Raw genomic sequence first — 288,358 nt, 5'->3', positions numbered from 1 at the left:
CTCAGATGAGCAATCTGTTGCTCTAAATATGGATTTAGTTAAGACACTGATACTTAGGTTTTAACACCTTTAAACTGTGTTCTGTCATAGTACTTAATTGCCATTGCCAGCTCTGATGCTTGGGGATTTCTCTTGGTTGTTTTCTGTTTAGTATTATGTATTGCAGTTGCATCCATAGATCTTCAATTGATCTTATGAAATATGACTAGGTCATTGCTTTAGTGTCTGCTTCAGAGTTCTCTGATGTTATATCTATATATATTTGGAGACCTCGAGGCATTTGCAAATTGTCCTGTGGTGTGTGGCCGCCTTGAATGTGTATTGCTCTTCTTGGAAGGAAACATCACTTTCAAAATTCAAGCAAACATACTTAGTTTAAATTAAGTCTTTCCCAGGTTAGTGCTTTGTCATTTCTTAGTCTCTGAGTCTGTATGGGCTCTTTTTCCAGTGGTCACAAGAGCTAACAGAATCCTGTCTGTAGTCACTAAACTGAGAGTGCAAGTCCACACCTCTACTTGACAATTGTTTCAAATCTGCAAATCAGAAACTAGGAAGAAGCAGTGCATGTGTTACTCTAAGGTCTGTCCTGAACCAAGAAAACTCTGTCTGCCCTCATAGAGGCACAGCTGTTTAGCTAATGGCATCATTAGCTGCAGTGGCTGTGATGGCCAGGTACCCTCCAGCACCTGGATTAAGTTAGATGATGGCCTTTGGCAAACCTCAGTGAGATGCTCAGGTGCTCTCCCACTCTGCCCTGGGTTGGAAGTGGTAGTGTGGCACTTCATCAGCTGGGGTGCATTGATGCAATAACTCACCTGGAGCTCTGCAGGTTTTATATAATTCTCTAGACAGTCATCTAGAGGAACCAAAAATGAGGTGCAAGGAGAGATTTTATGTTACATCTGAATTTAAGCTAACTCTAGAATTTCTAAGAATTGAAGCTGTATGTCTTTTTCCTGTGTGTCTCAACTACTGAAAGCAAGTTCACCAAAGAATGCCCATTTCGTTTGTAAACATTCGGGTTTTCTCGATTTGCAGTAGATGGAGTCAGGTATTCAGAGAGGCAGTGTTTAATGACTAATGAGTTTAATTTTAAAAATCCTCTGGGAAATTAGAAACACTATCCACACAATTTCATGCTCCAAGTACTCTTTGTTTTTCTCTATAAACTGTGTTCTCGTTCAATGAGTAACCTGTTTTTTCCTACCTTCCAGAAGAAGCGAGATGACCTAGATCTAGAGCTTCCTGGGGAAAAGTTCACTTCACGCTATATATAGCTTCTCCTGAAGTGTCTTTATGCAGCTGTCACCTACTGTGAGCTGATAAACTGAGAAGAGCTGTAGTTTTAGGATGAGGTAGGAAGGGAGAGTATTTTAGCCTTCCTCTTTTTCTTGAGTCTATTAAATATATTATGCACGCACATGCTGCTATCTGGATTCCAGTGTGGAGAAGGCCAGCATTCCAAACTCCCACCTGTAATATACAGGGCTTCATGTCTCTATCTCCTCAATGTGCTGTGTCTAAATAATGACCAATTGCCTTTTGGTGAATGATTGAATTGGATCATACCTTCGTACTGGCAGTGGACTCTGAACATGATATCCAAGGGTCAATATAGTCTTTGCTCTGATCAGATCATGCAGATGGAGGTTCCTTCAAGCAGCACTGCTGTCATGGTGGTTTGTTTTGTTGTTTTTAATTGGAAAGCAAAAACTAGGAAAATGGTAGTAACAACCATGTAACAGATACTAGCAATCAGGTTGTTGGTGTTGAGGGATCCAGCAAATGTTTCCACCTCAGGGTAACAAGTCAAAGGATGGAGTACTGTAGACTGAGGAAAATTTGTCCATCACTTTGTCAGCATGAAGCATCTTTTTAAATACAAGGGATTTCTTCTGAGTCAGTGTGTCAGCAGCTTGAGCTATTTGGGCTTCTGTAGCTTTTCTGGGGAGAGAAGGGTACTTAGGGACATAGAAAGAGAGTGTTACTGCATAATGACACCAACATAGTCCTCTCCTGGGGCCTTTAGCACACCAGGGATCAGTGACAGTGGAACCCGTCCTTGCTCCTGTGTTGGGGTGGCACATGGGGAGAGTAGCATCTGCATTCATTTAACTCGATTTGGGGCTGGATTGTGCTCCAGCACTTATAGTAATGGCTTTGACAGACACTGCTTGGGAGTGAAGGCAGCCAAGGCCAAATGAGAGGCTCAGGAGGCTCTCTCTGTGTTCAGTGCACCATGAGCTGAAACCAGGCGAAAATGTTGCATGCCTCATCATTGGTGGTGTGTATGTCCACATTTCTGGTACAAGGAGGTGGGATCTAACCATCAGCAGCTGCCAAAAAGGATTGCTTTGCTCTTCCCTCACATTTTTTACTTGCAGCATTGTGCTGTGTAGTCACTGTAGGTGGCTTTGGTGCATACCTGATCCTTCAATCAATCAGCTCATACCCTTCAAGTGTCTGAAATGGGTTCTCTTGCTCTCATTTTTCCTCCTGTTAAACTGGTGAACCAAACCGACTTGCTGGTGGAGACTGGGTTTATCCATGCTCTTTGCTATCTGTATACTGTGGTTTTTTTTGTGACATCTCTGGAAAGCTCTCGAGGTGTCAGGTATTAGATATGTGCTGTTACCACCAAGTATTAGAGGAGTTTTGGCTCCTTCATGTTGAAATTAAGGATATACTTGGATTTAACTAAATATCAGAGCATACACAGAATGAATATCTGATAATGACTTGGGCAATGAGTGTATTTAGGAATGGTCTGTATATGCAATGCAATCTAAAGGTGCCACTTGTAGCTTTGGTGGGGCACTGATTTCAGTTGGAGGGATTTTGCTTCTTCAGGACAAATCTCTAATGTGTACAAAGCCTTAATTTTGTTTTTCTTAAATGTGATCTTTATGGTTTAAAACAAAAAAACCCAACAAAAAACCCCCAGCACAAAACCCAAGCAATAAAGCATAATAGAAGAAGAAAAATCTGTCTATTGCAACTGCCATTAAAGGCACTTGGATGCTTTTCATCACTATTTTCTTTTTAAAGAAGCTTCATTAATGTTACCTAACAGTTCATGAGTACATTTGCTAAGTACAGGAATGGGTAAAGACTTTCAGAGCCTGTTATGTTGCACAACAGACGGTGATATCCCTTGGGACACAACCAACTACAGTAGCATCATTCATCTGCATTGTGGGATGCTGCTCTGACTCTTTCCTCACACAAGCCTTCCAGTTATGACTTCATGGATGGTTTCCAAAGTCTGAACATAACTTGGCAAGCTTTGTCACTGCTGTTGGGAGTTTGATTACCTTTGTGCATATGTATGTGAGGGCTGCCAGTGTATGTGGCTTTTAATGAAACAGCCTCCCTGTTGTTTAAAATGTTTAGAATTAAGAAATTACGTCAATGTGCAAGAGCAGAAGCTAAGCTGGCCACCTCAGCTGGGCTGCCCTGTGACTCCTTAATTCTAAGTTTGGTGTCCCTCAGGAGAGGCCAGTGCTCTTACATTGCTTGAACCCTGTTGCTCAGTACCTTCCTGTTTATGTGAATTCAGAACCAGTAGTGCTGAATACAAGCAGTAAATACCACCTCTAACATCTCTCTCTTTTTTTTTTTTGGATCTCATAACCTAAGTCATGTCAAGCTTAATTTTTGACTTGGAGACCTACCAAATTCAGAGAGATATGGGGCTGCTGAGGCAGGGAGGAACACTCTTCCTTGTCTGTCACTGGTAAACAAACAGTTCAGCACATTGTTGAGGCTGTGGGGTGCTGCAAAGCTGTAGAAGTTGTTTTCTGAGAATGAGACTACTTGCTGTCTACCATTAATGTTTCCTTGGGTTTTCGTTTTTTATTTCCCCCAAATAGGCTGGCCAGGTTTCAGTGAAATACAGTAACTCATTTCATCTGGTCCCAACGTAACTATTTAAATTAGACCAATACCTATTGCCCTTTCTCCCTTAAAAAGACTCAAGTAACACATCAAACTGAATAGCAGGGTTTTTTTTTACATCTGAGATGCAGAATGTGTTCCAGCAATAAAGTGCCAACCTATCAACATAGAGTGCAATAATCCCACCTATACTTGTTCACTGGTGACCTTACGTTTTGCTTGCCACAGGCCAAATCCTGGTCAGTCGTGTGGCTGCCCAGTGCTACTAAAGCAGCACAAGTGAGTTTGTAAAGCTGGAGATAACAGTGCGCTAAAACTTCCAGCTAGCATATGGTCAGAACAATAAACTTTTTAAAGTTGTCTTTTTTAGCCCTGCTTTCACTCCTGCCTCTACCTGTAGATTGTGCTGCAGGAGAGTTTGGCCAGGAACCTCTGCACTTCCACCATAGGTGTTTTCCAGCAATGGGCTATCAGAAACCCAGCAAAGACTAGAATTGCTAATGGAAAATGATGTTGTCAAAAAAGTTATTTTCTCACTTTTAAAGCTTTCATTTTGTTAGTGTCTTCTAGGTGGACGTGGCAGTGTCTGCAGACATTTATAATAGCTTCAACAAAATGAGGCTCAGATTTAAAGAGTGTTATCTTCTGTATTGCATTTAAATTAGCTTTGAGTTAAATATGTCAAGCATTATTGCTAGTTGTTACACTGCATCATGGATGATGTTAGTTTAGTTAAGAGCCCTGTTTGGTACAGTGTTGGAAATTGTTTATTAGTAAGGGTGTGAATTGGACTGTGTTGTGGTGTCTGTGAACAAGGGGATATATGCATATGTTGTGCATATGCTCAGTGAAGTTATTTTCTGTAGATAATATGATTTTTGCAAAATACTGGTCAACCTTTGTCCTTACTACTCCTACAGGGAATCTCCTTTGATCAACTGAGAACTAAGGCTCAAGAAGCTACTTGGCAATTCTAGATTATTTATGGCAAACCTGCACCTGTTGTTCTTGTCCCCAACAGATCTGTAGTTGTTTTTCTAATGTCTACTCTCCTGATTTATTTAGAGATCAGTCCTGTATCCTTTTCAGCCTTTATTTTTCTAGGCTAATGCTTCTATTTTTATTTTGTTTGTTAGTGGATGTGATAGTCAAGCAACTTGGTTTTCCCGAAAAACAAAGTATTTCTTGTCCATAGTTAGTAAAACAATGCTGAGGATCTCACTGGGAACACAGTGTTATGGGAAATGATATTTAAAAAAAAAAAAAGAAAATCAGGACTTTTCAAGGCTCATTTCTGTTCAAAGCTTCAGTGGAGCAGAGAAATTTTCTTCAACCTGATCTGCCACTCTGAAATTGCCCCATAGGGAACTCACTGTATGGCTTTCAGCAGATTTCATTTGATGAACATCGGCCTTGTTTTTGCCAAAGTTCATGGAGAAAACTATGCCCAACCCATTTCTGCCCCCAAGGAAGGATCTAGAGCTGCCCATCTCCCAAAACAATTGGTTTATTTCTGCTTCTACTGTCTGATTCCAAACAACAAATGAAAGAACACAGAAGTGTTTACTGCAGTAATTTCTACTTGTGTCTTTACTGCAATGGAGACCTGTCTATAGGAAAGGAAGTCTCCCAAAAAAACCCCAGGAAAAGACTCATCTTGTTACCTTGACTATTGGTTCAGAGATTACTCAGCACATATTTCAGTGTCCTCAGGGAAGCACCTTCTCTGACTTTGCTAAACTGCAGTGGTGTGTGGGGAGACAAAGTGAGTTTAGTCCCATAGGTCATTGGACTTGGACAAGTGACACAGAATGCTATCAGGTTCTCCGGCTGCTCTGCTGCACCCACTGCCTGAGATGCAACTGAGAGATATCCTTTCTGGGACTGTACAGCGAGCTGAAAAGTCTACAAAGAGAACTAAAATACTTCTGTAGTAATTAAGTGATGATATTTCTGCTTATGGAGGCAAAATCTGAGCAAGGATCTACTTTTCTCGCCTAGCTAGCTATTAGTTACCTCTGTAGTTACACCCTAATGACTCCCAAGGTAACAAGACATATTCTAGATTAAATGTCATAAATTCAAGCTAGGAAACTCCCAAGCTTTTATTGGTAGCTGTTTTGTTGTGGCTGCATGTATTTTTTTTATGTGATAATGTACTGAATGATTCCAGATCTACCACCTCAAAGCTCAGTGTCACTCCATTCCAATTGTCTGCATGTGTATAAACTGGCAAAACTTAAACTGATGATCATATGGATTGTAATAGGATATGGTTATTCCACGCTAAACATTAATGCAGGAGAAAACATGACATCGGGATTTAATTTCTGACTGTGCAAGAAGCACATACCTCACCCTTGGTAGAGTGATGCTTCAGTGCAGGGCCCGAGAGGTTTCTTTGTACCCATGTTTCTAAATTGGGAATATTTGAAAGTCACGGGTAATGTTCTTGGGAAGTTAGTACTTTTCAATTTGCACAGATAACCTTTACATTTCCATGTGATCTGCTCATCTCCAGCCCTGAAACTGCATCCTATCTGTATTAGGTGTTGGGGATTTCTGATGTGTTTCACACAACATGAAAGATGCCTCGTGTCGTATGGATGAGCTCAGGCTGGAGATCTCCAGGCTTTGCAGCTGCTCTCTCATGCATGTGTTGGGGTGAAATGGGGCTTTGTCTTCCAACCAGTCAGTCCATATTCAGAAAAATGACCTCTCTGTTTTCATGTCCCTCCTCTCAAACAGTTTTCTGTTCTTCTGAGATTTTCTAGCAGCCTGAGCCTTAATTCAGGCAAGCATTCAAGTAGGTGCTTAAGTACTGCATCCCTGGTAGTGTTTGAAAACCTTACTAAGTATGCTACAGGGGTAGTAGTGGCAGCATTTGTAGATCTTACTGTCTGATACTTGCCGTCAGCAGGATGAATCCATTGTGGAAACATGAAGTTTTCCTTCAGAAAGCCAATTTCAATGTAAACGAAGCTCTTGTCACCTTCGGTGTGGGTGGATGTGGGAGCAGGGGAATGGCCTGACAAAATAGGGGATTTTCTTTATCCCACTGAGGCTCCAGAAGGTGAGATGGGAGCTGCATTGGCTGCAGAGGCTGTGCCTGGCTCTGTGCTCCCCATCTCCCCCCCTCACCCTTGCAGAGCCTTGAGCCTGCTTCAGTTTCCACTGCAAACCACCTACTGTGAAAGCACCTGTGCTGAGACAAACACAAGTGTTCTTGGTGTAAAACCAGCACAGACAAGGTCTAAAGAATATTTAGACTGAAAATGCTGATTAGACAAGGCAGGTGGTTGCTTATACAGTAGTGATGGATGTTATTCATCTGTGAAGCTGAACGTTTGTGGGTTGTCCTGATGGCACCAGCAACTGGTTGTGTGTTTCATTCCCAGCAGTGAAATGAATGGGAGTTTTCTGATGACAGATGAAAAAAAAAAATGGCCAGATGCTCACTGAACTGTCTCTGTGATTTGAAACTTTGAAATAAGTAAGAAAAACACATTCTGGAAATATTTCGCTTGTATAACCAACTCCTGAGAGAGCTATTTATGATTTTTCTACCTGTTCTTGGCACAGGCTTTTTTTCTGTTAGGTTTGACAGTTGCGTGAGATCACAGTTGGATTTGTGCCCTGTGAGCTAAAAACGCAGAGTCACTGCTTGTGAGGACAAGACTGCTGGAAAAAATAGAAACATTGCCCTTGTGTTCATTGCTGATACTGCATCGAGAAGTGGAGCTTCCCTAAGCTTTAGTGGGCCTTAATATCCATACAGTTGCTCCTTGGTTTTAGTTAGAGCACTGGTTTAAAAAAACCCAACAAATCTAAACCGACAGATCTAGTAGTAATTGTTTAATGCCTGAGACATTCCTTTAAGAGTAATAAATGACGGTCTGAGATGAGCTGATAGCCTGAATTGGTGCCTCTGGCTGTTTACAGCTGCTGCTCATTAACTCAGAGTTGAAATAATTAATGTTATTATCAAATGATGCTAAACAAAGAGCTGAATCGCATTTTCATGTGGGTTTGTTCCCACTGAAGTGGGAGATGGCAGCGAGCATGTGTCTGGGGGGAGTGACTGTGTCCACAGCATGTGGCACTTCAGCCTGCACTGAAATCACTTGTGTACAGCCCGGCAGTTCAGAGTGCTGTCAGTACCCCGATTCAACCTCTATTTCCAGCCTCAAAATGTAGAAGAAATGCCAGGAATGCCCCCGTGGGGGTTTCCCCAGGGTCTGGGTGGGTGAGCTAGGCCTGTCCTCACCAGGCTGGCACAGACACATGTACTGTGTTTGAGGTGCCCTAACGTTTAAGGTGTAAGAAAGGCCCCACCCCTCTGTGGCTTTCTAGCAGGCTGATGCAGAAACATGCTTAAAAACCCCTATGGTTAAGCTGTTGCAAAATGCAGCATTGATTCTATCTTTGAATTGGCCTCAGGAAACCTGGCTGCCTCAGCACAGGCCAGTCCCCTGCTGTGCTGCCCAGATGGCAGCTTCAAGTCACGTACCTGGATTTCGGGGGCATCCACTCTATGTTAGAAATTCAGACACCATTAAGAAAATAAAAAGGTCTGTGGATGCAAATGTACCATTAAACTGCCAAGGTGTAGCAGCCTCCTGCTTGAGCAAGCATTGGTAATTAAGGATGGCATTGTTAGAAAGTCAGAATATTTCAAATTGAGTACAAAGTTATGATCGAGTGAAGTCTAACACAAATTCCTGAGTTTGGAAGCAAACCCCCTGTCCACAGGCTGCTTTGCTGACACGGCCTCAAAGTAGATGCCTCATGCCAGCAGTCTCTGCTTCAGGCTCTCTTGTTCTGTGGTTACTCAGACTCAGCTCCTCACCAGCCCCATCTGCTTTTTGAAGCCTTTCTCCAGTAGGACATGGACTGTTACCACTTTTCTCCCCCAAAGCATTTATTCTTAGTGGAGCAATCTGTTTTCTCTCCTTTCCCTGTGGTTTGGCAGAGGGTTGCACTGTGTGAGAGTCCTGTTCTGCTGAGTCCCTGTTCGCTGCGAGGCCTGATGGAAAATTCTTCATCAGGTTTCTGCTTAGCTTACCGGGCTAGCTAGAGACTATTATCTCTATAAAAAAAATAATATCCTTTCAAACTTGTCTTTTGGTGCTGGTTTAGAAGTGGCTGGCTACAGAAAAGTATTTTGTCTCACTATCCTATACGGTAGTACATCAGGAGTAGACACATCAGGAGTAGAAGATCTGAGTTATCTGCTGTTGATCTGCCTGTGTGTTTTTGTTACCTGTGTTACCTCTTATCTGAAGCTAAATTGACACCTCCCAGAAGACTGTCCTGGGGGTGATGTTCCAGCTGGGGCTGGTGTGTAAAAGTAAGGCTGTTTAATTGTCTTCCGTCTGCCCAATGAGGATGCTTGCCACATTGTTGAATAACGGAATGATAACGCCAAGATCTAGGTTGACCTGCTTCTGCGGGGGAGTTGGATTAGATGATCTCTAAAGGTCCCTTCCAACCCCTACCGTTCTGTTATTCTATGATAACACCTTATGCTGAGTCTAAAGATGGGATCGTTCATCTCTTGCTTTCACTGATCCTTTGATAGCCTACTCACTATATACTTTTTCTAAAACATGGTCATAGATACACAGAATGTTTGTCAGATGTATGTTAGTAAGTTCCTATCACTTCAAACTAGCACATTTAAATGTGTGTATACACATCTTCTATTTGCACTTGGAAGTACAGCCTGTGTTCATCCCTGAAATTACCCTTGTCTTCAGTTCGTACACATTTTCATGTTTACTCCCTGGTTTGGCCCTTTGTCCCCAGCCTTTCCTCTTGGCTAACTAGGGCCCATTTTTGTCACGTTGCTGCCTTGTTCCTGAAGTACTCAGAAGGACTATTTTGTTCCTAGAATTGCCTTTAAGCTGATCTGATTCTTGCCAAAAGATACATTTTACCAGTCTTGATAATTTATTTAAAGTGTTTAGAGTCGGGATTTCACAATTGGCTTAAGTCCTGACAGGGGCATGCTTTCCATTTTTGCCATGGCTGCCTGCTCCCAGCTTTTTCAGAGGCTATAGTGATCGCACAGTCAATGGTAAAGGCTGAGGTGAAGAGTCAGTCAGAGCAGTGTCCTTAGAGCCAGCACAAGGAAAGTGACAGAACACATGGTTTAGAGACAACACTGTTCTAGATCACCTGAAATCAGCTGCATCCTAATCCCCAGCCTCCCCAGAATAGGCTCAGGAAGTAAGCAGGGGCTTGATAGATGGCTCAGGGCATGACATGTGCTGTTATTTACTCTTGGCCCTGTACGTTGCCCACCCACAGTTACTCGTGTCTTGGGAGACGAAACTGTGTGTGAGCTCAAGCGTTCTTGTCTGCTGTACCCTGAGGTAAGTCAAAGCTTCAGAGTTGAGTGGTTTGGGTGGATGTTCACAGGACATGGTGTGCAGGACAAATTACTTGTGTCTGAGATCGTGGCCCACTCGGGGCATTTGAGGGCAGACCCCACAGACGTGCTGGGCAGACTTTATATCTCACCCAGGATGATCAGTACCATCACTTTTAACTGTTACTCCTTGGATTTATACTATAAACAAGTTGCAATGATTGATATTTACCATTTCCAGAAAGTAAATATGTCTGAAGGAGCTTTGAACAGCTTTCCTATTTCTATGTGGACTGTTAGTGTTCTGTCAGCTTTTCTCCATCATAGCTCCAGAGTGCTTCCCCCATCTCTCATTCTTGAATGCAGCCTCTAAAAAACACATTAACTGAATTTGTGTGTTTGGGATGTTCTTTTAGATGTTTGCTTCCTGCAGTTCCCCAGCAGTAAGTGAATGGGTGTAGGTTCACTCTGCACCCTTCAGCAGAGGGGACAGTCTGAGAGATTTATTTGTTTTCAGCCTCTTCTGCTACAGGACTGTTTTGTTATTCATCAAACTTCAGGTTTTTTGTTAAGTCTCTTCCTCATTTCTCCAGCAACTTGCTTGAACCATAGTGCTGTGTTTAACAGAGCCATAGCACTGTGGCAACTGTGCTTGCCAGGCCTCAGAAGGGGTTTCTGCAAAGAGAACCGCTTGGCCCAAGTAGGGGAGAACATGTACCGATAATGGAGATGTTGTGGTTTGCTTATGGGGCAGGATGGTCTGCACACATGTGCTGTTATTCTGCCCCCAGCTGCAGAAATGACTTCTGGCTCCTTCTGCTAGACATTCTCCTTACCCAGCTGCTTTGCTTTGTAGTCCTTGGGGTGTACAAGTCTCAGAAGGCCACATTTCCTGTCTGAGTCTCTTTAGTGTTTAGGGGCAACTGTTCTTCCCTGCCTTTGCTCACTGCAGCAACTTTGACAGAAAAGCATGCTCTTTTGCAAGTTGTTTATGGATCTTTTCCCTCATATAAATATATAAACAAACCTATGAAAAGAAACATACTGGGAGCTGTAATAAGAGGACTTCATTACTTCTCAGAAGTGTGGCCCGATGCTGTGTCAGTGGGGTGGTATGGAGAGTTGGAGTCAGTTCTCTGGTGAGCAACTTGATGGGCTGAGATGTATTTCCTGAAGAAATTCATACCCTGTTTGATGGAGTCCTTGGAGAAAAGAACACAGACAGCTAAAACTTCACTCTCTACAATTCCCTGAGAGGAGATTGTGGCAGGATGGGGGTCGTTCTCTTCTCTCAAGTAACAAGTCACGGGACAAGAGGAAATGACCTCAAGTTGCACCAGGGGAGACTTAAATTTGAGATTAGGAACATTTCTTCACTGAAAGAGTTGTCAAGCAGTGGCACAGGCTGCCCAGGGAAGCGATGGAGTCACCATCCTTGGAGATAATCAAAAGACATGTGGATGTGGTTGCTGAGGGACCTGGTTTAGTGATGGATGTGGCAGTGCTGGACTCAATCTTTAAAGGTCCTTTCCAACCTAAATATTCTGTGATTCTAGAACTGACATGAAGCTGGTGAACAAGAATTCAGTTAGTGGAACTGTATCCAATGGTATGGCCCTTGAGTCAGAGAATCCTGTTGTGCAGCTTGGAAATGTAAAATCTGCCTGGTTGTGTCGGGAGATGGTGCTTACAGGGATTAGTTACTGCTTTTTAATTAGTGCTGCTCCCCTACAACTCCTTCTTGCTCATCTTTTGTATTTAGGTTTGCATTGATGGCTAATCAAATGTCAGAGCAGGTGACTGTACAGAGCAGCAGGTGATTTCCATCTGCCAGGCCAGACTGGGTTTACACTGGCCAAGATGAAAAGGGCACTCACAAGGATTCCTCTTGGGGGGAGGCAGCCTTTTTGGGCTTGTGTAGCAGCACAGGTAAGAAGCTTGAAAACAGCCTCTTTCCTTTATAGCCTTTGTCACTGTCTAGGCAAGCAGCAGGCAAGATGCAGCTAGTTTGTAGCTCCTCTCTCTGCCCCAGCACTATTTTTGGTAGCAAAGCTCATCTCCGAGGGCAGGTGATATTTTAAGAGCTGTCAGCTGGGAACTCCCTCTCTGCCATGGTCACTTATCTTTTCCAACCCTTCAGATAAATCTGTTTCTCAATCATTTCAATGGAATAACTGTGAAAAATGCCAAGGACAATTTTACGGTTTTATTAACGGCTTAAAGGAGGCTGCACTGTCACTGCAGAACCACCGTGGTTTGCCAAAAAACCCCACCTCCCTCCAAAATGATCTGTGACTCAACCTGGGTGTTGCTTTTAATCAGCATGCACTCTGCACCTTCCTCTCCTCTGTTGCAGGCTGTTTCCTTTGTCTGTTGTATTAATTCCTTCAATGCCCAATTCCTACAAGGCCAGAATTCTTATTAGTCTTCCCCTAAGAGTGCTCTGGTGGGAGGTGTGTGTGAACCTGAATGTACTTCAGGTGCAGGGGGCCTCGCTGGGTTTTGGGGTGATGTTCTGCTGCCTCTGGACCAGGAAGATGCTATTGCACACATTCACTTCTGCATGAAAACTCTCTATTTAATATCAAAACGATAATCGTGATACTAATAACAACTTAGAGGAAAAACTGAGAAAACTGTCAGACTTGTCAAGGAATATATCAAACAAAGGAAAGTCAAAGTACAGTGGCCTTGTTCAAAATAGCCATGAACAGTTGAAGCTTCCTCCAGCAAGCAGCGGTAGCAGAGCAATCCCTTAATAAAGTTTAGAAATTAAGTGTTCATTTGTTGGCCTTGAAGTTCCAGATGAATCAAGTATACATTGAAAACTTAAATTGTGTGCTTAGTCCCCTTAGGGAGGAACAGGGGGCGTCCTGAGAAATGCAGGGACTCAAAACCACAGTGTAAAGGTGAGCGTGTATCTACTAGAGCAACGCCGTGAGTCTGATTTGAAATGCAGTATTATTTGTTGGGAGAGATCTACTTGGTTCCTCACACTTCTCACATAAACAGAGGCAATCGGGCTTTGGCATGCTTGAAAAATTGATAAAGGATCAGTTACAGTTTTGCTTAAGATGGTGTAAAGATGGAATGCTTAACCGTTTTTCTGACGCTATTAAGTGGATGGGATCTGCCTGACACACCTGTGCTTTGGACTCCAGCTTGTGCCAGAATGGCTCCTCATGTGTGTTTTATGTGTGTCTGTCCTGGCCGTCCCCTCCAGAGGGGAGAGGAGGCAAAGGGGATTTTCTTTTCAAAAGAACTTTTTACCCTAAGTGTTCAGCTATCACAGTTATTTATACTGACTGGCTACCTGGAAGCAGGAATAGAAAAGATTGAGTTCATTGCGTGATGTTTTATAGCAACTGGCATTCAGCTTTATAAATGACCTGTTCTCTCTCCTGCTTGGCAGGAAAAGGTCTGTACAGTTGGCAGCTCTGCTCGCAATACTGTGAGGATTATTGAAGTAAGCTGTAGTTGTCGTATCATGCCTGTTATAATGGCGTGGTTTTACATTCCTATGTCTTGGGGGGAGATATTCTTTCAGAATGTGTGTTCACAGAAAGAAGTGAACTTGAGTCTTTTCACCCAGATCAGAAGAGCATTCACAGAAAAGGCCTCTGGACTATTGTCCCAGCAAGTTCCTTATGAGTAATAAAGTAGCAAGAGGAGAAAACTTCATGAAACTAAGTGAGGATTTTGGTGGGGAAAAGACCTCAAACCAACACCACCCACAAAAAGCTTTTTTTTTTTTCTTTCCTCCTGATTTCACATCTATAAACTGAAGTTGTTACTGTCTAGATCAGTTATTTAGGCTTCCTGTGAAGCATCTCACCTTAGAGGTGAGCAAACTGGGAAGCAGCAAGGCTGAGAGGTTTGTCAAGTGATGGTGTTGTAAAGGGGCTGTGGGAGCTCCTCAGGCAGGCGGGTATTGGAGGGCCCTGAGCAGCAAAGGTGGCTGTGGCCCTGATGCAGCTGTATGTGAACTGGTGCAGCTGCCTGCAGACAACACGTTTTGAGGAAGACATTTGCATATCGAAGGGATTTCAAAAGAAGAGCTGTGGGAATGGCTGAGGGAATTCAAATGGAACTGTTACATTTGCATTAATTAATGAGGCAGCAACCGCAAGGAGCCTAAGAGCTGTGCCTACTGGTGGTTAAATAACACAGGAAAAAGACTTGGGATAAACATAGCGGGGAAGATGTTTGTCTCCTTTGTCAGACTGAATTAAGGGATATGCTGTTGATCTGGTGTTAAAATGCAAATAAACATCCCAGGGTGAGACACTCTGAGGGCACTGGATTAGATGAGGAAGAAAATTTAGCGATGAAAACGGAGCAAAGCAGTCAGTAGTGGAAAGCAGGTGACTGTGGGCAGAGTCCCAGGGACAGCAGTGAAGCTGTCACCTCTAGAACTGTTAGATGTCATGTATTAGTCATCTCACCTCTGACCTTCCTGACAGGATAATTTGTGCACGTTGGTGCAGTTATTAAAACCAACAAACAAACAGAAGCCCTGATAACATGCTGCTGATATGTGGTGTAGAGAGATCTTAAAATAATCTTTATCCAGGGATTAAGAGTTTCTGATCTACCACTGACCTGTTTTCAGAGTATTACAAATTCATTGCTCTTGCAAAAACAAGATGAAAATGCTGTAAAACAAGAGAAGAGCAGATTTTACAGCAGCATAAGCAACCAAGGTAAGTCGATGGGAAAACTTTCAAACTGAAAATTGTGCTTGACAAAACCTCCTTTTTCTAGGCAGGAATCCAAAGTGTGCTTGGGAATCTGCATGCAGAAACACAGTGTCTGGGCCTTTTAAGCCATGTGTGAAAACGTTTATTTTCATTAGAAGTGAAAAATGCAGACCTCCAGATGCCCTCTCTTGATCTGTTTCCCGCCAAAGGAGGAGGAGCCAGCGTGAGATGGAGACACAAACCCTGCTGTAGTCCTCCAGTCTAAATTAACGCTGTTATTTAAGGGCTGAGTAAACATTCAGAAGGAATGATTTCCGTGCACAAAGCCAGGGGAACTTGGGCTGATACCACCTACTTTGTGACTGAGGAAAAAAAGTTGTGTGTCTCCAGGACTGCAGCCATCTGAGATGTTTCAGCATTACTAAATTCAGATGGGTAAAAAAATAATTAAATTAGGCAAATGAAGTGCTGCAAAGAGATTTTTATGTCATTGCCTGACACTAATATGTGGATTGGAGTATTTGTTTTGGCCTTTTTAAAGTTTTTTTGTTTTGCAAGGAAGAATAGAGTTAACATGAAGTTTCATCTGAGTTTAAAAAGCCTGTCATCTTTATCAAATGATAAATTACATGGACTTTGGCTGGAAGTTCAGTGTTTCGTAATCCTGTCTGCAAAAACATTTTCCATGGTAGAGAAGGGAAAAGTGAGACACCAGAGCAATAAACTCAGGCTCATCTTTAAATAATAATTTGGTTAATACAATATTTTTATATTGGATTTTTTATATTGTCAGAGGGGCCTTTGGGTGCAAATGGAGGTTGACTGAAGTCTTGAATCCTCATGTCCTTACCCTTGAATGTCCTTGCTGGAGCGAGCAGGACCTTGCCTTCACATGCCTGATGAAAGCAGCACTTAGAAACTGAAGGATTTGCAGAGGGTGATAAACCCACCCAGGCAGGGCTGTGTCCTTGCAGGCGGCTTCACGGTATTTTCTGATGAGCTCAACTTCCAAAAACGTGTCAGAGATGTGGTAGTGGAGAAAGCAAAGGATGCAGCAGCTGGTGTGATGATGGGGCTGCATGCAGAGCAGCCTGGGGGTGTGCCAGGGGTCTACTGGGGCTGAAGGGGCCCAGCTTGACTGAGGGGTCATTGTCAGGGTCTAGCTGAGGGAGCACTTCATAGAGTCTTGCTCAGTCTTTTACTTTCACCCCTCTGGGGATAGCTGATGTCACTCCAGTGAACTGAATCAGAGAAAGCTGGGCACTCAAAATTCTCAGGGAAAAGTAGTTGAACATATTTTTAGAGCCATATGGGTGTAAACACCTCTTTCCTTTTTGTCTGTCAGAAGGGAGTGGAGTGATCTGAAAAGGTCCTTGTTGGTGTACCTTGTCATTTGACCCTCTGCCATGTGTGTGGCTGTGTTCTTCACTTTACTGCTCTGTGTCCTGTGGAGTGCCAGCTCAGCTGGGGCTTTTCGCAGTGATAGGGAGGTGAGATTCAAGTGCCACCGGACAGTGTGCCGAGGAACTGCACAGGATCAGTCGCTCTCTTTCATTTATAACTGATATATTTTTCACAACAGCTTGGCAGCCACACCAACCCCAATATTTTACATCCCCAAGCATGCAGAAATGGTGAAAGACAGCATCATTTTCACTGAGTTACTCCTCTGACAAGAGGTTCTTGTCTAGTATGTGAAACTGTAGAAGCCCACAGCTGGCAACTATAAATTCCTGCCTTAATGTGTTATGTCAGACATGTAGCGCGGGGAGGGAACCTGAGACAGGACACCCAAAGCAGAAATGATTCCATACAGTGCCCCTGGCTGGGAAAGCATCTGTGTATTTGGTATGGGAAGGGGCCGGGGAGGGTCCATGGGGCTCCGTCAGGCCTCTGCAGGAGAGAGGGACATTGCAACAATGCACAGATGGGTTCCCCATGAACGCAGTCCTTGGGGGTTGCTCGCAGCAAGAGCCTATAAAAGCCTACAACAAGGCAGTGAGGTTCTGTTCTTGATTGGCCAGGCTTAAAAGTTGTGTTAATTTACTGTCCAAAATTTAACTGAAGTTGAATTTAGCAGTTGGAGAGTGTGACTGATTTCTCACTTCAGAGTTGTCCAGACGTGATAGTTTTAGCTCACAGCAGATTCTCACTGAACTGTAGTTTTGCTGTATAATTTCTGCTGAGGTGATCAGTTTCCTGTTGTCCTGCTACAGACATTGACTGTCAGTGGTTCTGTATGTCTTTGTACCAAATAATGTGTCCTGCTACTGATTTAATAATCTGTCTGAAGAAGTATAGCAAAGCCTTGGGGAAAAAAAGGGTGACTGGTAGTTTGTGGTGTTAAGTTCTGAAATATGAAATGAGCCCAGGGCTCTGTGTTGAGCTGATGTGTTCAGTGCAGAGGGTCTGCCAGCATCTGGGGGAAAAATGCTTTCTTTTTATTGCTGGCACTAAAGGTTACAATGCCACTTCATGGATTAGATCTGAGAGGTCATCCCTAGCTTCAGGTGGTGCCTTTTCTTTATCCAAATCATGATTAGAGAATACTTTAAACCACTAAAAGGCAGCTGATCTAGAATAAATCTGTGATTCTGTGAAATACAGTTTAGAGGAGGCAAGAAATTAATCAAACTTACAGAACCATTGGCATTTTGTCTTCTGAACCTTCTCATGATTTCTCTGAGTTCTGCTACGAAATCAGAGGGGGAAATCCCAGTGTAGCTAAATTAAAAAGAAGACTCTGAATTTTACCCCACAGCTGAATTGCAAGTGGTACACACCGTTAAGCACAATTGCCAGGTAGGCTTGTCTCTGGGATTAACACTTCTCATAAGCAAGGACTTCTGCTGCTGGGTGTACCCCCCAGCACTGGCCAGCAAGGGGCTGTGCACTCCTGGGGATGCTCCCTTCTGTCTGCCCACTTCATCCCTTCTTCCAGTGAAGAGGGAATGGCTATGCAGGGCTTTACAAGTGCTGTGGCAGCTGCATTCACCCCTGGATGTGGACTTTGCCAGGTATTGGTGTCGGCAGAACACTGAGCTGCACCGTGTCTGGAGCAGGGGAGGAGGACATGGCTGTGTTCCTGCTGCTGGATATAGCTGGGGGTGTCCCCTTGCAGCCTGTGCCCCCAAAGGACAGGCGTGTTTTGGGGAGTGGTGTCTGTGTCAGGGCCATTTCTGTGTGCTGTGTTGGCGCTTCCCACGCTGCAGCCGCACACTGCCTACAGTCAGCTTGTTCTGCACCAGTGTCCTCTGAAACACCAACTTCTGCATTTTTTAAATGGGTGAATGGATGCTGTTGTGTCTCTGATGCACCAGGTGCATTTCCAGAACACATCTATAAGTTGAATTTTTTCCTGCTCTAAACAGGAGATTTGTGGCTACTGGCCTATACAGTCCTGGTAGTGTCTGCTGTTTGAAATTGGTACTTGCATCCAAAAAAAGTGCTTTAAAAGCAAGTAAAGTAAGTACCATGTTCCCAGAACCACAGAATGGTGGGGATTGGAAGGGACCTCTAGAGCTCATCCAGCCCAACTCTTGCTAAAGCAGATTCCCCTCGATCAGGGGGCACAGGAACATGTCCAGGCGGGTTTGGAAACCTCTACACTCTCCCTGGCAGCCTGTGCCAGGGCTCCCTCACCTCAACACCAAAGAAGTTTTAACATAAGTGTCGGTTAAAATAGCTGATCTAAAGTTTAATACTCAAAAGAAGCTTCTGAGAATGGAGCAGAGAAAGTATTGCATAATACCCACATGTTGCCTGGGTTTTTTTTATGTGGGAAATACCTCAAATATACAGCAGTTGAAGTCCAGCTTGGGAGAACTTATAAAATCATATTAATATGTGAGAGCAAATGTCAGACTTGGATTACTTACTTAAGTTGTCATTTTTATTGTCCAGCTGGCATTTTTTAAGCATAGAATTAAATCTACACTTCTGGATGTGGCCCAGAACTGTCCACATAAATTCTAGTTATTACAGAACTGATAAACCCTTCCTCTCTCAGATACTTCAGAATAGGCACCGTCCCCATCCTTGCAAAGAATTCTTCCTAATTATAAAAAAATCTACTTTTTGTTGGGAAGACAGGGTGCTCTTCCTCAGCCATGACCTGCTCAGTTCATTATCAGCAGTTCACCAGGGGCCTGTAAGGTTGATTTGCCTGATGTCATGTAGAGTTGGTACAGGTGTGAATGATTCCTGGACATAAAGAACTTTTACAGAGAACAACCATAAGCAGTTCAAGATACTAGCCTCAATTCTTCCATTCCATTCTAGCCCTGGAATTTCAAAGTAGGGGTGGGAAATAATACAAACATTTGTGGGACTAAGAGGAAAAAGTTGAGGGTGAGGGAGCACTGGCAGGGGCTGTCCAGATGGGATGTGGTGTCTCCTTCTCTGGAGAGATCCAAACCCACCTGGATGAGTTCCTATGTCACCTACTCTAGATGGTCCTGCTCTGGCAGGGGGTTGGACTGGATGAGCTCTCAAGGTCCCTTCCAGCCCTTAAGATTCTGTGCCTGTTCTGTGCTACTAAAGGCCGGGAAAGCCTCTGTGGTGTCTTTACCAGAAGCGTTTTCATTTCAGGAGCAGGTGCCGGTTCCTGTGTATCACCCGACTCCTAGCCAGACGCGGCTAGCAACACAGCTGACAGAAGAGGAACAGATCAGAATAGCCCAGAGGATAGGCCTTATTCAGCATCTACCTAAAGGAGTCTATGATCCTGGGAGAGACGGCTCCGAGAAGAAGATCAGAGAGTAAGTTACAGGAACCCAGCGGAACTGCTGGGGCTGCTGCCTTGGTTTATGATATTGCCCTGGGAAACCTGATCTTGTCCCGTTCCTGCTTTCTTTTCAGGAACTGCAATTTAGTGTAGCTTTCTGAGGGAAAAAAGACGCCTCCACAGAAAGCTTTCCTTTAGCCTCGCTTGTTTTCCCAGTGCAGGTGGAACTTGTTTTCTTCACCCACGTAATTCAGGCCCTCGGAGAATTTTGGGTTTTCCCTGTTTATCTTCTCTTTGTGAGGAAATAATTTCATGTTACCCCCTCGCCTTTAAGACTCCCATTTACCATTTCTAGCTTTGTGCTCTGCTGAGCTGCCCCTGGCCGTGCCCACGGGTGGCTTCCTGCCCTCCCCACGGGTGTAACCACAGGCGCACACCTGGAGGAGAGGCCGGCAAACTCTAGTGCTCAGCAGAGCCAGCACTGACAGCACTGACAACTCCTGACAGGATCTGCCAGTACTAAATGTTCAACTCCAGCATAGTTAGGAGTAGCTGTCACACCACTTCTCGCTTTCATTGTGGTCACAGCAGCTTAAAACTTGTTTGATTTTGTTTTTTCCCCCTCCAGATGTGTCATTTGTATGATGGACTTTGTTTATGGGGACCCTATCCGATTTCTGCCGTGCATGCACATTTACCACCTGGACTGTATAGATGACTGGTTGATGAGATCCTTTACCTGTCCATCCTGCATGGAGCCAGTGGATGCAGCACTGCTTTCCTCATACGAGACTAACTGAGCCAGGGTTTCTCCAACTGAACCTTCAAGGAGACCAGCCACTTCAATGGGTTTGATCCTTTTGTCATTCAGCCCAAAGAGCCAGGAATTAGGGATTAAGATCATGCACAAAGTATACATTTCCTAATAAATAAATTAAAGAAAAAATATTCCTGAATGGCTGCAAATATTGGAAAAACCATAGTATTTTAGAGACTATAGAAAAAGTAGGTTGTTATTTTTAATGTAAAGCCTTGACCCACCATTGTCTTTTAATGTTTGTTCCTACACCCATATATAGGAATTGTGTAAAGTGTTCCAGCGACTGTAAATGTTTAAACTGCGTGTATCCAATTTTATTAGCAGCAAGATAAGAGTATTTTTTTCCTAAATAAAGTAACCAGTTTTGTTCTGATTCTTTTCACAAGTCCTGGCATTTGGGTCAAGGCTTTATTGAAATCTACATTTTATAACACTGGCACAAAGAAATAGTTTTAAGCTTGTTTGCACAGTTCTTTTATTTTTCTTTTTCCCCCTCCCTTCCATTGGAGATGGAATTCATTGCCTTAGGTCTTTTTAATAGTGTATTGTTATTGTTGGGCTGGCTCTATGCTTGAAAACCAGTTTATTTATAACCTGTTAAAAGTGCTATATTTTGTTTGCAGTTAGGAATATGCAGACCTCCAAGTGATCTCCTAGCCTGTAAGCAAACTGAGATGCATTATCCCTTTTCTACAAGTGATGTGGAATATGAAGATCTGAAACAAGTCCTACAGTGACATTATGGTTTCACAGGGTTTCTAACTTGCTTTGGTTTTGATTAAACAGTCCTTCAACTTTAATATATCACCTTTAACTTGATCAGGTTCAAAGTGGGCCAGATGGATGAGAAATAGTTCAGCTACCGTGACTGAAAAAAACAATTTGGAACTAATGTAGTGTTAGTGTTGATCATTTATTCTCTTCTTTTCTCCCTAATGATAGTTGTCTTGGATCAGAGCAAATGGATACTGCATCTCTTGTTCCTGTAGTTCTTAGGTTCTCGGAAGTTAAGAATAAACATACTGTATCTCAGTCTCCTGTATGAAATGTATCTGTTAAGGCCAGCTGGCTGACACATCAGTCCACCCAACGGCGGGGGAGCGGGGCTGAGGAAAAGGGAAAGGCAAAGTTTGTATCAACACAGACTGTCACCCCAGCAGCCGGCGGGAGAGCAGTTCTGCTGGAGCCAGGGTGGTACAACGAGCTGCTTGCTGTAGCAAACAGGATGTGCTTTTTAAGAGATGCTCTAGCCAAGCCTATAGCTCTAAAGACCTTTTATCCACCTAGCGCTGGGGGGGGGGTGTTCTTTTTTTTTCCTTAATGTACCCTACTGTGACTTCTATCCGTTCAGTGCAACGCTGATACACAGAGGAGTCCTGGTCTTGCAAAATGAGACGGCGATCTAAAGTTAACCACAGCAAATCAGGGAACATTCTTGATTGGTTTTCATACGTAGTTGGAGTACTTGATACACCAAGTTGTGTTTAAAGATGAGAGTACTTTGAAGACTTAGTGTATTGACAATATTGTGCACGTTATGGATAACTTTTGAATGGTTGCTCAGCAAAATGTAGAGTCAACATGTGGGTTTATTTATTACTCGTGCAGCTGGCAGGAACCTGCTCTTTTAGGGAAGAACGCCACGTAGCAGTCAGAAGGAACTGAAAGCAGTCTGCACTTCTAGGTTCATACAAATTGCTGCACATTTATCTGGCCACGTTGTTTTGCTGAGTTCATACCTACCGAATGACACGGATCAAAATCGGGGAAGAGACCTGAAGTTGTGCAATATCACTGTTCCTTTTCATCATTCCATGTGTGTTCCTTTGTGTCCTCCTTTGTCTGTTTGTTTTTGGGAGTTTGCTTTATCTCCTTTTATGATTTTCTCTTTTTTTTTTTGGTAAAACGATGTCCACATGAAGTATTCATTGCTTTTATCTTGTTAAAACTGGCAAATGAACAATTTGAAACAAAGAGTGTTGTCATATTGGTATTAGTCTTTTATTTATTACAAGATTTGATTAAGAAAGATTTGAAAGAAATATGAAGTGACCAATTACTGAGCTGAATGCTTTTCTAGGGACTTTGTACAGTTGAATTTCTAACACTGATCTCCTTACTGAGCTAAAGGACAAAATGATTAATTTTCTTGTTAAATAGCAAGAAGGTGGGAAGGGCTAAAACTAGAGTTGATGACACAAAAAACATTCCAAAAACGTTCAAATTTTAGCTTCAAGACAAATGTGTAAATATAACAAATAAATCAAATGGTTTTTCAAGCTCTTAGGTGCAATGCTGTCCTGCATATTTCTCATTCAAAAAAGAATCGAGCTGAAGTGAATACAAAATAATGTGTAACCTGAATTTTAGCTACAGCTGTGACACCAGATCTGTGTCTTAATTCCACCATCTGTAAGATGAAGATAGTATTTGCCTCCTGTCTCAGAGGTGTCTAATAAATTACTTACTCTGCAGCCAGCTTAGGCAGTCTGGTTACAGCACAGCTGTTTCCTGACCCAAGCTCAGGGAGGGGAAGGGCTGCCTCTTGCTCATCTTGATCACCCACAGCCCTCCTTAGGCCAGGGCTCTATGTGCCTGGCTGGACTGGCCCAGGGTCAAATACCTGCAGAGCAATTGCAAGAAAAAAGAAATTACACTCACAGCTCCTGTGTGTAAGTAACCAAGTGTGGAGGTGCAGCACCTGTCCTCAAACAACATTGCTTGGAAGCACTTTGTAGGTGCTCTGCAGCGTGAGGAAAAGTTGAATACAACAAGCCTGTTTGTACTTTAGAACTATCACTGTCACAAGAGCTCTGGCACAGGCCCAGAGGTACTGAGGGGTTGTCAGGCTCAAGCCTCTGTCATTTCAGCCACAGAGCCAGGGAGTGGGAGAGTCCATACTGCTCTTGTCAGCACCAGACACTGCAGCCTCTCCGAGCAACCTGCTGTTCCAGGTTCTGAGCTGCCCCAGCCCTGGAGGAGCCAGGGGCTGAGGGCATCGCTGCCATCCGCTGCAGGGAAGCAGGGAGGGTACAGCTGCACCACGTGGATTTTGTCCATTTGGACAAATTTCCCACAAATCTGAGGCAAAAGAGACACAATGACAGGTAATGAAGGCTCAGTTTCTACAAATATATTTATGCTTAGAAATCGTTGCATGCTACTGGAGTTACCACTTCAGTCCTTTCCCATCTAAGGGTGATAGTCCTTATTCTTCGCTATCAGTTCATTCTGTAAATCTGGGAGAGACTCATAAAATATTTGTACCTAAACAATACCAAAAGCCCAGAGAATTTCGTTGTGAGGAGCTGATGTTGTAGAAGGGCTTTAACCACAGAAAGTTTTAAAAGTTCCTACTGTCTTGCAGCTTGCCAGGGCTGAATGCAGTTAGGTGTTTGGAAGGCTGACAGTCCTCTCTCCGCAGCGGTGCGAGTGCACATTTCTGGGTGAAGGGATTATGAAATACCTGAACTTACTTCAGTTGCCACAGTTTCAGGTCTTTGCCATTTCCTGTCCTTGTGCAATGGTGGTAAAGATGAAAGTTCTTCTGAGGCAGAGTGTCAGTTAAACAACAAGATGGCTGAAACCAAACGCACGAGGCCTCACCAGTTAAATCCCGGATTAAAAGGGACTCAGAAGCAAAGTGGATGCTTGTTGATTACAAATACAGTTTATTACAGATAGCACATGTTTGTTAAAAACCTACAGACTAGTTGATCACCTATAAAAAGTGGCTAAAAGCTGTTCAGAAGAACCCTTCTCAACTCAATACCCCGAGTAAAAATTAGCTCCAAGGATTAACTTTTCCTTTTATATCACATCTAACTTTGAAGGGTGTAATTTATGCTAACCATCCTTTGGAGATTATCTTGCATTTAAACCTGTTCTGGGATCAGGGTTTTAGGGGCTTTGGAATTCTTAGTATGAAATGCAAAGTTAATGCCTTTTGATTAAAAAGAGAACAGTCTAAACAAACTCTGCAAAAGCATCATTTTGGTTTAAGCAGAAGTGCCTATTTGCATGCTGGCAACTGATTTTTTACAATACCCCCTCTGCACTGACACTGAGCTGAGCAAAGGCTGCAGAAAGAGAATGAAAATAGTACTTGAGGCAATGTCCTGCATTCGTAGCAGCACAAAGGCAGGGACTTAACCTGGCAAGAGGGGACCAACTGTCCTATGAACGAAAAGCCCCCAACCCACCTCTCAGGTAGCAATAACTTCCTAAACCTGTTTTTTTGCAGTACCAACCCATAGAAAGTATTTCTTTTAAATGAGGCACACACTCTCAGGCATTTGGTGTAGATGTTAAACATATGTGTGTGTGTATGCAACGTATCACACACTTTCAACAGAGCTATAGCAAAGGCACTACCTCTGAGATTCCTGCTGTTCCTTAGAAGTACCCAGAATTATTTACACTGGTGGTGAGCACAGTGTCACAGAACAGAAACCTGACCCAGGTGTCTACAAGCCCTTAGAAAAGCCAAAGAGAACAATCAACCCTTGGAATAATCTCCCCAGGGAAGTGGTGAGTTCCCCAACATTGACACTTGAGATTCAGCTGGAGAGGGTGCTGGGCCATCTTGTCTAGACAACACTTTTGTCAAGAAAGGTTGGACCAGATGATCCTTGAGGTCCCTTCCAATCTGGCGTTCCATGCTTGAAATGCCAAACTAACTCGCCCTGTTAGTTGCTTCTAAACAAACTTTGCAGCTGCCCAACAAAGGCTGTGTAACCCTGGTAGTGATGCCAGCAGCACCAGGCACTGTACCCCAGTGAAGATGACCAAACATGACCATATACTGTCTCTACTAGTTAGACGTTGCTTCAACTCCCAGGAAGGATTTCCTGAACTCTGCTAATAGAAAGTTCCCTTGTTGCACAGGCACAGAGGCACTCCCAGGCATCTCACACCTTCTCCAAGCCATCAGGAAACGCTCCCCCTTCACTCCTAAAACAGCAGCTCAACCTGGAACTGCCCTGCTGCCACTGTCCCCCCCAGGAACAGCCCCTACAGCTCCAGCACCCTCCACAAGCGTCCTACAGATGTGGGTCCTTACCTCCACACTGCTGCTGCAGCATGGAAGGAACAGCAAGAAATGAATCCTCTCCAGAATACTGCAGCTTCTACTTCTCTCTCCCCACATTGCTTTGCAGCCACTGACCCAAAACTGATGCTACAGTACTTAACTAACATGAGATAACCACTTTTGGGGTATTTTTCTGTTTGAATTGGAGCAGTCCATAAAGAGACTGCTCTGGTTTGTGTTCTCTCTGTAAAGCAGTCAAAGAGAAATAAAGCAAGTAGAATTCAATGCAATGCATAATTCTAAATAAACCATTTTGCCTATGTTTAGCTTGAAATGAAAGCAAAGAAGTCCAGAGGTTCTTAAAAACCCCAGAAAATAATGGAACACAGCCCAGCCCTACAAAACCGCTGCTGAATTTGGAGCAAACACCATGCAGGATTTTACCACAGTGCAAAGCAGATATTTATTAGCTCTGTTGCTGTTCATAAATCTCAGAGACAAAGATTAACTGGGAGTGTTTTTAAAAGAGCATTTGGTTTGGGGTTTTTTTTAAACATCTGAAGCAAACCTAGATAGCATCTTTAAGACATATTGGATGATGTCAAATCACTCAATTAAAATACTTGCTGATACATGCTTTGCATATAATCTATCACAAAAAGGTGTTTGCAGAACGTAATGAGAACAGAAGCAAGTTCATTTCTAGTCTGTTCAGGTTTCCTGATCTCGTTCATCAGTGACGTTTCCAACCATTAACCATTTTCCTGTACAGCAGTAAACAACATGACTCACCTCTTTATCTTCTCCTCTTCCTCCCAGAGGGGGAATTGTATGGAATGCATTGTTTTGGTCATTTCATGTACATTTGCTCGGCTGCTGTGTTTTTATGCTTGAGAAGGCAAAGAAATGCATCTGGCAGGTGGCACTGGAGGCTGAGGGGTTGTATTTAAAGTCTTGGAAGTGCCTTTTGCATTCTGGGTCTGACCTCTAAGAAAGCCTTGTTTCTCACCAGGGAGAATTGATGCTTCTGGCGGGCCAGAAGCATGCAAGCTGTCAGAACTATCACCTCATGATCATCTAGTAGTCTTGGACCCAGGCCATAGATCACTAGAAATACTAAGGCACTCACTAAAGAATGTAATGCCAAAGCAGTGTTAAATGGGAGGAAATGTTAGACTTGATCCTGTTTGCTGCTGCTGGGTTTTATAAAAGGCAAAGTTTCCTAAGTAAAGTTTTGAATGCTGTATCACTGCAGAGTAAAGAACTCGAGGCCAGGCATTGTCAGAACGGGGCATCTTCTAAACTAACCCTCCAGGACAGGACAAGTTGATTGTAGGTGGTAATAGAGCTGCCTCTCAGTAACAGACCGAAGCTTGTTTCTGTGCTACTGCTTTAGTTGAGCAATCCTAAGTGAGTGTTTCCAAATTACATTTGTGACTTCATCAGAATCTCTTCTGATCAAGATAACCTGTGACCAGGTGCAGCTCCAGCCCCTTGTTCTTCATCTGACAGATTCTCTCACCTGTGTTACCTACAGGAGGTGGGTGTTGATGTACTTACACCTCAGCATAACCTGCTGGCTTTTCAAGCCCATATCCTCTCTTCAGTTTAAAGAGAGACCACACATCTGATCTAACAATAAAAGTGATGCCCATTTTACTGCTTCATCCTTCCTGGGTACTACCTCCTTCAGGTGAGAGCAATACCACATGGGCACTGTGCCAATCGCTGCAGACATCCAGGAAACAGAGTATGGATTTCTACCCCTCCTCAGCAGGAAACCCCTTATCAGTGCTACTATAAAAAGAAAGGTACATAGGAGAAGAAATAAAGTTCATAAGTTTTGTGATAAAGGTCCCACCAAGTGCACGAAACTCTCTGCTGCTATATGTGTTAGTAGCTTGCCTTTGTTTAGCTTCTCTGGCTTTGCTGAGGACTGAAGTGATACCAGCAACTGTTGGTTTAAGCCTAGTACACAGGGTGGGTTTCTCTAGTGTTAGTCAGACAAGTCAAGGTTTCAAAGCAGGAGGAAGTGCTCCTACTGCAAATGAGGTGTTGACTATATCCATCTCAAGTAGTACTTATGTTTCCCGAGTCTTAGGCCATGCTGGAAATCCTTGATCTGTGATTCCATTAGAGTATCTGCTATTTCCTGGTAGGTGAATATACTGAACACTGAGCCTGTCTGAGAAGTTGTGTCAGTTGTGCTTCCCCTCGTTCCTTGTGACTCCAGACTGATGAAGCAGTTTACCATTCTGGAGAGCTGCTTCAGGCAGGATGCAGCAGCTTCAGGAGAAGCAATGGAAAAACAAATCCCAGCAAAGACCTTCCAGCCCAGACTCTGACACCACTGAGTTTTTGATCCCTGCCATGGAAAAGCATCAAAATTAGGTACATGGATGAACAACACGTCCTGGTGGACAACTCGTAACACACTGAAAACCATGTAACACTGACAACATATCAAACCCTCCATTCATCCTTTAGCAAGTCAGGGGTTACCTTCCTTCAGTGAGATCAGAAAATGACAGTCTGTAACAATCTTTGTTGTTGCATCAGGAAGGTGACTATTTCCTATTGCTTGGGAGGTGAAAAGTCAGAGTGAAAGCACAGGCCAGTAGATCCCAGCTAACTGCAAAGCCCTCAGCTGGAGCTGGAGATCGGGCCCATGATGACGGGTGTTTGGGCTCAACTGAAAACCTTGGGATTTTCATTGCTGCAGAGAACCAGGGGAGCTGCAACAGTGTGTCCTTTGTGCAAAGATCAGGCCAAACTTGGTGGTGGGTGACATTTCAAAGAGCGTTTCAGTGGCCTTGACAGATGAATCTACAGTCAGAAGGATTGTTCACTTTCTGCAAAGGAAATTTATGACAATTTTCATGGCATTGCTTGCTTAAAAGATGCCAAGACTGCCAAAATATTTGAAAAGGGCACGACTGGAAGAAGAGGCGTTAGATGCATGAGATAGAACAAGAACCTTTTTTTATTCTATACAAAGGATGACTGAATTTTTACACTTAAGTTTTGGTGTGCAATATGTAAATAGCATAACCCTTTGTACTGAATTTTGTCTGAATTGAGAAATCTGTCTCAACTGAATTTGACTGAGAAAATCCCTTTAAAAAATGCATTCTTCATCTAGGACTTCAACTTGGGAAGACTTACAAAGAGTGTCTGTTTTTAAGATAATGCAAGTTTTCCATGTTGAGAAACAGGTGGTTCTGTCTCCTTGCCTTTTAATTTGCAGTTATAAAACAACATAATTTCCTTAGAGAAGGTAAAAGCAGAGCTATAAACTGTCAACTTTCTCTTCTGCTGGGAACAATCACTTTCAAAAGGACATTCACTGTGAGGTACACAGATATGAGTCTTCCTGACAAACATCTCCATCAGAGAAAAGGGGCTGCCAGAAGACCTCTCCCATCTCCACATAGCAGAAGGTGTCTGAGGAAGCTCTTTCAAAAGGGAGGTAGAAGTGTGCCCCAAAAAGCCACAGGCATACAAACATGGAGCTGGCCTGGAGAACAGTAAATACAAGTCAGATATGTGTTCTGTCTGACTTCACCAGCCTTACAGAAAAGCAGCAATTCTATGGCAGAAAGCACTGGAAAGCAGACCTAGCTCACTGCTCTGTTCTCATAGCCACTTACACAGAAATTCCCCCAAAAGATCAATATAAAGAGCAAAAAGAGAAAGGGTTCTCCTTTCTGACAAGTGTGCCAAGGGAGCCTGCTCCAACCCCAGCATTTTAACATGGGAAGCATCAACATTTGAAACTGGACATCTGCAGTCAGGCAGAACTACCACCAATGGGTTCAAGAAGGAATCGACTGTCCCAGTAACTCTTGCATTGCTGTGCAGCCAAATGCAATATTGGTGTTTCTGAAGTGACCTTCAAGGACACGTGCCTTAAATTTGACAGAAACCTCGGATCGCATTCTTTCTGATGAAAAAACCTTTTTTTCCTAAGGACCTCCTGTTTGAAACTTGTCAAAGTGATGTAGTTTTATACTGTCATCCCCTCCCCCAAATCCTCATTAAATCACTCAGCTGCTACAAGCAGCAGACTTGACATGAAAACCAAATTAAAGTCAAGATACTTGCGTAAGCGAGACCATTTTTTTTTCCACCAGCAAGTTTCTTACAGAAGCAAAAATATAACCAGTAAAAACTGGTCAAGAGAAGCATTCCATGCACAATGAGAAATGCCCAGGATTCAGAGCTCCTCCCTGCTGTGTCTCTTGTGCACCAACATTTTCTCCCACCGTTTCAATTCTGTAGGTACTTGGAAAAAGTGATGCTTCTTTCTCAGCTGCTGGCAGGATGAATTCAAACAAACACCGATAGCTGACTGAGATTCAATCCATGTGTCTTTAAAGTTTTGTTGTTTGGGTGTTGGGGTTTTGGTTTTTTTCCAATTGCTCCCCTTGATGTTGTGGCAAATGTTGTGAACATAAGGAAAAGGCACACAGGACTGAAAAATGAATGACACAGATGTAAGGATTCAAAAAGCCACGGCTGGAAATGGAGTATTTTCCAGGGTTACGGTTGCTTTGTGAGGGGGTTGGGTTTTTTGCCATGTACTACACTGGATTAACGTTTTATGCATCACCTTTGAAATTTTAAATGATTTGGTTTCTCACTGACTTGAAAGAGAAGAAAAAAAAATTATTGTAAAGTGTCAGTACTTTTCTGCACCAAAGTTTGCAGCAAACAGGACATCAAAGAAGAAAAAGTTACGACACTGCCGAGGCTCCAGAGTGCATTCCATTTTCTGGGGCGGATTTGGCTTGGTGCAGGGCAGCTTGGATTCTGAAATGTGTTCTTGTTTCCATGGAGTAATTCTTGTAGTTTTGTCTAAAACAAAAGCAGATCCACTCTGATGAATATATATATTTATTTTAAAACATTTTCAAGTTATCTTTATATTATTGTCCTAAGCCAAACAACCATAGACAGCAAAAAAAAGCCTTTCTTCACAAGCTCCTTTGCTGCCTACTCTAAAATACAAGGCATGTGTTCCTAGTCAAACAATGAAGCTCTTTGTTCATTATTTGTAGTTCCACTGTCCAGCAATTACCAGAAAAGTATAGCTTTATAAGTAATTAGATCTGGTCCACTCAATCAAAACATTGACTCCATGTTAAATATCTGCAACACCCACTCAGTTTGCATTCACAAATTAGATCTCTTTTTCTCTAAAAGCATAATTGACACATGTGAACACAAAACCTTTTCAGCATTTTACAAAACATTTTTAATAAGACAGGCTCCTCTTCATTCAACAGCCACATTTCAAGGAAGGGCAGAAGAGAAAAACATACAAAAACATAAGAAAAAAAGAGAGAGAGAAGCTGTTCTGAACCAGAAGAGGGAAACATCTCATCTCCATCCTATGGTTGTCAGTGGTGTGTGCTGCATGTAGGAAATAAGGCCAGACACTTTGATGCCCTAGAACCTTGGAAAGAGAAAGTGGGCACACACACAAGACTCTCTATCAGCTTTTGAGGAGCAATTCAGCCCAGGGTAAGACTGGCAGGACTTCCTCTACAAACATCTAGCTGCTGACTCAGCAGTGTCATCTGTCTATAAGCTGCAGTAGTTGTTATGCTCTAAAGTTACAGAAACATTAAAAATAAAATCCCTATTTTCATGGAAAAGCTTATATATATATATATAAAATCAATGTGCCCCTAGGACCACATAGAAAGTGTAGATCCTACTTAGTAGGAATTAGCATGTCAGCTCCTGCAGGTTGGCTACAGAATCCTAATACCAAAGAGGATTAAGACCATGCTCATTTTCTTTTAGAAGATATTTGTCAGCTTTACAGAAACATAACATTAAGTATTAAACAGTGTGTATGTTTTAGAGGAATTTAAACTCAAAATTCATAATGCAAATGAAGCATGGAAGCATGCAATCTGTCACTGGGGCAGTGGTAGCCTCTCTGGGAAATTCCATACCCATCCTACACCAGCTTAGGTTTTTATGTGTGCAGCACCCAAGAGGCTGGCTGAGAAGAGGAGGTTGTTGAGTTCTTCTGGATGCTGATCTGAAACTCTTTGGAGTTTTTTGTTGAAGTAGATTTTGTCAGGCAGATATTGTATTTATCAGCAGGCTGATAGTCTTGCTTGTAGCTTACAGCCATAGAAATATTTCCATGCATGACCAAGCTACAACTGTTCATCATCTCCTTCCACTCTTTTTCCCAGAGTGGAAACACTCAAGCCAGCAGCAGCATGTAGATTTAGGTCAAGCAAATCAAGTGTCATGCACAAGCCAAGTGCTCGTCTGCACTCCTGCCAATTGCAAACATAACTCTGCAGCCCTGAAATCCACCATGGACAATGCCTTCTCCCTCTAGTGGCTTCAAAGACATGCAAGCATTCTTAGGTGAAAGCTTACAAATCCTGGCCATTCTGATGCAGTGTAACAGCTACAGGTGGAAACATAGGACTGCACTCTTTTTTAAATGACTTTTTAATGAAACAAAGCCAGGTTTTGTGGTGGTTTTATTTTCTGGATATCATTACAGTTTCCATGAGTTCTTTGAGCACAGAAAGTCTGGGAAGTAGCTTTACATAACACTGGATCAAACCAAAATTTTAAGAGCTGCTGTCAGCTGGCAAACTTCTTTAAGGCAAATACCTTCCCTCAAGGGGACCTGTGACCTGAGCCTCTGAGAGCTGTCAGGGGAAGGGTGCAATGGCTGAGCACCAAGTGACAGAAGCACCAGATGGATTCACCACTCTGTTTTGCATTGTGGACTGACTTGGACAACAGCTCAACACACATACTCTACCTGACCTCTTTGAAACTTGGGGATAGATATCAGATTTGTAGCTGCTCACACCTGTGGCAGTGACCAGGGTGACTGCACTTGGAAAGATGCAGACATCTGGACTCATTCAGGATCCTGGCAGAGAAGGGAGCTACTCTGTTGCAGGATGCTTCAAGAGGGTGAGGGTTGCTTGGTTTTGATCCCCACACCCTGAAATTTTGGCTCAGTAGAGAAGTAAAGGCACAAAGACAAACCCCGTATTTATATTAACACGTGATCAAGTCCAACTGTCCCTGATAAACCTACTTTGCTAGAAAATCCAGTCACACAAAGCAGTAAAAAACAGTAAAAGCAGGAGTTTCAGCTGCCTTTCAGATGCAGATGGAACAATACAAAGATACTAGATGCAACCTGAAGCATTATCTTCAGTGTATTTCATCAAGGAAAGGAACCAGCATTGCTAGCCATCAGTTTGAGTAATGCTGTTTTAGCGCAACACAGAGCTTTGATTTAGTTTAATACATCTTTTACGAATAAGTAGAAAGACTGCAAAGATTATTGCTTTTTGTTATTTCTGTGGAAGCCTTTGACTTTCCTCTTAACATCTTTAAAAAGTTTTTGCTCTTATCAGAACAGATGAGCAAGTCCCAGACTGAAAGATCAGCTAATGTCTACCACTAGAAAGCTCCAAACTGGCACAAGGCACACACGCTTCCATTGATAAAACCTAAACAATGACTTTCCATGATATTAGTGAAAGTTTCTGCTTCCTGCTTAACCAGTAAAATACCATACCAACCCAGCAGACATCAGCACAGGCTTTTCATTTGCTTACTTTGCTCTTTCCAGTAGTTTTATTGCTTCTTCTCTTCTATCCTGGTCTAGATACAGTAATGCCAGCTCCAGCAAGGCATTTGGGATGAGATAATGGTCATATTTTATCTTCTTCTCACTGCATTGGAAAAGAAACAGCCTCAAGATCTTGAAATGATATTTTGTTTCCCTCATTTAATAGCTCCAAACACAAATAAATAGATTAGCTAAGATCAGAAAGGGCAATCAATCTGTATCCCAACTGTTACATGTTCTCCATGCAAAGCTACCTTTCAGGTTATTAGATGTGTATTTTGCATAATCAGCCCACACAGCACATTATTTCTCAGGATTATGAAATGCTGCCTTAATTATCAGAGAAGTACTAGAAGAGATGACAGTACTGTGAGCTCTAGCCATGTGAACTGACAAAAAGAGATGCCATTCACTGCATGATGTATGGAAGATCCAAACACCATCATGCTGCAATCTGTCTCTCCTGACTGCATTTGGCTTTCTGGGTGCAGCTCCTTCACAACTGCTAAGAGGGAGGTTGCAAAAAAAAGGGAAGTGGTGTCTCAAAAATTTTATGCACCTATATAGTCCCCCCAAAAAGGAGAAAATACCTCAGTAAAACGTACAGATGTGCATTTCTTCCTCCATACGGGGCTAACAACACTGTCAATTAAAACTGCAATTCCTTGATATCAAAGCAACTAAAATAACTCCTGAAGGTGCTGCAGCTCTCTCCCTTTTACTCGTATCACAGCTGCATCTCCTCTATTACTGAGAAACTGAAAAGTTCTCCTATATGTCAGGTATGAAAACTCACTTTAAATAGATGTAATTAAAATGGTCTTCTGCTTCTGAGATCTTGCCCAGATGCTTGAGGCATAAGCCCTTTAACAGTTTTATCACGCACTGGTCATCTGCTAGTAATTCTGTGGCTGCAAGATGAAGTAAAAGGCACATTTCAGAAAACTCAAGCAGCAGAGACTTTCCTACCTGAAAGGAAACTTTCACAAAGGTAGAGATAAGCACAATCCATTTACTGGAATGCAGGACAGAAGAAACAAACTGGTCAATGTAGTTCATTTAATGCAGAGATAAACACGCATCAACCTTTCCATACACCCTTCAAACTTTGTCTAAAAATTGTTGGGCTGTCCTTTCCCTCCCTACTCCTGCTGAAAGGCTGCTCCACAGTCTTCTTGTTCTGACACCTAAAAACTAGTTTAAGGTGCCCACTTTGGAAATGGTGAGGTCCAATTAATAATGTCTTAATCTTATGCCTTTATTTCCCCTCAGTATGTAGAGCTTTTCTTCCTTGGCTTCTAGTCACATGACCTATTCATATAAAAGTGTTTTATCAGTTCTCCATCTTCATTTGGCTAAACAAAAATATGCCAGACTTTGCTACCTGCACCTCACATCTCCTCATTTTCTTACCATACCTTCTTCTCACCCTTTTACAAAGGAAATCCTGCAAAACGTGCGATGCTGCATCTCATGCTACTGAACGTCACCTTGTTCTCACCACTCTAAACCTTACCTGGTTCTTCCTCTGTCACCCCAGTCTTAAATGCTGCATGAAACAGCTGCTTCCCTTTGGACTGTGCAGGTAGAGGCCTTGATCCTACAACTGGAATCACTTCTATTGCTAGATCCCACAGAGGCCCCTACATACTTATGTCACCAAAGTAAATCTCAGGGAAGATACTCGAAGACTATGCAGCAAACTAATTTAGACAGAACAGAGAAAAGGGCAAAAGTTGACAAATCAAGTGTGTGCACAGCATGATGACCTAAAGTCACAGACAAAATATTTCATCAGAATAAAAAAAGAAGCAGATCAGTTGTGTCTTGTGAACATCTGTCCCAAGAACACGTTCACATACATGTATTTACTCTGCTTACATTCGACAAACTGCCCTGGATTGCATAAGCAAACATTTAGGGATCTATTCTAGATGCAAATCTAACATGCATAATTGTATTTCTAGGTGATGCTTCTACTAAGAGACTCCCTTTTACATGGTATAATGCTGCTAGGACCAGAGAAAATACTTGAAAATACAATAGTTTAGCCCCAAACACTGTCAGGAAAGCAGCAAGTCACTATTTGGAATAGGTAGTACTTCAAATTGTTGGCATGTTTAAAACATACACCACCTGTCCATTACATGTCCTCAGAGTGTTTTATAAACATGAATCAGCTTCTACAAACCCCTGCAAAAAACAGCCTTTATCACAATTTACCAACAAAGAAAAAAGGGAACACCTTCACATATTAAAGATAATGTAATCCATGGGAGATAAAGAAGGTAAAAGGGCCAGAAGCCTTATTCTAAGATGACACTTTCAATGAAAATATTATTCCTTTTTTTCTTCCTCTATTAACTAAGAAACACGTGGCTTTAGCCAGTCTTTCAAGCAACGCTTTGAAATCTTGTGTAACACAAAGTGCATGGGAAGACCAAGGTCCTAGAAAAGACTGCAATGCAGTGATTTAGCCTATATTCCTCTATCAACAGGGACTCGATCCTTTTGCAGGAAATTAGTATGTAACAATAAGATCAAATGTTTAGTAAGGGAAAACTTTGTGAGAAAAGCTGTGCAGACTGGTTGTGCTCCCACAGTTGTTGGGAAAGATTGGCATGACATAAACATGGATTCAACTTTCTCAGGGATGGCTAATTAACAGACTGACAGAAGATGCAGTAGCAGATGCTGCTGCAATTCAATACTACATTACACTCATGCATAGTGCAAAGAAAGCTCTTCCCTGCTGTCCCAGCTTTCTATAGGATACTGTTGACACACAAATGTCATTCAGTCCAAGGTCACATCATAAAGTGACAGCACTTTTAAAGCAGAAGTCTGCCTTTTCTCCCTCTATTTATCCTTCAAAACTGAAATACAGTATCTGAGGATAACAAAGCTTCACGATCCAAGTAATCAAGCCAATGCATATGATGAGTTTGATCTAGTAAAATAATCAGTCCTTTGGTATGTGTCATAAACTATTCCTAATACACCTCTGTTGATGGAAAAGGCACTTGCTACTATTGTAAGTTATTGTTATATTAGAAAGGAAAATTATTCCTATCTGCATAAACAGTTTATGGTTTCATTATTTATGTTCCTCCTACAATCAGATTAATGTCACTAATGAGTGTCTCTATTCACAGATAATATCTTTAGCTATGGCACTGTAAAATACCTGCTTAAACCTTATCACTGATTACCTGAGCTTCTTGCCAATGCTTCTTCTGCTTCAATTAAAGTCTCCAACATGCCTTCTGTTAAGTTGGGACATTTTCCAATTACAGCATAGCCATTCCAGATATACATCATTTCCTAGGGTCAGGGAGAAATGACAGCATCATTAATTACAGCACTGGATCAAATTACAGCAGGCATCAAATACTTTATCTCTGCACGATGAACAAGTTACAGATTCCTTAAATAAACAGTCAGTTTGTCAAAACATATTTTCATTGCAACTTAACACTTGTTACATTGGTTTTTAGAACAAATTAGCCCTGGGAAACAACTAAAGAGCCATCTACAACATACAATGCAAGGAAGGTTGCTCAGACAGAATGCAAACACAACCTAACAGGTGAAGGTGAGTACCAACAAAAGAGACTGAAAACATTCATGGCATATGGCTGTCTCTTGAATAGGGTCTCCTCTTGTTTTCCAGTTCTATCCTAGCCAGGGCAGTAGTAACTATAAATAACTGCAATGTGTTGCTTTCATTAAAAAGCACAAAATCTCAGAACAACAAAGCAAAAGAAAACCACACCCTCTAAACACCTCAGGTCTGTTTGACGTTCCCACAGAGGGAACTTCCTTCTTATTCCACTGTTCTTGGAGTCAATTTTACTTTAAAATATTTAATTCCTATTTGTTACTGGGGTTCTCTCTTGGGGTTTATCATCAGACAAAATGTTACCATTGCCATCACCAATCACAAAGCTGAAGATGGAAATATTATCTAGACCTATGACAGGTCTCATGGCAAGTTAGTCTGTCTGTTTATATGACCTAGTCTGGATTTGGTAACTGAAAGCTTTGCAGTCAAATTTCTGTAAAGAATAACTGACTTCTGAAACTACAGTACAAAAAGCTGTCAGGCTAGAATAGATGAAACAGGATATTAACCTCAGTCACTGTTGCTTTCACTACTGAGTGGAAAGCTGTGCTGAACTTAGCGTACCTTTGTTAACATGGATTTGAAACAGAAGTATTCAAACTGCATTTACTCTACCTAAGACTTGCTCCTCTCACCAAGTTCCCTCATAGTGAAAAGAAAAATCCTAGAGATGAGATTCTGCACCCAATTCCACACCCTCGATGCTTTTAACTGTTCAGCTGCGGCATCTGCTGCCTCAGAAATGCAAGTGCAGCAGAAACAAAGGACGCAGTGTCTGGCCACTCCAAGGAGAGCTCGTAGCACAGAAACCTGTTCTGCCAAAATCCCATTAGAACAGCCCAGCCAAAGCCCAGGCGTGTTCATTTCTTACTCTACAATCTCTGAAACTTGAAAGGCAAAGTAACCTAATTATTTCTCTCATTTCAGTCTTAAGACTTAGTGTAAAGTGGCCCCTAGCAAATACCCACGCTCTGCTGTAACAACTATACTTCTTCAAGAAGCATTGTGTCACACACCCAGATGGTGGGCTGAGAAATGACTACTCACTGGTGTCTCCAAGGGCTCTCCTTGTCAAGGCATTTTCTTGAAGAGTTATTTACTAACTAGTCATCTGTTTCTCAAACATAACAGCTCAAAGCACTGCAAATGTTAACACCACTGCACTTGGCAAACCTGTGGACTCAAAATCCTTTTATCTTCTTTTACGAGCCCTTTACAAGTGCACCACGAGCGAGGCAACGGGTGCCTTATGCAGCTTTTCTCATCTGGCCACAGGGAACTGGCCAGCATTACAGGCCAAAACCCAAAATCAACAGCATGAAATGGTTTTCTGGAGTGGTTAAAGGATTTGGTTGCTTCATCCCAGCACTCATGAGGTGCTCTGGAGAGCACCAAATTGAAAACATTAAACAGATGCCTATACACAGTCCCTAACTCTTGCAGCTGCCTTGATTTCCCTCCCACTCTGTAACTTGTACCTTAAAGTCTTCTTTTAGAAGTCTCAGTAAATGACACATGACAGACGAGACCTAGGGCAAAGTTCCTCAATGGGGAATCAAAAGAAAGCTGTTAGCAGCATGCTAGTCTATAGCTGGAATAATGAGTTACACATGCAACACATTTATGTGTCACAAACAACTGGCTTAGTTCCCTGTGGCTGGTGCATGCCCCAGTTCTACAGCATTCCTTGCATTCATTTGGCTTGACTTTGGGAACATTCCAGTCTCCTGCAGAGGTTTTACCTTAGAAACATGGAAAAGATACTATTCTAATTATTTTGGGGTTTATTTCCACAATTAAAAAAAAAAAGAGTTAAGAGAGGGGAGAATATGTCTAACTTACCAAAGGTGGAACAGGCAAAGGAATGGGGTTTGATGAAAGATACCGTCGAGCTTTCCGAATTGCAAACTTTTCAGTAGGCAGAGATTTCCCTGCAATTTTCAGTTTCAAACTGGGAACAATCCTGAAAGTTCAAAGGAAAACTTAAGGAATATTTCCTCTGCAAACCTTGGGGAAAAAAATATTAAAACTTAAAAAAAAAAAGTCAAGTGAAAGAGAACTTTAAAAAGCTGTTGCACGCTGAGCTATTGCTGCCTCCGGGGAAGCTGAGCAATACATATTCACAAATACGCCTTGATGCGGGGCACGTATATCTCTAGGCTTCCTCTTTAATCAAGAAGGAGGAAGAGGGACTCTTCCCCACCCAAAGAATAAATTAGACGATGCACCTAACTTAAAAAGGGCTCATTTCTCTTCACAGATTAAGGAAGAGGCAAGCTAGCTTTTGTCAGTATTCCTCCCACCCTCCACTTCATAGTGGATACCAAATTCAGTGAAATCTGCTTGTAATGATTATGTAAGAGATGGAAAATCTGAAAAGTATCAATATATTGTAAGCATATTAAAGATGATATTTAGATTTTATAGCTCAATCGTAAACCCCAAAAGAATTAATTCTCTTTGTCTCAGTAAGATTTAGACATTTTTGAGCTTAAACAATCAGGTTCACTCGGTGTTAATAATGCCTATATCCACTTGCACTTTTAACTATTTCATATTTGTACTCATGTCTCCACTAAGGAGGCATATATTTGGTAGCATAATCCATTGAAGGCTTTCATATCTTACATGCCATTTTGATTAAAGGAAATAACTGCAAAAGAATGTGAATATTACATGCAGCAGCAGCAGCCACTGCATGGCTGACAGACCTAATATCCTATCCCTAAAGTACTTCCAGGCTCTCTGAACTCAGGGTCTACTTTAGTCTAAGGGAATGTTTGATGCTGCAATTTCTTACTGATCCAATGCTGTTTGTGCAAATCTTCCAAACTGAACAATGAATAATTTTGCCTCTCCTCCCCCAGCACTGTGATGTGGTGAAAAGATGGGAAACTGTTGTAACTGGGAGTAAGCAAATTTTACCTAAATAATTCAGCTTCGCTGTCTCCAAAAGGACTGCAGTCATCTGGCCCAAACATACTGAGATAAGCAGCTTTCATGTAAATATAAGTAGCCTGCAAAAGCAATCAAGAATATCTATACAGAAAAATGAATTTACAGCGTCACCATTATTGATATAATGCAAAAAAACAGCAACAAAGAGGAAGAAGTTGCTGCTTTTGCTCACAAACAGACATAACCTTACAAAATTTAAAGCAGGAGGTAACTATTTTAAAAGTGGAATAAAGATTTTTTTCCTTATTGTGTATGTCTTTGTTTACTTTGTGTCAACTTAGAGTTTATGTCCAAATTTCAATAACAAATGTCATGCTTGTGTAAGGTGAATTTTTATTACTGTCAGGCATACATGATAGAAACCTCATGGGGAAAAAAAAATACTATGTAGTCTCTGTGTCCAGTCACAACTTGGTGGCATATTTCAAATACGAGGTTCGAGCAAAGACCTTTTGAAGGGTCTTGTGACTTCAGAGTATGAAAAGTAGAGATTTCATGGGGATTCAGGAAACAAGGAAAGCAAAGCAGCAGATGACATCACAACAATACTGCAACGCTCTTGCAACAGCAGAGAGTAATAGTTGGGGAGTTCTTCATTACTGCTTGGAGGAGTCTACAGTAACTGTAAGTTTCAGGAGTTTTCTGGAATATTTTAAGCTGTGCTTATTTATTTACACCAGAATCCAACAGTGCAGACATGTGACAACCTTTCATTCAGCTAATGTAGTTACTCCTTTGCTACTATCATGTTGCACTGTAGAGTATGTATTAAATCAGAAGCATCTTTGCTTCTCAGAGGCCCCTGCAATGTAAAACTCTACACATAGTTTAGAAACACACACATTAATATAGATCCTACAGCATTTCAGGATAGCAAAGCTTTCAAGCCAGGTGATGCACTGTGGGAGTTCTGTGGGAGCTGCTCAGAATGATGCACCTGGGTTCAAAGTGTTGCTGGAATCCCAGGGGCTCAAGAGCCCATACTGCAGTTTTCCCCCAGAGTGGGAGCCCTGAGAGGGTTGCTCTCACCTGGCTGCTTGGTTTTGTTGGTTTTGGCCAACACTTACAATCTGTAATAGGGAAAATAGAGACGCCCTCCCCACTTACATAGTCTGATCCCATTAAGAAGAAACAAATGTCCCATCAACCACACCCCTGGCCCCAGCCAGACTTATTCCCTTTGAAGAGATTTTCTGGGGCTCAGAAGAGGGTTCTGGGTGGAAGAGATTGTGCCTTTCAGACACACAGGGACAGACATTTCTTCTAATTATATTTATTATCCTGGAGGCATCATCATGGCTAACCTCACTCATCACCACAAGAGCTTATATCCATAATGTAATGAAAGAAATGACAACTTGTGCCATTAGTTGCAGTGTGTTAATGACACCACCAGTTAACACACAGCAGAACGTCTTTAACAAGCTGTTTTTCATCTTCAAGTGAGGCCCAAATAATTTCGATTTGCCCACAATCTGTTCAGATTCGAATGTCTGCAATTCACTGTTCTGCAAGAGCCACAGCAGACCAGGTTTTGCTTTACAACCTTCACCTTCAAAGCTACAAAAGCATCAAAGTTACAAAAGTCAACTCAATCTGATTGAAAGTTAATAGATCTCATAGGGCCCTCCACCCTTGTGTTCTGCTTAGCTCACCTTTGACCAAGTGTTTTCTTTGCTTAGCAGGTCTGCGTAGAAGAAAGCCATCTTCCACTGGCGCTTGTAGGTGAAGCACCACATGAGCTCCCAGTAACACATGTGATGAAACTGCTTCCAGTATTGCTGGGCCTCGCAGCATTCTTCATACCTATTAACTGCCTGAACACAGAGATTTCCAAACACTGCCTTAATCGTGTGTAAATGCAAATACATACATCGGTGCTGTAATAGACACCGGAGCCCCACAACCTGCCCACATGGCTCCTGTAACTTCCAAATTATTAACAGCCCAATATTCCCCAAAATCACGTCTGTTGGCTCCACATGAAAGATTCTTGGCTCCACAGTCATCCTGGTGTTAGCAAGTTTAGCCCTGCCACAGAACTCCCCCCATTCCTGAAAGCTGTATTAAGTTCTAAGCACAAGCAAAATGAATGTTTGTGTCTAGGGAAGTTAAGAAACGAATGCCAGAGGACAGATGCTCAGCTGACATTTCCTGTGGCAGCTCCAAAGATTTCAAGGGAGCTACCACACTGCACACCAGCTGATATTCCATCTCAAAGTATTTTGGACACGCATTCTTCACCTCCCTAATGTTTTTGGGTCTCATAGGACTCTCCACTCAGACTGAAGGCAAAGTTTATCACTGGATATTATTAAAGGCATAACTTGCTTCAGGACAGGAAAGACAGAGAAAATTGTGTCCTTAATACTGGCAGACTAGATTATCACCAGAAACTGAGAGGGGCAGCAGAATGAGTTGGTCAAAATACTTTTCAAAATTCCTATCTGCAGTTCATAAACTAGAAATCACATACAGGCCAAAGCCACAGGAACCATTAGCCAAAAAGGAAATGTTGTTCCTGGAGGAGCTTTTCTAAAGCTTTTGTATCTTACTTTCCCAAGAGCAAAAGGATTACTTACTGCGTCGATATTACCCTTCAGAGTTTCTATCCTGCCTGCAAAAAACAGGAATATGGCTCCCTGTAATAAATAATAATAAAAATACAAGTATTCTATAACAGCTTTCAAACTGACCATACAGTCCATCTTTGTTGTTTGTAAAGAAAACATTAAATGATCATACCAAGCTAAATTATGACTCACTTTACCTTTGGATAGCGAGCCAAGTAAGGCTTAAGTAGTCTTTCTGCCTCCTCAACATTTCCTTTTCCTGTCCCTAGAATGTATAACAATATAAGTGATAAGAATAGTGAGAAAGAAAAGGCCTTCAGACAAACAGGAGTACAAGGGACTGATTAACAATCTCCATCTGGCCAACAGGTAAGTTCTCTCTCTGTTAAGTAAAGCATAAAGACAGGTTGGTGTGGCACTAAACCAGCAATCAGGAAGACTTCAACAACACTGTGCTTACTGACTTGGAAACCCACTTCTGTGTAGACAAACATATTTTGTAGAATACTTTAGCAGGAGATAACAGGGGAATATGTCTCAGCAGAAAGCCACTGCCTCCCATAAGTCACATATGAACATGAACAAAGTATTCAGGAAGTCATCACTTACAGACATTATTTTAACCTCCCAAATCATACACCTGACTAATGAAGATGGATTTAGTCCTCACAACTTCCTTTGCAATTCCCACTGTCTCCCTTCTCACGTGTTAAACCTCTATCTTGAAGATTAAGTTATAGTCACTATTGTAAAATTACCCACAAACAAATTATATTTAATCTGTTCAGGAACAAACAATTCACCAACAAATAGGTGATGCAATAATCATTTTCCCCCTGTGTCCCACAAGAACTAATCAAATCCAAGAGTTATCATAAACAATCTTACCTAACACAAAGGTCATGAAAGTATGATAGCAAAGCAACAGCATGGTACACAGCACCGACCTAAAGCTGTATGATGACGCTCCTTCTTGAAGCTGCAGCAGACCATGCTCCTGTGTAAATAAGAGGTGGGGAAGACAAAGTATTGGAAAAGAACCAAGGCTGTGTTTTGCTAGTTTTGCAGCATCATCTACAGATTGCTCACTCATCAGATTCCCAAAATGCACTGACATATGTTGCTTACATAGCAATCAAAGATTAAAAAACACATATGAAGCTATCCAAGCTTTTCATGGAGTTACTGCTTAGCCTGGAAAATATCCGATGACACAGCAGTAACTGGGGATGTGTTACATGACTAACATAAAAGAACATGAGACAGCTTATCACCATCATCCAAGTGCTGCTAAACAGCATTTCTGAAACCAAACCCAGTTTTGAAATGCAAGATAAATAGCACACGTTGCCACTGTGCTGTGTATTCATGTTTGTTGTTATTCACTGCATAACCAAGTTAAAGACACCAGGCAAAAAAATCCCACAACTGGAACTAAAATGGCAAAAGATGACAGAGGAAAAAAGATGGTTTTGAATATGCTAAGAACAAAAGGAGCTTTGCAATCATGTTGGCCCACTACCACCAGTGGAAAAATATGATTAAAAGAGAAATACTTCTCTTCCCTTTGGAAAGAACTAAAGCAAAAAATGTAACACTGTAGTCATATACAATGAGAGCACAACAAATTACCAACTTTAAGGACTCAAGCTCCCAAGTCAATTGCATTTAGCACCCCATTCTAGGGCTGGTTCCATGGTATCAATAGCAAGAATATAAAGTTACACTGTGACTGCAATGGAAAGTTACCGAAACATGATGTATGTGGCTAAAAGGACATCCTTTCAAACCAGCTATGCTATAAATAGGGACCCTGAGGGATGTCTATCAGAGCCACCATGGAAGGTATCAGACAGAGCACTCAGAGCATGATCTCAGCACAGATTTTCATCTCCTGTGTGTCCTTATCCACAGAGGGTGTTAGGCTCCCTCACCTTTACCACTTACTGTGTAAACTCTGAAGCCTGTAATCATATTCTAGTTTTCATCACACATGTACTTTTTCATTTAATTCATGCAAGTAAGTGTTTTTACATCAATACAGGGTTTTGGGTTTGTTTTTAATCTTAATTTATTACATTAATTACTGTTATAGGGAAAAGTACCATGAAAACATACATTTGAAGGCCAATTAGTATAACATCTATCCTGGACACAGTAACGAAAATACTGACTTGCATGTCACTTCAGAAGAAATTAAAAGATACTAAAATCATTACTGAAAATCAAATCATTACTGGAAATTAAGCACTGAGGGGAAAAAAAAGCATCCCACAATTTCCTTTTATGCTGAGAGCAAAAGTTTGATGGATGTAGGTAAGTAACAAAATACAATATATTGGGCTTCTTTAAATTGCCCAGATGAAAGCCACAAATATGAGGCTTTTTAAAAAGTAGCACTATAACACTGCAAAGTAGAAGTAAGACAAAACATTCTGTGGAATGAACTTTGGCAGAACAAATTCCAAAGTAGATTTCCAAAGTACCTTTTTTAAAGTGAAAAATCTTGAGGCTGATATTTCACTGAGCCTTTACTGACATCAGTACTAGGCCTTAAAGTGTTTGATACCTTCCCTATAACATGAAAATAAAGTGAATGTTGATCATATTTGTGAATTGCACTAAGAATGATACAGAAACAAATTTTATTAGCCTTACAGACTAATTTAATCATTTGTCAAGTTGATCTCACTTATGCATTTTAGTCTCAGAAATGTATTTTAATGCAGATAAACACAAAGTTACCATCCGTACAGACAAGGAACGCAACCCACACCCGCCCTACATGGGACTGCACCCTGGAAAGCACCAACGGTGTAATAAATGGATGAAGAGCATTGCTCATTCATCAGAGGAGGAGTGCAAACCTGATGTGCTTGACCCTAAATTGTTAAACTCACCAGTTACACAGGTATGGGAAGCTCACTGAGCAAGTTAGTGTGCTTTGTGATATGTCCATAATCCTATCTTGTCCAGTATAGATATTAAAAAGAAAGCTTACTTTTCATTTGAATACCCCAAACCTTTCACATGAAAGTAACAATATAATCAGTAGACACAGTCTGAAAAAAGAAATCTAGAAGTAGCTGTTATGAGCTACTGACATTATGAAGCAACTTCTCAAGCACTTACTTCTCCATAGGAAGCCTATGCAGATGAGCCACCAAACCTAATCAGCTAAATGAGGTGTCATGAGTTGGGCAATAACCCCATGTAATCCTGACTGGGGATCAAACTGAGTATCCCAGAACCAAATCACAAGCAGCTACTACTTGAGCCTAAGGAGAAACTCTGTAAACAAACTACACCCACTGGTGCCAGTCACTAAGTGAGTACATTAAATTTAATTGTTAGGACACACCTTCTAACCATAAATAACCCATAAATATCTCCCTCATCTATGCCACAGGTGATATGAGCAATCCCAGAACACCAGGAATGAGCTTCCAAACGAAGTCTACTACAGGGCATCTTGCTACAATATAAAACAGATGTCAAGGCAGAAGTGCTGGTAATTTCTCCAAAATGCTGAAATGACATTAACACATTTAGATTTGATTTTCACACAACATTTAAGTTACTCTAAAGGGTGTAAGGTACAATGCAGAGCAGGGAGCAATGACACTTCTTAGAGACAAATGTGATCCAGTGTGGTAACTCTCAATTTTCCGTGAAAGTCAGTCATAACATCCCACAACCTCTTAATTCCCAGAATGTCACTACATTATATCATATCAGTATCTTATTGATTTGATCTTTGTCCCAAGATGCTTTGTTATTCAGGTCTCCCCACATGGGCAGCGAGGATTCCTACAGTGAATGCAGGACAATGCTTAAAGCCATCATCAGACAACAGAGACTGGTTCATATTTATTTCAGCTGTCACTGACTAAAATCCATCTACTTGCCTGAAAAGAAAGTTCTTGAATGATATTTTCAAATCACTCTCTTTTAATTAAGGATCTTGACAATGAAAGCAAAGCTTGATCATCATTCGTGTCTGCTGATCTGATCACATTACTGTGGGCTTAGCAAGGAGGACAAATACTACTGAGAGCTTTTGAGGAACTCACCAATTAAATGGGTAGGTAGGACATTTGAATGTAACCCATGAACTCATTTTAGACTTAACCTTCATTTGAAATTTGCAGAAGAGACCCAAATGCAATTCAAATAGATGCTTAGTAGGAAACTGGAGTTCAATTTATTACAAATCGACACATCAAAAATATTCTTCAGCTCAGCTGCTTTGGAAAAATATCCTCCCACATCACAAAGCATAACTGGAAAGAAATTGGTTCTATCTGAAAGTTTCCCAGTCTTCCCCTCAAATCATGCTGTTACCTGACTGGTTGACAAATTTCATTTAACATAGGGCGGGCTCATGTCAAATGTTTCTAGAGTCTAGCAGCACAGTGTTTGTAATCATCTATAAAACAAGACTGAATATTAGCTGAGGCCTAACAGAGGAGGTGGAAACAAGGGAGATAGTGCAAGGACTCTTCTGATGTAAGAACAGAAGTCAGTCATCACTAAACACAAAAGGGCCAGATGGGACACATACTCCACCTACTGCCCAGTGAGTGAGGAAGGCATGACTCCCCAGCACAGTACATCTGACACCAAAAAATCCTCACAAAATTGGGTAAAACCACATTGAACCTCAATGTCCTATCAAAAGGCCTATGCCACTGAACACAAATAAGATTGTATTTTGACTAATTACACAGGGAAAAGTAGCTTGAACAATGAGAAAGGCACAACTGGCACATCTTGGACTGGAAGGGAACAAATACGGCCTCAGGCTACTTTTATACTTTCTTGATCTTATCCTACCTACTATTTTGAGACTCCAGACTGCTCTTAAGTTGATCACACTGCCCACAAATGGGTTAGGAAATAATGGAGCTTTGGGCATATCCTCATTTGCCATCAGACATGGCACATCTGAGAGTCGCTGTGGGCAAACCCGCTAGCTTCAAGGCACATTAGTACAGTGGGAGATATCGCAATACAATTTCATATCCGCTTTTAATAAACACATGACCCACACCAAAAGCAAGCTGTCCTCCAGTGCACTGTAGCTCTCAGGTGAGCTGTAAACAGCTCAAGGCACTAACCATGGCTCTTTAGTCTTTTGTACAATCTGATTCTCACTGTGAGCATTTACTGGAAAAGACTGCAAGATCAAACACGGATGTATTCAAAACTCTCTCTTCTCTGTCACCGTTTCTTTGACCTTCTAGACTCTTGTCTATACTGCAGAGGACAGCTTCTTCTTACAAGCTTTGGAAAACTACCACTGGAAAGGGTTGCAAATGCAACTGCAATTTAGTAGCATCTGATTCACAAATGTTAAATGCAGAAAGATTTTCTCAGGATGTTAAAAAATAATCACCAATGAATTTCACAGAATCACAGATTGGTAGGGGTTGGAAGAGACCTCTAAAGATCATCTAGTTCAACCCCCCTGCTCAAGCAGGCCCGCTTAGATCAGGTCACTCCAGAATGTGTCCAGGCAGGCTTTGAAAATCTCCAGAGGAGACCATCATGTTTAAAATGCTTCTTGTTCATGGCACACAAATAGCAGGTTTTTGCTTAAATTTGTGGTAATCTAGGTTATGCTTTTGTCAGTTATTAAAAAACTGGATCAGGAGCTGACTCATCAACATAAATATCAGCCCACACATAGGCATACAAGAAATCCCAGGGCCAAAAGAAAACAACAAGGATTCAATCAGAGGGATAATTTTCATCTGCAGTAATGAGTGCTCAGAAAAGTATTCTCAGAACTCTGTTGGTACATGAATTGCTTTTACATTTCTAGGAGAATATTTCACTTTAGATACTCTTTGTTATCATAACTGACAGGTAGAACTATTTGATTTTTGTCTCTGCTGCTTGTGAAACGGTTCCTGGACAGCTCCTGGAAATTTCCAAGTTCTAATCCATGCTCTACCAAAAGCTCCTTGCTTTTAAACAAGACATCTTCTTTTCAGATATAAGAGCCTTCCTGTAAACTAATAAAAAGGTGATGACATTCATTCACCTGTCAGTCAGAACCGCCACTACCTAAGGAAACATTTTTCTCATTGAAACCTGTTTTGTAAATAGAAAGCACTACAAAAGAGTTGAGTTTTAACCTGTTTGTACAGCTTTTGTTATGTTTCCAAAACATCAAACATTTACCTTACCCAGCCTTTATGAAACAAATGTGACTAGTGGTTTAGATTAAACAGATCTTGTTTTCTTAGTTCAGGAACTCAACTTTGAGTGAATCTCATGTTCTGCTGGTAGAATGAGTGTTAAGGGTAGATACAAGGTATCAAAGTCAAGCTATTCCCATAGATTTAGTATCCCACTTTGAAACAAAAAGCCACAAAAAACTAACACAGCACTTTCTGTGCATCTGCCCTGCAGAATAACTTGGGCTCCTGTGAATTTACTGATGCTTCATTACTAAGATTCTGTCCTTAAACTCTATGCACCTAGGTCAGATTGGTTACTCTCTAGGCAAAAGAGCACTTACTCTTTCAGGTAAATTGAATTTAGGTTGAATTTATTAGTTGCTTTTAAAGACACAGAGAAAAAAAAATATCAGAGATTAAATTGGGGTTTTTTTCTCAGCTGGATATCAGGCAGGAACCTGTCAGGGACATTCAGATACCATGACAGTAACTATTAAGTAGGTTAATATATTAAAGGCTAATAAATACACTTTTGGCTAGAGATTTCTAAGCACAAGCATACATCAAAAGACCAGTAACTAAAAAAAATAGATATATCAGCTTAATTGTATTAACCTTTGTCTTTATCATGTTTCACAACTGTGTCATCACTGAACAATGGTATCACAATCTTTGAAGTGTAACAGTTCAGACAAAAATATAAAGGAAAATCGAGCTGCAGGAAAGCATCAGTGCCAGCAGTGCACGTGTGTGATACAAAGCAGACTGTTTCTGAGGGTTACAGCTAACGAGAGGAAGAAGAGAAAAACTCCTGTCTCCATTTTTAACGTTAAGAGTGAGAGATACGTGGCAATAATATTTAGTTCACATTTACCTTGTTTCCAGAAAATCCAACAAACTCCAGTAATCTCAGAATTCGGGCAGGAAACATGGACAATGTCTATAGAAGGAAATGCAACAGTTAAATAGAAACAGACTTTCTGCCTCTCAGCTACTGGCTGTCTCCTACAACTTTTGCAGACACAAGGAATAATCACTAAGATGACTAAAAACATCTTGATATGTCTGACAATGTTCAGGGTAAATGTATACACCTGCTATATTTTACATAAAGAAACACATACTAAAACAGAAATATCTGTTTAATATAGAGCCTCCTGTGTCTCCAGGATTCCCTGTGCAGAAATATGTTTACACAGCACATGCTTAGTAACTGTAGTACTTCTTGTATGTTTCAGAAATACTGGGTGCATGTCACACAGAACATATTTCTTCTTTGTGCAGCAAACCTATCATTTGGGCATGTGCCAGACTCGTGCAGAGCAAGGCAAGCAAGGGGAAGCATCAGGCACCTTCCGCAGCTCATCACCTGAACAACTGTGTCAGCCTTGTCCATCTCTGAGTCAGTGCCTCTCTGACATACCAGAACTATCCTGTATCACACATCAATCACATATCTGCTTTCTGATAAGAACACAAGTAACAACAGCCAACAGTGGCCCAAGAAGCACCTCAGGCCCCAGTCACATACCCTGCACCACCAAGTGCCCTGCTAATAGTCAAGTCCCTGATTGCTTCCCAAGTGTCAGTTAAAATGACAAATGGAAGTCAACAAGCACAGGAAACTACTGCTTCTGTGCAAGGCTTCCCCTGGCCCCCATCCCAGGGACTCCCTTCCTAAGAGACTGTAACAATTTCTCCTCCAAGTATCCCCAAGCACTGCTCACTTGGCTAATGAACCATCTTACTGGAAGCCAGATGCAGGCACTCAGCTATATCCTCAGAGAACATGCCTTTAGCCCACGCCAGGTGAGACAATTTCACAGTTGATAATCTCCCCAAGAGGATGTGAAGTGGGTCTGAACACACAAAGCACTGTTGACCACTTTGTGGGCAGTAGTCTCTATTTCTGTATTACTACTATCTGATATTCTTAAACCAGAGAGAGGAATCCTGCAAGTGTCAGTGCACAAACTTAATTTGAACCATCTGATGATTAGCAACACTGCTGTCAGGTGTGTAGTTTAAGATCATTTCTAGGAGGCTGAAGGACTTCAGCTTGAGAGAAGAATTGTTGGTACATACCAGATTAAATGCTCCAACTCCAAGTTTTACACCTCCCTCAAAATGCAGATGGTTCTCTCCTTTAACATAATGTGGAGACTGTATAAGACTGTCCAACTCCCTGAAAACACACAAGATTCTGTTACATTGTCAGTAAATACAATGATTAATTACAATTCAGTTAGAAAACAACCCAATCACCTTGAACTACACAGTATTTCAATATAGGTCAATTTGTCACCTCATCCAGGTGAATATTATGGGCATTCCAACATATCACACACCACAGGCCACGGGCATCGTGGCTTGTATTAGAAATAGTATGATCAGCAGGACCAGGGCAGTGATTGTCCCCTGTACTTGGTGAGGCTGCACTTTCAGTGCTGTGTTTAGTGTTGGGTCCCTCACTACAAGAGGACATTGAGGGTCTAGAGTATGTCCAGAGATGGGCACTGGAGCTGAGGAAGGGTCTGGAGCACAAGTCTGATGTGGAGTGGCTGGGAGAATTGGGGGTGTTCAGCCTGGAGAAGAGGAGGCTGAGGGGAGACATGATCACTCTACAAGTCCCTGACAGGAGGCTATAGCAAGGTAGGGATCATCCTCACAAGTAACAAGTGACAGGTCAAGAGGAAATGGCCTCAAGTTGTGACAGGGGAGATTTACATTAGAGATTAGGGAAAAACTTCTTCACCAATGTGTAAGCACTGGCACAGGCTGCCCAAGGAAACGGAAGAGTCATCATCCCTGGAGATGTTCAAAAGAGATATCTATGTGGTGCTGTGGGACATGGTCTAGTGCTCGACATGGCAGTGCTGAGTTAACAGCTGGACTCAGTGATCTTAAAGATCCTTTCCAACCTAAATGACTCTGTACAAGGTTTGTCAAAATACATGTTTTAATAATATGCAAGTTGTTATTAGCATTCTTTTGAAGAAGACCACCTAAGAGCTACCAGATTTATAGCACTTTGTTTCCACATATACTAGAACTGATCTTAATTTATTGAGGCACAACTGAGGATGTTTCCCACTGTGTACAGTTTAATGTAATGTTTAGAATTTACTGCTTCACTTCAAAACCTTTTGCACATGTTAAAAGCAGCTCTCCATAACATCTTGGATGAAAAGGAATCTGCTTAAGCAGATGTTTTTGTCTAAAGTCATGAAGTAATTGGAAGATTGTGATTTCAGAAAAGCAATCCTGCTTATCATTTTCAATAGCATGCACCTACTCTTTAGAATAACTGCCATACTTAACCAGTCTACAAGTCCAGCTAACCAAATATTTCACCCAGACAGACATATATGCTTGGAAAAGCATTCTCTAGGAATTGACTGTTAAGAGACTTCATGACATGGAGAGACTCTATCTGTTGCACTATCCTAACTAGCCTCTATAAACCTAGTTCCTGTAAGTTTGTTTAATCTTTGTTTAAAGCCCTTTGTTCTTTCCATTGCAAGCTCTTTAGTTTATTGTCTTTAAATTTTGCTTTTGTTTCATTTATTATGGAATTACTTGGGCTTCATCTACTGGTTTCGAATGTTCCGAGAAGCTGCAGTTGTAACTATAAAGAAATGTCATGTCACACACCCAGTGACTTCAAGACGTCCAAATTGGGCTATGCAGACACAATGAGCACTACATCATTTAGAAGAGCTACTTTGACAGAATTTCAAGGATTTGTTATTTGAAGTAGGCAAACCTTGGGAGGGCCTACTATCTTTACAATCTAAATCAACCAAAGGGTCCTTTGTTTTACAATGGAGGAATCTGTGGGGGCTGAGAAAGGCTATAGACAGGAGGCCCATAATAAAGGCTGCAATAAATACAACAAGTATTAACTTGTGAATTGGACAATTCCACTAGCAGCAATTTTTACTGAAAAGGTATGCTTAATCACACCATCTCTCCAGTTTACCTGTATGTTTGGTAACTGTTTCGGACTTTGATGCCTCCTTTTATGAAGCTAACCATATTCTCATCCTGTTAAAAAGGAAATATGTTAGCAACATGGCTTTATAAGCAATATAAAGAGCTTTATCTTATTGATGTTAACATATGCCTTAATCATCATCATGATGACACAGACAATACAAGTCTCTGAGAAACAGCAGTTTCCTTTCTATGTTAAAATATGTGTACTCTGTTCAGACACATCAACTTTATTTTGGTACCTTCTGTAATCAGTTTCTGTGATTAGATTCCAAGATTCTTGTGATCTTTGGACCACCTGAATTGGCATTAATGAACACAGGGACTAAAGGTAATGAATTGCACTTAAAGTATATACATTTGTGACTGTTTCAAACAATGACTTTCTCTCATTTGTCCTTCAACATGGTTAAGATTTGACCATTCTCTATCTCAGCGCCATATGCAAATATCTTCCTGTCCTCAGGAGTCTACAGAATACAGTTTCCCGTTCTAAAAAGGAAGAGGGTAAGTAAAGCTATACAGGATCTGTGTAAGTACCTATGAGACCCATACTAGTATGATAACATGTGACATTACAAGCTATAATGAACTGAGGTGTCCATTAGTTTACAGCTGTATCCCAAAGAAAGAACTCTTGAGTCTCATGACTTTCTAGTGGCAGTTTCTTGTCTCACTCATCAAATATAATTTGTCACTCTGATTTGTTTTAATATCTGCTGTTTGGGATAAGAAGACTACATGTATTTTAGATTAGATTAATGTTTTGGTTTGTTACTGTTATTGTTAAGGAAACAAGGCCCAATTGTGTTTGTCAATATGTAAACAAGGGGACAGAATTTGCCTCAAAGAGTTTTCCATACTTCTGTAAGTCAGCAAGGTAATTCAATCCAATCAAAGTTTCAGTTCAACTTGTCCAAATATTGTTTTTTTTGAACTAGTGCACAGGAAGCCTAATGGACTGAACTGAAGGGCATGGACTTATTTCTGCAGCCTGCAACACCACCATGAGCCTATGTCCCTTACACTCATCCTTATGCAACATTAAAAAGAGGGATAATTGAGGACAGAAGCTATGCACCACAAATGAACATGTAATTCCTGATGATATATCTCCAGAGACCTGAATCCCGAACACATGCAAACAATCACAGAACAAAATGTGATCCCATCTTAATTTGTTCTGTAGAAAACATCAGGTTTTAATTAGCAACTCTTAGTGAAATGGGAACACACAGCATACCTGGCCATCTGTAAAGGTTCAGTTATATTTTCCTTTGCATGAAAAATCAAAAGAATATGGTTTAAAAATGTTTAAATTCTGAATAATAATTATGCCAGTGTGAGAATAATTCATCCTGAGATTAATTTTTATGTGTTTTCAACTGGATTTGGTCATTTTTGGTAAGTATAAAAAATAATCCACTTCAGTAGCTGTTGGAACCAAGTGCCTTTGTTGAATTTTTAAAACCAGTTAATGTGTTAATGAAAAATTAAATAGAGAATAGAAGATGAAGCAGACAGATGGACATTCTTTATGCAGAAGAGGATGTGAAATTATTTCCTTCCTCTTAAATCTCTCAGTTCTCTGACTATTTTTAAAAACAGATACCTGGGCAAACAGTGCTTAAAACCAAGAGACACTGCATTAACACACTTCTTTCCTACAGGCACAATGGAGAAATTCTGAAAAGCCTGGTTTCCAAAGCCTCAGGTGTCACCAAAACTATCCCCAGTGCTAGAGGTTACTCATCCCAAAGAAATATGGAAATAGACAGCTACACTTTAGCCATTTCAAAGTCCACCATCTTACCATAAAATCACCATCATCAGCACTATAAAAACCTTCAGAAGCAGCTACTCAGACTACTGGGTTTTCTATGAAGCAGTAGTTTCTAGCAGAAGGGCATGACAGTCTGCTGAAAAAGTTTACACGGTTCATAAACTATCATAAGCAACATAAATCAAGAGTCCATCTGGCAACTCCCAAACACTATAAAATCACCACCTGCATTTCATTCTCTATCATCACCTTTGAGCCACTAAAAAAAGCCCTTTGTGAATGTGACTTTTGTTATCCCTTCTGCATAGATGAAGAGGCCCACTGTCATATAGCAAGGATAGCCAAATCAAAAAGAAAAACCAGTTGTTTCAACTATGATTAACAATTCACAGTGCAAGCTGGAGCCCAAGTATTGCTAATGTTGATCTATCAAACAAACCAAGCTTCATTAGTACAGATAGATAAAATTCAAAGAAGAGGGAGAGTTCCCCTTCTTTTAAAGATAGGCAGCACTGCTTAGTAAAAAGCATTAGTGAAGCCTCATAACTATGCAGACAATAACAACTGTTCAAGAACAAACAAGTGAGACAGCAGTCTTGGGATAGTAAACACCAGTCTGAATGAGACAAAAGTCTTGCTTGCATTCCAGCAGAGCAGAGTTTCAGTGACCATCTCTCTAATTTATCTTTTTAAAATCTGGTATCCCAAGACACAGTATTTGAAAATTGGTGTTTACTGTGGCTACATTTCACACATCCAAAAGGGACTGGAGAAAGGTGTTGGGGACTCAGTGCTACGTGTATCAAGATGAGCGTTTTTAGACAATCATGAAGGACAACAAAACTTTCTACTACCTCATCAGCAGATAGACCAGAAAAAAATTCAGACTTAATCCAGGTGAAGGAGTCTTACATGAGTAGGCACACTAGGCTCTTCTACCATTTCATCAGTTTTAAGAAAAGAACCTGTATGGTGTGTACATGTTTTTTTCCCCAAAGAGTCACACAGAAATCCATACCTGAAGGAATGTGAGGGCTGCTCTCTGAAGTAAACACTCAGCATAGCAAATTTCTGCATGGATTTCCTCTAGTGTTACACAAAGGGGAGAAAAGAAAAGAAAAGAAATCAATCAGACAACAACTAATTTAAAAAAACACAGCCCATTAATAAGGGAATAAGATCATGAGGCTCAAACTGATAAAAACCTTTTCCAAATGTACTGTGGAGTTTCAGTTCTAGACTACTGAAGTAGCTCCAAAACAGAAATGACACACAGTTACAGAAGCTTTGCAGGAATTTCTCTGGTGCTTTCCAAGGATTCCTGGATCTAGAACCTTTCTAGGCATTTTAACACCTCTTTCTCTAGATATTTCTTTACCCAGCAATTTTTTGAAACACCAACCCAGCAATCAACAAAAACAGCGATTACAAATGTGGTGACACGGGAACTGCCGAGACTCTAATCCAGCAAGTGCCACATCAGTCAGATTTTGTCAGTGAACTCACAATCTGCAAAAATATGCTGGATGAACAATTCTAAACAATTCAAATAGCAGAGAAAAAAACCCCACAAACAGAAAGAGGAAAGCATTATGCATGTTAATGTTACCTTCAGTAAAGTGTTCAAGGCTTTGTCTGTGCACAAGGTTGTTGATAGAATCAGCTACTGTAGATTTCTTCCTAAATCTGAAGAAAAGTCAGTTTGATCATTCTGAATATGAAGCATCAACAAAGAATGTTTCCTTTCAGCTGGCCACTTGTATGGTCACTAACACACCTCTAGTGCTCACCAACCTTCAGTCATCTTACTACACACACAAACTTCATACATAAGTTAGCGAATATGGTCCTCCTAGGATCTGCCTTTTAGGTCTCATGTGCAGAAATCTGCCTTAATGAAGGGATAAGGAGGCTTTTTGAGACATTTTGTGTGTATGTGTGTACAGAAGTGGGAACACAGTTGACTCAAAGATAGCTCGTTACAGTACAACCATCACCAAATGAGATGATTCTGCAGTGGCTGTAAATGATGAATAACTTCCAGACATTGCAGAACTGGCGCCTACAAATAGGACAAAAAGCTTGATTGATGAGAAAATTCAGATATTGCAGTAAACTGTAGTTTTCAAGACTAGACTGCTGAAATGCCTAACTTTTGTGGTGCAATCTCATAACTGACTGTCCTTTGAGCAGGAGGCTGGACTAGGTGACCTCCTGATGTCCCTTCCAAACTGAGTTTTCCTATGACTTCTATGAAATTACATGTCCTTTTCTTAACCTGAATTTCTTTCAAAACTTTCCCATGAAGAGGCTATTTATTGCTGGAATTGCTCCACACTTACTTTTGGCAGATGGCTTGAGCTTCCTTCATTTTGTTTCCTGCATTCAATATGTCCTGAGGATCAAATGTCATCATAGCTTGCATTTCCAATATGGTGGCATAAGTCAATGCATGGTACATACTATCTTTAGTTCTGAAAGAAAGATACAAAGCACAGTTGATATGATTATATTATTACTTTTAAAATCAAATACATGTCTGATTCCAGAAATGTATCTGCCTGATGACAAGACAAGGTCAAGATTGAAATGAAACAGGAATCAAACACAAGGGACCTGCAAAATAATCAAGAAACACAAATAGATTGAGATTTGTACAGGAAATCATGTCTCCAGTTTCCACAACTGTGCTAAAATGTTCCAATTCTGAGCTGAGGATAGGTGCTTAGTATGCAGAAAGCACGAGAATTAACGATGTGGCTAAGCATTCAGGGACAACAGAATCATATTGGGGCTTTTAAATGGAGATCTAATGAATATGACAACACGTGACACAAATCCAGACATTCTTCTTCTAATTTGGGACACTTTCTCAGGACAGACTCAAGGAGATAAGTAACACAATACTACAAACATGGCCAAACTAGAATGTTCTTCAAAGAGACCTTCCCAACAGAAACATTTCAGTCTATGTCAAACATTGCGCTTTTTTCCGCCTCTCCCCTTCTGCCAACCTGCCACCCCAATCTGTTCCATTTAAATATTATTCTGTGGTATTTCAGATGGTGCCTCTTTCACAGAAAGCCCAAAACTTTGGCATTAGTGCAAGGAAAGCAATTAACTCCTATCTGCAGCCATTGCCAGCATCTTTCCTCTGGCAGGAAGAAGGATTTATATATTGCACACACTTACAGTATTCAGCCAGTACCTATGTATAGTATAATCCTCTGCAAATGAATCAAAATATCTTCAGGCATACAGGTCCAATAAAGATGACTTGGGAAATATGTTGAAGGGCAAGCTCAGGCGAATTTCTGCCACACAAACTCTGCAGACCTTGCTAATCCACTCCTGACAAAGAGCGTGACTTTGAAAAATACTGCTAAAGAGAAACAATTTCTATTTCAATTGTTTCCATTTTTAGAATGGACCAGATAGTTCTATCTGTCAGGGAGTATCCAAAAATACTTGTAGTCAAACAAAGATATTCTTTTAACACAATCTCCACCCTCAGCACACCTTTGTCTATCAAAACAAGCCACTTCAATTTCTTTTTCTTCCAAGGAGAAAGTGGTGTGCCAGCAATGTGCCCTTGCCCAGACAGTCCAAATGGGCTGCATTAAAAGGAGTGTTGCTGCCAGCAGGTCAAAGGAGGTGATCCTTCCCCTCTGCTCAGTACTGGTGAAGCCAAACCTGGAGTACTTCATCCAGTTCCAGACTCCTCAGTTCATGGAAATACTTGAGAAAGTCCAATGAAAAGCAATGATTAGGGACAGGAACATATCTCCTATAAAGTAAGGCTGAGAGAGCTGGGACTGTTCTGCCTGGAAAAACTCATTGGAGTTCCTATAACATATCACAGAATCACAGAATGGTAGGAGTTGGAAGGGACCTTTAGACTCTGCCAAAGCAGGTCCATCTAGATCAGGTCACACTGGAACGTGTCCAGATGAAGACCTCCAAGGAAGGAGCCTCCATACCCTCCCTGGGCAGCCTGGGCCAGTGCTGTCACCCTCATAGAAATACCACATATAGAAATACCACATATAAAAACACCTGAAGGGAGAATGCAAAGAGGGCAGAGCCAGGCTGTTTTCATTGGTGCCCAGTGGCAGGACCAGAGGCAACGGGCACAAATTGAAACAGAGTGCTCTGTCTGAACATCAGGAAACACTTTTTATACTATCTGAATGACCAAGCAATGGCACAGGTTGCCCTGAGAGTTTGCAGAGTCTATAACCTTGAAGATATTTAGATTCTGTCTTGGTGGCCCTGTTTGAGCACGTCTCCTACACAGGTCCCCTCCAACCTCAACTACTCTGAATCAGTGTTTTTTATAGTGGAAAAGCTAAACTTTAAAGACACTTCAATCCTTGAATTTCTTCCCTGGAAATAAACTTGCCTCTCCAGGTTTTGATACTTGGATTGAATTGAAAGGTGATTTTAAGGATAACTTCAGACAATCCTATGTTAATCAATGATCTGGTCTCATTGTGGTGACTTGGATCCCTTTAGGTTTTCTAACAATTCATACATTATTTATTGTACATTAATTCTTTTGCTTGATAGGGTAAAACACCCTTAAGTATCCTCAGGAGTCCTTGATACTGACAAAATAACCTTGTTCTATATCTAAAGTAACGCTCTCTCAATGACATTATGCAATAAAATCATCAAAGAAAAATTAAGGTGTTATGATCCTGATTTACTTTCTTGTTTGGGGTTGGGTCTGGTTTTTTTTGAGATCTAGGGATTAAAGTAACCCCTAGTGTTGGCACAGATAGTGTTATACAGATACATGGTGTTTCCCTTGCAACCTTCATACTGCTGATGAAGAGCTACTTTTTCTAATACACATAGCACAGAGCAGGCTGGCTGTACTGAAGAAATTTGCAGTGTATATCTTTTAAGCTCCACTGCAGTCTGTAATTTGCATCCATCCTCAATTCCTTGTTGCCCTCATCATGTCCCCAGGTGTCATGGTTTAACTCTGGCAGGTAGCTAAATATCACACAGCTGGCTGCTCACTCACCCCACCCAGTGGGATCAGGGAGAGAGTTGGTAAAAAGAAAGTAAAATCCAAGGGTTGAGATAAAGACAGTGTAATGAGACAGAAAAGGAAGGGGAAACACTACTACTAATAGAATTAGGATATACAAAACAAGTGATGCACAACACAATTGCTCACTACCTGCTGACCAATGCCCAGCTTCTGAGCAGTGGCCCCTGGACAGCTTTGCCCCCTGTTTATGTACTGAGCATGACACCATGATATGGAATAGCCCTTGGCCTGTCCTAGCTGTGTCCCTCCCAGGTTTTGTGCCCCTGTGCTTACTCACTGGTGGGGTGGGGTGAGCAGCTGGAAAGTCCTTGACTTAGTGTGAACACTGCTCAGCAATAACTAAAACATCAGTGTGTTATCAACATCATTTTCATCCTAAATCAAAACCACAACACTATACCAGCTACTAGGAAGATAATTAACTCTATCCCAGATGAAACCAGAACAACTGATTATCTAACAAGCTGCTCCAATGTCTAAACCAATCTAGTAGAAAAGCCATTTTGGAAAATCAGCTACTACAATAAGTGCTATGAGCCCCAGACGATGTTAACATCCACTTCATCTCCAATATGAGGAAGAAGAATAGACAAATAATAGATAAATTAGCTTAAAATCCACTGAGGCCAGGACAGCTCTGTCTTGGTCTCCTACATCACCATTATTTCAGTAGACTGATAATGTAAAATAGGATGAAAATGAGCATACTATGAAATGCCAGACTGATGAAATGTTCCTGTCCATTTGATTACTCATCAGCCTCAATGGATGCAGAGAAACATACTTATCTCGTATTTATTAAAGTAAAACCCTTCCAAACGTTCCCATTCAAAGAACAGGGAAGGCACTGAAATAGTTCCCCTTACAAAATTTTGGAAATTTGCTTTCAAAAAAATCAAAGCAGATAAATATTAAAGGCACTGCACCAAAAGGAAAATAGATGTTATTCACAGATAGGTGTTGAAGGGGATTTCCCTCCCCAGTAATTTCTTTCTGGTACCAAACCACCGGTTCCCTAATCAATGGTTTCATCTATTTTGCTTCCAGTATTTAAAGGAGATAATAATTATGTTTATCATTAGTCAGCTGGTATTTATCAACACTCAAATTTACTTTTTTTTTCAGGGGCTGGGAGGTGGGTAGCAATGCAACCAAATGTAACTCTGTGTGCTATTTATACTAAGCATCCAATTAAGACTGCCAGTTACATCGTGGCACACTGCCAGAAGCTTTAAGGCCAGCATTTTGTACTGATGGACACAGAACGAAATTTGATAGCTTTCTTCCTGCTTTTCATTCCTCAGCAGCACTTTCCCCAGGACATTGTTGGAGTTAACAAGCCTTTATGACATAAATGCAACTAATATTCTGATTAATGACTTATCCCAGTAGATGGAATCATATGACTGAATAAGAGGATTATAAGTAATATCTTCAGGCACTTGTGGAGTTATGCCACATGCCTGTTCTCCAACCATGGTGTGATCATGATCATCTTGCAGCACTGTCCTTTCTTGAGAACTTTTATTCCTGCTTGAAAAGAAATACCTAAGTGAGGACAGTGACATCTCTCCCCTGCAGCTGCAGTTGGAAAATCAAAAAGCTATGTTTGATTTGTTCTGAGAATTACCCAGGGGCTAGTATTTTTTGTGACAAACACAGTGCTCAAAATCTTTTTGTGGATGCTTTTGCAGCAATCCAGCACACAGGATATGCATCACGAGGTTACAGAAACCCCAGGTTCAAGTCCATGACCTGATTTATCATCAAGATGATTCTAACAAGTAAAACAGAGTCAACATCACAGAATGAGAAAGACCCTCCACAGACCAGACAAGAGTCCATTTATCCAGGCACACTCAAGAATGAGAGATCAAATCAAAACTGCATCAGGAGAATGTGGTTACATGAGGCCTGAAGACTTTCCTCATTTTTGTTGAAGTTTCACCCAATGCCTAAACAATCTGCTTCCATGGAAGCCTTCCATTTTAATGAAACAACATTTTCCAATAAAAACCTGCTTCCTGTGAAAATTCCCTACTAGCATGAAGCTTACAACTAGAAAAGGTCATTCTAACAACCAGCCACGAACCTGGTTCCATTGTTACCACAAGCTGGGAGAATGGTCTAAGTAAAAAGCTTCAGTTCAACAAGAGAACCCCTGAGCCTTTTTGATCTAAGCATTCTCTAAAATTTGGAATCAAGTAAGTTCCTTCAGCTACGAGGCAAAGCCAACATTTAAGCCAAGTTTTGTCAGCAATGTATTTATTTACAAAGATTATAAAAATTGTGTTCTTCTGGACTCCAGGCACAGAAACAGGAAAAAAACCCCTAGAAATAAATATCTTTTTCATGTTCTTGATATTCTTTAGAATAAACAGCTAACTCAAGCTTTTTGCAGAGCTGTGTTCCATCTTTATCCAAACCCTGTCTAGGTCTTCACTTGACCTCCATGTGCTTCCCCTTACTCCTTCACTGCTCTAAGTTTGAAAATCACACACTATCTTTGATAGACCAGTTCTCAGAGAAATCTTCCCCACCTCAATGAACAACTTCATGTTTGTTTTTGGTCTACAAGGGAAAGAACATTTCTCCATGAAGATATACATTACAAAAGGCTTCCATTCCTTAGCAACCTCTTTAAACTTTCAAAAGGTCAGAATATACAAGAAAACATTTAATATTGTAAATCTGGCTTATATGAAAAATTCCAGTGATAGTAAATAAGTAGCATAGAACTATACTACTGAACTAGCAGAGCAGTGACACAATCTCTTCACACCTATCTGAGATACTCCCACATCAAAGGACTGAAATTACCTTTCAAATACTCATTCTAGAATTAACATTCCACCAAATATGATCAAATGCTTTTTGGAGACTATTTTCAGAATAAAGCTGACTACCCAGAAGGAATGTTTCTCATACTGCTCTTACAACACTGCAAGCAAACACAGATGTGTTGCAGCTCATCCAATGACCCAGATTACTCTGTGTCATTAATTTATCTTTATTATTTACCATTCTCCCAAATCATTTGACATCAGCAAACTATCAGGTGATTATGTCAAGCTTCCCTTCAAGATAATTATTAAAATATTAAACATTTGTCTTGAGGAGGGGAAGGGGACATCTCACCACAATCAACTCATTAATTTATGATTATCTGCTTGCAATTACAGAAGGGTTAAAATCTAGACAGCTTTTCATCGATTTACTGTATTGTCTCATGGTTAAGAAGGAAGATGAGATTTTTTTTTCCCCTCACTCCAGTGACTAGGCAGTTTCAGTGTTACTCACTGTCACAGTTAACAGGTTACATATTGAAAATCATTGCTGTTGTTTGGCAACTGGATTTAAGGAATTCCTTAGAGTGTGAGTATTCCATATAAAAGACTGATTTCATGAAACTTACTGCAGAAACCACAAGGTCTTTGGAACCCATTATTTTACAGAGATTGTTAATGATAATAAAGAAAACTGACTCTAAACCAGAAAAGGTAGCTGAGGAAACAAGAAAAGTTATATAACATGAAGCAGAAATGCCAGATGGATTTTTTTAATGAAACAAGATCTCTTCTTTATGATGGATTTGCTTTTCTAACAGGAAAGTAAGAGCTTTACCTCAACACAAGTCTAGACATCACCCTCAGATATTTATTTTTATGCCGCTAGGAAAGATCTTCCAATTTTAATTCTCATACATTGCCAAATCTGCTCTCAGCTACACATGGTACAAATCAGTTGAAGAGACACTTATTGTGGAAGCCAAGTGTGAGTAATTTAGTGAATCTGCAATAATGTAATACAGAGCAGAGTATGTCCCACAGCGTAAGTGGTAAATTTGCAAAATCTATGATTTGAAATCCTTTACAGGCGTGCAAAAACCGAGAAGTATTTCTTTAAACAGAGATAGTATGGTTTTGGACGGTGAAAACCAATTTCAAATCTCAGCACACTAAAAGACGACAGTGAGGAACTGATGACTCCTAAAGAAAATACTCACTATTACCATATGTGCCCACTTTATACCTCTTGTCATTCCCTAAAGAGATGGTGTGTGTCCATAATGAATATAATCTGTGAGGAAATTTAGCATCCTGTTTCTGCATTATACTCACAAGGATTGTAAGCCTGTATTTCCCTCACTGTATTCCCAAAGGCAACAGCAATAAAGGCCACTTCATAACAAGAGGCTAACATGAAAAATCAGTTTGACAATGGTTTTGCAGCATGGAATAGAGTCAGGTACAAAACCAGAGTATCAGCTCATGAAATATGTTCTGCAGGGCTCAAAAAAAGCTGAATGAAAACCATATGTGATAAAAAAAAATTGATTTATAGGAAAAAAAAATAATCCCAAAGCCACAGCCTCACTAGCTTTTGTAGTGTTCTGGAAACCTCCTTGCATAAAATACCTTCCTATTTTGTGCTAAGCACTGAATAAGCATTTCCAGATGGAGACAAGGGCTTTACTGTCAGAATTTAATGAAAACACAGTTATTCTTCTCACTGTTTTTATGATATCTTTTGGTGATATATAAACACAAAACAACACTGCTGTGTATAAAACCAGTATTATTAATACATCTGAGCCTACAATTTATCATGAGTGTCTCTCGTGGAGTGTACTTAGATGGTTAAGCTACAGATTCCATCATCAAAGACTGAAGCTGATACTACAGAACTGCTTTGCTGAAATTCTTACAGTTATGCCCCTAATGCATATCAAACACACACTAGTTCATTACCTACAAATTTTACCTGTTTCATATTTCAGTGGCCTAAAAGAGGGTATAATGTAATTTGCTTCAGGCTCAAAAGTAAAAAAGGTGTGAATTAACCACAGAATTCACAAGGCAAAAGCACAGATAACTTCAAGATAGGATATGAAAAATCACAGACATTGTAAAGACATAATTTTTAGAAGCTACCTAAGCTTGCAGCTAGGCCACTCATTTCATGCTGGGCTGCAACGTAATCAGGAAACAGAGTGGATGACCACAACACTGAATTGCAAAATAAGCTGTGCAGAAGCTTCTGCAAGTGGTTATTACAAAACAAACAATGAAAATTAAAAACATAATGTGTCTCAAACTTGACAATTCATGGTGAGTTGCTCATTTAGACACAAACTCTCACAGTATGTAGAAATATATGGGAAAGGAGAGAGGGAAAAAAAACCTAACAGAAGATAGCTTTTATTCTTCCAGGAGCAAGAATCTCACATACTGTACTACAGCTGAGAGGTTGCTTCTCTGGACAGTAACTCTGTAGTTATTGCAGTTACCTTCGATCAAGCTTGTTATTTACTCACCCAAGCGTAAAGCACTTTCTCTATCTTCCCTAAAACTTTACATATTAATCTACCATCCCCTTTTGAAGAAAAACCATGCAATCTTATCAACTATTAACAGAGAACTAGCTGTCTAGTTAATTGTCCAGAGATATAGTGAAGCAAAAAAACCAACAAAACCGACCACAAAACAACCCCAAAACCCAACAAAATAAAAAAAAAAATCAGAGGAAAACTAGTAAAAGTAATCAACTTACTTTGCTTGTAAAGACGCCAAAGCATCTGAGAACTTGTTGTTAAGAAATAAATCCAGAGCTGCCATACACTCACGCAATGCCACGTTGAGGTCTGATGTAGGTGACCTGCCAGAAGAAGAATAAGTAAATTCAGCATATGTGTTCTCCTTCTACCAGTGTGTTACTGCAACATTTGAACCCCCCTTCTTCAGTTCTTGCCTAACTCCCATGTATAATCTGCTATTCCATTTTTAAGGGTTGCAAAAAATTCAAGGTGATTTCCATTACATACGTGGGTTGTTTGGTTTTTAAGCTATGCCCTTAGCCTGGGACATGTGGAAAGGAATTTAAATCTTGTATTTTCTGAAAAGAAGATAAACTGCATGTACTGGAATTAGGAACCTGGACATGCAGAAGTTAACCATGTAGGACTGTGGCAATTCGACAAGCTCAGGTATTAGGAACACAGAAACACTTGGTGACAATGCACATCTGTGTGTAAGACTGACAGAGACTAGAGGCTAGTGACAGCATGATCCTGCTGCCATTTAGGAATGAACACTGACAAATTGCATCAGATTATTATTTCGACTGCTGCTGGAACATTTGCTTCAGTTCAGCTCATGTCCAGTATGATTCCTGACCAGTACACCACGACACAGCCACAGAGGGGTTAAAATTTCACATTGTGCACACTCCTGAGAATATCACTGTCCTTAAGAAGCACAGCCACACTCAAACAAAAAAAACTGCTGCTGTGTCTCAAAGTCAGAAGATTCTCAGTGGCTTGCTCTGGCTGTACTTTTCTCCTTTACAACATTCAGATGTCAGCCTGACCTGTCACAAGGGTTCTCAGATGGTCTTTGGGTTACTGGCAACAAGATAATACAGACCAGATAAATAAGTTTGGCTCAACTTCACCAGCAGAACTGCTGGACACAAAAAAATAAATCCACAGAATAAACAATAAGGCCTTGCACTAACAAAGTTAAGGTCACCTGGCCAATGTTAGCACAGCTGAAACATCTGCATCTAATGATCAAAGAGCTACACTGCACTAATATATTGTGTCCAAGTCTGTTACAAAAATGTTTCCCCAACAAAATACAAATAAATCCTCATGATGTTCCTGATTCTGAACAGCTCAAATGATGTGATCTGTTTTGTGATTAGAAACTATGTTACTTCCTTTAAAACCGGCACAACACATAACCTGCTGAAAGGAGAAACAGAAAGCAAAGTCCTGGTATTATCCTCAGGAAGGGACAGAGGAGCACAGAGCAGATAGCATCAGTAACAACCACCGACTACAGCAGTGGTTTCCTTTTGTTTTTAAGAATAATGACTGCAAAGAAAAGAGCATCATTATAGATATGAAAAAATAATTATAAATTTGAAAGAAACGTGATATGACACTGTTCATATGCGGCTGTTGTCATGACACTTCAGATACACTGCAAATCCTTCTGCACCCAAGAGACTCTCCAAGTGCTTTGCAAACATTGATTAACCAAGTCTGGGCACCTGTCTCTCATACAATATGCAATATCATGTCTGCCTAACTGTTCTGAGCCTGACTGTAATACTTGAAACTTTGTCAATTGTTGTTTACACATATTACAATTCTTACTTGTCTTTATAAAATCTGTGTCCCTGAACCAAACAGCACATTTAACACTATATAAACTAATGTATTCTCATCTGATTTAAAATATTTAGACTGGTAACATTTCACCTGCTTTGTTTGTTTGTTTCTTGTCCTGCAGGAGAATTACCCCATTCAATACAAATACAACATTTTAAAGTATTCCTTTGAATCAGAAAGATGACAAGGAAAAAAAACAGCTGTTGAAGCTCAGTGTATAAATAAGATATATTAATTACTTTTCTGAAATAAGAATTATTAACACATTTTCACACCCATCAGCAGCAAACATACAAGTTGCACACTTCTCTCAGACTCCAAGGAAACCTGACATATGCTGCAGCTCTCAGGTACAGAGCTGAAGACCTGAACACAATACACACCTTACATAAATGCTACAAACCATCATCTGTTGCTGTTAACAATAGGGAAGAAGTACTTTAGAGTGCTAAGCATTTTAGCAAACTGATTAGTCATGCTTCAGTGGGATGCAGATTCTTTCCTGCTTTCAACAGCAAGAACTGCCTCTAAGTCAAATGGAAAATGCTGTGCACTGCTACTTACCTTTCTGCTAAATCCCTGTTGTTTTCTGACATAGTCATTTGTGTGCCTGCTCAGCATTTAGGCACAAACATCCAGCAGCAGCACTCGGTGGTACTCACCCAGAGCTGAGTGACAGTCCCACATAGGGCAGCGCCTGCCTGCGATGCTGTACTCTCTGATTGGTCATTATGGATGAGAGTTACAAGCATCTCCACTTACAACACTACAAACGAGCAGTTCAGAAGCTATTCTGTGACACATGAAGTTCATCTGTCACTGGATACTACTAATGTAGAAGATGTGGCAGCTGCCAACATATCTTTGATCTACAGAACTGTACAAAACAAGTGGCAGCATTAGCTGTCTTTCATTCAGTACAAACTACACAGAAGTCAACTATCCCTGTAATTACAGATCTAAAACAACAAACATCACTGCATGCAGCAGTGGAGCAACATGGGAAACCCAGGGAATGGAGAGTCAAAGGAGGCCAGCTGACATGCAGGAGAACTGAGGCACTAATTGCTGCAAATGTGAGAAACAGGCAAGAGAGCCAAGAAAGTACTTCTTCCCAGCAGGGATTCTCCACAAAACAGGCTTCAATCCACCAGCAAAAATGCTGCTTTTTGTTGATTCCTGTAACTTTGGGAGGTAGGGAGACTTTACATATTCCTTGTAAAAATTGCTCTTTAATGCCACACCAAACAAGCCAAGTAGGCATAAACAATTTAATCAGTGGAATGAGCTCATCTAGCTGATTTTGCCCAAAATAAAACAGTATATGTACCTAAACTGCTTTGCTGGCATGTCAGCAGTACTGGTCCTGCACATAAGAAGGGTAGCTACAAGCAGCAAAAAGGGTCATCTCTCTACAGCTCAACTGTAGAAGTTCGTCAGCTATGACCTACTTACTTAAGTTTCTCTAGGAGGACCTAATGTTAACAACTTTACTTCTCCCTGTCTTATCTGGTAATTATACAAAGCAGTACCAGTAATGAGGACACTGACTGCTGAAGGAACACCCAAAAATGACAAACAAGCAAAGCACAATTTCAGGAAGATAGTCTGAAGACATTAACATATCTGATTAATCTCCTGCTGTTCTTATGACATCCTGTACAGGAAAAGCCTGTGCTGCATTTGACATAAAAATGATTGTAATAGGTCCATAGGCTGCCCTGGTAATGACTCCATAACATGTTCATAACAGCACTATGTACCTGGACCACAACAGGAGATAAGAAACACTGCTGTTTTGGGTTTTTGTCCCCCAGTTGGGAATAACTACTGGTTACAACTTAAAATTAACCTGGGTGCTTCCATGGCAGGATCATGAACTACTCTGAATTGATTCTTCAATATTTTCACTAGCTGTTTACACAACTTCTAATTGATACTGCATTTCCCCAAATGATCTTTAAAGTTGTGTGGTGAAGGCTCTGGCTGCTTCTGTCAAGCTTTTCAGGACTCGAGTTGGCAGGTTTTTATTTGGATACCACTCCTCTGGAACCTTCAGCATGCAGCTCTCTTTCTTGACACATATCCATGTTTTAACTAAAGAAAACAAATCTAAAAAAATGAGATCTGAAATAGTTCCTAATTTAGGCCATTTCCTCCTTGGTTTTAGAAGCTTCTTTCTTTTCTTGCTTTTTGGCAGCAGGTCTTGCAAGGACAGTCACACGGTTCTAATAGTGATTTTGTTATTTATGAAATCTTAGTTCTCTATCCCAGGGACTATGACTGAGAGTGTTGTGGTGTAATTATGATTTGTGCATCTTGTAACTTAAGGTAAGACCTGATCTCCCTCTACTGCATCCCCCATCATCCCTAGTCAGAAGCACAATCAGTTGGGACATCCTAGGCAATGTCCTTTTTACTTAAACATCAAATCCTTTTTATACCAACAGCAGTTATCACAGAGCCTTAAGGGTTTTAATGGACCTCGAAAGACCATCTAATCCAACCCCACTGCCAGAGCAGGACCACCTAGAGTACGTCACACAGGAACTTGTCCAGGTGGATTTGGAATGCCTCCAGAGAAGGAGACTCCACAGCCCATCTGGGCAGCCCCTTCCAGTGCTCCCTCACCCTTATAGGGAAGAAGTTTTTCCTTGTGTTTCTTTAGAACTTCTTCTGTTCCAGCTTGTACCCATTGCCCCTTGTCCTATCATTGGCCATCACTGAGAACAGCCTGGCTCCATCCTCCTGACATCTGCCCTTTACATATCTGTAAACATTAATGAGGTCATCCCTCAGCCTCCTCCAAGCTACAGAGCCCCAGCTCCCTCGGCCTTTCATCATGAGGGGGATTCTCCACTCCCTTAATCTTTGTGGCCCTGTGCTGAACTCTCTCCAGCAGCTCCTTGTCCTTCTGGAACTGGGGGCCCCACATAATATTCCAGATGTGGTCTCAACAAGGGCATATCAAACAAAATGAACAAGCACAACTAAGCAACATTAAATTTCAGAATATAAATAAAAATTTAAGCATTTTCAAGAGGAAAAAATGGTGATGTTTTCCATGGTCAAAAGAAGCAGGTGGGGGGCAGGCTTGTTTGAGCATGGGAGTTACCATATTGCTGCAGAATCTTATTTCACTGTATGTATGATGTTATCTGGTTTCTTACTATAAGCTTGCAGAAACATATGCTTTATGATCTGTCATTTCTTCAATAAAAGGGATCTTGATCCTTGTATTCTGCAAAATGCAGTACTACTGACTTATTTCACCTCAGTAACCATCAGAACTTTGGAAAAGTCTGAAGTTTGTGCCCTTATAGTAGTGCTTTTAATAGTAAATCATGAGCTCCTTTGGTGTTGTGAAACACTGAAAGCAAGTCAAATCAGTCATACCCTAAAATATCGATGCATTTCTCTGCTAAATCTACATTATCTGCATAAGTCAGATGAGGTAGTGTGTTCATAGGTAACTTCATCTGGAGGCAGAGAATAAAAACCAGAGAGTCAAGTACAATTGAGCTAAACCAGTACTTGATGAAAAACCACCACAGAGATGACCAAATGCTTGTGACTCAGAAGTCAGGAGACTCTTAGAGTGAGGAGTTGAGGAAGCACACCCTGTTTTCCCAAATACAGGCTAGTCCCACATATGTAAAGCAGATGCAAGATCAGAGAAACACATCTAATGGAAAGATTACATTCCTATCCCAAAGAAACCTTCATGGCAACATCTTTGTAACCATACTAAAGACCTTCTGTCTCAGAGGCTTGAACAGCACAATTGGGCTCAGTAATGACTGATACTGCTTCCTTCTTATTCAGAAACACCAGCAACTCTACTCTAGCAAATATCAACCTACTTCTGGGTTGGTGGCTGCAAGCTCTACCTCAACTGCACCCGCTGAAACATTTCTTCTGTAACACAACAAAAGACATCCAGCCTTACTACATGGAAGGCAAGGAGAATACAGCTGTTTATCTGAAGAGTTACAATTTCAGCTCAAAAGTTTCCTGCTCAGTTTTGACAGGAAAATAGATAAGAGAGTCTTTACAAATAAAGAGGTGAAGCCTCAGCTGAGCTTTGCAAAGTGGCTTGGGGGGCCTCAGCTGAGGTTTGCAGAGAAATGGCTTGACAGGCCTCAGATGGGCTTTGCAATGAGGTGGTTTAGCAGGTCTCAGTTGGGCTTTGCAGAGCCATACAATGCCGGGAAGTGGCAGAAATTTGCAAAACAATTCAATGTGGCAGACTGGTTTGAAGACCTATTCACCCACTGGGGCCAGGTGAGACAAACAAGGTAGATTCTTTTGACTACTAAAAGGTATTCTCGAAGCTGAGTTTTAAAACGCATGCTTAATAGGTTTATACATACTAACTTCTCCACGCTGGGCAGCACAAAGGCAGATGGGGAAGCTTGTACCCTCGGAGTACCTCAGTCAGTGAGGAAACGAGCAGGGTCTCAGGTGGCTGGGAAGTTCAGATAAAGGAGGCTGTGCCCTGCAGCAAGTTGATTCCCCCCTGGCAGGGGAATGCCCCAGTGGACTCTCCCTTTATCTGAACTAAGTTTTCAAGACTCCTCTGTCTCTCCTCTGAGCACCGACCTCTGGTCACAAGATTTTTCCAAACAGTATTTTTGAAGCATTTGCTTTTGATTTTATTTTGTATTTAACAGTAGGCATAATAGCGTTTGGCCTCCTTTTGTTCCCTCAAGGGCTCTCTGTGTAACATCCAGTTTCAATTTTTTGCGTGATAATGCTAATCTTATGCTACTAAAAGGGAGCATGAACACTCATAGCACTGGTAGAAAGGAATAGGTGGTACCAACACGTGTTTTTGCAGCTCTTTTAAGCTGCCTGCATCAACAGTGAATACACCTGGGCAGCACACCTTACTGCTGTGGTGCTGGAGAGCTCAGTATGTACAGAAAAACATGCAGCATTACAAAGAGATTTACAGAGGGTTGCTTCTAGCCACAGTCAGAAAAAAGTAATAAATACTTAAACAACATACTTACAGAGTACAAAATGGAACTGAAAACAGATCAGTCTCACATGCCCAAAGCAGCTTCATTTTTTTTTTCCAAAGAGGAAGGAGTAGTAAAACCATATTGCTCCCTGCAAACACCCTTCCACTCAGGCTACCACAGCTCCATCAGTGCTAACACTTTTTTGTAACCATTCACAGCTGAAAAGAGCATCCCAAAGCACATGACAAAGGTCTGTATTTCAATCCTTAACAAAAAAACCCTAAACCACCATCTGAAGACACCTCCAACATATGAACACAAGCTGGCTTGCCGATACACAGGCCCCCATGTGTGGTAGGTACTGTCGCTGACATCAAGGTGTCCTCCTCATTGCATGTTTCAGATAACATCACCACTGAATACAGAAATTCTTGCCATGCCACCAACTTTCTGTTTTAAATAACACTGGATAATCACAGAGATATTAGGAGACACCAAGATACACCCGGGGTTACTTTCTTTAGCCTTTTCAAGTTTGACGGGTCATTCCTAAAGTGATGACTATGACTTTTCTAAACAGGTGACTGCTTTGAGCAAAACTGCCTTTCAAATTTTCTGAGCCTAAGACTGAAAAAATCTCTGCATTCAATGAAAAAAAAAAAAGCACATCACTTGGGAAGAATTCTTTTCCTCTTTTACAAACATTCCCAAAACCACATGAGATCAGAAATAATCTCAGATGAACAGCGCTCTCATTACCATGAAAAGCCAGTAAGCAGCTCTCACACTAATTTGTTGCTATTCAGTTTTCAGACAATACAGGAATTTCTTCATAATTTGAAAGCAAATAAGTTAAAGCAAGAAAAGAATTCTACCATATCCCTTCCTGTTCTACGTGCTAAGCGAGTAATACCTCAGGATTTATCTGTGTTCCTGAACACATTTCCAGTCTGTGACTAAGACCCATCAGTGCTGCAGAAATGCCATTATTTCTAACAACAACAAAACAGTTGAAAGGTTTTGATATTCACATTCTCCAGATATTCTGTGTAGAGACATAACAGTGATGCAACTCTGGAACTCATGAGATCTTAGTATTTCAAGTTGTACATTGGTGTATCACACAGGTTCTTTCCAAGGTTATCTCAGCTCTGAAACCACCAATTCGGTGATGCTTTGACAAGGCCAAAGGTCTTTTGTTAAAGATACTCAAGCTTCCTGCACTTCAGTGAAAGCTCACAAAACAAAGGGATGCGGCAAGGCAGTCAAGTGAACAGAACAAAGTCCAGGGAATCAGGTAGATTTGTGTTCTGCCCTTGGTTCCACTGCTGTTTGACTTGCACCAAGCAGGATCTGGCCTGCATTATGTTCACAGTTCTCATCCTGTATTTTAATGGGTAAACAATGCCATAAATTCATTAAGATAAGTTTGTTTAGGCAAATAAAAAATACTGGTGTCATTTTTGCAGCTCTTTTTCCGTGTTATACTGTCATGATTGCTCACAGAGGGCTAAATGCACCATTGGGGGTGATTATTTCCAGTTAGAACCGCCGGCATTGAACAGAATGAGAAAAACAAACAGTATATAGTGTGGCAAGTTACAGATGTTCAACCCAACCATTCTGGAACTGCACTAGCAAAACTAACTAATAAAAAAAGTAGCTCACACAGGTGCAAAATCAAAAGAAAGCAAATATATCTCCAGCATGACAGAAATTTACAAGATTGCTGCAATTAAGAGTGACTTTTCTGTATTGATGCTTACCAAGTTTTAACAGCTCTTCTTTTTCCATTCGAATGCTCTACTACCTCTGTCACTTTGAAGGACAGATGTGATTCATATCATGCCTTTTTGGGTTTTAAGAGTCTTAAGGTTTTCAGATAACCTTACAACACCCATTTACTCCTCTCTCAAAGTCTTCTAACTTCTCAGTTTTACTGCGTTGGGTCAGCCTACGCTTCTGACGCAGATACTCTCATTTTTGAAAGGCCTAAACCTGTTCACATGAAAACTAATGTGACGTCAATGCAAACTGCACTAGACCATTGTTTTAAAACGGCATTGAGCAGGTCTAGGTCCCAGCAAAGAAATAAACAAAAGCAAAATGCAAGCTCATACCTGCCACATTTATGGTAAGAAGCCAAACAAAATCTGTGAGATTTGTTTTTGTAAGGACTGCAAGATCAAGGTAGAAATCTGCATTATTTCTGAAATAAGACTCAGTGAGAGTTCAGGGAGGGATGTTATCCAATTTTCCCTTTTGATTGGAGTCTGCATTGCCTGGCAATAATCAAGACTGACTGGTAGGTCATGAAATAGGTACCTACACATCTTACTTCAGCATTTTGTAAAGCCTAGTTTGTACTTTTTAATGTTGATTTACACTTTATTTCTTTCAAACTTCAGCGTGATGACAGACACAGAAGGGATGAAACACATTTTGGCCCAAAAGGCATTTTCCTGCAATACTTAATCTGAGCTGAAATGTTTATTGATTTGCTATTTGGTTTTGGAGTGTTTTTTTTACATTAAATTTATGCAAAAATAAATCATGCTTTTGTTGCAATTCCTTGCTGAACAGTACTTTAAGTTCTCTTCCAAAAAATATATGAATGACACAAAGTACTTAAAAAAAGCAGGGGATTGTTGCTCTGCTTTTGATCATTGCTTTACATTAAATTTCAGGTTATGTTTTCCCCAGAGCTTCCAACAAACTGACTTTATATTTCAGAAGTCATCTGCAAAGTACACTTCATGGTACCTTGGCCAATCACAATCCTACTTTCTCTTCAATTAAGTAAAGATTCAAGCATAGCACTTCAATATGCCTTCATAACTCCCATGAACATGCCTATTGAATCAATACTCAAGAACAGAAAAAAAAAAAGTACTAGGAGCAAGTTTTCTTGGCACTCAGTATTTCTCAAGCCATTTTGAAGAGTTATTCTAAGGCACAATGGCTTCAAGAAGCAGACAGCTATTAGTGTCTCCATCTCAGAGCACAAAACCAACTAAGTAAGCTACTTGAGGATTAAAGAAAGAAAAGAAAGGCTGATTTTTGAACTCAGGATCAGCGCAGTCTGGGATATTTCTGGGTTTTTTTTTCCCTTTTTGACAGGAAACAAGCATTGGTCAAAATTAAAACCTTGGATTCAGACATAGTGAGATTTCATCACTTCAGGATGACAATTTTAGTTTGAGCTAAAGGGTCAGAAAGATAAAATTACATGTGAGTTCAGTATTGCAGTCTATTTGATTTGCATTTAAAATTCAAGCCATAAAGTCAAGTATATCTGAACGTCCATTCACACTCTCTTCTGACAAACTGTTTCCAAAGTAAAGACAAAAGCTGCCAAACCGCAAAAACAGGTCATTTTCCATCACCTCTACTCAGAAAATCTGGCATTTAATTTACAGTTCTAACCAATCCACTAGATCACTGTGTCCTCCAACTTTGAGCTAATAACGTCAATCTATTCCTAAAGATCAGAAACCTAAGAAACCATAGGCTCAGCCCTGCAAAAACACTGTCTAGGAGCTTCATTACGGTTTTAAAGGAGTATTTTAAGTACAATGTGAACTACCATAAGGAAATCATATTATTTTTTTCCCCCAAACTGGCAAAAATCTTAATATATATATCTTCAACATGCTGTAGCAGTTAGCAAAAACGTCTGAAGCACCTGACATCCTGATACAACAGGTTCCAGTAGGTGGAGCTCCAGAAAGGCAATAAAGACCCAGCTCTCCAGCAGCTTCCTTAAAAATGTCAGACTTTTAGGAAAACTCGTCCAGTCTAGTAAAATGCAGCAAACTCCTTCCAGCTTCTGAACACTTTTGCAAGCATTTATCTGGATGTTCAAAATGTTCTGAGGTGCCACACAGCCACAATCTCTCAGCCTTTGCTGCCCTCTATTACCAATGCAAATACAAGACCTGGAAGTTGTTTAATGATGTCATTTCAAATGATTACTGCAAACATATGGCTCACTTTCCCACCCAAGAATTAATAAATAAAATTTGCTGGTTCCTTAAAGAGTTATTGAGAGAGAATGGGGAAACAACATTGCATAACAATATTACCAACATTACAAATGACACATGACATTTTGGATCATTAGCAAGGCCAACAGACTCTGGTTTTTAATCTTATAGGACTTTGCTGCTTCAAGTGCCACTAGACCACCTACTATCACGCTCTGTAATAACTCTAATGCTGACATAGATGCCACCAGAGCACTATATTGTAGCTTACATAATCCAAAATTCAGAAAACATTTTCCACCGTGGTTTCTGAAGATGAATTAAAGTCTTGAGCTGATGTTTACTGTTTTTAACTTTGAAGATATAGGGAAAGCATGCAGGCAAACACCACTTCCAACAATTCGTGAAGAGCCACGGTCCCTTTATTGCTCTTCTAAGCAGATAAACGGTTTACTGACCTCTCAAACAACTGCACTCTTAAGTTTCTACTCCTGTATAGATTACAAAGCAGATTATTTCCAAAGTTTTAGGTCAATTGGGGAATCCACAGGCTCTTAATGCAGTCATATCTAAAATTTAACACACTGTCGTCGTCACCACCAGGGAAGACTGTTATTTGCATACTGATTCAGCTTTTGAAATAGCAACTCCCTAACACGCACACAGTAGGGAAGTTATGTATTTTAGGGGCAGTGAGAGTGCACACGTGGAAAGGAGAAAGTTATCCACCTGCAGCTTGTTCATAAGGGTAAGCATGAAGGCACCGAGTCAGAGACTCGTTAATGTCAGTTTCACTGTCAAGGTGTGTTACAAGCTGTGCAAACAGGATCTCAAGGAAAAGGTTTGGTTGTCCAGGCTCTTCCACAGACATGACACCTCTCTTAAACAACACTTTGAAGTTAATCTGCATACAACTACTGCAGGATAGCAGCACAGAGTGTGTAATTAGCTGAAACTAATAGTTTTACCCAAGAAGAAACAAATAAAAAGCCTTAAAAGTGCGAAAAATATTTTCTGTCCCTTCGGTCGCTGCGTGCAGGTGAGAAAGTAGATGGACACACACAGGGACAGAGTCGTTTGCCCACAGCTGGGTGGCGAAAGCGGCCGGAGGGCAGCGCCGTCGCAGCCCGGGCCGCACTTGGGCAGCCCCTGCCTGGAGGTCCCGGCCTGCGCGGGGCCGGACGGGCCCGGGCCTGAGCCCACGGCGAGGAGACGAGGCGGGATGAAGCTACAAAGGCGCCGACTCCCCACAGCCGTTCAGACAGGTACTAAACTCGATTTACAGGCTCCAGACCGAGGCGGGCGGCTTACACGGGAAACGGGCCGCCCCCACCGGCCCTTCGCCGGGGCACTGGCCTAACTAGCGCTTCCTGAGACCTGACCCTCGGCTCCGTCGAGCCCCGGGACGGGCGTTCGCACCGCCGCCTCTTCCCACCTGGGACGGGGCGCTCCCAGAGACCCGAGGGAGACGCCGCTGCTCCCCGGGGACATCCTGGCCGGCTCTGCCGGCGGCCGCTGGGGCTGCCCGTGGCGGGAGAGACCCTGCCGCCCCTCCCGGCCCGAGGTAACTGTCCCCCCGCCTCATTCCTCCCCCGCTAGCCTCAGCCCCCGTACCGGGCGTCGCCGCTCGCGCTGTTAGCCGTGCGGGAGGCCATGGAGGCGTCGCGAAGGCTATCCCCGGCTCCAGGAGCTGTGGAAGAAGAGGCCGGTGCCGAGGAGGGCTGGCGGTGCTGCTGCTCCCCGGCGCGGGCGGCAGCCGCAGCCACCTCGCATGGTGTGAAGCGGCGCCAGCGGCGAGCCTCGGCGCATGTTCGGGCAGGGCCGGGCCCGGCCGAGGGGCCGCCCCCGCAGGTGAGCGGCTGCGGCAGCGCCCGCCCTGCCCCAGCGCGGGGCCGGCCCCGGGGCAGCGGCCGCCCTCCTGCACGCCGAGAAACCATAGGTAACGCAGCAGGGCGGGCGGGGGCAGAGCTGGACACCTCCGTGGCACAGGACTCGGGGCCTTGGCTGGGGGGAACGAGGGGCTGGAGGCAGGTGCTGAAGTGAGGGAAAGAGAGCCCAGACGGGCCCCCAGCACAGCCCACAACAAACCCCACACATCATTAAAAAGAGGAGAAAACACAATTCATATTGAGCTAAGCTCTCAATTACCCTGCGTCCCAGAAAGTGTTTGCATAGGTGGAGCCCTCTGCCCCAAAACACAAGGGCCAGTCAAGTGAACTAAAGGTGTTAACGCCCAACAGTGCTTACATTGAGAATTTTATCAGTTTAAGGGTAAATTATTTAAAACCAAGTGAGGAATTAAAATAAGCTAAACCAACCGAAATTAAAAAGAGAGATGCAATATTGGGGAAAAAAATAGTTTTAATTTGGCCATAACATCTATCAGTCACGCAGTGTCAGGGTTACTAGCCCACAAGATTAGCAAAAGAAAGGAGCCTGTGCAAGGAAATGAACAAGGGGAATGCAAGCAAAGGTATACACGGCCAAGGGAGTGGCAAGACAAACAGAAAGATGTGGTTGACAAAGAAACAATGGGCACATTATTGAGAACAGTGGGCATATAAGGTTAAAAAAAAAGACAGAATTTATTAGCTGAACAGCGACAATGTGGCTCGTGATGTGCAAAAGGAGAGGTAGGCGGCAGGACTGCCTCACGCTCCAGTGCACGGGCTGCAGCTGTTTCCAGAGAGAAGCTAAGGCAACTGAAGAGAGAACATTTGATCAATTTCAGCATGGTCCTTTAGCCTGCCAACAGGCAAAAATTCATTATTGTCTTGGCTAAATCAAACATTCAGATCAATGAAGGATGTTGCAAGGAGTGGTGACAAGCGCCGTCACAGAGCTATTTTGGTACAGATGCAAACCCACATTTTTCGGCATAAAATACCTGTTGCATACAATTAGTGTTTTGAATTGTGAAGCCTAGTACATTCCATCTCACAGCTTTCATAATGAAGAGACACTTCCTGTGTAGTTCTTCACTTTAGATATTCTCTAAATTGTTTTTTATCAACATTTAGGAATTCTATGTTGTAGAGGAAAAGTTGAAAACACTGAAGCTGAAGGACAGACAAATTTGCATCATCAACTGTGTTCAAATCAGTTATTCTCCTAAAATGCTCTACACATACACTAATATGCTTAAGATAAATTGACAGCATACTAAGGAAAATTAGAGACTTTCAATCTTGACATCTAACATTCAACTAGTACTTTTACATACAGTTTTCAGGATTCAGGGTCATCGGCTTGAACTTCAACCACGTTACTTATTCAGTAAAGGTTATTACTGGGTGTGGGCCCAAAATGGGATTCATACTCCAAACTCTTCAGAATTGTTTAGAACTCAAAGACCTTAGTCTACATTACAGAAGAGCATTTAAGAATAAGGTGGTATTAACAGAGCTTCAGATAAGGGTTTTTTTTAAAACCTACAGGAAGTATTTTACCTAAAAATCCATTTCAAAGTGAGTTTTTCTGTATAAGTGACCACACCTGTTCATGTAACGTCTCAAGGGAGACTTTACTCTGTGGAAAACAAACCTAAAAGACCTTTTGGCTTTGAATACCAGAAGTTCAAGGCTACATAGTACAAGAGAATAAATATTGAATCTGTCCACACAGGCATATCAGACTGAGTAAGTGTATCTGGATGAATCCTTTTATTGACTTGGGTGCTGTCAGATACAAACCTGAGACAGCTGACGTTCTGTGGACAGTGTCAGTTGCAAGGATCACTTTCTGGCCCATGCCAGCTAGGACAGATCTCTGAAGTCAAAGTTACAAACTTCACCCTGTATTATTACCATACTAAATCCTCAATAAATACCTTGTTCAAAGTAGTATTTCTGTCAAATTCTTAATCTATTTCCAGTTATCTGTATAGTCTTGGAGTGCAAGTGGACGCTCATACTAAAAGAGAAAAAATATCTTACAACGTCTCTCCTACCTTTGAGATACACATGTAAAATGGGTTAAAATTCCTTTTACTCTGCACAAAGATTGTCTCTCTAAATTGCTGCCGGTACATCATACAAGAAATCCGGAAACAGATTAGCATTAAGAAGTGTCCAAAGTCATTTAACAAACTAGGAAGAGATAACTAGAAACAACATCCTGACATACATCAATACAGGTACAAACAATGCAGCATTTCCCCCCTCTATTAGCTGCCTATCTGATCACCTGCTTTAAAATGCTTTGTGTTTTCAGTTTAAAATCTAAGGTGCTGGCAGTGCAACCAGTTTAGCACAACAGGAATTCTTAAGTATTCTGAACAAGGTATAACAATGCAGCTGATGTTATTACATCTTTTTTTGTTATTCATGTTTCTTTAAACAGATTGTGGATGAAAATTACCTCTGTTTCAGGTTATAACTGACCTAGACCTCATGGCTTGTCAGCTGACCAATTAAAAGTTCCTTCCTGTCTTTCTTAACAGACATAGGCAAAACTTATTGTGAAGCTGTCCACTAAACCCACAAGGGATTCTCATACTCATCAGTCTGTAAACATAAGAGGAAAACATTTGTTTTTTCCCCCCCTCCCTGACTTTTATCCACATAGAAATTCCTTAACATTAAACTGTCTTCCCTCCCTGCAAGAGTATTGAACTATGGTTCTGCCATGAGTGCAGATAGCAGTTTTTTTCCTTTCAACCCCAGAGCTCCCTGGAAAGCTTTCCAGCTGTTTTGGGAGCATGAGAAATTGACTGGTTCAATATCAACAGCAGAGGTGCCATCAGGACAGAAAGTGATGTTGTTTGGTTGTTGCACTAAGGCTTAGTTGCTACAAGTTTGTGAAGTATGTCTTTCCTTGGCTACTAGTTATACTCTTACCCACAGCTTCAGAGATTTGTTTTGCTTCCCCTCTTCTCCTGCCTTCACATTTTAATACCTGTGCCTTGTTGTCAACCAGGAAGACCGGTTGGTAGCAAGGTGTAGACTGGTTGGCAGCAAGGCGTAGGTATTAAAATGTGCAGGCAGGAGAGGAGGGGAAGCAAAATAAATCTACAGATCTCTACTTAAAAGTCAACACAGTATCCCAGACCCTTCATCAGGCACCCTTATTGTCATTGTATTTCTTGTCAGTTAATCCCCAACACATTTTTCCAATACTGATTCTACTTAAGTTGTTTCAGATCATTTGTACGGGAAACGTAACTGACAACTGGCCAATTCACCTGTTAGACAACAGACAGATTATCTGTTGAGTGTAATGCTGTGCTGTGAATGCAACAAACTTTAACATGAGTTAGAACTAAATCATGCAGGAAGTTAGCAAAAGGCAGTGAGAAGTGGGTATCAAATTATTCCAGACGATTTGCAACTATCTTCAGCTTCATGATAAAGAGTAAATGGACTGTACTCAATTTAGAGGGGAGAGGGTTGAAAGCAACACAGAGGCTAAGTGCACCCAAGATGGAAACTTGACAGGGGACTTAAAAAGTTAAAAACCCCTGATAGCCTGCAGAAGGTTTCAAACAGCCTCAAGAATGTGTGTGAACCTGATGAAATTAATGAAGATATGTCACTTATTCCAACTGACGATTAAAAGAAGATAGGCAAAGAGAATTCCACTTAGATGAGTATATTAACACCTAGCACTACTGTAACAAAAGGATCAAAGGTATGTAAACAGTTGCTTGAAATCCCAAATCTCTGACACAGCAGTTTATACCTTGACATAAAGGAAACATTATACCCATAGACATAGTTATGCTGGGTTAAACTAAAGATCTCTGAAGCCCTATATGTTGACAGCAGTCAATAGAGAATACTTACATATCTTCACAGATAAATCTGAACATATGGGCTCAACAACCTTTCTGCAGGTAAAAATCCTTGGACAAGAGAAGCCAGTTTCCTTTGAAGCTGCCACAACTCCTAATGAAGCAAGTGACAGCTGGGACTAGTGTGCACTTGCTAACTTCCAGATTCAAGCAACTTTATTTTCCTCTGAAAATCAACCTGCTCCCCTCAGACTACAATAAGAACACTTTACATTGTTTGCTTTACATTTACATGTTGATTTGTAGCTCACAGTACTCTTTGGAAAAAACAGGCAAACAGTTCACACTTATGTACTTAAACTTTATTTCTTCATAATTACAGGCTATTGTTAGATTTTTTTAAACAAAAGGGAAGTCTATAAATAGAGGCTAATCTCACCTGAAGAAGTTGTTTTGTTTTGTTTTTTTAAAAAAACAGTTAAAACTTCATAAAGTAATGCCATTTAGCTCACAGCAGTGGTTTGTTGGTAGTCTGAATAAAAGTACTATAGTCAGAGTCAGTAACATGAAATGTAACATCAAATGACTCAAAACTTCAAATTCCATAAAGGAAAGCAGGAATATATATATAATATATACATATAATATTTTGTTGGTCCACCGAGTATACATTTTTAACAAAAGATAAGAAACTATGTAATCCAGTTAAGCATATGATTTGCAAGATTAGTGTACACTCATTACAAAGATGTATAGATAAGTTATAACTATTTAATACTTGCAAAATTTTTAAGTTACTTTTTTTTTGAGCAGGTGTTTAAATGCTCATTTCCCAGTGCAAAAGAAAAACCATCTCAGTCAGGTTACCCTTTTTTTTCCTGAAAAATTGAAAACTACCCTCAGACTTGTGCAACAGCAGCATTGATAGGTAATGGGAAGAGCTTAAACATCCCGCAGCATGGCTGAGCTCTGCCCCCAGTGCTGTGTGTTGAAACACCTCCATTTCCTCAACAGAAATACCACAGGTTAAAAGTGCAAGAAAAAAAAATAATCTCTTGATGTTTATGCTGCTGACATCCTTTTTTTAGATAGGGCAAAGGATTATTTCAATGAAACTGATTCTCCAGAATACAGTTCTTACAAAATGAACAATAAGTTATTTTCATTAACATTCTATCGATCCTACTTTGACTCAGTGACCATAAAGAAATAATTCAGTTTAAGGTGCAACTATCAGTTGGCATTCAATAAATTACATATACAGAAAACAGCTGTGGTTAAAAAATAAAAATCAGACTACCTGTTTGTTTTTTTCTTTCTATTCTCAATCCTATTTCAAATCAAAGTTATTAACTTGCCAGTTCAGCTGCATGTTTCACAGGCAAAAGTGGCTCAAATAGCAGTGGGGTCTCATAATTTGACAGTCATCTTGGCCAACAGCAAATGCACAGCAATCTTCAACTTGATCCAAACCAAAATAACAGGTCTGTTTTAAAACCTATGACCACGCAAGAAAAGCATTAAAGGGTTTCAGAAAGACACACTCCTTCTGCCTTAGAACTCCATGAAGATTGTTATTTCAAATCCAAATGTAGAATCTTCAATGAAGAGAAAAATCTATATGCATGCATTTGAAATAAAGCACTCCACAACTCTGGTGTTACTAAAACCTCTTTAGAAGAATAAAAAGTTTCAAATGACTGACTGCTGGAGACAGTCAGCCACGGCAGAATAATTCCTATGTTCACTTTATGCTCAATTACCAACTGCTGACAGATTACAGTCAAACTACAATCTCACTAACTGTGTTTTAAAACTGATTAGCTTACAGCTGGGGAAAAGTACTTTGTTCTCCTGAAGACTTGAGAAATTGAATGCTAAACTTAAGTTATTCAAACAATAACCAAAAGGACTGAATTTAGCAGAAACATTCACAACATTTCCAGAAACTTAAAACCTTTCCTAATTTCTTGTATATATGTCTTTTCTGATTAACATTAAATAGGTTAGGTATTCAGGAAAAGGGACAAAACAAGTTGACAAAGACAAAATCTTATTCTAAACTTCATGCTTCTGATATTTCAGATTTACTGAGTGCAATAGCCAGTTCCAAGTCTTCTTGCTCTTGCTGTTTTAGTCTTGCCAATCTTTCTTTCTCTTCTCTCTCACTTTCCCTCTTAGCCCATTCAATCATGTCTTCCTCAGTAGAATACTGCATTTTTAAAAAACAAAATAAACTAGATTAATACATTGATCACTAAGAGTGTCCAAGTCCTTGGTTTAAGGACAGCTTTTCAAAATATTGTGTATATTCTAATCTTCAAACATGACTTTTAAATTTTAATACACTGTTAAGATTAGCCTAGCCTATGATTTAGCTATTACAAACTACATTGAAGACATCCAATAGAGATATTTTTATGAAATATGCCATGCTTCAAAGTTCAGTATTGTTTCAAAAAAGTTACTGAGTAGAAAGTCCTTTTTTAAAAATAAAAAGTCTATATAAGAAAAATTTTGAAAGAAACAGAAGAACATTTTGCAAAATACACTCCTCTGGGCACCGTGGGACCTCCTTTCTCATTAGGGATGATTTTCCAGTTGACAACGGCTGCAAAAATTAGCTGTAGAACCATTGGTTTTAATTACGCAGATGAAAAATGCTTCTGCCAAGAAGCAGCAAAATACTAAGGTAACTGTGCAGTTAGAAGCCTCATAGTAGAGAAAGGTCAGTGTCATAAATCAGAAAAAAAATCCCCAACAGATTCTTTCCATGTATATTGGTGTAAACAGAATGTGAACTAAATTTCTGTGATACAGGGATTATAAATCAGAGACAGTTAAGGGTATTATCTTCAATAAAATACAACAGATTATGCTAAAGCTTGTTTCTAGTAAGCATGCAGAGAAGCTAAGAGGTAGGTGAAGCCCATGTCTTCATGAATGTCCCAGTGTTAAAGACTGAATTGGTTATCATAATACATCCAGCCACGTTTCTGCTTTGGGCTGCTTCTTTGGGAAACAAACTGAGGAAAAGCTTGAGTTTTCTGCATAGTTCACTTTGTATTTTCAGTAATTGCAGCTGGAAAAGAACACTTTTTCTGTTGTAAAGATAATGAACATTTTTGCTTTCTGTTCCACATTTCACATTTTCTTCTCGAAACTGGCTTCTCAGACCCTCTAATAACAGTGATCAATAACAGCATTTCAGATTATCATGCTACAAGACACATCAACCAGCGCGAGTCTATTTTGAGAGCCTGTCAATCCTCAGTTGACTTCAATCAAGCACATAGTTTATTAGGCCTGAAAATAAAAAAAAGCACTATGATCAAGATCCTGTAAATGCAAATTGCACTGAACAAGATATCAAGCTTGAAAGTGAGATGATGCCTTTCAAAATTCCTATTGCAAAAGCTCAAAAAGACAATAAAAAAAAAGCATGCACAAACCTTTAGATTTGCTTCTACTGCTTGGGCATCACGACGTCTATGAAATGGATTCTGGTTATAAAGAGACACTTGCTACTTTTTACTTCATTGTACATATGTCTGAACTTTACCAGCCATTCAAAACTCAGTAAATGACATTTCATTATCATACACCCTTATAAGGCTGTTTATCATCATTTCAGTACATGAAAACAACGATCAAAGGGTTCAGTGATAACTCAAAATCACACCTTTTGTTTTCTTTTGAATTAGTTAACAGTGTGCTTGTTACAGATAATTTAAATCTGCTGCACGACAAGATAAAATGGACAATCATTAGACCAGATATTTTAGAAGTTCTATATTCTAAAAGCTAGAAAGCTTTTCATGAAAAAAACTCACAAAAGCAATGCAATTTAAAAGTTAATTACCATGTTGTGCATTGTTCTGTTTTAGGACAGCCTCAGCTGTCAGTTAAATGTAAATAATGTTTTAACTGGAAGTGGTATCCCTTTTGTACATGGTATATGCTTTAATATTTTAAATTAGACTGAAGAGTTCAGTAGAACAAGTCAAAACTGTCATTATACTGAAAGAATATGTAAGAAGTGTTTACTCACAGTACTGAAGTTTGCAAAATTGTTGGGGTCAGCCTCTTTACTGACATTGGTGGGAGCAAATGGATCACAGAATAGATCTGCTTCTTGTTCTTTGGGATTGTCTGAGGTGGGAAAAGGCTGAAATGGATCGCTTGATTTAAAGGAGTCTGAAGAGTCCGTTTGATTGATGGGTCTTTTCGCTTAGGTTAAAATGAATTTGAAATGAATTTAAGATAGCAGGTAACAACATGCCAAATATAGTAAAAAATAAAAACCCAACAAATTCAACAGGGCTTCTACATGGAAGCCAATCTCTTCTAGCAAACTAGTGGGGTTGCAGTGACTTTAAAGGCAGAGTTGCCAATTTTAAAAAAGAAGAGTATGGTCCACAGTTTCTTAAGGGATAATCGGAGAAAAAGGAACTCAAGGATGTTAATGGGTCAAGAACAGAGTTATGCACTATTTAACTGTTTTGAGAAGAGAATTTCTAACACTTTGGAGTCCCTCTTCTATCAGCTTACTCAACTGTTCATAACACCAGCAAGGTTCTTTTATTATTTGTTTGGATCAAGTTAACAATTTCATTCAGACATCAGAAATTTATTTGTAAGCCTTCAAAACAGTCCTCTCACTATGCTAACAGCTGGGATTTCTGTCATTTTAATCCAACAGAATGAAGGAGCATGGTAACAAGGAATCACAGGTTGAACTACTTTTTAAAACTTGCATAAGTAGGTGCAGATGTAACAGAGTCAGGTACAAGCTCCCTATCTTATTCTTTTTTAGCCTAACTCCAGTCAGCTTTCAACACCTTTGAGGACATCCACTCAAATACTTCCAAGAGTAGCTGAACCAAATTTCATCCCACCGTTCTGTCCATATGTTAACTGCTTACAGAAAAGGTTTGAGTGCACTTTCCTTGATTCATCTAGCAGGTTCTGCCACTTAGAGTGGTCATATTTTAAAACTTGCTTCTTTTGTCATTTTAGATTAAAACCGTAGAACAGAACTAAAGTGGTTGTTATTGTATGTATTGCTGTTGCCAGTTAGTCTGAAAATTCTTTCATAGACCGAAACAGATTCTAATTTGGCAATGATTTAGAGAATACTCCCTCAGGAATATATTATTTATTTATGGAATTTGCAGATAACCTTGCCATGATGTGCCTCACTCACTGGTGATCTTCTATTATTGGCAAACAATGCATGTCTACTTCTTGAATAATGTGGGAGAAACAGCTTCAAATGGCATCTAGGGCATTTGATTTTGGGAAGGATTAATAAAGACTATAAAGTATATACTCTCCAAATATGAAAAAAAAAAAAAATCACAAAATGAGAGTGCTTATCAGTATCTAGAAAAGCAACAGATTTCAGAGGCAAGCAAACAGCCCTGCTGCATATTTTCCAGTAGTGTGATGAATTAAGAGGAAGATTTTGGGGCCTTTCTTTGAAAAAGCATCATTACCTCTTTTTGAATTAGGCCAAGGGAGTAATTAAAACCAAATATGCTTAAGTATCTCATTTTTAATTTTCATTAGGAAAGTAATTCATTTCGATTATCAAGGTAACCACAGTATCATTTTAATCCGAGCAAATCAAAGCAGGCCCATTTTTTCTAGTCATCTCTTGAGAAGTATGGTGGTTCTCTGCCACCAGAAGCCTGCATTCTGTAAGTGAGGCTGTACACCACATCACAGCCACTCCTATACAATGAAGTCAGAAATATTGCTTTCGTTTAAAATAAGGAAACACTATCTAGCCTTCACTTCTCATGTCAGCTGTTTTAATATTTACAATTAAACTGATGACTTGCAAGGCGTGAGCATGAACAGATCTCACGTCAACATGAGAAACTGAACAGCTGAGTATAAACTTCAGTATTAATAGTCCTACATTTACTGTATTGTACTTTCTCTGAGGAAAAAGATGAATACGTGCTTAAGTTTCATGTTACAGCTTTCCAAAACACCTTAAGATTTATCCATACAGTGATGAATATGATGCATCATGACAGGAATACAAGTAATATCCAATTTATGCCAAAAAAAAAGTCTGTTGTAATATGGGCTTGTTGCAACCACAAGAAGGTACTGTATGATAATCAGGCCCTTTTCTGGAAAGTACAGTAGCTTCTGTCAGGGAATCAGCTATTACTGAACAGAAAACAGCACTGGAAACTTGGGTTTATTGCTATTACATTGGCTAAGTTTACTGCTACAGACTTCTGGCAAGGCTAACTGGAAAAAGTTAATCTGAAGACCTGAGACAGATAAGGTAACCCTATTTAATTCATTCTGCACTAAAACCCAGAGGTTTTGTAATGGATAAAACACACTGAATTCTCAATTTAAGCACAGTTTAATGCAAGATTCACAATGTATCACATTAGTAACAACTTCATTTGTAGCCATGCTATGTTCTTGCAGATACTTGTGAGAAATTATTTAGAACACAGGAAAATAAGAGTTGTCTCTTCACAAACAATGACCCTAAACCACTATGCAAAATGTAACTCCGAGGAAACCACTACCAGATTAGTAACAGACTTGTTTCATATCTTGTTCATTTGTCTTAAATTCAGACCACTATCCCCTTATAATCACTGTCCCACTGCCAATATTGCAGAAGGTAATTGTCAACAGCATCTCAATATCAGCTCTTACCAGGTGGTGGTGGACAAGGCCTGGTTGGGGTTCCTGTTTTAGGAGGCAATGCAGGAGGAATATCCTCATTTTTAGCTGGTGGTTCCTCAAATAAGTTTTTAGTTATGATCACACTGTTGACAGAACTTGCTGTGGAGGAGCTAAAGGGATCCTCATTGTTTGCCTTCAACACAGGAAACAGCAACAAATACAGTTTCAGTGCAGTTCTACTATACTTTCTTTTCAATAATGCAGTATTTATTTAGAACTCAAAGTCTGGACTCAGACAAAATAAAACACTTTTGTTTGCTTTTACAGGTATTGTCCACATACTCCAGGAGACTGAAACAAAAACTTACAAATGGTTAGTGTGTTCAGTAATAGAAAAAGATGAGTGCAGTTAAATATGCTGAAGTGATATTTTGCTGTTAATTAAAAAAAAATTAAAAAGCAAATAAATTAAGCCTCACTAAACTATATCACTTCAACAAGAGAAAATACTTCCACAAATACTACATTGCATTCTTCACAGTGGAACTGCAGGACAATTTACTAAGATCCCTTTTTCAAGAAAGTCAGCCATTATAAATTTATAGTAGTGGCAAAACTGTAATGAAGCTGTTGGTAGAGAAAGAATAAGCTATGTCTTGGCACTGCAGTTGCATGCATTTTCTATGAGCAACAGTAGCCTCATATTACCTTTGACAGCGTGCTAAAGTCAGCAAAGCCACTTCCAAAGGACTCATTTCCAAAGAGAGAGGAAAAGGGGTCTGTAGCTAAACACAGAGATCAAACAAACACAATGAGATTAACAGTTAAATATGAGACTGAAAAAAATAGCACTGCAAAAAAAGTAACTGTTGCATATTTTGCTGCATAGACTAATTCAAGTGACATTTTATGAGGTGGGTACTTCAAATTATTAAGTAATTTTTACAAAAAATAATAATTCTCCTGAGCAGAGAGTAATTAAAAAGAAATACTAGGGGATTTTTTGTTTCCTACATTGAACAAAGTTAAATTCCACTGAAAGTATCAACCATACTACTGGATGTTCTGCCGAGACACGTTTGTGTACATGCTGAGCTATTTCTTTAGTTCATGCACCCATAAATACACATACAATGACCTACATACACATTAACATGAACAAGGGCTCACTTCTGACTGTAGGACCACTTGTAGAATAAATACTTAGACCTCATTTCATCTCAGCCTAATTCAATAGCACCCTTTCATTCTTATGTGTCTCAAAACATGTAAAAACTGCTAGTCTACAGTAAAGCAAGGGTGCTGTCTTGACCAATATTCACTTTGATAACTCTAGGAAGCAGCATTTTCTACAATAAACCTGAAAAGGTTTACAATACAAAAATCACATGTGGATTCATGTACGGAACTACCACTTGTCAGTGCAACTTGAGAAAACAAGTCTTCTCTAAAATGTCGTTAGCCTCCAGATGAGACAGCATCATAGCAAAACAAAAGGAGTAAACTTTAACAGTCAAACTCTTGATGAAGTAGTTACTTCATCCCACGTCTCATAGTACAAAGCTATCTTGTGTGTTACTTTGAAAGTAACATAAAATCTCTAAAAACAACCCAATGGGAAGCAGTACAAACACTCAGATCAGGATATTTTACCAGATTTATCTAAGGCAGAGGAACACTTTCATGAGATGAGTCTTCTGTAATAAACACCACAGAAAATGAGACAGTTGTTTTTCACAAAAACACCCCCCCGCATACTTGCACCTGTATGGCAAAATTTACAGGCAAATTCAGAAAACACAGAAATCCCTAAAATGCTCCACTGCAAATTCAGTTAAAAGTCTAGAAACAGAAGTAAGCCGAAGTAAACAAAAATAAACACCAAAAAGTCTGGTGTGTGTAAGCTAATGTTACCTAGATCATTTGATGCAGTAACAGTTGTTCCACCAGGAGCAAAAGGATCATTCTTCTTTGATACCTCTGTCTAAAATGAAAGAAAAATCTTTTAGAGGGAAATTTAGTTTTCAGCTTAAACAATTTCTTATTCCAAGAATACAAACACAATTTCCTTCAGTGTGGAAGTTTGAAGACACAAATATTTTGGAAGTAGCTTTAAAGCAGCATCAGTAAACAAGTCTGTTAGGGTGGAAAAAAATGTACATGTGCAACATACTTGGTAACCACTAACACAAAATTTCAGATTATCTACCACTTACTCTAGTCTCAGATTTCTACCACCAGAGGCATCTTCATAAAGACATAACTACAGGATATCAGCACCACAAAGGTGTAGTATAGCATTTAGGATGAATGTATCACTTCAAAATACAGATCTCCAAATTCCACTGCTAATCCACAGCTCTCTTTCTCCCCCATCCTTCCTTTTTTCTGTATTTCTCTTATTATCAAATGGTAACATGACCAAGACTGGTTATATTAGAATATCAAGACTTGGATATTGTGCTAAGTATTAAAGATTGGGGAAAATTAATTTTGAATGCTGGAGGTGTAGGCTGCGGTGTGCAATATGACCTCGAGATCCGTGTAATGTACACTTCACATGGAAAGGCAAGAACATCACTGTTCAGTGCAGTCATTTCTCTATCTTGGCTGTTGTGAGTTTGCTTCAGGAACACTCTACAGACTCTTAACTTGCTTCCTAATCTACATATATATTTGAATTTTATAGGTGTATATGCATATTTTATGCACACACAAAACTGGAAGTAAGGCATGAATAGAAGCAGCACTGAGAAGGAATGGAGATGGCAAAAGGATGGAGACAAACTTAAGACATGAATCATTTCAGTCCTAAATATTACCTCATCTTCATCAAGTTCTATCCTACATCAGATGGTTTCATGCCAAACTCTACCTGAATATTGCTCAAGACTAATCAATAACTGCTTAGCTATAGTATGACCAGCTAAAAGCTACACCCAAGCATACTTGAAAGAAGCGTATTCAGTAAGACTCTCCACATTATGAGACAGCTTCAATGTCTCTTATGAAAAAAAAACACAACAAAACCCAAATAACATACACCTATAGAGCAATTTGACTTTGCAGAGGAAATCCCATACCACATCAGATTTCAGATTAGATATAGAACATATTATTGACCCTATAAGCTTTGGAAGCAAAATCAAGTGTCTCAACGTAACTTTGTGAGATTGATCTTGAGTTTCCTTCTCGAGTTTCTAAGTTGAGTTTCTAACTTAGTAAGATTAATCTTGAGCTTCTTTCAGTGTTTAGTAAGTTTCACCAGCTACCAATAGAGCTCAATTGATTATTCTCAAATATTCTTATCTGTGGAGCAATGAAGCTCCACACTGAAACTTTTCAGAATGTTTTTTTTTTACTTCTATTTCTTCTTTTGACTATTTCTAGAAAATAGGGCACAAAAAAAGACAAGACAGAGCCATGGGGTAAGATATAACCTTTTATCTATATAATTTCTGAAAATCAGCTTTTCAAGGCATGCCCAAATGTACAAACTAGGTTATTTTGTCCAGATCATATATAGAAGAAAGTAAAACTTACAGTGATGTTATTACTGTTGTCAGCAGTGCTGAATGGATCAGTGCCAGCAGTCACAAAAGGATCAGTGGAGGATTGTTTGAAAAAAGAGTCAGCTGCAAAAGGATCTGAGCCTTTGAAGGGATCACCACCGAAGGGATCTAAATAGCAAACACCTCATTAGCATTTCTGCTAGCTTGACTTAGCATGATAGTTTTTAACATTATATTGTTTTTTTTTTCCAGAGTGTTTCCCATTTAACACCAAGGGTCTTTGAAGTACCACACTCATCTGTGAATAATTTTTATTCTGTGATTCAAAACATTAGACAAACTCTGCACTTCATGAAAGCTTTGGATGGTGGCAGTGGTTTACTTCCAGAACCATCCGAGCATATAGATTCTTTAACCAAGCTTTCTAAAAAGGAAGCATTTTACATACCCAAATATTTTTCAGAACTCTCCTACCCTTCTCCTCTCCTTCACTCCCCAAACACAGAACGTTTTCTTAGTTGGCACTTGGTGCTCAATGCTATTTTGCTATAGCCTTCCTACTGGCCATTTTGCTTTTCGTCACCAGTAACACCACTCAGGACCAAGCAAATAATGAGATGACATTGCCAATATAGCCAATCTAAATAGAGACTTCTCACTTTTTTCAATATTTAGTTCTAAAGACAGTTGGTAAGTTAAAGAGCTTTTAAAACAGTACAGTCCTGCTTCTTTGCAAACAAAACAGCCAGCAAGAGTTTGAGGCCTTCTCTTCTCCATCTTCACATACTTAAATCCCAACTAGGGAAAGAAAAGATTACTGGCAATGGGCTTCTCTGAAAAACTGTAACACAAGTGGCCACCTGCTAGTGCCACATATGTATCCACCCTAGGGTGACATGGGGTCACTCCCATCTTTTTCATGCTGAAAGTGGTGACAGTTTTCCTCACATACTCTTCTAGTAGGAACAATTTAGAGAAACAAACACAGTGTAATTTACAAAGTTACTTACCAATTTTCCCAAAGGGGTCATCTTTGAAGGGATCACCTGTAGGTTTTTTAAGAAAAGAAGTTACTTGTCACAGGTCACAAAGCATGTACTCAGCTGAAGTCTTTTGGATAAAAACTCACTTTTACAGCTAAAATTTAAACAACACTCACTCAGAGGAGTAGTTTCAGTTTTCAGTGGAACTATAAGAGCTCAGTATTAGATGAAACAAATACTCATTCAGTAGTTCACCACCAACGTGAAACATATAGAAAAGCAGTCACCTCAAAAATGCATTTCTGTTGATATGCCTACTAACAGACAAACTTCTCTCCCCTAAAATAATGGCTTTGTCATATGCTGTAAATAGAACCACTTCAATATAAACAAAAAAAATCAAGCAGTGTCTACACAGAAACATCCAAGCTGTTTTAAATTAGGTTAACTTATTCATTAGAGTATTAAATTTGCACTGACATCCTTTCAGAAGCCAAATGATCTGAATCAAAATGTAGCTTATTTTCCTTTCAAAGCAATACAAGCTAAATTGATTGGTCCATGTTGATTCTGAAAATTCTATTAATGTGGCTCAAAACATCTGCTTTAGCAGTTAATGCAAATTAACTCCCCTTCTCTAAGTGGCTCCATATAGACAGATCACTTCTTCCAACATGTATGAAAAAAATAATCCCAGTGAAACAGCATTCGTAAGTGGCAAGTTCTTAAAATAAAGCATTGCACTTCCACAAGACGAGCAGATGGTGCAGCTCCACATTACCTTTTCCTGAGTGCCAAATTCACCGTAACTAGGCCACAGCCATTCATTCTCCACTACCCACATCTTCCCCACATCAGAGCTCCCTGAACCCTCAGTTGATCTGTTTGTAGATCTGTGCGGCAAATTACATTAGTGACATCATGTGCATCACAAGAATGCACACACCTTTAACACCAAAACACAACCAAGGATGGGGGAAGGTAAGAGAAGTCCTCAGGAAAAGCAGTGAGGGTGCAATTTTCATAGCTAATTAAGAAGTGCAAATGAAGGAAGAAACAACACAAACTATAATTTCTATTTTTGTAATGCTACTGGCTCCACACCCCTGTCACTCAAATATCTTCATATTTACTCTATAAAGAGCAGTTCTAAAACAAAGATTAGTCTGAGATGCATTCATGCAAGACCTGTTTCTGCAAACTTGCCTTTGGAAATAAAAGTTTACTTACTGCCAACAAAAGGGTCAGACTGAAAGAACTCTAAGCTGGCTTCAGAAACTAAATCAGGCAATGGATGAGAGTCAGCATCAAATGGATCTTCCTGGGCAACACAAAAGAAGTAGAGAAAGGTATTAATTTTTTAAGACATGCAGAATGGAAAACACTTCTGTTGTCTTCTGTTACCATTAGTAGTTTCTTAAAGCTGGAAAAAAGACGTGGCAAGACCTCTACATAATTTGTCAATGGAACTCCTAAGTACTTCTCAACAACCACCTGCCTGTTATGAAAGATTAAATTGTTTTCATGACACCACACTAAACAGAAACAATACGAAGTCACAATAGTCGATGACTATGATGTAAATGACACGCTACAAGCAGGATTTCATTTACTTTTTTCTCCCCCAAATCTGAACAAACTCACTTTTTTGGTAACAGTTGCAGCTGAGGTCTCTTTTTCTTTTTCCACAACAGAGGCTGTTGTTTCAGGACTATTCCTTATCTATATAAAGATAAAAGTAATTAATCGTAAACAAGTAAATAGACAACTACACAATAAAATTTTAAGTACTAAATAGCTAAAAGAATGTACTGAAAGATACTTCAAGAGGTTCACACTTATTCTAGAACACACTGAAGTATTGCATAAACCCTGTGAAAGTTTCTAAAAAAAAAAAATCAAGGATCTACTGGGACATAAGGAGACACATTTATAGCAAGACAGCTTTAGGTTTTCTGTACTATTCCTTAGTCTATTCTTGTTGCATCAACTGGAAACAGCTGCTCTCCTTTGACGTTAATTCTGCTATTCAATTTATGATATTTTGCTTTGGAAACAGATACAGAAACATTTTTATCGCTGCTTTCCAGGCAAAGTAAAATTGTTTCCTTTCCTGCTTTTCAGCTTTCAGGCTGGGGAAATATAGTCCCTCAGAATAACACCTTGAAATTTCACTTGTGCAAGCGTTTAAAAACATAATAAATCTTGATACATTCTTTATTTATTCCAACTTCATAGCAGCCCTGTATCAGGATCAAGCAGGCAATAGACTACTCACTGGAGACACACTGTTTACTTGCTCATCTTCTGCTATACTTTCCCTTTCAGCATTCTCGTTAAGGTTAGCAGTTTCACTGCTGCTGTTGCTAAGACTAGAATGATCCACAGTTCCATTAACAAGTGTATTATGTGGCTGAGAGTGCCAAGTAAATTGGTTATTTTCCAACTCTTTCAGCTCAAGAATTTTTGTCTGCACCTGTAAACAGAAATAAATACATAGACATCAGTACAGGAGCACATGTAAGATGGAAAATACATGTCTGAAATTCTTATTTTCAAAAGCAAATACAATAAAAACCATGTTCTTTCAATCAAAGGGTGAAATGTGAGAGATAAGAACAAATCTGATTTAGAAGAGATACTACGTGGTTGAAGGGCTTTCTCCTGATAAGGAAGTAGACTGCATCACTGGCAATATCAGAACTTGTTGCTTTGTTTCTACTCCAGCTCATGAGTTGCAAAGTTTTCAGGGTTGGTTTGTTTAGTTTTGTTTGAGAGTTTGAGTTTATTTTGAGGTTTTTGTTGGTTTTGAGTTTTTTTAATTATGTGTATGCAATTGTCTTAAATTCTAAATTCAAAAGGCTTCTTTGTCAGAGTTCTCATCTTCCAACAAAGAAAATCACAAATTCATTATCTCCTCCCACATAACTTTTGAAGAAAGTACCAGTATATCTTCCCAAGTAGACAGTTATATTCACATGTTATTCTTTCAGCAATATGCTTAATGCAGTGCCTCAGAGCAACCATTTACAACCAGCTAGCCAGTTATGAAGGAAATGTTGAATTTGGCAGATTATGCACAAGGATTAACACAGTTCAGAAATTTAGGTGTTGAAATCCCACTGACTTCTGCAAATGGTCAGTCATTTCATAGTTTTCATTGCCTTGCACATATCACAAGTTAGGTGGCAGCAAAGACGCCACCAGATGTCTTTCAAATAAACTGACCTCAGACCAATCCTTAAGATAATCTTGCCTAAAGGACCTACTGTTCGTTATCTGTGAGCCAAGATAAATAAGAGTAATAAAATCAGGAGTACTGATTAAAAACTAAGTTAGAAAATATATTTGTAGTACAGCATAACCACTTATATTATCTGCCTTGAATTTGTTCATTGCAAATAACTTGCTGGTATATTAATACTGAAATAGCACAAAGGGAAAAACCATTTGTTTACTTCTCAGTTTCTAAACTTCAAAGCCAAATTTCAAATGATGAATATGTTATAAGATTCTTCAATAGAAGAAAGTGTTCTTGCATAAACACTAGCAGTGGAAGTCTTAGGAAAAAAAACTTTGTTAACAAGTTAGACATAAATTGTGTAAAATGACCAACCCAGAAGTTGGCCATTTCTAGGGTTGAAAGTTAATACAAAGGTTTTTTCTTTTTGTTTTTACCTTTATAATGATGTGACTCTGCCTAATATATATGATAGCTGGCATATCTGAGGAGATGAATGATGAGGAAAGGGTACACAAACATGTCACTGAAGTAATAATGAATCACTTGATTATAGTCAGGGGCTAAGTGTGTTACTTGAACAGAACAACAGACACTTCAAAGTACAGTACTTCAAAAATAGTGCAGACATCTCACTTTCTCAGGATGTTGTCTCAATCCCATTTACTCTTACATCCACCTTACTTTCCCCTTTCAACAATGCACTAAGTAAATGTTATTACTAATTTCATATCGACTTCACATCAATTAAGGAACAGTGAGTGCATGCCCCAGGCCATGGTTGAAGAAGAAAGCTTAAACAGCTACTGGACACAGAGAATTTAAACATGCATTATCTATTTTTCATTAATTCCATTAAGACAAATTATTTATGAAGGATAACAAATTAATCTCTTTTTATTAACAAAACCTGGAGAAAAATCTTGAAGTATCTTGAGTCAGCCTCTAAGAATCCTAACAAGTATTAGCAGAGAACACATGTGTAAGCAACTAAAGACATGAGCTAACAGTGAGGAAATAATGGAAACAATGCCTTCCCCTTAAGCAAAACCACACCAAAGGTTGTCAGCTTAAAAAAAGTAAATTGAGGGGATGGTCTTTCCCACTGCCTTACGGAATTGATTTCCTGTTGTGAATCCTGCAGATGTTGCTGAAGAGGGCCCAGCTGCGCTTTCCCAGACTCTATGCAATGCTCAAGCTCTGCAGTTTCTTGCTGCAGGCGACTCAGTTCCTCTTGAGCTTTGGTCAGTTCATCTTCATATGCTGAAATCTTTGATTCCTGGCTTGTTATTTCAGCCTTCAGCATAGCAATCTAAAGTATGAATAAATTTCAAAGCCAAATGAAGAAATACAACAAAACAAACACTTCCAAACACATAAAAATACTATTACTTATGACCAGAAAAAGTAAAAACCTCATAGCTATTGCAGAGATTACAGATCATACCCGAAAGAAGGGTTAATTCCCTATTGGTCTCAGTAAAATCACAGTATTCTAGCTGCTTTCCTGATCAACACAGATATTTCTAATACTGAAAACATAATTTTAGACTTTTAAGAAATACTATAGCTTTATATTAGAAAAAAACAACACTCCATAACCATGGATGGGTGTTTTTAACCACTAAGAAATTAGTCCCAGTAATTAGTACTTCTAATTACACATATATCAGATAAAAATTTTGCATTTTTGTTTGCACTTTATCTTATTTGTGTGCAAGTATATCTCAGTATATGTGTTGACACAGTGATAGTAAATTAGGTCACACGAGTGATATATTTCTGTTCTCTGTTGGTCGTAAAATGTTAACATTCAAACTAATAAATTTCTCATTATATTCATTAAAGTTTTTTCTCCTGCCCCAACAACGGTGTGCTGCAAGGCTGAGTTCTTCAAAATAAGGCATTTACTCTTTCAAAGGCCTCAGCTACTAGACCTTACCAAATGGGCCTCCTCTGCACACTTTTGCCTGATATCATTAAGTTGCTCCTCCAACTTGGCCTTCTGCTCATCAAGATCATTAAGGATTTCCTGAGCTTCCTGCTTCTGAGCTTGCAGCTTTTGCAGATTACTGCTCTCCCGCTTTACTTCATCTTGTAGATCCTGTAATAAAATAGATTAGCTTTGCATTAGTTCCCTCTCCTCTCCTAATCACTGAATTCCACAGTATAAACTGTGTTACTAATTCAGATTTCAAAGTATGAACAAATTATCTTTCAAAAGCTGGCATTTATAGCATGTCAGACAAGCAAGTATTCTCAAACTCTCATTCTAAGACATAAAATAATCAGGTTGTTTGCTTTTTTATTTAATAAAAAGAATCTCATTGGAACATTGAAGATCATGTATCAACATAAATTAACTGTTTCACTCACACAGAGGTTAGGGTTTCATTTTGAATTTATAAGTCTTTAATCAGGCTGCTACATTGTCTCTCTCCTATGTTTCAGCAATATGTTTTACTGACTTCCTTAAAAACAGAAGTTCTTTATTTTGCTCCTTCCTCCCTCAAAAACACACGGCCAAATATATGAACTTGATTTAGCAATAAGGTAAAGGACCAAAATGGTGCATTATTGACCCAAATTTGGTCCCTCCTGGAGTGTCTCTGCCCCTGATGTGGCAAAAATCATCTAAAAACGTATTTTCCATGTGAAAGTTCTGGTAAGAAATACTCATTCCACACATAACAATATGGCATCTTTTAATGTATGAAACAGCAGCATGTATAGCTCTTGTGTTGGAAGTACATTAAGTAACATCATATGATAATTAGTTCCTTTCTGAGCAACAGGAAGGGTTGTATTTCAAGAGACTGAAGAGATAACACTGAAAAATGTCAAGAATCTAGGAAGAAGAAAGGATTGTCAGAGTTAAGGGGAAGATAAACACAGGGAGATCAAAAAGGATTAATACAAAAGGAAAAGTATTAGATGAAAAGAGATTACAGCCTTTCTGAGAAAATATGGCAATTGAAGGAAGGATCATAAACAGCAGTAAAAAAATTAAGAGATAAAAGAAAACTAGGGAGGATAAGAAAACAAGCTGATGTGAATTGTCAATTAGATTATAGGTTCATGTGCTGCTTTAAGCTAAGATCCTGCTGTCCTTTTTTAGGGGTGGCTTGTTTGGATTTTGGTTTTTTTTCGTGATGCAGATAGTTTACCCAAGTGTGCTAACACCTCCAGGTAATCAGGAAAAAAAAAAGGCAGATAGAAATAAAAAGACATACGGTGAACAAGCAACCTCAAGTTAACTGGAAGACTACTTAAAGAAATATTATAAATGCTCTTATGTAAAACAAAACAAAACCCAAAAAAACAGCATAAAAACCACTAAATCAAATTCAAAGTTCAGTAAAGGGTATATGACTGATGTACAGCCCTCAGATTAGGTGAATTACTGGTTATTTCTACTCAGTGAAAAACCAGCACACACACAAAAAGCTCTTACAGCAGCTACTGACTCGGATAACTGGGACGCTCTTGATCCATTCATTCTTTACATTGCTTTGAAAAGCAAGTATCAGCTGACACTACACAAAAGCCATGGGGGAAAAAAGTACCAGCTTAAAGAGGGTTCAGTCTCCTTTCTCCAAATGGAAGCGAGAACTTGCATACACACAAGCTAAATATAGATCACCTCCACTTTAGCTGCTGTTCCGTGAATCCCAGCGTCTGTCCTAGTCACAGCAGTAGAGAAGCACTGGAGACATCTGACTAAGCCTGATGGCTCCCAGAAAAGAAAGGATGGAAAAAACTAACCAAACTCCAAACATGTTCATAGAACCCCACCAAATTATATGTTGGAGTAGATACAATACACAGAACTGGTGATAATACTCAAAGATACATCTTCATGAAGTAAACCAGGATCCAATTAAGCTTTAATTTCAAATACCCTCAGCAGCAAAGAAGCATCTTAATGTTCAAACACTGAATGAGATTCTTTATGAAAGCCATTACCATCTTCGAGGTGATACAAACTAATGGTTTTATGGTAATAGTAATCTTTGCATTAGATTTGCAACCATTATTACTCTTCGTGCTAATGTAGTAGAGGACAAGGAAGGTCTAGAGATCTGTATTTCCACAGATCGACAGGGATTTAATAGCTTGTCAGCCTGTAATTCATGAAACAATTCCTGTGCTAAGAACTGTTAAACCTGAAAGAGCACAGAAAAGTTAAGCTTCACTCACTTTCTGCTGGCTTTGGTGCACTGCAACAAAAAAAGAATAGAGAAAATTCAATGCTGAGTGGAATACTTGTAGCATAAATCTGTTTAAGAATACTCAGGCCAACAAGGAGATTAAAATGCTAGAAGAGAAGGCCAGAAACATTCTGGAGCACTTAGAAGTCCAAAGTCCCAAAATACTTTAATCTCACTTCCCCTCTTCTTTGAAGCAGTGTCTTGCAGCTACTTTTTTCCCCAATTAATGTAAATATCTATTCTGCTTTGTTCAGGAGTTCCATGCATTTGTTCTAAAAATTTCATTACAAAGTTTCAGTGTCCCATTGAAAAACAAACCACAGACCTTTTGACTTCCTGTCAATAAAATTCTAGGGAACATGTAATTGTTGGAAAAGCCAGGAGAATGGCCCCTTATGTCAGTCTTAGCTGGTAGACTGACAAGTCATGCCTGTACTTGTGAAATGCTAGATGGAAGATAAGAGTCTTGTGAATAATCCGAAAGCCCACTGCCTGACGCAGGGTCCAGCTGCTGAAGCACACTGTACTCCAACATCTGCATCTAGAAGAGAAGGTTGGTGACCAAAGAGCAAGGGGAGAGACAGGTAAAGGTATTTTCAGATACTACTTCCAATGTGGTCAAAAACTGATGTTTTAGTTACACATTAACTCTGTGAAACAAAGGTGTCTACTGCCAAGAGGAACAATTCATATCTATTACTCCCGCATTGATATGAAGCTGCTAATCCATTCCCAGAAGGAGACTTTGAAGTTTCTTGATTTTTGTTACTCCACTTTTTAAGAAAGAACACCCCTTAATCTTTGCTATTAAAGAGATGATACTTTAATAAACACATTAAAAAACATCAGTATGCTCTGTTTTCCTTTCAACTCCTTTTCTGTCTAGGCTTTTTAGTACCTATTTACATTGTAGGTAAATTATTTTATTGAAGAAAAAATCCCGTAATTTCCCACCTCTGTCCCATACAAATCAGTTCAATCCATCAGTGACCATGGTTATATTTGAGAGTTTAATTTGTGTCCATGGAATTAATTCTGGTATCAGAAATCCTGGCGTGTGATGTCATGAAATGAGCTTGATCCAAGGTGGCAGATTAGAATGCAGTGGTTTCATACACCATCTTTAGAAATGTCACCATTAGAATAAAACCAGAAGAAAAAAAACCATGATGTCAAGATATTCTTAAGTCTGCCACCACTATTCTATTTAGCTTCTAGAGCTTCCTGAAACATGCAGGTTCTCCAACATTCAAGAGTAAGAAAGGGACCAGAAATAAAGGACCATCAGCTTAAATAAATGCTGCAGCCATTTCCTATGGGTTCACACTTTTCTGACAAGCCAGTAACAGACTGTTCCTTCTCTGCAGACTGACACAACTCTATAACTCTGTATTAAAAGAGGGACAAATAGTTTGTGTGATCACTAAGAGGTTAAAGACCTGATACAGCTGCTTACAACATTACTGCTACAATGACTTAATTGATTCTGCAATGGTGCTCTCAAACACTAAACACATGCAGATGACACTAATACTATAACATTAAAGACAAGGTTTTATTGAGGTTTGTATGCCTTTTGTGTAAAGGTACCAGAGAACTCTTCCTTCATGTGAACTCACACAGATTCCAGAAGACACTAACAGAATCATCCTGTGTGCAAAACACCTACAAGAATTCTTAATGGTGTGAAAAGGCAACCTGCAGCATGGGAAGGGGAATGCTGCACACACGGACAGAATCACAGACATGGGCAACTTCTATATGCATTCCTGCAGCTGCTGAATCTGACTGCCATTGTGACTAACAGGCCAGCATCTGATTATCTTCTGAAAGGTCAGACTATTAATTATTATGCAGGCCTTAAGGATATTAAATTGCCAAGCACAAAATTCACAATGTTGTAACACATTGGCTCTTTTGCTGCCTAACACAAAGTCAAATGCATACGTCTTGCATTATTTGCTCTTAATCAAATAAAGATTATTCACAATAATAAATATTCAAAAAATAAAAACAGCAATAAATGTAAGGCATCAAATATCACACAGCAGAGTTGTTTTTTTTAAAAAGCAGCACCTCCAGCTGCTTTTGCAGCTTAAAATTCAAATGAAATATTGCTTTGCAGCATTTAATTCCGAGCTTGGCTAGACTGTTAGCACCCTAAACACCACTGCTGACTGTGTAATTTCTAATCCATGTAAAATACTTGTAATATATAATCTTCTAAAAATTCTATGTCATCCTTTTAAATAAAAATCAAATAGTTTTCTTAAAAATTCACTTATGTTAGGCAAAATTAACTTGAGGCAACATTCCTCCCAAGCTTCTAATTACTGCGACCCTTAAGAAGTAGCCTCATATACAAGCCCTATTAATTCAGCCAATTGAGTTTATTAGTTTGCAATGCTACAGTATTTTGAGTTTTAATGATACATTAGATAACCTTGCTAAAAAAGAAATCTATTATTTTAGAATGTCTTTCACTTAAAACTCCATGCAGACTACATATCCCAGCAACTCGGACATTTATAGAGACATACACATTCATATAGAAAACACACTTCAGATCATATTCTTTTTCTTAGTCACCAATTTTTTCTTTTTACTGAACAAGTAATATGATGTAAAGACTCAGTAATCCCACTGCCATTAAAGCATCACACCGTGCAATATCAGGTGTCCGAACAATAATTTTGTGTCTTATTTACCTGCACCTCACTTGTCCTCTGCTTGATGGTATCTTCTTTCTCCTTCAGGTCTTGCTCTACATTATTCTTTTCCCTAGAAGACCAGCAAACAATGCAAGAATACTTAAGAACATCAGCTACAGCAGGTACAGTTATCCAGCCTCCTAAGCCAGTATCTCTCTTTAAATACATAGTGAAACATCAAACACAAAAGATGTAAAGGATTTCTGCTTTCCAAATTATTTGCAAGACAGAAGCCCACGTAAGTGTTCTGCATAAAAAACCCTGTCTTTTCATCCAACTGCACTTCAGTGATAAGAATGGCTCAAAAAAATGGAAGGGGGCGGGAGAGAAAAATCAATGAAATACTGTCTCCAGTGATCTCACTGTTGCTATGGAGCACTTGTCTAATGAAAACTGCTGGGAAAAGTGGGAGGGATTGCATCAGATTCCATCTATTAACCCCTGCAAACACAGTAATTCCTATGCTAACAGCAGCTAGAAAACATTTCCAGCAGGCCAATCATGCTGATTAATAAACTCTGCCTATCAGATTTTGGATATCTCTGTTGGTAAGCTGTCAGAAGAAGAAAGGTTAGCTTGCCATAATCACAGTTTGCTCCGAGGCTCTATATATAGCTATTTGCTGTGTCATGTCAAAGTCTGTCTCTACAGGCATTTATTCAAGTTTAAAAGTGATTACTGATGACAGGAGAATTATCATCAATAAATTTTTGGCAGTCAGACTTAACAATAGCTTTTTAGAAAGGGAAAAAACACTATACACAACTTGGAAGTGTTACTGTTTTAAAAACATCATGAGTGTTTATCTCCAGATGGTATAGGGAATCTTTTCTCCTTTCACAGATGCAGAAAAGCACTTTGCTTTACAGTTTCAACACTATCTTCTGTATACAAATATTTACTTTCTTAAAGATTTTGTTAAGAAATAGCACACACATTAAAAGTTAGAATTGGAACAATGATAAACTTAACATGTCTAAATGAAATACCACAGTGAAATGCCATCAAATTATATTAGTAGTACATATTGAAATTAAAGTAACTTCAAATTTTTATAACAGCAGATTAGTAATAAATCTAAATCTACTAATCTTATTGTTTACTCTTATTTAATATAGAAGAAAGCATTTTGGTCTCCAAAGTACAGCAGGTCTACTCTAAGTTCACTTTACCCAAGCTGAGGAATTCTTATTTACTGCTAAACCATGTACAACGGAAAACTAAAAAATCCAGATGCACAGACCTGAAATCAACAGTTCCTCTGAAAAAGAATTACTATAGACTATGTTCTGCTATTATTTATCTCAGTATCTGATTGAAGAGCAACTTGCTGATTGTGCCCAAAGGGAAGGTGTAAATAGATGGAAAAAGAAAGATGTGGAAAGGGCTATGAAGAACAAGACTAGTTATTTTGTCAAGTGTGAACCTTCAAGTTTCATAAAATTCCTCACTCACCATTCATCAGAACGAAGTATCATGGAAATTCCAAGCAAATCTTTACCATTTCCATCAAAGTTACACCACACTCTCTAGCTCAATAAACTAGCATTTGTAGCATAGTTTTACTTAGAAATTGCACTGCAATTTCTAAGGCACTGCAACACAGGGTTGTTTTTGCCTTCTATAACTTTCCATGCACAAAGGGTCTCAACTTCAATAATGCACTTTGACAAATCTAAACACAAGTTAGGCTGAAAAATATCTTTAAGCCCTCAGATATGCATCAAGCACAGTATATTATTCCTGACTGAAGATAAAAGAGAATAATTGACTAGGTAAACAAATACCTGTTATTTATCCTGCTCAAGTATGATGAGGAAACAAGAGATGCAAGCAGGTATATAGGCTTTAATATACAACCTTTCCACATTCCTGTCATTCATATGCCTAAGAGACTGTTAGAGATGAAAATCACTTCCTTTTTTTTTTATCTGCACAGAAGCCAGTTACCTAAACCTTGCAATCTGTACTACACTAAGCAAGCAACAGGATACAATACCCTCCCACAGGCAGCTCACACTGGCCAAATCACAACACAAACAATGAGTTGGAAAAAATCAAGTGAAAGAAGTATTGTCAGGCAGAACAAGAAAAGCTTAGACAGCAGTCGAAGGCAAAGGAAAACAAGCCGAGTATATATAGTCTACAAATACACACATCCCCTCCTCCTCCCCAGTGATGTCTCTTTTTTAAAAAAAAAGACTACACAGACCTACTTAATTCACTAAATCTTTTGAATGCCTCCATTTCTTTTACAAACTATGTGGTATGCCCCTGTTGGAATGTTCAGCAACTGAAAGAACCAAAAACAAGTAACAAAATTGATGTATTGGATATGACAGATTTCCTGGATCATAAAGCCCCTTATCACATCAGGACTTGGAACAAAAAACAGCAAAATAACTAAAAGACAACAACATCCCAAAAAGAACTATGGTCTTGCCAATAAAGGACACTTGTAACCATTAGAGTCAATTTGTGAAAGCAATACAACTTCCCTATGTATTTTAATAGAAGTCAAGTCAGGAGAACCTCATATCAAATAAACTAAAAGCAACGATTGAAAACCACTCAAGCCTAACACATGGTTTCTCCAATGCAGGTACTTTGTGATTTACAATCAAATAATCTTGGTAAATCTGTAAGTTTCACACTAATTTGTGAAACAAGTAATTTATAAATGGGAGCCAGTACATTGCAAATACTTGTTACAGCTTGACAATTGCAGGGTTCCCATGTCAGCAGAGGCTGTCAAACCAAACATGAAACAACCCTGGCCAAGCTTCTTGATGGCTAACATGGAGAACCACCTTACTCACAGAAGCAAAAAAAAATCATGGTTCTCTTCCATAATAAGTGATAGACAACTACTCACAGAGCTGACAGCGTTATCTACCCTCACAGTTGCCCAACGTTTCTTACTTTCACACACATCTGTTATCTGGGAAATTCCTAGTACTTAAAAGTTTGGCAATACTAGAAAAAAAATGCCTAGAGTTTGCTTTGTTTCCTCTTCCCTTTGTTCCTCCCAACCTTCTCCAAACCAAGCACTAGAAGATATAATGTAGCAGACATCATAATTTCTACCATTGCTTTACTAAGAAGCTGTAGATCTCTGAACTGAAACAAAGATGTGATTCAAGGGTGTGGCTTTGCTTTCTGGGGACATTTTGTTGTTTCCTTACTTTTGAGAGACCAATCTACCAGCTTTATGGGCCATTTAACCTGATTTATATTCAAGACATGGTAACTTGTTGTCCAATATATGTGAAGGATGGCATTTCTGGTGAGATTTACTAAGTTAAGATAAACTACTAAACACGCTTAGACAGGAATGTAGTATTGGTAGTGCTTGAAGAAATTCCACTAATTTGTGGGCCGTAGCTAGCTTTGCATGAAAGCAAAGCAGGGTTTGCTGGGGAAGAAAAAGGGTTTATGGCTCAAAAAGAACATGGCTTAATAAAGAACATCTGGTCTAGCCTCCCACAACGCTGATCAAAAAAAGCTTCAAATAACTTTCTAAAAATATAGTGCAACTAAAACAGAACTTGCAGGCAGCAGTGCTGACAGGCCCAAAATGATGCAGATTCCACAACGTCCCTAGACAAATCAATCCCCCCACTAGAGGGGAATTATCCTCATTAATAAGTGTTCTGTATTTTATTCTACATCTGATCCTCAACCTCCACCTTCTTGACGTCGTTTTTACAAATCAGATTAAGAGGGTATTGTCTACTAGAAATCTTTCCCACACAAACTGTTGAGCCACAAATACTTAACCTCTATATCCTTTGCTCGGTATCTCAGAAAGCTATGTTTTCCACACATGTACATTCTTTTGGGCATTTCCTCTGCTGCTCTTTAAGTACACTTTAAAAATAGATTAGATTTCTATTACTGGGTCTCAGAAATGCAGACACTTCTCAATGAAATCATGGACCAGAATTATTCCATATTGAGTTCAACAGCCAAACAATATATCTCATTTAACAATGAACAAAAATAGTTTGAGTTTAAATTATGTTTTTATATGATAACTATCAAGACTGAAAATGTACTTCACCAGCTATAAAAGAAATGTGGATTTGCCAAAGGTGAAGAAAGTTTCCTACACCTCCCACAAAGATTACTCTGTTACCTAGCACTGCCACCTGTGCTTAGGAAAGACAGAGAAAAGTAACCTTTACTCTGCCACCAAAATAACTTCTACAGTGGCTAAAGGATTTCCAAGCAATCCAAACATTAATTTTCTTGCAAAAAAATGTTTACCTTGAACCACAACTCACTTTATGACACTGAGAGTTTTGTGAAGAATGACTAGCAAACCACACAAGCCCCTTCCTATTATACTCCAGTTTGATGACACAGTTAAGCCTCTGATTGTTAATCCATTTCTGCTCTGAACCTCTAGATCACAAAGTAAATCTCCCATTTCTAAAAATGAACATATACTAACAGCTGCCCCTACCATAGCTTCAACAATCTAACAGCATACAACTGTTTCTTAAAAAATTGTCCAAGTATATTTGCCACTGAAGAAATGGAAGCGATGACCTTGAAAAGGCCATGGTTCCTTCATACCTCATAGTAAGAGAAGTAAACAAGACTAATAGACTGGCTTGCATGTTAGCCTGCAAGTCTACCTACTGAAAATCAACTTCATCTAAAAAAACCATGGAAGTGAATAATTTCTTTCCTCTGAGACTCTAACAGCAAATACACATGGATGTAACTCATATGTCAGGTTAATACATGTGAGAGTCCAGAACTGGAATTAATATGACCTAAAGAACAAAAAAGGAAGGCAGAGTGGGGAGAAGTGAGGAGGCAGTGGGAGTAATAAGAGAGAGAATAGCAGCTCAAGTCAAAAAACATTTATGTATTTAGGAAACAGACTGTGCTTTGACACATTGCCAAATTAAATCATTCCTGCAAGTGACATAAATAAGACAGGCAGATTTCATCACGACAAAGAAGCCTCACTTCTAAAATAGTAGAGTTATCTATTCTTAAGAGAATTTTCAGTAGGTTTATGATAGTACCCAAGAAATCACTGCAGAAAATATCTGCTGTATCTTGAGAATTCAATGACGACTACATAACATATATTAACTGGATTTTCTTAGTCACTTGAAGCCATCTTTTTAATTACCTTAGAAATAATTAATGAAACCCAAGGGTCTGCAGACCTCAAATGAAAGCAATTTTTCTTAGTGCAACAGTTTACTAAACAGAAGTGAAATATGTCTACCTTCATTACCATCAAAAACTCTTAGCAAAGGTCTATATACAAACTGTCAACTTCCCACTCCCTATCCTACATACTTCTTGATCTTTTCCATCTCACTTCCTTACTGTCACTAGAAAGAAGTCCCTAAAATTCCCTCTACAAATAGAAGAGAACTAATACCAATTTATATCATGGTTCCAGTATCCTAAAGACCTGCCCTATTCTCATCTGCTAATAAAGATGAACAGGGTGATACTAAGATATGCTGCTCTCATTAAAACATGCCCAGAAGACACAATGGACAGACTTTTGACGGTCTTGTGTTACTAAATACACTCATTTGAGTGAACAAAGGGTTCTATTAAACAGTATTACAGACATTTGCAGACAAGCTAACCATTTATTTTAGCACAGTAGACTATTACCACCTACCTGGTTTTCTCTTACACCTTGAATCATTTTTTAAAAAAATGCAAAGTAGCACAATTGAATCTGAGGCAATGACTTCTCCTCCTTTACTTACCTCTGCAGGTCTACTATTTCATTGTTTAATGTATCAAGTTCTTTAATTGCAGAAAAATCTGCTACAGAATTCTGTCCTTGAGTATTCTGAAAGAAAACAAAGAAATGCTGTTAGTTTATAGTTCATGCTATCCTACAACTACGAGTTTCCATTTACTTAACGTCTTTATAAGAAGACAGTGACTGTAAAACAGATTATTTGTTTCAAAAAAAAGTAAACATAAATGACTAGAGAACAAAAGTCAGGAAGAAGACAAAAGGAAAATGTGGAGCTATTAGCTACAAGTACAAATTCTTTCCAGGCCTCCTCCTCGCCTCAGTTAAAGAAATTCTGCTCACTAATGCCAGCACCACACTTGTAGCTCAATCGCATTTTCAACTGTTCAGGAGAACTGGTACAAGAGAGAAACATAAAAGCCGACATTTTTGCTTTGATATACAAGTTTACAAAGACAGAAGTTAGAACTACTTGCTGCCATTACACTGTGACATGCATGCAAACGATGCTTCAAGTTTTTAGCTCAAAACAGTAATAAGAGTAAATTCCTCTCAAATTTTTTTAAGAAGAAAGTGCACTAAGTTTACTATGAGGGTGACGGAGCAGTAGAACAGGCTGCCCAGAGGGGTTGTGGAGTCTGCTTCCTTAGAGGTCTTCAAGACCCGCCTGGACATATTCCTATGCAACCTGATCTAGGTGACCCTGCTTCTGCAGGGGGTTTGGACTAGATGATCTCTAAAGGTCCCTTCCAACCCTACTATTCTATGTTTCTATGATTCTATGGCACAAGTGCAATCTGGAGACTACAAATGGTTCTAGGTAAAGAAACACAGTAAGCAAGCACTAGACTGCTGCTGTATCCAATTCAAGGGACCTGCATTCAGGCCCTAAAAGTCAAACTAAGAAGCTACACTATGGTGGTAATAGAATTCTGTAAGGAAACCAAACATTACGCAACAGCAATATACATACATTTGCATTCTGAACATCTGCCAAGAAGGATCACAAGTTAACTTTCTCTACTTTAAAACAAAATAGATCACCATTATACTTACTAATATTTCTTCTACTACCTTTATATTGTTCAATTCACAAGATGAAGCCCAGTTTTTGAGGTTGTTTTTACAATGTAACCCATGTCACTCCAAGAAAACCCCCCAAAAAAATCCCTATTTCTGCCTACTGCATTTATCTTTTGGGTTCATTTTGTAAGCTATAACCTTGGACAAACAGATTCTTTCATATCAACAAGATAAAAAGGAAAAAGTTCAAAATGAGCTGATGGTTCAGCCAAATCTAGTAAAACAAACTCTTGGAAAGGATTTACAGAACTAACTAAAACCTAACTTACCTTATTTCACAATATTCTTACTCTTATCACATTAGTAATGAAAAACAAAAATAAACAAGAAAAATCATACTGATGTATTTGAAAGCTCTATAAAAACAATTTACACACAAAGAACAGCAGTAGCCATGTCATCCAATGTGTTTTAAACATTAAATTTTCTGCAACATAATCGAGTCATGCGTATTAGTCCTAATAACTGTCAACTGTCACAAAGGGTTACAACTCTGTCATCACTTCCCCAGCAGTTTCAATCTAGTAAGATACAGCATTTTCTCTTTCAAGTTTAAGCAGCACATGTTACCAACAGGTAACTGCCACAGATGTCTGGGTTCAAGGAACAAAACCTTGGGGTTCTTCCAGACGAGCAACAGTGGAAATTGGCAATAATTTGAGAACACAACTGTAACACTGTCATACGGTGACACTTCAAAGTGCTTTTCTATTTCAATGATTACGTAAGAGTCTTAGAAGGATGTTCATTATTAAACCAACAGACAGTAAATATTAGAAAAGCAAAGATTCTCTAACCTTGAGAAAGCAGAGTTAACAAACTGACAGAATAATAAGGATGAAAAGCAGAGTGGTGCAGAATGGAAAAAACAGTCCAAACTAGAAAAGAGACATAGAAAGGAAAGCAAACATACAAAAAAGATTAGTAGAGTTGCAAATAAAGCAATTACTTTTTAAAAACAGAATGTAAAAATAAATTAGATACTAGTTACAGAAACTCAAAAGTAGTACTAGATTTTGAGTTTCAATTTTTCAGGTGCAAATTTTTCATTCTGTTTAAGAAAGTTGTAGAATTAGGTCAATGTTTTGCACAACCAAGAAAAGGTAGCTCACATCAGACTTGATGATGTGTAAAACAAGTAAGAATTTGTTGATGACCTCTACCATCCCGAGAAATACAACGAACTGCTGAGGTACAAACCACTGCTGGATTTAGATAGATGGCAATCAACAGACTGTGAAGACATTTAAACTATCTGTGAAGTACAAAATGGAGGGCCATTTACTTTTAAAACTTTAAATACGTAATTCCAAACTTCATTTAGTTCACATTGTTCCTAGACTTCTTAAGAGATCAATGTTAAAAAGGCAACTGTGAACATATTAGGAGAAAAACATTGAACTTGTGCATGCAATTTCAGAGGAAAACTAAAATTTCTTTAGCTAGGCAGCAGAAGGATTGTTCTTTCCAAATAGAAAATAATGCTTTCTCAACATAAGATCTCTCTGCTTGGTTGGCAGGCGTAATAAATGACAGCTTCATTCTGAAACATGGATGAAACCGTTGTCAATTCTTTGCACCTAGGACTTGTTTTCTTCCTGATATTATGATAAATTTAAGGTATGCCAGTATTTGAGGTGCTTCTTGAGTAGCCTTTAAAATAAACATTTTTTTACTTGTGATTTATACTAAAACTGTCAAATCCATCCTTACCTTCTGTAAAATGACACCCCTGTCTGAAGGTGGAATCATCTCTGGAGTCAGAGCCTGAGGTGGATCAATGCCTTTTGTTAACTTCTGATTAATTAAATAGAAAGCCAAAGCAAACTGCTCCTTTGAAAGCTTTCCACAGTCCTTTGTGTCACAGAGAGCCCTGTAAAGAGACACAAACCAAATCCTCATTTCTCCAAGTACAGTTCTGTATATTGTACTTGCTGCCATTTAAAAATGTGAAAATCATTAGTGTGTATCTCCTTCTGCAACAATGCAATGCAGAAGGAAGGCATGGTAGTAAACAGGAAGCATTAAATGCACACAACCATTTTCTATTTGCATTTTAAGGTTACAGTAAGTTCTGATCTACCTGAGTGCAAGTAACTGAAGCTCCTTTTCAACTAAAGAACTTTCCACAGCCAACACAAGTTTATCTAAGTTTTCCTGTATTTCCTAAATCAGAGATTGCTTGGGGAAAAAAGAAAAACAGAGGGCATTGCTACTGGCTGTACTGAAAAAGAAGTAAGTTTTGGAATGAGATGGGCCATAAGTCTCACATGCTAAGAATTTTATATAGATAATTCTCTTTACCAGTATAAGGATAGTATCACAGCAACACTGTGACCTTGTACATATACTGATTTAGCTGAAGAGCTGTATTTGTTTGTAACAATCTGTGTTCAGGCACTTTACACTCTCCCATAAGACACAAATACCATAAAGCTGTTTTCCCCTCACTTCAGTCCAAAAGCAGAAGTAAGTTACCACTGCTTATCCAGAGGCCATGCTATCATATACAAACCCAATTTCACTTTCCAGAAATGTCAACACAGCATTTAGCAAGAAAAGTGCTAGGAAGGAGTGAGAACCATGCCATCATCTAAACAGCTATAATGAAAAAAAAAAAAACAAACCCCTACCAGATATGTGCAAGAAGAGCAGAAGGCAGTCCTGTCTTCAAGAATAGTTCTCTGGCTTCCACACCTGACACAAATCCATCCATGTCCTTGTCAGTTTTCACAAAGATCTCATCATACTTAATTTTGTCTGCAGGCGACACAACCCACTGAAGTGGGGTGGGGACAGAAGGGGAAAAACAAAAACAAACAAAACCACAATACTAAGATACAGGCAGTTCTGTTTTCAGATAGCTACTTTCAGAGTTACATAATTCAAAGACTGCAGCACAGATTTAAAAAGAGTTATAGGTGCCTAGTTCACAAAGCAGTTTTAACCTCCAAAACAGAGACGCCCAGAGATCCATGAGCAACTCCAAAAGCAGAAGCCTAAGTACTTACATCAGTGAAGCACCAAAGCTGGTTGGTACTGCTCTGCCTATGCATTAAAAGTACTCCCTGGAGCCCAGATCTCCTCTCAGCATGGGGTTGTGCCCTTGTCACTGTGCTCAGTCACATTCCTGCTTACTGATTGGGTCTATCAATTATATTCCTCTTTACACAGTTGGAGAGCTTTAGCTGGAGGGACTGAAGAACTGCTCAAGCCCAGACTGTTAATAGTTGGCACACTGTAAATTGCAGAATCTACCCCTGATCAAGGTCAAGACAGGAATTAGAGATACTTACCTTACTTCAGCAATTTTTCCAAACACTAAGCTACTATAAAGATGTTTGGGGTTTTTTGATTGAAAATGGCTTCAAGTGCATGGTTATGAATGCTAATTAATATCAGCGTATCAGGACACTAAACAGATGAATCCCAAATAGTGCTGTACACAAAACATACACTGAAACACTCATCCAGAAGGGCACTGCCTTCTAACACGACAGCAACACTTATCAGTCAAGTAAATTGTCAGATGAAAGCCTTGGCACCTCCAGAATTAAGATATCGGTTTCTTACTGATTATTCAAATATAGGTACCCAAAGTCCAAGCAGCATCTTATGCATTGTTACAGTTCTATACTTCACATCCCTTGCTCAGTTTTTTCTTATTTTGAACAAAAAAGCTATAAGCTACTTAGAAAGACATTTTCCCAAATCATGGATTCTAAAATGAGCAGGGTTAAATAAGGTGCTTGATGGAGGCACCAAGCTTAATGGAAACATTCAGAATAAAGCTCAAGTGTTTAGATGGATAAACCAGACCTTTTGTTTCGTTCTCCTATTGCTTTGTTCATCTGTTTCATTAGACTTCTTCAAATTGTGGGCATGTCTACCCCAATCTGTTTTAAGAATTTGTCTATATTAAATCAGTTTTCAGACAGAAGTCTTATGTTCTGCAGGTGTGCACTGTGACTACATTTTTAATTGTTTTCTTAATATTCAGACCTCTGGGTTGAGCCTGATGCCTTGAAACCATTTATTTTTTAAATACTTCAAAACCTTTACCAAATAAAATTCTTTTATCAGATCGTTTATATCTAAGACCTCTAGAAAAAACAGAACAAGATAAATTTCATACCTCTACCTGTTTTTCTCTTCAGCCTCCTCAAATTCATCAACCAATGAACAGGGCAAGAAGGACACTAAACATCTGTATCAAGATTCTTCACACAGGCGGTCTCTAAAGCACAGCATAAGCAGAAAACTTCTAAACCCAAGTAACTTCAGAACTATACCTGTGTTAATGGTGTTTTGGCAGCTAAAATGCCCACAGGTGGCAAGGACTGATGAGACTCTTTGGTAGACGTTGAAGATGGGATTAATGGCATTGCTCCTGGAACACTAACCGGTTTTCTCTTAGATGGTGGCACCAAAGCTGCAGGCAAGGACATTGGCACTGGTTCTTTCTCCAAAGCACAGTACACCAAAAACATGGCCTGAAAACAAGGTGTGTGGATGTAAATATAGATAAGAATTTTTTATATATATAACAGATAGAAAATAAATAACTTCGTAGTATTTTTCCATTATATTCCTCCTTTACAAGCTCCTCAACTGAATTGCATCTTTTCACCTTCTTACCTGTGTTTTTTATTACTACTTCCTTCTGAGGTTCAATGCTTAGCAAATGTTCAGTATCTTTTAGAACACTAAAATGATTCTCCTAAATATTACCAAGCTTGTACCATCAGTCAAATTTCATTTGAGAGAACACTTCAAGCAATTTTAGTGTATTCAGAGTTTTTGCAGCCATTGTTTCACTTCTTTTGTTGAGGTTGTATATTTTAGTGGTAACTGCTGTTCAAGATTAATTTCATCTTAAAGAAGTTTTACAATACTTTACAGGTCATCAATTTATCTCAAACATTTCTCTAGAACATAACAATCCTTTGATCTCAAACCTAAAAGTCGAAAATATTACAGCACAAACACAGGAAATCAAATATAGTAACAGTTAACTAATAAATCTTAAAGGAATTGGTTTCAAAAGAAACTGAAGCATATAGGTACCTGAGGATGATGAGAACAATACTCATAGTAATTTTCTGCACTTTTATCATTTCTCAAAAATACACACGACAACAGAAAAAGAGAAATTCATTGTCTTTATATTACAAAGAAACAAAGCAACACAAATTCTTGGCAATTAAACAGGTATTTTTAATTTTCTTTTTATAATTTTGACTATAAACAGATGAGTAAAAGTTTAGTTTGCTGAATGAAAGGCTGACTCTAGTCCCAGCTAAAGATGGAAAAGTCACATTACTTTTTCAAGATTCCCACAATGCAGAATGCAGTTAAGATAGTTTGTCAGCTTTTCCAAACCTTTAAAGTTAAGTTTGATATCTCTTTATGTAAGATGAAACCCTTTCCTTCAGAAGGAATGCATAAATTCCTTTCTCCCCAATTCACTTACGTTGAACACCAGCTGAAAGTTTTGATAATAAGTTGTTGCATAGTTACTCTTGCATTCAAGACTTATATAGTCTTCAAAAGCAAGAGCCTCCCACTCTCTTCTCACTTGCCATTTCTTCAGGAAAGTGAAACTTAAGAAACAAGGTAAGAAGTGGTAAGTAAATCCCGGCATTAATGTTAAAATTCTCCCTTGCTACTAACTTTTCAAGAGTTTATACATAATTTCTTTAAAATTTTCCTGAAGGGTATCTTGAGGCATTTAAGTACTATAAACACTGAACGTTAAGGTAAAACTTACTCAGTGAAAACACCCGGTCTCTCTTGGGACAGCACAGCATAGGTAAAAGTTTTAAATGGCTTGTTTAGCCCACACAAAAAGTTACTGCTGTATATTGAAACACATTCACCAAACTGACAGAAGCATTAAAACTTGATTAAGGTTTTTGATTAAAGGCAATAAATTAAAAACACAAACAGTCAAAAATTGACACACAGTGCATCTATTTTAAATCCCTTGCCATTAGGCTTTCAAAATGCCTAGAGGCTGAAGATACTTACAACTGCAAATTCATCTCGATCCAACATTCCATCACGGTCAATATCACTCAATTCCCACACCTACCAACAAAAAGCAGAACATTTGCCTGAACTGCAACAGTTTCCTATTTAAAACCTCATTAAAACCAAATGTGAGAACAGCCTCCCTCCACCATATCCTAAGTCATATTAATGGCATTAATTTTCAGTTAACATACATTCATATAAACCATGCAAAAGAAGAGATTCTTAAGTTGGAGACAGAATGCACTAAGGGCACTTTGCCCTAAACCAAGTGTTAGAGAGTGTGCAACTGATACACTCAGTAAGAAGGGATCTATCAAAATAATTTTTAACAGTTAACAGTTACATATGTGAGGCCACTCTGACAGGACAGCATTTAATGGTTAGGCTCCTTAATACAAATCTTCAATTTCAAAGACAGATACTGCTGAGTGTAGCACAGTTCTTATTTGTGAATTAACAGTTAAGAAGAAAGATATTCTTACTCGTCCTAAGATATCCACTGGGAGTTTTGAGTTAAGGAGCACAGGTTTCACCTTATCACCTGACAACAGTCCATTCACAGGATTTAGGCTGTCAAAAATAGCATCATACTTGGCCTTGTCTTCCAGCTGTGGTGCAAGAATAAAAATGTTACTTATGGAAACAGTCACATTCATAGCCTAAGAAGCAGAATCCCAATTATAGACTGGACATAAAGGGTAATTTATCATACTTTATAAACTATAGCTACCAGTAGCATTTTATGTTTCTCAGATTTATGTTTTCATGCAAATCACATGATCCTTCTGGGTAACAGATCCTTCTGGGATCTGGGTAACCCAGATCCTTCTGAGTCTTTAGCTCACCTTAACAGCCCATGGCACATCACTTGATGCTGTTCCACTGAGTAGCAGAGGACTACTAGTATCAGTCTAAAGAAAAACAGGAAAAAAAACAACCCCTATGTTAACAGACATGGTTCTAACCTTAAAAACCACTGTTTTATTTGAGAAGGTGCCTAGAACTGTGTTTTAGACATCATACCTTAGTTAAGGATACCAAAAGTTACAGTAAGAAATTTTAACGTTTCCTTCCATTAAGGACAACACTAATAGGACAAATACCATATACATATATTCAATACACAATTTTATATTCAAATCCCCACTAGAACATATAGCACCTTATTCTTATTCCACATTGCTTAATTTTCTCATTGTAGAACCCTGTTGCCCTACAGGATCACTTGCAGAAGCATTTGGTATTTATATCAGATCTTCCTAATTGTTTACTTAAAAGCAGTTCTTATTGAGTTGATAAGTTCAATTAAAAAAGAAATCTTACAAATCTTGGTGGAGGAACAGGCAAATTAAGACTACTCAGGGAAACATCCAATCCATTCTGTGCACATGCTACAAGTCGTAAAGCCACAAAAAATTCCTACAGGAAAAATGAAATTTTAAAGGATTTATTATATGAGAATATTCATTGTTCAAAAGAATTCAGAGCTTTTCCAGTATTGCTATATATACACAAAGGTTTACAAAAGCAGGTCACAAAGTGACAGAAGGCAGCAGTCAGTAACCATCGGGTCCCTCCAGTAAGGCAAAGTTTGCAATTACTAGCTCCAAGCATTTAGTAACTTCCTGGCTAGGGTAGTCAGTTCTCAGCACTCAGTTCTTCTATGGCAGAACAGTGAAAATTTAAGGTAGCAATTACAGCTGTTTGTCTTAGAGGAACTGAGTTCATCTCAAAGGCGAGAGCTGATGAAGAGAGGGGAAGAAAGGTTCAGCACGTGAGAAAAACAAACCAAAAGAAGTCTGGAAAAATAAGTCATTTTGTAGATGCCACAAGCTCCGCCTTTCCCTGCCATGGGATGAAGCAGCTAGCTCTCCACGGGCCATTATTTAAGTATCTGTACTTCAAACCAAGCAGCAATGCACGTTAGAGTTTTTCAGAAGCACCACTGATATGCAAGTCTGACTGCAACGCTGCTCATCCCTGAAACTTTGGAAGAACAACTCCAAGTAGAATGTGCTGTTGTGAAACAAATAAGAATTTTAAGATTCTACTAGAATTCTCATTCCTCAACTATTTCCTCCAAGATTAAGAGGAAAAGCCACCTTTGTAGTAAATAGCAGCTGATTAAGCTGCAAATTACTTTGCAGTATATTGTATTACACAGCAGCCTGACTCATGACTCCAAGAAAAAGTGATGGGGTAGCTGAAGGCTGCTTAATTTATTGTAGCTTACACTGAATTGGGAAATACACCTCTAGTTCCAATTATAAAAATCTAGAGGAAAAAAAAAGCTAAAAACTGTTCTCCTGAATCAGAAATCTTTACTTTTACCTTATTTCAAGGCTTGCTAATAGTAACCTCATATATCATATAAATAATCATACCTGTTTGTTCAAGATACCTTTGCCATCAGTATCAGCCAAATCCCATATCTAAAACAAAAATAATAGACAAATTGTTCCACAGCACTGAGAGGAAGCTGGCAAGTTCTCACTCCATTTACCAATGCATTCTTGGATGAAAGTTCAGCTCTTAACTTTCACGATAGCACTTATTTGTGGTGACAGATTTAAATATTGTTTTAATTTCCACCACAAGCTGCATGCACAGTAGAATAAGCAAGGATCCTCAAGCTATTGAACAGCACATTTGAAAACACATTAGTGAAGATCCTGTAGTATCATTAAGTATTTAAATTTACACAGGATATTAACTGAAGCGAAAGACAAGATAATTAATTGTTACTAAATACCTTTCCAAGCACCAAATCTGTCAATCCAGACTTTTTGAGGAAAACAGCTGCATCTGAGGCTAACACTCTTCCTGCATTAGTAGAATCAACCTGAGGGGAGAAAAAACAACCTCATGTGACAAACTAACTTTTGAATTGGTGCAATTTCTTCACACAGGCTCTCAAAAAGCTACTAAAGAATGCTCAAGTTAACATAGTGACTTTGAAAACAATCTTCAGAGTTGTTTTTTTTTAAATAAAAGCTCCCTTTCATTAAAAATCGTATTACATTAGAAGTAAGACATTTTTAACTAGCTACCCTAGATTGAATATTAATAGACAGGCTTTGGAAGTTGATATCTTAAACTAACATTGACAAATTTAAGATATATTATGAACATTTATTTAAGCATCATATCTATGCACATATATCTAGGTATCTCTCACGCTCTCAGTGTGTTTCACAATGTTCCAGAAAAATACATTACTATACACAGTCTGTATGGGAGAAATGTCCATATTATAAGCAAAAAATTGCCAAGACACTGCAGCAAATCCCCTTTTCATGTAGTGAAGTTGACCTTGCATATAAGCACAGTGATCTTGGCATCCAGTCAGGAAATCTCCAGCCTAGAACTTTTCTACTCTTTCAGGAAAGTCACAGAATAACACATTATCAGCTATGTTTATTTTTTTATTTCCCCAACCTAGAGGAAGGTGACTCTAAAGGATTTAAGCAGCATTCTTATTTAACCCAACATGGATGCAGTTTCTTCTCGTACAACTAACTACCTGAATTTTAGGGATTTTTAAGTCCTGGTTTTAATTTCTTCACAAATTGCTGAGGCTTGTGTGCTGGGATAGAGGTACTTAATAAACATTAAAACATTGCAGAAACTTGGCTCATATTTGGTTACTATACCAAGAAGATTGCTGACACTTGCCAGTTACACCAGCTTGGTAAAGCTTTTTCTCTTACATGCAAAATGCAGATTTCATAGGTCTTTCAGCCAGTAGCTCTCTTGTTGCAAGTTGTCCTTTGAAGGGACAGAAATAATTAAAAGTCACAGACATACATGTGATGTCATTAGGTCACAAGGTAACAGTGAGAGCTACTTCAGTGCCTGATCCATCAACAATTCAGCAGCAGCTGGAGCATACTGCTTACCTGCTACACTGCATCACCTAATTAAGTAATTTCCTACTACTTTATCACACATATTTAAATCTATCATTTAACCTTGCCTTGTTTTAGTGCTTTATCACATGTATTTGTGTATCCTTTAACCTCAACCTGTTTTGAGACAGTTGACAGAAGATCTTTTGTTTGAAAGAAGTGTCCCTACTGGAAGGACAACATTTCCATTGCATTCTACGTACAAAGTCCGGTTTTTACACCCATTTCACAACACACAATTTGCCAGATGAATTATTTTATGTTTGTGATAGAACTGAAAGGGTACTAAGCACCAGAGCTATTTCAGGTGATGAATTTACCCTCAAGTTGCACGGAATGTTCCCAACTGCTTGTGGTATGAAAGAATAAAACCCTGTTCTACCAGCACCATAGGACAAAGAGGGAAATGTCTTGCTAACATTTCTACTTTGAAAGTTGACATCTCCGTATCTAAGCAAAGGTAGGAAAAAGTTACCAAGTGCAACTGAAAGCTAATCTTCAGGAAAAATCCTTGCAGGAAAGTGTTTGGCTGAGTCAGAAAATTAGTCCCCTGGAAAACAAATCCATTGGCACAACTTCACTAACAGTAACATCACATTTAAGGAATTCCCATTCCAGTATACCACTGAGACTGCTAGACAACAAACAGTGCTACAGTTTCCCCAGGCAATATGTACCAACCAATGCAAGGGGCTAAATGGCTCCAGAACCAGTATCATATTTGCCTTAAATTCAGTTTCTTTATCCAAGTTTTTGTGCACACTTACATGGTTAAACAACTGCAGCTGGGAGGAGGAGACAGACAGGCACATGGCAAAGATGACAAATGACAGTAATACTAGTATTAAGCTAGCAGACCTAATGTGCAAAAAATTTTGTTCCTTATCTTTTCTTGTGACTTTATAAAGATCACCATAATATGGGTCCTCCTAAGGCTTTTAATCCAATGCCTAGGGATAGACAGTGAATTTGTCAATCAGACTAAAGGAAAACTTTGTGAGAGTGATACTATCTCCTTCAACCTTCGGAAGCCATCCAAACTTAGATCAAGGTACACTCTCTCTTTTTGTTTAGCAATTTTAAATCTGCTACTCTCCTGAATGGGAGAGAAACCCTTGTTAAACAGAAAGCTCAAACTTTTCAGGCATCATAGGCTGATGCACTTAAACTGCTGTGTTATGTGCTTGATAGTGGGACTAATCCTCTAGGAACAATCCAAAAATCAAGCTTGGGTAGAAATTGTCTTTTCTCTCCCCCAGTAGATAACTTCACATTCTAAAGTTGATGCCCAAAAGAAGCTCCTGAAGAAAGAGATCCCATACACTATATCCTGTCTTAAGACAAACAGATAGGAATGGTTCCACTTGTACAATGGAAAAAAGAAAAGAATTTCCTTTAAGACTGCTCTTTTTACACAGTTCATCAATTACTCTTCAGGTTTTTCTATTGAAAAAATTACATATTTTTAATTGATTTACACAGTCACTCATTTACTTCACATTTCCTTACTACCTGTGTTTGTACAATAACACATATTATGCACACAATACAAAACGTTGCTACCGTGGGGTAGCTGAAACAGGTATTTTTCAAGAAAGCTGTATTTACAGGAATTAATACACCTTATTTTTACTGGGCTGAAATTTAAAAGAAGACAGGTTATAAATAAAATTTATGGATTTTTAAATATATATTATACTCTATTTTTACAAAGTCCAAAGATTTGTATCTGTTGAGTGAAGCCGCAAGAACTACATGCATTCACAGAATCAGACAGAATCTTAAAGTGTTGGAAGGGACCTCGAAAGATCACCTAGTCCAACCCCCTGCCAGTGGCCTTCCATCCAAATTTCACTCTTTACAGCATCTGCTGAGAACCTTAGGGAATACTCAAGACGCAAGTCTTACATAACATTAACTGCACTACAAACACAAGGCATTCAACTTCACAACAAAGAACACATCAACACAGTATTTCGCAATCATTTACTCCATTCCAAGAGCTAACAGTCTGTTGTAACTGTAGAGTGATGTACATCATACATACCGGATGTTAAGAAGTTAAGTCATCTTATCACCAATATTAACTTCATAGTGATACAGCTCTAGGAATGTATTTTAAAGCAGAACAGTTTCCCTTGAACTTTTATTGCTTAAACACAGTAGGCCATGCTGAAGTCCATAGTAAAATTATATTATTTCTTTTAAATACAAAAGAAAGAGTCTTTTCTCAATAAGAAGATACATACCTGTCGATAGAATTTCTCATACACAGGATTTGCACTCGATAGCTGTAAAAGAGACAGAAAGAGAAAATTAACCCTCAAGGCCCATATTTTAATTCTCCTGTCCCTGGATAAATGCAGGTATAACCAATTTTTACTTGTCTTCAAAGAAGCATTAAGGAAAAAGCTTCATGAAGACTTTGACAGCTCTTCATACTGTAACTTTGAGAAGACTAAGTTCTTGTTTTGAAGTCAGTGACACTAACCACTATCAGATTACTATCAGACACCAGGTTAGGCAGTATGGAACAAGAATTCCTAAGCAAGATCATCTGTAGGCAAGAGAAGAAACCTGAAACAATACAGCCTAGGAAATGTTCTCTAATGAGTGCAAATCAATATAATTTTATTTCACTACCTTCTAGATTATTCTTTAGAATTTAGTGTCATATGTAATTAGTCTGTAAATTCAAATGTCCAAATTAACACCTGTATTCACAACCAAATCCACAGCAATGACATCAAATTCAGAGAGAGTAATATTTTACATGAAGTTTAATTTGAATCCTTGACAAAAGTAACTTCCACCTTAATTCCATCCCCGGAAATCTAGTGCTCACCCAAACTTAGGTGGACAAGGACAAAACAGCTGCTTTGGAAAAGGCCTTTTCTTTATTAATTTATTTTAAAAGAATTCTTAGGAACTCTAAAAAAGCCCAAGGCCTGTAACCATGAAAAATCTAATATCTTGGCTTACAAAAGGGATTCCCTAGAAATTTATGGTTAGGGTTTCCTCTCTTTTCCAACAGAAAAAACAGGGACAAAATGAGATACTATTTTCATGAAGCACGTCACCTAAACCAAAGATTGCATGCAGGAACTGGTGGCATTTATGCAAAGAATAACCCTAGAATTACTGTAATGTGTGGCCCTTGCAAACCCAGCTGGAACAACTGTGTGTAATATACCTCAATACCCCCATTTATATAGCTTAACATTGTTCTGACTTTGCTCTGGTAACCAAAGACTTCTATTATTTCAGACATCAACTAAGGCAGCACTTACACATCTCTTAAAATAGCCTGATGAAATATATTCAAGTTTTGCCAGACCTCTGACCACCATAACACCAATATAACAAACATCACTTTCAATCTCTTTCCAGCATATTCTATTGTGTCTACTAAATCTCAAATGCCGTACTTACAATCTCAGCTACACTTCAAACAGCATTCTAGAGGGGTAGCTCTCCTAAACCTTCCAGTACTTACTAAGCATTACTTTGTTATAATGTAAAAGTATAGGAACAGAATCAAATTAAACTTCTGAGCAGAAAACCAGAGCAGAGTTGGCCAGAGCATACACTACAACTATCAATTCTCATGCACCATCCCTCTTGCTCAATATCACCCTTTGTTCAGCCAAATGTTTCATGATTACAGCCAAAATGATCATTGTCACTCCTGGACAGGAAACGTTGCCTTGATGTGCTGCAATGAAAATACTAACTGCAAAACAATCTTTTCATTCAGTACTTGGAGTACTAGCCAGCAATTTTTATTTATTTCATCAGTGTTCCCAATATTCATGTTAACATCGGTATTGCTGCAGTAACTGGAATCTCCTGTGACGACAAATGGAATAAAACCAGTAAAAACATTTCCCAGACTATTTTACTAGTAATGGACTTGTTTTTCCTTCAAAGTACACCCTACAACAACACAACAGATAAAACTATATTCTAAGATATTCTTTTGGGATAAGAAGGAAATCAGTGCCCAACAGCTTTCAAAGTGCTACCGTAGAATTTACGTGGAAAAATTCTTTTTATGAGACTTGTAACAACCAGTTGCAGAAAGGAAATTCAACTTGTTTCCAATGCAAAAAGGAGGGAAGGAGAAAAGGTCAGGTTCCACAGCATATAAAAATAGACACATAACACATTATTATTATTACGATTCCATATTAAAGTTTGTCACTTCATAACAGTAACACCCGCTTTAGTAATTATAACCTTTGTTAAAAACCTATGAACTTCAGAATATTAACCTAGGAAATAAAAAATACCTTATTTTAATCTTTCACTGTCAATAAAGCCTTTATATCCCCATGTTTTCATCCTTCTGGCACATTCACATTTAGGTGTAATAAGATACTGCTACAGCTCTGCCAAACCCCATCCATCCACAACCTTCCATTGCACACAGTTTACAAACTAACAAACAAGAGATGTCTATTGAGAAAAACAAAAATAAATCTCCCCTCCAACCCAAACAAGACAGAAAGGGAGAAATAAGCTACTCTATCTTGACTAAAATCCAAAATACTGTATCCTATCATGATGCAAAGCTCTAGGATTCATTTTACATTTCCAGACCAAATAGCACAATCTGCTGTAAATGTTTTTCGTGTAGCCAGTCAGCCAAAAGCAGGTATGTTCAAGGCAAGCTGGTTTTCTTACAATGCCTTCTCCAAACAATAACCAACTTGTCTCTTTTTCCCCTATTGCATTACTGTCCTATCTGAAGGTTTCATGGTAAGGCTTTCTACCACTTTCCATTACATAACCAAACACATCTCAAAAGTAAAGATAAGAATATTTATCTTAAAGATACTTACTATAAATTTATACACAAGTATTTCCAAGTACTTCAAAATTCAGCACTTTTGTTCCCATTGAAGAGCTGAAGCATGCACAAACACTCTGCCAACTTCTCTTTGCATACATGTCTGTCACTGCATAATTCAGAACAGTTCAATTTAATTTTCAAATTGCTGCAGGAAATATCTACCATCTTCTAATCAGCACTGAACAAAGCCTATACAACATGAAAGAGCGGCTCCACTGTCTTTTTAGATGCACTACTCTCTGACACAGTCAATGCAATATCATTGGAAGTTTAAAAGTTCTACCTGCTTTAGGAGCAGCCTCCTCTACGCAAGTTTAAACACACATACATACAGACTCAGATTTCCTCATCTTTCATTGAGGACAGAAAAAGGAACAACAGATCTCATTCCTGTGAAAAGAATAAACTAAGATCTTGATTTTATAATTTTGTCGATCCCTTAAAAATAAACAAAACCAGAAGTTTGACAGAGACCTCAGAAGCTTTGGCTCTACATTATTGCTATGAGAATGTCACTCATACTGGACATATTTACATCCTCCACATGCGTTGATCCTGGCAATGCGAGCATTAGGCAGGTATCCATCCAGCTTAGCCGTGGTTGTAATATTCCATGCCTCCCTTCAATAACAAAGCACAGCGTTCTGGACGCTGTGACACAGCACAGAAGTTTAAACTGAGACTTGCAGCTAATTAGAATAGAAATTGTTATTATATGTCTTGTTTACCAAAGCAGCTCATAACTAGTTTAAGACGACTACCACATTTTTCACAAGGAGCATTTCGTGACTTCAGGAAGACAAACACTAAAATTTATCTTTCTGTTCTCCCAGAGTATTTTTTTACAGTCCTTCCGCAAACTGTGACCTTCCCCTTCAAACACACATAGGCATTTTTTCACAACAAACCACAAGTTCAATTTTCAAGAGCAACAAGAAGTTTTTGACTGTCCGTATTACGCTAGCTTTCAACAAACATATCTTCCCCAGTCTCAGCACGCATTTTCTGCATCTTCAGTTTTCTGTTCTTCCTCTGTAAATTCCCTATGTGAAACAGGCCAGATAAGCAACCACCCTTGGAAGGTCAAAAATACAATTCATATTGGCTAGTGCCAAATTTGTGTTTTCCAACAACAAATGACAACTTGCAAGGTAGGAACAGTTCCTTCTCATAGATGCTGCTAGCTTGCTTCCAAACCAAAGACAACCACAACAAAACATTCACTTGGTTGAGTTTCCTCACACATTCCATGTCAAATTCACAGTTACGCCCTACACTTACTGAACAAATGCAAGCGGTAACAAGAAGAGGGGTTCAAAATGGGGAGATACAAGATACTTTAGATTACTACAAAGTTGGGAGGAGGAGGAGGGGGAAACAATCACCTTCAGTTTGTAACACTTTCAAGCATGCTTGCTGTAATAAATTTCAGTACAGCTACATGGTCCTGAAATATTTTTACTCATCAGCCAACAGAACACAATTAGCACTAAAACGTTTCAAATCATTTAAACAGAGCTTTGATATTCAAATAAAGAATGTCCAGCCCTCTCAAACACTGCAGCTGCAAAGTCATCTGAAAATACCCTAGTCTCACTTGGAAATACCCAATGTTCCAGCCATGTTAAATTACAAATCAAACATGGGATGAGGAAAAGAAAGTTTGACATAATTGTGAGCTTGACTGTAGGTTAATATGCGTCTTATTCTCTGCACATCATCTACAGCAGAAAGTATAAATCTCCATGCTTTTTATTGCTGGTGTTAGTAAATGACCCAACTGGAGCCAGTAATTATACCCCCACCCGCTGCACTGTCATTCTCACTTCCTCATGCTCAGCTGAACAGATTTAAAGCATTTCACAATTTTTTATGACTTTTCATAACGTTAAAATTCTGTAAGTTAGAACCTATATAGAAGAAATTATCTTTAGGCTTGCTTGTCTTTCTAGGATGACTCTTAAGCAATGCGAGACAAAAAAACAACCAAAGAAATCCCTACACAAATGGTCAACAGCAACAGAAATAGCTTCCTCAATTTAACCACTGATGTAAGCTGTAGCCACAATGGTTTTAAGGATACTGGCAGTTTTTCTGCTTCTGTCAACATTATCACATTTGTATTTAGCATCCTTTCCATGCAACAAAAAAAAAGTAAATTAAACTCTACAATGAAAGGATTGCACAGCCTGTCAGCACTGCAGAACACACCAGAGCAGAACCTCCTCCTGTCTGCTCAGATAAAGGGCCAGAATAACGCATGCCTTTAGACCAAGGCTGTCGGGTCTATGAACACTTTTTTCCTCTTCAGTAAGGAGATGTTTTAAACTTTTTTCTTTGGCTTGACAAGGTGTTGGAAAGGTTTTTCTTTAGTGTTGAAAATGGCACATAAAAGGATAGCCTAATATTTCTTTTTAATATTAAAGCTTAATATCACGCTTAAGTGTTTCATGCTTTATACTTTCTGCAAATGTGACAACTGGTTATCAGATGAAAATATCCCAAACTCCAAGTGTGAAACGGGCCTGTCTCAAGCTTATGTTTAGTTTCTCATGTCTCTGCTAAATTAAACAAAAAAGCATCAAAAAGTGCAGTTTATTAGCTATCAGATCTTTAGGGAATAAGACATACCCCTAACGGTTAAGACTTGTATATAGGGATTTTGCTACCATCAGGAAAAAAAATGCAAGCAACAAAGACTTCAGCAAAGTGAGAACACCTGAGCACAAAATGGTGCCAAGATTCTTCGAGTTTTAAGACCACTACCTGCTAGGCTGTTAACTGTGAGGTGCCTGTGCAGGCAGGGTGCAAAATTTGTGCTCTCACACCATGAGGCTCACCAAAAAAAAAAAAAAAGTAAAATTACTTCTGAGCATTATCTTCGGATTAAGATTCAGTTGAAACAAAAGATTAAGCTCTCCCAAGGCAATCTTGCATCCTGCCCATCAACAAGCTGACACTGTCACCTCCAAAGAACCACTCGCCCGTTTGTCCCTATGCTGTCAGCCGTGGAGCCCCGGGAGCCGGGGCACGGCTACCTAACCCAGGGCTATCACCTTTCAAACCCTCAGCGAACACCCTCCCACATACCATGTCCTCGACCTCACCACCTGCCTTCAAAATCAAGGAGTGGGTTTGTTTTGTTGTTTAAACCAGGCGCTCTGTGTCTTTACAGAGGACAAAAGAGAACCCGCGATTACGGCCACCACAGTCCAGAGCTCTGCGGGCTGCCGGGCGCGACCGCGGCGCAGCCCGCTCCGAGGGACGCTCCCCAGCCCGCGGGCGCTTTCGGCCGTGCCCCGGCCGCGCTCCGCAGGCCGCGATCCCCGCCCAGTCCCGGCCAGCGGGCACCTGCAGCCGGACGAGATCTCGTTTCATGCCCGCGGAGCTCCCGGGTCGGGGCTACGAGTCACCCGGGCACACTGGAGGCTGCAGAGTCGCTTGCTCGCTCCCTCCCTCCCACAGACACACCCCTGCCCCCCGCCGCGCCTCAGCCGCCACCTGACAGCGCGGGCGAGCGGCCGTTAGCGCGGCGGGGCAGGGCTGAGGGGCGGCGGCGAGCGCACAAAGCCGCGCCGCCGGGGGGCCCTCCGGAGAGCACCGAGCCCCCAGCGACGTACAGCTGGCCCCGCCGCCCACCTCAGAGCCGCGGGAGCGGGTCAACCCCAGGCCCCGCTCCTGTCCCGAGCCGCCCACCTCACCCCCAGGGAGGCGCCAGGCCTCGGAGCCCGCGGCGGAGAGAGGCAAACGGCGGACTGGGCTGGGGAGCCCCCTCCCTGCGCGGGGCCGGCGGGAGGTACCTGTGTCAGGGAGAGGTGGGCGGCCATGCTGCTTCCATCATGCACCGGCCGGGCCGCAGGAAGGACGCGCCACAGCCCCGGCACTCGCGGCCCAACTTCAGTAACTTCCCCAGCCGGCCCCGGCCAAAACCCGGCACCGGATTCCCGAGCGACCGACGGCCGGAGCCGGAGCCTCCTCCACCAGTGGCAGTCGCAAGCAAAACCAGGCGGCGGAGCACGCTCACCGGAACTGGAGCCCACTCGAGGCAGCTGCAACAAAAATCCGGAGCCGGAGCTATTGCTCGGACATGGCCAACATCCCAGCTTCCAGTTCTGAGCCTTCCCATGCCTTCTGTCTTGGACCTACTTCTGCTGGAGATGCTTCAAGTATTTTGACCGGTTACAGTTCCCCAGTTGAGTCATGACACAGGTGAGGGAAGTTCTGAAACGGCAGGTGCATGAGGTCTGAGTTCAGTTGCAACACCATCAGGCACAAGGCCTGGGAGGAAGCTGCGTGTGAGCCCAGCAGGATATGCTGGGACAGCTCATCCTCTCCTGGTTGCAGAGGCAGTGACAGCAGCCCTGGCTTTGGCTTCTTGCCTCACTCCCCCAGACCTCTCTGCTTGCAGGAAATTGTATGACCACTCAGGCAACTCTTGGTTGTATACATCCTTGTCCTGGTCTGACTGTGCTCGGTGGTACAGTCTAGGGAACTGTGGGTCTTCTGGGGGGAGAAGTAGAACAAAGGGGATGAGCAACCCTTATGACAGGAGAAACTGAGAGAACAAAGGTGGCAAGGAAAAGATGAGAAAGCTGGAGTGAGAAGCAACTGCACCACAGTCTCCTAACTCACAAGAAGCAACTTTGTACAAGCTGGCTGAGGCAGTATTTCTATCATCATTTACTCTCCTGCTCTTTTCTCCTGCGTAGGGCTCTGGCTTCCCCCAGATGTTATCTCTCTCTGCCACAACAGAAACAGGAAGTAGAAGAGCATGAACTGGTCCTCCCCTACCTGCTCACACCCACACATTGGGTATTTCAACTGCTATTCTGAGCTCTTTGCACCATCACATCATATATCAGTCACCGAGGGTGGAGGGAAAATGCTCCTATTTTTTTACTTTACCCCAAGATGGATGAGGTCCAAATACACATTTGGACCAATAAGAAGAAATTACCTGGAGTCATACTTGATTACTGCAAAGGTTTCATATAGTGCTCTTGGTTTTCTGTGTTCTTAACTCTACAAACTCCACATTTTTTTTGTCCTTTTCAGCTCAATTTCATACTTGTGCTAATGCTCATGCCCCACCTCTGCATCCTGTCATTCCTCAGCTGGCTGTCATGACAAGCTGCTATTTCTCATCCATCATGAAACACGTGGGATTACTCCTTCACACCTATTCTCTGGTAAAGGTTGTACAAAAGCTCTGCTTTACCGACCTGTTCTCAGTCATCGTTTCAGCAACAAAAAAGAAGATCTGGAGGGAAAAAATAGGAAAAAAACCCCAGAATAGATACAAAAATACTCACACAGTTTGCATACTGTCATACTTCACACCACACTCATTTCCTCCTAAGTAAAATCCTTGGAAAATAGCACAGGCTGTACATTCTAGTTTAGTCTTTTTCTTCTTTGAGTAAAATTGGAATACTATTCCACAATAATTAATAGTGGGAAATTAAACCAGAAGATTGTAAAGCTACAGCTGTGTCTCCTGAGGACAGCAGTATTTGAGCTCATTAGTATTTGGGAAGGGCCTTGGTTTCTGTTAGCTGCCACCATCTCACACAGACAGCCTTTGCTCTGCCAATTGTCTTTTTAGGGGAGAAGAACAGCGAGAGCTTGCCAGGAGACCGGTGACCTCTCAGGAGAGAGGTTACACCCAGGTTGATGTCTTCTCATTAGAAGTAGCAGGGAAATGCAAAACGGAGTCAGGGGACCTGGCTCTGGAGTTAGAGGCCCAGCATCAAGAGCTGTCGCAAGCACGATTTTGTGGGCAGGCTATCTGACTTGGCAGACATATTCCTGCTGCTGTTCCCTTTTCTCTCTGCTGGGTGTTGCATCAAGTGTTTGTCATCTGGTCCAGGACTAGATTCACAGCTGCAGTGAGGCTACTAAAATAAGGATGTTAAGTCAAAGAAGACCAGGGACTTGTATAGGTACTCTCCTCTCCCAGCAAAGTCCTTGAGCAGGGCAGCCGCACACAGAGCATGACTCAATGTCCCATGACCCCTGTGAACAGAATGTGCTGTCCAGGAGGTACATCTGCTCTGGCTGAACGACTGCCCTTGGGGGCCTGACCTCCTTGAAGTCTATAGTTTAGAAAACAAACATAGCAAAACCCACCATTTTGCTCCCTGAAATTGTGAAGTGCACAGCAGTCTACTGATCTGGAGAGCCTTTTCATACTGCTGTTGAGCTCTCCTACACAGCAACAGCTGCCTATGAGTTGCTGCTTAGGAACAAGCAGGCAGTGCCAGGTGTGTAGTCACATACGTGGTCATGCAAACAGCAAACTTGGCTCCTCCAAGAGGTGGATGGACTTTGAAAACACAAGACAGTTGGAGTGCAAGCAGTGCTCAAGGTGACCACAGTGGCCTCAAAATAAAAATGAGTTCCATTCAATCACTGCTGGATTGGTGTAGTCATGTAGAGCTTTGCTGTTGAGAGTTCTGTGCTTCCCACAAACACTGTCCCTGGATGCTTCCAACCACCCAAGTTAAAACAACTGGCTCACAGCCTCAGCCACCTCAATAGTAGTTAACAACAGCACCTGTCAGCTTGCTGACAATGAATTGTACTGAATCTAGAATGCCAGCTCCCAGAAGGAGATAGCTGTGTGCTTCTAAGCTGGAATCAAAATGTCATCTCCTGACACAAGGTTTTAACACTGGACTTCATATTTGTTTTCAGATGAGGAAAATTAAGGTTACTGAATTTGCAGGTTTGCAAAACAACACCCTCCAACCTTGGCTTAGCCATGAGCAGTTCACTAGGGCTGGGCTAAGGTAGAAGAGCTCCTAAAACCTGGAACTGGGCAACTTCTTAAATGTACCTCTCCCCTTATTTACTCCTCAGTGGAAACTCTGGTTTCCTGTCTCCCCCTTTGCTGACTTTTGCTGAATCTCAGCCTTTTGCAGTATCTCCTGCATTGAGAACTGTGTAGATGTTGAAGGGGGAGAGGGATTGTGTGCTGGATTTCTGGGAAAGCTTGTTAAGTATGTAAGAAAGTCAAAAGTTCAATGAACTAGGTAAAAACAGTTTCATTTCGTATTTTCTCATAGTCAACACGAATCCTCCTGCAGAAAATGTGCTTATCAGTAATGTGCTCTGTAACGACTGCTATATGTGCTATTTGCTGTAAGATCCTCTAGTACAATATGCTTTTGATACCAAAAGGGCACTGTGAACAGTATTAGTGTGCTGTTATTTGCAAAAGGATTTTCTATTAATCAAAGTACTGCCATTTTGGGAAATGGGTACCAGATCTCAGTGTTCTTTATTGCTTCTTTAAAAGTACAACACACAAGGCTAAATCTACACTGGACAAACAAAAGGTCTACTAATAAATCAAACCCAGCCAAATGGCTTGTGAAGAATGGGGCTTGCACCAGTGCAACTATAATAGCAACAGCAGAACTGTTTTGGTGCAAATCCCCATTGTAAGATGCTGCCTAAGTGTATAAGGGGCCTTGTTCTAGTGCAGTTGACTTGAATTTGATACTTATGCTGCAGCAAGACAGTGCAGAAAGGCTTTACAGAAGTCAGAATCAGACACTAATGACCCCTCTGTTTTATATATCTCCTATGATCACCAAATATTTTTGTTAGTAAAGCTAATTATATTTTAATCATCACTGTTAGCCCTGGAAATAACATCTTAAGTGTCCATCCCTTCCTTTATTAATAGTCTTTACATTTTATGGATCAGCATACAGGAAGCCCATTATTTTTTTCTTTCAAAATAGCTTGTAGGCATTTAGTATGACTTGTTCTGCTCGTTCCAGGAAAAGTATGATTACAATCCATGAACATGGGGGAGGCTGACTGGAGGAATGACTCACTCCTGCCTCCTGCACACCTGAATGTGAAATGGCATTACCCAGCTTTCTGGAATTTCAGTGCAAAGCAGATTAGCAGCTCCAGCATGACATACACAAAATGAAGGATCTGAATATCAAAAGGATTAAACCACTGCAAGTTTTACAGAATAAAAGGAACTATATGGATGAACACACAAAATCCTGGCAGAAAAAAAAATTGCTATTCCATGATCAAAAAATGAAATGTAAGGGAAGCTCACAGGTAAATAGAAACTGTCTTATGTTGCACAGGTCAGAAAGCCAAACAACTATGCTCCTGCTATGCAACAACAGATTATTGAGAGATCCCTCCTGAGAAATGAGGAAGATCATCATATAGAACTCTCAATGACCATTTGGAATGAAAGTACCTTTTATCAGAAATCTCAAAGTACTTTTTAGGACTAGTGACAAGTTGTTTTAGGAAGTCCTAACTCCAGGCATGTCTTTAATTAGAAATACACCCCAGGATATGCCTTATGTGCTCTTTACATTTTATATAGCTAAGTTTTCGAGACATAGGGTTATTGATAGGCTGACATGTTTTAAAGCCATGAGAGATCACAACAATATACCCTGACCTCCTTCATCAGCTTTTCAATAGAGATGTTAATTTATTGCATAACACCTACAGTGTATCTTCTAGGAGAATGTCTAGTTACCAGAGTATGTACACTGATTGTTATGGAAACTGCATAGAAATAATCTGCTAATTCCTCTTGTGCTGTGCTCTGGGCACCTCATGGTGGTTTGCAGAATTTCAAAGTTATAGTTACCTTGAAAATGTTTTAAAATGGGTTGTGGGATGATCAAATTTATACCAAGCTGTAGCAGCATTAAAGATGCACAAACTAGGATATTAAGACACCTTTGCATATTTCTTCATCTGAACAATGTTTTCTGTTCAGATGTTCAAAAATCAAAATTTAATTTCCTCATCTGGCAGCCTTATGTCACATAAAACCAAGGTAGAGTATGGAATAATTGTCCCTCTTTGGTTTTGCAAAATGATGTAATTTACATGGCAAATACTGAGAATCCCAAACTATTTTTGACCTGTGATAAACAGAAATAACAATCTTGAATTTTTGTTAAGAGATTGGAACGTTACAGTTGATAATGACCTGAATAAGGCTTGACTGAACCTCTTCAAAACAATTACGTTTGATGGAAGAAATGGCAAATTTAAAATGCTGCACTACAGACTCATCTATACCATTTTAAACCATACACAATTTATTGTTTAATTAACACTCTAAGCATATTTTCTCCAACTAATTCGTATGAGCCAATTTCATTTGGGTATATACCATGCCTGCAAAGAATTAGGGAAAATGTAGATATATACAAGAGGTCAATTTGACCTCATTACAGACTAGATGAAGGACAGACAGCAGTGACATTTTTCACATGGAATTTAATTTTTAATTCAAGATTGTATTTGAAACCCAGACATGATGTCCAACTAATACAGCAGTTGGAGACTGAGCCATCCCTTGTGCAGCTTAATATACGCTCTGACAGAAATAGAATAAGCAGTACCACTGCTGAACCAGCAACAGTCCTCATTATAAATTAAACACATCAATATTGTAATGTATATTGCATATTTGACCCAAATGAGGGTTGAAAACTAGTATTTTTACAAAGTAGTGCACAGAAAGGCTTCCACCAATCATTTCATCTCTTCTTGTTTTCCTTAGGCATCTTGTGTATACTATAAATCCAAGGAATGCATGGCTCACTTTTCTGAAACAGTTACAAGTTTTTATGTCTTAAGTACATGGAAATTTTTTTTTTTTTAAATCTACACACTGAATTCCCAGCATTCTCCTAGCCTAGAACTAATTCACTCTGCACTTCACAAAGATTATTAATTCATTTCAGAACTGTAAGATACATGAAGCAATTAGGTAAAGGAGCATGTTATTGTCCATTTGAATTTTTTCCTTCTCATTAGATGGTTTATCTTTAAGACAAACCCATGACTATTTATGGCATGATGCCATTTTTATGGTATTACTGTAAATCTTGATCCTAGCAAGTGTTTCTTCTTCAGACTTTGCTTTGTTGTCCTCCTAATTATTTTTTATCATCTTATTCTTACCTTCTCAATTTTCTTTCATCTAGTCTTAACTACAATCATAACAATGACAAAATACTTTCTAAATTCTGAAGATAATAATACTGATACAAAAAAAATGACAAAAAAAATTACTCACTCTCCTAAATCACAGTAACCTACTACCTACAACACAGTTTTCAAGCTCAGCAACAATTCAGGCACTAACACAGCAAAGCACTTACACATTTCAAATTCTTATTCAGGATAACACAATAGTTGTATTTAACTTTACACTGGTAGTTAAGAACTTTCCTAAAGTTCTCAACTTTGGGAATATTTAAGTCATATTCCACTTGGTTTCAACAATAACCCCTCTCACGTATGTGAATGACAGCACCAAGACCACTGGTGACAGAATAAGGATCCCATCTGGGATATGGTACCATGACTGCCAAAGGTACAGTGAGGAAATGAGTAAAAAACTATAACAATATTGAAAAATCAGTCGTGTTTGAAAAGGTGTTAATGATTTTGCCCTCACAGTAGACAAGAACAGAGATGATTTTGACATGTTGGTTAACCATGATTACGCCACACTGAAAACTGTGCTAACTAAAACACGAGTATCAATGCCTTTGGTGCTGTGGAAAAGATCACAAATTACTGACAAATGTACTGAGAAGAGTAAAGCATTGCTTGATTACATCTGTACCAGCCCCTTGTGCTGTGAGAGAGATTGCAGATTGCACTTTGGGAAAGCTATCAGATACCATATTGCAGTGCTCTTTCTGGAAGCAGAAGCAATTTAGTCTGAATCTGTAGGACTCTCTACAGATACTCTTTATGCTGCACTCCTCTTTCTTGGAACCACAGTCCTGCTGTATGACCATAAATAAGAAATCACCATGTGAGATTATTTTTGATTTACAGCTCTGTAGCAGGGAGAGGAATCTGTTCTGTGACTTGGCCAACTATTGCACAACACTGCCAGGCAAAATGTTCATTTAAGTGCAAAACATATCATTCCACTGGTGTCAACACATAAGACTGAAGAATGTTGCCTTAAAACATCTATTTGTTTTCTGGACTCCTGAATTATTGATGTGTAATTAAATATTTTAATTGTTTTAAAACAGTTTGGTGCTACCAATAATAGTAATATAACTTGACTGATGAGATAGGACCTAAAATATTTTCCTTTATGAAAAACATACAATAAATATCACTGTTATATATCCAAAACTGAATATTATCTCATTACTGTAAAGTATGAATGCAGTGAATACTTCACAATTTAACATATCTGCACACACAATGTAATTGAAATATGAAATATCCTTAGAAACGACCAAATTATTTGCTTAATGACTGATTTGTTTTTTGTCCTGTTTTTGGTTGGTTTTTTTAAGATCAAGTTGCATCAGTGATTCAGCCTTGGTGGAACTAAGGTGTGCACATGACTGATCAGATGCAAAAGAGCATGAATCCAAGCTGACAAGGAATTGCTTACTTCTGTGTCACCTTATTTGTCTTTCCTACCATTTGAAAGAAAAGATATTTCATCAGCTTCACCTGTTGTGTTCAACAGATGTAGCTACAAAAGTCAAGTGACCATCCATTAAAAAAGTTTATTTAACTGCATTTTAATAGCAATTAAAGCAGCCAGAGAAAATATTTCCAGTGTAATAATCACTGTGACTGCAAAAACTACATAATGGATTTCAGTAGTTTCACAATAGCTTGTCAATCAAACTTGCTCAGCTTACAAATAAAATCATATTTAAATATATTCTGGCCTTAAAAATATATCCCAGAATCAGAAAGACAAGCTGAGACTACAGAACAAATCCACTAGAGTTCAATGATACAACTGTCTGCCCAAAAATACAAACCATACAGGTTCCTTGTAGAGATCAAGGTCGGGATATTGCTGTATTTATAAATACAGGTATTTACTGTTTACTCTTGCTTTTCCTTATTTTTGTACTGGAATTCTTGGTTATGCAAGATATCTGTTGGCTCAAAAGAACAACAGTTTGCCACAGGCGTAGATGATATCAGAAAGTTCACTGTATTCAAATAAAAGGCAACATAATAGCTAATTCTGATAATTTCAAATCCCTTCTTCCAGTATATGGAGTTCCTACAATCACAACTTAAAAGAACTACAGTTATCCTCACCATAGGATGGAGCCTTACATTTACAGAATCATGTAAAAAATTGAGTGAGTCACCAAGATTGTCAGAGACACAGGCTTTGAAAAACCTTGGTGTGATAGATCCCTTGCCTTTTGCAAAAATAAAGCACAGGAAACAAAGCTGATATGCACAGCATCTTAGAAAGAGTAGTTACTAACTAAAAGAATGAGATATAAGACTTAAAGGTGGAGGTTATTGAATTTTTAAGCTGTAACTATTATGTGCAGCAAATTGGAGCAGATTAGGATTTTTGCTGCCAGGGAGGCTCAAATGAGTAAAAGTACCCCAAAATTGCTTCAGGACATGGATGAGGAAAAAATATTTCCAGTCAAACAACTGAGAACTATTGTATTGTAAATCTAAACCCTACTTCAAGACGTAGTAGAGGCAGGACAGGGGACTGGGCCTATATAACAACTGGCACAGATGAAAGCCATCCAGATGGCAGCAGTCTAAAAGAGTTCTGAGTTCTCTTACCCAAAACATAGCACTTACATTCTCTGCTGGTTTTAGAATCTCCCAAGAATGTCTCTCCCCTTTACCATTACCTTACAACTGACTTTTTTAATATCTGCAGTTCTATAGCTTTATAATAACAAATTGTTCATATAAGAAAAGCTTTGATTCTACTAACAAATTAAATACATTGTCCAAACAACCTAATAAATTTACATTTGGTCAACTTTTTGGTTCACAGTTTATTATAAACTGTACTACTGAAGTCTGACCCTCATTATCACAGGGTTGAAACTTTGCTGATAATGCAAAGAATGGGGGTTTTGGCCAATGTGAAAACCTATAAGAAAGAAGAGTAATAATCTAGACAGAGAATCTGTGACAAAAGTGCATTTATCCCTCAAGTCTCCTGACTGTTTCCAGGTTTACCATGACTTTCATTGCTGCATTATGAGTCAAACTTTCTTCTCTCATACATAACTGCTGTCCAGGTCCATAGTTTCAGCATATTCCATGAAGAGGGTCTTATGTCAGTACCTACTGCTTGTAAAGAAATTTCTTCCATCTCCAGCCAGTGTGTTATTCAACAGCCACAATAGAGCTGCACAATGCTGATGAGAGGAAAGTAATGTGTTCCCCTGAAAACCGGACAAGGAAATGCATAAAGCTGACTGAAAGAGTAAAAGGAATTGAATCAGCATTTTGGGGAAAGGAAGGAACAGGGAGGGGTGGAACAAGCAGTATATTCTTTAAAAAAAACCCAAGTATGTTCAAAGTAGATAACATATGAAAAGATAAGTGCTACCAGTATGCCATAAAGAATATAAAGTTTATCTAATGCACCATTAAAGTTTATGGATAAAATCCTGTTTCCTGGCCAAGATGTACTCACATAACAAAGGATCTCAGAGGGTTGGTTGTAGCCTTCTGATTTACTAACCAGTTCATCTCTAGCACTGTAATGGGACTGCAGATGATTCATTAACAGAGGAAGCCAAATTGCAGTTTCTGTATCATACAATTCCTTTAAGACACTGTTTAAATGGGCTGCAAAACTGGTTACTATATTAGGTCCATTAAGAACTTTTCCGTTTAAAAGAGGAACTTCCTAGCTGGGAACTGTGGGTGTTTTTCTCTTATTTTGCAGTGCCTGATCACCATACTAGGGACACAGTCCAGTGAAGATGACCTCAGGCTTTCTACTGAGAACCTTACTCAAGTTTCTCCAGCAATATAAATGCTTCAATTTCTACAAAAGAAATAGAGTTTATCTAGATGTATGATTGCACTTCCACTAAACAGCAAATCCAAGTCAAATTTCTTGTGTTTGGCAGCACTGTATCCCTGGATGCAACATGCCCTCTGAGCATGCGTAACTTGAAACAGATGGCTCAACAGATGAGCTGCCAAACAGGCAAGGCCAATTCAAATGCCATCCAAAAGTAAAAGTTAAGTGAGATAAAAGTTTTGCTTGTCCCATTTTAGATAAACAGAGCCTGTCTTCCTTGGAAGATGTTCTTTTCTCATTTTCTGCCTTTCTAGTTACTCTTCAAATATGGCATGCTCGAGAAAAAAAGATTGAGTTTTACCAGCTCCCAAGATCTTATCGCATATTTTCCAATTTTTTGTTTGTTTTATTTTATCATCTGGACTTAAGAGTTTGCATGGGTTATTTGAGCTTTAATTTAAAAAGAGCCAACAAGTTAGCAGAAAAATATAGTACCTTTCTGGCCTTCAGGGTTGCCAAGAAAAGCTTGAAAATGTGAACCCCAAAGGTTCAGAAACCAAAATTCCTTTTTAAATTATGCTTTGGTTGGCAGGGCTTAAGCACAAATAAATAATTCTAAATTGCTGCAATATGAAATCTACTGATTTCCCATTTAAACAATCTGATATAAGAACAGCTACCAGAAAGTTCTCCCCAGCTTGTAATACTTCCTAGCCTTTCCACAGGATCCCCTGCCGAACGCTTGGTCCACAGCTTGCCTAAGTGCAAGCACTGCTCCTGCTGGCATTATTATGCCTTAGGCAGTACCTTCACTGTGAATTAAACCTGATTTAAAGGTACCATATGTCATGATTTTCCCAGATATGCCAGTTTTTTCTATCTGGATTTTTTTCCTGAGGACACACACACATCTATGTACATACATATCTATTAATCTATCCATCTCCCCAGACTCTACATCTAGTAGTTTGAATTTCTTAACATCAGGAATCCTAACATGGTACATCCAAAAAACCCAGAGAATGGCAGATTGCATACTGCAGTTTCTCTGTGGATGAAAAAGAAATCAAACAGTTCCAAGAAGTAATTACACCGTCTGAACATTCACAGTACAGAATACGCCTAGGTTGCTACTGGGAACAGAAATGACAGCCATCACTTGAGTCAGTCAAGCACTAAGAGCAGTTTCACTGCAGAGTGTTACCTATGCTTCACACAGACACAGCATGAGCTGACACTGCTCTCATTATGCCCCAAAATCTTTAAAGTATAACAATGTTACAATTAAGAATGTGTGATTATACAAGATTCGAGCTAAAAACCACAAAGAAATTGTAATTTGAGTTAACTCTATAGCCAAGTCAGATAATCGGGGTGTAAGACTGGTCCACTACCTACAAGGAGAACATTGTCCTATTTGTGTTTTAGAAACACAGTGCAATGAATAAATTTAATGCAGTGACTGTAGCAGTTAAATGAACAAGACATCACCTCTGATATTTAACAAATTAAATTTCCATCCAAAAGTGTAAAGCTGAGTAGACATTTTAGAATCAGAATGAGTTAACGTTATCTATATGCAAAAGATAGCTGGATCAGAGAAAACTTTGGGCAGGATTTTGTTTTGTCTAAAATTGTCAGATATGGAACCCAAAATCTGAAAAACTGCAAAGACAACAATTCAATCGCTACCGACTTTCCTGTACTCAGAAGAGATGCTACATCTTTTCTCTAATTGACATACTAGAAACAGCATAATTAGAACTAGTCAGCACAAACTGGAGAGCATAATACTAATGAAAAGCTCAGAGCCTCCTCTTTTTCTGATGCAACATGGATAGCAGAGCTTAGCTTTAGGTATTTACTTGCTTTAATCTTTATGGCAATGGCATACATTCTGCTCTTGAGTATGTACATGCAACCACATCAATACCAATGAACCGCACAAGTATGAACAACTTTTGGCCTGTTCAGCCTGAAATGAGAACACCCAACTAAGCTCATATTTTCATTTGTTAATATCTTATTTCCAAAGATTTAAGGCTGCTAATCTACAAACTATACTGCTACCTTGACCAATAAACTAAAACAATTTATTGTGTTATTGTGTATTACCTCAAGTAAATATGCAGCTGTAAGAAACTATGACATCCTAAATATTAGCAACTTCAGCTTATGCTATGGAAAACTAAGTCTCACTGTATACTGCAGAGGGTTTTTCTAGTTAGACTTGCTTGTTAGTATATTCCTCACAAGTTTATTTTCAGAAATTAATTCTCTTGGGCAATGGAAACCCAATTATGTAACTCTTTTGACAACAATCCAGAGAATTTGGTTAACTCCAGTAGCATTTACAGATTTTAATATTAATGTTATGGTAGCATTTGCTTAGATGTTACTTTGCAGTTACTGTTCAAATTAAATAGTTTATTGGTGCACTGGGAAGTATGGATAGGACAGACTGAACTTTTGAAACCTGGAAGCAAATGGATGCAACAAGACCTGGATTTTTATCAAGTTTTTGGCTTAGGAACTGAGTGACACAGCCACTGTGTGCTGCTGCCTATGAGCTGAGTCGGATCCTCTTTGTTTCAGTCCTTAACACCTTGGTACACTTCAGCATTTGTAAGCAAATGCAGCTTCAGAAAAAGTGAAACTGCTAATGTTTGAGAATTAGCAAAACAAGGTTCAACTACTAAAAGGTAAAATTAGGCTACAGTATCATCAAAGATTCCCACAGAAATTCCACTCTTCTACTGGGGAAAGAAACCCCAACAACCTAAAATCCTCCTTGAAGGGATACCTATAGAGGTTCTCAGCTAACTGTGAAAACAGGAATATAAGAACAGAAGTAGTGGATCAGAACAAAGTTTAAAATAACCTACTGTCCCATTTCCAGCAGTGGCAATAGCTAGTAGCTATGGAAGATGGTAGGAGTAGTTAAGCATGTAGTGAGCCTACCCTGTGTACTTACCAAATCTCCAATAATTTACAGGTCAGAAGTCACCTGAGCTGGAATTGTTTAGTTGATGTGAATGGTTGTTTTAATCTAGACAGCTGATGAGTGTGTCCAGTGTCCCAGGCTTTTGCCTTCATACTCTCAGGATAGGTTAGAGCTTTCCCCTGCCTTTGAACCTGGGTTTTCCTCCTGCTGACCCCAAGCTGATGAAGCTGCCAGAGGTGCTGCTATAAACTAAAGCCTCACTTCACTGGAAATCAGATGTGGCTGCACCCTGCATGTGAGTCTGCTCATATACTCACATATAGCTGGAAAAGCCTCCTGACAGCTCCTGAGAGCTGTCAAAGTAGCAAAATACCCATCTGCTCTCTAAACTGAAGTCCAAGTGCAGATCACCATTTTTGGGGAGCAATTTCAGTTTTTTCTGCCAATTTTGGTGGCTACTTATTTTTCTTCTGTTAAATCAATTCTCCACTTTTTCCTCTATTTCTCACAGAAGATACAGAAAGAATTGAGTAGGATGGAAAATAATTCCTGCCATTTTGTTTTCATCAGAACAATGAAGAAGCAAATCCTTAAGCAAGCACCAAAAAGGATTATTTTAAATCTCAGATAAGAAGAAAAATACTTCTCCATTTTTTAGTAGGATAAACTTTGCTACTTCTGTCTCTTGTCCTTATACAAGAAACAGTAACCATAAGTAAATAAATTTTTGGCATCCCAAAGTCAGGGCAGTGTTATATGAGGGATTATACTGTATATAGGACTTCTCCTATGAACAAATCAATGGGAGCGATTCTAGATCTAAAGAAAATTTATTTGGCCTAAAGTGCCAGAATAAAATGCATAAGGACCCAGAAACTGATTCTAAATTGACACAACTGAAACTTAAGAGCTACCCCTTTAACATTTCTAGCTATGGAAATAAAATGAATAATAGAAGCACTCAGGGATAGTGCTCACTCTTTATTCTTGTGTTTAATGATTGATTGCTTCACTGTATGTCTCCCTGACTTTACTTTTATACTCCCTTTCATTTCCTTAGATTTCCTACCTAGTGAAAAAAATTGCTATAGTCAGATTTATGCTTAAGACTAATACATTATTTCTGCTATTTACTTGGACTGAAAAAAAAAGAGAAGGAAAAAGATATTTTTCCTCCAGATTTTGATAAGGCTTCGTACCAAACAGCACAGATATTGTTCCAAACAGCCTAATAACATTAATATATATTGCAACCTACTTCTGATGTATATAGACCAGCTTTATCTTGGATATTGCTGCATCATTAATAAAGTAACAAAAAATAAACATTCCTTACTAAAAATAAACATAGCATATAATTCTTATGATTAAGGACAATACTCTTTAATACATTAAATCAGTTTTTACCTTTTCCCTTGCTAAATTTGCTACACATCAAACTCTTTAGAGTTTGTATTTTGTGAGAAAACAATCTACTGCATTCTTGCAAAACAAATTTACTAGAAAGAGCAAGTAACCTTATTTGAAACACATGAATAGGCCAAACACTATGAAAAGAGGTGATGGTGGGAAAGCTTTGCTAAAAGAAATTATGCTTCTTTGCCTTTTTATACCAGTGGGCTGCATACCACAGCTGCAATGAAGTAAACATTCCAGTTGAACAGCATTCCTCTGCATCTTTTCAAAGTCTCTGTGGAGACTAAAGTAGAAGTTACTTATTTGCAGTTGAGAAAATAGCAAGGCCTTCTGCATTAAATTTTAAATAAATTCTGTCCACAGGATAAGATCCTTAAATCAAATTATGAGATGTTACCCATTTAAGCAATGCATTAGGAGTCTAAAATGTGATTCTGAATGCCATGAACTCTAAATTGTTGCACTCAGCAAATACATCAGGCCCATTGTTCTGAAGACTAAATTATGATGCTGTAAGTTCTGTAATAAAATAATACTAAGATGACAGTCAATCATTCAGCCTGTGAAATTAATTCCAGTATTCTTCTAGTTGCAAGATTGATTTCCAGATAACCAGAGTTCAGTGTCTGTGCAGACGGAAAATTGCTCAAGTAACTGTTTCCTCATTATAAAGGCTAGGCAAATATTTTAATTCTTTTGATCCAGATTTATACTATATTTAAGTTATAGATTTTGTTAGAAGGTACTTTTCCTATCCAATTTGTATTTCTGTTGATGTCTTCATCTCTAAAAGATTTTAAATGTGACTGGGACATATAGAAGGAATTCTCTGCCTTCTATGTGAAGGGACTACAGTAGATATCTGCGTTTCTAAATGGCAAAACCTCTCAGAAGTTCAAAAACATACTTTTGGAAGAAATGTTGAGTCCTAAAATGTCAGTTTGCATCTCTTACAACTCCCAGATGTCAATCTGTCCTGCAAAACTCTAACCTGAATTTACTCTTTTACGAGTCTACACCAAAATTTATGTTAAGGTTACAAACATCCTCAAATTTATAATGCTCTTAAAATGTGTTTGTCTCTAGACCTTGCAACAGGATTTGGTCAGTGAGTGAGTCACTTGAATTGCTTAATTGAATACTGTCACACCCTGTTTTTAACACATGCTGTGACATCTGACAAACTTTTCCTAGTTTTCCTAGTCCTGTGAAGTATTGGTGCCAATTAGGTGACTCAGCTGCATCTTTGCTGCATCATCCCCCAGACACACAACACTGTTAGAGAGGATTAAATAACTATGAATAAAAGGAATCTCAGGTTCAGAATAATTTCTTTTCTATTATAAACGCAAGGGAGAGTCTTCAGCCTTTTTTTGAAAATTGAGAACCTGGACAAATAAGGCAGATCTTTAGGAAGTTCATAAAGAAAAGTCCCTTCTCTTGTGAAACCTAGTCCAAACACAGTCATTAAGACATAAGTACAAACAAAACAGGGACTTTGAGGCCTGAGGACTTTTTAATTCAATACCATGCAATTCCATACAACACACAGTAGCATGATTTTTTTTCTAGTATGTGCTAATGTGGAGTAATTTATAAGACTCACAAAGATCTGCTTAGCTCTCAACAAGGTTCCTCATCTCTGACCTGGAGGAATTTGTCATATGTTAAGATCAGAGAAAAACTGGATTAAAATGGTCAGAATTGGGAAAATTTATTGCTAATGGCTTTTATTTGCTGGGCTCATATAAGAATTGAAAATAAGGGCCCCAATGAGCATCATTTGTTTGCCTCAAAAAGAAAGAATCAACTACTGCCTTTGTTCCACTGTTTGCTGCTGGGTTGGGGTTTTTTTTCCATAAACATTTGTATTAAAAACAGTACAATAAATCTGTTCAGAAAAATCTACTTACCATGGCACTTATTGGCATGCTTGATTATCTTCTTTTAAGAATGATTGCTTGTAGGGTAAAGGTGATTCTCTTCCATCTATCTTCCTCTCCAAAAACCCCCAAACCAAATATAATTCTGAAGAGGTAGAATAAAAAATGTTTAGTCTCTGACATTGTTCCTAGTCTCAGTGTGGCTGGCATATGCGTAGAGGAACTAGAAAATACCTTTAAAGGACAGTAGCAGGAGATTGAAGATGACACAGAAGGGTTCATCTTCTACTTGATTGTAGTTTATTAGTGTATTTTTTACCCATAAAAAACCACTCAAATGGAGGATTTTTTTTCCCTGAAGATACAAATAAAAAACATTACTTGCTACCAACAAGCAGAAAAAGAATCATCTACCAACAAGCTAAAACACACTTTCTTAATTATGGTGGTTATGTTGTCAGAAGTTGAGACAGTGACCTGATAGGATAAGAAATACAAAATAAAACTACCACCCCATTTCTGAGTGGGAAAGGAAAAGGAAACAAAATGACATTTGTTCTCAAATGGTTTCCTTATGTTCAACAAAACCCCAAGCAATTGCAGCTGTGAGGAGAAGCTAAAGCTACTTTCACTGCTGCCACTCATGCTCCCAGACATCCTTAAGGAAACCCACAAGCCACACAACTTCATCACTGAGGTTCTTCAAAGATGGTTCAGCTCTAATTTCAAGAAAAATTAGAAGAGAAAAAGAATCAGACTTTTAGTATACTCCCATTTCTCATTCTCTCTACTCTAGTCCTTCACTGGTGTTTACTTAAATTGGCAGTACCTTCCTCCTGGCTAGAAACCATATAGATTTAAACTGCAATGGCCAAACAACACAGATGTAATTTATCGGATAGAGGAAAAGAACACAGAAGAAATTTTTTAAAGTAAGGTGCAAGTTGGGATGTCCTGGAAAACACAGTAAGGACTGGGCATATCTGAGGCTTCCCCCTACGTTCTTGTTGAAATAATCTGAGTACTCCAGAGGCCACCTTACGGGCTAAACATTGCGGCTAGTCAAGAAATCTGTGTGTGGCTGGGACACTACAGCAAGATAATTTAACTGAAGCCTCTGTGTGGCAGAAGAATGATGCTGGACTAGAGTTTCAGCTAATAGAGATGTGTATTAAACAAAGGCAGCACAAGGTAACAGCTGCTTCTTGATGTCCACTTCTGTTGATCACTGTAGTATGTCATTCTCTCAGATGACAATAAGCACTCTACTTAATGTTAAAGAGGGTGACAAACTAGTCTAAATGAGGTTTTGTAAAATATGGAAAACACCATCATAAAACTGTCCACAATTAGAGAAAATAACAGCTCTTTGTTACTGTTCCAAATTTGATGCACAGAGGACACATTAAACTCAATTATTCTATTAAGTAACTTACTAACTTTAATTTGAATTATTTTTTTATTCAAAACCATTTATGCTGATGATATAACATAACCTACCTTTATATACTTTGTGTATCATAGTTGTGGCTGTTTCCAGTTTCTTGATTTGTTTAAATTAACTAGAATGTTTGGACTGATCTTTAAAAGTTACTTGAATGGTCACCTAGAATCTTTATCAGAAGGCTCTAACCAGTTAAGACAAATCCCTTCAATGCCCTCATGAAACATGTTCAATATATATAGGAGTAACCTGATACCTGCAGAAGACACATCATCTTGGCATGTCAAGCAAGTACATAAATCTATACATTGTGTCCTGAATGCAAATAACAGACCATTTAACAGAGCAAATAACAGACTATTTCAATTGATGTGGGTTTTTTTTAAGAACAAAAACCTCTCTGATCTCTGCTAAATTAAAGATAACATCCACACTACATTTGTAGAAGAAACCTTGACATAAATTTGCCTTTAACACCTGTTAACATGACTTTTCCATCTACTGTAGGGCTTTTAAGGTTTAGGTAAATTGAGTTAGCTAAAAACAGGGTTTTTTTTTCCAGTGTAGACAAGTTTTTGGCACATTACTCCTCAAAAAAAAAAAAAAAAAAGAACTATTAAGACATTCAGTGTATGGCAAAGTTCAGCAAATTCAGCCTCTGGCAAACCAGGTGAATAGAAAGCTCCTCTGTCAAGAATTTCTCAAGAATGCCCTGCCTACAGACAGCCCTTTCACAGTTAAGCCAAGAGGGTTTTTTTGCACAGGCTTTTTGCATAGTTTCGACTCTTGTGGTATAATAGAGTCAAAATAGTGATCTGAGATAATAAAGCTTCAGTCCAACTACAACTTTAAATGGTAATACTAGTAATGTTCTGGCATCATCTCTGCTTCTTGTTTTGCTTGCTTGGGTATGATTTCCAGGCAGCCATGCTTTGTTTAGCCAGTGAAACTAAAGAAGAAAGCAGACTTCTAAGGTCATATGTAACCTGGAAAAAAAAGGTTATCAAAATTAACAAGCTGTGTTTCCAGACTAAATTGTGCATTAGCTAGATTAAACTGGTAACACACATAAACACACTAACAGGTGACTTCAAGGGGTATTATGAAGTCAACACTGTAAATTCCATTTGGTAACAAACTAGCAAGCAATGTGACACGTCAAATGGGAAGATTATTTAGAAATATGGAAGAATTTATTGTTTTCTAAAATCAAGCACAGAAACTCTGCCTTTGAGTGATTATTTTTCACAAAAGGGGTAATGGGGGTTATTTTTCTATTAAATAGCTTAATTTAATATAAAGTTACAACATTTTAAAACACTAGACCTATCTCTATATTCCTACTATAAAGGAATTTTTATATTAAAACTATACAAAGAAAAAGGGGTTTATATTTGGTTAAAAAATTATTCCATGAGTACTGTAAAATACTGCACCACAAAACAATCCTCATGGCAAAAGCACTATTTCTGCTGCTACATTGTTGACCCCTAGGAAGGAACTAAGTATCTCTATGGGTCCTTGAAAGTTTTTACCTTGAAGCACAACTGAAGTCACCTATTTATGTCAGAGAAGATCTGTGCCAAAGAACATGCCTTGCACTGAACAGTTTGTAATTGCCTGTAGCTCCTGGGGAAGTCATTACACGTTCTTGGATCAGACCACAGGAAAGCTGTGTCCCATTTGAAGAAGTCTTTCCTTTCAAAGCTTACCTCAAGTCATGAGTGTTTTTATTTCACTCTGCCCATGTAGCACCCTCATGAGAAGACTCAGGCCCTCGGACTCAATTAGGAAGGCCAAACAGGTGCTTTGGACAAGCAAATAACTGAGAAGCAAGGGGACAAGCACTACAGAGAGAGAAATGAAAAGGCGTCAAATATCTTAGGGGACAGTATAACGCCCTCCCGCCCTCATGCAGCCGAAGCACTCGGGCGTCCTGCCATCCCCACAGCGCTGCCACCACATGTCCCTCCCTCACGCCTCATCCTCTGCCTCCCCGAGCCCTGAGGGGAAGCCCCACCACTTCAAGAACCGAATCTCTCAACTAACGCCCACAAACCCCAACGCCCTGGCTCCTCAGCTCTGGCCACCCCAGCTCCTCCCCCCTCCTTCGCTCCTCTCACCATACGCCGCCTCCTCCCCTCCCTCCCGCCGCGGCGGCGCGCACAGACCGCGCCCCTTCCCCGCCCGGCCCCGGGGGAAGTGTGGCCTCCGGGCCCGCCCCCTCGCTGCGTGCTCCGCCCCTCCCCGCCCGGCGGCCGCCGTGTCTCTCCCCTGCTCCCCTCACCGAACGGGCGGTGTGTGTGTGTGGTGGTGCCGGTTCGGTGCCTAAGATGGCGTCTATCATGGAGGGCCCGCTGAGCAAATGGACCAATGTCATGAAGGGCTGGCAGTACCGCTGGTTCGTGCTGGACTATAACGCCGGACTCCTCTCTTACTACACGGTGAGGGGCAGCGGCGGGCCGGCGGGCGGGCGAGAAGCCGGGAGAGCGGCAGAGGCGCAGGGTGGGGGCGGGGAGGGGACTCGGGCGGTGTGAGTGCTCGGGCGGCCAATGGGGAAGGAGGAGGCGGCGGGAGCAGCCAATGGGGCGGCCCCGCAGGGAGATTTATCGATGGGGGCGAGCGGCGTTGTTATTGTTGGCGGCCGGCGCGGGGGGGAGAACGGCTCCGGGGCGGGGTCGCGGGGCGGGAGCGGCCGTAGCCCCTTCGCGGAGAGTTCTCCGGTCAGCGGTGTCTCTGGGGCCGGCGTCGCCCGTGGGGTCTCGGAAGCCGTAGGTGGTTCCCGCATACCCCCCGGGGCTTCACACCCACCTCTGGGCGGGCGGGGACCGCTCTGCCCCGGGGGAGTGGGGCCGGCCCTTTCGCTTCGGGTGGCCCAGACGCTTGTTCGGGGTTAGCCTCCCTGTCCTGCGCCTCACTGTCTCAGCGCCCTCCTCTCTGTCCAGCGGAAACTTGTCCCGATTTAGCCGCCCTGCCCGGGCGGCGGGCCCGTGGCGGTGTCGCCTTCCCGGGCGGTTCGTCTCGAGCAGCGCTCCTCTCTGTCACCCCTTGTCCGAGGGCCGCGGCCACATTAGCGCAGCCCACCCCGAGCTGGCTGCATCAGCGACACGTCGGTTCTCTGAGACCGACTTTTCTGTCGAGGACTTCCGACGAACTTTTTAAGTGCAGTGTGTTAAGAAACTCCCTTTTTTTTTCATAACCACTGACAGGTCCTGACTTGCTGCCTTGTTCAGCCCCTTATGAAACCACGAGAATTAAGTTACAAATACATTTGAAAAAATACATTTGTACCCTTATTTTCAAGGATATGCCCTTAAATGAGTATATGAACCACGTGCTTAGACAAGTTTTTCTTAGCATGAAGCAATTACTGTTAGTGTGTCAGTCTGGATAAAGCATGTACAAATGTAACCAATAGTAAAATGTAGTGGATTTACAGCAAATACTTTAATTTGGAGTATCATGCTATCTGTGAAGGTATATTCATACAGAAGCATTGCATGGTAACTTTTGTTTTCTCCTACATCTGAATTTTCAGTGCTACTATGAGAGAGTAGGGCTCTCTCCAGACCCAGGTGTTTATGAGGCTCTTAGCGTAAAAGACTTTCAAACGCTTTTGGTTCATATAAGTTCAAAATCCCTCAGCAGGAATATGGATAGAGAAATAAAAGTGGTTTTATAGTTGCTTTTTAATGGCCGTTCAAATCTCATCTGTTTGCCTGAGGTGAATTAGTGAATGTAATCTAAGTAGAGGTCCAAGGTGCAAAGTCATTTAATATTCAGCTACAGAAATGGAAACATTTGCTGATGACTAGTATTTATGGTAATAATTCTGGTTATTGCAGTGAGTTTCATTCTTCATCTGTTGAATGAAAGTAAGTTCTTACATTATTTCCTATGATTAGATATCCCTACATATGCATTGCACTTTTATTTTGTATGATTTGTTTTCTGTTATGAGAAGGACTTTCAGTGCACAAGTTTAAAAACCATTTTTTTAAACTACCTATCATAAAAACTTCAAATTGACTTGGAGAAATCACATCCTCTGTGTGCCTTTACCATTAAAAAAACCTCTTGCAGTTAACGTATATTTTAGAATGCTTTCCTTGTCTATGTGCTATATTTTCTGCACGTGTGTCTGTAAAGTACATGTTTTGCTGTTTTCTACACATCTGAATTAATTCTTGTAGCTAAGGGTGTGTATCATATTGAACTTAAGCTAGTGGAAGACTGGCTGCCAAAAGAACTAGGCCTTCAGCACGCATGCTACTTTGTGTGTGCTGGCATGATTACTCATGGGGTGGTAAGGTCAGCTGGCACAAGGGTTTGGAAGATAATTCAAATCAAGTCCCAGTTGACCATTTGCCTCACAAATACTAATATTAGCATTGAGAGGGTAGTGGGATATTGTTTCCTTCAGTTTTAGAGTAAAAACTCTTGTTTATAAGGTTGTGGTACATAAGCAAGGTTCATTTGAAATGTCAGCAGGCTCGGGGGCTTTGTTTATGTGGGGAAATGGCCTGTATATGTAGACTTGTATTTTGAATTCGAGCCTTATTTGACATGTAGATAGGGCTGTGTTCTCATTCCCTCTGAGGGAATGTTGTCCATTGTTGTTGTTCATCCCCTAGAAGCTAGTTTCAGTCTGAAGCAATATAGTTGCTTTCCTCTGCTTGTTTAAGTGTCATTGAATGATATTTTTTTTGAGCCTGAAACTGGGTGGGGTAGGCTGGGATTGTTTGATGTGCAATCTGGAAAAAGCTTTGCTGATATGAAGAGATTACAGTTAACTGATTGCCTGCTCATCACCACTTGAAAACTCCCGAGCCTATTGCAATCCAGAAATGCAGGATGCAGTTCCTCCAGTAGATCCAGTAGCCGATTAACTTTTGGCAGAAACTGTGGAAAACTGCATAGTAATAACTACTGATGCAGCTGAACTTTCCATCAGAGCTAAATCCAGAAACATGTTTCTTCATAGGTGTGTCTTTGTATTGTTGTATGTAGACTTCTTTGGTAGCAACTTAAAATAGACTGCAGAAAAGTACCCTTAATGTGGAGTGAACGTTGACACAGAGTTAGTGTGCGATAGCATTGCACTTGGAGTGGGGGGGGAAACACCTAAATTAGTATATTTTGTCTTTTGGTAAAATGAATAGGATCATAGAATGGTAGGGGTTTGAAAGGACCTTTAGAGATCATCCAGTCCAACTCCACTGCAGAAGCAGGTTCACCTAGATCAGGTCACATAGGAACATGTCCAGGCGTGTCTTGAAGACCTCATCAGAAGCAAATTGATTCAATCAAATTTACATTTCTGACATGATTAGAACTTTAAAGGAGCACGGCAAAAGATTTTACGTCAAGTTGTTCAGTCTTGTGTGTATTTCTTCCTTTCTTCTTAATTGTGTTGCAGTGAACACTAGTAGTACTACTTGTGTGAATGCAGATGTTTCTCGTGCATTTCCAAGTTGTATTGCAGAGGTTTTTTACAATGCTAAATTGTTTGCCTTTTCCCCTACTTCTTCTGTGTTTCATGGTTTTTTTCCCTTTCAGAGTAGAAATGTACAACCTCAGATTTACTTACAAGTACATTAAAAAAATTATTTATGAATGATATGTTTTAGAGAGTGTGATCTGGACTTGACATCCAAATATTATCTTTACATGGTTTTGCTTGAATAAATGTTTGTCTGATATTGGTAAATACTAACTTTTTTCTTTTTCTTTTTTTTTGAAGAGCAAAAAATGAAATAATGACTGTGTGGCATTTTATTATCAGTTTGACCAATGATTTTCCAAAATATGTCTTTTTCCCAGCAATATGCTTTCATTTGTGAATCCACCAATATTTTCTCTTGAGAGTATAGTACATGTAGGTCTACTGAAGCATTGTGGGTTTTTTTCATTGTGTAGTCGGTTGTACTGACAATGTTTAGCAGAAAAGTCTCAAAGTGGCTCATTTCTGCCTTCTGCTGGCACAGGAGCTGTAAAATCATTCTGTAATCTGGATTACAGCTGAAAAATAACTTTCTGTTGATTTTGGTTTTTTTCTGAATTTGTTCTGTCATTTATTGTTTGCATGTCAGTATAGAAATGTGTGTTGGCATTATACTGGAAGATAGCATGAAGATAAAGAAATGGCAGGGAGGAAGGAGAAGTTGAAGGCAATTTTCCTTCTATTTGTGTTTTCTGGCAGAAGTGCTGTCCTAAATACACTATAGCCTTGATTACCCTTGGGAGTCCTGTGGAAACAGTCCAAAGAACCCCTCAAGATTGAGAATCCAATTTAAATTCTTTTTTTAAGTGTACTCTTTAAATAAATATTGTATTATTTTTTTAATCGTATAGTAAATTGAAAGCAGAACTAGCGTAGCTATGCAAACAATGCTAAAACCAGGGCCAGTAGATAGGAAGGTCAGTTCCTTAAAGTATTTTTAAACTTTGTGGATATTTGACATATGGTGATATTGAAAGAAGAACTGTTCAAAATGCTGTAGACTTAAACAGCTGCCTTGTGTAGTTAATGAGGGTTGCAACCCCCCCCCCCCCGTTATGTATGACAACTCTGTAATGTGTATTCTTGAATAAAAACTAGATAGCCTCCCATCATCTTACTTGTTCTTGCACCAACAGATGCCTGAAGAATAGATTTAAATGCTTAAATATTCTGTTGTTTCATTAATCACTCCATCAAACTGTATTTAAAACATATGCTGGTTGAATGCTTTCAGGATAAAAATATGTGCAAAAACAGTTTTTAGGAGGAAGCAGTCGTGGTGGTAGTGTAAAAATATTTTTACCCTCGTTTTTTTTAAAAGATATTGAGGAACTGCTTGGAAATTGTACGATGCAGAGACCGAGGAAGGGGACTTAAAGTTTGCAGCAGTTTCATGAACCTTTGGTGGTGAACTGAAAATTAATCTTATTAACTTGATTTCAAGTTATTCCTTTGAAACTGGAGTGATGGCTCAGTGCCTCTGTGGTAGAGACTTTTAGTTCAATGTGTTTTCCTGTTTTTTCCAAGCACAGTTTCTCAATCAACAGCTGTGGAAAAATGCAAGGAAAACAGGAAAAAAAATCCATCTGCTTTTGCACAAACATGCGCTTTGAGGCCTCTGCTTTCCAGTCTCAGCTGAGGTGATACCTTTTCCTGGAATAATTTGATCTGTGACACGCACTACAAACAGTTCAGAAAATCTAATAAAACCAGACAAAGCTATAAGCAAACTAAGTATAATAATAAAAAGAATTCTGAATTTGCAGACATGGGATGCTTATGATGAAACATTAAATTGGGTTTTGTACATAGTTCTAACTTTGTATCTCAGGTTTTGATGCACTGGGTAAATTGTTATAGGATTATCATTTAAGCAGTTGGTTCCTCTTTAGTAGGCTATGAGTCTAGCTTTAGGTCTCCTAATAGTTGATCATCACTTTGCAGTGCACGTTATTGGCATTTCTGATCATATATAAATGTACTGTGCCCGTTCTTTTTTTTTGTGTGTGTCAAAAAGTATTTGGTGGGTTAATTTTTTCCTGGTGCTCTGAACTGCATAGCATCTGTCCTCTCAAAGCCAGACATGTTGTCAGCTCCATTAGTTTCCTGAAGAGTAGTTGGGTGCTCCTATAGGATCTAGATCAAGATGGTCACAGTTTGGCCAATCAGAAGAGTACAGATCATGTGCTCACTGTGGATCCAAAGAAAACCAGTTCAGGACTAAATCCATTCATTTACCTGAAAAATCTCATCTGTTGCATGTTTTTTGTATTTTCTTTATAAGGTGTGCAAAATAAACCTCTCAGCAATCTAGAAGATCGATTTCTGTTGTTAAATTACAATTTAAGATTTCTAGCTATTTAAAAGTCTTTCCTCAGTGCAGACTGGGAACGGGAGCAGTTGAGCTGAGTCTAATAACCTAATGAATTGTCAGGTGAGAGACACAATTTAATGAATAAGTTTCAAACAAAATAACTTAGAATTATATGATGTGAACTTTTAATAGCAATTGCAAATCTATAAATATAAAAAGATCAACATAATGATCAGATACACAGTCTTGTTGCAGGTAGAGGCTGTTTAGTCTGTAGCTGTACTTCTTGGGGAAGAGGCTGAAGGGAGAATCCTATGATTGTGCTGTATATTTTGCACCTTGATCCTATTAAGGCCTCTCATGTATTATTTTTTTGTGAGATTCTATGAGCAGTGTAGTGCTTTTCTATATCAGGAACCATAAATTGTTGTCTTACCTTCTTCAGATATTGGGGTTACATGAGCCCCAGTGGCATCCTCAGTTATTCCTGCAGTGTTTTGGTTTCTGCTGTATGACTGCATCCACAAAAGTCAAAGCTTTAGCTACAGAAACAATATGGCTGTTAGATGCTGTTCCTGTGCTCAAGGAGGCCCTCCTCTGAGACTGGGGTGTGCCTTGCAAGGAAACTAGAAGAATCATGGGCCAGGGACAGCATGCAAGTTTTAAAGTTGTTGGGGTTTATTTCTGCTTGAAAAAATGAGGGCTGCCTTAGCATTTAGTGAGTCTGATGGCTGTTATTGAAAGTGGTCCAAACTAAGCTGTAGATATAGTTAAACTGCAAAAATCACTGTTTATAAATAGGGCTTGTTCCAGGTTCTTCATCCCTAATGGGAAATAAATGTCATAAGTGGTTTTGCTCATCTGTGTACTTGTGTTAGAGAATTCTTTGGCAGCACTGTGTGAGTTAAAAATGTACCTCTTCAAGATCTGTGCAGTTCGGCACAAACAGAATATGTGCCTGAGAAGTTTTGGAGGCAGGGAGCAACTGAGTTTTATATTGAAACTTTAAACTTTTCATGCAAGAGCTAAACCTCAAATGAAATAGTAATAGTTCTAAAGATGGAGGGCTGCAGGCCTTTGGGGGGATTAGGATTGTAATTTTCTTTTGTTGTTTTTAATTAGACTCAGGCATTATTTTAATTTCTCTAAAAAGCTGTAGGTTACCTGAGATACCTTCTGTATTTGATTAACTTCACTTTTTGGATGTAAAAAAGAAATCAATAAAGGCCACATTGTTTTGGGAGATGCCTGTATTCCCCCTGCAGTAATACAGTATAGCTTATTTAAGTTCTAGAAATTTTTATTTGAGTTTCAGGTGAAATTTATCTCTTGTTGCCATCCTCTTGTAACTTATTCAAGTCCATTATCATCAGAAGCAGTACCCTGTGTATTGAAAACGTCATTTTGTCTGGTTATAAAACTGATCACTGAAAGAAAGATAGCTACATATTAGAACTTTAAATACAAAAGGAAAGTAAAATGTGACTTTTTCATTAGCCATTCAGAGATGTCTTCCTGCCATGTGAGATTTTGTTCAGTCAAATGGAGCCATTCCTCAGAACAGTTATGGGGTGGCTCTTTTTTAATCCAGGGATGCTTGATCAAGTGTAGAACGTATTGGATACGTATTGGATATAATTTTGACCAAAGGATGAACCATAATGCTCTAAGGGGAAGGTGAAGTTGTCTGAAATGTCAGCTGAGTTATTTATAAAGCACTCTCCTGTAGCAATCAGAAAAAAATGCTATATTTTGATGACAGAATAGAGCACGATGTGTGATGATAAGCTGCATGCTTTAGTGCACAGGGACTGCAGATACTGGAATGATAGATACTTATTCCATTTAGGTAGAATAAATTAGATTTACTGTTTCATTGTAATTGGTATTAACCAATTCAAGCTGTTTCTGAAGATGGCAAAATTGTGTGTATGTAGGACCACACTCTGTACTTGTGAATTATCTTGTGAATATTTTTGTAGACCAAGAATGTTATAATGTTTAAACTTGATTTGCATGCCATTAAAATGGTGTAACAGAAAAAGGAAGACTTTTACATCATCCTCTGTAGTTGAGTTGATAGTCAATCTGTACAGTGGAAATCAAGGTGGTTGGGCATCTGCCTTCCCTTGCATTAGGACTAGCTCTCATCTTCCTGCACTTAGGCCTGGTGTGTGTGATCCAGACAATCAGATCTGCTAGGTTTCTTTCAGCTGCTACAGAGTTGCATCCTCAGTCCTCGTTGTCTGCAAAGACAAAGCCAATATTTCTTGTTGAAACCGCCAGAGGGAGTGAGAAGCTCTCAGGAGTTTTCTCCCATTTTAGGAGAACTCTCAAGGCAGTGAATATAAAGAATAAAAGTGTACTCTAGTGGGATGTGTCTCAAATATGTACAATTTCTGATAGGAAATTATTGAAGTAATTATCTTTCTAGATACTTTCTTGGTTTCAAGCTTAAAGAAATAATAATAATTTAAAAAAAAATCAAAAAATTCTTCCTATGTAAAAGTTTTAATTCAGGAAATTTACAAATAAATTATATATCTGCAGAATACATTATGGATGTACTGCTGGTCTTCCATTTCATTTTGACCAGCTAGCATGTATTCATGTGAAAACAAGTAGATTAGTACTGATGGTTTCTAACATTGAGAAGACAACTCGTAGCAATTAGGGACTGAATTGGGAGATTTAGCAAAAACATACCTTTATTTGAAGCTATCACTGATATTTTAAAATTGTCTCTAGTGAATAGGACTTACTATGACTGCTTTGTGCTTTCCTTGGATCTCAAGATATGTAACAGATGAAAAATAATTTGTTGCTGTTAAGACTGATAGGTCTTGTGCCTGCCTTTTTTTTTTTCCCCACTGTGGTACTTACAAGATTCCATTATCTAATGGCTTCAGTGAATATAAGGCTGCTCATAATCACATCAATATATTGTCTGGATGGAATTGTTATGATACTGTTGGAGAGAAGTGGATATTTCAGAAGATAAACGCAAGTTAATACATTCATAAGACACAAGTGATAGCTGTGTTTGCATGACTTGAAAGAATGTATGAATATTTGGATGGTAAGAGAGAATAGGCTGTATTAGATAAGAGTACCTTTGCAGATGAAGCTACAATGTCATGTAATTTATCATTTAAAAAACAGAAAAAAGACAGAAAGTGTGTGTATGTAGTTAAAAAACCAGGGAATGTTTTGCGTCTAACAGAAAATGGAGTGTTTAGGATGACTGAAATGTTTTCTTTCTTTATCTAAAAGGCTTTGCATGTGTGCTTCTTGGGCTTTGCCAACATTGGCAAAAAGTTACAGACAGATCTACTGGAGTCAGTGCTGGGAACAGCTGAAAGTTTGAGATATCACCAGAGGTGAATTGGCCATTTAGAATTGCCTCTTTGGGACTTAGAGGTGTTTTCCCCTGGAATTTCCTTGTCAGTGCTTCAAACAGATAAGAAATAAAACATTCAGCAATTTATCTGCAAGATGGGCTGGACTACAGGTTTGAGCACTGGTTATGGATGTAAGAATCCTGTTCTGGGCTCTTACTGCTTAAATGGCTGTAAACATAACTTCTCTTACTGTTGTGATGAAAACAGGCTGTGCTATCTAGTGAGTAGACATAGAAACCCGTCTAAACATGAAATTTGTATCTGTATAGAAAGATATGGGAAGCTTTCTGACGGATATAATTCCATTTGTGCAGTTTTGTCTGAACAGCAGGATTTTGCTATATGGACACTTTTCTGAGAACAGGAGAGAAAGGAGGAAGATGTAAATCAATATACTGCCTTTTTTTTTATCTTTTAATTCTTTCCTTCACTTGTTTTTACTTTCTGCAATGGTATGGACTTCTAGGTGTGCAGCTTCTAAATATTTCCTTAAGGTATCCACAACATTTCTTGAAGTGGGATATTGTATTCTTGTTTTTGGAAGCAGAAGTTGCACCTCATTTAAACAGTCGATAAAACTTTATACAAAAATGCTGCATTCTTTTCTCAATTGCTTTGAATAACAAACTTTCTTCTTGCAAACTCATACTGTATTTGTTAATCCAATGATCTGGTTTTTTTTTTTCTGTTTCAGTCAAAAGACAAAATGATGAGAGGATCGCGCCGAGGGTGTGTTAGACTCAGGGTAAGTGTCATTTTATTCAGTTCTTGATGACTTGCTATGTAATATGGCCTAACAGAGAGAACTGCAAGGAGACTTTTGAGGTTTAGGCTCTATTCCTGACTCTGCAAAATACTGAAATAGTGAAAGTATTTAAAGTGTGAGAAATGCTGATGTTGTTTTTGCAGAATTAGAAAAGAAATGAAGACAAAGAATTGGGTTTTTCCTGTTATCCATTTCTGTATAGTATTAATTGGCGAACTGGCCTTGTTCCTTTTGTGTAGTGTAAATCAGTGAATTGGCCCAGGGACTGTTATCTGTTTCTGTGTAGCAACTAACATCTGTTTGTTTTAAGTGTTAATTAAAGTTTCAATCTTAGGACTGTGGGGGGAATCTACGATAGGATACAAAAACCAGACATCCTCTGGGGAGGATATTTAGGCGCCTCGAGAAGTTGTAAATCTCGGAGTACCTAATCGATGAGGAAACAAGGGAGGGACCTTGCGGCCAGGACAGGCAATAAAAAGCCGAATATTGTACCTGTCAGGTGTGCCTACTAGCTAGGACACCTGCTCTTGCAAGAATGCTTAATAAAAGTGCTTCACTGCAGAGTATGACCTGAGTCTTTTGTGAGAAAGCTTGTTATGTTTCTCACAAAAGTAAGAAAACATTAGAGATCAAATGACATGCTGGACTAATTACATTCTACAATGTTATGTATTGTATAAAAATGTTATACATTTTATACATTGTATAAAGAAGCATTTTACGACAGAATAAGATAGGTTAGTAGAAGCACACTATGAAAAAATTGCTATTTGCAGTCTCATTTCTTTTTGTGTGGAGATATGTAAGTGGATGTATAGATGTTCGGTACCTACAGAACTCATTGCAAAAATGCTTCCTTCTGTCCTTCAGATTTGCTTTCATCCTCTGTGTCCTCCATTCTGACAGTTTGAACACTCCCACTTGACTGTGCTTGAGCTTAGTGAAACACAGAGAAATAGAAAGGGAAAGAAGAACACAGCAGGGAAAGTTTGTGAAATATTATCTGGGAGGGGTACAGACTGGGGAAACAGAAGTAAGGAGGTGGATAGTGGGAAAACTGTGTTACCTGTTTGAAGTACTCTGGCTTGGGACATTTAACCTTGAGTGCTGCTGTTGCGTCTTGAAATAACAGTACTGATGTGAGGTAGGAATGCTGTGATGTCTTTGCACATGCCCAGTTTCTGTCTTGTGGTCATGCATGTACCAAAAATATTTCTTGTACAAGTTCCTTTTCTGTATATTGTACCATTCCTCATAGAATCTCTGCTTCCAATATGCAGCAGCCCTGTGCAGAACTGATGCAAATAGGGGGAAGGAGTCAGGAGGATAATGGGTATGAATGTGAGCATTTTGCCTCTCAAAAAGAAGTATAGGGAAAGTGATCTGTGGTCTGACAAACAATTTAATGAGTTTTGCAGCAGAACTCTGGTTCTTGCAGTCATTCCTTCTGTACTCCTTTGTTACTCCTTTCTAGTCTTTTTGTGGGTCTAGTAAAGGGGTACCTGTAGCCTTTTGAGACTCATACAGGGAATCTTCATTCACTTGGATTCCAGGTGACTTTTTTTTACACCTTCCCTTGTTTAATGTATTGATATATTAATTTAGAATTTCTTTAAAGGTAATGTAAACTCAAACCACTGTATAGAACATGACATTCCCAAAGTTTCATGAGAATGTGTTTTGCATTGTGCAGAAAAATTTAGTCTGAAAAACTATGCCTGCTTTAATAGCATTGTGAACCTGTCAATATGAAGGTTGGCCTCAGCCTGCAAGTGTAGGTAATATTAAAAGTGAACAATCTGTTCAATTGCATGATCCATCTTTGTATGTATTTAACATAAACCAATCCCTTTCTTTTCTCCCATCTGCCATTATCCCATCCGAAATTACCCTTTGGAGTTTTCTGAAGATTTGCTGACTCCTCCATCCTTCCTCTGAATGTGTGGGGTTGAAGGGGTTTTTTTGTGAGGGTGAAAGGCATCTTTCTGTTTTCTGATTTTTGGATAGCAGCTCTTCTGGCAGATGACAGTGATACTGATAGCTGAACAGATGGGCTTCTGCAGTCTGAAATTCTATCAAAGATGTTTTCTGTTTAGTAATTGTTGGTTTGTAACTGTAGGTGTGAACATAAACAAACACGTAATTTAAGCATTTTGGCTACAATACTTCCTTTTTTCTTGAATAGATTTTTAAGAGCTTTTTCCTCACCTTTTTACACTTGATACATGTGTTTCATAAACTTGAATTTCCACCTTCAAATTCTTTTGTTCACTGTCATGATATACTTAGGAAGCTGTGTTCTTAACGGTGTCTGTCATCTGTACTGTGCTTAAGTCCCATTTAAGTTTTCTGGAATACACACTTAAACTTTCACCCTCTACTTTTCCTTTTACTTGTTGATATTTGCATGACAAAATAAGCACAACAACTTCTTTACTGTAAGGATGAGGAAACCCTGGCACAGGCTGCCCAGAGAGGGTGTGGGGTCTCCTTCTCTGGAAATTTCCAAACCCAGCTAGATATGTTCCTGTGCCCCCTGATCTAGGGGAACCTGCTTTAGCAGGGGGCTGGACTAGATGATCTCTGGAGATCTCTTCCAACCCCTAACGTTCTCTAATTCTGTGATTTTCTATGCTTACGCTCACACCTTTTGCCTTAGTATTGCAATTAGACCATGTGCACCTTGTAATGAGATCACAGTGACATGCTCTTCCTGCTTCTCAGTTTCCTCCCACCACTTACAATGGAGGCAGGATTAAACTGTCCTAGTTTGACCTTTTTAGCCTTACATTAGTTTTACCTATATTTGCTGAGGGGAAGTCTTGGTCATGTTCTTAGTGTCTGACTTAGATTTTTTAGATATAGCTTGTGAGGAGAACGATGTTGTACAACTTGCAGTGATCTTTTGATTTAATGTGTAGCAAAACATGTACTTGAAATGCCAGACACTTTTTACCTGATGGTACATTTTTAAAAAAGAATTCATGCTGGCCTATCATGTCATGTCATTGGCACACTGCGTGATTACCAGATAGTCTCCAAATGTAATAGCTAGTTTACTATTTGTTGTTATGTCCTGGCACTTAAAAGTATTCAGATTTTTACTGGCTTGGGTGCACTTTTTAGATGTCTCTTTTGTAGTGATCACAGAACTGTCCTTGAAAAGCCTATATGGAAGATATTCCTTTGGAGTAGTTAAGTGATACATTGTTGGCAGTGGAGTGGGGGGAAAAAAAACCCACCCAACAGTTTGGAGCTATCCTTTCCTGTTGTATAGATTTGAGTTACTTATTCCTTCTGCTCAACCTTGTGGTGCCTGTTGATAGTCTGAGCTCCATACATGAGTACCATTGTCCAGAAACCTCATATAAGGGGTATGAAGAGTGTTTGAGAATAAAATTGGTTCAGATCCCTCTGCTACTACGTCTGTACCAAAACAATTCTTAAGTTTTTGCCAGCCCAATGTAAACCTGACCCCTTAGTCTGCAGTTGCTGTATGATACATGGCTGAATGAAGTGAAGCACTTAGAGCTGACTCACAAGCACTTGTATTGCTGTTATTTGCTATTTACTTGGACAGTATGGGCAGAATTTACCCTTTAAATCTGTGCACTTTCCAGTGATGCCTTTCTGTTTTGTGGGAGGGAGAAGGATGAAACAGATTCTGATGCTGTGACTCTTAGAGAAGAGAAGCTGAGTAAATCCATTGGTGATTTTTTAACTAAATGTTATCATTTGTTGGAGTTCATGGAATGGTTTGTTTTCAGTGTTTTCTCCTGGGTAAAACTATTATTTATTAAGTGTTGAGGATAGGAGTAAGAAGCAAAGATGTGGATGGATTTGTAAATAGCTGAGCACAGGTGGCCTTTAATTCTATAATTTATTCGCATTTCCTGCTAATAATTCATAAGGAATTATAATACAAAGCTAGCTCTTTCGATATATCCTGTTGACTTACTGTTACTATTTACTTAGGAACTGAAAATTAGATCATGCAATGTACCAGTGAAGTGAGATGATGGGCTAAATTCATTCTGCTAGAATGCTTTATTTTTGTTTATAGACTGGTAGAGAAAATCAGGTCAAGAGCTTCTTTTTGTAGAGTGTCTATGAATTACTATTTTTATACGTGGAAAGTACTTATAAAATATTCCCACTCTTTAAAATACAAGTTGGAATGTAGTAGAAAACTACTTACTGTAACAATGCTGTAGTGTAAAACCACCTTCATTACAAAAATAAAAGATGCATATTAATAGCCAGAAAATCAGTTTTACAAATAATTACTGGTTTATTCTGTAACTCAAAACAGAGAATCTCTCTGCTCTTTGCTGTACACAGTTTGTTTCTAATTTGTCAATGCTTTTTAAATTCCAGTGGTGTAGTGATAGAGTGTATGCTGCTGATGTCACTGCTTGCCTTATCAGGATTTTGTTCTTTGTTTCACAGGGAGCTGTGATTGGTATAGACGATGAGGACGACAGCACCTTCACAATAACTGTTGATCAGAAAACCTTCCATTTTCAGGGTGAGCTAAAAGAAGAGATTGTTTTTTTCTTATAATAGATTCCACTTGTATTTGATGGATGCTTTAAAATGTTTGGCAACAGAACAGCATGAATGAGCACACTGAGAATATTCTGGATACAGAGGTGCTGCAGGTTAGGCAAGGAGTTACATCTGCAGTGGATACATATGTGCTAGAAACAGACTGCAGCTCTGGCAGAATTTGGAGATTAAAAATGTAAAGAATAAATCACTCAAGGGGAGAAAATAATGGGCTTCTGATTATGGGTTTCGCTTACAAAACGTTTTTGATCTTCTTTATCAAGATACAATTGTGCATTTCTGTATGAAGAGAATCAAGACTGGTCTGAAGGTTGCAATTTGTATCCAAATAGAACTTAATGCTCAATTATGAGGAGACTAGAGGCAACATTTGGCTTAAAGGTGGAGCTTTGCTTCAAGATTTACCAGCTTGCATTCATTTCATCTACATTTCTGTCTCTTGTCTGCCAGTCACCATTTTTCTGCTATTATCCTTTTATTCACTTTTACTAATACCAATGCCATCTGCCACTGCTATGTTTCGTCATTGCATGCTATGGTTCACCGGTAGAAAGGGTAAGGTACTATATAATTGTAATATAATTACTCCTTAAATTATTTTATCTGCAGCAGTAAGACTAAATACTGGGATAATATTGACTAGAGAATTTCTCTTTTCTGAATGTTAAAATTGTAGGGAAGTGTAATGAAAATATTTTTCAACTAACATTTGTTAGTCCTTTGCTTTTCCTCTAAAATACAGTGACTAAATCATTTAATTGCTTTGCATAGCTCTGGAAGCTGTAAATATCCAAGAAGCACAGTTGCATTTGAGCAGTCGTATTAGTTTGTATAAAATGGAAGAATTCTATAACCTGTATTATACTGTACACATTTTAAAATCAATGATTTGGAAATGGGAGTTGTCATTAACACTGCTGCATTTGTGAGACTACTTCTAATGATAAATATTAATTGTACACCATATTGTCACTGGCATCTGTATTCCTTGTGCTACAGTTCTTAAATGCTGCTGCTGTACTCTGGCTTTTTACTGCATTAAGCCTCATAAATGTACCTTCATAACGCTGAGCTTACAGTAATACTTAAACCTACTTTTCCCAAGGATAACTGATAAAATGCAAGGTAATTGCTAATGCAGTAATGGAATGCTGTACTATGGCAATCTTTCAGTACTCTGAAGCTAAATACTGCTGAATATTTGAGAGCTTGATACAGGTAAATCTAGAAATATTTTGTCTTAGTAACTAAAGATATACCTTTTAAAATACATCTTATTTGCAGTGATTTCTTGTATGCCATATTCTCTTTTGGGCAGTCAGATGTCTTAAAAGAAGACTGATAGAATTTGATACAAGTAATGTTCTGCTTTAAGTAATATTGATAATTTTTGAACACCAGTTTTGTCACATAAAATCTTATGCTTTATAATCTCAATTTATATGCATTTCATATCAGGTCAGGATTTGTGTGTGCTCCTTTAGTGTAGAACTAAGATCTTGTACACTATTTTCTGTATTATGTTTTTTCTGTTACCATATTATGAAGAAAACATTTCCAATATCCAGCAAATTGTAATGATACAAGCACGGTGTTAATGAATTAATATGTGTCTGTAATGTGAAAATGTAAAAAGACAGGTATAAATTATTAGTGCTGGGATATTTCAGTATAAAAGAGTTCTTTGCAACTGTAGCTCTTACTGTCACTGTGAATGTATTCTCACCTCATGCAACCCTTATCATGTGTAAATAGAATGTTCATTATATTAAATTCTGCATTACATAGACTTTAATTTGTGTGAAATATAGGTCACTGTCAGTCATGAATGGTGAATGGCTAATAATGTAAATACTACAAAATGTGTTCTGAGATTACATAGGATATGTGGAACAGATTCTGTGAATAATTCAAGAAAACGTGTAGTATTCCTATTTTTTTTCTAAGATTTTCTTAATATGTGATCCGGACGCAGCTTTTATTTTGTGAGACTCATAGCTAAATACATTCATCCTTTATAAAAAGAGAATGCTGCAGAAATGTCAACTTTTAAAAATATGCAATCTCTTCCTTCTTATTGCCTTCCTTCATTCTCAAAGATCGTCAGGGATCTAAACAACCTGGAGCCTACTTAGGAAGACGATGTAACTTTAAAAATACCAAGATTTCAAAGATCTGCTGACCTGTGTGTAAGTTAGAGTCCTGTCTGCAGTGGAACAGTTTGTCTTTCAGGCTGCAAAAGAAAGATGTTGTCATGTACCCAGACTTCAAGTACTTATTGGTGAAGACTTCAGTCTCTTTGACCTCTGTAGAATTTTGCTGACAGGCAGGGATTGAATTTGGAAAAAGAAGGAAAAACTCCATACTGAATTAATTCATTATTTCTTAATGTCCTTTGCTCAGAATTGCACATCTAGAACGCTAGATAGATCGTCTAATGTTCTAGATGTGTAAGTAATGACATGAAGGGCAAATAAGTAATTTAAAGATGTCTGACCAACTGCTCACAGGGATGTGGTTCCCTGTGTGTGTGTATGTGTTGTAACTGAATTTCCAAAGCGCTAAATCTCCAGCATACCCAACTAAGAATTGGCTGTCACTCAGTCTTCTTAAATTCTGAGTCTTTCTACACAGATTATATTTGGTTACTGTCTGTGACAGTCTCCCTCTATTCTGTTCACAACCGTGCTTGCTAGTGGCCATCCCTGTGTTGAACATTAGGAAAAGTTTACAAGTTTTTATTACAAAGAAAATGTAGGTTTTGGATGGTGGCTGCATACATTTCCAATAGTATACTTAGTACCTGGATATAAAGGGAAGAAGTAATTTAAGAAATATGGGCAATAAAACAAACAATGTGTTTTGAGTTTACTATCAGCTTAATTTTAGCTTTGCCAGAATGCCCAGCAGATTTTTTCCCTTTATTTTATTCTTGAGTATGTTTGTATTAATACCTGTTCATACTGGATGGGAAAGGGAAGAGCAGAATATCCACAGAAATTTTTAAATAGATATAAAAGTAATATATTTCATCTCCCTATTTGTCCTTGTTTGGTCATGCTGTATATACACTTTCATGGCTTGATTCTAAGGCTTCTGAATTAGTTAGAACTCCAAGCACTCCCTCATGAGTTTGTTCAGGTTAGATACAAAAATCCATTGAAGTTGCTGCAAGACATTTGATATAATGCTCCTAGCCTAATGTACCTTTCTGTCAGGAAGCTCTTTCTTGATAATTTATTTTTTTTCTTCCTGCAATACATGAGCCTGTTCTAAATGTTCCATAACCTTCAAACATTGTGGGTTTGTTGTTTTGGTTTTTTGGTTATTTTCTTTTAACATCTTCATATAATCACCTAGCCCTTCCCATTTGGAAAGTCAGTTCTTCTGTCTCTCTGCTCTTTCTGCTTGCTCTTTGCTTTCACTCAGAAGGCTACTCTTTCTGCTCAGTGGGATGCTCATGGCTTAAATTCAAGAGTGGGAACATGAGGTTCAAGATAGTCCATCATGGATATTGCTGCTGCCTTTATATCTGAATTGCTGGCTAACCTGAAGCAACAATGCCTTTTATTTGATCTGAAATATTTCACTAAACACACATTGAACGCAGAAACAATAAGTCAGATTTTGAAACTCCACCTGAAAACCCAACTCATTTTTACAGCCTGCAGCACGGTTCCTTGGAAGGCAAATCAGTCTTGTCTCTACTGGTTTGTGTAATAAAGGTCTGAAAGACTGGAAGCAGTCCAGTGAATTGATCTAAGATGATTCTGCTTTAGCTTTTGTCTTTCTTTTCCTATTCCTGCCACAAAAGTATCTGAGAGATGAAGCATGAATACCACCGTGCAACTTATTCTCCTGTTACATGAAGGCTGTCATCTCGTAAGAGTAGATTTCTCCTTCTTCTCCACCCTGTCCCAGTTTCTAGCTCAATTTATGACTGCCTACCATCCCAGCTGAGCAAAGAGGGAGATGTGCACAGTGACTGATTGCCTTAATGTTACAAGAGCAGGGAATTTGTGTTAGCGTGATACATAGCTATTACCAAGGATGTATTGGGGTCCACAGAGGCCTTAGCTGCTGAAGAGATTTTGAGATATTAAGTGTTTGTATCAAGTATCAAAATTCAAGTGTAATGGCTTTAGACCTGCATTTCACCACTACTTGGGGAAACAGTCAATATTTATAGTCTTCTAAAAAACTATAACATTTTCCACCAAATAGATGACAGGAAGCTGATTGCCCTTGTGGTATAAAGAGGCACTTTTATCCATCAGATTACTCAGTTTAATATTGATTCATAAATTGCAGCCTTTTTTTTTTTTCCCCCGGAAGTTTTGAGATCTTTCTTAATTTAATATTGAAAAATGCCTAGGAAGAAATTTTGGGGTGAAATACTGGTCTGTGCTGGTTTCCTCAGTGATGTGTATAACTGCTGTGACTACATCATTTGTCCTAAGCTAACATATTTCGGGCTCTTTTGGGGCTCTAGGTATGCTGCAATAATGAATTCCTCTATGCTATGCTCAATGGTGGTTTTATGTTGCAGAAGAGGATGATCAGCTATGTTAAGAGCAAAGCTTCCAGCCTTGTTTCTTCAAACATTTACATCAGAGCTAAACTACCTGTCCTTCTGCACAGAATTCTGGGCTGCATCTGATCCTCCCCCATTGGGCAAAGCTACAAAAATTCCTCTGCAAACCAGAGCTAGGTTTTGCTCTTGCAGTATGATTTTTCTATCTTCCTCTCCCTTCTGTCTACCTCCTTTTTTACTAATGTATTATTCTAATATTTGGAGTAGTTGTAACTTGTGACCAGAATACAGGGAATGGTGCATGGTTGTGCATTTATTACTTTATGCTGTTCTTTCTTTCACTTGCAGCATCCTGTGTTATAATTGCCTAATTATCTAATCATACCATGAGTATGCCATTTTTAATGGGGCTATCTGCATTCACTTTTTATGGTCACATATAAATGCCTCTTGGTTTTCCATTTCCTCAGGTTGAAGTAGCAGATTTCAAAATGTATGTTAAACTTGAGAGTAGAAAAGAAAGTAATGTTATGAAACAATATCTGTGTGATGTATCCAGTTGTTTTCTTTTTTAATTCCTCTGGAAGAAATAGTGTATTCATTGCTTGTTACTTTTGACATCAATATGAAACTATTATCTCAACTGTGTATATATGATTCATGGCAACTATTTTGGAAGGGGAGGAGAGGTCTCAATATAAGGAGGGGAGGGATACTGTGAAGTTCAACACTCTTTTTCCATGTGTTTTAACAAGAAATTCCAAGTAGCAATAAACTTGATTTTGGCCTGTTACATTAAAAATTTATTACTGGCTAAGGAAGATTTTTGTTCTTCTATTTTCTCTTTTTTGCTCAAGCCAAAATATGGTTTCTACCTTAAACTTGTAGTTTCTGAGCTAGTCCAGTGTGATCTGCAATTGCTTTTAAATGCAAACATAACTTGCATTTTCCCCCAAAATATACTATATAAAATATTAATTGGTTTATTAGTGTTTAAATTTTGAGATTCTGCAGTGAAAACCCAGGTACTTGCAGATTGTCCCATGTTCAGGAATGCTTACTTACAAAATTACACACTGTATATGAATTCCTAGGGAGATCTAAGAGCATCTCAATCATATATTTCCTTTGTCACACATTTTCAACCTGAAGATATATTTATGGGCTGATAATAAAGCTTGGTAAAAAAGCTTTGTAGCTTAGGTAACAGTGAAACAGTAGTTTAGTTGGTTTCTCAGGATCACATATTAATTTTACTAATATACTGTACACAGCAGGCCATTTGATGCTTTTTCTTTGGACAAAATTAGACTTTCTCATTCTGTCTTGTGACTGCCCAAGAGTCTTCTGTAGGTAAAGGGAGATCAGGCTGATCAAATGCCTGCAGAACAAAAGGAGAGTTGATTTATATGTGTGGGTGGAGAGTAGCATCACGAGGAAGATTAGCAGAAGGGAGAATAATGACTGTGACAAGTCCAAGGTTATGATGATACAGAGGAAATAAGGTACTGAAACTATATTCAACCTACCAACAGATGTTGATCCTGCCTGTGGTAGTAGGGTATTTGTAAGGAAGGAAAATACAGTGTTTTGGTAGGCTTGTATGAAAGCCTGCTTCACCTTGCATTGTTTTGCTATGGTTTGAAAGGCCTTCAGTGACTTTAAAAAGCCATTTATTTAGCCACAGAACAGCCCTTTGATGTGTGACTTTTCCACCTTACTGGGCACTACTGGTAAAATCTCTCTCCATTGAGATTGGTGGCAAAACCCCCATCGATCTCAATGTAGTCAGAATTTCCCTTCTATAGTCTGGTTATTTGTGTGTAAAGATACTACATTAGTTCTGCACTTAGCTGAGAAAAATCAGTGGAAGTTATGTCAGAATGAAGGCTGCATAATTGACTCTGTGGGTGTAATAGACTTTTTTTTTTACTGAGTTCTATCTGTAAGTAGGTCACAGTGAATGAAAATAAAATACCCATTTCATTTTGTGACAGTGTGATGTATTTATAAGCAATCAAGTGATTTTTTTTTTAAACTGATTCTTGAGATTTTTCTTTCATCCTAATGCCCATGTAGATGCAGGAAAAAAACCCCAAACCCCAGCATGCTAATTCTGAGCTGAGACGTTTTGTATATATTCTGTCTTCCAAGCACAGCTGTGCATGACCTAGAAATGCTAGTGGCAAATGCTGTATCATGGAGCAGAGTTGTTAAACTTGTTTGTATCTAATCTTTAGATGCTATCAAGCTTAGGCTAGAAAAAGTAATCTGTTTTATACTGTACTTCAATGTTTGATATACATTATATAAACATATAATCTCTTAACAACAAAGTAAATATTATAGGAATATAATATGTTTCTATATATAGTAATTTAGGATTACAAAATTTATTCTCCATTTGGGAAATTAATATAAACTGAAAGCATTTAATGTAGTTGCATTTCATTGGCCTTCTTATCATTATAGAATAGAACTTTTTAAAATCACTGCCAATATCTGGCTTGACAGTTTGGGAAATTCAGAGATAAGGAACTGTTTTAGGAGCTATAAAATGTAATTTTTCTCAATTATGGAAATTCTTCAGTAGAAGCAAAGATTCTTGTCTTCAGTGCTTTTTTTTCACTCTGCATTTTTTTCTTTGGTAAAATAATTGCTTCTCTTTCTTTGTACTTCCTTTAGGAAAGAGCAGATTTTTTTTCATGTAAAATGGGCATTAAAATATAAGAGCTCAAGCATATAGATGACAAAAAATGCATGTCTTTAAAGATATGATTGGCATATTATATCTCACTGTAATGCAATTACATATTTTCAAGTATGCTTCTCTAAGTCCTAAATAGGACTGTGATCGTGTTCAGACTCCTGTGGTTGTCTTGGGCATGCCTGAGATATCACAATAAATGATACAGGTATCTTTTGAAGGATGTGCTGTAGGCCCAGAGGAGTGAAAGGTTAAGCATATGGGAAGAAATTGTAATCTGGCTCATAAATTAATTCACAGAATCTTAAGGGTTGGAACAGACCTTGAAAGATCATCTAGTCCAACCCCCCTGCCAGAGCAGGGCCACCTACAGTAGGTGAAAAAAAAAAAGTAGAAATAGCTCAACTGACATAATCATGGTAATTTTGCAATATTTGTGCCATTAATAGTTCCAGCTTCTTGCATACAGCAGTGAATATACAGCTTTATGTGGATTTAGCTGGTTCCAAGTGAACATGTTTACTGTTAAATCGCAGTACCAACTGATTTTAGCACTTAAAGTAGAGAAAAGCACAGTGACTGTTAGTGTTTTCTCAGCTGCAGAGGGCACTGATATTTTTGTGGACAGCTGGTACTCTAGTACAATTGGAATTTCATCTGACAAGGTGACTGTTGCATTAACCTCTCAGATTAAGAACCACAATGAATACTCATGTAGTGTAGTGGGCTCCTCTATTTAATTTCTTTTTCTAATTTGTATTAAAAAACATTAATCACTTCTGAACAACTGAAGTAACAATTTAATGTTTTTTAAATGTCAGATATTTATCATGTAGATGTCTCTGTGTTTCTTATTTGTCTTTTCTAATACGGTGATTCTAGGGTCAACCTAGGAAAAGGTAACTTGTTTCTCTCTCTTGCCCCCTGCCCTTTTCTCTCTAGAAGGTTTTCTAGAAGTTTTGTGTCAGGATAGCAGATGGAAATTTCACAGATAGTGGTGAAATTGCTTTACCTGAAATATGTTGGCTGAAAGAAATTCTGGACTAGCTTTCCCATAGGAATTGGAGGGGGGAATTGACTTTAAAATGGAGCCTGATCAAATAATGAGGAAAGCTGGAGTAATTTCAGGGTACTTGAGATACAGGACTAATGAGCAAGGTGCTCTCGTCCCCTGTCTGCTGAAGAAAGCCTCAAGCATTTGCTGATGCAGTGTGGATATTATATAGTGTACACCACAAAATTTTAGCTGGAAGGATATTAAAATTTTTTGTACTTTGGCCAAAGTTGCTCTCTTTAAATAAGAAGCGGCTTGGCTATCTAGCTTTCCCTACAGATGGGTAAATAATGATCTCTGACCATTGTGTGTAGATTTTCCCCATAAATTGTTTCTGAGTGTGTTGGCTAATCTCTTTTTTGAATGTTCCCATTGATTTTTTTTTTCATCAGTGATCTTTTGGCAGCTGTTCAGTTCTAAATTGCTTTTACCATTAGGGAGCTTTTACTTGTACCTAATCTCACAGCAGCCATTTTGACTAGATTTAATATAACTTTTCTCTCAGCTTGCTTTACTAAAAACTGCATCCTACTGTTTTCTTCATGGTTTTCTTAAACGAGTGCATGGAGGAGAGCCAGGAGCATCTGCTGTTGATGATAGATGGTCTGGAAGTTAAACGAATGCCCCGAATGAAGACTGCTTAAAAGGTTACAGTGCCGTGTGTTTCTGTGCAGTAAGCAGTCTCATGGCAGTGTTCCTGGGTTTATTGTGGCCGAGTCTTTGCCTTAGTAGCAGAGTTGATGAGATTCTTGTGTTCTAGCTAAGGATTGATCATGCTGTGCCCTAAGTTTGCATTGTCTAGGATATCAGGGTATCCTGTTGAACCCCAGTAGAAAGTTATAAAAGGGCTATGAGATGAATAGAAATGTCAAAGGTTTATTTATGAGAATGGAAAAGTCAGCTGAGTTTTTGAACTGTACTGATTGCTTGGTTCCTAGGTCTTTCCTGTTGCTGTAAGCCATCTCTCTTCTGTTAGTGGTTCATAGAAAAATCTTAATGTGATCGCCTTCATTAATGGGCTACTGTGTATTGAGACTAATATTTAACACAGTGACCTCTTTTTGCAGACTGTATGGAAGATCACAGGAATTCTGTTGCAATACAAAGATCAATTCACTGGTCTGCAGCTTAGGTGTTCCTTTTTAAGTTCAAATAATTGTAGGCAAAAAACTTGAACATGGGATTTTTGTGTCCTGCGAATGATTCAGTAGCTCCTCAGTGACTCGTACCCTAGTTCCCCAGTAAGATGTTCTTTGGGGCTGCCAGATGGCTAGTTAAAAAATACACAGAAAAACAGAAAACAAACCTGAGAAACTTTACATGTGTTTAAATATGTTAACCACCACCACTTTCAACATACCTTTGAAAACCTCAAGTGTTGATACATTTGAAGTACTTACACATTAATGAGACAGATAACTTTATATGTTTCTTGTTCAGTGGTGACTGGTGTAAGAAGCATAAGCTTGATTATTATGTCTCTCAGGACTAGGTAAAGGAACTTGTTCTTTGGAAGCAGAACCAAAGAATTTAATAAGCATTAAAATTACTGACAGAGGAAAATATACCCGATTCTAATTGACTAATTCAGTAATTGAAATTAATGTTGAAGTGTAAGCTATGCCGTGAAGAAAGAACAAGATGTTTGTGTGTGTCCACACGTGTACATAATGTGAAAAGAAACATTATAGTTTGCACATTGCAAAATATATTTGGCTTAATGTGGTCATCTGGGCAGAGTTGGTAGGGTTTCTGTCTCTTCATCTTGTTTAGTTTCACTGCACTATAAACTTGTCCTCAGCACCTGCTTCAGCTTTTTAATTAAAATATAGAAAGCTGGTAAGAAGAATCCCTGTAAATTCGTCCTTTCTGACGAGTTCTTGAGAGTATCACAGATGGCAAAATCCAGGTTTTTAATTCTTGCTGCATTTCCTGCAGGGAAGTTATTTACATGTGATTACTTTAACTTCATGCTAGAGGCTTCCTTTGTGCCTATGAGAGCACTTTGGGTAGTCACTTTCCCTTATGTCTAGTTTTTATTTATGTGTGCTAATGGTATCATTACCAGAATATAATCTATCACACTTTATTATTTTAAAAGAAGAAGGAATAGGGATTGACTTAGAGTATCTGAGAAAATATGTATTTTTTAAAAATCTAGCTAGATTTCAAACTAGATTTTTACTTTTGCCGATTGTGTAGGGAAAGTTTTGCCATAGTACTTTGTGAGGCCACCTCATCAAACTTGGAGCTAGCTGCTATATTAAAAAGACATTCTTATGTATTTCTCTTGAACACATAGGTTGTCTTTCCTGATGGTCTTGTTAATTTGATGTAATTGGTGTATATATATACTGAAGTAAACAATGCAGTGTGTTTATCCTGATATTGATAGGATTTTGTTTGTGAAGTCTAGGAAAAAAAAATCTACAGCTTCCTCATCTTAAAGGCAGGAGGGCATAAGAGAAAGATTCTTCTGTGGATTTCTGATTCTCATTCCATCATCCCTTTCACTGGCCAATGCAATACCCTTTTTAGGAAAGAATGTGTGAAAAAGTAGTAAATAAGTTAAACTCCTTTAGGTTATCTGGAAAACCTGTGCTGACTTTTAGTACAAACAGCTTTGAGCTGCAGAATTCCTAAGAGTAAAAGCAATAGAAACATAAGGCTGAGAAAGAGAACATTGAAAACAAAGTATTTTGAGGCTGGAAAGTACATTTCGGTGTAATAACTTGCAGATATTTCCTCTGAACTCCATAACAAATCAATCAGATAGGAATCTTTCTTCTCTGATTCATAATAGGTGCTACCTCACTTAAGCTTTCCTTGCTTTTAGCAGGCTTCCTGTTTCTTTTAAATTCCTTGCACTTGAATGAGGAACTAGAAACAATTGTCAATAACTGTTCTAAATCTGTACAGATTGTTTACAGTCTGTTTGATGCTTGTGGATTTTTCTCTTCTTTCTTCACCTGGAGTCCACTGGCTCTTCTGTGGTTTTTTTAAACACTCTGAGAGCACAGCAAGGAACTCTTTCCAACTAGCAAAGTAAAGGTGCCATGTGTGTTCTGGAGATAGAGGGGCAGAAAAGCAGTGTTGCGGATTAAAAAGAAAGAAAGAAAAAGAGCCCTTAGTCTGTTTTGATCTGTTCTTTATCCTCCTTCTCCAGCTCTTCTCTTCCTTGTCCTCTCAGCTCTGAAAGGCATTCGCTGCCTCCTTTAAATCATCACTTAACATATTGCTTTCTTAACTACCAACATCTGCAACTGAGATGAATAATTATCTTCTTTTGTTATTACTTCCTGACTAGAATTCTTAATTAAAACTGTGTGGTGGTCTGTTGCAGAAGTATGAAAATGTTACTGTGTATGTTGTTCTTAACACATTATTCAGGTTCTATGCAGTTTTAGAGTAAGATTGTCTTGAGTTTAAAAAATGTTAATTATGTATTTCACATTATTATTATTTGTGCTTCATTGTTCACACTGGTGACCTGTTACAGTGTTTGTCCTGTCTTACGAATCCATACATGAATAGCTAACTTATTCAAAGTTACTGTGGAACACTGAAGTAGAATTACTGGATAATTTATTGCAGATCGAACAGCTTCTTGTAACCAAGAAGATTGTAAAATGGCTTAATGAATTCAGTGAGGAGTGTCTGTGCAAACTCTCTTCTCATGTATGCCCCTGAAGATGGACAAGGGACAGATCATCACAAATAGCAGTAATGCAGAACTATTCTTGTAGTTAATTTCAAAAAAAATTGACATGTGGTACAGTTATTAGTAGAATACAATTTCTACCAAAGCAGAAAAGCTTTTTGCATGCATGATAATTTGAAACATCTCACCAGCAACAAAGAGTAGGTTAACACAATGATGTTACAAAGCTGTAACTACAGAAAAATAACCATGATTTTAAGACAACTGTGGAGTTACGTTCATGGTGACTTAAAGATAATATGGATTCATTTCTATATATAGTGAGGACATCAGATCTGTTTACTTATGGCTTTTAGTATGCTGCATGTAATTTAACAATGTCTTTTGAATATTTCTTCAGCTCGAGATGCTGATGAGAGAGAGAAGTGGATTCATGCCTTAGAGGACACCATTCTCCGCCATACCCTCCAGCTTCAGGCAAGTTTCATTTTCACTTTTAACTCGTTTCTTTTTTTCAAAGCAATGAAATATAATGGTGTGACTGCTAATATCAAACAAATCCTGTGTAACATCTGCTCATTCGATAACCTAGACAATCAGATATAGTAAGACGTCAGTAGAGGCACCTGAGATTAGAGTCTTTGTTACTATTTTCTTGTCTTACCACCATGAAAAGTCAGTATAAGACTTTGTTTATTTGCTCCTATTTTTAATTGGTGGTTCCAGACTTGCTGTGGTATTTTTAGTTGTTTTGTTTTGTTGTTTTTTTTAAAAAACAAAAGCAAACCAAACCTGGAAGATAGTCCTTTTTGGGTCAAGCCTGTTGGGTTCTTCTACACTACCTAATTTTGATATTTAAATGAGACAGCAGCATTGAGCCTCTTTCTGGATGACAAAAATGGTAAATAGCTATGTTTGAATCCACTATGTAAGCTGGGTATCAGTAGTTGGACTGAGGATAGTTCTTAGCACTAGTTATCTAAGAGCAGTGTCTAGCTATGTTCTAGACTTGGACATATCTGTCAGACTTGCCAAACCTTTACTTTTGCCCTGGAGAAAAACCCAAACTCTTTATGAAAGGGATTCTTTCATACTTGGTTTGTTCCACTAAGGTATCTGATGACAGTGTAGAAATCTGAAAATAAGTATTCATTATTTGTACTGAATAGAGGTTTGGTATGCTTTAGGAGTATGGGAAGAGAATTAGGTCTCTTTAACAATTGGTACCATGTAAAGAAAGACACATTAAAATCCCTTATATCACAGAAAGATCAGAAGCTTATAAAGACTGATATAGATGACGTTTGCCCTGTCTAAAGAGTTAGAACGAGACTGAATGTGTCCCATCCAACTTTAGGCACTTGTGCCATCTCAGTCAATTTACCTTAATTTCCTGCTAAACAGCGATTTCTCAGCCTTTTTTTTGACTTGAAGACCACTACAAATTTCCTAGTGGCCAGCAGATCCCTGGATAAAAGTTCAAGTTTGACAATCAGCTTTGTGTCCCTAGTAACATGTCATGGATATTTTAGAAGTAATCTGTCCATCTGGACAGGGTAGCTGACCACAGAGTGAAGAACTCTGCCCTGCAGTGGGTGTGAGGAGACAGATTATCTTCAGAACAACACATGGACTTAGAAGGGTTGAACTGTCTCCCAAGGGATTCCTCCTTCCCCAGCTGCAGCTTGGAGAAAGTGAATACATTAACATGAGCAGTCCTATTTAGTCTTGAAACAAACTAAAGGAAATCTGTGCACTTTTCTCCATCCAGAAGACGTTTTGTGGCTTGGTGACACAGACTACAGAAATGAAACACCAGAATATACTGCAGTTTTCTCTAAACGTACACTTCCACGCCTTGGAAATCATGGGTTATAGTTTTATTGTCAGATATAGATTTCATGATTGTGGCTGATAACAACTGTTTCCTGTTGCATAACCAACCAGTTCACATTCCAGGACTTTTTCAAATAAGTAAGGCAGGTTTAGATTAAAAAGAACCCCTAAGTTAGTAATTGATCTAGTAATCTTTGAGGGAAAAATCAAAAATCTAGACCTGATTGCTAAGAAACATATCCTCATCCCTCTTAAATATGTTAACCATTGAGCATTGAACTTTTGGGCCCACTGTGTGCCTACCATTGATTTTCCAGAACCTTCTTCAGTGTACTGGTCACTTTTTTGTTTCTGAGGCCCTTATTTTCAGACTAGCTGGAATACTTTTCACTTATACCCCAGATTGGGAACTATCTAGGCTCACCATCTTCATAGATGTGAGTTGCTGAGCAGATGCTGATTTAAGAAGTAAGAGTAAGTCTCCTTGGAAAACATCTCTTTTCATGAGGTAGAAAAGTGCTGTCAACGACTTCAGGAGCGGGATGCGAGGGTGGAATGAACAAGCCCTTTGGAGCCAGGGCTGAAGTTACGGAGGCTGCCTGAAGAGCTAAGCACCGTCTGTTGTCTCGAGGCAGAAGCCCCTCAATTCTGATAGCCTTGCTGAGCTTTACCAGAGCGCTCTCGACTCCGCAACTGCCGAAGCCTTTGACAGGGTGGCATTGGCGCCCCGCCCGGGTGCCCCGGGCCTCGCCCGCCCCGCACAACGGCCTTTGTCTCGGTGACAGGGGCGCGACGCGGCGGCCGCCCTCACCCCGCGGCTTGTCCGCCGGCCTCCCGTGCTCTCAGGGCAGCCCCGGGCCGGCCCCCGCTCGCCGCCCGCCATTCTCCGGAGAGAGGGGCGCGCCCCGCCCGCCCGCCAATGGGCGGCCGCCTTATTCGCGATCCGAGCGGCGGGGCGGGGAAGGGAAAGGCTCCCCTGGGCTGCGGCCCCGCCGCTGCTCCCCCCGCCGGAGGCGGCGCTGCCGGGGCCCGGCTGGCGGCCAAGTCGGCCCCGGAGCTCCGCTCGCCTCAGCGCAGCGCGCGCGGAGGAATGGCCGGTGTGAGTACGGGGCAGGGAAGGACGGGGAGGAGGAGGACAAACGTTGGGGCTGCTGCGTGCTCCCTCCAGAGCACTTCCCCTCCCCGCCGCCTCCCTGGGTGGAAGCCGAGCGGTGCCACCCGTCTTCCCTGCGGCGGCCGGGCGGCCGTGGCCGCTGCTCTGCCCCGCCCGAGTGGGTGCGAGGGTCATTCCCGGGGGCAGGCGGCGGACATCGGCCTTGGGCAGTCCCCGGGCACGGCCGTCCTGCGCAGGGGGACTCGCGAGTGTCCGGGCATGGCTGTGATTCCTCACCATAGTGCCGCTGAGTTTCTGCATGCCTGGAGGGATGCTTTCACCCGGTTACAAGAGCCCCTTGTATACAAACAAGCTTTGACTTCAGTTAACATTTAAAACAAAACGCCACTTCATGCACTTGATGTTCTTTTGCTTTCCTTTTCATTTAGATAATAAAGTCAAATGAGTTCTCTGGGAGGATTATTGGCTCAGTGGGTATGGATGGGGGTTTGAGCGCTGTGGCAGAGATTATTTTCTGTGAGGGTATTTTCTTAGGTTCTTTATTCCTTTCACAAACAGAAACATGTAGTTATCTGTCATAAAACCTCTGTGCATCTGTTTTTGTCCAAAATGATATATCTTTTATGAATCTTACTTCATGCTGCTTTCAGCCTGCCTGTTCTGGTACTGAAGTGTCCAAGTTGAAAAAATAAGGCTCTGATTAAGGTTTTTTTTCATAGTGTCAAACACACATCCGTAGGCCGTGAGAAAGTGTGCTGAAACTGGAGTAGTTCCTGTGTTGTGCAAACCAAATCGGAAAGGATAAGGGATTAACCTGAGGTGGAGAGGTGAAGTGGTATCTGGAAGTTCTCTAGTCTGATTAGTTTTGTTAGTTTTATTTCTGCCTGAATGCCCTGCTGTGTTGTCCTTCAGTCTTGATAATGGAAGTGTTTTTGAAACACTTAGAAATTGTTAAATACATGCACACATCCCCAAACCTTAACTTGTAAGAATAAGCTACAGCCAAGGAAATGAGGAAGAACTGAGTCACAAATATATAGAATGAGTAAAGGGATCTTGACTGTCCACAGGGCTGACAATTAGTAATATTGTATTCAGATATGGAGGAGACATTTCAGATATGCCTGTAATCTAATTTCTCAGAATTTTGAAACTGAAGTCTGTTGTTCTGCTTGCTGTGGTTTTTTATGTCCTTATACCAAGGCATTACTAAAAATATGCATAGTTTTTCTAGTGTTAGTTTTGTCTATTGAAAACTCTTTGAAGGTAGATGGTGTCATAGTATTGAAAATACTATTCTGAATCTACCAGTGTTTTTCCCCTTACCCCTCCCAAGATGTTGTTGTTGTGTCATTACCACAGGTCGGTGACTTTGCAGTGGCATCACATCAGTTGCTTCATACTCATGAGAGATAAGGGGAAGGGTTTGTGTGGAGCGAAGGTGTATTGTGAGTTAGGTTTCTTGTTTGTCTGGGCAGAAGTAGGCAGTTGATAAGTTATCTCAAATGTTCTTTTGTTCCTCACCAGCATCTTACAGTCAACCAGCAATCCTGTTCAAACAAGTACTTTTACTCTTCTTGTTAAACATAAATGTCCTGCACCCCTCCTCTGTGGCACCCTAATGCTACATGTACTTCTTGGCTTGGGAACTCTCCCATGTGAACACTCCTTGAAGATAACTCATCTTTTTTGACCATAGTTACTTTCTTCTTCAGTCTGAAAAATGTAAGACCACTGTTAGAAATCTGAATCTCACTAAAATCACTAGTAACGATAGTAATCTTATGCCTTAAGGGAATTCAGTAAAAACTGAATAAACTTTAAAATTCTAAATGAATAAACATGTGCACGTGTTCTGATACAGTTAGGATCCTCTCTGTAAGAGTCATGCTCCTCCTGAACTGTAGGGATGAGCTTTGCAAGTCCTTTCTCCTGTTACCTGAAGCTTTCACACTCATCCTTACCTTAAATCCCATGTCTTGAAGTGTACTTTTCCGCACTTTACTGCTGCTGTAGAGCATCTTTGTGAGTGCCTTAAAGTGATAACTAAAGAGGCTGTTCAGAATGCTTAAAAAACAACTAACTACCAACTCAATTTAAAAAAATGAACAAACAAGCAACAAAACACCACCACTGAAACTTGCATGTTCCACAAATAGGATGACTTTCATGCTTTCTGGGTAGATGTGACAGTGGTAATCCACATTAGAGAGTCTTTAAATACTTGATGACAAAGGATTTCATACTCAAACTTGCAAAACCCCTTTGGATAATGCCCCAAACTATTTCAGTCTGCATCTGGACTTGATGTGGAGACTAGGGAACTGAAATGACTGTCAGTACAAAGGTAGGCCATTTCTAACTACCATAAAAGTAAAAGGAATATTTTCTTTTAAAGAAAAAGTTGCCCTGTAGCTTGATATCTCCATATTTAGACAGTATATTTATTTCATAAGTAGCAAATAGTAGGATAAGAAAACTGTACTTTAAGAAGTGGATCTTGGGTAGTTGCTGTGAAGAGTGGTACAGTAATTTAAATAGTAAAGTTACAGCATGGCTTCACCAATACGTAAGAGCTGGTACTGCTGCTGTCAGTAGTCTCGCTTCTCCCAGCAAAATGGAAGAGGCAGTGCAGCTGCATCTGGAACTGGATTCGGAATTGGCACAAGTTAATACTTTTCCTGCTGCCTTCCCTTTCTGAGTTCAGTTTTAACCCAGATTAGTTTCCATATTGAGATGATTATGTGACAAGGGAAACGTTTGTGCTGACTTGGGTGGCCAAGAAGGCCAAGGGCATCCTGGCCTGTATCAGGAACAGTGTTGTCAGCAGGAATAGAGAGGTGATCATTCCCCTGTACTCGGCTTTGGTGAGGCTGCACCTCAGATACTGTGTCCAGTTTTGGGCCTCTCTCTATTACAAGGGCATTGAAGTGCTGGAGAGGATCCAGAGGTGGGCTATCAAGCTAGTAAAGGACTTGGAGCGCATCTCATGTGAGGAATAGCTGAGGGATCTGGGACTATTTAGCCTGGAGAAAAGAAGGCTCAGGGGAGACCTTCTCGTTCTCTACAACTACCTGTGGGAAAGTTGTGGCAAGGCAGGGGTCAGATTGTTCTCCCTAGTGAGTTTTATGCTGGCATAAAACTAGGAACAGGTTCTTTTAGTTTAAAAATTTATCCAATACAGGTGTGTTTTGAGTGCTGCTGGAACAGCCTTGCAAACTGCCATGCTGGTTTCGGATTTTGCTAACAAAGTAACTTTGTTAGTGAACAAGCATGTTATAAATTTGTGTAGGTAATAAATGGGACCCTAGGGGTATACTTAGTATTTGTGAGGCTTCAGAAATGTAACCTGTGCTTTAAAGACAAAATGTTACATCAGTATGTAAATATTTCTGGGTTTTGAACTCTGCTTTCATAGAATCACAGAATGGTAGGGGTTGGAAGGGACCTTTAGAGATCATCTAGCCCACCCCCCCTGCAGAAGCAGGGTCACCTAGATCAGGTCACATAGGAACATGTCCAGGTGGGTCTTGAAGACCTCCAAGGAAGGAGACCCCACAACCCCTCTGGGCAGCCTATGCCAGGGCTCCCTCACCTGAACAGTGAAATAGCTTTTTCTTATATTTAAGTGGAACCTTTTGTGTTCCAGCTTCATCCCTTTGTCATGTTGCTAGCTACTATAGAAAAAAGGGATGCCCCAACCTCCTGACACCCACCATTTAGGTATTTGTAAATGTTAATAAGATCTCCCCTCAGTCTCCTCTTCTCCAGACTAAACAGCCCCAGTTCCCGCAGCCTTTCCTCATACGAAAGATGTTACAAAACACCTTTCCTAGAACACCTGATAATATCTATAGCTACACAGTCTTTGCTAAGCATTTTATGTTTTGCAAAGCAGATTTTTTTTTCCTCCTTAAGAAGTGCAGTATTCTGACTGTTTGGAAGACTTTTATGCCTTCCATAACTTATGCAATTGCTTTCAAACTTATCTTAAGACATTTACATTTGGAGCCTTAATTATTGCTTTAAAGTCTAGCAGAGGAAAAAAAAGAGTGGTTATCTTTGCCAGAAATAAAAAGACCAGACGGTGCCATTGTTTACTGACTGACTTACTAGTAGATTTGTTGGTTTTCTTCAGCTTTCTATCTGTGGTTTTTACAGGCAATGTCCTACTTGACAAAGTCAGATGTGATGTAGGCAGGGAATGTGTGTCTGATGAGATATTGCAGATGGAGGGAAACCACTCTTGTTCACTCCTTCAAACATAACTTCCACAAAACTCTTTTGTTGGACTTGAAATTCTAATTAGATGCAGAATATAGCATAAGTATCTTCAAAAAGATAAGGGACTCTGCTCTGTAGAGCATTTTCTCTTCCTCCTGCAGTAAAGTTCTTCTACAAGGACAGCTCTTGTCAAGTTTTTGCTGTTACCTCTATCTTTTTCATAGTTTCCTTGCCTTCATTACTGTTGACTGTCTACAGAGGTTGTTGTTGTAGTGCTTTTATTTGAGGAATAGTTTTGCATTTTTCTGGTGTACTGCTTCTGAGGATGATGCGATCTCTTCATCCCATCCTAGTTTGAAAGAACTAGTTTAAATTGGGTTGGAATTGCTTCTCAGCATGAATTGAATACAAATACATTAGTGATATGTGCATGACTTCTAATTTGGAGGACAGGGAAATGACATCTAAACTCCTTAGTACTAGCAATTCTGTAATGGAAATAAAGCTCTTAATATCTATTTTCAATTGGTTTATATCTTATTGTTGTCCTCCTATTTACCCTCTTAAAAAAAAAGGGGTCATTTATAAAGGGAAAAATTTTTCAGGACTCCTAGCATGAGTTGTTTACTCAACTCCAGACCAGCTTGTAAACCCTTTCCTTTCAAGATGTGGCAAATGAATCAAATGCAGCTTTCTGTTTTAGGGTGTGCATGATGCTGTCACCTAGCTTGACAGAAGTAAGAGCAAGTTGTTAAGTAATTTCTCTGTTGCTCACAAGTCTTCACACCACCAAAGAGCCATCAATAAAGGTCTTAGTATGATGGCCTATTATCATACAAAAATAAGAGAAACTATATATTGACAGAGCAAACAACATTCAAGAAAACGTAATGCTAATACAGGATTTCACAACTATGGACCACCCATTATCCCCCATATGAAGTGGTTTTTAACCACTGGCTGATCTTGACATATTCGGACTCTGGAGAGTCTCAGCAGTCAGAAGAGCACAGCTGGTGATTTCATTCATTGAAGTGAAGATGTTGTATTTTAGATCAGTGTGAATACTGGTGAAAGTACTTAAGCTGGTAGGAGTGTCTTGTTAATGCTGTTCTCAGGATTATGTTTCTCTTATAACTGATGTTTACTTCTTTATCTTTCATGGGTTTTTTCTTCCTATGTATTTGATATGCATTGTAGACTTTTTTAAGGTGGAAGAGTCTCAACATTTGTTTTTTCATTGAAGGTATTATATAAATAAATCTTAAATGTGTTTATATAGCATATGTGCATGAAGTCAGAATAATCAATTTCAAGAATCCTCTCTTTTCTTTCCTGTTATTAAAGATTTGTTAACCCATTTACCAGTTAAAAGGTAGAGACTATGTATATGCAGAAGCTTGCTTTGAGTCTTAAGTTATTAAGGGAAACATTTGCAGGCAAGAAAACTGAAAAATAATCATTCTTCACGGTACTGATACTTTGTCCTTGTTGGCATATGTGTAACAAAATGTAGAAATCACATATAGTGACAAGGGTGCAAGTCATTACATCTGTAAAGGAGCTAGGGCAACCACGAGTAATAATTTTGGATTTTTCACCTTAAAGGTGAGTCCATATTTAAGAAGAAATTCAGATAAGCTATTAGCAAGAAAGCTGTGAGTTGAGCAATATTGTCTGAAATGTGAAAAGCACAATCATCCAATTGGGTATGATTTTGTCTTCCTTAGCTGAAATTTAGAATATGGAGTCACAAGACAGTCTTTAGAAGAACTTAGAGCTCTCATTTATATTTTCCAAAGAAAATTTAATTAGTGTAATTTAAGGGGGTTTGTTCAATCATAAGTAATGAAATACTCTGGTGTGTGATGATTATACCCCCACTGAAAATGTGGAGTAATTTAGTGTTATTGATTTAGCTGCAAATAGAAGACAAATGTGTTCAGCTGTGTGCCTGTGTTTGCACATGGCGGGATGAGAGGCAAGGCAACATTTTATCTGGCAGGAAAAACTGTATTTTTGTTACCTGTTTTCCCTCCTCCAAAACTCTTAATTATATATTTGTTTTTTATTTATACCTAGGGTGTGGATTCAGGATTTGTTCCCAGTGTTCATGATTTTGACAAGAAACTTACGGAGGCAGATGCCTACTTACAGATCTTGATAGACCAGTTGAAGGTAAGGTAACTAACTGGTGTATTTACTGTGTTGTGAGTGTGTTTGTCAGTGTGGATTTCAAGGTCTGATTGAAGGCAAGCTCAAGAGAGAGTCTTTTGCATTTTATGCTTGGTACATGTTCTGGTAAAGGTGGGATGCAGAAAAAACTCATCTGGCTGAGCTGGCTGTGAACTGGAGAAAACATACCTTTTTATCTATGAGGTCTGCTGGTAATAGATATTTTTTTTTACTCTTTCTCCCTAGCTTAGGATGTTACATACATTCTAACTTCTTTTGAACTAAAGAGATTTTTTACTGGAAGTATGAAAACCAGAAGTTATAAGTGATCAACTGAAATTAGCTGAAAATGGCTTTCCCTTAGAATGGGTCTTGGGATTGTTAAAATAGAGTTAGAAAAGAATAACTCAGATTTTATAGAATGGATTACAATGGCTGGACCATTCTCTTGTATATATAGCTTCATGGAAATGGCAGGGATGACTTAATTTTAAAGTGTAATTAAATTATATGGTGATCTTTCGAGGTCCCTTCCAACCCTTAAGATTCTGTGATGTTCCTATATGACCTGATCTAGGTGACCCTGCTTCTGCAGGGGGGTTGCACTAGATGATCCCTAAAGGTCCCTTCCAACCCCTACCATTCTGTGATTCTATGATTCTGTGAAAATTTTGTCAAGTTATATGTAACTACAGTTGCAGAGAGCTTCAGACTTTGTTGCAGTAGTGATAGATAACCTGTTCTTTGTCTTTGAGTGAAAAGATCCCGTAGAAATTTTGTACAAATACAGTTCTTTTCACTTTGTATATGTATTTTAAGAGTAGGTGGAAAGGTGAGGGATGGTGGGCTCGTATCTCAGTATTCACTTTATTGAGAAAAAATTTGCTGATGGTTAGAACAGTCTTTCCTATGACTCAGCAGGTGAAAATTGCTGTTAAGATTGCTTCAGTTCTGCTGGTGTGGATTTTTTTTCCCTGATACAGTGGGCATGTGTAGCATGGGGGATGTTCAGCAAAAATTCAGTTGCAGGAGAAGGCGGAGCATGCCAACGAAAATAAAGGTAGAAAAAGAGATGCACACAAAATTCAAAGCTAAACTGCAAAGACTTGATCAGGAGTTCTCTGTCTCCTGTTCTGGAGCCATCTAGCACACTTCACTGAAAGAAGGTATTTAAATCTCTGCACCTTCTAATTGTTATCATTGCCAGCTGGGGTGAGGGGGCATAGGAATTAATAATGAAAGAGGAGTGAATTTGGGGATGGACAGAGACCCAAGGCTACAATCTTTTTCTGGAACCAGAAATCAGTTCTCAAGGAAAAGGGAACACATGAGGAGTTTTTAGGCAGACAGTTGAGTGAAGAACTGCAGCTCACCTGCTAAGAATTACAGCCTCTTTTCTGAGCAAGAGTGTATGTAATGAACTTTGGAGTGTTACTCTTACATCTTTTTTCTTCCTTGAAAAACTTGTACTTAATGGTTATTTGTATGTACACCTTAGAGTGCTCTTGGAGGCAACTTTCAACTGTTTTAGATCAGCTTGTGTTAAACACACACACACAAGTTTTCAATGAGAATATGTTTTGTTTTGCTTATCTGTGCCTTGTATTCCACTTTTAAGAAAATAGAAGTTAATGCTGGGAAATCACTATATATCCTCTCAAAGGAGTATTTACAAATCTTAAATTATTTGAATCATGTACCTGAATAATGAGCTATGTGGAAGTGTTGGTATAAGTCGAGGCTGTTTTGTTAAGCACTGTATGTGCCCCAAAGATCTTTGTTGAAATAAAAGAAAGATAGTTAAAGGTGTTTTGATCAGTGTCACTTTTGTCATGTAACCTCACTTTTTTTTGTTTTTTCCCAAACCATGGTCAAGCCATACCAGAAAGAAAGATCAGACAAAAACTTCTTTGGGTCATAGTACCAAGATTGTATAACTTAAGTACTTAGGTGCTTTTAGGTGTGAAATTTGAGTGTTTCTGGCTGATATTATATGAAAAAATAACATTTCAATTCTTTTCACAAGTCTCCCTTTCTTTCAGCTCTTTGATGAAAAACTCCAGAACTGCAAAGATGATGAACAGAGAAAAGCAAGTACTTTTTGTCTTAAATAGTGTCTGTTTTGCTGAATCAGATGGTTTTGTGCCTCAATTTGGTGTTAACTATAGAAATTGAAAGTACAGTTCAAACTTGTCAAGCTGTCAAAATCACTTACAACAATTTGTGAAACTAATAACGTTGTTTGTGTTAAAATAGGTTGCAATCACAGTTCTTAGTAATACTGGATGTCATAACATTAAAAAAAGGTTTCAGCCTATAGGAGATGGTTACTCCTCTGTTATCCAACAACCAAAAGCATTTTATGCTTAATTTTTTTTAATCTTTAACAAGGATGAGTGTTTATAGGAATAGCAAAGCTATTCTGAAGGAAAAAAGTAAATAGCAGGAATCACATGTTTCATGCAATCACTCTGCAACTTGTGTAGTTCTGTGACTAGCATGCCACATCTTGGAAGTCCCAAAAGATACTAATTTGTTCACCTTAGGTGAGGATGCCAAGGATATACCTTGCCATATGGGGACCACAGCCTCTTTAGCAAGGTTGTAATTCACTTAAGCATTGTGTATTTTTTTGCATCCTCTCCTATTCCATTTCAGTGTTGAGTTTGTAGGTCAGAGTTCAGTGACTGTGTTTAAGAAAGGCTAGCACATGCCTTTGCTGGTGTGAGTATGGCATTAAGTAGTTAGTTTTGTGTGCTGACTGGTGTGGTGTGGAGGATGGATTTATCAGTTCTTTGCAAAGGGTTTCTTACTTAGGGGTTGCTTTTGTTTTCAGCAAATGCAGCAATTACAATATCATAAAGTAGTGATGTATCTCATTCTACTTTCCTCCCTCCCTCCAGTTTCACTTGTGAAAAAAAAGCTGATGTTTGCTTGGTGTTTGGTTTCAGTTTTGAAAACAGTTTGCTTTCCGTGATTAGTTTACTTATAATGATTGTGACCTTTCATGTGTTATCCATCTTGTTTGATGTGTTATACGGCATCTTAGGGACTTCATAAGTGATAATCTTTCTGGAGTTCTTTTGCACATACAGGCTTTCACAAGAACTTTGAAGTACAAGTATTCTATGTGTATGTTTGATTTGTAGACATCTGACCAAAAGATCTAAAGGTTTTTTTTGTTTCTCCTTCAGTATATCTTATGGGGAAGAGTTCTCCTTCAGTTTTGACCTCCCTCCAGCTGCTAGTTTGCCGATCAGGCAGTACTTTGTTTTTCTCCTGTGACAGTATTTCTAATCCCTGGAGACCTTCTGCACATTGTGCTGATTTCTTTCTTTGTCTCTGCAAGGTATCTATGGAATGGACAGATTGACTTTATGGAGAAAGCCAGAGGCTTTTTTAGAAGAGGTCAGCCTCCTCTGGTTTTAAATCTTGATGAGTGTTGCTATTACAATAGATTCCATTTATTCCCTATTAAAAATGAAAAAGACTTGGCAAAGCACTTTTTTGATTGTGTCTCTTCCTTTACTAAAGTAGCTAAGAAGTTTTTTGATACTGTATTTAGCAGTATTTCCTATTTATTTATTGAAGTATGGTTCAGTTATCAGACTATGAGCTAAGTGTAACGTGCAAGATACTTCCATCCAACTCATAGTATTTTTATTCTAAGGAAACAAGATTTGGTCGTTTGAGTTGTTACGCGAGTCCTCTTTTCTGCAACTGTTTGTGGCCAAGCATTTAAAACTGAGCTGTTTTCTTTGCAAGTGTGCAGAGCATTGGTTGAGCTGGTTTTCAGTTACAGAATATTTGGTCCTTTTGAAGATAATGATGGAGTGTATAGGTGTTCTGAGATACTTCAAGATTCTTGGATATGTTCTTCCTGAGAAATGGTAGTCTGTTGAACTTGTAAGATGCCAGCACAGATGGAGACGATGGGTTTTGAAGACTGAGAAATATTGTGATTATGATGAATTCTCTATTTTATATTGATACTGCCAGAAGTCCAACTAGCACTGTGTAGTGGGATCATACTGTCTTGCAAACATACTGTAGCTTGCAGTGCTGCCAGTTTTGATGAATGTACTAATGCAGTACAATGCACGTGTCTGGTTGCATAGGAAGCAAAGGGAGGTGTGTGATCTGAGAGCACTGGTGTTTCAAAGTGAAGACAAGAAAGGGACCTTGTTTTCTTAAAGGGTTAGCAATATTATTGGTGAGAAGTAAACCTTTTTGTTCAGTTTTATGAAGCTATCTTGACCATACAAATCAGGGAAAATAAAGCTAAGCATTCAAAAGCATCAGCACAGCCAGGAGGTGTATATTTGTCAGGCTGTAACAAAGCTGACTATAATTAACAGGGTTTTAGAGGCAAGTGCAGCTAGCTTAAGCTGTTTAGTTCACAATGAGAACTTTCTGTGAAGTAAATCCAAGGCTGAGCACACAAATTCAGGTTGCACCTTACCCATTCTGACCATGAGTCTGGTACCGCTACATGCCTCTGCTGCCTCTCTTTGCTGGATGAGCTGATCCTTCTGTAGTTGAGGCACACATCATGTTCAATGAAATAAAATTAGCTTTCTGTTAGATCACCACTGGCTTCAGAAAAACCTCAGATGTTGAGGTGCAACAAGCAGCAAGTAAATGGAGTAATTACAGCAGCAGCCTGCAATTTGATTAGATTAGATATAGCGTGTGGCTGCATTCTGCAAGGAAATTGATGTTTCATTTGAAAACATGTGTATTCATTACCTAAAATTAAGGAAACTGTCTTATTAACATTTTCTCTTCACCAATTTTCAAAGAGTAGGGATGTTGAGAGAAAATTGTGATAATTTCTAGTAATAAATTATATTCTCTGATTTGATTTTTATCTTCAATGTAACTCCTTTGACCTCTCCAGTCTCATGTCTATGAAATCTTATGGTGGGGAGTTCATTATATTTTATTCCTGCTTACATCCCTGTTATAGAATATCACATTTCTCATGAAAACCCAGAGACTTCCATATCCATGTTTGCTTAGCCCTAAAGAACAGGACAGGTACTCTTTGGAAGAGTCTTCCCAGGGGCTGCGTCTGTCTGACTTTCCTGCTTTTTTGTGTGCAAATATTGTGTGTAATAATTTTGTATGCATATAAAGATGACAACATTCCAGTTCCATGTGCTGTATTCTTGCAAGGTAGCCATACAACACAAATATGAGAAATACTGGATTAATGCCTACAGTTACTGAAGCTGGCCATCTGAAAAAGAATTCCTTTCCACAGAGAAAAAAAATCATGACTGTATAATTTGTGGATAGACATTGGAAACCAGGTGTCCTGAGGTTTTTCCCATCTCTGTGTTATCTTGGATAAATTCCCCTCTTATCTGTACCTATGTGTAAGAGTAACAATGTGTAAGTCTTTAGTCTATAAATGGGTAGGGAGAAACCAGCATTATATGGCCCTGCATCACTTCCAGATTTTCTTCAAAGATGATATTGGTGAAGGGAATAAGATACCAGTTTATTTGTTGTGTAAATGCTCTATAGCATGTTGGGGGAAAAAATAGTTAAAGAATAATCAAAACTGTTGATGTATCTCTACAGTTGGCTATAAAGCTTTGAGGCTGAATGATTTATTTCATCTGCATAATCTTTCATCTGTATCTTTGGGTACATTGTCTATACTGTTTTGATGCTAAAAGGCTCAAAACCTCAGTGCTGTCATACTTAAAATGCTTTTGTCAATATGTGTGATAAAATTTGGACTGGAAGTACAGTAGAGACATGAAAAACAAAACAAAAAAAAACCAACAGAGGAATTTTTAGCTGTTGGCATATTTATCTGCTAGCAGCAGAAGTAAGTGTAACATAACACTGTGATATAACATCTCTGATAGGCAGTTTCCTAGATCAGCATGGTCCAGTTATTAGTTGGGAAGCTGCCACTGCATTTGTTTTTTTTTTTAATCCACAAGCTGAGCCTATTAGTTCCTGTAGATTTATAGATATATGTTGCTTTTTTATGGTATGGAATTTGGTTTGCAGTGCTGTACAGGGAAAAAAGTTGCTTTACACACTTTGATTCAAGAATCAAGATGACAATGACTCAAGTCACACGAGACACTTGTATTAATACAAAGAGGTCCTATAATTGAATTAGTAGAGGTTCAGTGCTAACTCCAATTTAATCATTTTGCCTTCTGCAGCAGACCCAAGGACATCAACAGGATGCATATGCTTCTTAGAGAGGTCGTGCTTATGTGTAAAATGGCATGCAGATGCCTTTTGCATGCCTGAAGTGCAGTTCCACACAGGAAATCTTTGTGAACCAGTCTTTCTAGATAAAATTATGGAGGCAGATTTCCAGATACACTTTTACTGGAGCCTTTGAAAGAGCAAGAACATGTGTGCACTGTTATTCTCCATGGTGTTTTGTTTTTTTTGTTTTTAAACTGTGCTTAACTGCATCTGTTATCCTTGAATGATGGTAAATTCAGGCAATGTTTATCCTTAAAATGTGCCACCATTCAAGATAATACATAAGGATACAAATTGAACGGAGCATGAGTCTTCATACTGCATTTCATTTCTGTTATCTTATGAAAAAACTGTAGACTTGGGGTAAATATGCAGTGTCGCTGCTCAGAAGTTCTTAACGTTGTCCTCTTTAAGTTATCAGTTTGGCTTCTGTCTTGTCAACTTCAGAATAAAAACATTGTCTATATACAGAAATATTCTTTTAACATATTGGCTACTCTCCTTCCCAATTTAAGATTCAAATACAGTGTTTTAGGTCAAAGAAGATGCTGGGAATTGTGTCTTTAACCACACTGTTTTGATTTTTGTTTTACAGAAAATTGAAGGTCTCAAAGAAACAACCAGTGTAAGTTTCTTGAATTTTTATATTATGTGTAGGTCCTGAAATTCACCGTATTTTATTGGGGAAGTTTCTAAAGCTTTTAACAGAAAAGTGGAAGTCTATAGTAGGTCCAACAGTGTGACAGCAGAGGCAGCCTGATTCTGGTGTTGTATTCAGATTTATATGTAGCACCTTACAGTCATAAAGCCACAGGGTAGTCGAGATTGGAAGGAACCTCTCAATGTCTGTAGTCCAACCTCATACTCAGAGCATGGTTGCTTAGGGCAGTTTGCACAGGACCAAATCTTGTTGAGCTTTGAGTAACTCCAAGAATGGAGGCTCTACAACCTCTCTGGACAACCTGTGCCCATGTTTGCTCAACCCTAGAGTTAAAAAGTGTTTTCTAACGTTTAAGGTGAATTTCCTGTGTTTTGATTTGTGGCCGTTGCCTGTTGTCCTGTCCCCGGACACTGCTGAGAAGAGTCTAGCTTCGTCTTTACATCTGCATCCCAATCAGATACTGATGCCTATAGATAGTCTCCTCTGAGCCTCTTCTCCAGAGCAAACAAACCCAGCTCTCTGCTTCTCTCTTCATGTGACAGTTTACTCACTTGCAATGTTCTGAAAGCTTGCAGCTGACCTCCATTTCACCCTGACAACCTGTGTTGGATGTGGCTTTTGGAAATTTCAGTTTTATGCTGCTGTGCTTTTGTCCCTGGGGATGGGACTGTAGGGACCCTACAGAAATGAGAGTCCATTGAGTTCTCAACCAGTATTTAAGTTAGTATTCTGTATAATTAATAAAAATACCTGTAAATAAAAAATATTATAGGATAGTAATGTGCTTTTTTTTTCTGTTACTTTTGTTTTCCTAGAGCATGGTAGAGTCAATAAAACACTGCATTGTGTTGTTACAGATTGCTAAAGTAAGTACACTGTAAACTATTTTGTTTTTTAATTATATAGCATTAATCTGCATGAAAACAAATGAAATCTAAAAGTGCCTTCTATATGATCCAGGATATATATATTTAAAAAAAGGAATGTAAGTTGATTTATGGTACTCTTGATGAAGTTTCTGAAACAGAGTTCTGCAGCAGACAGCCTTGTTAATTAATATTCACGGTAACAGTGGTGTTGATGGCATAGCTTTTCTTTTGAGATAGACATTCTTTTGCAGAGTTTTCTATTGGAGTAAATAAGAACCTAAACATAAGGGTGACAGAATAGAAACTTAACTCTTCTTTCTGGTTGACTTAAGAGTGTGACTAACAAATCGAAAATGTTGTTAAAAATCAATGGGTTTGGCAAGGTTTTCTCTTAGGTCTGAAATTCACAATGATGTTGGAACTTCTTGAAGTAAGAACTGTATTATTTAAGAATGCAATGTGGGTAATGCACATGATGCTTTTCACTTCAATGTTTTATTACTTTTTAAAATGTAGTGAGATTTTGGTTTACTGTTTTTGTCCAAGTTCTGCTCTCATAGGCCTTCACATACTGTGTGTAGGGTATGGGAATCATGAGCTGCCGATTTGTGTCTGCAACTGAAGTGAAGAAGATGCTGTGTTTTGCAAATAAATTAATTTCTGATGCTTTCTGATTAAATTCAGCCTGAAATTCTGAACACATTCTGATTTTTTTTTTTTCCAAAATAGGTGCAGGCTCTTCAGTACTTTTTTTCTGTAGTCTAAATCAACTCTTCCTCTTTTAGCTTTCAAAACAGTGCTGCTCTTTGTCTTCATTCTAGGTGCTAGATACATTGTAAACAAATTTTGAGAAGGTCTTTAGAACCTTGCAGGATCAGAAGTCAGAAGGAACCTCCCTTGACCTGTTTGCCACACTCTTCTTGATGCATCCCAGGATGCCACTGGCCTTCTTGGCCACGAGGGCACATTGCTGGCTCATATTTAGCTTATTATCAATCAGGACTCCCAGGTCTCTCTCTGCAGAGCTGCTCTTCAGCAGTTTGACCCCCAGCCTGTACTGGTGCATGGGGTTGTTCCTTCCCAGATGCAGGACTCTGCACTTGTCCTTGTTGAACCTCATGAGGTTCCTCTCTGCCCAACTCTCCAGCCAGTCGAGATCCCGCTGAATGGCAGCACAGCCTCTGAGGAATCAGCCAGTGCTCCCAGTTCGGTGTCATCAGGGAACTTGCTGAGGGTACACTCTGTCCCCTCATCCAGGTCGTTGATGAAGTTGTTGAAAATATAAATATCTTGTATTTATAATTGTTTTAGTACAGTCAAGCCAGTAGACTATATGTGATTCTCTGGGGGTTTGGTGGAGTCAATTAAAGAAACATTAGATGGTGCTATGCTAGTTTTCTTACACAGTTTCTGTAACTTGCTTTATCAAGGGGACTGTTGGAGAAACTGTGCAACAAATGACTTGCTCACTTTTTGTTAATGACTGTACAAAGCATTTAATAATTGTAATTTTCACAAAGGTTTATTCCTGTGAAATTTTGCTCATTTCAAAAAAAGCTCTCCTATGTCACTAGCAAGTCTGAAAGAGCACAGTTATCATCTGATGTTCAGGTTCTTGATCAAAGCTGGTAATAGTTAGCTGAGTTGGCATTTGATACTCAAAAGAAACAAGAAAGCTGTTTCTGTTCTCAGTAAATTTAGTGGAGGATAGACAAATATGGCTGCTTATCTTGTGCATATTTTGAAGTTAGATGGTTTTCTGATAATGGACAAAACCGAACTTGTAGTGGCAAATGTAGTTATTTTTACCAGGTTCAGTGCTAGTGTAAGGGTAGGTGGAATTTGGATCCCTCTAAAATGCTAAGACTTGCTTCCTGTTAGACCTAATCAGACCTGAAGTCCTCATTTCGGTACCATTAAATATTACCCAGGGCAAATAGATGGGCTTATCCACTGAAGAATAAAGGCAGGAGGAGATATTGTTTGGTTTTTACTAAACCATATCTAAAGTCCTGGTAGAGCTACTGAAGATAAGGTGGTTTGAGTGAATGGTTGATGCACAGCTAATTGGAAGATGTTCATTCACACAGTGAAAAATACCCTCTATGAATCTTCACAGTGTTTTAATAACCTGTATTCTGCTTCATCTCTTCATCTTCCTTTCTCTGTCTCTCACTTAGGCAATTGTACTTGTTGACTACATGCGAATTCTGTCCTCAGTCCTTTTCCTTTCTATAAACAGTGTTGGTGTCCTATTTTCCTGCTGCTGTAGGAAATTCAGAATACAGGGGTTTTAGTTTTGCATATTTTGTATGTAAAAATGTATCATGTCTGACTGACAGCTTTCTATTCTCCAGTATAGAACCTTTTAAGATTCTGCAAGTTTTTTTCCCAAAGCTGTAAGGCAAGTATGGCTGCTGACTTACCCTGCTGAAAATAAATCATATTAACATGACTCCTGCACCCCATTTTTGGTTCTACAGTGCCTTTCTCATTAGGAGACAGACTGCACAATTACCTCCTGGTTGTTTTGTTGTTCCTTCTTTATATACTCAGAATATCTGTTTCAAACACACAGCTGTTTGTTATTTTGGATGATCTTGGTGCACTGGGGCCAAGCTGGGGTTTTTCTGATCTTTGGGTTTTCTTGTTTTAATTGTGTATTAAGTTGAGCTGTTTCAAGGACTCTTAAAGCAACCTGCCTTAGGATTTGGACAGTTATATTTTAATTAAACACACTGGTAAATCAAGTGCCTTGTTGTGCCCCTGGCACTTCAGGTGACCCAAGGCATTTTCAAAATAATGAAGTGAATGTCACCTAAATAGGAATTTGCTGAAATACATACATCACTTTTCAAAAAGCAGTCAGAATAAACTGGGAGGGATGGATAGGTGGAGCATTTGACCTGTGTTGTCTCCTTTGCGTGTATGGCAGTTGAAGAGCTACAGCTTTGCTGATGTGATGTGTATGGTGGTGTAAAAGTATGTGTAATGGTCTGTCAGTGATTTGGTAAACTGCACCCTTAGAAATATATATATATATGGGGTTTTTGAATTAGCTTTTATAATTTAGATATTTAGTTTTACATCTTTGCCCTCCATTTTTCACTCCACCATTTCTGGCCATTCTTGCCTGCCTGGCCTTATAGCATTTCTGCCTTCTTCACCTCATCAACACGGCACATTGCTGACTGTGCATTCCTGTGATAGGGTAGCAAGCTTCAGTACAATTACAGCATCTTTGTGCATAGTTCTTAGAGATGATAGCACAACATGGAATTTTTATATGTTGGAAAAAACCCAACATACATTTGAATTCCAGTGTTATTCTTTTTTCTTTGCAAGTTTGCAACCCAGTGGAGCTCATTGTGCTCGGTGTCACTTTTGTTGTGGAAATCCTTGCTTAAGAAATTTCAACTAGCAGATATGACATTGGAGCAGCATATTTCCAACTACACGAGCTAAGGAAGAGTGTATAAAGTATCAAAGCACGTGCCAGTATTCTTAATAGTATTTACAGCTTTTTTTTGTTTTTTCCTTGTTCCTCTTAACTCTTAACAACTACAAATCTGGGGAAATACTCTGCAGACAAGTCTTGAAGCTTACACTGAACAAAGTCATGGATTGGTATCTTGGCTAATGTGAACATTGCAGCAGAAGTGGAGAGATTTGGCGTAGTTTTCAGTAAAATTGATACTATTGCTGGCACAGTGTTACAGCTGAGCCAACTGTATATTAGCATTAACTTGTCTGTTGTTACTGTAATTTCCCTTGATGCCAGTGTTATTCCATGCATTACCTGCTCTTTCACATATGCTTCTAAGCAAAACTCCCCAAATCCCAGACTGTAAATAATTAAAAAACATTAAAAAAAATCTAGTGGATACCAAAACCAAAAGTTAAAAACTTTTAACTTATAAAGGCTCTTCTGCGTCTCAGAAGTAAAAAGATGCTTTGGAAAACTTGGCATTTGTGCTAACAGCAGTTCCAGAAGCTGAGAACTTGGTGTCTTTCAGTTTTCAGGTCCTCCTTGGTGCTGCAGATCACACTCTGGGGGGCTCTTAGCTGTTTAGGAAGAACCTACCTTGTAAAGTGTAGTTGTGTTCTGTAGTCCGGAAAGGGTATTGGAAAAGCTGTTCAGCTCCTGTGGACAGATCTTCAGAAAATGTTGATCTTCAGAGGTGCAGTGATTACCTTTAGAATTGTTTCTTCTAAGTTTAGTTACTGTGTCACATGATGAGGAACACTTTATGGCTGAAAATGTAAACATTCCTGAGAGAAACTTGATGTTCTCGATTAGCACAGAACTGATAAGTCATACAAGATTGTTGTGTTGATATTTTTAACATTTTTTCCTTAAGGACCAAAATAATGAGGAGAAGCACGCAGATGGACTTATAGTAAGTTTAAATCTAATCTTTATCTCCCTTTATTTCTGCAGAACATGTGATCAGAGACCTGAATTTCCACTCATTTTGCAACATGCTTTTTCCTTTCTCTAATTTACTGCTTCAAGTGTCTTAAGATTACTGCTGAGTCATTAGCTTGTGAGGTTGGCTAACACTCTTGCCTTTAGAAATTCTAGTGATCAGTTTGAGACTGAGCGTCTTAAATGGCAGTGTTATGAGTGAGCACTTAGATAAAAATCTGCCATGTGAACATATGAAAGAGAAATTGTTCAGACAGAAATAGTTTAGTGTTCTCTCTGAGGTATCTTTATGTACGAAATAGATCAGCTATCCATGTGCTTCCAGTAGTTTGTCTTTTCCACAGTGCTGCTCATTTGATGCAAAGTTGTATTGTCTGTTTAAACAATGTATCTTCTTTAACTTCTGTATTTTTAATGCAACTTCTGTTGTCATTTGATTTTGGTCATGTGTGACTTCTCTTTCTTTGTTCTCTTTTTTGTCACTTGAGTACGTTTCAGATACTTTTAATGGGGGTTTGGTTTTGCTAAAGAATGATTCTAAAAGTCATAGTTCGTTTCAATTACAGCTGACAATCGTTTCCAAGCTCTATTTGACTTTCCATTACATACAGCTTTACTCCAACGTTGACAGCAGAAAATCATTCTGCCAAAGATGCATGTACAGATTTTGGTTTCATGCTTATCATAAATAAGATGAACAGTTACCCTGTGGAGAGCCATGTAATTTGAGTCTTAGTGGAGTGGAATAGGTTATGCAGTTAGACACTACCACAGGCAGCAGTGGGATGCATGTTAGATTTGCAACTCACAAATTTCATCTAGATATTACATCTTACTCTGGTCTGAATTTGATGACCCCCTATTCTAATTGTGGACTTGGGAGAAGAGAAAAAAAACCCAGGTATTTCTGTAAGAATATATTAACTGATGCATCAGTGATTGTGAAGCCTGAATGGTTAATGCCATTGAGGTCAACGTTAGCTTGGGCTACAGGTTGGGATTTTGCTTTCAATTTAGGCAGGATTATAATCAATGTTTGACTCCATGGTGAGATGATGATCTTGTTGTTTTCACATGGTATTTTTAGGTTTTTACTAAACTCAGAGTAGGAAACTTTCAGATCTGCCTTCATCTGTTTCTAAACCATGAAGGCATAGCCCAAAATACCTAACAAGAAGCTCCAGTCCGTGTTACAGGGCTGAGCATTGTTTAAGGTCACAATTCTGCATACAAAGTCAAAGTTACTTTGGTCTTTCTTTCCTGTGTGACACCAGTGTTCTATATCATATATCTTATTAGTTTCTTTAAATCCAGGGGAGATAAAGGTAGCAATAACATCTTGTATATCATAGGACCATCATGAATTTTAAGTTTCTTAACTCTGAAACACGGTGGGTCAGTGGCCTGCCTGTGTTGCATGCATAGTTGCACAAGCAGTCGGAGTAATGTGTAAGGGGCGTTGGTTTTATGCTGGAACACAGTGCAGTAACAGTACATATACTGGATTACTTATTTGTACGCCAGTTAGTAACCCCAACCAAAATGGAGAAGATGGACAAAGCAGTTTTTCTGCCCCTTTTTTTTATTTGGAGATTTTTTTATTCTAAAAATAACCAGGGGATAAGAGTTTTGTTTTCAATTGAGTAAATCCTGTGCTGTTAAAAAATAATACAAATCTTCACTGCTTTTAGGTGTAGGATGAAGTTCAGAATAACAGTTAGCCAGGAAATGAGGCAAGAAAGAGATCGTCCTTTTGTGGGAAAATGGGAGGAGGAAGATTAAAGTGATGCTGTTTCCCCCAGTCTGCATGCAAGTACAGATAGACAAAAGGGAGGGAAGAATAGCTGGGAGACTCTCTTATTTTTGTAATTTGAATGCTGATCTAAAAGGAGGAGAGGAATAACCAGGAATGCTGCTGAAAAGCCAAGCTCATCTAGCGTTTTTAAAAGCAGGACTTCTTTTTCCAAGTAGAACTTGGTATCGTGTGGCCTTTCAGTGCTCGATATTCTTCAATTTAAACAAGATTGGCTTGCAAATTGAGGCAAAGATTTTCACAGTTCTGACATAGATCAATGGTTTTAAATTGCAACATTTAAAAAGGGTCTGGAAAAGGGTTTCATGTGCCTTTTATCCAGTTGACAGCCCAGAACAAGGTAGGAGTTCTGGCTGTTGTATGTAAATATATATAACAGACGACACTTAGATAACAAAATTACAGGCCAGTGAAGCAGAGCAAAACTATGCTAGTTTGAGTTCAAAGACATTGCAATTTAGATTTGCAATAAGCTTGTTGTATAAAAGCTGAGAAGATATACTGAAGTCAGTGACTTTTTCAAGTGTTGAGTCGAATTAGTGCTTCATTTTCCAAGTGCCCACGTTCAGTAGGCTGAAATGTCCTCTGCTGGAGACCCACTGAAATCTGTTGGCTTGCATTGGAGAGAGTTCTTTTAGCAAAGACACTTCATGGCCCTGCACATGCTGATGATTCTTGTTCCAATATATGGATTGATTTAGTATGGTCTGATCAAATTAATTTTGTGGGGAAAAAATGGTTTTAAGAATACAGATTTCCTGTATTAACTTCTGCTAGATAATTTGTGTCTAACTTTCCACTCTTTGCATGCAATATTTATTAACAGACATTGGAAGGAACACCAGAAGCTAAAACTTGAAATAGGAGTTCTTTACAGGGCAATTCAAATCTACAGCAAATTCATTTCCACATAAAATCTATGCAAATAATTAAAGTACTGCCACTTTGAAAGTATTTCTCATGTCCTTCACTGTCAATTTGTGCTTCTCTTTCTCTCAGGAATTTCCTATCTTGCATTTGGGCACTTCTTGTGCTTACAATGTTCTTGCTGTCTATGTTTTAATTGAGAAAACATGTGCTTTTCTCTCTGTCATCTCAGAGCACTATAAACCCGGTTGACGCCGTGTATCAGCCCAGTCCTTTGGAGCAGTCTGTGATCAGCACAATGCCTTCCCAAGCAGTTATACCTCCAGGTAAGGTGTCCAGGAAGAGTCTCAGTAGAAACCTCTGTGAGCAAGCAGGATGCAAGTGCCGTCTAGGTGGAGGAGGGGCTTCTGTGACAGCTGTGTGCAGGGCAGGTGCAAAGGAAGGGAAAGGAGAGGGGGGCGTGGAGTTTCCTCAGCCACTGGGTAACTCTACCTCTAGTTCTGTGGAGAAGCTGATGTATTTTCACTTGCTCTAAGTTATTAGCTTACATTTCTAATCTACTTTCTTAAAATAAATGAAACTATCATTTTCAGAGAAGGAAAATACTTTCTAGCTAAGTGACACTGATTGTTAAATGCCATCTTTGCTTAATAACAACAAAAAAACCCCTAGATGATAATGCCAGAAATGTATTTTCCCATCTGGATAGCTTTTTTTATAGAAAGGGATTTAATTTTTGAAGCTGAGGTGAAGTATGTGACGTTTTCTTCCCAACAAAAGTGTAATTCTCATATTTAAATATTAATTTTGGGTTTAACATATCAAAATATTCCCTAGAACCTGCTCAGTTGTGCAAGTCAGAGCAGCGACCCTCATCTCTGCCTGTGGGGCCTGTAGTAGCATCTCTTGGAAATCAGACTCCAACACCAAATAGTACAGGTACAGTTCTGTGTAACTGTCTTACTGAAATACAAGAAACAAACCCTGAATATATACTGTCTGTAACCTAATGTAATTAGCTATTAAGACAACATTTTTTTGGCCCACATCTTTCTTTTAATCAATAGATATTTCAGTGTTCTGAAAGTGTTCGGTTTCAAGTATTCTGCTTTCTCCTCCTCCATGTATACATAGTACATAGGAACATTGCCAGCTTGCTTCTGTGTCTCCATCAACGCAATCTTACAGTGATCAGCACATGAATTTTGCAATTAACACATTGTGTGTGTGGCCTTTGGGGTTTTTTAATTCATCGATTCCTTCCTCTGCCCCTTAAATAGTAACATTCATCTGTCTTTGGAAACCACAAAAGATGCTTTGAATCAAAAGTGTCTGCAATGTGTATGGAGTTGCCATCATTATGGTTACAACTCTTTATAAGTTTTAAGATTTTTTTCTTGAAAAAGACATTTGTTATTTAAAAATGATCTATTTAAAATAACAGTTGTTATTTATATCTACATTGACTATTAGCTCCTGGACAGTTGTATTGATTATATTATCCAATCATAAAGTCTCTCAGTTTCCTACTAAGCCTTTTTCTGAACCTGTGTGTAAATGATTTGTTGTTACTTTATTATTACCCCTGAAAATGGAATCTTTGTCTTGAGAGGCATTTAAAATCTGACTGGACATGATCTTGAACAAACTGGTATAAATTTGAAGTTGTGTGGGCCTTGGATGGGGAGTAGACCAGCTGACTTGCAGAAATCCTTTCCAACATAAATCATACTATGACTCTACACAAGTTTTCAGTCTTGTTGTTTTGCCTTTCATCAACAACTTGTGGGAAAACATGTCTGTGTGTTTTACTGTTGCTCTGTGTTCTTGATTTTCCTTGTGACCTTTCTTCCTCTGTCTATTAAATGAAACTCGGTATGAACCTGACTAATTATTGCTTCTAATTTTGTAAGACACCATCCAATCTGAGTTGTCATCAGGCTTTCTTGGTTTGAACAGTCCTACCTATAAATTAGAACTGGTGGGTTTTGAAAGAATCTGTTTGATTGTTAAAGCCTGCAATTTCTAACACTCCATAGGAAGTGGGCAATCGGCACCTAGCAGCAGTCTCACCTCTCCAAGCCATGTCAACCTGTCTCCAAATACAGTCCCAGATTTTTCTTACTCAAGCAGTGAGGACGAGTTCTATGATGCTGATGAATTCTATCAGAGCAGTTCTTCCCCAAAGAGATGTCTGGAGTAAGTATGCATAATATGCCATGTGTGCTGAATGCTGCTTTATCTACAAGGGCACAAGGGCTTGTCTGCTTGTGGAATTCAATTTAGTGGGGCTGAATATGCAAATAAGCTACATTGGCTAAAATAAGAAAGGTGGAGGAGGCAAAAAGCCACTTTGTGGAACAGACCAACGTTACCCCCTCCCCCAGCACAGTCATTTGTGAGAGATGCAGTTTCCCCCTCTGCTTCTCTCATTGCATCAGGTACGTGTGGTCAAAACTCTAACATAAACCAAAGCTGGGAAGCCACCAGCTCAGGGGTACAATCTGAGCCCATGGTGTGTTTTACTTGCCTTTGTTGCAGCCTTTGGTGAAGAGCCAATTCTCTCATATTTACTAAAAGAAATTTTTTGAATTTGACTGCCTTTGCCTAAAATCTCCATTTATTCTCTTTCATGGATTGGAAATTCAATTTTAAGGCATGCTGCGTGTTTCAAAGAGAAGTCAGGCAACTGGTTTATACCACCAGGTGTTATCTGAGACTGCAGGCTTTCCTGTTCCTTCAGCAGCAGTCCATTTTAAGTTTTCTGTGAGAAATCACAGAATGGTAGGACTTGGAAGGGACCTTTAGAGATCATCTAGTCCAACCTCCCAGTTAAAAACAGGTCCACCTAGATGTTAATTTCTATCAGTAAACTCCTTGTCTCTGTATAACAGATGATAATGATTTGGTCTGAAGTAGTTCATTGTGCATCATGAGGGTTTATTGCTCTTTAGTTCTTCAGGGTCTGCTGCAGTCCTGACACGGAGCAGCACAGGCAGCAGCCTGAAACGTCCCGACACCACCGAGTCCCTCAATTCGTCCATGTCTAACGGGACAAATGATGCTGGTAAGGGGACTGTGGGAACGTGGAGCTCTTGATGGTTAATCTCTGGGTAAACTATTGTCAATGTATATATGGTCATATATATATATCATAAATATATGACAAGGTGCTTCCAGAACATGGTTTATCTACTCTTTCTTTCCTAATGGGAGATTGTTGAATTGTAGAGTTAAAAACCCATCGTTTTATAACTAAGACCTTTTTGACAGTTGATATATGTGCTAATTAAATACAGTCTGTCTTTGAAGGTTTAGAGAAAATCAGAAGGAAATTGTTTCTTCTAGATCTCTTCGATCCACCTGATGATCGAGATGATGATGGGGAAGGAGAATCAGTAGAAGAACACAAGAGTGTTATTATGCATCTGTTGTCACAAGTTAGATTAGGGATGGATCTAACAAAGGTAAGCTTGCTGGTTGTTCATTGGGAAGGCAGGGAGAGTAAACCATGAATTCTGTCTAAATCAGTTAATTTGACTGTGTATTTGTTCTAAGAGCTAGTTAAGCTCTAATCTCTTGGGCATGATACAGCTTTTTAATTGGAGTTGTTACTGGGAGAGGAAAAATGAAAACAGAATAAATATATCCAGTTTCTAAGATCTGTTTGGGAAAACAGTTTGCTATGGAAAGTAGCTGTTTGTCCTCTTTGAACCTGATCCTTGGGGTGCCTGTAAAGCTAAGAGGAATGCTCTGTGCAGTAATAGTTTCTCTTGTCTTTAGCTTCCTAGAACAAACTACAAGATCTCAGTGTAGGGTGACATTCGATAAGACATCAATAAAATAAAAGGGAGAATAAGCATGTAGTAAAACGCTTTGCTTGATTGGGATCTTGTTGAATAAGTTTCTGGTGTATTTTAAAGGACTACATGTAGGTCTGGCAAAGAGAGTTGGGTTTTTGGTCAGTGTGATTCATGTTGGTGCCTGTGTTCAGCATGAACAGCATTCCCAAGGCGTTGATCTTTCTAGGCAGCTTGGTTAAAGTTAAGTGATTCCAGATCGAAAAAGAGGAGGAGAGATCAATCCTATCATTAGTTTATTTCACTGGATGACTTTAATTGTCCAGTCTGGAACTCGTGAGAGACAGTAAGATGATAAACCTGAAACCTTTCTGGAGAAATGTCCATCAGCTCCCAAGCAAACTGTGGAAGGTTTCTGGCAGTAGATTCTGAGTAGGGATTGATCCAAAATGAATCTGTTTTGGGAGCTCCTGGAATGGCTGAAAATACGTAAACTCAAGTTAAGCTGCCAAGAAACATCAGGAGCACGCATTTTGCCTGCATCACCCTGAAGTCAACAGCAGCAATCAGCGCTGCTTCAACAGTGGTCTGCACCACACTGGAGCAGACAGCAGATCCACAAGAAAGGGACCTGCAAATGCTGCTGAGGAAGAGAAGTACTAGGGAAGAAATGAACCTTCAGCTTGATAAAAAGGCACATAAGAAGGTGTGACTCCATGGAATCAGATATTGACTACAACTGAAAATTGACAGCGTGTGTATAGATGGAATTAAATGATCAGTGCTACTGTAATTAACACGAGCTTTTGATAAGCTCAGCCATACAGTTGGATGTGCTCTAAGGAGGATTAGACTTAGACATAAGACGAGACATTTGCTCTTGAATCTTTGGTCTTACAGAACATGCCCACTGACCTACATGTGTCAGAATTCATTGGTAGGCTTTCAGAACACAGTCAGCTTACAGGCAGACGAAGCCTTGGGTGCTTTGTATGCTATTTACAGTCAGTATGTAGAATGCTTTTGTGCAGGATGTTCAAGTATCTTGATCTCTAAGAGATGTTTTTCTTCACCCAGGTGGTTCTTCCAACTTTTATCCTGGAAAGAAGATCACTGTTGGAGATGTATGCAGACTTTTTTGCACATCCAGACTTATTTGTCAGGTATTTGACTTTTGAAGTAGAGCATTAACTGGTGCTGATATTGTTTATGGCCCTTGTGGGCTGCCAAAAGTAAGCTGGAAACCAACCAAACATCCAATGAGCTTTCCAATGTACTCGAGGCATCTGCTTGTATTTCATTTTGCCTGTCCTTTTCTCTCTTGCCCCATGTAGCATTAGTGACCAGAAGGATCCAAAGGAACGGATGGTTCAAGTGGTTAAATGGTACCTCTCAGCTTTTCATGCGGGAAGAAAAGGGTCAGTTGCTAAAAAGCCTTACAACCCCATTCTGGGCGAGATCTTCCGATGTCACTGGGTGTTACCAGGCACTGAAGGAGATGACGATATGGTTAGTTCCTTGTGGTGTGTTTTTTGGTGCCTAAAATGAATGACAGATATTCCAAAGCTTTATCACTCTGCTGACTGACCTGGCTTCTGCTATGTTTATGTGGCAAAATCAACAAACTATGGCCATTTCTTAACTGATTTCCCCCAGCTCCTTCCCCCTTTTCTTTGGACAGAACTTTAACTGAATCTGCCTGACAGAACTGGAGCTGTTAGGTTTTCTAAAGACAATTTGGCATGCTGAAAATGTTCTTTTTTCATGAACTGTTTCTTAGCACTGAGTCAATTCCTTCCTTTCCAAAGTTCTGTTTCTTCTTTTCTTCAGTCATCTTTAAATGCTCATGTTTGTAACAGTGGGGTTTCTTTTCTTCACTGGCAGTCTAGAAATCACTGCAGCTTCATTCCTTTAAAAGATTTGTGTAGACTTCTGAAATTTGGATTCTGAGGCTGGAGAATATTGCAGTTGTACATCTGTGTCTGGCCACTACTCTTGTGCTTTTCCAGAGTGTGTCTGGTGAAGTGCAGGACACAGTAGTGCCACTCTTGTAATCTGAAATCATCTACCAGTGTAGGAGCTTTTCTCTTATTAGCCCAAGTTTTGGTGAGGCTGAAGAATTAATCAAGTTCATGCACATGAACCATAGTCAACATGGTGCCCCACTGACTGTAGAGGAAAGCTCTGGCACTTGCTGGGCAGCAGGGTGTGAAGTTTCTTGTTCCCTATGTTTTTTAACACCTCATTTAGGCTTCTCACCTTGGGAAGCTGCAAAGGATGATGTGGGAAGTGTTGCTGTGAGATACCTCACACAGCCTCAGTGTAGTGCTTCTAAACATGTGATAGTTCAAATAGAAACCATGTCTTTTTCCCATTTAATTTGCTTCCTCCCTGCCCCCGCCCCAGTTAGTTGGCTCAAATCCTTCTCTTGTTTCTGAGGAGAATGTTTGGACTCCTGTATACTGGCATAAAGGCAATGTTGTGTTTGTGCCTCCATTGCTTCTAATCATACATTCATTATTTGCCACAAGAAATGAATGTTGGTTTATAGTTTTGCAGTACACATAACCTGATCATTGTTAATATACATATCACTTTATCAAAGGAAAAGATACAGTTATTTTTGCCCCTCATTCATTTTTAGTTAAGAAGAAATTGAGTGGGTTTAAATATTACTTTGTAATTGTAATTACTTTAACTGTTGTATTTGGAGGCATCACCCCAAATGTATACACACACTTGAAAACAAGAAAGTAGAAGCTGCATGTCCTTCAGAATCATCCTTTCAGCAGTGAGGAGTTACGCCCCAGCAAACTAACAAATGCATGAAAATCACAATATGGTTTTAAAAGCCTTTAAACACGGAAACAACTTTTCTTGGCAACATCCAGTCTTTTGTAAACACTGTCAGTGACAAGGATCCTCTCTCCTGTCATGCAGGAGCCAGTTTCAGAAGGACCAGTTCCTTGGGTCAGTAAAAGCAGCGTAACGTTTGTGGCAGAGCAGGTCTCTCATCATCCTCCAAGTAAGTTGACTGGTAACAACTTTAACTGAGGTGGCATCTGGACAGGAGCGACAGGAAAGTCAGCTCTTGGTTTAAATCTTAGATTTACATCTTCTCTCCAAATTCAGCAGCTGAAGGTTTTCTCTATAAAGTGTTTCTGTGAGAAACAAGTTGCCACCTCTTTTGCCACGTGAAGTATGAGGCACTTAGAGACATTTCCTGATAAGTGAATTTGGAAACAGGGGTGTGAATGTCTTGTGCTGCTGTTTGTAATCTCTTTTTCTTCAGTTTCAGCTTTCTATGCAGAGTGTTTTAACAAGAGGATACAGTTCAATGCTCACATATGGACCAAGTCAAAATTCTTAGGAATGTCCATTGGGGTCCATAACATAGGGCAAGGTATGTGTGTGTTAACTTGAACAGCAGAGGGAAAACTCGCATCTTGCAATTACAATTTTTGTGTAAATGATTTAAAGTCATCCCACTAAATGTAAGCAATTGTTTGATTTCATGTAACTAGAGCTCGTGTCTCTAGGAATCAGATTCTTACTGTGCACTGAAATCACTCAGGGCCTAGTTTTTTTCTAGGCCCAGCTGTCTCTGCCTTCTGTGGCCACTGGCTTTTCTCAGCATCAGTGAAAAACAACGCTGTCACCTTTCTTTTTTATGGCACCTGTTTTCATGAAGTATTGTTTCACCACTAGGAAAAGTTTTGTAGAGGTTTTGCTTAATGTTTTTTACATCTAGTTTTCTTTTCCTGCACTAGGGTGTGTCACATGCCTGGATTATGATGAACACTATATTCTGACCTTTCCTAACGGCTATGGAAGGCAAGTAAATGCTCCATTTAGTAATTTTGGTTTTAAAGCTCTCTAGTATTTCATGCTGAACATTTATTGGTGAAGAGGTTATACATATATCCATCTGTTTATAACTGCAGGTCCATCCTCACGGTGCCATGGATAGAACTTGGTGGGGAGTGCAGCATCAGTTGCTCAAAGACAGGTTATAACGCTTCCATCGTCTTCCACACAAAACCATTTTATGGAGGAAAGAAGCACAGAATTACAGCTGAGATTTTGTAAGCACTTCATCTCACCTTTTCTCTACTTAAATGCTCACTGTGTTGTTTTAAGACAGCCAGGAATGTAAATTAGTGAAGCAGCTACACCCAATACCTTAGCTCATGATTAACTGTCACGGGATGCCCTTCTCCAGCCAAGACCTGTGAGGGACACCTGCATAGACCTGGCATCTGACCTTGTCCTGCTCTAAAATGTCCTTGGCTGATTACCAACAGCAAATTTAAGTTGGTACTGCTGAATTATCCAAAATGTTGTTACCTCTCCTAAAAACACAAATACTAGAGAGCAAGCCTTGTAAGGCTGCTGGTCCTAGTGTGCCAGTTCCACTTCTGCTACAGGCTTTGATGTGTTGATTTATGCCTGTGGTTGGGTGGATTTTGGTTAGACCCTGCGCAGGGCAGTGAATTCTGGAGAGATGATATCAGCAAGTGAGTGCTGACAGAATGAGCTTTATAACTTGGTTTTAAATCACTTCCTGACAGATGTTGATAGATGTCATTTGTGAACTAGTGTTTGTGTTTCCCACTAGGCTGGAGAAGAAGCTTTGAGCTTGTGCAGCCTTTTTAAGCTTGAACATAGAAGCTTTCAAAGCAGATTTTAAGTGGTAACTTGTCTCTTAAACTCCAAAGGCAGGCGCAGCCTCAGGGCATGACCTGCCTTATGCTGGAACAGCACTTCAAGCTTTATCCAACTCATTCAGGCAAAATTTCCCCCTTGTAAACAGAACCCTCATCTTCTCTGTATCGGTGATAGACATTTCAAGGGCTGATATAAAACACTGTACAGCAACAGGAATGAAGCTGTGATCCCTTAGGGCCTTTTAGTTACTCTTAATACAACTGAGAAATGACTTTTTTTTTCCTTTCTCTTTAGTTCTCCTAATGACAAGAAACCTTTCTGCTCAATTGAAGGAGAATGGAATGGTGTCATGTATGCAAAATACACAACAGGGGTAAAGCAGCTTCTTCCTTGTTTTCTCCCCTCTTTTCCTCAGAATTGGAAGATTGTGCTTATAAAGTGTGTGAGGGGTTTTTTGGTGAGGATTTGTTTTCTTTAAACCCAACACTAACTGTTGGGAACTCCTCTGAGTCTGCCTTAAAGATCACCGGGATGCTGAATTTGGGATAAAAATCCTCCATTTACCTAGTTAATTTATTCTTAAGGTAACTTGATTTTCATAGCAAGAACAGAAGATAAAGAATGATGTGTTTTGATGTATTTTTGGACAACCAGCATATTAGAAAGTGAGGGTGCATACAGTTGATGTCTAGATAAAGATTCATTATTATTCCTCGGTGTTTTTTTGACCCTTGCTCTCCAGGAGAATGCTGTCTTTATTGACACCAAGAAAATGCCTACAATTAAGAAGAAGGTCAGGAAACTGGAGGACCAAGAGGACTTTGAGTCTCGCTGGTAAGAACCTTTGTTAAACAGGCAAGTTAAGACTTTTTGTAGTTAGACAGATGTTTGCCATACACCATCTGGCACATGGTACCCTCCAGCATTCCCTGCGTGGAGAGGTGGGCTCCTCACCAGCCTATGATGCAGGACTGAGCCAAGGCAGCAGCGTGTTGAGGTTTTCAGGGGGAAGAGGAGACCTGTAGTTCTTGGGCACACCCTTAGCAGCACTAACTGTTCACTGTGGCCTCCTTGCTCCTGGCACTAGACAGGACAGTTGTGGTTTAATATCTACTGGGGGAGAGTTTCTGCACTTTGGATAAATCAAAGCTCACCTTAATTCAGACACTTATCAATGACTAGAGCCAGCAGTATGTTTCTACAGCCCTGTAGTACTTCTCTTCTGTAAAGCCTTCTCCATTCCAATTTCTTTTTTAAGCTTATGGAAAGATGTAACCTACAACTTAAAAATTAGAGACATTGATGCAGCCACAGCTGCCAAACACGCGCTTGAAGAAAGACAAAGAGCTGAAGCCAGAGCCAGAAAGGAGAATGAGACCTCGTGGGAAACCAGGGTGAGCTTTATTTGAACAGTGTCCATGCCCACTAACCTGTACCAGTTGCTCCTTTCCAAGAGAGCCATAAAAAGCTTACATCTGCTCATTCCCTTTGTTCTAGTTATTCCATGAAGATGGGGAGTGCTGGGTTTACGATGAGCCGCTATTGAAACGACTGGCTGCCAGTAAACATTAGGTGGGTTATAAAACCAGACAACGTTCAAGCCTTGGCTTAGCAGACGTTTACATCTGATACCGAGCTAGTCATCAGTGATCACATACAGCCGCTCTGGAGAAGCTGAGCCCTGAGCTGCAGTGGTTCCTATCTCAGGGATACTGGACTTACCGATGCAGAGAAGCAATGAAACAAACCCAGAAACGTCTTGGCTGTGCAGTAACTTCCATCGGACTCCGCTCTCCGGGTTGTGTACTGGGGCTGCTGGAGCCTCTGCCCTGAGCTTCTAAAGACCCAGCACCTGCCCCTGCAGCACTGACACTTTGTACAACCACTGTGAAGGCCGTGGCATTGGTATCAGGTGCATTAGAATCCTGGCTCCTACGTATTTAAAAAGCAAGGAGCAGAAATGCAAGACATCCTTTACTGTGGCTGCAGTGTGTAAATAGGAGGATTCCTCTGCTGGGACAATTTGTTAGAAACTGCTACGTAAATGTTATCTTCCACCTGTATGATAATCAAACCTTTTGGCATTTCAGTGTCTTGCCCAAAATAACTTTGTTATTTTGAGATTAAAATGTAACCACAGATAATTCTACTCAAAGCATCTTAAAGCTTCATAAAATAGATTTTTCAAGCTTCTCTTATGGACTTTTTATTTATTTCATAATAAACCTTTGGAGCAAGACTGGTTGTTTTCAGCTGAGTGATGAGCAATTGTTTTATGTCAAGTGTACCAGTATTCTTTCCCCTCCCCCCACCATCCTTGCTGCTCAGCCTGCTTAGGTGACAGACTGGCCCAAGGGAGCTTTCTGGACCTGTTTCTCTCCAGCCTCACCTGCACTTCAGCAATCTTCGCATTTCTGTGCTTTTCCTTGAAGTTAAGTAATGGCTGATTAAGTAGCTAGATGTAGCCATCAAACTCTTTCTTTCCCCAGTTAAAGTGAGTGATTTCATCTCACTTTTTTGTGTATGTTGCTTAAACATGAAAAACTAAAACACAAGACCCGAAGCAGTGTGTGATGGAAGCCTCAGGGGCTTTCCTCCCCTCCTACCTGCTCTGTAACTCCTCCAGAAGGGTGGAATACTTTCTGCTATTCAGCACCTGCTACAGCACTGCAGGAACAATCAGATGAGGGTCTGAATAGAAACGTGCAGCTTCCCCTTGGCAGTGGGGCAGGAGAACCTCGCCCTTGGCTCCAGCTGGAAGGCAGGGCCCTGCCTATTCTTAATGAACACAGGAGAGAGATGGATGAGGAAGGCTGGCTGGAAACTGAACTTGAGGAAAGCTTCCTTGGGATCTGAGCAGGCACCTTCATGGCAGCTGACACTCCAGCCCTGCTGTGGTAGCATCAGGGTTGCAGTGTTGGTGTTGCAGAAAGCACCTCTGTTACACAGCAGCTCCAGGCCACACCGCGCCTTTATTTTAATATTTTATGGTAAGGGAGAACATTCAGAGTTGATGTGTAAGCTTTGATGTCCTTGATGGAAGTTGCTGTCAACATCAAAGAAGATGGGGGCAAGAAAATAAGATGAGGTATTTCAGCAGATGAAGAATTCTGTACTTCTGAGGCCGCTGTAACCTCCGTGTCCCCTTCGTGTTTTCCGTATCCCACCACCTGCAAAAGCGTACCAAGAAAGAAGATTGGCTCTGAGCTCCTCTGATTTGGATCAGCATCTGCCCTGAAACTGAACTACAGATAGTGAGATGCAGTTCAAATGACAGACAATTCTAGGTGTATAAAATACGGCCAGTAATGTGGATAACCATCCTATGAAAAGCTAAGAGTAGAGGGGCCTTTCTCTGCCCCCGTCCTGGGCACTCTGAGGTTGGCAGTTCAGCACTGGGAACTGATGGACACTCACATGCACGCTGAGCACCTTCTTCTTGTTGCTTCTTCTGTGAGCCTGGAACCAGCTGACCAGGTCTGATTTTGTAACAGTCTTCAGAGCTTCAATCTGAAACCAAAAGGAATGATGTTTAAGTACCACAGTGGGGGTTCAGGTCACTTTCAACATCAAATAACTTTCTCTACAAACTATATCCCATTAGATAAAAGAACCTGTTAAAAATAGCATATAACCTTAGAATCAGTATCTCTTAGAGCATCCATTTAAAGAGTAACTTGTGAGTGTTCCCTTTGGCATCATCCCCCACCAGCACCAACCTCCCGGGCGAGCCTGTCAAACAGATACTGCTGCGTCAGCACTTCGCTCCAGTTCCTGTCCACTTCTTCTCCAAGATGGGAGTCTTCACATTCTTTAAGTTTTATCAAAGCTGTCACCTATATTTGAAAAAGACAAAACCATTAGTTTCAGAGGGTTTAAAACTACTGTAGTTTACCCTCATGTGTACTTGGAAAGTGAAAGAAAAGCCAAACTGCATTAAGAAGGCAGTTCCTTGCTTTCAGACTTCACTGTCAAGGGCCAGAGAGCAAATATTGAGAGAATGACTGCACAATGGAGTAAGAGGCAGAAGTTAACAGTGAGTCCTTTGTCCAGAAAACCTCTGACCTCCTCCCACTTAGGTTTCATTTAACAGGTCAAGTTTTACCTGGGTGTTGAAAGCATCTTCTGTTAAATGCTCGATTTTCTCTTCAAAGCAACACAGAAACTCCTCTATTTTCTCGTCAACCAATTCAGAACTGAAAGGAAGTTAAATACTTCAATCAGGCAGGAAATGGAAAAGAAAATCCACAATATTGAGAGGTGAAGTAGCAAAACAGCCCTCAAAGGGTGAGGGAACACTTGGGACAGTCTTGTTTCCCTTCTCCCCAAACAACTCACACATCTCTGAACACCGGTTTTCCCTGGTATCAGGGAATAAAAGCAGCACTTAGAGTCTGAGCTGAGACTCTAACCCAGAGAGGTGGGAGCACCCAGCAACATGAGGAGCTGCTGCTGCCAAGCTCCCAGGGCCTGAGGCTGTGGTGGATGCCTCAGCAGCCCGTGCTGGATGGGGACTCTCCCCCAGTGCAGGCCTGAGCTCTGGCACAGCACGAGCTCTGGGTGAGGGGACTGAGGCAAAAAGAAAAGTCAGCTGCTGTGATGGAATGGGAGGGCTCTGAAACAGTACAAACCTTTCCTCCAGGCCTCACTAATGGAGGTGGCACCCACATGTAAACATTCAGAGGCACACAGTATTCGTTTTCACCTAAGCCTGCAGCTTTGGCAGGGCACACACCTGTAGTCAGCCCCAGCACCAACACAACCCTCACACTGTTGTGGCTGCTGGATGGGAGCCACAACAGCCACGTGGGAGTTGCTTGGTGACAGACTGAGTGCTCCTGGCACAGTATCTTCAAAAAGGCAGGGGGGTATTTAAGTCTTTGGATTACTTTGCCCAGTTAAGTCAGTCAGAACTGCTGCAGTTTTAAGAAGCTTAAGGCTGTTGCTTTATTTAGAGGTTGTTTTCCAGGCCCTATGCAGAGTCACAACCTGAAGGCAGAAGTACTTTTTCAACAACCCCTCCAAGGCCTGAAGCAGCTGCCCTGCCCCAGCAAAGCCCAACTGCCCAGCCCCCACAGCCCAGCCCAGCGCCACCCACCAGCACTTACTTGTACTTGGTTGCCTGAGTGGCCACTGTGACCGAGAAGCCAAGAATGCCAGAGGTATTCCTGCAGGTAGGGTACACGTGGTAGCTTAAAAGAAAAGAGGGAGGCAGCAATAAAGTCATTCCACAGGCACAGCTACATTTTCATTTCCATGCTACAAGTTCCCACTGCTGGGGTACTTGAAGAAAAAAAATCAAAGACAATTTCTCAATCAGCCTCGTTCCTTTGGTTTCTGCATCACTGCACTGCAGGGCCTTCTCATTTTTGGGAAATCCCTTTAAACCTGGCACAGTATTTGTGTTCCTGCAAACTTAATTCAGACCCAGAGCTGTGAAAAGCTTCTTCCACTTCCTGCAGCAGGAGGAGCCTCTGAGGGAGGCAGCTCTGCACCACGGGCCCCTGGGGAAGGGGGAGCTCATGGAGGAAGTGGAAAGAACAACTTGATGCTGAGTAACTCCAAGTTAACACACTGGGAATGGCTGCAGTTCTTACAGGACTCAAAACCAGGTTGGCTGCAGTTTGTGTTGACGGCTACGCTCTGTTTTCATCTTTCTGTTGTTTCCATCACAATACTGGAGGAGTAATCCTCCACACCACACTCACCCCAGGGTCTGCTTGGTTCTCAGGAAGTCAAAGCAGGGCTCTTCCATGTGCATCTGGAATGGGAAGAGGACAAATGGTTACAGCAAAGGGTCTCCCCAGGCTGTGGTCCATTCAGAAAGGTGAGGCCACAGCAGCAGTGCTGCCTTCCCCCATAGCCACAGCCCTGAGGGGCTTGGCCTTCTGGGTTGGTAGCTAAGAGCCCAGTCCTCCACACTGTCCCTCACAGCAGCAGTTGTTTGGGGGATCCTGTCCCAAACACAAGTTTTATCAGAGTGAGCAATAAACATCTGCTGTCCCCTTTGTAATATTTAGCCCCCTGGCCTTATGTGACCTCCAAGCACTGCTCTCAGGGAAGACACTTTGATGAGTGAGTAGACACAAACACTAACTTACCACAAGCAGCTCCATGAGGGTATATTCCCTTAGGTTCCTGGCACCTGACTAGAAAGAAAATGGAGAACTTGAGGGGATTTAATGGAGTTAAATGCCACAGTTCAGACTCAGGTGACAACTGTGGCACACACTTTGGCCTGGACTGCAGCACTAAATCACAATTCACAGCAGGGGCAGGTGGCAAGTTCTTGTTTTCTGCAGAGGCCTCCATATGGACTTCAAAAGAGAGGGCAGGGCCTCAGCCCAGACCAGGAGATCAGGGAGAGGACACTAGGAAATGGCATGTAGGAAATGGCATAGGCCAGGAGGGGAAGATGTTGCTTTCAGGGAACCCCGCACTCTATGTGAGCCCACCTGGGTTTAAGCCTTTTGGGCCCAGAGTGGGTGCTCACATGGGGTTTCACAGCCCTCTGTAACATTCCTGTCCAGAGACTGCTCTCAGGACTGATGTGAGTGAGTACAACTGTAGCGACAGCAGTGACCAGAGGGACTAGGGCAGAATAGGGTATTACCTGGTAATAGACTGTCACTTCAGAGTTGGCATCACCTTTGTTGAGAGTTTTCACCTTACAAAGCAGATGTACGTTTGGCAAATCCACCACCCGGAACTGAACAGGGCAGGGATGGGCCAGAGGAGCAAACTGGAGCTTTCTGAAGGGAGCACAGACAGCGACATGTCAAATACCCGCTCACGGCTTAACCCAAACCCAGGTAACACCCGGGCACTTACCCACCTGTCTGACATTATCTTCCCCTTCCCCAAAGCACAACAATGTCCTGCTTAACCTGCCAGCCACCTCCCACCAGCACCAGCAGCCTTGTGCCCAGGAGGGGAGGAGGGAATCCTGCCTCGCTCCCGCCCTCAGCCCTTCCTCCAGAAAACACTCTTAACCTGAGTACGGTTTCCACACAATGGGAAGTGCAAGAACCAGGAGATACTCACTGAACAACGTATTTGAGGAAGTCCTTAGCTTCCTAGGAGAGAGCACAAACATCAGTTTTATTTAGAAGAGGATTAATTATCACCTCAATTCACAGCTACACCCCCAGTGCAGTGCTCCAGGAAGAGACCCCCACGTGCTGCTCTGCCACATGGCCCGGGCTCCCCACCTTATCCCAGGCCCCTCTGGACACATCTGTGCCACACTGCAAAGCACAACTGAGTCTCCAGGCAGCATCTTGCACTGTAACTTCTCCAGAAGGAGAATGCAGAAGCCAGAGAAAGAGTTTGCCATCAGAACAGCAAAGGGTGGAGATCATGCCCATGAGAGGGGCTGCAAGTTGGAGCTCTGGGAAGGGGACCCTTGGGCTTCGCTCAAAGAAATGCGAGGAAGTAAGAGAAACGATAAAAGCAATGTGGGACTTGCAGAGTGCCACCCTCTGAAAGGAACTTAGCTCACACAGAGGCTGCAGCAAGAAAAGTATTTCCAATGAAGATTCTTAGTAAATCATGACTGCATTTCTCAGACCTCCCTCTATTCCACAGCTCAGGAGGCAACAGCTGACACGAGGATCTGACCTCCCAAAGGACACTGGCACGTTTTCTTCAGGAGGCATTAAACAGCTTAAGGACAAACACTACCAGCTAAGACAAACTTCTTGGCACAAACTGTAATTGCAGGTTTCTCTCCCATGCCACACATAGGCAGTCAATGACACTGGACACATGGAGCCAAGCCCCATGGCAACCCTGTTTTAGAAAGCCTGACAGGACTGTGTCTGAAGTAGTCCCAAGACCTTGATGAACACTGCAGCTGTCTGACAAGACTGAAGGTGACAGAACTTGAGTGATCAAGCCACGCATGTAATCAAATTTCCAGGACAAATAAACTCTGAGGGAAGCCTCCAGCTGGGGCACCACTGTGGAAGGTTCTTGATATCCAATATATCAATAAACCAAGCAATATCAAAAACCAGGGGCTACAAGGGAAACAGTTTACAGGCAAATTTCTACCATGTCCTTCCCACTCTGTAGTTTAAATCCAAATTCCTGGAAACTTCTGTCCCAGTGGCTTATCCCAAGGAGCACTCCTGGGCTGTCAGAGGTGAAGCTGCCCTGTGCCAGTGAGATTGCTGCCACAGGAGAGGCAATCAGTTGGCAGCCCAGTGTGGAGCTGTGGCATCTCTGCTAAAGTCCATTTTAAGAACAAGTCTGAGCATGTGTTAGCTGCTGAAGCTGTACTCACGCTGCATGTGAAGTTGCCTTGCACGAGACCCTCTGCAAAGAGCTGTGACTTGAAAGCCTTAACAAAGGAGGAGAGAGACTCGATGGAAATGCCCTTCATCAGCGCCTGGTATTTGTCAGTCATGGACCACCTCCCGTGCTCCAGGATCAGGAGACGCACGTCCCTGCGATGCGAGGAGGAACACAGAACCCCAGGTCAAGGGCTGCTCAGTGTAAGAGACCCCACTGCTGACTTGGGACAGGCAGATGGTCCCCAGGAGCACTGCTGGGGGCTGATCCTGCCCTCCCGCAGCACCTGCTGTTGGCTACAGGTTGCTTCAGACCAGCAGCCACCTGCATGTCCCATCTGACCTACATGTCTGATACTCTGACTGGCAGAGCTTCATGAGCTTCCTGAGCTCTTGTGCAGCTGTGCAGCCTCTTTTTGCTCTCTCCCAGAACTTACTTGGCCAGAGTCTCAGGTTTGATGAGGAAGTTGAAGTATGTTTTCTTCAGCTGCTCTGTTATCATTTCAAAAACTGCTGGAGTAAAGCTGAAGTCAGCCAAGTAATCAATGATGAGCTGAAACAGAAGCTGAAAAGAAAACAAGTTTTAAGTTGGGTTTTTTGGTTGGTTTTTAAAAGAACCAATTTAAACCACACTCCTCAGTTCAGTTAGATGCTGCTCACTAAACAATTCTGTACCAAATCACAGGGAGTTTCACAGGGACAGCAGTTTTAGGAAGCGAATGAAATAAGCTCAATATCCCAAATCAACAGGAGTTTCCACATACAAGGCTGGATTTGTTTCAGTAGAAACACCAGCACCTCTGAGTTAGGTATTCCACTTCACCCTTTTACAGCTGGCCAGCACAAGGACATCACAACACAGCAACGTTCATGATTAGAAAAGGAACATTCAGACCATGCCATTTGCGTCTTTTTCTGTTAAACCTCACACTACCAACAGATGATCAACGTCCTTGTTACAGCTCCACTCAAGCTCTTGCAATAGCCCAGGAAGCTTGGAGGTTCTCTCCTCTCTGATTGCTGTTTGCCATGTCCTGCATGGCCAGTGTTTAAAGAATGGGCACAGGATCCCCTGATCCTCAGAAAGCAAACTCTTAGCAACCCAACAAAGAAAAACTGTACCCAAACTGAGTATGGTCAGAAGCTGGATCCATCTCAAGTCCAAGTGTAAATAAAACCTATTTTCAGGCCCACTTGTGCAGCCAGTGTGCCAACAGGGGGAGAGGCTCTAACACGTGTGGATGTGAGACACTCGTAGCCTTTTTAAATGAAATGCTGTTCAAGTCTAATTGCTAACTGTATCTCCACTAAAAGGAACATTTCTCTTAAGTCAGCCTAAAGTCAGGAATTTGAACTTGTGTAAGCAAATAAAATGAATCTTTTTCTATGTGCAAGCACAAAAAAAGCATCTGCTGCATTACTCTGTTTCTGAACAGAGACACACATTAACCAATTTAAAAGACCCCCTCTCAATATTCAGAGCTCCAATCAGCCAGGTTCCAGCTGCCAGGAGGAAAAAAGCACTGACACTGAAAAGCAGCATGCATAGAAATATTTAGAAGGTCAGCAGTACTTACAGGTAGTTTGTGATTGAAGCCTCTGACTCGGATGATTAAGCCGTGCTCTCCAGCTACCAGCTTGTATTCCAGCTGAGCAACGTCTGCTTCGTAAGCTGGTTCCCCGAGATTGTGGGAAAGGATGTTTACAAACGTATCAAACAAGACTAGGCTGGATGGGGAAAAAGGCAGAAGGTTAGAAAGAGGGGAGAAAAAGGACAGAATATAAGAAAGATAAAAATCAAGCCCAGTGAGTTGGATGGTATGCACAAGCAGCTCCAAACACAAACAAATACTTGAGTAAAATGACATTAAGAAATCTTCATCAAACCCAGAAACACAGAATGCAAGTCTGTCCAGAAAGCACACAACTCTCTTTTGACACTCAGTTGTTCTTTGAAATGAGTAAGATTCCAGCTTCACAGGATTCAATATTTCTTCAGTTGGTATATTGTAACATGCCAATGCTCAAAACATGGACTAACCACAGGAAATGAGACTGTTACACTCAGTGTACAGGAACAGGGCATGGATGGACTCAGTTATGCTGAAGACTTGAGTAATGAGATGATTATTTATCTATCAAGATAAAACAGTCAGCTAGAGCAAATAAGGCTCTGCAAGGTGGAAACTGCAGCTTGTGCTTTCAGATCCTTGTTATTGTCTGGATTCCCACTCAAAGTTCAAACTAACAAAGCCCCGATGCAAACAGATTTATAAAGGCTTTCCCAAAACATCAGTCCTGCAGGTCTCAGCAGGCTCCTGAAACGTGTTACACATGGCAAGGCTAGGCTAAGAGCAGCAGAAGTGCAGCATGTACAGAGCTGTCACCTTGAGTCTGTCTAACAAATGGGTGGTTTCTAAATGCTGCCAGTTTTGGAAAACTCGAATAGCACACCATGGAACTCCCACATGTCTGTTTGCTGCCCTACCGACCTGCTGCAGAACCAGCCTCACCACACTGCAGATCAGACCAAAAGGGAAGTGTAAGAACATGAGACAGGGAAGCCTGGTTCTATTCCAGTTTGAAATTCATCTCTAGGTATGGTCATTAGTTACTCTGCAAGCTGAGCATAAATAATGGAGGGCTCACTTCTCTGCAGACTGCTGTATCAACGGAGAGATCAGATGGAATCGGACATAACCTGGTGGGGAAGAAGAAACTTCAATGAGCAACTCTATAAAAAGTGACAGCTTTCTGAAGTCAAATGTACTTCCATCAGGTTGTTCTTTGGTCACAATTCCAGTCTAATGAAAATGATCATTCAGCTATGAGAATATATTTCTGCCAGCACGTGTATCAGTATCACACTCATCTGTCCAATTCTGTCCATAATCAGACCTTCACAAGTCAGTATATTCCAGTGATTCCACTTTTTAACCTGAGCTAGTATTAGCAGGGTTTCTTTGTTGCAAGGTAGTTCACCTGCTGCTCTTTTATTGTGGCTTATAAACATATCAAAAGAACCACCAAAGAGCTGACAGTAAGCACTGAGTTTATATGGCAAACACTATCACATGTTATTTACCTTCAAACAAATTCCAGCTGGTAAAACAAGGGACTCAGTACTCTTCAGAAAGCTCTAAAACATTTACCTTTTGGGATTTTGAATTTATTGTCCTTCTTGTACCAGAGACAGCCTTGTAGTGTGCTTAGGGCCTTGACTGGATACTCTGTCTCAGGGCATTCAGCAACTTTCAAAGCAAAGTCAGTAGCTAGCAAAAAGAAAAAACAAATCAAAACCCCAAGTCAGTGGCTTCCACAGACACACCCAAGCTACATGCATGGCACTCTGCAAAATCCACATCAAAATGCATTATTCCCCTCCCAATGTGCTAAAGTATACTGTAATTCAATATTAATAACACAGTACTGTGAACAAAATAGTATTCTATTTTATATGAATATATTAAGTCAACACAGATAACATTATATAGTTATAATGCTTTCCTGGACCCAAAGAACATTTGGTTTTCAGTTCCACACCAGAATTGTGGCTGAGAAGCAGTGGATAAATGGTGATGGTTCCATTCCATCCAGGATACAGCTAATGGGTTGATTTTCATTTGGTTCTGGCAACAAAGCCAGATGGTATTCACATACTTTCCAACCCAGCAGGACTAAGCAAATAAAGTTGCTCTTCTAGGGTGTCCAGGGCTGTGTTAGCTCTCACTGATTGTGTGAGCTCTGTTATGGATACATGATCTGTAAGCTTACACTTTAGAGAAACTCAGTTCTCAAGCTTGTAAGGAAAAGTGCAATTAATAAAATGCAGGTGAACAGACCTCTCATTTTAAGTGTGCAAACCCATCATGTTTAGATAGAAATTAAAATGGTTTCTAAACCATAGAAAATTCTCAATTAAATTACTGGTGGAAGACGTCACTCCTGCTCGGGTGCCTTACCTATGTATTTGTTCTCTTCTGGAAGGTGCAAATCTGGATTTAACTCAAAGTCACTGGCCCACAAATCACTCCAATACTTGTCAATATCTATTAAAAACCACAAAATGCACTTAGTTCAACTGGAAGGTCATGTTATTCTATTTCCCAGCCCAGTCACTTCATCTCGTGTGAAGACTTGCAGTACAACAGGAGTTTCACAATGTCACCTGATTCATCACGACTCTTTCTAAACTCCTTCCTACACACTTCCCTGGAGCACGACTGAAGCAGTTCTATGAAAGTAAATCAAGCCTGCCTGCATTAGTAATTCAGCTACCAGCATGTCCTGCCCTTCATTAGTGTTCTTTTCCCTGGTCAGGAGTTGAATGGCAGCCAAGTGGAGGGCTCCTGGGATTGCTACCCCCTCAAACAACTGTAAGCTCTGGAGTGGGAACTAACTGATGCCAACCAAAGAACAACTATATTGAGTAGGATGGAGTATCTGACTAAGTAAAGCACTGAGGATTCATTTCCCTGCTTCTGTGTGGTTTTGTTTTGTGTTGTCACCCTTTTCACATCTCTAATGCCTGAACCAGCCATGCTCTAAGCTCCTGCCGCTGCTTTACCTTCCACGCTGTACTGTGTTCCAAACCACTTCTCCTTCAGATGACACTGGCCTTCATTGGCAGCAGACAGCAAAACGAGGTTGGCTCTCTGGGGACTGAGCTGGTTAAGGGCATCAGCAATGATCTGCAAGTTCAAGACAATATTTGAGCTCAAATGCAATTCTGGCTCTGCCTGACCCAGCAAAGATTTCTTTGTCTGAACATATGAAGAATAAGACAGAACAAGCTTACCAAAAAGGAGATTTGCTTTCTGAGTTTAAAAAGAGTGATTAAGTTATAATAGGAAACCTGTGTCTGTATTATGTCAAATTAAATGCCCATATATGGGCCTACATTACACAGTATGCCTGTACCTTCCCTGCAGCAAAACATATAAACAGAGTTCAGAGAGGGTTTACCTCAGGCTTGTATTCAAACAACAGCTCGTCTCCCGTCAGAAAATCCTCCTTCTTGAATAACTGCATGTTCTCACAAAGGCTTTCCACATAGTCCACTGGATCTGTCTGTAGGCAAACAGGCAAAGCTATTTTTCACATCATCAGAAAACTCAATCATCAATCCTCTGCTCTGAGAAAAGCTTGACTGGTCAGGTATGTTCAGCATGACTTGCATGTTCTGCTGCTTATGGCATTTAGTTTTGGTTATTAAACTAAATATATTTCATAACCATATCTAATGCTCAGGATTCCTCTGGGAACCACAAAATATCAGATCATCTGTAGAGAAGAACTGGCCTTCAGCACGTGTTTGCAGCCATCAAACCTACTGGGCTAAAGACCCAGTAGAATGCACTTCTTGCCTCCAGGGAACATCAGCAGAGTCGTGCAATTCAAGATTTAAAGTCACGTGGAAGCTGGAAAGAACAAGCTGAGGAACTGCTGCTGCTGCATGAGCAGCATGCATGATCCTGCTCCTTTCCTAGGCATTCTGCCATGAAGTGCAGTGAGAGGAGGACAATATTCTCCTACTTGGACACAAAAGTAGAGATTGCCTTTTAACTGTGTAAGTCTGCCTAGTGGAGAGCTGCTTGCTGTGTGCCATTTGGTTTTTCTGAACAAGCCAGCATCACACCATACAAATGCTTGGTCCAGATACAGATCACGGTTCACTTGTAAAGAGTCAAGTTTGACACATCTATGTTTTACAAAAGGTACTGGAATACATGATCAAGGATTTCTTAAGACACTGGACATCTGAAGAAACATTAAGTCTCTCTTGGAGCACATAACTCTTTATCCCAAAACCGTGCCTCTGTGACCATTATTCTTTCAGATGGTCATGTACCAGCTTCTTCCATTAACCAAAAGACTGTTGTCATCTTGTAATAGTTGGACTTTGCTAACAAATTCATAAAAGCTGTGTTCCACTAAAACCCAGAGCACATGGCATTTAAAAAACAGTGCTCTCGTAAATCAAGTGCAATGTAAACTTGTTCTTTGTACCAAAGAAAGCCACCAGTCTGTTATCTATCACTTGGGGTTGCTGCTAACAGTCCTTGCTGCCTGTGTCACTTGCAAGTATCACTTCTGCTACTCAAAGGCCAGCCACTCAATAACCTCCACGTGCTATTCTGAAGGCAAAGCTACACATGCAAGGATTTGCTAAAAATGACACATCTAACATCCAGATGCTCACAATTAAGCCTGGTGGGACTTAAGAGTGTCCAAAAATACTTTGAGCATCTGAAACAAAAAATCCCCTTATTCAGTGTTTTCTACACTTTTTTTCCCTTCCTGCATCTGTGTACCTCACAGAAAGCAACAAATACCAGGGATGCTTTTGAGCCATATGTGTAGTATGTGGATCTGTTCTCTCAAAAGGAAATTTCAGTGCCATTCAAAACAATCAAGTTACCCAATAGGAAACAAATCATGGCTAAATGTAGTGAGAGTAAGAAAGTCAACAAAGTGAGGCTTCTCAAATGATCTGAGCTGTGTGTTACCTTCTTCTTTATCTTTAATAAAAACAAGATTTTTACTAACTACTATTCAGTCACCCAAGGAAAACTTGACACAAACCCACATTTAAGTGCGTGATGTAACAGCAGACACAGGGGTGGTTATAGCCTCACTTTGAGAGGCCAGGTCACACCTTTCATGCAACAGACTTTGTATTCCCAGAAATCAGCAGTGCCAAAACAGCTGAAGAAAAGTGATACTAGGCAAAACTACTGAAAAGCTCCAAAGAATTTTGCAAAGCACTATAAATGGGCACAGAACTTCACACACAAGGGCCTAATGATTGACACTGAGAAAGAGTCCAGCTACCATAGAAAACAAAACGAGTCACACTGAATTCTGTTATAGAAGTCACAATATTTCTCTGCCTAGAATACAAATTCTTTCAGTCAAATACAGCCTCATGAAGTGCATAATCTGTTTGAACACAACTTTGAAAATATGTTTCAAAATCAAAATGAAATCTTCTGTATGGTTTATCTATATCAACACAAACAGTGGATGAATACCTGTTCCTGGTACTGAAACTCATTAGCTTCAATCTTCTGGATTTCTTCCCATATTCTGTAAAGGAGGTAAAAGAGAATAAAAGTGAATTTCCTCTGTTCTGTTTCCACTATTCCACAACACTTATAGAGATTCTGAAAAAACAAGTAGTCTTCTAGGAAAGGCATCACGGGTGAGCTCAGTGATTCATTCAGGCCCAAGACCTAGAAGCCAGTAATACATGCACTTCTCCTTCCATCCAAAAGGGCATTTCTGCTATTTTCCAAAGAGGAAGAGGCTTAATTACAAAGACCCCAAATCTGATGCCAACTGCATGTACAGGCTAACACCAGAAGGCCAGTCCCGACCTCCCTAGATTTGGCTCAACAAGTTTATACCAACAGATGCAAAATGACATCTACACTAGTTCAGCTGACTTAAACTGGAAATCAGATCACAATAAATCAAACTAAAAGCACCAAGAAACAAGAACATTAAAGAAATTAATTTTTACACATTAACTGATCTGTTTCCCTTGCAGCCAAGCTTTCCTAATGACTCATCATTTATGTTCCAGCAACCCCACAGACAGTTCAAACACTACAACTAAAAGGCTAATGGAGGAGGAGAGTCTTGTGAGTATGTGTTGTAGTGGCAACCACTTGCCTTTTATCTGGCCCTCTCTTCTGCAGCATCTTCACATACTGAAACACAACGTGTGCCACCTGCAGACAGAAAGGAACAGGTTACTTTCTCCAGACACTGGTAAAACAGTAAGAAAATCAAGTTGCAGTAAACCATACCTCATAGAAGTGCTTGTAACCTTCATCAGTCAAAGTCACAGAAATGCTAAAGATGGAGTAAGTGGAGTTCTGTTCAAATCCTGTCTCATCATTTCCTCCATACAATGCAAGGGCCCAAAATCTATAGAAGAATTAAAGGTACTTATTAATTACTCATTTCAGCTTTACTTGAGCTTAGCTGCAATCATAGCTTTAGTGCCACGGCTTTCAATCCATTTACAGTTCATACAAAGCTTTTCCAACATAAAAATGTGAACCTCAGGACGAAGAATTTAAGAAAAACTGTGAAAAACTGATGTAATCTTTTGCACATCTCTTCAACAGCAGTCACAATGCTACTGATTCATAGATCACAGACCAAAACCCACTTCATTCTTACTGGGGTCTATCATCAATTTAAAGTATATTACTACAAAATGCTGGCAGAAAAAGGCACACTTGTCCTGCTTTTACACATAGAGAAATGACATATAGACAAAATAGTTTGCCCTTTTTTTTGAATGATAGCAAAGCATTTAATAACTATACTTAGAGCACACATACTTTTTCCTAAGGAAAGAAAGAACGCTGCCTTTGCCTTCGTGTCCCACCAGCCAGGAAATATAATGAAGAGGCTTCACCCTAAAACAAAATGTGAAGGCAATTAAATGTCAGGAGGTAATACATTTCACAGAAAGAAATCACTACACAAATCATTAAAATACACACTGTCTGTTTCTTCATGGCATGTTTTGCATTTTCAGGCAGCGTTAGGATAATAAGCTAAAAGTGTAGGAGTTCAGAACATAAGGACTGATTTTAGGCAGTGAGGAATGATCAGCTTAGATCAGCTGTCTACCAGTTCCACTCAGTTTATAAAATGAACCATATCTGTATCAGTTTTAAAATGTTTCCTTAGCTGAACCAAAGCACTTTGCAACATAAATAAATGAGATGTTTTGGCCTGTTGTGTAGTCAATAAATATTCCACAACATAAATGTATCAGAAGTAAAAAGCAGCACTACTGTACCTGTAATGCTCTTCCTGTGGGGGAAGCGCCCAAGTGATACTCAGTGAATGAACTTTCCTGATTGGAACAACTAAACACAAATAAATTGATTGACTATAAAGATACATGATTAGAAATAAATGAGACATTTTACATAATGCAGAAAGAGTAGTCAAAAGTTATTCAGAACTGTGCAGAATTACTTTACAAAGAATCTGGATCACACAGAGAAAATGCAAAGCTAGATATTCAAAACATAGAAACAAATCTGTTTTACTTACCTCTGTAAAGCCTGTGAAACTCTGGTGTGTCAAAAGGCTGAGTCAGATGGCTAAAGCTGGGTTTGGGTAAACCACTTAAAAGCAAAATGAAAGTGTGATGTTACTGGCAAGAATTCAATGCTACACTGAGATAATCACAAGGATACAGTAAGTGCCAATAGCTCTGAGGTGACTGAGGCAATACACCAGACAACCAAAAAATGGCCCCCAACAAAGGGTGCAGCCCAGGATACACCCAGCCCAAAGTGGAAGGCAACCTGGCACTCTGTCCACACAACAAGAGTGATTACCCAAGATTTAAATACCCCATCAACACCTCCCTCTCCTTCTGTCCCAGGTGGTATGAATAAAAAGCCTGCTTTCATGATAGGGGAAAAGGAAAGCCAAGCACAGTAAAAACCTTCTTGAGATGGGCCTGGATTCACAGGATCCTGATGGATTTTCTTGTGAGGAAGGAGGAACAAGAAGGACAAGTGTTGGGAGAGACAAACATGTCTCTGAATAGCGTTTGATTTTCACAAGAGCATTTCTATTCACCACAGAAATAAACACCTTGCAAAAGGAGAAAATGAAAGGGGAAACAGAATGCTTTTCAAGTGAGTAAAGCCTTTGCAGAATCCCCTTTTTAGGCAGCACACTGAAGTAGTAAAAACAAAAGTACAAAGTTCTAACAAGTTGCCACTTGTTAGAGGGTGACGACACTGAAATTCAAGACACAGTGTTAATGTATTTTGCTGCTCATTATTTTTGTCACAAAGCAAAGGTCAGCTACATAAAAAGATAATCCAGGTTTGAATGACTTCTCACAAAACCAAGGTACCAGCATACATTAAGCAAACACTGCTGCAAGTTGGCACCACAGCTTGCAGGCTAAACAATTGTTAAGCACAAAGCTTCCTGAAGCAGTGCCAGTCTTTAATTTCCAAAGTTGCCTTTTTTCCCCTTGATAAGGATGTTAATTAACAAATCATCATTTTCTTAAGTTCTCCAGTAAGGAATTTATTATTTTTTTAAACCATCACCTTACCACCAGATTAATGTAGAATTTGTAATGCCTTTTGCACCAAAAAAACTTACTTATTTGGGATCTCGGAGAAGATTTCTGTCACCCACTTTTCCAGTGTATCCAGAGTTTCTATAACAAGAAAAAAAAGGAAGCCAGGGATGCAATTTCCTGAAGATCTCAAGACAATTTTTTTAATCTTATCTCACCAGTTCAATTACTTCAAAGAGGCTGCAAAGTCAGATTTCAAAATGACAAAGATCTCAATGATAAGCTTCAAAGCTGTTTTTCTGAGATAACTCTTAACAGTCGGTGAACTGCACTTCTTGTCATAGCTCTGGTTTTTAATATACTGCTGAAATCTCAGGCTGATACTACAGAGATTTAAGGTTCCTAAGTATCTGGTGTGACTGTGAAAAGGAATCACCAACTTAGGGATCTACAGAATCACCAGTACTGGCTAGACTGATGCCATCCCTCTATGCCCAGAACATATGGAGCGGTTTACACAACTAAACACAGTCTTACAGTGCTAAGAATTCCTCTCCTCATTCTCTTTCCTAAATAAACTGTATCAAGAATCAGAAATTTCATTCTTTTCTAAAAAGACTGACTGAAGATTGCTTAAGTGAACAGTCTGCATTATGTTGAACAACAAAAACGCAGGGCAGGGCTCACAGTTTCTTTTGTTTTAACAGAGACAGAAGTACAAAGTAGACCTGGCTGGCTACCAGTCCCCATGCTTTTCTTCCCAATCACCAAAAGAAACAATACTACAATCCATCATGGGGTAAATGATTGTTCAAAAAGGTTTTCAATGCCCTAAGAATTTTACAGTCTGGACAGAAGAACACAGGAGAAGAAAAGAATTACCACCTCTATTATTATCAGCTCCATTTGACAGATGGGTATTGCAGTCAGCTTTAGCATTCAACAAAACTCCTAAGCAGAAATCTAAGTTGAATGCACACAACTATTTCTTTTCAGCACAGCTCTTCACTACATGCTTAACTTGTATGAAATTGCCTTCTTTAATTCTCAGCAGAAACAACTCCCAGGTCTTAAGTTTTTTGCTGAAATGAAACTCAATTCCATTTGCACAGAATTTTTCAGTCAACAGGGGAAAAAAAATCCAACCTTCCTTCCTAGAGAAATGTATCTTAAGGCCTCTTTTAAAAAACCATCCCAAAGAGAACAAGATAACTGGGAAATCCAGTCTCAATCTCCCCAATCATTTTCTGTGTAGGTTCACTGTTGATGGCAGAGAAACCAGCAGCATTAAGTCATCTAAGTGTTCTGACTCTACTTTCACACAAGATTTTTCTTTAAATGCAGCTTTGAGATTTTACCTTGTGTTAATCTGGAACCTATTCAAAAGCTTCTGAGAGTGGCAGGATGACAGGACCACAGCACAATTGCTCAAGTCTTGTTTCATTTGCAAACCAAGCTAAAAATCTACTTAAAAATACCTCTTGCAGGACTGGACTATCCACTAAACCGGCTTGGGCTACAGCTGAACTGGTGCCAAAAGCACTACACCAGCAACAGCAATGAGCCTGTGATTAAGGAACAATTGAGGTTACCTTTTGATTGGACAACTAAAGTCATGTAGTGAGCAGAGTAATGGCGCTGCCAGAAGTCCCTCAGCCTGGTGTAGGTGTCAATGTTATTCCTTTTAGGCTCATGTTTGAGTGTATCTGCATTACCTGCAAACATTAAAAGGGGATTAGTTCTCCAGACACTGGTTACATCAAGAACTGATACACCAAGAATTTCTTTTTCTCCCCTGGCACTGACTAGTGAAGGTAAACACAATAAAAACACTCAATAGAAAGTTGGGACTTCTAGGAAGGTTAACTGAAATTTCTTATCTTCCAATTCCTAAGGACACTGTTGTAAGGACAGCTGATATGTCTATGACAAGGAAGGCCAGAGTCCTTCCAAGTTGTTAGGTCACTGATAGCATGTACTGCACACTTCACTGTGTTACCAGCTACTCCCTTTCAGGTGGAACTTGCAGTACAGGGGAGAGAAAAAAGAGGGGAAAATAATGCTGTTTGGCAGATGTCACTAGAGAACTCCATAAAAATTCTCTGCATTTCAAAGCATCATACTGCAATTAAATGCAGCACAAAGGTGAGGGAGAACTCTGTACTGTCCAGGAGGGAAGGACAAACTTCCCTTCTGCTCCACTCACGTGGCTGAGAAACTCTACCTCTGCAAGTGAACAATTTCCTTGGAAAAGCCTCCTTAGACACAAATCCAGAAATAATTCATCTTTCCAGGACATTTTAATATTGAAAAACAAGCTGAAGCAAGACACAGATGACTCAGAGAGCACCACCTTTATATTAACAGACAGTTTCATGATGATATGCATAGGGCAACCTAGCTTTAACATCAGCAAATAGCAGTACCAGAATGGAAAGTATGTGATGTATTCCTGCAAAGTGAATAATAGCTCTAATGCCTCTGAGTAAGGCTAGGGTTTGCTGGGACAAGTTCGCTCATGTTAGTGCATTTTTAAGTGGTTAGAAGTTTATCATTGCTTTATAACATAAATTCAGAACTTACCCCAAAAAAATTTCTTCATAGGATGTCCAGGCCTGGCAAGACTCCCAAATAGCATCTCCTTTCTGTTTGTATCAGAGGGTCTTGCTAGTTGATACTCTGTTAATGTAAAGAATTTTCAGTGGCATGCATCAAATTCAAGGTCATGTTCACATAAAATAAAACAAAGCAAAACTAACAATTAAACTGGAAAGGAGACCCATCATACAGATGCAGCCTAGAATCATTTTCAGGTATGATGAAGTAGGGAAGTAAGATAAGAAATGAGAACTGCTAGCAGTAATGGACAGAACTCAAAGAGAAGAGGAAAAATATAAGTCATTGCTGAAAAGCAGAGAAAGAGATAACTAGGAGAAGGATGTAAGGCCCCAACTGGTCTTGTCTAAATGTTCTCAATCTGTTAAATGTAATGGGAAACCAGGGTCATCAATATTCTACAGGGTTAAGCCCTGCAGAAAGAGCCAAAGAACAATTATAAACCTGTTTCTCCCATATATCAAAAAGAACAACTTATAGTCTAATAATGAAATAAGAAATTGAAAGCTGAGCAAGACAGTTTCCACAAATGCAGTTTTATAATCAGTTTAGACTAATCTATGTCATTCTGCCAACATCAACAATTGACCCTCTCAAACTGCATTTTCCTGTTCCTGGTTTTGCTGGTAATAAGAAACATGCACAGCAGAGGTGTAAGCTAATTCTTTTGGCTGGGTTATTCTGCAGCCAGTTCATCCAGCTGACATAATTTAGTGGGCAGCACATTATCACAGCATCAATACAAGGGAAGGAGTGCATCTGCACAATGAAAGCAGTGTAAGTGAAGGTGTAAACTGGCTTAAGCTGTTGAAGAACCACACCTTAACTCAAAGATGAGTCCTTGTTTATGTCAACACTTATCTAAATTCAGAGATCAAATTGCTCTTTTTTCCTTGTTAGAAGAGAGGAAGGAAGATGATTTGGAATAAATATTTGAAGCAATTGGCAGATCTGCCAAATAACAGGGTTTTTTTTCTAGAACAGTTTTACAGGCAGTCTGGAGGTATTAATTACATATCAGAAAATCAAATGAAGGCTCCACTCACTTCATCTTCCTTCTGAGAAGTGACTATTTAGCTATTAAGGAGTAAGGAGACAAGTACAATCACCTCAACCCACCGTATTCACTCCATGTAGGACTGGAGAGAGCAAAGGACTATGCTGGAGCTATAGGCATGTTGTTGATCAAAGAACATCCACATACTCATACAACTGCTCTACAAGTTACTGGCAAAACACTTAGAAATAAGTAATTTCTAATTCAAGAAATGAGACTTTCAACTCTCACAGTGATGGCACTACATTGAGTCTTTCTCCTCTAACAGCCATTGATATCCATGAAACTAAAGTTGAACAGTTTAATCTCTCTGGCAAGTTAAGTGAACCTGACTGAAGTGCTCAGATGGATATGTCCAAACTGGAAACCAATCAACAGTGTCAGAAAACAGGTTTGGTTTCTTTAAGAAGATGGACTAAACACACAGGCAAAGACACTCCTACTTACCGCTGTCTACAGCCTCCACTTCTCGGTCTATCGCATCCCTGATCATCAGCGGGTGAATAAAGAATTGTGCCCACCTAAGAGACAGAAAAATCCATATACTTCTCTTCAGTGTCTATTAAGCTAGGGAAAGAAAACCCCAGCAGTGAAACCTAATATCTGCTATTTTAGTCTATAAAGTTGCTTGTCTTACTACAAATCATGTAGTTCTTGACTACACTGTCTAAAGGAAAGATAAAAGCCAGCTTTGGAATAACATCAAAAACCAAAGGGCAGGGTTCCCTCGTCACCAGACTGGGAATGGATTGGTTGGATACAGTAGGGTATGACACTAATGAGTGCAGCATGATCTGCCCTTACATCCCAAGAATGATTACACCAGATCAGACAAGTGACCCATCTACTCTGGTTCCTGGCTCTAACAGGGAGCAGTAACAGATCCTTCAGAGGAAATCCTTGGCTGTTCATTAGGAACAACGTGACCATATGGGAAAGTTTCTTCCTAATACCAGACGAGAAATTGTTGATTTATGTCCTTTAAAAAAACTTTATAAAATGGTAATGGCTATCAAAACCTTTATTATCTACTGTAAAAGTCAGTGTTGTCATGCAGAAACAGCACTTCTCCTGTACTCGTAGAAGGCAGGGGAATGGAAAGGGACAGATCTGCAGTGGATGGAGGCTCTGCAGAAGGCTGCCAGAAAATCTAGTACTTCTATTTTATTTGTTGAGGGTTTTTAATATTGCACTGAAGTGGTAGAAACAAAAGGTTAACAGTGACACATTGCTGACAGAATTCTACAATGACAGGACCCATTAAGCTAAAGACTACTGAAAGGAGATGTCTTTTGATTTCTTTAATCCACAAGGACTTGAATGAGCAGAAATCATCAGCAGCATCCAGCTGCTTCAAAGAACTCCTAATTTCTGTGTTTCCCATCCACTAAGGGAGCTGTTGTGGTAGATTGCAATTACATTTTTTCATTCTTTCACACTTTCAGACATCTAAAAAAGCTGGACTAATCCACAAAGGAAAGGTGAATTTAGCTCAGTAAAGTAAAAATCAGGCACTACTTAGTAAAATGTACAAACAGCTCTTGATGTCATCACAGGAATGTATTTTGATCAGAGTGACTTCACAAAGCAGTCTATTCTCCTCCTGAGAGAAGCACCAAGAATAGTCAGCTGCCATGCTCTCATGAAGGGGTGATTTCCTCTCACTGAGGGAGACCATGCCAACAGGCAGAGCTCTGCTCTCCCAGCACATTCTAAGGCACAAAAGAGCAAGTTCAATACTTTCTGGCAAAAGCTACCTGCTTCACTGAATAACCTGGATTGGTTCAATTTATCCTTCTGAGGCACACATTGTCCCATAAGTTTCAAGGCTGCCCTCCACCCACCAAAACAGCTTAGACTTGGAAACAAATAAACAAAAATAATTAAGAAAAACACTCTCCAAGGACAGATATTTCAAAGGATGAGTTACTGGGATTTTGGGAGCACATCCCCTCTGAACACTTGTCCCATTGCGTTACATTTACATAACTGTCACCAATGCTACTACTTCAAGGGTGCCAGAACAACCAAAGAGCTACGTGCATTAAGACTTGCACATGGATCCTATGTAATCACAGAGTGCCTACACCAGCACTATTTCAAAAAAAACAGCAACATATCCAAAGGGAAATAATATTTCCTCACATTCAATATCCACTGCTGTAGTGTGGCTACCTAAGGAAGCTCAGCCACAGCCTTAGTCATCCCTAAATGATGAACTGAACAGCTACACCCAAACTCCTCCAGGCACATACAAACATTGGTTAACACCTAATCCCCCTTTCTATGAAGTTACCTATCAAGTGCTTCTTTGAAGTACTTCCTCTGCACATCAAACTGGAAGACTGTCCTCTCACAGTCAGTGGAAGCATTGTCGCTGCCCCCGTGTTTCTTCAGAAAAGCATCAAACCCATTCTCATCTGGGTACTTCAAACTGCCCATAAAAACCACTGCAACAAAAAGCAGCACAATTACCCAGATGACATTAATTTCTTATTCCTAACTGCAGCTATAGCAACCCCTCTTCAGCACAGCATTCCCTACAGCTCACATGCAGAGGTTAACTACTAAATAGCAACAGGCTGTGTAACCTGCCTTTAGCAGAAGGCCCAAACAGACTGGTAATACCAGTGCCTTTTTCAAGTATTTTGAGATCCAACTGGTCAGAAACTTCATGTGGTTTCTGTGCCTATATTACTGATGTATTACATCATCCTGTACCAGAGAGATGGAGGTCTGTAGCTTCAGTCTGGTTTATAAAGCCATAGGTAACATGCCTCCCCTTCACATTTAATGGATACAAAGAATGTCAATACAGGCAATGCACAGCTTGTCCAAGAGCCTGAGATACCTTCTCCCTCATTAGAAGTCCCTTAAAATCACAAATTTATTTAACTAAGGAAAATGAATTCTGGGAGGTTTGAAACAGGAAATGATACTAAAATACTACAGAAATTCAGAGCTATAGAGCACTCTTTAAAATCATAATGGCTGGAAGAGAACTTTAAGATCGAGTCCAATCACTAACCTCACAATGTCAGGCCCATCACTAAACTAAACCCTACCCCTCAGCTCCTCATCTAAACGTCTTTTGAATATCTCTAGGGACGGTGACCATCATCTCCATAGGATGCCTGTTCTTGGCAAAAAAGTTCTTCCTAATGTCCAACCTAAACCTCCTCTGGAACAACTTGAACCCATTTCCTCATGTCCTATCAGTTTTGCACTGAAGCAGGAGATGAAATAGAAGCAGATACGTACTATGTTCCAGGAAGTGTGCTAATCCCGGCAGATCTTCAGGATCAGAGAAGCTGCCAACAGCGATGCAGAGGGCTGCTGCAGACTAAAGAAAATACAACACTCTCAGCAAAAGCTGCTTCAGGAAAACACTTCAGGAAAATGTCAGAAGCGCAAGAGAAATCAATCAGGACAGGCACAATAAAAAGAGAGTCTAGTCTGAATGCCTAATCACAAGGTTTCAGACCTCCAGGAAAAACCTCACTCTATATACCAGTTTTAGGTACATACCTGCTTTTCTGTACAACCTCTCTTCCTCGTCTCTTCAATCTCAGCTAGCTCTTCTAATTCACTGTCATCAGGATCATTGAAATCCTCGTTATCTTCTTCATCATCCTCACCCTCATCCCCCTCATCACAGTCCTCATCATCAAAACCTTCTCTACCGTCTTCGATCTCAGCTCCAGAGTCATCATCAGTTTCCTCTTCAGATTCGTCATCCTCATTGTCATCTTCCTCCTCCTCCTCCTCCTCCTCTTCTTCCTCCTCTGATAAAGCAGCTGAAGCACCATCCATGTAATTCAAATCCGAAATCAAAAGTGCCCGTAAGCCATTCTGCAGTTTGATATACCTGAAAGAACAATTATTTGCAATGAATATGCTCATTTCCCAAATATGAATTTTCTGAAAGCTTCTGTACTTCCTGTAATAGTTTTGTGCTCTACAGGTTAGATTTCCTAATGAAATACCTAAGCTAAGAAAGTGAGCAGTTTTATAGCAGGAAAGTGCAAGTACTCTTCAACATCTCTAAGAATAACAAAGAAGCAATTCAAGGTAGCAGCAGAAGCTCATCTCCCCATAAGGTCAGGGACACAGATTTGGGCTTTTATTTCTCCCTTTGTGAAATATTTAAGCTACTAAACACTCACTCAGAGAAAACTTCATGTACTCAGAATAGGCAAACCCAAACTTCAATAGCTTGTTATGCTTGTCAGGCTCTTGTAAACATATATTATGTGACAGAATTAAGATGTTAGTCCTCACCTCTAAACAGGCCTCAGAGACTCCATTTTATTTGATTTCATTTTATCAATGCTTTTTATTAAATGAGGTCTCACAAATGTGGCAGGCATGTGCTAGAAGGAGAGAGCTCTTCTGCAGGCTTAATAAATAAGTCACCAGGGGTTGATTGGCTTACTCTCAAGAAGCAATATATACAGAATACTCTGTGTATAATCACAGAGTTTTTTGTCTAAGTGTATGCATATATGTATATGTACCCACAAGCCCTCTGCTCAGTGCCATTTGACAACTGTTCAGACTGAGGACTGCCAGCACCAATGCTCTGTACTACAAGATGCCTCAGCAGTATTTGTTTCCTGTCAGATTGGGAACAGACAGTCACAGTTTGTCAAATGAGACAGAGCACCCCTCCTGGGAGCTTGTACTGACTCATACATAGCGGCCAGCTGCAGAAAGGAAGGGATGCTGGATCTGGAAAACACTTGATCCAACCTAAAAACTAATGTGATACAGACAGGTGGTATCTGGGCCAGTAAAAAAAAAAGCTAGTATAAAACAAAGCCCTGGTCATATCCCACACTCCCAGGAAAATCCGAGCTACAGAGTATAGAATCATTTGGTTTGGAAATGACCTTTAAAGGTGAGCTAGTCCAACCCCCAAGGTTATATCTGATCAGAACTTTACAATGTGTCTACTGTTGTAATTAAGCAGCACAAACTTCAAAACAGGTTTCCAGCTCAAGCTACAAAGTACCCAAAAGAAAAATGAAACACACAGTGTGTGTGTTTTCCAACTCCACAGTTTCCAAAGTTTCTCACATTTAATTCATGGTTATCATGAAGCCATTTCACTGTTTCCCAGCCATAAAAGCATGTGTTGTTATCAATATTCCAATTAAAAACACGACACCAGTGTAAGCTTTGCTTTTTGCTAGTTGCAGGCCACCTACTCTGGCTCTGCAAACCCCAGAACAGCTTGGAAACAAATTACTCTGAGCACTCCTCTCCCAGCTGAACTTCATGGGAACATATTTGCAGGAAATGGACAAAGAGGGTATTGTGACAAGAGCTAAGCAGTTCTGAGACAAAAAAATAAAGCAACACTTAGGCTACCAAGTCTACAACAAAAGCTGAAGAACAAGTTGAATGGCTGTGTGAAGTTTAGGAATTGTGACCACTCATCCAAGAAGAATTGGCAGCACTTGCCGTGGGTTTCCTAACCATGAACATAGCCATTCTGCTCGCTTCAGGACTGCTGAGCAGTACAAATTCATTCCAGTCAAAAGAAGAAGTGCACTTGTGCTTGTTCCAACTACAAGACATGGTGTAGAACTTGCAGAGATGCTATGACTAACTGCAGGAGGTACAGTAGTACCAGAAGTGTAGTACTAGATCCAGGCTAATGTCTGGGTACAGAGTTAATCACTCATGCATCCTGAAAGGCTGTTTGCATCATACATATATGTTGCATGATGCAGCTGTGGCACTTCTGAATGCATGAGGGGGGTCTTAAGAAAAAGATACACTGTACATTGGAGTGCTTCAGTCCCTGAAAAGGTCTGAGCAGGAGTCCTAGGCAGCAACAAATCAACATTCCTACAGCACAACCATCATCTTCACCTGTGCAAACAATTGTCTTCAGGTTTTCATGGCCCATAAAGAATGCTGGCTTCCCAGTGATCAAAAGGCAGTCAGGGGAAGTAGAAATCAGAATAGTGCTATTCTTCCAGAGCAATTTGCCACAAAGCTGTTTATCTGGGTGCATCCCGTCATTCTTGTTGATCCTTTCACATATCTCCATTAAACTAAAGAAGCAGAGGATACTAATTTTACATTACTCATATTGAGGCTTGTGAGTGTCACACCTGAGGGTGAGGAAGCACCCAGTAGTAAGGCAACATTGAACTAAGCCACTGTTGAAGGCTATCAGATTGCACTTCAGGACAACCTAGAACAGTTTAGGTTATACTGAGCAGAGGCACCAACTGACATTGGTGTTCTTTACTTTTTCCATGTTTCAGTCCAATGGAAAAGGACAAGTGTAATCAATACATAAGTATCAATTATATGCAAGATAAAGGACAAAAAATGCAGTCATGTAACACAAAGAGGAGTCAGCATAATCCAATTGTTTTGCTGAAGAACTATACTGGTGTTGACATAAATAAGGCTTAAATATAAAACACAGTTCAACTTCTGAACAACACTGTTTAAACAAGTTTGTTCTCATACTAAGTTCTTTCTCATGTCAATAATAATGCCTTAGCAGTTAACACTAAAATACATACCAACACATGCTAAGCACTTACAGAAATGTTTTCACTTCCCAAATTACCCAAAACAAGCAAGACAAGCTCATGAAGTTCCATACATGGATGAATTTAAAGACAATATACATTAGGGTAAAAGTAACTACCCACTCATAGCTCTAATGAACAAAATCAATTTCTGTTCCTCAAGACTTTCGTTCCAACAAACCTGCTTTGCAAGATACATTCTTACAGTCTCTGTCAGAACTCTTGTGGTTTTTATGATCATTGTTATTTCAGAAGATAAAATGTAACATTTTCCACCAAGTTAAGGCTGATATCACCAGGTGGACACAGAGGAGAAAGTGTAGACACATCACCAGGTCACTTGCCATTGCACTTCCTCAGGAGGTTTTGTATACAAGTAGCAGATACAAGTATGACACAAGTCCTCCTTCATGGAGGACTAAGCATGGACAGTAGGATTTCTGGGAGATTTTGGTATTGGTTTACTCTATTAACAAACACACTCTCCAATTCTCTACATGCAGTGCATGTTCCTGAGCCTCAAAACAGATAGTGAGTGACAGATTTCAGCAGATTTCTTAAGCTTCACCACTGTGCTGCTTCAAGTAGTAAAGGCAGAAATTTCCTAAGCTGACAGTGTCTGTAACCATGAGCTCTGCAGGAAGACAGTCTCCTGCAAAGTACCACAAGTAGGAATGGCAGCAGGAGAGGTGGGCAGAGATGCAGAAGAAGCAGCAAGGAAGTAGGGCAAGAAGGGAGGGAACAAATGTCTTCCTAAGCCAATGGGCATAGTCCTCTTCCTAGAGCCAGATGGGAAATTCACCATCAGCCAACATCACTGCAAATCCAAAACTCTGTTCCAGGCTCAGGCAGATTCTCCACTGTCTGTGCAGAGTAGACATCGTGAAAAGTAAAGATAAAAAAAGCATCTCTGCCAAAGGATGAATAACCTTCTCCCTAGCAAAAAAATTATAGTAGTGTCACTTCAAGAATGACTGCCTTAGAGGATGCAAACTGCTCAATCCTGGCCTCAGCTCAGGCTCTCAGCGTGAGGAGGCCACAGACACCGCTGGACATGCTCAGGGATGCTGATCTTTTTCTGCACTTTCAGGGCTGTTACTCAGAAACATACAAATGAAGACACAAGCAAAATACCAGCGTAAAAGTCCTCCACTCGCTGACATATTTGTGTTAAAACCTAGTAACTCATCTAAAACTGGACGAGTGTCACACTTTTTTAAAGTTGGTACTTGCTCTGTAATACTTCAGCCCACCTCGAACTTCATCTCAATGCTACCAGAACGAGCTGCCAGGACGAGGGTTGCAAACGAATAACTCAGTATCACCCTGCCTCTGAAACGGAGCATCACAGCAGAGCCTCTGAACGAGCTCCGTTTGTTTTTTTCCCACGCACGCCCCAAGCCTACTGCTGTGCACAAAAACCAGATGGCTCATCTTGAGAAGAAACACGCGCATGAACCTCCTTGTCCCCATTTTTCACGAGGCACCCACCTCGCCCGGTCACTCCTAGAAGTCCGGCTCCAAGCACTGACGGTTCCGGCCGTGCTGGCGTGCCCGAGACACAGGGCGGGCTGGCACTAGCCCCGCACGCTCCCGCACCCGCCTCCTCCCTCCCGCCCGCCGGGGCTCGCACGGACGACCAGACCCAGCCTTACCCCCGGGACCACCCGGAACCCGCCTCAACGGCAGCGGCTCGGCCTCGACCCACCCCCCGAACCCCTCCCTGGGCTCCGGAGGGGAGGACTCGGCGCCGGCGGCCCTTACCGGTACTGCTTGGGGTCGCTGGGCGACTTGACGATGTCGGGGTCGCCGAGGTTGGCGCCGGAGCCGGTCTCCTCGCGACCCTCCTCCTCCCCGTGCGGCGAGCAGCCCCTGGCGTCGCGGCCGCTCTCCCCGGCCTGCTGCCCCACCGCCAGCTCCGGGCAGCTGTAGCTGGACACCGACTTGTTCCTGCCGGGCATGGCGCTGGCAGCGGCGGTGCCGGTTCCCGCACCGGCACCGTACGGCAACGGGCGGGCAACGGCGCACACCGGGCGCCCGCACGCCGCCAGGCCCCGCGCCCTCCGCGCGACGGCGGCCAACGCACTGCGCATGCGCCGCGACCCAGCGCCGCCCCAGCCGGCGTCCGGCGCACGCGGAAGAAGGAGCGGCTGCCCTGCAAACAACCGGACCAATCAGCGTCCGCCGCGGTGTCAGACGGAGAAAGCGGACCAATCCTAGGCCCGGCCTTGGCGCCAGGGGTGGGCTCTGGCTGCTGGAGAGAATGCCGGGGGGGGGGGGGCGAAACCATAGATGGGGAGAAGGATGGAGGGAAACGCGGCCCCCTTGAGAAACCGGAGAAGTCAAGGGTGGAAGGAAGAGACAGAAGCGCGGAGTCAGGCCCCGGGAGCGCTTCTTTCGCGTTGCGACATTTACGGCCACCTTCCGTGTGAGCCGTCCCCTCTGCTCCTGCGTTGGAATAGCCCAACCTCCGGTTGGTGGTGGCCGGCCACCGCCCCCTCCCCTTCCCTTTGCACTATCGGTGCCAATGGCGGTCGGTCTCTCGCGCCGGCACCGAGCAGCCCGCGCCGTGTGCGCGACGCGCGTTCAGAGCACGGGACGGCGCTCAGCGCGGACACTCGGGCGGGCGGGCGGTGACCGTGGCACCAGCGGTACAGCTGCTCGTTCCGGATACCCGGCACACGCTCGCTGCTGGCTGCTGCTTCCTCTGCCTTTTTTCTTCCCTCGTAGCACCCGCAAGAGCTCAAAGGCCGTACGCAGCAGGAGCTGCCAGAGCAGACTCGTTATTCCTGGCACACAGCAGTGGCTGCAGCTCGCCAGCTCTCCGCCCTTTCCCCGGTGTAAGCAGATTTCCCCCCCACCCGCCAAGCCGCAGCACGGGTGTAGCCATTGCAAAGCATGACTTCGTTTTCCTCCGAAGTCTCTTTGAAGCTGGGCTTTCCAACCGGCATACACGGACAAGATCCTCCGTGTAATGCTTTGAGGGCTGTGGAGAACCTCTCCCTTGCCTTCCTCACAACCCTTTGGCGTTGGGGCGCAGTTGTTTACCTCTCTCTGCTTCCTTCAATACCAGCACTGCTCGTCGTCATGTGTGTTTAAGTCTACTTTGACTGCAAAAGGTGATGAAAGCAAAGATAAAGGAGCAGACATCCCCTCTGAACTGCATTAGCCTCTAAGAGCCAGTGAAGAGAACTCAAACTGGAGGTTTCCCTGAGGATTTAGTGTTTTGTTTCTCCACAAGACGGAAGCCAAGACCCGCGTCTAACTCAGAGCTGCTTTTACTGGAGAATGAGACAAGCTGTAGAGAGAAGCTCGTAAAGAGCAGGCACCTGATACCCTTTTTTTTGGTCATTCTGATAAAGGGGTATCTGAATGTGAAAAAAATTACTTTTTTTTTTTGTCTTACAAGCACACTGGGCAACGCCACTCTCCCAGGCTGCAGCCAGTCCAATAGAAGTCTCAATGCAAACCTCATCAAGAGTTTTAGATTTGGCCGTGCTGTAAGCAAGTTTGTTACTTCTCTTGCCCTGACAAATCCTTTTCTTATGTTCTGCCATTACCAGTTAATACAAGTGACAACTGTTGGCTTGCTGGTGACGCTGAAATCAGCTGTGTGCCATTTCTGCTGAATTCTGCTTTTACCTTTGAGTTGCTGAGCTGAAAAAACATCATTTGCACTGACATATTTCATCACACCTGCACAGCTCAAAATCACCCCCCTCCCTGCTGTGGAAGTGTTTATTTCTTTTTGCTAGTTCCATATTGCTCTAAAATGTACTTCTGCTACAATTAGAATGCTGCACTATGCATTTATTGGCCAAATCATCATTTTCTTGTCTATGTTTTAAGTCTACATGGTGACTTCTGATTGCTGGGCTCAAAAGCCTCATCGCCCTGATAAAAGATATCAGTGGTGTAGTTTGATGTACTTTCAAAGCACTTAAAAGACACTCTCTTGATAATGCACATGGGCTGCCTACCTGTGTCAGTAAGGCAGCTCACAGCTGTGCCCTCTGGGCACAGCTGGTGACTCCAATTCTCTTTATTTTGCAGTTTCAGGGGGTTAGATACAACAACCACATTCCCAGCGCTGCACAAATCACACTTCCAGTACTAGAGCACACACACCCGAAGCATGTCACAGTAAAGATTTCTGAAAGCAACATACAAACGAAGGGATCAAGCCTTTAGCACAAAGAGCTCCAACTGTGTCGATGTCGTTGCGTTTCCCCCCCCAGAACACTCTGCTTTTTTCTTAGAACCACTGCACTTTGAGACATGGCAGGACAAATTTTACAGAAGCATTCGCTCACATCATGGTCCGGCATGTTACAGTGCAGGGGGCAGATTGTCAGTCTCGGTTTCTGACCTCAGAATGTCTCCTCAGTTCTTGGGCCACAGGCAAAGCCATCAAACTTCTCAGACTTTTCACCTGAAGGCAGCCAACTCTCTGGATCCACCTAATTTACATTTACAGACACAATTTGGAATGGTTGTTTGGAGCCAGGCTGCACAAACACACGTGTGATGACAAAGGCATACAAGGTGTGAAATCTCACCGAGCCCCAAACACAGGCTGTGTCAGAGAAAAACAAGCTCTGCCTGTGGCCAAAGCACACAGAGCTCCTCAAACAGATGGAGAGGTTTTGTAATTGTAGAGATATTAGAACATTTTAGATGTTAAGTATTAAAAATGGTTCCTCCCTTCAAAAAATAGTGCAACAAAAAGTCCACAGAGTAACTCTAACAGGACATCTTTGCCAATTTGCTGTTGTGTTCTGTTAACCAATCTTTCCTTTCTAAAAATTATGCTTGCTGGCTGAAACTGAAACCAGAAGAACAATCCCCCCACCCCACATACACACCCCCAATTAGCACAGAATTAAAAACCAAATCAACAACAAAATGCAGAAACAAAACCTAACACTGTTGGTTCTGCTATTTGCCAACACTCACATTCTGGCTCCTGATATTTTTATCTGAGACACTGCAATTCCAAGTCTTACAGGTCAGATTTTTGCCTCCAATTAATCATGCACAGCCCACTTCTCCTTTCCTTCATTCCTGACACAAATCCACCATCGAGTAGTTGCTCAGAGTAGGTCCAAACCTGGAGAGATAGAACTATGGGATACAGGGGAAAAGCCACAGGACTGTCAGCTCTTGGGTTTGTAGAAACAACCTCCCCTGGTTAGGAACAGGAAGGTGCCAAACAACCCCAGCACTCTGCCAGCTGTGAAGAAGGTGGCTGTGGAGTAGGCTGTGGGCAAAGGCAGACCCTGGAAGGGCTTAGGCTCCTTCACCCAGCCCCAGCCAAGAGCACTGGGAGACGTGGGTATGTCTGCAAGGCTGCCTTCTCCTTCTCTTCCTCCTCTTGTCCTGCCTGGCAGCTTTGGCTCCTTGTGTGCTCTGCCTCTATTTAGAGTCTTGACACAAAATCCATCTGCCCTTCCTCTTTACTCTCTGGAGAACCTCAAACGGTCAGACTCATGCGCTGCTTTCTGCTGTATTGTGCAGGAAATCCGAGGTCCATGTCTAGAAGGCAGCAACAATGCCTCTCAAAATATCTGGGGACTGACTTTTTGTAAAGTTAAAAAAAAAAAAGTGTGTTCTTGCTTTATAAGAGCCTTTTCTCCTCATTTTCTTTTAAATCTGTCCCTTGTAATTGGTTTTTATGCTTCCTGCTGTTCCTGACAAAAACCCTCTTTCTGCAGTAGAGGAATTCATTAAAAATGCAACATTCTCTGTGGAAATAACATTTGCAACACCACACAACCCATTTTCTTCAGTGTAACTCACATTAACACTATGTGCACTTACAATATTTATCTATAGATTTTTTCTGGGTTTAAATTATTGGATGAGGAAATATATAATATTACCATTCCAGCACATTAAACAAACATACCAGTTTCCTACAACAGAGACTTCTGCCTTTGGACTACACCATAAACACACCACCACAAATGAAAAGAGAAAAATTAGTCAGGAAAGGAGGAGGACATTTCTCGGTGAGAAAGGTCACTAGCACGAGCAATTCCGCTGCGAGGGGGGTGGGTTGTCTGTGAGTCGCATGATCCTTCCAGAAGTGCCCCTGGAAGGGTCCGATTCTATACTCTCTGACATCTTTTCACAGATTATATCCACGAGCCGCTCAAACACCTGCCTCACGTTGATGTTTTCTTTGGCACTAGCTTCAAAATAGTCAAAACCTGTGATGAAGAAGTGAAAACAAATAACTAGAGACCGATGGCAATGGAGATGGGTTTTGAAATACTAACCATTTTCTTTTTCAGACTTTGTCTTAAGAAGACATTAAACAATGCTTAAGCTTCATTGATTCCCACAATCTCAGAACAGGGAGCAGAAATACTTCTAAAAATTATCAAGCATCAACAAGAGTCAAAGGGATAAATGGACCCCTACCATTGCCCTGGTAAACACAGCTGCAGATGATAAAGGTCTGAATACAGCCAGGATAAGGGAGGCAAATTCTTTCCCTAGATGAGTGAAGATCCCCTGGCTAGAAGGACCTCTTGTCATATAAATTAAAAGGAACACAGTGTAAAGAAAAGGCTTTGCCATGTACCTAGCTGATCTGCCAGATGTTTCCCCTTCTCCACAGGAACAATCCTTTCATCCTCCATGTCACATTTGTTTCCCACCAGGATCACTTGGGCATTGTCCCAGGAGTAAGTCTTGATTTGTGTGGCCCTGCAGCAGGTCAACAAAAGATTGTTACCTTCCATCAGCTGTGCCAAGATACAATTGTATATTAAGTATAAAAACAAGTACCATTAGTGTCAACATAACAGCTCAAGATTCTAAGTTGGTTAAAAGACTAATGACCAAGCTTGCCCACAGAAAGCAAGAATGCAGACTATGTAATTTACAGCACCATTCTACTCTGCTGCTGCTGAACTTTGAGAGACAATGAAATTGCTTAAGACTTTTACAAGTGTTTTAAAGATCATGAGATCAAGAGAAAAGCTAAATTGAATAATTTTTAAAGTCTAGAGACAAAAAAAATCCTTCTTTTTCTCCTTCAGCTGTAATCTGTCAGAGAAACAACAATCAATTACAGCTCTTAAGGATATTCTCCTTACAGAGAAAGCCATACAATAGATATGCAATTCATGCCAGATTTGTAGCTTCTTGTAAAACACATAACAACAATAATTCAGAGCAGACAAAAAAAAAAGATGCTCATTTTCTACAGCACATTTGGTGCAGAGCTTTAGTAACACTGTAAGAAATTGTGTTTTGAAAGCCAAACAGATGGAAGCATCAAGTAATCTTCGCTTGAGCAGGAAAACTGGTTCATCGAGACTGAAAATGGCATAGAAATGTGAAAATGATTGTTAAAGAGAAACAGAAGTTTATCAAATCGGGAAGAGAGGGGATCAAGGTAAGGCTCTGGGAGCTAATATTTGAACCCAGCAGGATTAGGTGATACCTAAGGCAGGAAACAGCAGATGCAATGACAGACGGCAAGTGTCAGACAAATGCTGACTTCAATGACAGAGGGATCAAGTGCATGAGAGCTTAAGCAGAAGCACTGGGATGAACTTAAAGCTCATAAAGCTCTCTGGGGCTCGTGTGTTGAAAATGAAGTGGAGCTAGCTGTGGATCCCAGGAGTCTGACCTTACATTTGGCTTCTTTATAGTTTTTCTGTTGCACAACAGAAGGGGGTTTTTCTGTTTATCCTGAGGGGCCAGTCCTTTCCCACCACCCCTGGTGAGGTGTCACAGAGCCAGCAGCACAACACTGTTAGCTTGGTAGCATTCCTTTTCATCCAATTTTTCAGACCATCCCAACCTATTTTTCCTTCACCAAGCTGTGTCTTTTAAAACTCTCTCCTTCCCAAAGGTAATTAGGCTGCTCTGCCAGAAGCAATACACTCCTTCCCTTCTCCACCCCTCCTCCTTCAGTCCCTAACTCCCCTTCCCCCTCTTGGTCCCTACTCACCACACTGCTCTGTTTCAGACAGACCTGCCACTTCCCAGGAGGGATTTTTACTTCCCTTTAGTTTACTTGATCTCTTTGAACAACAAAGCACTTGATTCCTTCTCTTTTGAGTTAGCAGCAGCCTCCAGCTCTGATCTACTAATGATAATTTTTAATTAAGAGTCGCTTACTTGCCTTTTCCATGGAAAACAGTCATGTCACTCCACAGATATCTGTGAAAAAGGAGGTCATTTCACTCTGCAACTTGCCTTTAAGCAGCAGCCTGTTTGGATTGTACTGGAAAACATAAACCTAAACCAATCCTACTGCACAAGCCCAGACTGCAACATGCAATAATCATCAAGTATTTTGTGCAGTGAAACCTCTGACTCTTCCTAGTGTCCTCTTGGAAAGCAACTCACTCACTTCAATCCCAATTTCAGCTCCTTCACTTTCACTCTTCTGAATGTCTCCCTGTAAGAGCTAGTATGAATCTGTGATGAGTTCATGTGGTACCCTGGGATTTCTCAAGGCTCATCACAGAAGGGGATGACCAGAAATCCACCAAAAGCCCTCGAAGATGAAATCTTCCCAGTCTCCTGCCATAACCAGTAGAGAGAAAGTTTCTCCAGGTTCAATTTAAAACACCTATAACTAGGCTCCTGACTCCCAGTCCTCTCTCTGTACTCCTACCAGCCCCTGGGGCGTTTATATGGGGACACAAATCTTAGCTATTTAAAAAGAATTATTTAGAAAGTGGTAATAAAAGAAAGATGGAAGAGCATCAAGGATCTCCCAGAGAAACTCATTCTTCTCCTTCTTTTGTGCAAGTGAATTCTCTCTCAGAACTCTGACATTTACACTTATTAGGAACAAAAAACAACCAATCAACTTACAGGCACCCTGATCCCCATACAGAAATAAAAGCAGTGTATTTCGAGAAGTTTTTGGAAAGGCAGATAAAGAAATACACAAATAGGCTTGTGCAATGAAGATGTTTTAACAACTATCAGGGCACTTCAATCTACATGCTGGGCAAAGTCCATTTCTGTGACCCAGTGACAATGCTGTGCCTTCTTTGTGCTGAATTGCCCAAATTAAGGATAAAGCATGGGTTTTATGCCTCACACTTAGAAGAAAAGTAGTCTCGGGTTCACAGTTACATGGATATATCAGCAAACTGATTTGGAGGTCAGCCTTGAAGATAAATAAAGCTGATGATTTGGGAGCCCAACTGCCACTTAAATCTAAGTTAAATCTAACCAATTTTTTCTTCCCTTCTATGAAATTGTCTTGATTGTCCAAAGCAGAGTTTCCATAATACTTTTTAGTTACCTTACAGAATCAGATGCTGAGTATATTCTAGTTTCAATACGCTTTCAAATGAGGTATAAACCACTGATTTATCTACACACAAATAATAATTATGGCAAATAATAACTGTCAAAGGAGCCTACTAAAATAAAAATAATCTAGAAACAAAGTTGAAAGCCTTTAAAGCTTATTTAACCCTTTCACTCACCCTACAGGAAAGGCATCTTAGAATTAAAGCAAAATAGCTATTTTCAAATATCAGGTAAAACTCATCTTTGATTTTACCCATTTATGTTTTTTCTTGTAAAATAACCTGCCTGTCATCTGGCCACACTGCAGTAAGGAAAAATCACTCAGGTTTAGTCTTCTAAGGCTTCTTATACAATCTGTTGCACCTTTCCCAGTGAAAGAGCAGCAGAACAGGTCATGCCTTAGGTATTCACAAATATATTTAAATTGTGTATCTTAAAGTAGCTGAGGAAGAGTATTATCATTAATTGGGGTGATTAATGTGATGGAAAGACTGTACTTCACATTCATATACTAGCTGGAGAGCTCACTTAAATACCTGATTTACAGCCATGAACCTCCTTGTATGAGATCTGCCTTTAGTTGGTTTAGGAGCAGCACTTCTGGAGTGACCCAAAGCAAATAGATTGTCTTTAGGACATCCAGCCATAAAAAAGCTGTAGTAAAAAGATCACTCAAGGAAGAAATCACATGGAGATATTTTCATTTCCCTTGTGGGAAGGTGAGATGAGCTCAGGGGGCTGTTGAAACAGTCACATAGAAATGAGTCTGAGACGAGAGGTAAATTGCACCATGCATACATGGGAGGCAGTTTTAGAGGGAACCTTGGAGCTTCATGAAAAGGTTTGGAGAATAGTAGGTCAGTGAATAGCATCTGCTATGGCAAATTGCCTGCTATAGCTCTAAGGTACTGGAGAGGTCTAGAAAGGAAAAGACCTCTCTCTGATGGAGAGTTGACTTTGCACAAGGCTACGTCCCCGTAATTTCAGTGTCATTATGAAGATGAATGTTGAGATCTATGCACACCCCTTCGAGCTCAACAGAAGGTAAGATTTGTCACGTGTGAGTGCTTACTTGGAGTGCTAGGTCTCTGGTTCTGAAGTGTGTTCATGTTTTTGGCTTGTTTTCTGTAGAGAACTCTGCAGGAAGAGATGGCACAAGAGAAAGCAGTGAGATGGGCTGAGATCCACGTTGACAGCCTGCTTACATAGCATCCTAACAAACCTGAATCACTAAACAGCAGTATGCAGGGCACCAGCAGGAAGGAACAAGCTTTAGACTGGACAATATCCTATTGGAAGACACACAGATGACTACTGTACACAAGTTGACCCATTCCAAAGTTTTATCAATGGGTATAATTTTAGGATCCAGGAATGACATTCAGATGGGAAATTCTTACCAGCCAATGAGAATGGTGGGATGGACAGCAGCCAAAAGTTAGTGGAAGGGACATCACTTCATATTTTATTTGCTGATGATTTTCTTGAGGTATCTTCCTAAGTTTGGTTGTATTTGCTTTATGAACCCAGTCCCACGATCACATGGCAGGTCGCTTACTTATTGTTTTATGGCAGAGAAACACTCAAATCTCCTCCACATGTGCTGCTTTAGAAATAACTGGGAAGGTTAACAGGTTCCTTACAGGATTAACTGTAACTGAGTACTGCTGATTTATTCTCCATGTCTAAAAGGTCAGGTGATCTGCTGCATTTATGATAAAATATTCAACTCAACAGTATTCTATATTTACTGTAGCTGGACACTGAAAAACTCATCACTAGCCAGCTAGGATAGAAAGACACTTAAAAGAGAGAAAGGATGTGTACGGTTAATTGCTGTAGTTTCTGGAAACTTGCATGATGTAAGAAGACCTAGGATGAGCTTTGCTGTTAGCTTTTGCATATATTCTGTGTGGATGCCCCATGTCATTTCAGTTAGGGATGAAGTATGGTCTAAGAACAAGTGTGGCTTGTTGTAGCCTCACCTAAACCTTTGCAAGCAGAGAGGCAAATCAAGCACTGAGCCACAAACTTTTCTTGAAGTATAAAAAGCAGGAGCAACTCTACTGAAGGCAACAACTTCATTAATGGAGAAGAGGTGTTTCAGGCACTTGTCCTCCCATCAGACAGTCTCACATCCCAAATGTTCTGGGTCCATCCCTCTCAGTCTTGCAGAGGTCCCAAAAGAGCATGCAGGTAGAGCAGGAAAGCTGTCATATCTGCATGTGATGGAAGAGACAAGGCAAGGCTGAGCAGCAGGGACACACTACTGACTTTATAGTCTTTACAGCTTCTCAATTGCCGCCACTGCATCCTCTCACCAGCACCAAAGAGAAGCACTACAGGACTGCTGGGGCTTTGTTTTTATCATTAGGCATGCTGCTGCTGTCTCACACTTGACTGCTATGCTAGCAAGTGGCAGAGGCTGATATAGCAGCACCAACACCAGACAAAAGCTTTTGTTTTCATTTCTTGTCCCTTTGGAAGTTTAGAAAACAATTTTGCAGATTGGGAAAAAACCCATCTCTTAGCTGCATCGCCACTAGAGGACTCTGCTGGCATAGCAACGCTGGTTTTGCTACAGTCCTCATCTCCTGAAAGGCTAAGCTCAGAAAGGAAGGAAATGGGCTACCATAGCCTGGTTTGATCAGCCCCACTACATCACTTGTGCTCTGAATTTTAGAAGTGGTTGGAAAGATTCCTGACGTGCAGAGCAAAAATAAACTGACACTTCACCTCTGTCTGACAAGGTGTTCTTAGCAAAGATACTCCTGCAGCTCCCAAGGCACAGGAAAATATGAAGTCAAACACACAAAGCCCGTCTTTCATAATTCTTACTCTTGCACCATTGCCTGATGGAACTGAGGTTGGATCACTGCCAATACAAAGCTTCAGGTTAAACTTCCCCTGTACAAACTTTAAAATAGTAGCAGCTCAGAGACTGAGGTTTGATAATTTTTGGCTACGTTAAGTCTGATGAGTAGAACTTACCAGAGTGGAACAAACAAACAGGTAGATGAACTGTGTGGTCACATATACCATGTTTCATCAGGGAACCAAACTGAAAATATTTATAGTTTCAAGAAAGATACTGCCCTAGCTCATGTGCCTGCACTCCTATGGAAAAAATCCCTGTGCAGGCACTTGCAGAAAAAAGCTGCATCTGAGCTTGGTGGAGGATGTGCCACGTGGAAGAACTTGGTTTTGGCAAAACCTTTGGATTTGTGCTTCTAGCAAGGAAAAAAACCTATTCCTTTATCATTAGCTGCAGAAGGACAGCTCAGGGAAGATATTCACCTTCTGCAGCATACTGTCATGATACTGGAGATGGGGTGAAAATGGAGAGGACATCTTTAGATGTGATGATCATGACAAACTGCTTCAGTGGAGAGCAAGAACAAATAAGATACAGCCTTTGAAGAAGGCCAAATTACTAAAAGCAACCAATCACATTGTTGGGGCTTTTGAGTTATAATCTACCTTAAGAGATACAGAATAGGTGTTGAACAAAAAGCCAGACTGAGCTAGGTGCTAAGAGGTCACTGAGATCATTGCGAATCAATGTCAGACTTGGAATATTACATGAACCAATGCATTGCCTTTCTTTGCATGCTGCACATCTCTATCTGCAGTACACAGCAAGAAATTACAGCAAGATATTTGAGGGGAGCCCTAGGGACACTACTTCTGATAAACACAGCCTTTCCCTTGCCTCTCCATGCCCTGTGTCTACTGCACAAAGTCTGGTATCCCTCTCAGAGGATGCCATGTCAAAACGTGAGCTCCAACAACAGCCTCCTGTTTATCTGTGCTAGTGCTGCAGGCACTACCTCACAGCAGCAGCATCACTCAGAGGTTTTCACCCCAGGCACTGTGCTGGGTCTCTGCTGAGAAGACACCTCCCATCAGCTACCACAGAGGGGGCTGCAGGCACTGCCCATGGCCACAGCAACAGCATGTGCTCTGGCTCTTCTGGGAAGACCAATACTCATCCTGCTCTCTACATGCACTCATCTGGAAGGCAGGAGAGGAGGAAGAAGGTCTGGGCCACAGCTCTGCTTACAAAATCAGACCACAGTGTGCAATGAGATGGGACATTTCTTCCCAAGAAAGCAGACAAGTGGCCTGAGCTACAAGAAGATTCTCCAGATGAGGAAGAAGTGCACACCAAAATTTTGGGGAGACAAGCCTGAGTACTAATTCAGCTCTGATTCTGCATGGAGGTTTAAAAGTGACTGACCCCAGTGCTTTCCTTTTTCACTGTAAGCCAAAAGTATTTCCTGGCTTTTTGTCATCAGAAAGTTCAGAAAACACGTTCCAGTGTTGCTGCATTTGTACTGAATTCAGAGTAGGCAGAGGAGCTTCTAACAGCTGAGAATCTGTTTCATACATAGTTTCAGAGCTAAGTCTCCACTTTTCCTATGTAAAAGGTAACTCCTCCTCCATCCCACAATTCTACACTGAGCATGGCCTCACAGAGCAGTTCAGGTGCTTTCTGTAGCCACTGGTAACAGACAGACCTCTTCCAAGGGGTACACTCTGTTTCTGTCCTAGACTTTGCTCTTCCTCCTTGTATTATAACTACAACTAATTTAAACTTCACAAGTTAAAAAATCTAACTTGATCCATTTAAGTTATATCAGCTTAAGACAAGGTGAAGAATGTTCCATGTATCTACACTTGTAGGTTAAAAAAAAAAATCAAATATAATTTTTTAAAGCAGCTTAGAAAAATTGAGCCTCATGAGATTTTAAGTGATATTTGACTGGAACAACCACTGTTAAACTGGATTGTTTTAGCAGCATAGCCAGAAACTTCATAAACCCAAGTAATGTGTGAAAGGATTTGTTTCTTTAAGTTAGAACTTCTAAAAGCAACAGCTGCTGCAGTATAGTACTATATTTGAGATAAAACTTTTCACGTGAAGCTGTAGAGCTTTTTCTAAGGTTAGTTTAAAAATCAAATTATTTATCCCAGAGTTTGGATGAAGAGGAAAGAATACAATGATGGAATGCACTCTGGAGGTTGTGATGTCTAATGTTCTCAACAAGCTAATGTGAATTGGGCGAAAACCAAACAACCCCAACAACAACAATATTCCATACCAGTCCTGCACTGCGTTGAAGGAGTCTTCACTGGTGATATCATACATGAGGACAAAGCCCATGGCTCCTCGGTAGTAGGCTGTAGTGATGGTCCTGTATCTTTCTTGTCCAGCTGTATCCTGGAACAGAAAGGAATATTTAGCCTTTGACTTCCGTTCTCAGGAACAGGAGTTATAGTTGGGTCCTACATCTAAAATAAAGCATCCACTTTTTGTTATTACACATTTTAAAAGTCTCATTTGTTCCCAATTGAAATGAACTCTGCTTACATTTTAGCATTAATTGGGCTTTTGCATAAACTGTGACTTGTTAAATTCCTTTTGACACATGTACTATTAAAAAATGCCAAAGATGTCAACCCCTTAATTGCACTTCTCAGCCTCAGCTTCACTGCAATAATAAAATGTTAGCAGAGTTCACGGAAAGCTGACACTTCAAAGCAGAGGCAATAGAAAACAGTCCAGGACTGTATCAGGCAAAAAACATTTAGGTGTTGCAATTTGGTGTCACAGTCAGAAAAATGTGCTTGAGATAAAGGCTGCAAGTAACTCAATTCTTACCTGAGGTTAGAGACAACAATTAAAGACCTGATGAAATGAAAATGATCTTACAAAGTGAATTTCATGTGGAATAACTAATCCTGATTCCTGAGGTGCACATACTAGTTTGAGAGTTAACTAATCATCTTCTGTTGGCTCAGCTTAATTCTCTTCTCTACCAAAGACGCTGTAGAATACTTCTATCTGCAGTTATCACTTCTATGTTCAGCCTGTCAGCACAAAGGTGAAACTCTGGCATTTACAACAGAAAAAGACTGAAAGACTTGTGACGGCTGGAAAATATGTCAGCTACCACCTGTTGGATGGCAACATTTATTGCTCACATTTTGGGTGCTTGCTCTCAAACTGAAGAATATTTCTACATCAGATCAGAAGTCCTGGAGCCAATCTATTCCTTCTGGGCCTCCCTTCTGAAGCCTTTGCTTAATGTATCTCTCATTCAGGAGCTATCTGCCATTTGAACAAATACATATCCATCTCTTGGCAAATGGCAAGTCTGTGAAACAGCTGCAGGCAAAAGGCCTCACCTTCAAAGTGCACATCCAGCTTAAGACTAAGACTGTTGGTTACTTGTATCGGTTAGCAGATCTGAAATGACTGGTCCTTTTTGTCCTACAAAACCCATGCTTAAGAAAGCATTTACTGCCACTGGTTTAAAACGTGATTCAAGCTTCTATTATTTAGAGACAAAGACCCTAAAGGACTTATGTAGCTGGAAGAGTATAATAAATCCAGGTAGAGCACTCTTGCAGGAGTATAGAGCCAGTTCCTAATCAGATACAGCACATCACCAGAACTCCAGAAAACACACAAGGTGCAGTGAGTGTGAGACTGCTCAGCTTTAATATCCTCCTGCCAATCATTCCCATACATGCAGCTTTGTTGGTGCTGCATCCAAGAGACAGTGTTGGCCCTTCCAGAACACATGCTAGCCAGTCTATGGGTAAGGGGAAAACATCAACCATCGCCTGCTGTTCTGTACCAGAATATCACAGAGGCTCTCAGTAAGAGGAAAGCACTTGTAAATAAGCTCCCTGCAGCTTGCTTAAAGGGCTCTGCCTATTGCAGTACCATGAGACTATCCACAGCTGCAACATGCTGTGAATTTCCCAGAGGAGAGATTATGTAGCACAGATCTTGCTGCTTTTCCACCAATCCTCTGGAAAAAAGAAGGGATTTTTTTACTTGAAAGTTGTACATTTAATTCAAGACAGGGTAGTTCTTTGGCTGATCACAGCGAGGCATTGCACACTGGCTGAGAAACAGTCCCCCTGTTCCCTCCTGACAAGAAAGAAGTACTTGCGGCCTGAGTGACCGTTTCTTGTCCTGCATTGGTGAGTCCACATAACAGAGCACTCTTGTATTCAGACACCACATCCTCTCTTAGAACAGATAAACTAGCCATGGCAACTATATCCTAACTGTACTTTTTCAAGTACAGAGGAGCCTCAGCAGGAATAATATTGTTCTGTTTATTCAGAGAGACATGATAGTTGCTTTATTTTTGCCCAGTTTCCTAAGGACATCGAAGCTTATTAAATCAGCAGTCTCCACACATGCACATATATATGTTCATTACAAGTCTGCTGACTTTTGATCAAATTTGACTGAAGGGAAATGCTCTCAAGGGTATGTTCTTACAAATGTCACAGAATATTGGGCAAGGTAAAGAACATAGACCACCTTAAGCATACCTTAGCTGGAGGAAAAAGCTTAATTGCAACGCTTAGCTTTTTCCAAGAGGAGAGAGGCTTTCTTCATGCCTCATTAGGAGAAAGATCTAAATCAGTTTCAGGAACTTCTCAGATCCTCAAACCAACAAAACAAAGCAAATCCATAGGAGTCAGGATTCTTCAGTTCTCATGCGCACAGCATTATTGTTTTACACCTGAATTCCCAGGTTCTTTTATCTCCCAAATCTCTTCTTCTATTTTCTGCTCTGGATTTAACTAGCACTCATTTTGGCTTAGGGCATGAGGCTGTGACCAGGCAGTAAGCAACTGCAAGACATATTGTCCAGCTACACACAGAATAATTTGGAAAGCAATTAAATTTGACAATGGCTCAGAGCAAGGAGTTGGCTCTGAGGATGTACATCCAGGCTGTACATCAAGCTTCAAGAGACTCTGAGAGCAGCTTCCAAAACCTGCCCTGGTACCATCTCAGTGCCTCAGCTGAGTGATGAACTGAACTCAGCATACAGAGTTCATCTGTGTCAAAGACAAACTGTGCTCCTGTCTGAAAGCTCTGATATTTAGTTAGTCTGGTTTGTCGCTGTCAGCATAATGCCTGAGAATGCCGTTAGTGCTGAGGTGGGCCCTGATTTATATGTTAGTGACAGAAGCATATGGCTGCAGGAGGTACAGAACCCTAAAGGGCTACACGCATCTGCTTAGTCTCAACCTCTTCTCTGGTAGACAACGCACTTACCTAGTTAGGAAGGTAATTTGCATATTCATTAGTATATACTTAAATGCCTATCTTCTCAGGTTATCAAGGGGGTGGAGGAAGGCATCCTCTGTTCACTATATGTAGTGAACATAACCTTGCCCTGGTAGCTGTGTGGCACAATGCAGAGATGTGATTCATCTCTATGCAAGTCACTGAGGGATTCCTTGCTTTGTTTTACTGTACAAGTACAGAGCATGTCACCTCCACTTACAGGTTTTTCATTGCATTTCTCTAAATCCATTAGAATCTTTGTAATATCACACTGCAGTGATTTTTTTCCACCCCTTCAGGGTATATTAGCTTCTTAGACAGCTATAAATTGGCTTAATTTTCTTGACTCTCACCATGTTTCATACGAGCTTCAGTGAACAATGCCTACTACCCCCCAGATACTTCGACAAAGTAAAACAAACTGTAAAATCTGAGCTCAGTTTCCTCAGCATTTACAGCAGTTGCCCATACCTTAGTTTAAAACACCACAAACCTTCGGTAAATTAGGCATGTCAAGTTTTTATGTCCAAGACATTTACCTACTGAAGGAGAAAATAACTGACAGAAATTGCTTCCTCCCCCTCCAAACCCCTGTTTGCAAGATTTCCAGGTAGACCACAAACTCATTAGAAGACACGTAGATGAGGCACAGGCAGAAACTCAGTGTAGCTCTAATTAACATTCTAGCCAAGTGCCTAGGAAGAATAGCCTGAGCCTTCAGCATCCTGTTTAACTGAAGGATCTCCTAGAGATATATTTACACCAATGTGCTAACAGCTCTGTTCTTTTGTAGCCTGTCCTTGATACAACAATTAGAAACCCCCACAAGACCATTAGTTGGTAGTTTGAAACAAAAATTTGAAGGTTTCCCATTAATGAGCAACCAAAATGTAGTGTTTATCAGAGGATAAAGAGACCCAAATGCATTTGCATTACGCACAGATGCCTTGTACTCACAGGCTCCATCACCTTCACAATAGGTGCACAACCAGCTTTTCTTAAATGTACTTGGCTGTCTCTGTAGAAACAGCAAGACACTTACACAGGAAACATATTTGAGTTTTTAAATCACAACAGATGCTCTTGTTTGTGGGTCTGAAAAAACAGAATCCCTGATTTTAAACCATCATTCTTCTAGTGAAGATTTCCAGCCCCAGGTTCTTTGTTCCAAAGAAAATGTCATTGAAACTCCTCATCTGTACCAGCTGTAATCCCCTCAGCATCATGACTGCTGTAGCTGTGTACGTGACAAACAGCCTCTAAAGAAAGTAACTTTTCATTTTTTTTTTCCCAAAGGATTATGGTTTGATTTTGGTTTTGGGTTTTTTTCTGGATTTTTTTTTAAAGAAGAATAATACCTAAGAGTAAGAATCACCTGTTGTCTAGCTGGTTGGCAAAGGCTACATGATGCATATATTTAGCATTGTCCTTCCCTAGGCTGCTCAGTGTCAGAACAGAGGCTACATCAACCCAAATAACCAGCACCAACCATAAATTTGGGGCTTCATCAGCCTTGGTGAAGAAGAGACAACTTCTTCCCTGCTGTTCAGCATCACAGCGTGTCACCTATGATTGTTACATATCAAAGTGTCAGGAAATACCCAGCTCCCTGCAAACACAGCTCAGTTCTCAGTAAGACTGGCCACCTCAGCTCTTGCTATCTACAAGACAGATAATCTGAATAAAAGCTTCATCCTGAAGCCAAAGGGCTGTTTGTCCTGCTACAGGCCAAACTTGTGGCTCAGTATGACTCGACCCCTATTCACTTTCCCATCTGCATGGATGAGAAAACATTTGCACTCACATCAAGCCGTGCCGGTGTCTGCTGCCAACAATGAGAAAGCCATTCTCCTGTCCACAGCATTCACCCCACCCTGCTCTCTTCCCATCTCCAGGCAGATCTCTCAGACTGTCCATGCAGCCTTCTCCACTGCTGCCTTGTTCTGCCTTCCTCGCTGGACCTAGCTGGTAGCTCAAAGCAGCATTTCCTTACTTTTCTGCACTGCTGCAACACAAACTGTTAAATTTCTCATGACTCCCAGCAATACTAGTTGTTTTAGTCAATATTGTTGATGTCTGCTAGGAGGTGCCTGGTATGTTCCCACCCCACTAGCAGTGCATTTGGCCAGTGATTAGTGTTTCTGGATGTTGTATTAACACACATACATAATTTCCTTTGCAGAAGTAGACTTCTGCATGAAAGCACCAAGTATCAGATAAACAAAAATCACCTTGAGGAAGAGGAATGGAAAAAAGACACAACCAACCAAAACTACAAGGGTGAGTGAAGAGAGTGATCTTGGGCAGACTAGTATGTGCCATTAATAAGAGAATGCTAACATTGAGCTTACTGTTCCTGTCAACAGCTAGAAATAGGAACAAACAGGCAAGCAAGATGAGTCACTGGCTAAGACATGGAAAAGACGTGATGTCATGAAAAGCCTGTGAAGTTTCAATTGCTGCCAGGAGCAAAATAACACCTGGTTCCTTCAGAGCTCAGCTCTGATTAAAACACTCCTGTTCAACAGATTGTATTAAGTCTATTTTTTTCCTCTCTTGTTGAGTGCTCTCATTGCCTAAGAGTCACTGGAACCTACTCAGACACATTTAGATACCTTGAGAGATAATTTCATTTGAGCAATGTTAGCAATATGCAGCAAAATATTCCTTTTGAGGAAAAAAAAATACAATTAAACACCACTGCAACACAAAATCTTCGTTTTTTTTTGAGAAAAGACTCTACCCTTGCAAAGTGTTTTTTAAACATTTCCCCACTATGGCTATGTTCAAGTCTTCAGAGCTAGTAAAATCAGAAGTCTGGGATAATTTCCATTGCACCAGTTGCAGAAGCTTCACTTTTCCCATCCTATTTTGCTTACCCTTTACAGAAGCTCCTGTCACCTTGTTCTCTGTAACACCTCCACAGTAACCTCTCCCAGCAGGGAGATGGAAATTTTGTGAAGAGAGACTTTTAATATATGCAGAGGCTACAAGAGCTCACCAGTACCTGGCCAGTCACCAGAGGCCTCAGTCTTCCCTGACACCCACACAATTTTGAAATTGTCCCCTGTAACTCAGTGGCTGAGTGTACCTTCAGGTGAGGCGCTGCACTTACTTGTTCAAGTACTTTTGTAAACTGAGCTGCTAGACAAGGAGGATCAGCTAGTGTAGGTTGGCCTCATCCACCGTTAAAGCTATTCTGGTGGCTGGAGAGCCCCAGCTCTTTAGCTTTGCTCAGCAACTCCACACCATATCAGACAAGAAGGAAACCACTGAAAATGCAACCAAGTGCATTTGCTCTGCAGAATGTAATTTTCAATCTGGAATCAGGCCAAGGTAGTGTGATTAACACTACTGCTCATGACCTATTAAAATGTTAAGAAAACTATTTCCATTTTCCCAAGTGCCTTGAGTGCTAGTGAAGATTAGCAGCAGTTGCCCTTCATGATCTGTCAAATGCTAAGGAGTACTGAAATGGGGCTGCTTGCTTATGAACATCACCTGCTCCTTTCATCTTTTTGCCATTTGAGTTTCTCTGTTAAGAGTATTTAAAAGATAGTGGCTGCAAAACAGAAATCACATGAAGAAGTACACATGAAAATGACATTCATCGTGCACATTTCTTAAACGTTATAGGACTGAAAAGTTTTATTTTTCATGACTTAGAATTAATATGAAGATCAATCTGATATTTTTTATTCCTCCTGATCCAGTTACCTTGACAGAAAAATAAAGAAAAGCTAGTAATAAAAATATGTATCATCCACATCACATGCTTACTTCCAACTCCCATTTTTCTAGCTACCAATAAACAGCAAAGTTCAAGAGTTATGATACATTTGAAAGTCTATCAACTGTGGGCAAGTGATTAAACCAACACCACTATGAGAAAAGAAAGTATTTAAGAAAATTTTAAGAGGCTGAGATCCTAGAATAAGGAGCATTTAGGCACTGAATGCATTGTGATGTAAGAATATTTTGCCAGTTTTGCTGGATCTTTTCAGTTGTCCAATATATATCCTTTAATACCGTTAATCAGGCACTGTAAGAACAGCTGTATGACCCACAGATGTCTGAGTAATGTTAGACACTATAAGCATTATTAATTAGATAGAGTTGTTGAAAAGCAGATAAATTAATCACAGACAGAGGAATTTAGAAGCAGCACTACACTACTGTGAATGAGCAAACGTGGACATCCCAGGTGCTCCTGCAGTGCCCTGGATAGATATGCTACAGTTCAGCTACCACTGTGTGGTCACAGCAGTCTGCTAACCCATAGAGATGTACAGCAGAAAGGAAAATCTCCATACACTGTGAATCAGCTGCAAAAAGAACAAATGCAAAATCTGTGAGGAGGAAGTTAAATGATCTATGCTACCAATCTGTCTAAAATTGATAGCCGGGTTCTGTGATTTGCAAAGGAACAAGGACAGGTGAAGGGAATTAGCATGAGAGTGCCATCAGCCTCCTTCTACCTCAAACCTACACAGGCAAATCCCAGCTCTGAGAGCAGCAGAACAAGACCCAGACTTCCTGGAGACTATTTCTAGGTGATCAAATGTCATGGTAACCAGCAAGAGAGCCAGGCAGTGAGAGGGTTGCTCAGGTCTGTGGAGAGCAGGCTCTGGCCAGGCTGGCAATCATGGTGGTACCCAGCTCTGAGCACGGCTCCATGACTCTGGGCAAGACCTTCAGTTAACCCACTTACAAAGCAAATACGTCCAGAGGTGTTTATGAAGCTTAATGACTTTGTGCCTGGAAGATCTGTTAGCACCCCTAATTGTAAGAAAAATTAGTACTCTGCTACAAGCATCACCCCTTGGGCTTGTTCCTATCGAGGGACGATTTCATTTTATTTAGTAGTGGATTAGGGCTAAATCTGAGCCTTATGCTTCACAAGAACCCCCTAGAGATATTATGTCAAAGGGATCAATTCTAATACTAAGTGCTCAGAAATTCTGGGAAGATGTTTATGATATTTGTGAGGTAAAATAACAAATCAAATTACAACCATGAGGCAAGAACACATGCTTTAAATTGAAGGGCAGCAGCAATACCGAAAGAAATAACCAAACATAGTTTATATTAGGAATCAAACACCAATTAAAAAATTATGTTATTTCAAGGTCTTTAAAGCTCTAACATGTAAAATTTTTTACTATCTGGTGAAAATCAAAAGTTGATCAGGCTATTTCCAATTTATTATCTTCCAAATTAGGAAAAAAGACCCACTCCTGAATTCAGGAAAGCCTTAACCAAAATATAAACGCATTTAAGGCAGTAGCACTCAGGCAGAAAGAAAGCTTAAAGATAACAAAACCCAAGAACAAGTTGAAGCTTATAAATCAGAAGGTATACAAAAAGGAGAAGAAAAAGGTATGTATCTCAGTTCAGCAGAGTTTGAAATACATTTTCCAAATGCTGGACTTGGCAAGAATATAGATTGCTCTGTCTCATAAGTTTGTGTTTGCTAGAAATGTTCACATACTTTAAAAAGCAATGCAATAAATAAATCTGATACTGTTCTTCATTGGTGACATGAAGGGGGACTTGTTTAAGTTTACAAAAATGTAAAAAAAACCTGTGGAATTTGAAATTTTCCAAGTAAACCCACATCTCTGCTGAGAATAGAAAGGAAGACTTTCAGCTAAAGGACAGCTATTTTGGAATAGTCATAAGCATCTTAAAATAGAGACTTAGAATTGAAATTCTTTGTCAACCACAACAGTAAACACATGGCTGTGCTCAGTTATAGACAAGACAGAGAAAATAATGTGCTACCATTTACTGTAATATTTTCTATTACAACCACAAAACCCAGATGTTACACTAGAAATTCTGTTGTGGAGCAACTGCAGACGGCTCTACTGCACTCCTGGGGCATCTCAGGGAGCAGTTGGGAGGTCCCTGTGGGGCTCTCACATGGTTACCATGCCTATGGGTTTCTCTGTGTGAGGTCCTTCTGCACACTATCTTAAATTAATCTGAAGCCATCTCCTCCTTTCCATTTGGAAAGAGGGTCATGAGCAAATACTTCTTGATATACGTGTGAGATGGTTTGCTGCTTGGTATTTTTACTGGCTACTAATCACTTCATCTCCACAACACCTCCCTGCTCTGTCTAGGCCATGTGCTGCTTCCTAGCCTTTGGCCAGTGGACATAGTATCTGAGTGGTTTGAGTCTTACCAAGGAAAAGTATTTGTTCATATTTACCTTTTTAGAAAAAGAGAGGAAAACCACGGCAGATTTCTCAGCTGAAGAAAACATGTTGTTGGCATCATAAAAAAATGAAGAACATAAAACTATCTGTTACTCAAACAAACTTCTAAACTGGTTCCAATCTTTGCCCTGATAGTCTCTACCTATCAAAAATCACTTCTCCCTGCTCTAAGATCAAATCAGTTTTACCCTACCATTACCTATGTGAGACATCACAATTATTCATCAGCTGTTTGGAAAACTGACTTTTAGCAGCTCTTGGCAGGAATCACTTTGCATTTCTTCTAAATTAAAGCTACTGCACCTGAGCCTATTTTAGGAGCAAACCAAGCCAAAATCCATTCCTCTAGTCCTTTCTGAGGACAAATTGTTTTGTCAAGAAGCAAGCAGAGGAAAGGAAGCCCTGTGTAATGGAAGACAAACAAATCTTTCAAGACCTGTCTCATAGAAAAAAAGACACTAAGAAGCCAGAATACATTTCAAGCAGATTTAGCAAGCAGACTACATCTAAGTCAATCACAGCATGGTCTGCAGCAGGTCCACAACTCTGATACTAGTGAGAATATCATGTCAGCACTTCAGATGATCAGCATTTCAGTGAGAAATTCTGGCCCAAACCGATGTTGGACACGTGCTGCTGTGCCCACCTGGCACTGCCTTAGAGTATAATCAGCTGGAAGACAATCATTAACAGATGTTCAAACCAGTGTGAATCTTGTACAGCTGAAGTCAACTGATATAAAGAATGACTGTTGTCAGGAAAAATACTGGTGGAGAACTCCATCTATTTCTAACGATTCATTAAAGAATGTAAGGTATAAAAGCAAAAGACCATTTCAAACCAAATTTGCTGCTAGGCTATAACATCCACATGTGCACAAGTCGTAAGGGTTGAAGAATTATCATCCTAGCAGGAAAAATGTTACCTACTGAGGTGGTTTGCTACAGCAGCAGGTGACTTGCTACAGCAGCACTGTTTACACTTTTTGCAGAATTTGAACAAGCTTCTAACTGAAGGCAACAGAACTACTTTGATCAGAAGTAGATCTATGGGGCAGAAAAGACTGTGCTGCAGAGACTGCCAGTGTCCCCCATGGTGCACTTACCTGCTTTTTAGCTGGAGAGGAGCCATGTTGCTGTATGCCTCCAGGTTCATCTGTCCCCAGCAGTTCACACCAGTGGGACCTCGCTCAGGCTTTCAAGCAGCCTACTGCTCGCACTTCCCAGGACCTCTCACTTCAGCCCAGAGCTGGGGAGATGCCATTTGGCCATTGAACTTTGATATAAAATAAGCCCTGCAGAACTGTAAGGTCTTGCTTGCATTCAGTAACTTCAAGGAAGAATGTTGTGTAAACAGAGGCACTGACTTCTCAAACATGAGCCTAAGCTTCTAGATAAAGAAGGCTTTTAAAAGAGCTGTTAATGACAACTCCACACTGTCATATTTAAAGTGAATGAAAATCCCAGAGGCACAGCATGAGATCATATTTCTAGAGAACATTAAACACACATGATGCTTTACAGATTAACAAAAGTATGGGGGCATGGTTCTTTGTTACCTTCTATCAATTCTACACTAAAACAGCTTCATGAAAGAGCGAAATTGTACAGCATCACCCCAAGCAAGCAAAGGTCTATCAACAAATCTGTAACTGAGGCAGTCATAGTATCAGGCACAATACAAGCCTAAATTCATGCATAAGTATTATGCTGCTTCCTAAATCACCCAGACTGTCTGCCAGCCAGTCTCTGGACCACCGGCTCAGCTCAATAAGGGGCAACTCTACACTCCATTGTTATCACACTTCTAGAAATGCTTACCAGCTCAGGAATAAATTTGTCCTATTACACTGAGGAAAACACATGCTGAAATATTTATCAAATGAAACCAGCTCCCTTAGTGAGAACTAACCTCTGGGCAGACATTAGTTCTGAGCTCCTCTGCTTTCACGGGTAGCCGTGTGATTTGTCTGGAAAAGGTGCAACAGGTTGACGTTTTGGGAAACACACTTTATTTTCTATGACAGAGACAAAAAGAAGACTCTTAGGGCTTGTCCTTGGTCCCACTCCAGTCCAGATCACCACCTTGACTGAAATGGTACAAACCCAAACTTTGAAGTCAAGCATAAGGTGTGGGCAGAGTAGGCCCACTCATGAGCTACAGATACTTTAACACTAAGGGGATGGGACTTCAGCAACAGTGTGACTGCTCCAAAATACTATGATGAACTGTACTTCCTGCCCACCGCTGTTTTGTCTTACTCCAATGTCAAAGAATTATAACTCAACCCAGTTTTAGAGGCTTTAGAAGAGCAGGGGAAGCTTTGGTGTTGGCTGTCTGGACCTTGCACTAACGCTTTATAGCAAGATTCAGGCAGTGATAATATCTGGCCTTTCTGCAGAACAGAATTCTTTCTGGTCTTGCAGGAAACGGTTTTTGTTTCTCTAGTATACTCATACCAGAATCACCATTCACAGAACAATCTAGAGAATTAAATGTATCCTCATTTAAAGCATTAATAAAATTAATACAAAGAAGTGAAAGGAAAAATGTTTCTCTCCTCACATTCCACCTAGGCCTTCTTTTCCATCTTGTACCACAGGGAAAGTAATTTCCCTTGACCAAAGGCTTTTCTCATCTTCTGAGTCAGTTGAATAATTAGGAAAGCCACAGTAATATCCAGATCTCTTTGCTTACATGTCTCCTTTTACTAATTCTTCATTTGAAGTCCGAAGAGAAAGCAGAAGACTTCATCCCCATCCCACCAGCACTAACTGTGCAATGACAAAGCACATGTGAGGGCAAGTGCAGCCTGTCCTGCAAACTGAGAGTTCCCATAAACCTCGGACACCCTTAGACAGGCCTTTTTACCAGACCATGTGGTAGCATCAGAGCTCATCTCCTGCCAATACATGCAGCTGAGAGCAGGGAATCCTAAGATGTAACCCTCAACAAAGAGTCTTTGCCACAGCTGAGCAGTGCCTTGTACCAGCCTTCCTGTTGCCTAGTGACTAAAAATTTCCTAGATCCTAGTTATCCTCATCAAGTGGGGCATAAATAAATATGCTGCAAAGTCTCATCCACAGGTTGTACTCTTCCTGGAGTCAAGTAGTCAGACAATAAGTATCAGATGATAAAGAATATAAACTTTTCCAAATTAAAAGTGTGTTTCCACATCACTAATGATACCATATCAAATCAGCCCTGCGTTCATTAGGACATCAACAGTTCTATCAACAGACAGCAAATGTTACATAAAATGTCTTAGATAAGAAGAGGTAACATTCTGGTAACATGTTTACTTCCTCTTAATTAACAAACAGGCTAGTTGCAGTCTACCTCATGAAATTAGATGTAAACATAAATGACCTCCCCATATGCCCCATCTTTCAAAACAGCTTATTGACAAGAGCTGCTGGAACCACCTCTCATCCACTTGTGCTTCAGAGCTACTGCCATTGTTCTGCCACTTTTGTGAAGAAAGAAAAACAGGAAGTATGAAGGCACACCTGTCAAATACAGAGATTCATCTCTGTGGCCATGAAAGAAAATGGGAGGGATGATACTAGGAACACAGACTGACATTTCCAGAGGGAAAGGGGTCTGCTGTAGAGATGGTACTATGGGGAAGGAGATACCTCCTAACACGTGATGGTGGAGGAAAATGAGACAAACTGAAATGAGTCAAAAGAACAGAAGAAAAGATGATGGGAGGGATAACTTATTAAAAAACATTGGAAAGGTGAGCTGTGTTTGGATGAAATAAGTAACAACAATCATCCCAGGATAAGGCTTGTTTCAGCAAAGGCAAAACAAGCAGTTTCCTTGGGTAGTGACAGGCTGCTTCAGCTGTGCCAGGGATCAGCAGGACCAGGTCTTCAGGCAATCTCTCCTTCAAGCTTGAAGGACCCTCTGCTTCTGCATTTCCCACAGAACATTAGAAACTACAGAGGATGAAGTGATATTATCCTTGTCATAGCCAATAAGATGAAAGAACTGCTGGTGACATCCCTGAAACTAGGACTTGTGCTCGTTTCATTACTTAATTTTTCAATAGAGAAGGACAACTCTTCCGTCAGTTATTTTATTTGGTAATCACAGACCTCTGCTTCTGTTGGTGGATTGGAGTTTTTTTGGTTGTTTGGCTTTTAAATCTGTGTGAGGAGTTTTGTCTGTGACTTCCAGGGTTTTGGCCAAACTCAGCAGCCAGAGAGTTGTGGAGGAACCTGGTAAAGCATAAGATATTCAATGTCGAGGCTGTCTTTTGTTTGTACTCTGTTTGCATTCAAGAGACATGGGTCAGGATTTGATGCCTTGTGACATATGCTTGTAGCATGCAGCAGCATCATCTTGGAGATTTTCCATTTTGGCAGCTTGTGACACAGTCTGAATGTTGAACAATTTCATAGCATAGTAACGCAGATTAGTGCACAGACTGCACTGAGAATAACTACACTCTAGAGAAGCAAAGCTGTCAACCACCTCTACATCAACATGGTTACTGAGACATCATTCTCAGATTACAGGAGTAAATGATGAAAATATAATTAGTGAAATTATCTAATGAAAACAGAAACTCAGTCACAGGCATCACATTGTGTCTCAATTAGGCTGTGCTTAGGTCAGAATTCCCAGGTGTTAATAGGATTGTTAAAACAAAGAAAATGAACATGCAAAGGACAAAAAATCAACTAGGCACAGTAATAAAAATGCTTGTAATTAGCATCTTTGTTTTACTGAAGGTAATGGAAAACTTCAATAGCAGTATATAACATCACAGATTTTTTCAAACACATGATTATAACAAAGGAGAAAATGAGAATTTTGGAAGGAATGTGCTACATTAACTTGATATTGCCATGGTAAACAGTTTTACAACCTTGTAAGAAAGATTAAAAAGATCACAAGTTACCATGGTACCATTGCTCCTTCCAGCTTCATGTTTTCAACACAAAATTTAATCTTTTAAAGGACACACGGAGCTGTACTTTCTCCACTGTAAACTCATTCATCCTTTTCTGTGGGATGCTGCAATAAGTAGCACAGGATTTTCTTCAGAATGTCTCTGTTCACAGGGATCACCAGCTTGTTGTTCATAATTCATTATAGTTTCCACAATTTGAAAAATGAAATAATTTCTGGATGCAGTTTTCCAAAGTAACTTCAGACAAAGAATCTGAACCTGATTTTGCTCTTGGGTATGCTGCTCTAGAAGCTGGAGTCTTCTGTCTTTGTCTGATCTCAGCTGAGATGAGCAGCTGACCTATCATTTATTCACTTCCTCAACAGTGACAGAAACCCACCAATTACAAAACATGCTCCTGTCACTCCAGGTGGACAGCATCAGAAGAGCAGCTTGGGAAATGAGAAGGCACGTCATATGGTATTAAAGCAAAGGAGATGAGGGCACATTGCCAGGACCTTTTAGGACGAGTCTTTGAGAGAGCCCTTCTCTCTTCACTGACCTTTTGCTAGCAATTGTTTTCCTCTCAGCTCCACAATTACCTTCCCGCCTCCATTGATTAATTCGGGCCCACTTCCAGTGCCCTAGATCTACTTGTATCCCAAACTGTCCTTGCAGATAAGACCTGAATTTGGGGCCTGAGACAGACACCTTCGAACACAGGTATGACAAAGCCACTTCCTAATGTAAAACAGGAATTTGATTTCAAGGAATGAAGAGTTGATATATAAAAAAGAAAAAGAAACACCAGCCTGGAGGTAACCATTTATATTGAAATATAGATTGTTTTGGCCACAGAGAAACATTGTTTCATAGGTTTGCATTAAGAGTATACCTCATTTGCCATTACTGTGTCTGCTTACCCACCAGAATGAATACAGGTGTTAATTGACAAGCTATACTTTCCAAATATCATATACCAACCGCTTTATAGACATATCAATGCTGTCATCTGCTACATTTAGGAGAAGATGCCACCCTGCTCCTTGACAAGAGCAGATTAAATATCAGCAAACCTCGTGTTAATCAACAAACCTCTTCCTGAACTTAGCAACCATGCTCATGTCACATGAATGACTCTTGCAAAACATACAGTGAAAGCACAAAAGTCAAGTTGTGTCTTTCTGTGTCCAAGGAGAACACTAGGTTTAGCTACAGAGCAACCCTTTGTATATCAGTGCAACCTTGACTTTTACAGGAGTAATATCTCCTCTTGACACATCATGTTGCCTAAAAGTGAGAGAACTCCAGAGTTTTTCCCAACGCCAGAGTCCCTAAAGCAACTTCACTGGCACTACTGCCAGCTGGACTGCCAACAGTGCAACAAGCATTGCACTCACCTGAGCCACTTTGGGAGAAAGTCTGTCACCTGAGGGCACTCACCAGCTTTCCTTACCTGTGAGCTGCTTCTCCACAGGGGACAGTTTCCTGATCAAGCACAAAGCTTAACCCCAGTGAGGGACTTCAGGGCAAAAAAAGCAGCAGAGCTCCTCTCCTCCTGCTCACAGTACAGGAGGCTCTTGTCTACTTAGAAGAATACTATTTGTATGGCTCACCTTGGTAGCATAGGCTGTGCTTACTCAAGTGCTCTATCAAAAATAGCATGCAGAGATAGCTGTAAAACATCCCACTCTTCTCCTGCAGCAGGCGTGTCTAAAGTGATTATTTGCATACATCACTCAGAGCAGTGGCTATCGGTGACTCTATGGTAGATTATCACTTACTGTTCTTGTACAAATAATGTTTTCATCTCCTTGACAAAGCAGGTATTCTTGGCTAGGTGGAAAACACTTTAGAGTCTAGACATCAGCCAAGTCTTCCAAAAGGAGAGAAGTTGACTTGCTATGACCCAACTTCATTTGCTGGCTGTTGAGAAAGGTTTTTATGTCAACACTGTACTTATACGAAATAAGAGCAGTGGAGATGGTTGTTCTAACTTGTACATTTCAAGTGGAGAATGTTTTTTCAGCATTTGCAAGATCACAACACAGATAAGTTGATGTAACTTTTTGGGAGCACAGGAGGAACAGCTATATCAAGGGGCCAGTCTTGTTCAACATCTTCATCAACGACATGGATGAGGGGTCAGAGTGTACCCTCAGCAAGTTCGCTGATAGCACCAAACTGGGAGCACTGGCTGATTCCCCAGAGGCTGTGCTGCCATTCAGCAGGATCTCGACCAGCTTGAGAGTTGGGCAGAGGGGAACCTCATGAGGTTCAACAAGGACAAGTGCAGAGTCCTGCATCTTGGAAGGAACAACCCCATGCACCAGTATAGGCTGGGGGTCAAACTGCTGAAGAACAGCTCTGCAGAGAGAGACCTGGGAGTCCTGATTGGTAATAAGCTAAATATGAGCCAGCAATGTGTCCTTGTGGCCAAGAAGGCCAATGGCATCCTGGGATGCATCAAGAAGAGTGTGGCCAGCAGGTCAAGAGAGGTTCTGCCCCCCCTCTATTCTGCCCTGGTGAGGCCTCATCTGGAGTCCTGTGTCCAGTTCTGGGCTCCTCAGCTCAAGAGGGACAGGGAAGTGCTGGAGAGAGTCCAGCACAGGGCCACCAAGATGATCGGGGGACTGGAACATCTTTCATATGAGCAAAGGCTGCAGGAACTGGGGCTGTTTAGTCTGGAGAAGAGGAGACTGAGGGGAGATCTTATTTATAAATATCTAAAGGGTGGGTGTCAGGAGGTTGGGGCATCCCTTTTTTCTATAGTAGCTAGCAACAGGACAAGGGGTGATGGGATGAAGCTGGAACACAACAAGTCCCACTTAAACATAAAAAACAACTCTTTCCCTGTTCAGGTGAGGGAGCCCTGGCACAGGCTGCCCAGAGGGGTTGTAGAGGCTCCTTCCTTGGAGGTCTTCAAGACCCACCTTGGAGGTCTTCAAGACCCGTAGGACATGTTCCTATGTGACCTGATCTAGATGAACCTGCTTCTGCAGGGGGGTTGGACTAGATGACCTCTAAAGGTCCCTTCCAACCCCTACCATTCTGTGATTCTGTGATTGCTCTTAGTTACTTTACAAAGAACAGCACTTCATACCTTGGCTGGTTTATATCCACATGATACAGCAGGAGGGCTTCCTACTGGTAACTGAATGTCCACAAGTTTTTAGCCCCAGGTTTCAGATGTTCCATCCAACAATCTGCTTTCTCTTTATATTTTCCACTATGATATTTTGCTTTTTCTCCCTAAGCAACATGTACACAAACATCTAAAACGAACAGGCTCCAGGAAATTAAAAACTAAAGGACCAATTTCTAAACATTGTTCTGAGCTGGGTGCCTAGACCTCCTGCACCATTAGCAGGAGTTCAATATTGCACTTGAACAACCTCCTCCTGAAACTTGTTAGATATGAGAGGTTATTTTGGCACTTTGCCCTTGCAACACAATCTCCTGACCCACAGAAATTTTGCTGGGAAACACCACTGGGTTACCCTCCCTTCCACCACAATGTATGGCAGCTGAAGGCTGCTACTATCCAGCAGCTGGAGGTTTTCACACATTTCAGCATGGAGATGCAAAGGGGTGAGCCCTTAAACTTTATCCTACTGCCAGGTTAGCAGGGCCTTTTTGGTCAGTTGGTTTGTTTTTTTACAGCTTCCAGTATTACTGATTTCCTGAGACAAAGAAATATGCCTATCCTAGCTAGGTATATTCAATGTTTTAATTTGTACTGAGACAAGAATGTGTTGTCAAGCTGCAATCAGAATAATGCATCTCCTCCTGTTCACCAAGGAGTAACCACCGAGAAAAAAAAAATCAAAGTAGTCCAACATATTTTTTCCTGTACTTTTCATGTACGTCACACCAACGTTATGTATCAGCTCTGCTAGAAATTGAAACAGCCTTTCAGGCATACTGGATTGCTTCTCATTAACTTATCCTCATATCAGTAATCAAAATCGATCAACTTAAATCAAATTAATTGTCCATGTGTTCAGTTAAAATGTATACCATATGCTGGCTGAAATACATTTCAAAGCAATGCTGCTGTACATGTAGCTGCAGAAAGCAGGTTCCTAACAGCAACACTGAGTCAATTTCCATTAAAATACTAAGAAAATCTTTGTATAACTGTTTTTTTCCACCAGCTTTGTGTAGCTCCAAAGGAGCAATTAACTGACTTGCTGAAGTTGGTCATTAGTGATGCATCACGGTATGTGCTGCCTCTGTTGGGTCCAACCAAGGGTTAAAGAATTTTCTCTCTGATCAGATAGGACCCCTGAGAAATCACAATTCACCAGGCATTTCAGGAGTTTCAGCTTCCGTAGCATTTGCAAGATTTATATGATGTATTTAGAGTCATCACTTACTCTACCTAAACATCTGTCTGCTGTCAAATTTTCAAGGTATGCTGAGCTAGAATGCACCTGCTTACAATACCAAGTACTTCTTAACACCATTTGTACTACAAGAATGCTCTAAGGCCCTTCATCGTGAAGCCACTGCAGAAAGGTAACTCAGACCGGCCGAGCAGCATCTCCTCCAGCCAGAGGTGCATCTGGCCACAGGAGGATCAGCAGTGAGCATTCACAGCCATGTGGCTGCAGGAATCACCCCCTCAATCAGCACTACGCTTGCCTCCTCCCTATTAGACTGTCTGCTTGGCTTTTCCCCTGGAGACAAAGGGCAGATGGCCCTTCACAGATCTGGGCTTGGATTTATCCCACAGTTGAGCTGCAGGATCGATATCAGGTGTAAGATTACACATTACCACTGTACTTGTGCATCCCGGGGGACTAGGTGAGAGCCGAGCCACCCTGTAGTTCACTCAGTCCTCAGCTTTTCTGCTGCAATTGCTAACAAACCCAGCTGTAGCAGGCTGTCTGAAGTTGGCTGGGAAGTGGACATATATCCCTTTTCTATATTAAATTCATTTCAGTTATTTTAACAGCCCTGTCCTAACTTGATTTGAAACAGCAGGAAGCCTTTGCTTGCCTCTCCACTTTCCTCACTAGATGCCTCAATTTGCAGTTGATGAGACGACTTGTTTTTCTCTCAACCGATCACTGTCATATGCCTACCCAAATGTGTCAAGCAAACAGTATTATAAGAGACTCATAAATGCTCAACCTCTAAGAGGCTTAGGAATGAGAAACATAATTGAGGATTACTGCCAAAGGCAGGAGAGTTGTTTAGGAATTCTGATATGCACCGATTCATCAGATATTCATTTTTTTATGCTAGTTAACCAGAAACAGACAGCTTCAGGAAACAGAAATGCTTCTCTGCCTCTGTGCTCATTCACCATGGGGCAGAGAAGTAACCATGGGGAAGAGAAATCACCAGATCAGAAGCTGCAGTGTTTCAGCACCTGATCCTGAACAGTGCAAGATGCTGATCCAAACAGCCATCATAAATGGGGTTTTTTTTCTGAAATAGATTCAAAATTGCAGTGAAGTACAATTATGTAAAACCTTTACCAACAGGAAACACCTTCCAAACTTGGAAGCCAATCACTAATGAACCAGTCTGTGGTGGAGCTCATTTTCAATATTGTTTCATGTATAAATGAAACACTGAAGCCTCTCCTCTTCCCTCAACTGTACAGCCAAATGTGCAGAACAAATTCCAAAGGCTCTTTTTATGATGTAATGCTCTCAATTTAAAACTTTTTCTTAACCTTATAGGTGTAAATTAAAGGACCTCACCTCTCACAGCTCCCTCCCTCACTAAACAAACTATATATTGTGACTACAAGATGCTCTCTAATCATTCTTGGTCAGAAGTCTTAGAAAACTGTTGTCATCACATACATCAGACAAGTTCTCTCATATAGCACTGTCTGATTTTCTTTGGTCTTCCTATTCACAGAACACTGCACAACCTTCAAGAGGCAGAACCTCTTTCCTTGCACTCAGCTTCAAAACAAAATGCTACTAATTTGGCACTGAGTAGCCCCTCTTCATTGCTTTCTTATAGAGCTCCTACTGGCCACCTGCAGGTAAATCCAGCCTGTATTTAATCTCTACATTTGAAGCAACATTTCTGGTTTATTTTCATACTGGCCTTGACTGCAGTATTTCGGGCACTTGGTACATGAGATGCCAATAATCTGTAAACAGATTTCCCATAAAAATCTGTCGAAAGGTCTTTCAGTGCCTTGGAAAGACACCTGAGAACAGCATTACAGATAACCTGATGGAGGCATTCACTTTGCTGTCCTAATCTAGTTAACCAGCAATCACATTACCTTGCTCCTTCAATACCTCTGGGCTCACTTCAATTCACTTTGGTCTCTCTGAACTTGACACTATTGTATCTGCTGCTGTAAGATGCTCTCCAAGACAGAGTTTGATTTTACAAAGGGCTGAATATTTTCAACTCCTATTTCAGCAATGGAAACATACCTTTGGTCAAAACACATCTAGACTCTGAGTGATCACTGCTGCACTATTAATTAACAATTAGATGCAGGCTTCCACTGAACTGTTTGAATGGAGGTAGGATAGTTAACAAGTATATCCGTTTTCAACGGACGTATCAGTATATCAGCTTTGAACTGCCACATTTGTTAAAGACAAAGCATACATGCACGTAAAAGCATTCTGCACTGATAAGCTAATAGCAAATGACTTCCTTGTGGTTTCCACAAGGAAAACATCTCTTCCCTTTAGTTACTTTTTGCATTCCTCTTGCTATGTCTATAGGAAGTTTCAATAGCACTATCAAGTCAACACAGATATGCAATCTGCATGCATTTAACTTCAAACACAGTATTACTAACTGCTTTCTGAAAGGTAAATGTTTCACAGTACCAAAATAATGAAGACACATAGACTTTCAAGACTCCTTTCTACTTTCAAAATTCAGTTCTCTTCCATAGACAATCAATAAAAATCTCCAAATAGGTTCATAACAACAAAAAAAGTGCCATACTTTGCAATGTAGAGCTGGAGAAAGGAATTATATTACAAGCTGGAAAAGCAGACAGCATGCTGTCATTCATTTTAGTCACTTCCAAGCAATTTCATTTGAATCTGCTGAAGGCAAATTTCAATGTAAAGTATGAAAGCTCAAGATCATCTAGTTACTAAAGATGAATGCCTGTTAAATCTTCAGTTGGGACTATTGCCTTCATTTATAAAAAACACAATTTCCGCTCCAACAACAGAATTAGCATAAGTGCCCTCACAGTCTTGCTCACAGGATCCGCCAGCTATATCTTCTTTCTTATTTCAATCTCAGATTGACGTCAGCAGCATTCACAACCTTTTGAAAACTCATTCTCCAGTTTCTACTTAATTTGATGTCTCAGAGACCATTTATATGACTCATAAAATTTGGTGTTTGAAGCTTCAGGGCACAAAGATGGAAAGAAATCCAAAGGGAAAAAAGATTGTGTTTAATATAGTAAAATAATAGTAAAGAAAAAGAGCCAGAGAAAATATAGTCAGGTGCTATTTTTGGCAAGGGTTGTGTGGTAAAAGAAGCACGATTTTCTCTTTCATTACTCAGTAAAACAAAGAAACACAATTTTCTGTCTTATTCTTTACTCACAGTGAATGAAGAAGTCAGTTATAAAGCAGGGTTAAACACAGAGGATTTTGCAGCAACCTGCAAGAGTTGAGCTATACTTTGGGACCACACATATCTGACTCTGGAAGAAAGCTCCTCTAGAGTCAGAAGTCCCTGCTGGAAGCAACTCCAAATTGCAAGTCTGAATTCAAAGTGCAATCTATGCTAGAAAAAGACTCATTTCTGATCAGCAGATTGGTATCACTGATACCAATATAGATTTCATTCCTGCAACCCCCTGTCCCTTCCTCTGCAGACAAGCAGATTCTCTGGGTGCTCATGTATGGTCTGGGTGAACGGAAGACCATGCAGACAGGGAGATGCATTCCTGACTGCACCTCACAAGGAGACAATCTGCTGCAATGCTTCCACTCTCTCAGATGGTGGTCTCTAGTTTCAAACCTGGGTCTCTGCAAGTCCACCTCTAGTAAAAAATTAACCATCCCTCCTTTTCCGAAAGGAAAACACCAGTTATATGAATCCCTCGAGACTTGACACACTGTCAAATTAACAGTCTTGCTGTTATTAATCAAGAATTTCACAGATGAGATTCTTGAATTAACATGTCATGGGAATCTTTTAATTTAAAAAAATGAAGATCCAGTGAGTCACAACTGAAAAAGTCACTCAGCGTCTCCCTTTGAGAGACTATTTTGAACAAACACTTTATTGAGCAGGCGGATGTTAGCAGGGCACACACGACACACCTGTGCCATAAGGGCAATTAAATCTTTATCAATTTTTTAATATCCTTAAAATAATTAGAAGGGAAAAATCTCCTGCTTCTCATGTTTCCTAGAGTAGTCAGCAAATACAGTAACCTGGATTTACTCTCACCTTCCTTCATTAAAAAAATGTATTTTATAAAGGAATTAAACGCTGCAGCGCTTCTCAGACTTGTAGATGGCAGTTGAAAAAAAGAGCCACATGGCACAGATTCTCACACTATAACCACAAAACAATGACCCCCTCTTCTCTGCCTTTGTATCAGGTAACTCAAAGCAGCTTGTTTTTTTTTTAATCCTCAAACTGACTGCACTGACTCACTCACAGCTGTAGGATAACATAACGTTATACGTCTGGAGGGCACATTCTCAGGCAGGATATAAGGCTGCCGTTCCAGGAACATCTCAGCTGTAGTAAGAGTAATGCATAGATTCGACACCTCTGCCAGAGCAAATAAACCCCTTGTATGCAGTTAGAGAAAAATAAAGCTGTTCATTTCCTTCTGTGTAAGGCCTTGGATTTTGTAAATGATACAGCAGGTGACTACCTTGCCATCACTTAGCAACACCAGGTTTTGACCTATAACTGGAGCTACTGTGCTTCCTGGTCTCCCAGCCATGCAGGGAGGATTTCCACAGCGGTTCCAGATGAGAGAACTGCCACATGATTTTGAGGCAGCAACACAGTGACGCAAATATGCTGTTGTGCCTGAGTTACAGCCAGATTCTGCAAGCACCACTGATTTGGGTGAAATATCCCTTTAAAGTAGTAAACAGAAGACTGAGACCATTTCCAGATTTAGGTGATTGATTACTCAAATCACAGTTTTGCTATGACAGTGGTGTGGATTATTTTTGCTGAATTTGTTCACAGAACAAATCACAGAATCTTAAGGGCTGGAAGCAACCTGAAAAGATCATCTAAGTCCAACCTGACTGCCAGAGCAGGACCACCTAGAGCAGGTCATACAGGAACCAGGTAGGTTTTGAATGTCCCCAGAGAAGGAGACTCCACAACCCATCTGGGCAGTCTCTTGACAGAATAATAATAAGTTCCTATGCATAGTTACACCAGAATTTTAGCAGGAAATAGTAAATAATTTCAAACGTTCCCAAAATCTCAGAATGATGGTGACAGCTTTGAACATGCTACAGTGCAATGGGGCATATGCAGCTCAGAACAGCAGCAAGCACATCACAGAGGCAGAATTTGCCTTGGAAGAGTTCACTTTTCCCTAAATAAATCATTAATCAGCTTAATGAAAGTAAATGATTAATTTTACACTTCTAATTCCCAAAGACTCAGGGTGGACTAAGCAGTTCTTACAAATTTACCCCATTTAATGTCTTTGCAGCAGTGACTTTTCCTGCATTCTATTTTCAAGATGAAGGGCATTCTCATAAAAAAAGATCTATTTTAGCCAGGATAAGGAGCCTTAAACAGGTATGGATTTTCTTAGGAAGATGCTATCTGATTTCATCAGGAGCAAGCCAACGTGCATAACAGAGCCATGAGAAAACTACAGGAAAGTGGTGTAGCCTTACAGAAATGAGTACAGCATCAGGCTAAAATGCACAGGAAGGAAGCAATTCAGCATTTGGTGGTAATTCCAATGGGAATGCATTTTTAGCTTTTCAATAACGTAGGACAGTTTTAGAGTTAAAAAATCCAAACCACATTTGATGGGAGTTATTTCTGTTTCTTCCCTCCAAAGAAAAACCCCCACAAAACCAAAAAAACCTGCAGTCTTTGGTAAAGAACTTTCCATGGACTTATCAAAGCCAACTCACACTAGTCTACCACAATTTGGCACTCTGAGCACTTGCTGCCTTTCAGAAGAGGGAAGGGCTGGGTGCTCAGCAGCAGGCAGCTGAGCGGGATGCAGTTACCATGGCACTCCAACGCTTGGTAACTTCAGAACTGCCATAGTATTATCATCAGTATAAGGACCAAAGGACAGGAAGCAGCAGGTGGATCTTTGCATAAGCATATGCAAAAACAGCATTAGGGTGAATATCCTGCCTCTTAAACTTCGTATGTACAGATCCTCTGTACGTCCTATTTTATCTACAAGAAAAGCAGAGACAAGAGCACCAGATAGACATCAGCAGCATATGTGCACAAACGTATCTCCACACGCTGCTCTCTCTTCATGACTTTGCCCCCTAGCACTGGCACAGATGTCTTTATCAGTTAGTCAGAGTGACTAGCCAGCCAGAACCTGGCTGAGAAAATACCATCATCAAGCTTTCTTTAAGTAATACACAAAGTTTAACCACTGGAGTCTTACACCAAGTGAAGTTATTTCAGTTAATAAAGCACAGCAGCTCATAACATAGTGCATTTATCTGCTCCACTTACACCTGTGCCCCTGAAGTTTTAAACACTCTTGCTGCCTCCTGTTTCAGTTTCTAACAAACTAGGAGCAAAGCAGTGAGTAGCTAGTATATGATTAGCAAAGAAACAGATGTGAGGCAGAATTAGCAAAACTTCAGAGCCTTCCAAACAAGAAAAAAGTGCACAACAGAAGCACAAGGTGATACGTGTGAGCTAGGTAAAACACTTGGCAGCTCCCTTTGGAAGCAGGAATATCTTAGCAACACAGCAAAGCCTGGACTGTGGATACACTAGGATACCTAGGACACACTTTTCGCCCTGACTATAAAATCTAAGGTGCTAAGCTACTATTGAAAGATCTATCTAACACCAAACAGGACTTACACATTTCCCACTTTGCTACTCATTAATATTTGCTGGGCAGCTAGAATGGCTCACCAGAAATCTAGGCTGAGATCAGTCAGTGTTTCCTGGTAAAATGTTACCTTGTTCTGCAGATGGAAGATCCTAATCAGTAAGCCATAGGCCTCCCAGTTCTCCACACTGCAGGAACATGCTGCAATTTTGTCTGGTTTATGATGCTTCCAACCAGCATTTCCTTCTGCCAGCACCACACACCTCTGCAGATATCAACACTGCTGTCACAGGGTTGTCACAACTATACACAGCAGTCAAGTGGATCACTGAGTACACTGTGCTTGCACTGCAGCTTCAGCACAATTTAACCACAACACCCAGGTAAGAGGTCATTTTGGGGAGCTGGTTATTAAACAACAGAACCCCAAAACAACAACAAAACACAAATGACTTGATATTGTGGATAGCTGGAAGGATCATCACTGATTTCCAATAAACCTAAAGGTGCTGTGAGATACTCATATAACCTCCCCTCCACATGACTGAAATCAGCCTTGCCAGCAGAGATACAGCAACTCAGTGTTCAACATCTGGGAGCTTAGTTCATGCTGTTTAATGAATCGGGATGACGTTAAACAGTTAGGCAATGGAACATAAATTACAAAGTACCCACTGCTAAACTCCTGGGTGCTACAGAGTACAATTTCTCACATCTGAAAAACAATTTTGTGGTCTTGGGTTACTGGTTTTATCTCTAAAGTCAGCCACTCAGCCTACTCATAAATGTTGCATAAACATGACATTGCAGTAGACAACACAATGAAGGAAAACTGTAATTGTGAATAAGCTCAACAAATACTTATATTTTCTCATTTAACCAAAAACTTATAACACAGTTTAAGTACATGCTCACTTGAGACAAATACTATGAGAACTCAAATTCCACCCACTCTTTCATCTCTTGATAGACCACGGTGTAACCAAGCGCATTTAAATATAGAATACTTCTAGTCACTATGCAGAAGATAACATTGTGAAAGAAAATCATAGTAAGGATGACTCTGATAAGACAAGGACAACAGGAAAACATTTTGAAACACAAGTCTAAGATCTTATGAAAAGGATTACAAAATATCTGTTCTGAATTTCTGCTGTAAAAAGAAATGCAAAATGTCAGGAGGCCAGCAACCCATTTGTCCTTTCAAAGCTTCACTGCCTTAATACATCAACTGAAGAATTCCCCTTGCAATTTCTCAGGTACAGCTCCTTGTCTAGTTAACATTGACCAATTTTCTCTAGAAAAGGTCCAAACCTTTGAACTATGAGCAGCCGGTAATCTACTAATGCAAATACACTCAATCCTGCTCCTGGACACAGCCTGGTACCTCTGAATGCAATATTGTAACTTCTTTCATTTTATTAAAATGCATAAAACAAGGGCAATTGCTCCATGTACCTAGTGACTCTGCACAGGTGTAGCACAAAAGGAGATACTACACTCTGCAGTGAGAGTAAATCAAATAGAGCACACAGGAATAACACCAGCACTAATGGCTTAGACTGAAGGTGAATTTGGCCTTCATTATCATGTAGACTTATAATGAGATAACAATAGGATTGACGTGATTAACTACAAACAGAAATAAACCTTCCATGTCAACTGTTTAACTGCAAACACAGGAATGCCCCACTCAGCAAGCTTAGGCTGTTTCATATATTCAATAGTGAATGGGATGAAAATTACAACCTGCATGGTTGGTTAATTTTTTATTTCTCTCTCTTCTGCTACTCTTGCAATTCAAAGACCATTCAGAGTCACAGAAGCACCAAGTTCTTCCCAAAGCAGGAGTATTATTACTTGAGATATAACCAAGATCTTGGAATTGAATACAGACATTGTTATTGTATCTCTTCTCTGGTCAAGTATTCTGCATTGTGTCGTAACATCAGAAGTAGTGCTTTATGTCCACTCCCTCTCACCCTTGCCTCTCTTACAAGGATCAACCTATTCTTTTCATTATCATGACTTTGTCCATTTTAGCTCTTTGTCCAAACAGCAAATCAGAGGATTTCACAGCAGCTGTGAAAATACTGAGCAGAATCAGGCCCCATTAGATCTTTAGAGACATCCATCACTATTGCATATATATATATTAATCTACAGAACTTTTATTATCTCTTTTTTTAGAAACAAGCTTTGTCCAAGCATTCAAGTTTGAAGTCTGTGCTTACAAGGAACTTAGTAAAAACACGATGAGAATGAGATGCCAGGGGAATAGATGATTCTCTCATCTGAAATGCATAATTAGCTTTTGGTTAAGTGTGCAATTAACATTAAAGTTTACAATCAAGCATGACAGTTTTCTAATTTTACCTCCTCTAAATAAAAAAAAAAAAAAAACAAGAGAGAAAGAATTTAGTTACCAGTGTTCCTACTTTGAATCTCTTTCCTATGAGGCAAGCTGCACAGTTACATACTGTCATCCAGTCAATGACTGATACAAAAAGCTTTTAAAAACAATCACTGCATATTTGTCTTCTGGACAGCTACACAGCTTGGGTTTTATTTGGGTTTACACTTTTTTTTTGTTTTGTAATGCTAACTGTCACTCAGCATAATTAGCAGTTTTCATATTTCTGTTTGTCAAGATTCCTCCCACAAAAACAGAGCCATGTTGCTTTGCACCCTCTTCCCAGCTGTGCCTGAAAGCTGTAGCATGTTTCTGACATCCACTACAGCTAATCTCAGACCCCTGCAGGTTCCAGCAGTTAAACCATGGAAACATTTTTTGTTAATGGGAAATAAAAAGCTATACTCATCCTAGCAGTTTAAATCTGGTAAGTAACACCTTAAAAGAAAAAGCATACAGCAGTCCAAATACACTGACTCCATCTGAACATCATATCCTTTTTGCCTTTTAACCTGAAGTTAAATTTAACTTTTATTTGCCTTTAAAAAAGGGGGTTGAAAGTAGTTTCAAATGTGACATCAGCTGCTGCAATTAGATGCATTTATTATTAATCACATATATGTTTGTGTAGTATGTGCAACTCAAATGAGACTCCTATCACGTAGGGTGCTATACAAAAGTATAGTGGAAGTGTAATGAAATCCCTCACACAAAGTACACATCATGTGGAGTGCAAAGTGTTGTGAGGGGCAAGTGCTTTGGACTAAACACTACCCAATGACTTTCCATCAGTAAATTTGTATTACTACTCAAAGAGCTCATGGAATTAACCTAGACTGGGCCAGCATAAAGGAACAGAGTTTGTCCTTCAGCAATTAAACCAAATGTTATGATGCTCAAGGGTTCTACTGTTATTATTAGGCATCACAATTAGTACTTACCACCAAGAGACACACAAACACAGAAGAAGGGAAGGAAAAAAGAAATCTCACATTACTCTCAACTAAAACCCTGCTTCCATCTGGATCTGGACAAAGTGGCCTTCTGTAGCTGCTAGGCAACCTGAATGCTGCATTGAGTATTAACTGTATGCATTTGCTAAGAATACAATCATGTTACCTTTGAAATTTATTTATAATAAAGAGCATACCTAGCTGAAAATAGAATAGCTTTCCTTCAGTAATCAGTAATTAGCAACTCTGTGAAAGAAATAATCCACAGGTACACTCCAAATGCAGATATTATGAATTGTCTCCTTACAAATATTTCATAAGGAAAATTATTTATATGAAAGTATTATTCCATTACAAGATGGCAGTGGCATAAAAAAAATCTAAAGCGATATTTGCATTTATGTAGATATTATAATGTCTACATAACATATGAATACATTTACATAAGTAATGCTTTAAATTAGAAATGTTTAAATTATCAAACTTCACCCAACTACAAAATGAACTTTCCCACTAAAGGTCATTTATTCTATTTACATAAAGCACCATTCCTAAACAAGACAGAAAAGACTTGAAATTAAAACACAATCAACTGATCTTGGAGTCCTTTAAAGAAAAAAACAAAGCCTAGAAAACATTACTTCACATAACCCCTCTCTAAACGATTCTACTGTTCTCTTCTTTAGCAGCAGAGATATCACTCTACTTTAAAAACATCATGAATATCTTTGCTATGTCCCTTTCCTCTCAAATTCAAGAGATACTATTTTCAAGTCTTTCCAAAGCAGACAGTTTCCCAAACCGCTGGGTCACCAGCACAACTGATAGGACTCATTAAAATATGTTTGTCTGATTGAGGTGTTAATGCCAACAAAGCAAGAGGCCCACTAATGACATCAAAATTAAATATTGCAGCACTCTTTTTTCATCATTCCATTTGACAACTTATCAAACCTTGATTAACAAATTACAGATTTCCTCAAACTCTGCATAAACACAAAAGCTAGGTCTCTAGCTTAAAATGCTCATCAGTTTCTATGGGAGATAATAACCACCCACATGTAGAAAGTACCACTGATGCTGATCTCTTTGGATTACAGCACAACAGTAGTAACTCCCCCTCGTCACCTTGAGATTCACAAGGCATAAAACAAGGTTATTTGTGCATAGTCCTTGAGCACCTCCAGTCTGTAACAGCTGAATACATCTAAGAGCTCCACAAGCACCCATGAACTGAAAGGGACCTGGCTGTGCAGAGCAGAGAACATCAGAGGTTCCTAGAAGTGCTCCTCTCCAGATTCTATAAAGACAGCTGAAGTCATTAATTTAAAAACTTGCACCTTCTCCTTCCTCATTAGTTTCATATTAGTTTCACATTAAACAAAATTCAGGTAAAACTTGATATAAAGCTTAGGGGAAGTATAATTAAGAAAAAAAACCAACAGAAAATCAGCATAAGTGGAAAGCTGTTAGTCAAAGCAAAGCATTCAATGGAGCCACGGAGTCCCAGACTCACAGAAACACAATGGCAGCTGTAAATCATTTCAAAAAGTAACTGGAAGACAGGTTAGTAAGGAAACTTTTCCTTCCAACACATATGAATGCATGGTTTTGGTATGCTAATGACCCCCACTACTACTACTAACCTGAGGAATACATTGAAATTAGAATCACGGTGTCAGGACAGGCTGGGAGTAAACAAGTTCAAATCCTGGGGTTTTTATAAAGGTAGACATTCACATTTTTGTTAAGGTCCTTAAATCATGACTCACATCAGAGATCCATGCAAGGAGACAGAAATAGAGAAGAAAAGAACACGAGTCACTCTGAAAATTGTCACTGACATGAGCCTTTGGGGGAAAATAAATTTTAAATCAGAAGTGTTGTTTGTAACTCTACTGTTACAGATCCTACAGATAACACTGAGAGATCCACTAAACATCTCTTTTTGTAAGAAGTCTTAAGATTATTAAAGCCTTTTTCTCCCTCAAAGCCTTCAAGCAGATTTAATTAAGATTATTGTTTAATTTGATTTAATCCCAGTATCTTTGCAAAAAAAATACAAATATTTCACAGTGCTTTCTATCTTGCTTTTACACAATTTAGTAGGGAATTTCATGTTCCAAGATTAAGACAAAGTGGATGGAAATAATCTTTAGTTGTTTACGGAGCCTGAAGCACAAACATTCTTATTATCTAAACCCTAAATTAAATCAAACAGTTTGTCAGGTTACCTACAATGGTTTCAACGCCAGAATTTTGCAACATGAAAAGGATCTGTTTTTAAGCAATTTGTTGTACCCTGCACTTAGCAACACAGAAATAAAATTAATCATGTTGTTACAGTAAAAAAAAGAAAAGAGTTGGTCATTTTAGATTCTCACTAATTTATTGGGACTATTCCAGAGTGTCACAATAAATTAAAGAGAATGTGATTACTATAACATTACTTTCAGATGTCATACTTAAGGTAAACTATAAATCAAATCTATATAGCTCAGTTAGAAGACTATGCTCTTAGCTAGGGCAGGATTTGGATAGAAGTGTTTCACAGTTTCAACTCAAGTCTGAACTCTAAGCTTAACTTGTTGGAGAAACCACTAAGTAGATGTCTACTTTGAGTTAGTAAGAGAACTCCTTTTGAAGTGTTTAAGAGATTATTACCCTCATATCTTCTACTTAAGATCTTATCTTTCTATGCAAAATAGAAGAATCTTGCTAACTGGAATTCCAACTGGAGCCTTGTCATACTTTAAGCCTTGTGGTTTAAGCACTGTCAGGATAAATTCCATTTGCACTGTAAGGTTTAAGTCATAATAGAAAGCACCTGCTTTTCATTAAAGGAACATTATGAACTACTGACAATTGCTTAGCTCTGGTCTGCCATTCTGCAGTTCTGGAACTTATGGGGTTTTTTAACTAGGTTAGGATAGGATGTCATTAAAAAAGCTGAAAAGGTCCTGTGACCTTTGAGAAGAAAGGAGAGGGAGCCTCCAGCCTATCTGCACAAGTTCTTTCCCATTTGACTGACAAAGAAGTTGCCTGAGCAGAGTTGGTTTGACCTTTGTTTTTGCCCTGAGGAATCCTGGATGGATGAAGTGAGCTAGTTGGTGCTGCTGAGGGCCTGGTACATGAGTGACAGAAATATACAAGTATCTTATTTGGAGGAAATAAACTGATAGTAGAAGCTACGTGTAAGAATTCACCCACTGAGCACTCACTGAATTTCTTCACCTACTGGTGCTCACTCAAAAAGTGGTGCAAAAGGGCTCCAGAGCAGCTGTGGGGTTGGTGCAGCTTAACAGTACGCTGACTTCTGAGAATGTAGAGCAGCTGCTTTAGACCCAATCAGGAGTCCCACCAGGTGAGCAAGACAGCAATACAAAGAGCACTTACTCAGCTATGCTACAGGGATATAAATTACAGTCACACAACATTCATGAAAACCCAAAAATCTGTATTAATCCAAAACTCTACTTCCCACAAGCTATTTTTTACCATCTTATCTTTGCTGGGATTAATATAAAACATTGTTGAAAATGCTGGCACTTACCCAGATCTGCAGCTTCACCCGCTTGTCATTCCTATAAACAGTTTTCACTTTGAAGTCAATTCCTACTGTGCTAACGAAGGCTGGTGTGAAAGTGTCATCAGCATATCTGAAGAGGAAGGATGTTTTGCCCACGCTGCTGTTGCCAATGATCAGGAGTTTGAACATGTAATCAAAATTTTGATCTGAAGTATCTTTCTGCCTGTATCTGGCATCTGTTACCGAAGCCATCTAAGAAATGACATTGAAAAAGAACAGATTTAAAAGCAGTCCAGCATTTGTTTTCCTTCACTGTGTACCATATGTTTAGCTTATCTCTTTTCTAACGTCCTAACTACTATATCTGCTGAAGAAGGAGGAACACACCTTGAAATTGTCTTTTAAATCCTGCCTTTAAATTTCTATTATCCACTGTATGCTAAGATTTCTCAGCCCAAGAAATACACCTGTTGCACTGCTTTGTGTTTGAAAGAATAACAGATGGCTATTGCAGATTGTTCAAATACTAGTAGGGAAACAGCATACTTTACTCCTGTGGCAAGGTGCCACCTCTGTTGCTCCAGTAAACCGGAATACTGCAACCAGGAACTGAAATCTTTGACAGTGCATCCAATTATGCAATTAATTAAGCAGCCTCCAAGGCAGGTAAACCTAAATAATTCCTTTCATGCCTACTAGGGAAAAAACTGCATTTCTAGCAGTTTATCCTTAGAACGGGTCTGTCCTCAACGTTTACTGAAGAAAACAAAAAGGCAATAGGAGAAAATGAAACACCAATAATTACAGCTGAACATTTTTAATCTATCCAACACCTATCTACTCTCAAGACCGCAAATAAAATAAACAGTATCTGCATAAAACGTGAAGGCTCAGTAGGGCTGCAGGCAGTATTTGGAATTGATAAATTATCCTTTTTCTTATGGGGATGTGAGTTGGGGACATTAGTGGGGTGGAGAGAGGGGAATATACAGCCTCTTGTGACCCTCAACTGGATTCAGAAACCAACAAAACAACTGCAGGATCTCAAATGGAGCTGGAACTCACTCACTGAGCAGCCCTGGCTGCTTTAACCTATGCAATGCAAACATTTTGTGGGAGAAAGCAAAGCCCTGACTTTTCATCTGTTCGTATAGAGTAGATGACAACTACACAGACCAAATCACTACAGAGAGGATAAAAAGAAACTTTACCTTTTAATAGATATACCACCCTTTTAATCACTAATGCTGTTTCAAAATCAAACAAGTAAAGGTCTCGGCTCTGTATAATCAGCCAGAGGGTTGTGCAAACTGACACAATTACAGCACTTCTCATTTGCAGCTACTCGTCCACACTAAGACATGTGCTACTTGTGTGCAGTGTCAGAAAGTACTGACTGAAGACTTAAGTCTCTTCTTTCCCCAGCATCCAAAGAACTATGTTAATTTCCCCCTCAACTCAGATTCATGGGCACCTTTAGGAACAAAACTCTCACCAATGTCTACTCTCACTGTGTGCCCAAATATTTTCCTGCTTCAAAAGCCTCACCTGCACACAGGACTTCACTTACTCACTGAAAAAAAAAACCCAAACTCCAAAATATAGTTCAAATATAGCTGTATTTAAACAGCTATAAACCAAAATGCTTTCCAAAGACAATTTGAATTTAACTTAAATTCCCAATAGAAAGGAAACAAACAAAAACCAACCCAGTTTAAATTTCAGTAAAATATACATGATGGTTTATCTCTGATTAAACACATATAACTATCTCACACAGAAAAGGGCTGGTGCAGCAGACATTTCACTCACAGATTGCAGTAACAAGGACAGTTTCTGAAAAACTTTATCAGTAGCTCAATAGTCAACAGCTGCACTGAATGCAGTAAAATCTTCCCACAAGTGATTCTCTGTAGGATACAACACAATTCTGATACACACTCTTCTGAACTTCAGCTGCTATTTTGTAAGACTACAGTCCTTTGCAAGCACTCCAGAAAACACAAGTACAAATTTTCTTCTCAGCAGTGTATCAGCAAAGGGCTTTCTATCCATGTCTTGTGGCTCATAACAGGAATTTCTAAAATGAGGAATACAACATCCAGCTGACTTGTGTGCACACGCACACGTGTGTGCGCACACACACACACACTTGGGCCAACACACTCACTGCTCTCAGCTCAAATGTTGTAAATCTCAGCTGCAAAAATTATGAATCCAGGTGATTATTTGATTTGTATCATCCACAAGCTGGAAAGCCATCATTAGTTATTTGGGTAATTTATCTTGCTCAGACACACACCCAGCTTCCACAAATGCCATTGAGAACACATCTGCACTTGCTAAAGAAACAATTAAAAGTCTCCACTTCATCATTCCACTCACAGAGGCTTGAAAAAGTGAATGCCCTCATCACTTGACAGCTGGGCATTTAAAGATTCAGAAGCAGACCTTTAACAAAGAAATATTCCACTAATCATACAGGAATCAATATCTTCTTTCTACTCCTGCTTTTGCAGAATCCATCCATGCACTCTAAGCTGATCTTTCAAATGAAACACTGCTGCTTCCATTAACCCCTCTAGATTGCTATAATCAAAAGTGTACCTGGCTACAAATGCAACTTTCAGATCTCAGTTTAAAGAAAGCAATTACAGAATCTGGCCAGCTAGAGCAGCTTTGTTAGAAGCACAATGCAGAAAATAAGATCAAATGATACTTGCACGGAATGTGGGGCTGTTGTCATAGAAGCACAACACTCGCTGGCCTGCGTGTGCCACCGTGCTCTGCTGAAGATGCTGCAGGTCACCTCCCTGAGTCATTAGAGGCAGCATCAGAGCACAAAAATTTTAAAGAAAATTCCATCCCCTTCCTTGAATTTTACTTTTCCCTTTCCCCTCCTCTGGTCAACAGAGTGAAACTGAAAGGATTTTAGTACTAATTACTGACAACTCCTCTGACTGTGGATCATTAAGGAAGCTGCATTTATACATTTATAGGGCAGCCCCTGAATTTGGGCTTGAATGCTGAAGCCAGGAACCAGCAGACCTTTCTCTCAATTCTCCTCCCCTCCCTTCCTCTTCCTCACTTGTTGTCCCACCCCTGCTCCAAGTGCTCTTTCTCTGTGTCAGTCCTGAGGACCACAAAGAAAGATGGTTCGGAGAACAAAGAGATCCCAATTAAAAATAAATCCTCCTACAACTTCTCCTGTTTTTCAAGGCTGTTTTAAAAGTTGGTTCAGTTCCTGATCCAGCACAGCTGAGGGAGCCAAGCAGAGGGGACCAAGTGATGGGAAGCAATGGCAGGTGCTATGCTACTGAGAGAAAGGTCCACAAAAGCACATCTCCTGCAGGCCCTTTGCACCCGGTGGAGATTCAGCCTCAGCAGCAGAGGGGAAAGCTGACCGACTACATGCTGGTGTAGAGCAGCTCCCATCCAACTCATCAGAACAGCCATTGCTGCCAGAGGATTTTATTCCTGCCTTGATGAAAGGATGTTTAGTTGGCAGTATAACTCCCTGCTCTCTGGGTACACAACTAAAACCACTTTTTGCTTAGGATGATTCCAAACACAGCAGCATTGCTGCCTGTTTACAAGCATATGAAGACTAACTAAGGTTCTGTTACAAAAGACAAAGTCAAATAAGACTAGCTTGCCGAGTATAAGAGAAGCTCCTAACTGTTTCCATTTTGACTGCCTTGGAATAATCCTCAAGAAAATACCTATATAGGAAAGCTTTAGCTAGATTACAGAAAACACATTTCACAGAAGAAAAAGCTGCCAATCAGATTGTCCTTGAAAACACTTGAGTATGAGACCCTGCATCTGTAAGTTCTTTGTCTGTGTATCCCACTTCTCTGTATCTAAGAGAGAAGTAATATTGACAACCTGCTTCCCCAATATGCTTCAACAATGGGAACAATGTCTCAAATACATCCACTGCTAGCTAGAGAACAGGCAGTTATGTAGCTATGAGATACCTTACTATTTCCCTGTTGAAGAAAAAGCTTGCGGTGTGAGTTTGTCTTTTATTAGAGAGAGAAAGCACATAGGAGGAGGATTCTACAAATGCTCTGAAGCAATAATATCTTAATCAGAGCTTATTAGCCACTGATGAATATGTTCCTCAGTCGAGGTATCTCTTCAGCCTTTATTTTCAATTTTGGTCTCATTAAGCACAGGGGGAAAAAAAAAAACTTCTATCACCCTAAGATGCAGGGAAACTTGCTTTCAGCATTCACTGAAATGTGTCATATAGATGGCTCCACACAGCTGTGCTATTTAATTTATGATCAACATCATAGTGAAGAATCAAATTGGTTTGTAATGCAACACGAATCAAAGCGTTACTGGTCTTGCAAATCATTAAAAGTGGTTACTGCTGCCCTTGTTCTACAGTATTTCCTGCCTACAGACAACTTCAGGGAAAAGTAGTACATGAACTGTCTAAAGCTGATGGTGTTGGCCAGAAATCAACTGGTATATCTCATCATCCATTTATTTCCAGAAAAATAAAAAACCCATTAACTTCAGGTGTTGCCAATCTTCATGGTTTTGGCTGTGAACTAATGGAAGGATGCTCTTCTCTATCTGCTCATAGACAAGAAACAAGAAATCTAATCATTACTGTGGAAGGTGAGGCATCTCTGAACTAACCCATGGGTTTGCTTAACATACAGACATGGCCATTTCCACATCCCATTCTCTCTCACAACATTGTGAGGGAAGAGTCTCAATTGCTTTTGGAAAAGGGTCTCCTTGTCTGCTATCAGTCACTTCAGGTAACCATGAAACACAGTCATGCTGCTGGAATTTACACTTTGAACTACACACAAAGACATATCTGCCATATCAACTGCTTATGAACCTACATATTCTGTATATTAAAAGTTTTGTGCATTTCTAACTGTAAAAACATCTTTTAAAATTAATCACTGGTTTATTTTTAAAGCCAAAACTGAAATTTACTACATATGTTGTGTTACATAGGACCAGTGACAATTTAAATGTTACTGTTTAACTGTTTCATCATCGTCCACTAGCACACACACATTTCTTTTATTAGGCAGATGAGAAGATGAGGGTGAAGCCACCTTCTATATTTCTAAGAGTCAAAGACCTCATGACAACATGCTGATCCAGACTGGGTCCAGCCTCAGTTTGCATTCTGTGTGTCTAGCAACAGAGCCTCTGCTGTTTATCCTGACATACTATTTTACTGCCTTACAGAGCTATCAGTGTTAAACTATTTCTTTATTTCATAGTCAAAACTTCCTTTTTCTTACTTTCAATTTATTGTTCCTGTTTCCCAGTGCTCAAGGTCAGCCAACAAAGAAAAACTGAGAAAGGAATTAATGACTATCAGTTTAGAACGAATAAGTATTGGCAAGCAACAAGAGAAGGGGCACAGTCAAACATGGCTGTACCTGTTAGACTCCTGGCTATCCACAGGCACTGAGGAGTGGGGAGGGAAAAAAAGAGAGATTACTAGATACATTTATTTAGTAAAAGCAGAAATAATGCAGCCAAATAAAGGTAGAAATTAACAAAAACCCAACACAAACATAGTGCTAAAGTTAATACATTGTGCTAAAGTCAATCAGATAGACATCTGCCAAAGTTCTTAAGGAAACAGACAGCTCTGAGGATGCTAAAAGACTATGGAAACTATTTGGTCAGTTATGTGGTAAGGAAGAAAAAAAAAATGAGCTAAAAGAAAAGATTTCTTCATTTCTAATATTTACAGCTTAGCAGTAATCCATGAGAGACACTACTGACATTCTGTGTAACTTTTTTCAAGAGAGTTGATACCTTGTGGGCTTTTTCCCCCAAAAGTCTTGAAAAGTGCATCTGCTTTAAATATACTTTAGCTCACAAGTTACACATCTATGGCAATTCTCTGTTCATTAATTATAAATAAATTATATTTAATAAATTATAATTAAATTATAATAAATAAATTATAATTAAGTTCTGAATCAGATTTCTATCAAGTAATGTATTTTTTTACAGCCATTGTATGCTGTCCTAAGAATAAAGCTCATAAAGGAAATAAGGCCATGAGCTTAGGGAGTCTTATACGAATGTTAGAACAACAAAAGAGACTTAAGAGAAGCAGAAAACATAGTATGAGCAATTAACACAACTGCTAATATATATTGCAAGCAAGTGATAGTTACCAATTTAGATCTATAATCCATGAGACAGATGGAGGCTTTGCTGTGAGTATATGAATCAAGAGAGTGGCCACACTGTTGAACCTGCGATGTAGAAGCAAAAGGATTACAATGTTTATGGTAAAGATGGATAATGACAATATTATGTAAGATACTAATGGGCAGGAAGGTTAGACTGTGAACACACTGCTGTGTAAAGGTCTGAGCCTCCTTTGCCAAAGGTAAAGAGGAAAGCCCTGTAGAGGACAAAGAGAACAGAAAC

The 288,358-nt window shown here is 40.0% G+C and overlaps 6 protein-coding genes across 14 annotated transcripts in view; 2 read left to right on the top strand and 4 right to left on the bottom strand.

Moving 5' to 3' along the window:
- RNF11 (ring finger protein 11) overlaps positions 1 to 21,548 on the top strand; it is a 31,379-nt gene extending 9,831 nt beyond the window's left edge. The window contains exons 2-3 of the mRNA XM_062003965.1: positions 19,561 to 19,730; positions 20,325 to 21,548. Coding sequence (XP_061859949.1) covers positions 19,561 to 19,730; positions 20,325 to 20,496 — 342 coding nt within the window. The 3' untranslated portion in view covers positions 20,497 to 21,548. The remainder of the gene's footprint in view (positions 1 to 19,560; positions 19,731 to 20,324) is intronic.
- Positions 21,549 to 28,466: 6,918 nt separating this feature from the next.
- On the bottom strand, positions 28,467 to 77,256 carry TTC39A (tetratricopeptide repeat domain 39A). 2 transcript variants are annotated; one of them, XM_062003962.1, is made up of 18 exons: positions 77,111 to 77,256; positions 64,920 to 65,024; positions 56,647 to 56,778; positions 55,914 to 55,990; positions 55,323 to 55,390; positions 52,508 to 52,572; positions 50,611 to 50,710; positions 49,400 to 49,465; positions 43,226 to 43,334; positions 42,535 to 42,602; positions 42,347 to 42,406; positions 41,420 to 41,581; positions 39,732 to 39,823; positions 38,649 to 38,769; positions 36,394 to 36,505; positions 33,978 to 34,092; positions 33,168 to 33,284; positions 28,467 to 30,405 (listed from the first exon to the last, which is right to left on the bottom strand). In XM_062003962.1, the coding sequence occupies exons 1-18, from the start codon at positions 77,149 to 77,151 to the stop codon at positions 30,285 to 30,287; spliced, it is 1,731 nt and encodes a 576-aa protein (XP_061859946.1). In that variant the 5' UTR covers positions 77,152 to 77,256; the 3' UTR covers positions 28,467 to 30,284. The 2 variants fall into 2 exon arrangements, with proteins under 2 accessions (XP_061859946.1, XP_061859947.1); XM_062003963.1 differs by lacking the exons at positions 49,400 to 49,465; positions 50,611 to 50,710; positions 52,508 to 52,572; ... (3 more) ...; positions 64,920 to 65,024; positions 77,111 to 77,256 and adding an exon at positions 44,824 to 44,901.
- Positions 77,257 to 81,567: 4,311 nt separating this feature from the next.
- On the bottom strand, positions 81,568 to 144,581 carry EPS15 (epidermal growth factor receptor pathway substrate 15). Of its 6 annotated transcripts, XM_062003257.1 has the most exons (27): positions 144,473 to 144,581; positions 144,269 to 144,383; positions 121,577 to 121,618; positions 118,172 to 118,261; positions 117,804 to 117,851; positions 116,743 to 116,838; positions 116,265 to 116,330; positions 115,902 to 116,027; positions 115,414 to 115,473; positions 113,676 to 113,876; positions 112,017 to 112,162; positions 111,097 to 111,256; positions 108,305 to 108,390; positions 102,549 to 102,621; positions 97,572 to 97,733; positions 96,744 to 96,941; positions 94,667 to 94,864; positions 94,033 to 94,110; positions 93,619 to 93,709; positions 92,416 to 92,451; positions 91,437 to 91,573; positions 89,808 to 89,877; positions 88,602 to 88,678; positions 87,924 to 88,086; positions 85,279 to 85,457; positions 84,680 to 84,730; positions 81,568 to 83,439 (listed from the first exon to the last, which is right to left on the bottom strand). In XM_062003257.1, the coding sequence occupies exons 2-27, from the start codon at positions 144,284 to 144,286 to the stop codon at positions 83,293 to 83,295; spliced, it is 2,799 nt and encodes a 932-aa protein (XP_061859241.1). In that variant the 5' UTR covers positions 144,287 to 144,383; positions 144,473 to 144,581; the 3' UTR covers positions 81,568 to 83,292. The 6 variants fall into 6 exon arrangements, with proteins under 6 accessions (XP_061859241.1, XP_061859239.1, XP_061859240.1 ...); XM_062003255.1 differs by lacking the exons at positions 144,269 to 144,383; positions 144,473 to 144,581 and adding an exon at positions 128,207 to 128,347; XM_062003256.1 differs by lacking the exons at positions 144,269 to 144,383; positions 144,473 to 144,581 and adding an exon at positions 127,983 to 128,130.
- A 3,347-nt stretch (positions 144,582 to 147,928) lies between these two features.
- On the top strand, positions 147,929 to 209,120 carry OSBPL9 (oxysterol binding protein like 9). Of its 3 annotated transcripts, XM_062003262.1 has the most exons (24): positions 147,929 to 148,126; positions 157,595 to 157,645; positions 162,119 to 162,197; positions 174,595 to 174,671; positions 183,451 to 183,546; positions 185,586 to 185,633; positions 190,382 to 190,411; positions 191,263 to 191,313; positions 195,678 to 195,716; positions 198,658 to 198,751; positions 199,263 to 199,364; positions 200,465 to 200,624; positions 201,380 to 201,492; positions 201,774 to 201,892; positions 203,303 to 203,388; positions 203,560 to 203,734; positions 205,166 to 205,250; positions 205,518 to 205,628; positions 205,996 to 206,059; positions 206,170 to 206,310; positions 207,188 to 207,266; positions 207,636 to 207,727; positions 208,152 to 208,287; positions 208,391 to 209,120. In XM_062003262.1, the coding sequence occupies exons 1-24, from the start codon at positions 148,016 to 148,018 to the stop codon at positions 208,463 to 208,465; spliced, it is 2,214 nt and encodes a 737-aa protein (XP_061859246.1). In that variant the 5' UTR covers positions 147,929 to 148,015; the 3' UTR covers positions 208,466 to 209,120. The 3 variants fall into 3 exon arrangements, with proteins under 3 accessions (XP_061859246.1, XP_061859247.1, XP_061859248.1); XM_062003263.1 differs by lacking the exon at positions 195,678 to 195,716; XM_062003264.1 differs by lacking the exons at positions 147,929 to 148,126; positions 157,595 to 157,645; positions 162,119 to 162,197; positions 174,595 to 174,671 and adding an exon at positions 177,037 to 177,129 and having other exon boundaries at positions 208,391 to 209,116.
- A 726-nt stretch (positions 209,121 to 209,846) lies between these two features.
- On the bottom strand, positions 209,847 to 237,566 carry NRDC (nardilysin convertase). The gene is made up of 31 exons (XM_062003261.1): positions 237,260 to 237,566; positions 232,467 to 232,806; positions 232,200 to 232,281; positions 231,235 to 231,388; positions 229,386 to 229,459; positions 227,849 to 227,944; positions 226,858 to 226,980; positions 225,349 to 225,406; positions 224,272 to 224,345; positions 224,012 to 224,081; positions 223,545 to 223,622; positions 223,002 to 223,122; positions 222,865 to 222,923; positions 222,222 to 222,276; positions 220,153 to 220,257; positions 219,755 to 219,878; positions 219,150 to 219,236; positions 218,340 to 218,459; positions 217,837 to 217,888; positions 216,765 to 216,915; positions 215,625 to 215,752; positions 215,181 to 215,343; positions 213,938 to 213,969; positions 213,507 to 213,645; positions 212,995 to 213,042; positions 212,602 to 212,654; positions 212,002 to 212,085; positions 210,999 to 211,089; positions 210,613 to 210,729; positions 210,311 to 210,403; positions 209,847 to 210,063 (listed from the first exon to the last, which is right to left on the bottom strand). The coding sequence occupies exons 1-31, from the start codon at positions 237,454 to 237,456 to the stop codon at positions 209,866 to 209,868; spliced, it is 3,366 nt and encodes a 1,121-aa protein (XP_061859245.1). The 5' UTR covers positions 237,457 to 237,566; the 3' UTR covers positions 209,847 to 209,865.
- A 3,840-nt stretch (positions 237,567 to 241,406) lies between these two features.
- RAB3B (RAB3B, member RAS oncogene family) lies at positions 241,407 to 288,120 on the bottom strand. Its single transcript, XM_062003418.1, has 5 exons — positions 288,100 to 288,120; positions 281,945 to 282,172; positions 249,895 to 250,013; positions 242,085 to 242,209; positions 241,407 to 241,707 (listed from the first exon to the last, which is right to left on the bottom strand). Exons 1-5 carry the CDS (start codon positions 288,118 to 288,120, stop codon positions 241,520 to 241,522), a joined length of 681 nt encoding a protein of 226 aa, XP_061859402.1. The 3' UTR covers positions 241,407 to 241,519.
- Positions 288,121 to 288,358: the final 238 nt, after the last annotated feature.

The sequence above is a fragment of the Colius striatus genome, chromosome 10 (genome assembly GCF_028858725.1).
Source record: "Colius striatus isolate bColStr4 chromosome 10, bColStr4.1.hap1, whole genome shotgun sequence".
NCBI classification, from domain to species: Eukaryota; Metazoa; Chordata; class Aves; order Coliiformes; family Coliidae; genus Colius; species Colius striatus.
This window is presented reverse-complemented; position numbering and strand designations above follow the sequence as displayed.

Coding starts and splice junctions, on each gene's coding strand:
- TTC39A (XM_062003962.1), bottom strand. CDS start 77,151: ATGGCCTCCCGCACGGCTAACAGCGCGAGCGGCGACGCCCG. Junction 50,711..52,507: donor AACAGTTACCAAACATACAG/GTAAACTGGAGA, acceptor GTGTGTTTTCAG/GGAGTTGGACAGTCTTATAC. Junction 33,285..33,977: donor TTTAATTACATCTATTTAAA/GTGAGTTTTCAT, acceptor TTTCCAATGCAG/TGAGAAGAAGATAAAATATG.
- EPS15 (XM_062003255.1), bottom strand. CDS start 128,308: ATGGGAAGGCTCAGAACTGGAAGCTGGGATGTTGGCCATGTCCGAGCA. Junction 115,474..115,901: donor CAGTGGATATCTTAGGACGA/GTAAGAATATCT, acceptor TTTTGTTGGTAG/GTGTGGGAATTGAGTGATAT. Junction 94,111..94,666: donor AAGTAAACAGTGTGTCTCCA/GTGAGTAGTCTA, acceptor ATCTTTATATAG/ATAAGGAATAGTCCTGAAAC.
- OSBPL9 (XM_062003262.1), top strand. CDS start 148,016: ATGGCGTCTATCATGGAGGGCCCGCTGAGCAAATGGACCAATGTCATG. Junction 201,493..201,773: donor TAACGGGACAAATGATGCTG/GTAAGGGGACTG, acceptor TGTTTCTTCTAG/ATCTCTTCGATCCACCTGAT. Junction 207,267..207,635: donor ATGCAAAATACACAACAGGG/GTAAAGCAGCTT, acceptor CTTGCTCTCCAG/GAGAATGCTGTCTTTATTGA.
- NRDC (XM_062003261.1), bottom strand. CDS start 237,456: ATGCCCGGCAGGAACAAGTCGGTGTCCAGCTACAGCTGCCCGGAGCTG. Junction 220,258..222,221: donor AGTTTCAGTACCAGGAACAG/GTATTCATCCAC, acceptor GTTTGCCTACAG/ACAGATCCAGTGGACTATGT. Junction 212,086..212,601: donor AGAACCAAGCAGACCCTGGG/GTGAGTGTGGTG, acceptor TTTTCTTTTAAG/CTACCACGTGTACCCTACCT.
- RAB3B (XM_062003418.1), bottom strand. CDS start 288,120: ATGGATTATAGATCTAAATTG. Junction 282,173..288,099: donor TGGATTATAGATCTAAATTG/GTAACTATCACT, acceptor GTCATTTCTTAG/ATGGCTTCGGTAACAGATGC. Junction 242,210..249,894: donor TTCAACGCAGTGCAGGACTG/GTATGGAATATT, acceptor GACCTGCTGCAG/GGCCACACAAATCAAGACTT.